The 288,358-nt window shown below is 35.7% G+C and overlaps 4 protein-coding genes and 2 long non-coding RNA genes across 12 annotated transcripts; 2 read left to right on the top strand and 4 right to left on the bottom strand.

Moving 5' to 3' along the window:
* Positions 1–5,197: 5,197 nt before the first annotated feature.
* LOC148661366 (uncharacterized) lies at positions 5,198–6,747 on the top strand. Its single transcript, XR_015939513.1, has 2 exons — positions 5,198–5,639; positions 6,082–6,747. It is a non-coding gene; the product is annotated as an uncharacterized LOC148661366 (long non-coding RNA).
* Positions 6,748–17,817: 11,070 nt separating this feature from the next.
* Positions 17,818–20,315, bottom strand: LOC148661367 (homeobox protein vent1-like). The gene is made up of 3 exons (XM_088635006.1): positions 19,205–20,315; positions 18,673–18,899; positions 17,818–18,505 (listed from the first exon to the last, which is right to left on the bottom strand). Exons 1-3 carry the CDS (start codon positions 19,608–19,610, stop codon positions 18,224–18,226), a joined length of 915 nt encoding a protein of 304 aa, XP_088491132.1. The 5' UTR covers positions 19,611–20,315; the 3' UTR covers positions 17,818–18,223.
* A 1,513-nt stretch (positions 20,316–21,828) lies between these two features.
* kndc1 (kinase non-catalytic C-lobe domain containing 1) lies at positions 21,829–56,604 on the bottom strand. Of its 5 annotated transcripts, none has more exons than XM_088635000.1 (31): positions 55,919–56,598; positions 52,964–53,162; positions 49,008–49,066; positions 42,586–42,732; positions 41,985–42,102; positions 39,884–40,749; positions 39,352–39,466; positions 38,795–38,866; positions 38,577–38,638; positions 38,334–38,492; positions 37,779–37,856; positions 37,172–37,262; positions 36,823–36,979; positions 35,088–35,977; positions 34,494–34,638; positions 32,804–33,069; positions 32,502–32,567; positions 31,625–32,064; positions 29,518–29,611; positions 29,225–29,322; positions 28,868–29,076; positions 28,550–28,660; positions 28,257–28,404; positions 27,884–28,066; positions 27,196–27,411; positions 26,226–26,308; positions 25,822–25,972; positions 25,256–25,378; positions 24,808–24,867; positions 24,312–24,469; positions 21,829–23,776 (listed from the first exon to the last, which is right to left on the bottom strand). In XM_088635000.1, exons 1-31 carry the CDS (start codon positions 56,021–56,023, stop codon positions 23,545–23,547), a joined length of 5,901 nt encoding a protein of 1,966 aa, XP_088491126.1. In that variant the 5' UTR covers positions 56,024–56,598; the 3' UTR covers positions 21,829–23,544. The 5 variants fall into 5 exon arrangements, with proteins under 5 accessions (XP_088491126.1, XP_088491128.1, XP_088491127.1 ...); XM_088635002.1 differs by lacking the exon at positions 55,919–56,598 and adding an exon at positions 49,774–49,890 and having other exon boundaries at positions 52,964–53,080; XM_088635001.1 differs by lacking the exon at positions 32,502–32,567 and having other exon boundaries at positions 55,919–56,597.
* On the top strand, positions 55,192–66,571 carry LOC148661369 (uncharacterized). Its single transcript, XR_015939514.1, has 4 exons — positions 55,192–55,342; positions 56,137–56,232; positions 62,207–62,313; positions 65,950–66,571. It is a non-coding gene; the product is annotated as an uncharacterized LOC148661369 (long non-coding RNA).
* A 6,226-nt stretch (positions 66,572–72,797) lies between these two features.
* adgra1b (adhesion G protein-coupled receptor A1b) lies at positions 72,798–203,477 on the bottom strand. 3 transcript variants are annotated; one of them, XM_088635007.1, is made up of 19 exons: positions 202,681–203,477; positions 182,883–182,954; positions 167,936–168,007; positions 166,139–166,210; positions 165,076–165,147; positions 161,670–161,833; positions 156,964–157,177; positions 147,790–147,954; positions 146,684–146,882; positions 145,550–145,699; positions 144,262–144,423; positions 142,152–142,373; positions 113,998–114,205; positions 112,959–113,167; positions 91,203–91,330; positions 86,953–87,076; positions 84,411–84,556; positions 76,423–76,518; positions 72,798–75,998 (listed from the first exon to the last, which is right to left on the bottom strand). In XM_088635007.1, the coding sequence occupies exons 1-19, from the start codon at positions 202,896–202,898 to the stop codon at positions 74,774–74,776; spliced, it is 3,918 nt and encodes a 1,305-aa protein (XP_088491133.1). In that variant the 5' UTR covers positions 202,899–203,477; the 3' UTR covers positions 72,798–74,773. The 3 variants fall into 3 exon arrangements, with proteins under 3 accessions (XP_088491133.1, XP_088491134.1, XP_088491135.1); XM_088635008.1 differs by lacking the exon at positions 202,681–203,477 and adding an exon at positions 188,427–188,635; XM_088635009.1 differs by lacking the exons at positions 112,959–113,167; positions 113,998–114,205.
* A 36,317-nt stretch (positions 203,478–239,794) lies between these two features.
* Positions 239,795–271,986, bottom strand: gabrzb (gamma-aminobutyric acid type A receptor subunit zeta, b). Its single transcript, XM_088635010.1, has 10 exons — positions 271,670–271,986; positions 266,198–266,287; positions 251,629–251,741; positions 250,098–250,165; positions 249,766–249,983; positions 248,415–248,497; positions 246,226–246,363; positions 244,223–244,375; positions 242,894–243,087; positions 239,795–242,707 (listed from the first exon to the last, which is right to left on the bottom strand). The coding sequence occupies exons 2-10, from the start codon at positions 266,248–266,250 to the stop codon at positions 242,384–242,386; spliced, it is 1,344 nt and encodes a 447-aa protein (XP_088491136.1). The 5' UTR covers positions 266,251–266,287; positions 271,670–271,986; the 3' UTR covers positions 239,795–242,383.
* Between the last annotated feature and the right edge of the window lie 16,372 nt (positions 271,987–288,358).

Consider the following 288,358-nt stretch of genomic DNA (forward strand, 5'->3'; position numbering starts at 1 on the left):
ATAACTGCCTGGCAAAATAATTACTTTTTTATTCTCAGTGGGTTTCTTCAAACATTACAACACACTGTATTTGAACTACAAGTATTACTCTATGTTATGTAGGAAGACATTCTTGAAAATGTGATAGGATTATAAGTAGCCTATATTTGTTACCTTTAATTTAACTATGCACATTCAGGTTACATTTTTTTCTGTATGATCACAAGTACATTAGTTGTAGTCCAGGAAAACAAGGCATACAAGAAGTGAATTACACACATAATCTCACAGTAATATTACACTGGCAATGAAGTCTCCTCTCTTTGCAATGAACACAATTTGCCACAGAGACAATCAGTACAGGATACAGTTCATGTTCATGTAGAAGCAGATATGAAGACAGTGTTATTTTCTGGAGTTGGTTGCTGTATTACTTTTTTATGAATGAAACTTAAAAGCTGGGAGTTTGTAGAACATTTGTAGAAAGTAAAGAAAATAATTAAACTTTAACAAGTTTGGTACTTTATTTAACAAAGTTGTGTGTACTGTATGTTCTCCAAAAATATTTTTGTTTGTAAATATTTGTACATTTGTTTCCAATGAGTTCATCAAAAACGCTGTGTGAAGAGATGTTATTGAAAATGTTTGATTATGTAATCATAGTATTTCAAGATCCCCACCATTGAGGAACAAAGTATGAACTTTAAAGTCTCTTTAAAATAATCCTGCTTTCACCTATATACTATATTTCAATATGACAGAGCTATAGTTCTCTTTTCCCTTCATTTCTTTTAAACAGTATCTGTTATGTGTTGGTCACAGCTATTTCGTGCTGTTTTCTTTCATACATTTGACTGTGAAACAGGAGATTAACATACAATTAGAAATCCAGATAAATACTGCATTAGTCTGTCAGATAATAGTAAAGATGGGAGTCTTTCATATTTAGCTGAAGAGCATTCTGGAGCACACATTTGTAACTGCTGGAAGCATTATTTTGTTTCATGGTGGTGTCCTTGTCTTCAGAAGATTATTAATCTTAAAATAGATTTTTACCAGTGACCTCTTGTCTTGAGAAACATAGCAATGTCAAAACTGAAATTTCCACCACACAGCGTATTGATTTTTTATGAGGCTGTGTAATACTAAGGGCACATAATAGTAATACCACTCGAATATTAAGATACAACTGTCTGCAATAAGATTATGATACAAGGCATTTTCTCTACTTTAAAAAATACTGTAACAAGAGCAATATCACATGTTAACTGATTTCTTATAATTTGCGTGAAAGTGGAATAATTGTCAACATTAATCGCAAAATGAAAAATGATAATTAAATAAAATTGGATTTTTGATAATTACATAAAAATTTGACAATCTCACAGCTTTTAAGTATTTCACTTTAAATGAAACATTGTTCTGCATCTAGGACATGTTACATTGGAATGCATAAATTATAGAAATTAAACTGCTTGGATTATTTCTACGGTAGAAGGGTGGCACAGTAGTCCAGTATTGCTGCATGAGCTGGGTCCCTGGAGTAAATTCAGGATCTGGAGTGCTATCTATGTGGAGTTTGCATGTTCTCCCTGAGTTTATGTGCTTTTTTATTAATTAGGTTAATTGGTTTCTTGGAAAATAAGTCCTAGTATGTACAGCCATCCAGGGTAAACCCTGCCTTGTACCCATTGCTTGCTGGGATAGGATCTGGCTCCCCCATGACCTGGAAGTGGATGAAGCAGTTAGAAAATGGATGAATTGTGCTTCAGTCTGTGAAACGTAGTACCTCAGAGTTCTGTTTAAAGTGTATGTATATATACAGTATATACATTTATAACATCTCAAAGAAATCAATGAAAAATGAGAATCCCTTATTTCTACCTTACCTTATGTACTAGGCAACTCTGCACACTAACATCTCAATACCACTATAAAAAACCAGTAGTCATAACATGAGTCCGGATGAAAGACTTAATATCCTGCTGACAAGTGTAGCTAGCCTACTTATCCAGTCTGAAGCCTGAGATGGATAGCATTCAGAAAACATCACTTTGCTTAATGTTTAGAAAGATTTTTATAGTAATGAAAACAAAGCATGGTCTTAAATACAGAAGTCATTCTGACACCAAACCTAAAATGGTCTTGGAACAAACGTAAATTAAAAAAAATACATAAAAGATGCAATGTAAATGGACATTTTACCTTTCATCAAGTTTCCATCAGCCATATCACTGGCCAGCAGCCATATCACTCTGCAACTCACAACTGGCAACCCACTGAAGCTCAGCAGGTGTGAGCCTGATCAGTACCTGGTTGGGAGACCTCCTGGGAAAAACTAAGGTTGCTGCTGGAAGAGGTGTTAGTGGGGCCAGCAGGGGACGCTCACCCTGCGGTCTGTGTGGGTCCTAATGCCCAAGTATAGTGACGGGGACACTATACTGTTAACAAGCGCCGTTCTTTGGATGAGACATAAAACCTAGGTCCTGACTCTCTGTGGTCATTAAAAATCCCAGAACGCTTCTCGAAAAGAGTAGCAGTGTAACCCCGGCGTCCTGGCCAAATTTCCCATTGGCCCTTACCAATCATGGCCTCCTAATAATCCCCCTCTATGAATTGGCTTCATTACTCTGCTCTCCCCCCCACTGATAGCTGATGTGTGGTGAGCGTTCTGGCGCACTATGGCTGCAGTCGCATCATCCAGGTGGATGCTGCACATTGGTGGTGGTGGAAGGGAATCCCCATTACCTGTAAAGCCCTTTGAGTGGACAGTCCAGAAAAGCGCTATATAAGTTTAAGCAATTATTATTTAACTGTTTTATGTATTAAAGATGTTCTTCAGTCATAATTGCCTGTGCAATGTCTTTTAATGTTGAGTGCTTCACAGAGAAAGGTGCTGTCAACTGAAGGTCCTGCTAGTTTTTTTCAAAAAGACATATTTTCCAAACACTTAGTCCAATTCCCTCATTTGCATCAGAACTGAAGTTGTAATCAGACTATATTGCTGGCCTTGGAGACTCGAGATGTTCATTCTTGACTTAGATTCTTCAGCTGGTTACATCATTCCAAACCCTTGCTTCACTGCTGTTAAGGAAAAAAAATATCCAACAACAATAGACAACTAAAGATGAACTTTACTGTACTGTCTGTAGAATATAAAACTGGAAGACAAACAACCTATCTTTAATACAACAACTGTAACAGTATTATTTGTCTCTCCTGGCATATATTCATAATGTAATACAGGGGCTCCCAGTCCTTGTCCAGGGGAACCACAGACTTGCTGGTTTTCACTGTAGCTCTATACTTAATTGAATCAATAAATGAACCAAAATGTTGCTTGGTCAGAACATTTGGAAGTTTTTTTTTTAATTATTAAGCTGCTTAAGAAATGGTTAATAGGCAACCTCCTACATATTTAGGAACAGCCAACAATTCAAATTGAAAAAATGAAGGGTTAGATTATGTTACTGAGTGTTCAGGTGGAACAAAACCAGCAGGCGTGCGGGTCCCCAGGACCAGCTCTAGTCTAGGGGTCTCAAGCTCAGTTCTAAAAGGGCTGCCACATTAAAAGTACATATAGCTACATGTTTTTAATACTTCTAATCAGGCTTTCAATTAAAACTTTTAATGAAATAGACGTCTGTGTAATCAACTGTAAAATCCTATTAGAACCTAGAAAATAATCGGGTTAATTGTTTAATTGGTCTTGCTTTGGAATAAAAACCAGAAGACAAGGCCCTCCAGGAACAGAATCCAAGACCCCTGCACACGTAAAGTATTCAACATCCATCCATCAATTTTCTAACTGCTTCACCCAATTCTTGTACACCCTGGGTGGGCACTCGCAGATACACTCTCACTCTCACCAGGCTCAATTTTCCCTTCCAGTGTGTTTTGGAACTGTGGGAGGAAACCCACATAAACATGAGGGGAATATACAAACTTCAAACATATAGCACCCCAAGTCTGAAATTGAACTCAGGGCCCAAGTGCTGCAAGACAGCAATTCTGACCCCTGTGCTTCCAGGGCAATCAGTGTAGAACTTAGTGAACTTTAAATAATTTGACATTTTGGCTTCAAAATCATGAGAAAACTCTCCTTGCTCATTTTTCTGCATGAAGAAATCAAAATCTGAGAATATAGCAGGTGTGAGTATTATAAAAAAAGCCTTGCTTTGACAAACTCAAAAAGAAAATCAGTTGTCAATTTCTAATAAAACATTCTGACATGATCAATGGGCCATGCGGTCTATCTTTTTACAAGTCGATTCAGTGTAAACTGGGCTGTTCACAGGATATTCTGACTGAACAGTGAAGTTTAAAATTCTGAAATTCAATTAGACTAACACATAGTGAGGTTAGTGAAGAAAAATAATGTCCATCTAAGATGTGCACTGTGAAGCTAAGTTGGCTTGTAGAATAAAGCAGAGGCTCACAGAACAGAAATATCTGAAATTGCTGCCATCTAGTGGTAACATTCATTCGCCTTTGTAATTGTACTGTTGGATATCAGTAGTGCCCAGAAAAAAAAAATATGGACAAATCAAAGGCGCTGTATTTTGATGCCCAAGTAGAGAACACACTATGTGATAGAAATATACGTCAGGATCTACCTATGTATAAAATCTGTAATAATGTGTAAGATTACAGAAAACATACAAAATATTTCCTCAATAGTAATCTTTTTTAAATATAATGTACATCCTCACAAATGCTTCTTGATTTTTAATTCAAGACAAGTTGGAAAAATAAACCAAGAATGGTAACAATTGTTTTTTTTTTAAAAAACATTTAATACTCTTTCTATAAACATGTCATTGCCAAATGTTCTCTGCCATATTTATCCCAATTATGTCCAACAGTTCTTTCAGATACATTCAGGTAGTGTACCTATAACTTGAAACTCTGTCAAGAAACTTCAAGGATAATTATTTATATTATATATGTTTATTCATAATTATTTAGGAAATTCAGTAAAGAGCTTTTCATGAAAGAAGCCCACAAGGTTTAACATGGAAAAATGATTTTCGTATGTACTGTCTGATCCTACTTTTGTAAAGCAATTAAAAGTCGCTATGAAATGGTTAAAAAAATAATTTCATTCTTTTTAAGCAAAACACAGTCTGCCTTGTCCTTGATGGAGAACAGCTTGCCTTGGTTTTGCTGAAATAGCTTTTAGAAGCCTTGTCCACAGACCTTGAGGCCCAAGTAACAACCTATCTTCTGTGAAGGACCCTGGGAGATAAGAAACTTTCAACTTTTGGGAACAAGGAGTTCTGCTCTTCTCTCTGCTTTTCCACAGCATTGACGTCTGAAGGCAAGATAGCTTATTATCTATTTGACAGCATAATTAGAATTACAACACACTCTAATACCCACCAATCTCTTAAAAGTGCTTGAACGGACCTTGTTGACAGACTTTGCAGAGCAAGGCACTTTCCAGTTCGAATTTTTTTTTTCCTTGTTGCCATTGTTGAAATGATGTGTTCATTTCTGCAGGTGCAGTTTCAGTCCTTGCCAAAAAAAAAAGGTAGGCGATTGCTTAGCTGTGAAAACAGCTACTCTGTTTTCCTTAAACATCTTCAAGGTCTTACACAACAAATAAATTCTGAAGTGGACATGCCGAAAGAGAGGAGATAGCCTGGCCTCTTAACACGGTAAGCTGGCTCTTTTTCCATTCTGAATAAAGTTCCAATATGTTGTTCTCTTTAAATCAGGAATTTAATTTTATTAGAGTGGCAATGTTAAAGTGTACCTCTGTTACTGCACAAAGGCCTTAATAGTTATTTCCTTATGCATAATACATTTTAGAACATGTTTATCTAAAATGATCACTTGTAAATAAATTAAAAAAATCAGTAACAGAGCCACACCGGTATTATATGTGTAAGGAACTGTTTAGTTCGCAAGAAAAGAGAAAATTGTCATGTTGTGGAAGTTGGTGGGTTTTCTTTTATTTGTATGAGAGAGAGGTTAAAGAGAAAAAAGTTTTGGTTTACCAAACATTTCTAAGAGAGAACTATGAAAAGTTAACAGTTAAACATGCGTGTGGTTATTTTAGAACAACTTCTGTTTCAAACTGTGGTTGACTCTCCTTAGGTCAAGAAAGTAACAAGTCAGAAGGCATTGTGCTCGTTGTTCCTTTTTCCTATGCATATACCTCTTTGAGACGTAGCTGTAAAGAGGTATACGGCATGGGAAAATGGGGCTGCAGAGGTAATCTACTTGATCACAGCCGACTTTCTTTCCGAAGAGAAGCACTGACAACTTGGGGAATTTCATGCGCTTGTTTGTTTCATACCACTGACGGCAAAAGGATTTTCAACTTCCCAGGATGACCAGCGTTATTTTTGTTTTTTTTACTGTGCCTCACTCTTTCCAATTTATGTAACAACTACTTTATGAGGCTATTGAATTATATAAGCTTTGTTTCAGCACAATGTTTGTTTCAACAACTCTTGTTAACTTGCAGTCCAATAAAAAAAAAACATTTGGCTAGAATTGTCATAAGTCATAGATGAGCTTCAAAATTAAACAGCTGAAAACATGTCTAGTCTTGTTTTTATTAATTATACCAGTATACATGCAATGTAATTTGACTATTACAGTGAAATGTAATTTGTCTTTTTTTTAAATATATGTACAGTCTCTTTATATATGTTGTTTAGCTTACATACTGTAAACTATACTGCAAATGGTCATGTAATAATGTTTAATATCTGTCTTGTTGTACATGCTTTAGCTATTAAATGTTAATGTAAAGTATCTTACCAGTGTGTCTAATTATTTGTCTAAAACAAACTAAATAAATGAATGTTTTTAAATTAGTCCCTTTTAATCTGGTGTATTTTCCCCATCTATAGGGCACTTAAAACACCATCAGGAAATCAAATGTCTTTACTGTGTAGTATTTGTACTTCTGCATTATAAAATAAGCACTTTTAGTGGGTCTCACTTTTGCAAGTTGCAAATAATGCAAATAATATTCTCGGTTTAAGTCCGTTTGAAGTATTACCTTTGATTACCTCATTAAATTTGGAATGAATGATAAGGGAACAACTTCTACTGAAGAATAAAAACATAAAAAGAGCAGCAATTAAATATTGGTCTGTATAAGCATTCAATCTTTTAAGTCATTTTAAGGTTTGGGGGGTTTTAATCATACTGTTGAGGTTATGTTGGATGTCATAGAGTGTATTTCAGATCATACTACACATTAAACAGTTTTGACAGCTCTGTCTGAGTATTATCCTGCAGAGCTCATTTCAGTCCATGCTAATTAACTCAACTCAAATAATTTCAACAATGCAGCAATCTATCCCTTTATTTAGAACCATACAGTATGTTGAATTTGATGCTGTGTACATACTCAGTATGGACCACATTTCCAATATTAACTGTTCTTTGAACACATTTTCTGACTAAATCCTATGGTGTTATAAAAAAAATGATTTGATCATTTTAATTGTATAATGAGCAAAAGGACAATGGCTAAACATGCACTTATTAACCTAACCAGGGCCCTTCTAATGTCATTATCTGAGGCAAGGGGTTCGCATTCCTGGTCCTGGGGGCACAAGCACACTTGCCTTCATTCCAGCTGAGCTTAATTACCTGATTGAGGCCTTAATTGAACCATCAAGATCATTTTTTTTTATTCAAAGCTTTGAATATTGATGGTATAATAAAATGCAGCAGTGAGAAAGATAACAGACATGTTTAAAATCAGAGTATACTCCAACAGTTCACACTATTCCTGTCAATTAAATTAAGTGTTCCATTGCGTAACACATCTTGTTTGGAACAAAAACCAGGTGTGTGAGCCTGCAGGTTGGGAACCCCTGATCTACAGCAATTATCTGAGCAACAATCAAAACGCTATTGAAACTACCTCCATCCAGCCATTATCAAACTGCTTATCATGCAGAGAGCAGCAGCAAGTACCAAGCCCGAGCCTGGCAGGGAGCAAAGTGGCACTGAAGGCACACAACTGCTCTCACCCTGGATGGGACAACAATATACACCCCAGGGCTCTGAAGAAACAAACCATTCAGACTAGCCAAAACTTGTCTCCCACCTCAGCCGACGAAGTGTCTTCTTTTTTTTTAATGTTCAAATATGGTAATCCTACAAAAATGATTATAATTTTACACTCAACATCCAGTGTGTTCTTTAATTTTTTATCTCCTTGTATTCTGCATTCTGTACAACAGATTCAACATGAGAATCAGACATGCAATACAAAAGAAAAAGCTAAAGGTTGTTGCTGCACCTTTTTGGGGGACCTTTTGCGGCCTGAATATTAGTCTCAAGGTCAGGTGCATAATTTAATATTTCTCTGTTGTGATCTGAAGGATTTCGGTTGATTATTGCTGGCAAGTGTTTTCCTTCACATTTAACGTAGAACTAGCTTCTGGAGAAAGGCTCTCGAAGCTGCCCTAAAGGCCACGAAAATGGAAAGCTTTTCAGTCTCACACAAACTGAAAACAATGGGAAAGCACATCAGTTTTTAACTAGTATGACCCCAACAGATTTGCCTGGCAATTCGGATTTAAACTGCCATTCTTTCTGTACTATGCTAATTTTTTCTCCTTCGTATGCCTTAAGGCACTCAGTTTTATTTATTTTTTCCAGAAGACAATCTCAATAACCATTTCATTCCAGTTAACTGTTGTAATTGAAGAAGAACTGTGAATTCAAAGTAAACAAGAACCTTTATAAATAGCACAGACAGCAACTACAAACAGAAATAATACTAAGGATATGCTAACAAAGTACATTTCTTTTGATGGGACCCCACAGAAAACACCATATTTAATTGAGCATTTTCACAGCTTGAGGGACCAAATTATTTTAAACTGATTTCCTTCAATATAGCAAATCCATATTTTACCCCAATGAAGCTTAATCAGAGCTTAATTGAAAAAAAAAAACTATTCTCTGCTTATGTGTCGATGTGATAAAAAATAACTGGTCTTCAATGGTATGCCTAGCAGAGACGTGCAGAGACCTTTTGGTGGGCAGTGGCTCAAAAAGGGGAGAAGGGGCACTTTCCAGGGCAGGACTTGTTACATTAGAGTATTCTGGACACAACTCAGTGTCTTCTTGTATTTCTGTGTTTTTTTAATTTTACAGGAAGTGTGGATGTGACTTCAGAGGCATTATAATATTCACAACTTTGGCAAAAAAAATGGTTGTCTATAATTGCTGATTATGTTTGATTAGCAGACAAGATATCTTTCTGTCTCCATCTCTTCCTTTCCTGTCTCTACATGTTCTCTGTCTCTACTTCTTCCTTTAGTGATTCCTTTTCTCCCTGTTCTGATTCCATCTCCTTAATTTTGCCCATTTCTGTTAATGCTCCCTGCTCTTCCAGACACTCATGCTCTTCAATAGGTTCATTAGCTCAAATAAAAAGATACAGATCATTTACTTGTCTTATAAAGCATTATATCTCTATTATTATTATGTACTGGATATCTCTTGAAATTCCTCAATGTACACTACTAAACGTTTAAACATTATTTTATACATCAACATCAATTTTTTTATAATTATATATTAAGCTATAAATTGAATTACGATATAATTATTTATTGGTCTTGACCTAAAAACACTTTGTCAGAGATATCTAAAAATGATCATGGAATTACTACTCATATAGCCTGTATCTTAGGCTTAAATAGGCTACAGTCAGTTTTGATATTAATTAAAACTTAAGTCGTACAACATTAACCGATGTAATCATTCTTGTGAGGCAAGACTCTTCTGTTATTGAGGCGTACGTTTTTGATGACCATTTACCTGTTCGTCTGCCATTTTCTTTTTTCGTACGGCATGCTCTCCTGTTTCTGTGATTGAACCATATATATACATACAACAAAGAATATGCATGTTAGCTGTTTATATCAAATACAAAAAGACTGGCTTGTGTACTCAGTTAATTAAATTTTCTGAAGGAAATCTCAAATCTAGCTACTGTAGCTAAATAGCCATGCAGACAACAACGTGGAGAGTTCGTCGGTTTGCAAACCTAGAACAGGTGAATGAAAATAGGCTTTCTTAAACACAAAGTGCTCAACACGACACCCTTGGTGTGTTACTTTTGTACAGTCCTTCTGAAAAATCTGTGTATCTTCTCACCGTTCAAAAATGTTTAACACGACCTCCACCTCTGTAGTACTAGTAACCTACGTTACTTATCGCTGCTTTTTTCTCCGCTTTTTACAACGAACTGGAGGCGGGCACTTGAACTCGGGTGAGATCATTTAAGTCCAACTTTTTTTTTTTCCTAACAGGAGATCCGTACTAAATACAGAAGCAGAATCGTCAAGTGGCGAAAAAAAATAAATTTGTTGGACTTTTTTCTGCAAGCAAAAAAGTGCACTTGGGCCAATGAGGGCAAAAGGGCTTGAGCCACTGAAACCACCCCGCCCTGCACGCCCCTGATGCCTACATAAATTTACCAAAAATAATCAATATATGCAGCAATGAAAACAGCAGTTGTTTGACAAAAACTGTCCATTATAATAAAACATCCAAAGCATTAGAAGAAATAACGAGCCACAACAAATGGAAACCGTTTGATATAAAATGACGATCAAGGCCTTGTGCAGCTCCTATAATAATTGAATGCAGGCCTGATCCATTATGAAACTATGGTACCTGCATACAGATAAGTTTTTTCTTGCGGGTATCTCAAGATCGTCGATTGTTGATTGTCAAATTAATCTGCATAGGATTCAACAGCCAGAAACAGGGGAAATCAAACAAAAGCACGGTCGTTCTTATTGAAAGCATTTTAATCGAAGGGTTTCAACGTTCGATAGTGGACTTTGCAGACAAAATGGTTTGCATCGTTTCGGCCGTTTCAATCAAAGCAAAGGCATAAGTGATCGTTCTAGCACACTAAAGCGTTAGTGCCATGTTATTGAAACGAGACGCCCCGTAGAAGGAAACGTGAAAATAACAATAGGAAGACTAGTTTATAACGTTATGTATAATTGAAATATAGAAACCCTTGAGAATAACATGAAAGACTCCCGAGAAAGGCTTCATTAACAGCTCGTTTTTCTCATTGCAGGCGACTTAACTAGTACGAGGAACCAGAAGCATCAAGGTGATATTTTGGAATATCGATGGTACATCCTTGCTCGCTGTGTCACATTAACTGCCTTTTGATGAACAAAGCAATGTTAATTGCTAGCAATTCTCTTATCTATATCATTCAGCGGCTAGCCGCAGGTGGTGCTGTAGTCGAGTTGCAGGCCGTCTGCCTGTTCCTCTTAGACGGCCTTTGAGTTTGCTAATGTGGTCTTTTATAAAATACAATGTATCCGATTCACGAACAAAGCACAGCTAAAGTTACTTTCCACGGACGTTGTTTTTCAGCTTGAATCCCTTTAGCCTACCGGATAAATAGAAGATTCGAAGTGAGGTGTAGAAATTATTTAACACAGGTTCTGCAAATTGTAATTTAGAAATGTTAACACAAGCAACGAAAATAGAGACGAAAGATAACCAGCTTTGTAAATCGAAGTTTAAGTACAAACCCAATAATTAAACAACACATATCACGCTCAATTTTAGAACTTTTCTGCCCGGTTTTCTCTGGCCTCTAAAGAGGTTCCTTCTCGCAGCTACATAAATGAGCATGTTCAAAATTGATAAATGAAATGTATACAAAATACAATTATTATATTCCTTAATGTCTTTGATGAAATGACGCCTGGATCCTTAAATGATGGGAGGAATAACTTCAAAAGAAGCTCAACAATCGGTTTTGTAAGTCACTCCTGGAAAAGGAATTTCCCGCTGTCGTCTAATTCAGGCAATAACGCGCATTCATGGAAACACTGAAGGCAGGTTGAAGATTTAGTTCCTGCTTTGGCTGTGCTCCTAAATTAAATTGTAGGCCTCTGTTGAATTTACTGAAAAGGTTTTAAAGTCTGATATGTATTAACAAAATCTAGAATGCAAAGGAGAATAATTGATTATCACTAATAATGACATTTGTCAGCCGTTCTAAATGCTTACTAAAAATACTAATATTAAGGGTAAAATAATTGGTAATCATAAAACGAGTAAAGATATATCATTCTAAAAGAAATGCAAATATATACTGTATTTGCCAATTCTGTCCCTTTCGTGGAACCAGTAGGCAAATACACTCATTAAAAGTAAAATGCATTAAAAAGGGGACGAGAGCCAATGATCATATTGCACGTCCCTTACACTCCTTTCTGATTTAGTATTAGTTTCTTATCCTTGATAGATACCCACCTCGGTTTTACACATTTTACACAGCAAAATTAATGAGATAGATTCTCAAAAATAACCAGCTCTAAAGCTGGTCCTCTTTGCGTATGAGAACACAAATGAGGAGCATCACATGAGCACATTCCGATAATTTACGATTCTTGTATGTGATACCACATACAAATATGCTCTTTGCAGAATGTGCAGATTCCAGTCTACCTATACGAGTATTCCAGGAATGTGCTGATTATACGCGGTATGACTTATGGTATTGGCACACCACCCACAAAACAGCTAAGAGCAGTTTAGCATTCCGCGTCATGGTCGCAACAGTCCTGAATGCGAGGTTTTGACTTCCTTCTAGATAGCAGTATACTTTATACTTCAGGGATTCAAAAAGCCCTTTTTCTTTCTTTCATATTGAGAGGAAAATGCAATGACAGCTTGGGCAACGTTTTTAGAATCTAATCAAAACTTACTTGAAGTTAACATGATTTCGAAAAGCAGGTATTTCCGTTTTACGCAGGTAATGAGCAGTGTAAGACTATCAGAGCTCCTGAAACGGCTAATCAATTAGATGGTTATTTAGCTAGTGTCCGCTAATGACCACTCTGAAAAGCAACAGCTTGACTCTGCTTCTCACAGACACAAGGGCGCCAGATCCTCACACCTTTTCAACGTGAGCGAAAACTTCAATGGGTCCACCATTAGGATCAATGGATTTAATGATCTGTCCATTATCCCGACTTTGATGTTTCTTTACACGTGCAGTTGTTTTACGAGAAGAGTGTCAGTAGGAAAAGACAGAGACGTGGGAGCACAGCTGGACTTGATACCTAATCTGATCAAGCATGGGTTTGTATAAAGACAAGGGTGCATCTGAAGACAATCCCCAAACCGCAAAAGGCCCCCCAATACAATTATCTGATTATGTTACTTTGCCATTTTAAGGGAAATGCGAAGCATTTTCAAAATATCTGCATAAGAAAGCTACAAAGCGAACCCATCCATTATTCACCAGTCTATAAAATCAAGCATCCATGAAGTATTAATGGAAATGTAGTCCTATTTGCAATATTCTAAGCGTTTCTCTAAGAGAGAATCTGAAAAGTCAGAGAATTTACAGAACAAATTATTAAAAGCTGTTTTTCAGTCAGTCACCTCCATCAAATCGTCAGGGTTGTCATTTACTTTTTTGTAATGTAAAAAAATGACGTAACCTGAGTCACGTGTGAAGCTAAAAAAGTACACTTCGGTATATGGCAATCAACGACACCACGGTTCCATCTTTAACCATACCAGCTTTCTTATACTTTCGTTTCAGTTCAACTTTAAACAACTCAGCTGCATATTTAACTGCAAAAACAATTCTTTCAACCAGTAAAACAAGAAGGCGTTTACTTAAATGAACTAGCTCATTGGTCTTACAGTAGTTCTAAAAGCATCGCCTCTCCCTTGTCACAGATTTTAAATCTGACACCAAAAGATTGACATACTCTTTTATTATGTATTATTATCATAATTATGAGAATGGAATGCGACTTTGATGAAACAAGTTGTTTTTCCTCGTTTCCCACACTTTCAACCATGTCGAGAGATGTGCAATTCTACCGGTTTTATTCATTACAATCTTTATAACTCTGAAGTTCAAAATTGAATACTCAAAAGGCAAATAGTTTATAAGAGGAACCAGCAACATTACATCTATAAGTAATACAGTAAATAACATATAAAAAACATGAACGATCATCACCCCAGGTATTACTACAACGAATACAACAGGCCTACTGCTACAAACTACTTCTAATAATTTAAAAAGTAGTAATTACAGCATCATGGTGAGAAATTTGCAAATTGCTGTCGCTGGAGTGAGAGGAGTCATTGCATTTCACACCATTGCACAAGACTGCGTGTTTGGCTGAAACCTCCATGTTCGTGTTAATAATTTTTGCAGTATTGTATAATTATCAGTCAGTATTAATGAGAAACCATCATCTGGTGGAGTGCTGGCTGTGGAATTCCCATTAGTGTCCCGGGCAAGTGTCTGCGGTAAGACAGACGAGTAGAAAGCAGGTGTTGCTGTGGCGAATGGGTTCAGAGAGAATTGCTGTCCAAGAAAGTTGTGGTGCTGAAGGGGCAGACCGGCAGGAAACACCATCTGGTTCATCAGGGCAGGGCTGAAGAACTCGGCACGAATGTCCTGCATCTCCCGCTTCAACTTCATTCTCCGGTCCTGAAACCAGGTTTTTACCTGAAAGAGGACAAAATAAAGTTAATTTTCTGAGTGATTAATGTATAATTAAACCTTAATGCTTAGTTCTATAAACCCGAGATGAAATAAGTCACATAAAAAGGAAGTCAAGGCAGGTCCGCTTACCTGAATTTCCGACAGGTGTTTTCAGGCTCCTGAAGAAATTTAAATGGAAAAATATTAGGAAATTTATTTTTCTAACTTTTTATCTTAATTATATTTTCTAATGTCGAATGAGTGCGAAACAGTTTATTTAATGAAAACTAACTTTTGAATTCCAGTAATTCTTCACAAGGGATGTCCAGTTTATATGTTCCCTTTGAAAAAAAAAAACACGGGTCAATACAGTAATATCAGACAGTAGTTACTTTGCATAAGATGTTACAGCAACTGACATTGTTAAAATGTCAAAATATCTACTGTATATTTTAAATAATAGATCATAGTCTTTCTGTTGTTATCATCACTAACAATTTAGCAAAAATATTGCTTAACTGATTACAGAAAGATGCCGTTTTTCAACCACAGGCTCGTGTTTTTGAAGTCCTTTTTACTCTAGACGTAATCGGACTTTTTTTCTCATTCGTCCATGAAAACCAAATTATCTTTACTCTTCTCTTTAGAGGGGGCGATTAATTACTTCAATTTCTATCCCAATGTATTCCCGGAACCCAACGAAATTAATGAAATGTTGAGGTTATGTTGTTAATTTGTTTAACCCTTATGCATTAGACTATTGAAATAGATCATCAATGCAATCTTGATCAACAGGATTAGAAGGAACACCTGCTAGCTGGGAACAAGTTTTTCTCTGGTCTTCCTTCGTATCCTGCAGTTAACAAGTCTCTTAAAGTTGTAGCTACCGAGGCTGTATCGTAGAGCTTTCAAATGCGCCGTCTTCTGCTTGTTCATCTCTTGAAGATAACATCGTGTTAATACTTTGAGAAAATCGTACTATGGAAAATCTAGAATCTCGCTGACTGGCACTTTGCTTATCTTTTTATCCACTAAAAGCTAGTATGAGAACAGCGCCGCCTTATTCAGACCTCCCACTGAATGTATTTGCATGTGCAATAGTAGGCTCAAAGCAAAACAAATACCGTTGTTGTCATTGCAGCTGTCATCGCTATTGAAGTTTTCACACGTGCAGTAAACCTATTAGGGCCAAGCGTCATTATGTCTGTGAGAACTGACAGTTATTTGAATACATTCCCGGAGTTTTATAAGTCGATATTTCAGCCGATGTTTGTCTTACATCTAAAAATAATAACGCCTCTCTTTAAAACATAATTGGAAGAGTTTTAGATATTCCAATCAATATCCGTGAACTTAAAACAAAGGTAAACATGATGTCTATATCATTCATTGGCACCTTGTAGGTAGTACTAAGAATTGGGAAAATTGAGATTGAGAATTGTTTCATCAGGCCTAGAAAAGGCCTAGAAAAGAGAATATACTTCTTGCAATCATATCCTCGACAAATTGCTCTTAAAATAAATTTTAACTCGTTTGTACTTCCAAAAACTTGAAGGTATTTAAAAATGTACAGGACTGAGATTTCATAAGTACACTTGGTTGACCACATATTTAGTGACATTGGCAGTAACATAGATCTTAGTGTTTAGAATGCAGTGATATGATATTAAATGAGACACCGAGAATTCCAAGTTGCTACGACACTTACAAACCAGTCCTGGGTGCATTAGAAAATCAAATAATTCCAATGGAAACAGGAGTCTTCAGACTCAGCAAAAATCAATAGCTTCACTTGCAATGTTTCTGACAGAATCCTCAAGGCACGTTACCTACTTAAGTTCCATCTTGCATAACATAAAGAAAGTTTTCACCAATATAGAGGAGCTTATTCTTTCCAGCAATGTGGAAATATGGAGAGTTATTCAGAGAGATGTCAGCAAAGGACATTCATATCATCATGCTGCCGAGTGACAGTGTACATAGAAGAACAGTGGTTATGAGTGGTGACATTCAAAGAGATTTTGGAGAATAAAAGCAGCCCATCTTTGGCCATATAGCTGAACAAATTAACTGATGCTTGCAATGCAGCTTTGTTGCTAGCTTTTGTGAAATACAGCTGGGACAGTAGTTTTGATGAGGATTTGCTGTTATACAATGAACATCACAGCAGAATAGCAGATGATGAGTGCTCCCACTGTTTTAATAATTATTTCATTGAAAAGGGACTTGATTAGAAAAACTGCATGGGCGTATGTATGTATGTATTACAGTGCTTCAAAGACTGGCAAGCATTGCAGGGTAACTAAAACAGGGGAAGACACCAGAGGCCAAGTGGATCCAACGTTTCCTATATCACGAAGGCTTGGCCCTTAAAGAAGATGACACCAGAGCTACATGACAGTGTCAATACAACTGTAAAAAACATGATGTCGATCTTGTAAAAAAGTACACCAAACATAAAATGTTTTAGTATCCTTTGTGAAAGAATGAAGGCAGTGTATGTGCAACATTTGTATTTCAGTGAAGTAAGATGGACTTCCAGATAGAAAAGTACCCCTCCTGGCACGGCATCACCTAGATGGTGAGTTTTGATTGCATATTTTTTGGTTCCTGACAAAATAGCAAGATTTAAGAAGAAACTCGCTCTGGAACAAGATAGTGCAAGTGAGACTGACAGAAATGCTTCCATTCTTGAGTGACATAACCAAAGTCATATTCCAGCATTTGAATCAGCTGTTAAATAATAATACACAGATTGATTCATAGAAGACCCATGATGTGAGATTCTTTTGAGTTTTGGTCCCTTTTCAGTGGAATGATCCTGTCCACTGTTCTGGAAACCCAGATGATGGAGCTGTCAGCTGACAGCAGCCTGAAACTTCAGCTCACAAAATCTGAATTTTTCATTAGTTTTCTGTTTGGGCTGCCAAGGAATGTTCCTCTCTGTCAATTCAACTTTATTGTCATTAAACTTACACAGGTGCATAGTATAATGAAAAGTGTTTCTCATTAGTCACTTAGTCATTAGTCAGAGCATGCAATCAAGTTTATGTTGCTTTCCACCACAGCACACTTGTGTGAGTCGAGTTTTCAGTTGTGATACAAAATCAAAGACCAAAAGCAACTTTGAATGCTACTCTGCCAGTCAGCTTCTTGCCCTGACACCCTGTCTTGATCAGCTTTTTTTCTCAGAATTAAACTCAAAAACCCTAATGGGGTAAGCAGCAGTCTATACTGAACAATAATAGGCATTGTGAAAAGGTCTTTATTTCAAAGACTTTTTAATAGATTAGATTTTATACAATCATTGCAACAAAGTTACATCTTCAAACTTTCAATTCAGAGCACATTGTTTTTGAAGGTTCTCCTTATTTTTAAATCAGACACTGACCTCATATGATGATTTTTTTGGGGTTAGTCAGAAAGCTTTCTGGCCTAGACATAGTGACAGATTCGTTACGTTTCACTTTTGCATATAGTGAAGAGGCTCACTGTATTGATGATAAAAGACCATTTAAAATAAAAAGCCACCAAGAGCAAAAAAGTACTGAACCAGGAATTTTCTTTATTAAAATCTCTATAAATATATATTTGTACAGTATTTACATACTTTAAATTTGAAAAACTAAATAATTTATTTATATACATTTTCTAAAAAATATAAAACAAATGTTGCTCGTCTCATCGTGGCGTAAAAACGTCACAAACATCTAGATTCATGTTACTATTCTGACAGTACAGTATATTTAGCAGTCCTCAATAATAGTGAGAAACCATCATCTGCATCTGGTGGAGTGCTGGCTGTGGAATTCCCATGGGTGTCCCGGGCACCTGCGGTAAGACAGACGAGTAGAAAGCAGGTGTTGCTGTGGCGAATGGGTTCAGAGAGAATTGCTGTCCAAGAAAGTTGTGGTGCTGAAGGGGCAGACCGGCAGGAAACACCATCTGGTTCATCAGGGCAGGGCTGAAGAACTCGGCACGAATGTCCTGCATCTCCCGCTTCAACTTCATTCTCCGGTTCTGAAACCAGGTTTTTACCTGAAAGAGGACAAAATAAAGTTAATTTTCTGAGTGCATTTAAATTGAATTCAACCGTAACGGCATATAGGTCTATAAACCCGAGATTAAGTATGTCAGAGAAAAGAAAGTTAAAAAAAAAGTTAAGGCAGACTTCTTTTAAAATATTTTTAATAAGGGCCGCTTACCTGAATTTCAGACAGGTTTAGTTTGGTTGCTAATTTCAGTCTCTCTGTTGCACCCAAGTATTTGTCTTTACTGAAGGTTTTCTCAAGTTTGTAGATCTGATCCGACGTGAACTTTGTTCTGATTCTTCGCCGAGCACTTTCCCCTTCGGTGTCTTCTTCGTGAGAAAGACATTCGGAGGACGCAGTCTCACTCTCGTAGCCGGAAGAATCGCCGTTGCTTTCTGAAACTGAATTAAAAAAGCATAAACGTTTGTTCAGATATAAACTGAATCCTTTTATTTGAGAGTATTTCTCTCGACATTTTCAAAGGTTTTTAACAGATTCATTCGAAACAAACTTTTGCTAACACAAATCATGTTGGGTAGTATATAAAGCTGCATAAAAGGAGACGTGATAATACACATAAAACGTCATATAGAATTCTTGCGACATTCCCGGGTTAAGACGAATAAGCTATTTCATTTACGATTCTAACATTCATTTTCGCACGAACACGACACATATCGTTGCCTTAAATTTAGAGATTACTTACTGCTCACAGAAACGGGGTTGCTCAAAAGGTTTGTAGACACTGGATCAGAGTCCCGTTGATCATCTGGATGTTCCGCAATCCCAGAAAGCAGAACATTTTTCACAGTCTTCCCTTTTGGCTGTAAACATTTTGTAGTGTACGATGTATGTGGTCGAGGCTGGGCCAAGCATGTAATATGAAGTTCCCTGTCCGCTACTGTATTTTGTTCGAAGGTTTTCTGTTCTTGCTCAGGGTTACAATTGTGGTCGCTTTGAGCGAGCCACTCTACAGAGAAACTTTTTACCATGATTAATTGGCGAGGATCGAGAAAAAGTCTTGCGGGTTCTGGTGCGTGAGTAGTTGTGCTTCTAAGGCCTGTTTCTCCGGGGTCTTCTCTTATAAGTAATGCCCTTGTAAATATTTGCATATGCAAAGAACTGTTGTAAAAGCTAGTTGGTTCTCGATGATTGCAGCTAATGGGATGTAGTTAACTGTAGTTTACACATATCCTGTAAATGTGTTAAGACCTGGCGCCGTCATGTCTGAGAAAAAAGCATTTCCCTGTCTCTTCTGTTTCGAATCACTCAGCGGTTTTATTTTAAAACGTGTTTTTTTAAATCAAATATATTGTCCTAATACAATACAAGTGAACTTATTTCTGATAAGATGAAAACATTAAACACTTGTAAAGCCTCTTAATTGATTTCTTAACACATAATACCATTACAAGTTAAATCTGATAAATGCTTTACTAACTTGGTCATCTCAATCGAAAAACCAAACTATACTTGATCAACACTGTTTGATTAGTAGGGTATCAACGAAGATAAAGGTTTATTGATCTTAAGTGCGCAAGTTGGTTAGAATGCTATTAGACAAATCCAAACGATATACAAATATACAAGCATGGTAATTCTTAATTCTTAAAGTTAAAACGGTTTTAACTACTAGTTCAAAACTATGTAAAGTATTTACATTTGTTATTTTAAAACAATGCTTTTCATGAGGCCTGGATATCTCCAACCATAGACGTTTCTCTGACTTTGTGTTTTTAACTTTATAAATGTGCAATCGCTTTAAAATGTATCCCTGTTTTTAATGTGATAGGTTATGTAGTAATAGGCCAAAGTCAATTTGCTGTTAAAATGCAATGCACTTTGTCACAATATATCCACTGACTTACTCATATTTGACTTTCTCTACTCCTCATCAATTAAACATGATCAGGCGTCTATCTTAAATTGTTATCATATATTTTTAAAAATCAGATGCGACGCTAAAAGAAAAAGCGCTCTGTTCAAATATTAAATCCCTTTGCATATTCTGTCCTTACATATGCACAGAAAAAACGGAACGGTTTTTCTATAAATGTAAGAATTTGATACAAGCAATTTGTTTTCTGAACATTTTGAGTATTTTTTAAATAACGAGTCCTATATCCTGCACTGATTATTGACAACTGCCAATTTGTGCTTGTCCTTCATTATAGCGTTTGAATCTTCCTCATCCTATGGAACACAAGAATTTCATTGACCTTGTTTTTTTAATGGTTTGCATTAACTAGCTTTGAATACCCCGCCGAGTACTGGCGCCAACACTCTGTTTGGTAGTGTCGGCATTTGGCGCACAGCCCTTTAGACAGTACAGATCAAAGGTATTAACATGCAGAACAACACGAAGTTCTATTGCTCTTAAGCCGCAGTGTAAATTCGGCTGCCGAAAAAGTCGCAAACCAATGTAACAAAGTAATGCTGTAGAGGAATCACAAATATTTGAAGTAGACCTACTGAAACGTATTAAAATAAAACTTTTCAGTGAACTCTTAGAAACTAAGAAGGCCAACTAGCATTGAATCCTATATACAATACATTATCTCATACAAAATTCGAAGTAACTTTGATTGGATATACTATTCGTTAATTCATTCTAAAAATTTGATGTGTTCGTTTAAATATTTTGAAATCCCTCGCTATACCTGACAGGTAATGAGGACACTTTGCGGACATACCGCGTGCTTTTTAATACGTCAGTTCAAACTGTTACTATGAAAACATTATTAACAACTTTTATTTTATATAGAGCCTTCATAGGTACATAATCTCACGGGGCTTCAATTGTACAAACACCCCTAAACTCATCAGGTGACTTACAGTGTTGTTTACGGTTCATTTAGCCAAAACAATGAAGATAATGATTCGTTGAATTACTTCTTTTTTCAGTGATCTGTAAATTTCCAGACCTGTGATCTTTGCTTTCCAATTACGTTCTTTATCAAAGCGGCTTTGAAGATCTTACTCATGATGCAACTGTAAAACAATAGGAAGGCCCAGACGTCTCTAGAGGTTGTCTACAGTGGCGACTACTTCCAGTAGTCGCTTCCAGGTGACGATTTTCTCAGTTGGTTGAGGCGAACTGGAAAGTCTTCCATTTTTTGGCCCATTTTCCGCATTAATTTCTTTGATAATGTAATTACCTCAAGGCAAAAAGAAAGTTGCAGTGAATGCTGAAATGTGAAGTTGAACTATAAAGGCTATTCATAGTCATACGCACGAACATAGAATTTCACAGGCATTAAAGTCCTGTTTGTGTATATTTATATATTTGTGTGAAAGTACATAAAAATACAAAATATCACAAAATGAATCTTTTTGTAACTAGTTGTACATTATTTTAATTGATCAGTTTATAATTTTATTAGCAATCACATACATTAAACATTTCATCCATACAATATAAAAATCAATGTTCTCTTGATATTAGCACTTTTAGCTCCATTAAAATTTCCCATGCAATATTCAGACACCTAATTTGGTCCCATTTTCATAGTACTAATCACTGAAAAATTGAAAAAATATTTCAAATACAAAGGGCACAATGCAGCATTTTAGAATTAACTTTGCCTTTTACATTAGCTGAAACATGTTCCTTCATAGTATTTATTGTAAAGGGGTAAGCTGTATTTTAACTTAAGGGTTTTCAGAGGTATAGGATAAGAATTTAATTATGGGTGCATGCATGTTGATTTAGGGATGATTTAGCAATAAACTCCCAATGATGTGAGAAATATTCACATGACTATAAATACTGCAGCAAAAATGGACAATAGCAATCTTTGTTTCTTTTAGATAGTATTTATTAATTTGTATTTACTCTTTATAATGTTAATGTGAAAACTTTAAATAATAATTTTCAGTCTACTGTATTTAAAAGTAACCTTTTGGTTGCATTCAAAGACAACACAATATTAAATGTTCTAGTAATCTTTTTACATGTATCCAAAAATTCAAGACAGGTACTAATAAGCTGCTAAGAACAAAAACAGCATCCACAGCTTTTGGCATGAGTGCAAGACGTGCTCACTTTTCTGTTTCAAGGTAAAATTTCAGCCCTGTCTTTAAGAAGAAACAAATCTCTCTGTCATGCACTGATCTTTAATAGACTCTAACCTGTAAGCGTGATTAACTGCAATGAAACTGAGAAAATTTATAAAATCTCACCTTCAATAAAAGTGTTTTTTTCCCAATATTTCTGTCCTAGTTTTAAGACTATTCTGTTAAGTATTTTTAATGCTTGGCATTATTTCTTTGCATTGTGTTTTATTGATTTATTGGCTAACTTTTATCTTCCAAAAATTAACAGCAATTTATCACTAAGAATACTCAATTACAGCTAGGGGCATGTCATCCTATAATTCCAAAATTATAAAAAAGTTCTTCATAAAGCAGTAACCCAAATAATTAGAAATATATAATTATACTATAGATGCTTGTATCCTTCAGCAATAAAACAATGATATGTGCTGCTATAATTCACTTTAATTCATTACAATGGCAATTGTGGGAGTTTCTGAAATTGTTCCTTATACAAAATGCAGGCTGATACATGTAGCATTAGTAGGTAGCCACTGTCAATTGAGTTACATATATATAGCTAGTTGGAAATATAATTTGACCTCGAGTGACAGCTGCCAGTTCAACTACTTTGAAGTGAAAACATTCTGCATGCATAATTATATTAGCAAGGATTAGATGTCACATCTGAGCAAGTAAGACAAACAGTGCCTATCATGATGGATTTTTCATGTGTGAATTTGTTTTTCTTTATTGTCCTAATACTCATAATTTTGTAAATATATTTGGTACATAGGAGCTGTTCGTATTATAAATGCAACCACTAGGATATTGCCTTGCAAAACAGGTAGACTTAAATTTTAAATCCACAATATACATACAAAAAAGATTCTTTGGATATGATGAGAAGTGAATTTTGAAAATAGCGTTTTTGGTCTGAATCTTATTGCAGTCATGCTTTAAATGCCAATGAAGAATGCTTTTACATCTGCGATGCATTATAAAATAAGGTCACTGAAATGTTGCCTTCATCCTGCGGAACGTATCTTGAATCTTTCGAGAGTGTTTGTCAGCTGGTATCTGGTGGAAGTTTGTATTGTTCTCTGCAGCAAGCAGAGGAATGTCAGTGCCACTGAAATGCGCTATGCGTTGTTTCAGGTATGCCTGCAGCTCCAAGTCTGGAATAAAGTCGTAAGCATTCTCCTGGAAGGCATGGACTTGGCTCACAATTTTGGCAATATTCCTTGAAAAAAACAAATTACTAAAATTAATGAGAATTTCTGAAATTAATGAATATGCTGAAATTTACCCAATAAGAAATAATGATCATGCTTATATGTTGTGTACAAAGAAAATTAGGGTGGTGTGGTGGCTCTGTGCTAAGGATCCGCGCCTGCGGCTGGAAGGTTGCCGGTTCATATCCCGCGGCTGGTAGAGTAATTCTACTCTGTTGGGGCCCCTGAGAAAGGCCCTTAACCTCAACTGCTCCAGGGGTACCATATAAATGGCTGAACCTGCACTCTGACCCCCAAGTTTCCCTCCCTATCTATGTGTCTCATGGAGAGCAAGCTGGGGTATGTGAAAAGACAAATTCCTCATACAAGAAATTGTATATGGCTAATAAAGTTATCCTAGAACCTGCTGGCAATCCTGTAGGTCATGGCATTTGGAGTCCTGAGTCACTGAGTCTTTCAAAAGTAACTGTACATTACAATAAAAGTATGGTAGGGACAGTATAGCTAAATCTCAATCCATTTAGAGAAAAAACAAATAATTACCTTAGTTTAGACCACTTAAATGCCCCATTAGCCATAGTTAAAGCTCCAATTTCTAGTTGCTGGACATGCATCGTCAATATGTGAGCTGCAGGGATTGTTGGAAGCTTCTTGAATTGTTCACCTTCCATTAAACACAGGTTGTCACTCTTTAAAAACACCTTCAGAATATTGAAAACAGGAAAGCAGCAGCAATGTTACAGATATGGATATATAATTTATTATTAAAATAAACAAGTAAACCAATCAATTTGTATCATGTGATATTTAAAGTTTGTCTTACTGTTAGTAAAAGTTGATGCTTGCAAAAAAATGAAAAACGTTAATGCTTGCTATAATGATATTGTTATGTATTAATTATCCATCAAAATAAATGATTGGAAATAGTATTTGAAATTCACTCTGTATAAGATAAATAATTAAATGAAAAGTTTGTGAAGTTTGAAAACAATATTTATAAGGCATTATTTTTGTGCACCAAACCCAAAGTAAAAGTCACCTGAACAGCCTTCAGCTCTTCCATGATTTCACATACTTTTGCTGAGAGATTCTTCCAGGCCTAAAACCATCCAGAAAGAATAATACACAGCATTATTAATACAACACATCCAAAATATGTTCAGCTGAATTTATTTAATAATTAATAATTAAATAATAGTGCATCACTAGGCAATTTAGAATAAAGTTTGGAAAACAGAAAATAGGCCATGTTCTATATAAAGTGTGAAAGATACAGCTTCCATTCCTCATACGGCTGAATGCTACATTGGTTAAGAGCACTGAGATAACTTAAATGGTCACATTTAGTCTAATGTTATCATGGTTTTGCAATTTTGTAATAAAATAAACAATTTAAAAGTTTTTTTTTTATAAAGACAGTACACCTAATGTAACATCTAAATTGCAACAACTTGTGTCAAAGTGTGGTAAAAATTAGCATGACTCACAGGTAACTGTCTGACTATAACATTCTCTAGTCCTCCAAGAATCTGCATAGCGGTGGCAAAATTTCTTGATTCATAGCATAACTTGGCAATGAGAAGAAATTTGGAAAGAAGTCCAGTTTGTGCCTAAAAAATCATAGAGTCATACCATGAACATCAAGATCAAGATCAAAAACAAGAACTGTGATGATTGTTACATCGCTTCTTTTGAATGGTCAAGGCCATATACAGTAGAAGAAAAGAATACATGAGGGCATTTCTTTCTTCCATTTTTCCATTTTCCATTTTAGTGTTACTCATCAATAACACTACAAACACAGCATTGTGTTTTCCTTAATAGGATTTCCAAACTTTGGGAAAGACAACAATGACCATTAACTATGTGTGAAGAATTAAACACCAACACTGACAGAAATGAGATAGACATGTATGCAATGAATACATGTTGAATCAAAAAAGATTTCCATCCATTCTAAAATATACACATCTATAACATAACGAAAAACCCACTACAGTCTAGTGACGAGACTATTGAAATAAACATATTATTTTAAAGGATTTATGGTTACCTTTACTGTGTCACAGATGACAGTTTCAGCAGACACCCAGTTGCTGACATGATCTGCGTATTTTAACAGCTGAAGAAGGTATGGGTCTTGTGTCATTTCTGAAGCAAAAAGGTTGCTGCCCTCTGCTGACACGTTGTCAGGTGAAACAGCTCTGGGAGAAAAGCAAATGTGTTTAGACAATAATATTCAACTATCAACAAGGAATAGGCACAAAATCCTTTGAAGCGAACAGGACCATATCCAACATAAGCTTCGATGAAACTCACAATATTAATAATACGGTGTAAATGAGTAAAACAGAACACTGTACATTTGTCTGATTGCTTGAGATGAAATATCAGTTATCGCCATTTATTGCACACATACAGTATAAGTATAATTTGAAATACAGAATATATACTCACTTTGCAATGTTCAAGGTTTTATCTTTGACTCCTAGTGCTCTAGAGTTAAGAAAATGAACCGGATGACATCCTTGAAAGATTTCCTGTTTAAAAACCGGGCAAGATTAGAAACAACCATAAACATTCCAACATATCAGTGAATCAAAAAACTTTGATTTTGTGAGCTTCAACACTCCTGATTTAACTTTGATTTTTGTCCAGACAAGTAATTCCATCCATCCATTTTCTAACTGCTTCATCCAATTCAGGGTTGTGAGGGAGCCGGAGTCTATCCCAGCAAGCAACAGGAGCAAGGTAGGATACACCTTGGACGAGATGCCAGTCCACTGCATGACACAGAGACACAAACACACACACTCATACCAGGGCTAAGTTTCTCAGAAGCCAGTCTATCTACCAGTATGTCTATGGACAGTGGGAAGAAACCAGAGCACCATGGGGGAAACACAAGCACACATGGGGGAACATACAGTACAAACTATATGCAGATAGCACTTAGTGCTGCAAGGCAGTAATGCTAACCATTCCACCACCATGCCTCCCACCAAGTCCTTCATTTGATTTAATAATTGTCTAACTCCCTCTTGTGGTTGTTTTTTTAAATGAACTTCGCCTTCTACACTTCCCAAGATAAATAGTGCAGAGGAACCTTTTTTCCATTTAATTTAGTTCACATTTAACAGTAAAAAAGTACATTTAATGTTAAAAGTGAATTTAACAGTAAAGAAAATGTAATGCCTGCTACAGAACTGAGCAAAAGGATGCTCATAGCTTAATGGGATTAGTGTAGTTATCAAAGGGTATTCCCTACAGAATTCAACTGACTGGAAAACATCGCATTAATACTTAAATAAAATGCAAAGTAAAAGACATTCTGTGTTATTTCACACTGGTATTTACTGAAATTACTGCACTAATGGTATCGTAAACTGAAAAAAAGAATGGTCACTTGTAAGTACAAGCTGATTACCTGCTGCAACAAAGTAAGCTGTTGTGCAGTTTGTTGCACACTGTATTCACTCTGAAAGAATGGATACTTTTCCTCTGTTTTCAAGTGTGAACTAGACATTTCATCAATTAAAGAGGTGTAACACGGTCTAGGTAAGGCAGCTGCCACTGAAAAGGGCTTTTCTTTACGTAAGGCAACTTGAGGCTCAGCTCCCTTGGATATTCTCCACTGAAAACTCTGAAACAGAAAATAGTACAGAGAACTTATTTCCTTCATTTCTGTATTATTCATTAAAGAAGATTTAATGGTAACAATGATCATTATTATTTGTTCATTTGTTATTGTTTTATTTGTTTTAAAAATTTTAAAGTAAGGGTATGACAAGAATGTTTTTTAAAATTTTGGTAGTCATAGAGGCTGTGTTAAGAATGCTGTGTTAAGAAATTGGTAGGGCTCTTGCCTCCTTGCTCTTGCTCTCCTGTGTGGCTCTTGCAGTACAGTAGATGGGTTGCAGAACAATGAGAATGAGAAGAACTGACCAGGAGGGTGTTTAACAGGACCACTTGTTTCACAGTTTATGGGAGGTGAGAGATATTGTTCACGTTACGCTAAGCTGTACTTTAATAATACTTCATTATTTAGCAATTTTTCATAACAGACTTATGCTGGTAATTTGACTTCAGTTCTGGTAATAATGACTATTACAGACCTTTCTAGCAGGATCTTCTGTTGATATTTTCTTGCACAGTGAATGAACTGACTTTGTCTCATCATCGTCGTGCATGCTCATTGAGCTCACACAGCAGCCTGGAACCGGATAACTCCTCCTCTTCTCAGGGTTACTTTTGGCTAAAACCAGCAGACTCTCTCCTCTGCTATCTAACGGAACAACCTTCAAAAAACAGTGATAACGTTTGAAATAAACGCAGCAGATTTTACAAAACAACATTTCTGAAAATGTAAAAAAGGGGAATGGGGAATTGTTTTGACCAAATAAAGGTATAAAACTGCATTGCAATTTAGAATTCGGTAGCTTATATAAATCTCATATAAGTTATGTAAGAAAAACGTAATTATATTACCTTGGAAACAATGAAATCTTCCAATATATTCAGGAGGTTAGACTTGGGTGAAAAATCCACTTGTTTGCAGTCTTCCACCCATGCTTGCAGGACGTCTAAACTTCGGCTGTACACCTTTCTGCAATCTGCAGAGGTGCTTTGATTTGCACTGTTGGTCACAGAAATTATATTAACTTTAACCGCAGTCTAGCAGGTTTTTAAAACGTTAAAAAGTTAACACAAAACATGTTAAATGTGTCAGCTCAGAAGAGTAGACTTCAGTAATTATTTTTACATTATTGAAAATAACTTACCCAGCTACACTGTTCAATTTATCAATCAAAAACTGTAGAAAATCCTCTGGTGTGCAGAAATATCTAAAGGTGTAAAGGAACTGTTGAATGTAACCTTCCACAGCTGCATTCCTACGAGAAGCAAACAATTAGCATTAACTGAAATATGATCCCCAGTGTCATGGTACATTTTTTAAAATCATATGATTTTCTAAGGATGATAAGGTTTTGATTGATAACAACAGCATATAAATGTATTGTCATATAGTTTCCATTTATTGTTCACAAATGTTTTCAGCAGTTAACCTTTTCAGGAAACGGTCATAAAAATTGATTTACCTGGCAAAGAGGTATGATATTAGTCCAAGAGGGGTGCCTGACTGCAAGGTTTTTCTTTTATCCTGATTGCTTTTCCCTCTTATTGTTACTGACTGAAAACTTAGCATTGAGTTGTCTTCTGAAGGCTTTAGATCCAGGAATTCTGGCCCTGAAGTGGCCAGAGAAGGGAGGAACGAAAGATCCAGACCCCACTGCTCCATATACAAAACCTAACAGAAAATATGACATATCAATTAAGATTAGGAAAAATTACAACATTTAAATATCTTTATCTCTAGGAGAATTAAATGTCGAACATAAGTCACAACACAGACAAATTGTTTTACAATAAGTTTTAAATATGTGTATTTTTCTTACCTCAAGATATTTTTTCACTGATTGCAGAAATTCAACTTTGGATGTCATTTCTTCCAGCTGTGCTTTTACTTTAGGAAGCATGATTTTGGCTTCAGAACCTTCATAATATCAAAAGTTTCTGTTAGTGTTTTTCAATGCATAGTATACAGGGCTACAGTGAAATAAAATTCATGTCTAGACAATATCATAAACCATTCACATTCATAATTGAAGGCAGAAAAGGTTTCTGTTATCCAGGAGTAATTGTGTACTACTTGACTCTGTTTGTTCTGTTCTTTGAACATAGTCCTTACCTTTGTTTTTTCTCTCTTGTTGTAAGAGCTTTTGGTAGAAAACTCTTGTCTTTTTGAGGTTTCTTGTCTCAATCATCAATTGTTGCTGGAGTTCCTGCAAATCATATATGAAACTATTAGCTTCTGTACACGGGGTAGACTTAAGAATACGATTTCTATATTATGTCCATGTATTTTATATATTGATCATTTTAATATTGGTACAATTATTTACAAAAATGGCCACTGGTACTGTGAATCATGCAACAAGAAATATAAGCAGGGTGTGTACAATACTCCCTAGGATTGAACAAAGTAGTTAATATAACCCTTTTGTTATTACTGCAGTGTTAAAAAAGCATTTATTATATCCCATGCTAGACTTTGCCATTTTGACCATTTCATCCCTCTCTATGGTAACAGAAATCAATGCCCCTTTTGAAGCTAGTATAGGTGTACATCAAACACAGATGTGGAAATCATCCTCTTAAGGTTTGGTTTGAAAGTTTGGCCCCTATTTGGCATTCAAGTGGAAGAGAAAAACATATATATCAAGGGGGCTGTAGACAAAGAGTGCTTATTAATATTTATTAATATTCTATTAAGACTTACTAATCACCTAATTGTCCACTGTAATAATCTTAATATACAGTGTATATATACAGGTATATATACATATTTTAGGTAGTACTATTCATATTAAGTTGTAATTATATTAAGTTAATAATCATTTGCTATTCTGCATGGCCTCTAAGCTTAAATGCTGGGCTAGATCTACTGTATGCCAGCACATAAGCTTTTGTTGGCAAAAAAATAATATAACCCTACAGACACTTTTTCTCTTTTTACCTTGCTTTTCTACAAACAATAATGTCTGGTTCTAACTGTCTTTTACTTTATTCATTTAGTGTGGGTGACTAATGTTTTGAATTTGTAAGTTATCTTCCTGTTGATTGTTCTTCTGGTTTTCTTTCAGGTTTGAGCTCTTAATCAGTTAAACTTATTGAACTAATTGATTTGTTCATAGGTGGTTTCAGTACTGAAAACATAGGACATATATTTACAAATATTATCCTTAATGTGTGCCATTTCCAAGAATAATAGTGACCAATAATCTTTTTCAGCCTTCTCAACTCTCATTATTTAACAATTTATGGTGTGCAGACACAGGTGGGAATGACACAATCAAACATAATAAGTGTTCCTTTTGCAACCAATTTGTTAAAGTAATAAACCTAAGTGAGAGAAAAGGTGTGAAATTGCATGCTTATTTATACATACTTTTACTAACTGGAGAGTTTTTAAAATGACAAACAATTAAAAATTAAAGTGTGACTAAAGAGCATAAACTCATACTGCACAGCACCCAGACTGAAAAAAACAGCTCTAAGCGGAAATGAATAAAATGCAAAACATGAAAAACAAACTCTTATTTAAACACCAAAACAGCAACATTATAATAAATGGTGGAATTCCAGTCCAATGATAGTTTAAGTCAGCATAATAATCTTATATGGGAAAAGTAATGTATAAGAAAATCTGTCTGTTCCAAAAATAATAAACTCTAATTATCACACAATCCTGTAAAATATACTGTAAATATATACTGTAGCTAAATAAAATGAACCTTCTTTGGTCTGTATACAAAAACAATCAAAGGTAAAAACTATAGTAAAAAATGGTATCTGCAAAACATACCTGGTTAAGCTCTTTTTCTATGAGAGCCTTCTCCATTTAATTTAGTTAGTAAAAAATAATATTTAAAATTAGAATTAGGAAAGTGAATGAAAATGCATAAAAACAAAATGCTTCTGAATAAATTTATATTTGATCACATTCAAATTAAATATTAAGAAAACAGCAAAAAACATACTGGATACTGACCTAGCTTGTCTTAAACATGCAGTTTAAGACACACAGTTACTCTTTAATGATATTCCTTTGCAAGCAAATTTACAAAAAAAAACACTTTCTGTATCTGATTTGAGAAAAATAATAGGAAGAAAATGTATAATCTTAAAATAATAAAAGCAACTGAAAGTAATTCAGAACAGTAAATTCTGGCCGAATATATTAACACTATACCATTTAATACTGCATTTAAAGTCTTCACCCCTTTTATACCTACCAGCATTTTAGTTTCAGTGCTCTGGGACTCATTTTGTCTTCCAAGTTTTTTCACATACTTCTGCACATCCTCACCAAAACAATCTTCCCCATAAAACGCAACGGACCACCCTGGCCTGCACTGCCGAATGTGTCCAGGACAAGGGGATGGGGAACAGGTGTTTTCAGGCATTCTTTCTGAGGTTAAGGAATCAGTATCTTCAATATCTTCCGAATAATCCAAGCTAATTTGACAATTTCCCTTTACAGAAAAGGCACTGCTGGTAAAATATCCCTCTCTTTCAGAAAGTGATGAAGACTCAATGTCAGAGGGATTTTCACCACTACTATCATTCAAGTCCATTTCATGAGCTGTTCTTTTCAAATAGTTTTGTTCCAAATCAGCAATGATTTTATCTTTTCCCATAAAAGAAGGAAGAGGAATGAAAAGGTTCTTCAATTCTGAAAAGTTACAAGTTACATGTGTTAGTCATCAGACTCACTGGCTGTGGTGTCAACTGAGCACATTGAGCAAAAGAGGAAGTTTCTTTGCTTCAGATGTCTGTATCCAAGGCAACTAACACCTGCTGGTAGGGACGTCATTACCTGCTAGTACATTTTTGCTGTACTCACTATCATACAGTGTTCATTAGAAAATCTTGAAGGTAAATAAGGAATGACAAATACATAATTGTTTTATTCAAAAATGTTACTGCATACTATATATATATACTATATTGTATGTATATTGTTTGCATTACAAATGCAAAAAATATACATATGCATCTGGAATGCATGACATGTAGATTGCATGAAATACCTAATTTAACATTTTTAAAGATACCCTCAATAAAATTAAGCAATTTGACAAATGAAATGGAAACAGCATATAATTTTACCTTCAGTGTTATTCCGTAATGGTTTTTGTGCTTTTGAATTTATAGCAGCACATTCTTCATTGCTTACTGTAAAGATCACAAAATAGTGCAAAACGTGTGAAACTGTCATAGAGAGTGTAGTTTCGATTATTGCACACTTTGTGAATTAATAAATGTCACTGCAGCATGCTACTGATTTTATATTTTATATTTACAGATATAGAAATTCTAAGTATAATTTCTTCAGGCTAAATAAATAAACCATGACCATGAAATAAACAAAAAAAAACTAGTAGAAAAAATGACATGTCAGTGTTTTCTACCTGGACTGACATTATCCCCAGAATCTTTTCCTTCTTCTGTATTATTTTTATGTAAACATGAATTTCCTGTTACGGGTAGAGGTTGTGAGTTTGTGGGCATCACTTTCAGCTTCTGACATCTGTTTCCGTGCAAATCAGGAGGACTGCACTGACAAGCATCTCTAGCCTTTCTTTGCTTTCTGCCCAGAGGTGAAACTGCCCTTTTCTTTACCTTTGATGCTAGCTGGGCAGTATTGTCTAGGCTTGACAATGCCTTTGAAGAGGACCTGAAACACAGCAAACATTTGAAAAAAGAAACACATTAAATCATTAATGGACAGAATTTTAATTTAATTCTACAGAACTGTACTGAGTTCTTGATAATGCAAAGACAGAAAACAGTTATCAGTTAACAAGTAATAGAAAATTAAATATGCAAATTAAAAAATAAAATTGAAAATCTTTTTCTAGAGAACATTTCTTGTTAAGAAACTGTAAATTTGAAATTAGATGGTAACCCTCAACAGAAAATGTGGACTAAAAATGAATCGATGTTGATATACTGTACTTTACATACTGACCGAGAGGCTACCAAGTACAATATTTATTTGATGTATTTTAATGCCTCTCAGTATATATCTAATGGTAGCAAAGTGTCAGAACTGTGGTTTATAAAACTAAGCAAATGCCTTAATTGTGTTCAGCATCTACATAGTTAAGCATTGTTAACATAAAACTCTTACCTTTACACTGACACTCCTACACAGGTAAGTTGTAGTTTTAAAAAAAAGCTGTGAATAAAATTTATTTTCATACTGAACTGTCTTTTCTCTGTGGTAGGTATTTGTCAACAAGAAAAAAAGATCACATAAATTAAAAGGGCTCATAAAAGTCCCTGTAAATCATGAACAAACTGACTCATCAAGACAAATACAAGCAGCTGTTACCATAGGGATCAATGGTACAAAAGATGCAGTGAAGCAAATGGCACTTGTTCTTAAAATTATGCTTCTGTGCCCACTGATTATAAGCCTCTTAAGTTTCTAAAGTGGCTATTGTTGAAGAATTTAATGAAAAGAAATTAAAATGCTAACCACATGTACTGCCTTTTCCAGATTCTCTTTTTTCAGAAGATGGAGCATACTTTGTCTTCATTAGTTTGTCATCAAATATGAATATATCAGTGTTTTCACCTTACAGAGATTCAGGTACCACAGTGACAAGATATCTAAGATATCTATATACCTCAAAGGCAAGTGAATCTTATTGCATAAGTCCTTCATTAGTTATTTTTCTGAAAAGCATGTTCAAGCTTTAGATTCTTGGTCAATTGCAAAATCTACATTGCTAAATTACCAAAAGGGCTAGACAGGCAGAATGGCTTCTTGTTTGTAACCTTTCTTATTTTTATATTGAAGTACAGGTTGAAAAAATAACCAGTTATTACCAAGCTGGCTCGGTATTAATTTCCATGCTCTCCATTGTAGAATGAATATAAAATTCAATGTTTACCAATGTAATTTGGTAACCTTGAAAAACCAAAGGTTATCGTGAATTATAATTTTATTTATTATTCATGAATAATTATAATGAATACATTTTAATAATTGAATGTTTAATTTAAAATACTTGTTTTTCAATTACAAAAGAACAGAACAATTTTTAGGCCATGTAAATACAGTAAATGCTTATAATAAGATGAGATACTTACGGAATGATTTGCCCATGTTTTCTGTTAACCACTTTATAAAGTTCTTCTAATAATTGTTTGTCCCAGTACAGGTCACAGAATTTTTCAGATATTGCACTACAAAAAGTCCCATGCTGGAGGTCCTTTAATGATAAGATATACTCCCCTTTTAAAATACAGAAAATACTAATTAACAAAATTAAATGTTAATGGCATAATGCCTTCATTAAAAAGGCTACTCCTAAGTAGAGAAAAACAGCATAATTCTGAAAAATAATTTTAACGAACATCAAAGATAATGCTGATAGTGCAAGCTTTTTTATTGCTTTTTCAACAGCGAGACTCTGCAAGAGAATCAAAACCAACACATTTAAAAATGTATAAACTTTAAAGCATAAACACTTCTTACAAAAATAAAAATAATGTATTTCATCCTTTTAAAATAAAAATAAATAAAAAAGCTTGCTCACTATCTATATGCTTGAGACAGGATTATGTGGGCCTGTTTTTCTTTCTTCTTGCATGTGTACATGTATGGCAATCTTATCAAGAGTCCTTCCTTTATAGTGATTTTTTATATTATATGTTTTTTTGTTCCAGATCATAAATCATTACCCATTGCAAGGTCTTCCACTCCATTTTCTAGATAGCCATCGAATGCAAACTCCTCTTTGATAAGATGAACCACTTTTTGTAGACCTGAATTAATTTGGTGTGAAGATGATGAGGGCGGCGGTTGTTTTGTAGCTTGACCTTCAGACGAACATCCTGTGGAACAAGCCATTTCTACTGTCTCAATGTCTTCAGTACCATCGGGTTTTATTTGCATATTCCCTCTGCTTTTTGCTGGAGAAACAAGAGGAGCTAAAGCCATGCGATCAACAACTTCAACCACATTATGTCTGTCTACTTGTTTCTCAATGTTATATGTAGAGCAGCTCATTTCAGCATCAGATGCATTATCAACAGTGCTCTTATCACTGACAGGCATCTCCAGTTTTTCATCTGGCTTGCTTCCTCTGGAGCCAGAGGGCAGTTTTTGGCATGAACTAGATAGTGGAGCTATGTTAAACTCCAGTCCTGGAATCGGTTCTGTAACAGCTATCTGTACAGGTAATAAAGTTAGAAGTCCAGTTTTCGGATCCTGTCTCAGAAGAAAATTATTAAAATTATTGCCAAGAGAATTTTCAGGTAATGCTGAAGCAGCTGCATAGTCTGAAAATGATTCTGAATTTGTGTTACTCCTTTTCTCCTGATTTGTGGAGTCTGAAGAAATAGAAGATGGGGAATTTATCAGTGTTTTTCCACTGGAAGGTGTAGAAGAACAGTCATTGTCTGGTATAGGGCCCTTTTGAACTCCCTCATGACATAAAGGTTCATTGACATCCTCCTCCTCCTCATTTTCAATATCTTTCAAAAGGACCTCTCCATTCTCCTGCTGAATTTCTTGATTTTTAGCTTTAACATGCTGTTTTGCACTGAAGGTTTTACATTCATTTTGAAACCTACAAATGCACACATGAGAAGAAAAAAAAGTTAAAGTAATTCAAGTATTTAAATAAATGATCTAAAGATATTTTCAATGCAAATAACATTGATTCTGGCATAAGATTTTGTGTTTACATTTTTGAGGTAAAACTCAAGAATATCAATTTTAGTAAATGGAATGAAAAAAGCCTTTAAGTGCATCTGTTGTATACTGTAATTATTAAGGACTGAAATGTTTCCAGAGCACCTCTTTAAACTGTCTGCTTTCATCCTGCTCTTAGTTTGTCCTCTTTAAAGGCAAAGTGATTCTTCCAAGCCCAGGCAAATGCTCTGAACCTATCACTATTTAAAAATGCCTAACCTAGTCCTGAAGATACACATGTCATTTTACTTATTTCCTCCAATGTTGAACACAGTTAACTGATCCATTGCTAACTGTGAGCATAACAGATATGAAAACAGAAACCAGTGCAGCTCAAATGCACCAGCTGAATAATCGCAGGCTTTAATGATATGAAAGCCAGAAACTGCCCTAGCTCGTGAGCATCAGCCAATAGGGAATCATGCTCATCAGCTGGGCTGGTAACAGCCAGAGCCAAAATTCAGGCTTCATCTGATCAAAGTGTTGATTTTCCTCAACTCTTTAACATCTGAAACATGCAAATTGGAAAATCTTATAGACTTTGGATCTCACTGTCCATCACTGCTTTAGAAATCAAAAGTACACAGGAGCATACTGGAACATTGTGTCACATCTAAAACTACGAAGATGTGCATATTCATTCAAGAATAGAATAAAACAGCTAATTAAAGCACATGTTCCACTCTGAAAATACTACAGAAATGAAAGGTGTGTCATTACCCTTTAATGTCAGTATTCTGTGACAGGACAATGGGTCTGAAATGTGTTTTCAAAGAAGTGAAGGCAGCAGGCAGATGAGAGTTGCTCACAGAGTACTGACAAGGAACTGGGCCTTGCACAGCTGACAGTTTATTCTCACCAGCAATCGGCACAAATCCTGTGCAATTAAAACAAGAATTTAAGCAATTTAAGACTTTTACAACACATCTCTGGCTCTTTTCTAATATTTTCATTCATAATAACATGGCAGTAAAACTTAAGTAGTTGCAAACGTATGATTTTAGTGAAAGCAATAAAATTAAAATGTTAATGGATCTGATTTACCATTCACATTTAAAAAAATAATTACCAGTCTTGAAACCTGAAGGATCTTGTTGATATGACAGGATCTTATTATCCACAACATTTTGAGATTCCATTACATCATGCCTGTTAAATAACTATGAGAAAAACAAAAACATCTTACATCTTTTAGAATTTACTTATGTTATTTTCAAGCAATTAAAATTCTGTTCTGAGCAATAAATGAAGACCATCATGTACTTCCCTATTTTTACTCAGGGTGGAAGCATAACACTGAAAATGCAAATTTAATGCTACAATGAATTGTGCTAGCTGACAGGGCCCCAGAGATAATACAGCAAGCTTCCCAAGCTGATATAGTACAAAATCCAGATAATGAATAAAGACTCAATAAATACAATTATATAGCTGATATAATTTGCCCATTGACTGTTTGAAATAATAACAAATGTGCTTTAACATTAAAAAAAAATATAGAAGCCCTCCTGTCTCACAATAGGATACCATACTACAAATGTTGAAATGGTAATTTTGTATTTAAGTGTTAGGAAGTATAATATGACTGATATTTAACCTGCCCACACTGGCAACAGAAATAACAACACATGTAAAAGATGCACATCTGTTTTATAAAAAAAAAATGAAAGATGCACCTGGTGAACACTGTTAATCAGGTCAGCCCAAACCTTCTCAGCATTAGTTCCATGCTGAAGGAGATAATCACTGCAACTCTGCAAAATCAGGAACAGAACATTGTATATTAGTAGAAGTATGCTTCACCTAACATGTTTCCCATATACTTTCATAGACTTATAAATGGACGCTTTAAGATAGAGGCACCAAACTACAAAAATCAAACTTGGATGTTTAACATGTTTAAGATCAATCATCTACTGAATTCAAGTATGTCAGTACATTCAACAGACTAAACTTGTGGCAATTTACACTAAATATCATCTTTTGCTATCTTTATTTTTGTAAAAATCAAATGTTTTATAAATGCATCGAAAACAATTCTATCATACATTTAAAAAAAAAACGTAGATTGCCAGACTTTATGTAGATTAGCACTTTAGGAATTCATAAAGACAGGCATTGCTTACAGCATTTATATCTTCTTTCTGGGGACAAGTGAACTATACAGTAAGTGATACTCAGAATGATTACATTAGCCCCTTCAGAAGCTACACAAATAACAAAGCAGGTACCTTTTGTGCCTTGGCAATCGATGGTCTCTCAATTGGAGTCCTTTTTGCCATCTCAAGAAGAAGCCTTTTTAATGTTTTCGGCAACGGCAATTTTTGATTGGGCGAAATGTTAAATTTTGCCGCAGCCCAAAGGACTGCCGCTATCCCATAGACACAAACCTTAAAATGGAACAGAAAGAATATGCCAGAAAAACAAATATTAAAAATTAAGTAACAGGGTACACATTTTTATAATATCCAAACCTTTTCAGTGACAATTCCATGTTGCTGAAATTCGGGTGCTATGTAAAACGTGTCACAGGAGCCTAGAAATAAAGATAGAAAGAAATATTCACATAAAAAAAAAAATTCATTAGGTGGCAAAGACCACGTGGGTTATAGTCTCTTAGTTTGAATCGGCCTCCAAACTATATTTCCAGTCATCTTATTTTGAGAAAATAATCAGCGATTGGTCAGAATACCTGTTTTTTTGGGGATTAAGAACAGCACTTCTCCCTCACAACCGACATACACAGAATCCATGCATATATAGGCTGTTAAAAAAAACAAATGTCATATTCTACACATTTCCAACAAGGCAACAATGTTTTTTTTAATGCCTCATTATCACATATTGGTCTGTTTTTTATTAACATCAAGAAATGTTAGGCATAAATTCAGAGTGTACAATATAAATTACTGTGCTTTTGAATCTAATTAAATTGTAACTTATGATTAAAATGTAGGACTCCTTAGCATAATAATAATATTACCCATATTAACATTTTGCATGAACCGATTCATATAAAACTACTTATAATGCTCTTCATGCATCACCTAAATATAAAATTATGTATTCATTTGAATTTTAGTGTTTTAGTAAACAGTTAAAATACATTTAAACTCAATTTAATTCACTCCATATAAATGCACAGATCATACAATGCATTAGGGTTTAATAAATTAAAAGAAAGATATGTTAAGGCTTTATATTGTAAAATACTAACGGAGATGGACATTTGGATTTTAAAAGGCATACCTGGATAATCTATGTAGGTCTGGAGAGTGGAGAGACAAGTGTGACACAGAGCAAACAGCTCATTAATCGTTAATGGCCTGCCACACCGAGAGAGCAACTCTTTCAGGGATATCCACTGACAATAAAAGAAACACAAGGCTGATTTTACATTGGTTTTCAAGTAACCTTCATACTTAAACACACTTTTGTGACTTTGCTAAAAATTAAATATAATAAAAACAAACAACAAACAATACTGACTGTAGTCCTGCATGAAGCCACACCCAGACACCAACACACAAACTGGGGGTTTACTAACCCCACTCTTAACTTGTTCTTAACTCAAAGAAACAAACCAAACGTCACACAGTGACATGCCGGTTCCTACAGAGACTTCTGTTCTTCATTCAATCAGAAAACTATAAACAGGTGGAGCTATTTACTGTACATATTATGTTGGCTGTTTTCAAGGCAGCCACTTGTGGTGGCCTCATGGTCATTGCACTCTGTCACACCACTTAATTGAAAAATTCACATTACATTCAGTACTTACTTCATCCCGAGTTTCTTCATTAAGACAGAACATACTTTTCTTCATGGGATTGTTATTGTTTGCTGCGGTTTCATTAAGAGAGGAAGACTTCAGTGTAGCTGGATTATTGTTCAGGTTGCTGCTGCTTACTTTAAACTCAGTATTTTGGAGAGAAGAAATATTTTCATTGGATTCTATAGGGGCCTGGAAATGATGACTTGGTGAAGAACATACATTTTTGTTCCTCGGTGGCAAATGCTCAAAGGATTGAACAGTTTTAATGTGCATGGCATCAATAGCGTTGACAATCTTTGGAATATCAGAATACTGAGATACTGACTTATAATTGTTACTTTTGACTTTAGATATCTTAAATGTTTGATCTTGTGGCAATACTTCAGAAAGGTCTGTCACAGATACAGTTCTGTCAACATGAAAAGGCAGAATAGGATGGCTGGTGGGATTTGAAATGTGATTTGAGTGTGAATGGTTCAGGACAACCATTGTCCTTCCAGGCTTTTCTAGTGTTTGTTTCCTTCCTGTAGAATTATTCCTTGAACTTGGTGCAGTTGCTGTTGACTCCAACTGCAGCTCAAAAGTACATTCATCTCGGTTTAAAAGAGTATAACCCTCCTTTTCAGCTCTGTCCTGGGCCAGATCTTTTGCTATAGTCTCTCCTTTGAGTAGAGCTTCATGGACTTCTTTTATATCTTGTGCACATTTATTTCCCTCAGTCATGTCTGCAATTCTGATGCTTAACACATTCATATCAGAGGTCAGATCTTCAGTACTGGAAGATCCGTCTGCTGGATTGCGTTCAAAAACTTGCTGCTTGTGTCCAACTATTGTCTTCCGCTCTATAATGTTCCATGAGTTTTCACTCCCATCTGCGAACAATATGTAAAAGGCATATTTTAGATATGTATATGTTGAACATAATCCATCATTTTAATTTTCTCCATGACTTCTGTCATATAATTTTCACAAAAAAGGAGAGATAAAGACCAGAGAGCAAGGTCTTTCTCTTTATATTGAGCAAGCACAATATCTTGGTTACTTCGAATTTTTCTGCAGTTATTTTAAAAAAAGCTTTGTTTTCTAAAACTGGCTTACCCACGCTTTCTGACATATACACACTGGGCTAGTGCAGCAGCACTCACAGGACAGGGAATCTGCTAAAGATGACTCATTGTGAACAACAAACAAGGTAGAATTTATTTAAAAAATATTTTAAAAAATTTAAGCAAGTTGGTATTCCCTGAAGGACTCAGTGAATCAAAGTGTTATTTCTGAGCATTTAGTTTGTCTTAAGATTTTAAAAAAATTTAATCTCCATGGTTTTTAGACACAGCTATGACATAAAATTGTTTAAGTTTTTTTAAAGCAATATCAATGCACACTCACAAACAACAAGAGGTAAAAACAGAGGTAATTATGCATCTAATATTTTTCTGAAGTTTTGATTCTTTAACAAGCTATTGAGGCAATATAATGCAAGCTGTCGATGAGAACAATTAAGAACACCCTGTAAACATGTGCTACTGACATTTGTTTTCTGAACTAGTGGATACTTCCTTTGCCTTGATCTATTATTCCATTATATTTTTTGAAACTTAAAATGATAGAATTTTAATGTTTTATATTAAATACTTATATACAACTCCACTGGATAATAAAGATAATGCTAATTTTCTAAAATGATTTTTGAAGTGCATATCATTCAAATAAATTGAATAAAATTTAAATTTGAATTTTTACACCTTCTTTATTTTTCTCTTCACCCTAATTATCTTATATATTAAACAAAGTATAAGGATAATGGAACCCTTACTATAGCAAACTCTATAACTATAATGAATATAATGATTGTTATTTTTAGTTGCTCTGGCTTTGTCCTCTAATTTGTAAACATTTGGCATCATGGTTATAAAATCCTACCTGGTGCTGCTGTCTTAGAAAACATACAGTAATAGTGAAAAATTCTTGACCACAGAAATATCTGAAAGTATCTGTATTGAGGCATACTTCCTTGGGAGAGAGAGTAGAACGAACGAATGCAGCAAAGATAAATGGTTGCTAGTTGTGAAACAAGCAAGTACTGTACATGTATGCACTTCATTACCTTGGAAATTTCCGACTGATTCAATTGATAACACTCTTCTTCCTATAGCGGAGAGCTTACGACAAATATTTGCAGAGGACACTTGCATTAGATGGAGCTCCCCAAGTCTAATAATAGCCTGAGAAGAAAAAACAGAATTAGCAGGCAACAGATAAAGTCTAAGAAAACAAATTAAAAAAAGGTGTCAATGTAAATTTCTGGTGTAAGAAAATGAGGCTTTTACGATTACATTTTTTGTTAAAATTAAGGAATATTTGTGAAAGATTAAAAAGCACTTTTAAGTAAATGTTCTATGATTAAAAAAAGATTGATGGTAGTGCAAATACACACTTCTTTATTTTTTCATTTTGTCATGGGTTATTATTTCCTTTGATTAAAAAAAAATAATCATAATGCATATTCTTCTATGACGCCTGCATTATTTTCTGCAATATTAAGTGAAATAAATAATATGCACAAAATATATATATATACTGTAGTATTTTAGTATCTAAAACAAACATCTAAATATGCAGTAATTAAAAACTGGGATCTTAAGGGGTGTTTAAGAAATTCAGGTCTTGATTCTAAACACTTCTGTCATATTTGACCAACTCCTTGCCTCAATATTTGGTCTGTCTTCTGGCCTTTCTTGTTGCATCTCATTCAAAAGGGTTTTCAGGTTTTGGCTCAGCTGAGGCTCCAGCTCGGGCTCGATCACGTACTCGATTGCAGCAGCCAGCGTGGAACCCAGGGAATACACGTGTGCCTGTAAATACCAACATTTATGGACTTTCAGGAATTCAACAGAATCAGAATCAGAATCAGAAGATGGTACCTCAAAAAGAACTGATATTAGAGAGTCTGCATACTTATTTTTCAGTAACAACTGCATTACAAATAAGTTAAATATCCTGCACATGAACTAACTAACAGCACTCAAATCATTCTTCCACATTTAAGTTTCTTCTTGGTTTAATACATTTTAAAGTTGCAACACTTTGAAAATATCACGCCCCACACTCTCCCCTGCAAACGCCATTACATTCCCAAACCCACTGTTTGACGATCTCAGTCCTAACTGAACTCATCACATTCTCACAGGCACCAGATTCCACAGATTCTCACTCCTGGACCAATTATCCAACCATGTTCCTCTCCCTTTAGTATTATATTTTCAGTATTCACACCAAACCATGCTCACTATTGAAAAGCCACCTTTAGAGCTCTCCAGTGTGCATTTTAGTCTCATTGGATTTCCCAGTTTTTGGACTTAACTTTTCCCTTTTTGATCTCGTCTCTTAGATTTCGCCTTTTGGACTGTCTTCTCAGTTTGTCTCGGCTCTTTCTGGTTATCTGATCTCTAGCTTCTCCTATTGACCTTCCTTCTGGATTACGATTTTGGATTGTTTGCCCCTGCATCCCGCAGAATTCACAGCTATACACAGGATCCTCGGAAAACTACTGTACCTGCCTGTTCCCTGACAGAAAATTAAGGCCCATACAACAGAACATGTGGACGCTTCTGATAAACATGTAAGAAGTACCAAGTGAGAAACTTCATTACTCAAAGACAGGTGGCGGTATGGAAAAAGCTACCTAGCCATAATGGCTGAAGCCTCTTTCAAGAATTGGCTTGATGACATCCTTAGAACAATAAGCTGCTAACTATGAAATGGGCTAAATGACCTCCTCTTCTTAGGTTGCCATCACTGAAAGTGGAAATTAGGATGAGGTTTTGATGTATTAAGGGCTAAAGGTAAGTTATTATTTTATTCTGTTTCCTTTTTTCCTCTTAATAAACTCATTCTGTATTGAAAACAACTAGAAGGATAACAGCTTATCAAAAACGCTTATTCAAAAACAATGTAACACACCTGATGTGACATTCATATCTTACATTTTTTAATACAAGGTCATTTGAGACTTTGACTAGTTTATCAAGTTGATACAACTTACGAAGAAAAGTGGTCCTAAAACAGTTCCCTGTGGTACACCACTAATTACATCAACCCAGTCTGAGCATTAATCTCTTATTTGTAATGTTTTCTATTCATTAACCAATTCATTTTCCAAATACATGAAAACTGTTTATAATTGAGAACTTTTTTAGGAGAAAATTTATCAAAAGGTTCTTGAGTATCAAAATATATCTATGAATCTATAACTGCTCTTACTTTTTAAAAATAATCAGCAGTTTGGTTAGACCAGACAGATTGGACAATCCATAATAACTATTCCATATAATTCTATTGCCACATACTTGAGAGTCTAAGTTAAGTCTAATAACCTTACATTTAATAGAAGTGTAACATTTTGATGAATAATTACTTGGATAGGCACTATATTACAAATTGTCCAGTCAATGGATATTATCCCTGTCTTGAGAATATTGGAAGACATGTGCTAGAGTCCTATAAATAACATCTTGTTTCTTTGAGCACAATAGATATCATACCTTCATGTCCTGGAGACATGTTTATCCAAAGTACCTCCAATACTTGCAACATTCCAGTCTTTTCTATGCAAACATTATTTAATATAGAAAATTTGTCTTATCTCAGCCTGAGGAATGTTGTTGAGTTCTTTCCTTGGTGAACATCTGAATGCAACATACTTTGAATGAATCAGTCATTTCCAGCCAGCAAGAAAAGAAGAAAGTGGAAAAGGTGGCTACACAAAAAGGGCAGCTGTCAACTCTAGTTGATAACGTAAAATGTGTTGATTAAGCAGCAAGCAGGAAATATGTGGTGTCTGACAGAGGTGCTGGTATGTATTCTTATACAGCCTTCTGCAAAAGGGTCAAGCTCGATCCCTAGCCTTTATCCTTCTGTGCTGTCACCCCAGCCTTGTAAATTCAATTGAACTGAGCCTAGCCCAGGGCTGTTGTTCAGATTAACTTTCATGTTCTGCCTCTTTATTGAGTCTTATGCATGATTAGCAGGGGTGAAAATACTTCAATATTGCATTGTACTTACATTCACACAACACTGTATAAAGAAGCTCAAGAAGTGGTTAAATACATATATTGCATAGACTTCTCTCTTACAACTTTTAAAATACAGAGGAGGAGTTTAGTGGTTCAGGGAAAAATAAATACAATGGCTACATTTCCATTTGAACATTTTTTTTTGTGTGGGAACAAGGAGAGGTTTATTCCGTGCTGAAAAGAAAGACACAGTGTTTCGGCTATGGAGAGATATTCAGGTGCGATGGAGAGAGGGGAACTACCAGATAAATAAAGAATGGAAGAACAAAAGGCAGATTTTTCTGTATATGCATTTCATTCCCAGCATTCCAATTAGGCTTCACCAATTGCTTCTTTATGTGGAAGGGCAGACATTCTGCCCTCTGACATAGCTTGACATGCTAAAAGCCTGACAGCACCTTATAGAAGAGTTAGAGCTGAATGTAGTAGCAGTACATCTCACACTGACATCATGCATTCCTTTAGGCACCCTGGTAGACTCAGGAGTTACTGTTTCGTAAATGGCTTAGAAAGCTTTTGCCAACAAATCTGAAGTCTACTTTCAATGTTGCTCAGTAAAATGTGCATCATATATTGGTAATTTCCTGTCACAACTGTCACTGTCACAACCACACTCAGCCTGAACTTGGACAGAGTACCTTACCTTACTGTAATGTTACAGGAGCCCACATGATTTTCATGTGATAGGCATTAATTAACTTCACAATTCTATTGAATGGAATTTAAGTGTCCCGTAATTTAACTGCTCAAAAGAAATAATCTGATCATTCCACTGTAACATAAGCCTATACACGTATATTACACAACTGTGAGGAAGAACCTTAACCACATTGAAATTAGTCAATGTGACAAAATCAATGTAGATCCACAATCAGAACAAACATTATTTAAAGGAATTTATGTAGCATTTAGATAACAGAAAATCAGTGCTATGTTAACTGTACTCTCACAGTTCAAATGGAGTGTTGCACTATTTTTTATAAAACCCATTTATCAACCCATTATACAGTCAATAAGGAATTAGCAGGTCATGTCTTTCCATTATCAATAATTCCCAGAAAGAACTGGACTTCAGATTTATCTTGCATGACAGGATACACATTTCAGGCTACATCTGACAAATATGTAATTATTTTTCCTGGGTGCCATTTATTTTACTTGATATACAGAGTAATAGAAAGAACCAAAAGAGATCAAAGAAACTTAAAACAAGATCGCAACTTCAGTTGAAACACTTTACACATTCTGTACAAATGGGCTGTTACAGTAAGTCTATGCATGTCAAGTTTCCAGAGCCAGAAGGGCATAGAATGCAGGCACACAAAATGAAATATAAGAAATGGAAGCTGAAAACAGAAAAACAGAAATAAAACCAATTATTGAAGTTTAATGTGAAAGTGATGAAATGTGAATTTCTCTTACATTATAGAACTATAAATATAAACCATGTAACTTCACATAAGAAATTCAGCTTTTCCCCAGCTCTCTTTTGTTTTTGTCTGACTTCAATAGGTTACTGAACATAATAAGCAGTCAAGGATAAAACAACAATATAAGCTCTCCGAGAGCTCAGGTGTTTATCTCTCTACCCTGAAGTGTGATATGAAAGCTAACAGTTCACTAAAAATCCCACTCACTAAATTACTGGCAAGACTTGGTATAATATGATTAGCAGGCCTGTGGGTGCCTTATTTTTTTCTGAAGCACTGCCTAAATTACAATATGTTTTGTCAGCTGCTTTAAGGAAGAATGAGGTAGTTACCAGCAGCAGGCTGATTTAAGTAAACAATGATAATTGCAGCAAATAACATGCCTCACTGACTATAGATATTTTTTCCATTATGTGAGAAATAAATCCTAATTGTCATGCTCTTATAGCACTGTAAAACACAGTATACCCAACTTTCCTCTACGGATCTTACTGATATACTGTACAGTACATGAAAGCATGAAGAAAGTAACCTGTAACTTTCTACAAAATACAATGTGACCCCATGCATTTCATCACTTCATAGAAATTAATTTAATGAATTTAATGATACATGAATGTTCCCCAAATAATTTAATTTTCATTTAACATACCTGAAAGGTTGTAAGAAATTTTGAGTCTAAATAAATACAATTTAAACCTAGACAAATCAAGGAAACTGAGATGATAACAGGGAAATAATACAACTTTTAACAAAAAGTTGATTGAAAGCATAGTTAATATATAATTAATAACATATTAACATAAATTACTTTTAAAATTTACAACTGTTTAGCTACAGTGACAGACATCATTTCTTCTACTAGATGCAGATTTCTTTTTCAACTGACTGCTCAGGTGGAAGATACAAATACAAGTGGAAAGAAGCCTATGTCAGCCTAATCTAAATCAAAACCTGGACTAAAAATGATTGTTAAGTATAAGAAAAAGTGTATATTATTTTTCATATCTTAACATTTATAATGAATATAAATATCATAACACTGCTTGAATTTTTAAAAAGAATTTGTTGCATTCAAATAATTTTTTTTCATTTCAGTATAATATACTACCACATACATTTAGAAATATTCATATTGCTATATGGGTCCAGTATTCAATCATCCATTCAAGTCTGTTCAACACTTAAAATGCAGAACTGGGTCAGCAGTGAACCAAATCATAAAAGACAGTTTGTCAGACACACTAAAAAAAATGAGAACAATTGGACAGCCAAGTCATGTGCTGAGACATGCTTATACAGACAGCAATATAAACAATCAAATAACATGTTTTGAATTTATTGTTTTAACACAGATCTACTATTATAAGCAGGCAGAAGAAAGAGTAAAAGGAATGCACAGTGTATGCAAGACTAAGGAAATCTGGGAACTTGTACAGGAGTGAAAAAGTAATCTTGGAATTTGAACATACCATTGAAGATAAAAAAATGGTATCCTTTATCTGAAGCAGTGTTATTTGCTATTCATTAACTGCAGTTGTAAGTATGAACACACCATTTCTGAACTACGTTTACTCACCTGGAATCTTTACATTCACTTAATGGGGTTAACAAGTTCTGAAAATGTATTCAACAGCTTGCTATATACAATAAAAGTAGGTAAGCTATACAATCATTCATCAAATTCAGTATCCAGAGAAATCCCTGTCCTGTGATTTAGAAAACAATAGAACTCTTAATGTTCTTTCTATCCCAAATTGGAGACTTTAGTCTGCATTGATGTTCAGAATATTTGCTTTGAAATGGAGATTGTGTGATATTGATTTACCTTAAATTAAACGTACACTAATATGGTGCTGGTTGCCAGAATTTTAATCAAAAAGTCAATAATTCCATTATGCTATCTTCCTTCCTACACTAAATGTCATGAAACAAATGTCATACATAGAGGCACAATATAAAGTAGTATTATCACTTTTTTTCTGGTTGATAGCACCTGCATTGAAAGAACTCATACGGCTAGTCTCATTTCCATGGGTATAATTTCAAATTACAAGCCTAAAGTTGTTCTAAAAGGTGAATATATACCCTATGTACTACCACTGTACCTATGTTATTTTGATGTTCAAAAAGTATATAGGAAGTATGTATATATATTTTGTAAATATATAGTATATATATTTATAATTTAGTGATATAGTAAAAAACAGTACTTTTTTTCTAAAACATTCTGGATATGCACTGTATACACTTTAATGATCAATTTTTTTACCTTAATTGGTCTAAATTCTTTAAACATCTGCTAAGACTAACAAAAAGTGGATCACTGTATCCTCAAGAGAATTTTTTAGAAAAAATTTTCAAAAGAACAATAATAGTGAAAACATATCAATAATGAGAATAATAGAAGAAACAGGATTTTTTAAAAAAGAAACACATTACATAACACAGCAATATCTGTGGGTTGCAGTTCTACGTATTAAGACTTCAATTGTCATTTCAAATATTATTCTGCATTTTTAAAGAAATTATTTAAAGACATATTTTTTTCAAAGCAATATCCAGTTACCTGTAATGTGATCTACACTTAAAATGCCAATGAACAACTGAAATGTGAATACTTACTTCAAAAGTGTTACCTGTTCTGTCAAACTCAGGAGGTACAAATGCACCCTCTGGATCATCTGAAAAAACAAAATTATGATAACTGACGATATCCTTGCATGCATGTGCCCTAACACATAGGGCATGCCAAAACAGCAACAACAGCACAGTGACATAATTACACCGCAGTGATGAGCTCGTCAGGGTAAAAGTGGTTTGTATTTACTAAACACTGTGACCGCTTGTTTATTTATGATACGACAGAAATTGATCACGGAGAAATCATGGAGACTTCCTTTTGTGATTTTAATTTCCTCATATTCATCAATTTACCTTAACAGTCATGCCATTCTTGATTGTTGTAGCTCATAATGATTTATATGAATATGTGGGAGTATTTAAAGTTGTGCAATGGAGAAAACGTGATGATGCCTAGTTATCAATGTCTTTGTCCTCAGCCAGTTTTACTGAAGCATAAACACAGCAGCAACATCACAGTAAGACCATGCCTGCACTGAATCACAATATTAAAAGCACTGGATTGAATTCTTTGTAAAATTATTAAGACGAGTGAACTTTAAAATTACTTGGAATCAAGGAAAAAAAAGAAATTGAGCATGTAGTTCAAAAAGCTTACTGAACACTTATCTACACAAGTCCTAAGAATAAACCCTTAGTACACATTAGTCCAGGAGTCTGCTCCTAATCCCCTCAGACACTATGTCAGGTTCTTCAGGAAGATGTATGTAAAGTCCAATGGCAATCTAACAGGAGAAGGTGTGACAACCTGAAAGGTCTAAACGTCCTCTTCAAAACTGATAAAAAAAATTGGAGAAGGGGGAGACTTCATCCCATCACACATGTGGTCAACTTTCATTAAAATGCATTTCCACAAAACAGTATTCTATAAAATTCAAATGGAAAAAGACAAATATGATATTTTATGTCTCTATAATATACATAATAAGAAGTAATCTGAAAGCAGCTGCTCCTCTATATTCTATATATATAATCTATATTCATTAGGCAAAATAAACACAAATTTAAGAAAATATATTTCAGTTACTGAACTACAGTCCTCAGTGTAATATTAAGGCCAGGTACACAACATTATTTGGAATACAAGTAACATAACTTGCAGATAACCAAAAACTGTTTTTAATACCAGTGTTAGTTTTAAAATTGGAAAACAGCCACAGATATAAGTTAATATAAACTCTATTGTTTATTAAAATACATCAACAGTGTATGTCTATATGACTGAGATTTGATTCTTCTAAGAGTTTGACAGAAGCTTTAACATGATTTTATTAGGTTGATCATATTATGATCAATTAGGACCTGACACGTAAAACATAGTGCAACACTTAAAATCTGCCTCATTCTCCTCCGTGTGTTTGGTCCTTCAAAGTTCACTGTTTATATCTGATGTCACTGGAATTACAGGAATTATTATATAAATATGGGATAAGGTCTAGTTTCTAGATCATTCAAAAACATTTTAATAGATCAATATTTGCATTCCTTTTGGAATACCCTGCATACAGTAAATAAAAATGACTGTAAAACTTCTGGAAAGCTAAGATGACATTTTACTGCATAACTTAATGTTACACTGCTGATATAAACTAGGACAACACATCCACAGGGTAAAACATAGGAAATACAATTTTATAGCCATAACAGCAAAGGAAATTTAGAAAATAGGTCAAGCTTGTGTGAGCCCTGTCTCTGCAGGATTTATTATGTCTTGTATTAAAAATGGTACAGGCCTGAAAAACTCCTCAAGGTTATTACCGCTAAGAAGAAATGAAGCATTAATAGTCTACGACACAACTGTTTTTGATAAGAAAGAAGAACATAGGACAGTAAAGATAAAGACTATCTGACACAATCAGTACTGTAGCAATGTCAAATTAAAGAGTTAAGTCTAAAATTTGAGTTATTCCTAAATGATCAAGTAAAATAATGTCCTTAACATGCATAATATCAATTAAAACAAAGTATTATAAAATTGTGTATTATTTTAAGTGTACATTTTTAAAATTAAATGGACAGTAAGAGCAGTATCCTAAATATTGTCAAAAGGGTTATGCTGTAGTGATTGTACTTTAACCACTAACTTACAAAGAGAATTCTATATGATTCAGGAATAAATTAAGGGCCCAGAAAACATCTGACATAATATCAGTCTGTCAATGTACTTTTAGAGTTTCATACTCATTCTTAATCCACATGACAAAATCCATAATGTTGTATCATTATTTATAAACTGGGTTTAAAGACATCATTCTGAAGGTCAAACACAAATACTCTAAACCTAAAAGAATCTTGAAGAAAAATATCAAACAGTTAAACTGATACCCCGAAACCCCAAAATTCTGGTATGTTAATATTGTAATAATGATGTGAGTGAAAAATGATTTTATGTGTTATATCTTAGCTTGGACTGTGGAGCTCAGAAACTAGTCTCTTATTAAATTTAAAAAATCTTAAGGTCAAATTACATCTATTATCATTCGATGATTAAATTACAATGCCTGTAAACTGTCTTAATCAATCTAATTTATTTAAACCATACAAAAATTCACAAAGTGTAATAACTAATTAGGTGCTTTAAAAAAGCACAAAGTTCTCAATTTAGGATGCGTGATTATCTCCCAGCATAATGGTGAGATAAAATATATTTTGTATTTCGCATGACCCACTTCTCATAAATTAAATACATCTCATCTCTCCAAAAGGTATGGGGTTGTACGTTCCACACTAATCTTAATGTTATCTCCAAGCATATTAGTTCCTGATCTTAAAAATGTTTCTCATGGTGGTATGAATTCACTGAATTCAGGGCTAAGTTGGAAACCTTACAAAATAAGGATTAGAGTTATCTTACTTGCAGCACGTCTTTGCCAATGGAGAGTAAAATGAAAAGTATGGGTGAAGATTGTTTACAACAGTACAGTATGTACCCCTTTTTAAGACTTATACCATATAATGTAGAGGTACTAAAACACAGATATTAAGAAAGACATTTCAAATATTAATATATATTATGAGAAGGACTTCTGTATGGTTGCTTTTACTTTTTTTGTCAAAAATAATTTAATATTTCCTTATAAAGTCAGAATGATTTCAAAAACAGCTCACAGCTGTCCTTATACCAGATTACAGATACAGTGTAGACTTTGATCTCTGATTAATATAAAACGTACACACTATTTAAACTTTGATTTTTTAAGAAAATGACTTGAAGAGATTGAAGAGATACTTTCAGCCAAATGAGGAAGATAGACTAAACTGGTTTAGTCTTAGGTTCACACTTTTTGTTTTTGTTGCTATTTATATTTTTCCACATGAAAAAAATGACCATAAATCAATCCATTCACAGAAGATGAAGCCATTCTTTTTAGCCATGTTAAAGACTTTAACGATTCTTTTTTAAAGCTTTTTGCTTCCTTTGATTACCTCCCAATTTTATTAATGTAACTTTTAGCTAAAGTATGAGCAAATGTAACAAGTGGAAACATTACAGCAAAAAAGTTTAAGAAAATTAATATCTTGTATTTTTCTACTTAGCAAATGCTGCACTACATTAAAAAGATCTCTAAGTGATCTGGTAGTAACCACTGTTTTGTTATGCAACAAAAATATAGATGCTTTGTCAGATATGAATGAATGAGCAAGAAAATCACAAAGGTAAAAGAATTAATAAAAAAACAACAAAGTGTAAGGCTTTTACTCATAGAACTGTAAATGACTGAAAGTAGTTTTTCCAGTCATAGCTTTTTGTGTAACTTTTGGCTCTGTAATCAAACAAAAAGTTTAACTACAGCAGTATTTCTTTTCATAAAATGTGTATCCTAAAATTACATTGAAATTTGATACTGGGTTTCACGAACTAGATTAAATCAAATCCATCAATCAAACATAATCACATGATCATGTAACAATGTAAATAATAAAGAATATTCACTCACCACTGAGCTGTTCCATGAAGCACACATTTCCATGTGCATTGAAGGCCAGAGTGTCAGGGGTGATGCACAGTGTATGGAAGAGAGCAGAGTGGGCAATGCATCTCAAAGAGAGGGTGCACTCCAGGCATACTGCCCAGATCTCCTGCTCAGTGAGACAGTTATCCCGCAGTGACAGGATATCTGCTAGGGACACATTTTCCTGCCAACAGAAGCATTAATTCATTATACTGCATTTTTTGCCATAATCTATAGCTGTTTAGGCCTGTGCAAGATTCCACTAGCTGTCAGCTCAATTGGTATTTGCTAATTCACTCAAAAAAGTTGTCTCATAAGTGTAGATTTTGAATGCCCAAAGTAAAGAATTAAGATTAATCATAAATATTATATTGAGAGTCATAAAAGCAAAGAGTTTGGTCTCTCAGCTGCAACTTCAACATTTAACAAATCGAACATAGAACAGTACTCAACCATTCCACACAATTTGGTAATCCATTTTAAGAATGGAAAAGCAGATCTGTTAATAAAATGTATTTATTGCTATTTTTTTCTTGCATAAGTAAAAAAGGTTAAATTAAGTCATTACAATATTAGATTTATGATTCTTTTTGTGTACCTTGGAGAAATTGTCTTGACAATGATAGCCACCCATGATATGTATTTGCTTGAAAATAACCAGCCACATTAATGGAAAATAGATATTTATCCTACGTAATCCTTTCCACACAGTTTTTTTCAAGTACTTTATTACTATGCCTCTTGATTCCAGAAACAATGAATGCTTTTGAAGACAACAGTTATCCCTTTGTGCAGTGCACAGTCTGCGGAGGTGGACATTAATTCTATATCTCTGCCAACAATTAATCTCATGGATTTTCACTAGCAAGCAGATGAAAAAAAAAGTTTACAAAAGTTTTTGCATTAACATATTTGCTCTTCCTGCTCAAAGTTCAAAATATTGAGGGTAGTTTCACTGAAAGTATGACCTTTTTATATTCCCCCAACCTCTATCATTCATTGGAGACTGATCACTAACATTAGTCTGATATACAGTATAACATACTAACTTTTACATTTTATATAGCAAATTAATTAGGATTTTTAGAATACTAAACTTACCTGATTAATATCCTGTACAATAGAACATCTATAAAATATCCTTAACTTCCTGAAAGTTTGAGTTATGCCATATAAAAATCTTTAAAATCATTATTCACCACAACTAACAAAAGTTCATTATTTCCCACAAGCAACATCTTTGTCAGAATACTATTAAAAAAGAACTACTATAAAACAGACATCCACTGTTGGTTGTCCAAGAAAGAACAAGCATGCTAGTCAGTATTGCTACTAATTTTCCTGTTATATTCTCCTTCTGATTTATGAAGCGATCACTGTGTATGAATGTTCATTAAAATAATCAGACAACGAATAGAAGAACTCAAGTCTGGTCTGTTCTGTCTTTTAGATAAAGTACAACTTTGAAACGTAAGACTAAGGTTTACTGCAGCTGCAACCACCCATAAATAGAATGACATATTCTCTTGAGAATGCAGAAGAAAAAAGTTTGCCTAAGCAAGTGAATTTGCCAGCCTACATGAATTATCTACTCATTCTGTAATTTTTTAATGAACCTATTTGCCCCCGAAAACCAGACAGTAACGGCAATGAGCCCTTTGGCACATCGTCCCAAAGCAATCTGTCACTAAATCAAGACTGATCTATTGCTCTTATTGTAGTTTGTTCCTGGAAGGTAGAGCCTAATGTCTTTTTCCAATAAAAATTGATATTGGAAGTTCTGTGCTTTTTCAATAAATACTAAATTGCAGATAGAAGACTATTTAGGAAGGCCATGGGTTCGAATATACATCAGTTACTGACAGGTCAGTTTGGCATTTAACCTGTTTCTTTCAGAATATTTCATATATAGTTTTTGTAAATAAATGATGGAATTCTAGCTATCACATGCACTTCCCCAGTAAGCGCATGATTTTGCAATATTCATCCAAAGTCTTCCAAGAGCCTAACCAAAGTTGTATATAACTGTCAAGATACAGATGATGTAGTCCATTTGGCTTCTTACATTAAAATAACATTTTCTATAAGTTTACATCTACATCACATAAGGTTAAACTACACACGCGAATTCCGTCACAACCCTGCCTTATTAGAACAGCACTTATTTGAACTATATTATAACTGATATAACGAACGTAGGAAACTACCAACATTCAAGCTATGCGCTTCATTGACCTGTAAGAGTGACGTGTTGATATTTCAGCCTTTAATAGGTTGTCAAACTCTAACTGCCTTTATCTGCCTAGAGGTAAAGTAATTCAACTTCCAGAAAGTGACCAGGGAAAGGGATAAACGAACTCACTAGTAAGCACATTCTAATTTGATCAGTATACAAACATATATACAGCAGATACTCTACTGTACTGAGCTATCATAAGTAATTAATTTTCGATGTTACAGGAGAAGTCGCAAAGGAAAATGTCTTCCTCCATCACAATCTGCAAAGCCAAAACCAATAGCGGGGTCGACAAAAATATCTGGTCCATTCAGTGGTCAGTGATATTTTCAGGCCCTTAGTTCAACTGTCATTTGCCATTTATCAAATGTCACTCAGAGACAACAGCTGTTTAAAATGCGTAACAAGTTGTTAATATTTATCGATGTATTTTCTATTAAAATCAGGAGACATGCTGTACATGTTCATAGCGGCATAGCGTACATGTTCGCATTAGGTGATCTGGTTAACAAAAACTGACGTGGCAAAATAAAATACGACATAGTAAAAGCGGCTTTGAAGACTATGCAACACTAAAATGTGTCTTACATTCTTTATTGTTGCAGGGACGTTGAATGCGAAAGCCAATGATAAAAAAATACTGTCCATTTACGGGCAATGTTATAGTTACTAGGCAACAGTTTATAAATTATTTTTGGTCTCACCTCATCTTCTAATACTGTAGGTAGGGGTTCAAATTCATAATATTCCTCCTCTTCGTCCTCTTCTTCTTCATAATATACGGCTACTGCAGTTTCAAACGTCCCCATTTCTTTTAAAGTCTACAACGTGAACTATATGCGAGCACATTCACTTGCAGCCATGCTGCAATGCCACAGTATCCTAATCCAGAATAGCTACTTTGTTCTTTCCTTTTTCCTAGCAACACTACCAGGTGGGGAGCGATCATATGCCTTAATGGAAGAAAAGATACCGACAGAGAATACTTCTTACAGCATTCGTGTCGGACTTCCACAAGGTGAAACTGAACATTAAAAAAACGCAGTAGTTTTAATTTGCATTCTTCCCCATTTTTCGATTTAGCTAATGATAACAAAAATGACGATAATAATTTATTTTTACATTACCAAAGGCTACCAGAGTTTTCTAAGTGCATTTGCTGCCATGACAACGACCGCCGCACCTCTTTAGAAACAAGCGACATAGTTGAATCGGACTCTGCGGTTTTTAACTCCTCCCTATAATTGTGAGGAAACACAAGCCCATATTGATAAAACAAATCATTCTCTTCTGCTACATCTCAGCAACGGAGCCGCCTTCCAGTTTTCAGTACAAATTATGCAGTTTTATAACAGGAGAAATCACAGTTGTAAGATACAGTACAAGTAAAATGATTATGTTTACACCGTGCGCATAGGTATGTAGAACTACGGGGACTGCAGTCCGCAGAAAGATTTGCCTTGGGCTGGAAAGGCTTCATTATAAAGCTGATAAAGCGTAGGCGAAAATAGCGCCTGCAACTGGTATCCTGATGAACAACGCAGTTCAAGCACGGCACGAAAACGTTGCTTGTTCAACCTTCCCGCAGCAGTATAATAATTATAACAATAATATCATTTTAGTTATTAGTAACAAATTAATTGATGATATCAGATATTTAAAAGAAGGACGTTTCAAACGGTTGGCAATTCTGATTTGACGAAAACAAAGATAGCATGCTTAAAAAACAAGTTTATTTTACAAGCACAATCTCTCTTCTATGTAGGTCCTCGTGTTTTTCAGTGTTGGAGAACTACAAACTCCGCATAGCTGTGGATAATGACATCAGGCAGAGCTGGTGGAACCTTCCCTCCTGCCTGAGCGGCCGTGATTCTTTCCCTCCAAACTTTTCTGTACCGGGAGAAAGGTACTGAGCTGAAGACTTGACATGAAAAAAAAAAACATATATAAATGAGCGATTTGCCATATAATGTATTTCAGTTGAACATTACAGGTGACGGAATTGCTTTATGCTTACGTAAACCGACAACAGATTACGTTCACGTGAAAGGTTATAAGAGTAAAATCAGTAATTATAGGTGATTCTTTTAATTAACTTAAGATAGTGTTGAGAAGAACATTTATGCGCACATCAAATCTGAGTCGAGTGAAATCAAATTGGATTACCAAGAAGTTGAAACCGGGAAGTTACGAGTGCCAGAGCAAAGTACGCCGAGTCCTGTGGTCCACTCACCTAAATACGCCAAACATAGTGAGTTACGATGTACTGAGTATCCGTATTCTGAAGAATCTACAGGGCCAAGCATTCTGCACATAGCAGAAATGTTTAAGTTATTATGTGACAAATATTCACATTTTACTTACTGCATTGAAACATATTGTAATGATGAAGCACATTTAAAGACAATACATTTCATAAGAGGGAAAAATGTAATCTGTTGCAAATATTTACAGTACAGTACAATACTTTTTTTCATTTGTGCTGGAATACATTTAATATGAAACACCCAGGCCCAGGTCAGTTTAAAGGTAACTTAACATTACAGTTTTCAAATGAGAGTGGTGATTCAGAATATCTTAATTTTTCTTGATGAAATTCACTACCTCTTTGTATTGTAGATTCATCCAGTGAAACTTTGAGTGGCTTTGTGACACAAGCTGGTCAAAACAGATAAAAAATACATGAAATAAAAAAAAATGTTTAGTACATCTGTATTTTTAAATAAACAGTTTATAACGGATAAGTAATAGGTTTATTCCATGCTGAAAAAAGAAGAAAGAAAACACAACGTTTAGGCCGTGGAGCCTTCTTTAGGTGACACCTGAAGAAGGCTCCACGGCCAAAACGTTGTGTTTTCTTTTTTTGTCAGCATGGAATAAACCTCTTACTTGTTCCTTTGCAGCCTATGCATGCTGACGCAGCTCCCCACCTGAACTATTCTATTCAATTCAATTCAATTCAATTCAATTCAACTTTATTGTCATTAAACTTACACAGGTGCATAGTATAATGAAAAGTGTTTCTCATTAGTCACTCAGGTGCAGTATATAAATAGGACAGAAGATGAGACAATAGACAGTTACACAATAAGACAGTTACACAATAGCAATAATAGTAACATGTAATAACATAACATAAATAACATGTAATCAAGTAATCGAAAACTGTGCAAAATTCCGCAAACAGAGAAAATGTAACAGGACAAAAACAGTGCAAGGTAATTCTTGGAACAGTGCAAAAAAATAGTGTGGTTAAAAGTAGTATGGTTAATTAATATTAAATATTATTATGCCTGTTACAATTTTACTGGGCTATCGAGGGGACAGTACAATTTTGGCTTACATGTGTGTGTGGTGGTGTAGGAGTACAGTGGTTGTGGGTACAGGAGGATGTTAGGAGAGATCATAATAAGGTGGAAGGGAGTGGGGGCGTCACCAACTTGACAGCTCTGGGGAAGAAGCTATTTTGGAGTCTAGTTGTGTGCGACTGGAGTGACCGGAACCTTCTGCCAGATGGTAGGGGAACAAACAAGTTATGACCGGGGTGAGTGGGGTCAGACATAATGTTGGTGGCTTTTTTCAGACTCCTGGTGTTGTATATTTCCTGGATGGATGGTAAGGCACTGCCGATGATGTGTTGGGCAGTTTTGACCACCCGCTGTAGTGCCTTACGGTCGGATGCGGTGCAGTTGCCGTACCAGACTGCGATGCAGCTGGTCAGTATGCTCTCCACCATACATCTGTAGAAGTTGGTGAGGATCAGTGGGTGTAGGTGCATTTTCTTCAGCCTTCTCAGGAAGTACAGCCACTGTTGTGCCTTCTTGATGAGACTGGAGGTGTTCAGTGTCCATGTAAGGTCCTTAGAGATGTGAACGCCTAGGAATTTGAAGTTATTCACCATCTCCACCGCAGACCCTTCTATGTAGATGGGGGAGTGAACTTTTCCTTGTCTTCTGAAGTCAACAATCAGCTTTTTGGTTTTGCTGATGTTGAGACATAGGTTGTTGGTTCGGCACCAGTCTGCGAGTTGTTTTATCTCCTCCCTGTAGGCAGTCTCATCGTTGTCAGTGATCAGGCCCACGACTGTGGTATCGTCAGCATACTTGGTGATGGTGTTTGTGCTGAACTTAGCTGTACAGTCGTGGGTGAACAGGGAGTAAAGCAGTGGGCTGAGCACACAGCCTTGAGGGGCACCGGTGTTAAGGGTGAGTGTGTTGGAGGTGAGGTTGCCAATCCTGACAGTCTGGGGTCTGCTGGTGAGGAAGTCTAGGATCCAGCTGCAGAGGGTTGTATCTAAACCTAGAGCCCTGAGTTTGGTAGAAAGTTTTATGGGTATGATGGTGTTAAATGCTGAGCTAAAGTCAATGAACAGCATTCTTGTATAGGTGTTCCTTTTATCCAGGTGGGTTAGTGTGGTGTGTAAAGCTATAGAGATTGCATCCTCTGTGGAGCGGTTTGTGCGATAGGCAAACTGGAGAGGATCCAGTGTTTTTGGAATGCTGGCTTTAATGTGCGGAATAAGTAGTTTTTCAAAGTACTTCATTATGATGGGGGTGAGTGCAATAGGGCGGTAGTCGTTTAGGCATGTGGGGGCTGATTTTTTCGGTACTGGCACAATAGTGGTCGTCTTGAAGCAGCTAGGTACAGTGGCCTGGTCCAAGGACATGTTGAAGATGTCGGTACAGACATCAGCTATCTGCCAGGCACATGTTCTGAGTACCAGGCCAGGGATACCATCAGGTCCAGCAGCTTTATGTGTGTGCACTCTACTTAGTGATTTCCACACATCTAGCTTGGATAGTGTGGGGGGTGGGGTGGCAGGGGAGTCAGTGGTCCAGGTGGTTGGTTCAGGGTTTTGAGCTTCGAAGCGTGCATAGAAGGTGTTAAGCTTGTTTGGGAGAGAGGGGTCAGTAGCGCTTACAGGGCTTGTTTTGCTCTTGTAGCTTGTGATTGTATTTATGTCTTGCCACATGCGTCGTGGGTTAGTGTTGGTGTTGTAGTGGTGTTCTATCTGGGATTTGTACTGTTTCTTGGCAGATTTTATGCCAGCTCTTAATTCTTTACTAGCCCCTCTCAGTTCTTCCTCACTACCAGATTTGAAGGCTGCATCACGGGCTTTGAGCAGGGAGCGGATCTCAGTGTTCATCCCAGGTTTTTGATTCGGGAGTTTGCGTATCTTTTTAACGCTCACCACATCATCAGCACATTTGCTGATGTAGCTAGTGACTGCTGATGCATACATATCAATATCAGTGTGGGATCCATGGGAGGCTGCATCTTTGAACACACTCCAGTCTGTGCACTCAAAACAGTCCTGAAGCATTGATTCTGCCTCCTTGGTCCATGTTTTTACAGTTATAACTGGAGCCTTGGTGCGTTTGAGAAGTCGTCTGTAGGCTGGGAGTAGGAACAGGGAGATGTGGTCAGATTGTCCAAGAGGGGGGTGAGGTACTGCTTTGTAAGCACCGGGTACATTAGTGTAAACAAGGTCAAGTGTGTTGTTTCCCCTGGTGGGGCAGTCAACGTGGTGGTTGTAGCTAGGCAGGACTGATTTCAGATTTCCCTGATTAAAATCACCTGCAATAATAAAAACACCATCAGGGTGTGCTGATTCTTGTTAACTAATAGCTTTGGACAGCGTTTTGACTGCTTCCTTAGCATTAGCATTAGGAGGTATGTATACAGCAGTAATAATGACCGACGTGAATTCCCTAGGTAGGTAGAAGGGTCGGCATTTTACCATTAAATATTCTAAGTCGTGTGAGCAGTGGATAGCGATTTCTGTAGTATCTCTGCACCATGCTTGGTTGACATAAATACACAGACCTCCTCCTTTATTTTTTTTAACTACTACAGTTAATAATGTATTTCTTGTATTTATGTAGCACTTTGCATACCAAAAAGATCTCAAAGTGAGGACCTTAGTTTCATGTCTCTTCTGAAAAACAGCACCTCTTACCATATATTGACACTTGTCACCATACTGGTCCATTGGTTAGGACATTCTGGTCCGGAGTGAAGAGTGCCACCAACTGCTCCACCAACAGCACTGTTTCCATAAGGTCTCCCATCCCAATACTGACTAGTTCCTCCCTCATTTCGTTTCTGAAGTCTGATAACATAAGGGTACAAAAGGTTATCCCGGCTGTATCTTCATAACGTACTGTAAATGCCACCTTTTAAGATGCATCGAATGCTTAATTAAAGAAATATTTATCAGCGCTCACTGTCACTGTCACTCATTGAAACCTGAAGTTTTAAATCTGAAGACCAGATGTGCTTCTGTTTTGAATTAGTGCGGCATAATGACACATTGTGTGAATCCACCTGTCTGTTATCGTCCAGCATTTTTATTTTATGGAAATGTCATGTCACCTTAAATAGTGCTGTATAGAGGTTATATGACAATGATGCCTTTCTGGTTACTCAAGCTGTCCATCAGGCTATGGTAGTGGCAATGCTAGGGGTATAGATGCTGAGGAATAGATAGTCCTTAAATGATGAGAATTTCTCTTATGATGTGGTGAAGTAAGTAAAAAAAATATTTTCGAATGTAGTTTATATATTATGGATGCTTTGTAGCAATACAACAACATTTAGGTATTATACCATTACCTCATTTAACAAGGGATATTGATGGCAATTGTTTTATCATACAATTCAGAGTGCATTTTAATACATTTATCATACAATTCAAAGTGCATTTTAATACATTTAGCTTTTGTACTACTGAAGGGATTGTTGCATGAGAGATATTATCTACAAAATCTCTTCCGAAGTATCATTTATTAGTGTTGCTTTGTGGTAGGTCCCCCTCAACTGGTAGTGTGCCATAGAGGAACCTACTCATATTAACTGCTAGAATTATGGGAAATATTTGAGCTGTGGCTGAGACTAGACCAACCCTGCTGTAATAAAATCACTGTCCCTCACTAATGTGGTCCATAACCTACTGACCAATCTGATTTCCAATTTTCTCTAAACCTTAACAGGGTTCCTTTAGCCTGAATTAGCAGCTGAAGTAGATCCTTCCATCCCGATATGCCTCTTTTGTTCCAGTGGAGAAAAGCACCTTGGAGAGTGAGCTCACCTGTGGCAGGTAAATCCAGTATTCTGTTCTTTAAGGGGTTGGAAATAGCATTATGGTACACCTGTATTGTAGTTATTAATCACTGAGGCCAGTCTTCATTGCCTTAATGAAGGAAAAGGCAAATGTTCAGCATCCTCTTTAGAGTGAATAAAAATAAATGCTGTTCTTGTGACCTCTTTCTGAGAAGATGAAATAAAGTTACTTTGATTTCTCAGTTGAGCTACCAGTTCTGATAGAATTAAAATGCCTAACATGTTCTAAAGGCACTGAAGGACAAGGTCTTTTCAGTCCTTGTTCATGATGACACAAACTAGTCTGGCCTGCCTTGTGAATGAAAGTTTGCCCCCAGTGGTATTTTGGTGGTTAAACATGTTAGAATAGTACTGGCACCACATTTTGAGTTACTTCAGGCATACTATTTTGAAACTCTCCTTCAAACATGACATGTATAACAATTTCAATCAACATATAATTATTGTGTATTGTTTTAGCAATTTTGGAGCAGATTTTGCTGGCAGATCTTCAAAATTAATTTAAAATGTGCTAACAAAAATTATAAAAATATAAAATGCAAAACAATTAGCTTCTCTAATCTGAAAAATGCACAGTTAATAGTGCAAACAAAAATCATTTCCTCATTGTGTTTCCCACATTATTCATTAGTGATGAGTAAAGACAATTTCAATATAGCCATGAACCTTTTAAAGGAATGGCTAATGCCATATTAATTGCATGTTGATTTTGTGAAGTAGAAAACTGCTCATTAGAGATTGCATTAGCACAGTTTGATGGTAATTTATAGTTTTGTGCATTGTGGTAGAATACTAAGCAATCTTGTTGAGCAGAGAAAACATAGTGGACCATAAATAAACAAATAAATTACTCCTGACAGATGCAAGCAACTGACTGCAACAATTGTGTTGTAACAATGTTGCCCGAGTAACATATTTCAAATACGTCATTTTTTACAGCTTTGACAGTTTACAGCTGGAGGCCCATAGAGAGTTCAGCTACTCATGTTGGTTGCCTGTATTCCTTAGTAAGAAATCTTACAGCTGCTAACACAGATTTTAAAAATGTGTGATCATCCACTAGGATATTATGAATCTGTTGTGAATTCCGTTTTTGACCTCTCGCCATTACATTCTTATAGAGATCAGCTCATAATACAGCATCTTACTCTTCTTAGCTTCTGTTTAAATACCTGCCAATTCTTTTTTTTACATTTACATTCACAAATGAACCATTGTACTCTAAAGATGCATCAAAAATGTCTTTAATCCCAGATTTCTGAGTACAGTAAATGATAAAATACTCAACACTGCACAACGTAATTCAGGTGGGGAGCTGCGTCAGCACGCATTGGCTGCAAAGGAACAAGTAATAGGTTTATTCCATGTTGAAAAGAGAAGAAAGAAAACACAACTTTTGAGTGCTCAGAAGGCTGAAGAAGGCTCCATGGCCGAAACGTTGTTTTCTTTCTTCTCTTTTCAGCATGGAATAAACCTATAACATAATTCATACAGCATTTTGCCTAGGGTGTTAAAAACATCTACTGTATAAGACATACAGGAGAGATATCTCCCCATTAAAGTTACTCTACACAAATTAATTTTACAGTAAGGTGAATGACACACATATTTTAAAAGTAAAAACCTAAAAAATTATTTTGAATATAAAAAGCCATATGTATGCTTTAATCAGCACGGTAATATATTTAGAATCAGAAGTGTAATAATAAAAGGAAAAAAATGAAAACAGATTAAAGGTGTTTTTATTTATGTTGTGTTTTGCTCTGTAACTCATGGGCTATTAGTTTTTTGTTCATAATGAATATTGGTGTATATATTTGATGTAGCGTTTATTGTTGTATACCTTTTCCTTTGAAATTGAATTTGATATTGGACAATTTGTTACACATTACACCTAGTTGGTGTTAAGTGCTTCTCACAAATTCTACTGAGCTTTCCTTTGCTGTGTGATCTTAACACTGTCACGAGAAATATAAAAGAACAGGTCATGATATAACCCTCACAGATTGGCAGCACTAACCTGAGGTGAGTCTATTAAGGTGTTTAGATCAGCAATGAACACTCAACATGGGAGACAAGACAGGTGAAAGAGATGCAGCCTCCAAAATATTGTGACTGCAGAAAATTTGGTAGTCGAGCCAAAAAAGGTGACATGAGCCAAAACAGTTGACTAATCGAGCAGGTGTATTCTTCATTTGGCCTATGAAATTAATGAATAATGCATCTTCTAAGATGGTTTGTACAATGACTATTTTTTCTTTTAGACAATAAAATTCAAACCTTTTATACCAACATATTTTAACATATATACAGTACCTTTTAAAAGTATTCAGACCATCCCTACATTGTCCCATATTGTAAGATTACAAAATTATGCTTACATTTTTTATAACAATCAAACTGAAGATTTCTAAGGATAAGGTAGGTTACAGTAAATGTCAGCAAAAACTAAAACATGTTGATTGCATAAGCCTATAGACCTGTGATTTTTTGAAAGTCGAATTTATGTTCCAGTTTTAGATCTGAAGCAGGTTTTCCTCTAAGATTTACCAGTACCTTGCCCTATCTATGTTCCTATCAGTCTTGACAAGCTTCCCAGTCCCTGCTGTTGAGAAGCAGAACTATAACATAATGCTGCCACCTCCATGTTTGACAGCAGGGAGGGTGTTGATTGAGTGATGCACTCTGCTGGGTTGCATTTAGACCAAAAAATGTGCTGCATGTTTGCAAATGTAATCTCTGTGCTTTGTTTCAAACTCCATGGGGTATAATATTTTTTTCACTCTGCTATGCGGGCCAGCTTTGTGGACTGACAGGGAAATTGTTGATTCATGCACATTTTCTCCCATCTCAGCCATTGAACTTTTTCTACTGTATATCACCATTGAAGACACAACTGCAGATCTGCATAGATTACGCCATAACTAGTTTTCTGTTTTCCTGTTCAGAGAGACAGCCCAATCTATGCAGACCTTTTTACTTCTCCTGATTTGGCCTTTATACAAATTTATCCCTGAATTGTTTTGATAGCGTTTTGGTCTCCATGGACCAGTCTTTGACTGGAATTCACTACCTGAATGAGGGAACATACAGAGATAGTGGTATTTATCATAAGAATCACTATTATTGTACATGGAGAGAGACTACTCAACTAATTGTGCGGCTTGTTAACTTTTGAATGCCTAAATCAATTTAGGTTTATCACAGCAGGGTGGCCTGACCTATGCTTTCATTTCTTTCATATTATATCTGTTTCTGCCTCCTCAGGCCACTGTGAAGCTGAATTGAATAATTGAAAGTGATGTTGCAATTATCTATATCTCTTTTAGTTTTTTACTTTAAACGTGTGGAGTGGGTTACATACAGTATATATATGTGTATATAACAAATATTGCTACATCAATGTGTCATGACTGCAAGCCTTAAAGCAACAAAATGTTAAAAATGTGCAGGAGAATTGTGAATACTATGCAAGGCACTGTATATACTGTACTTTGTTTAAAGGCATGAACACTTATGTGCAATTCTAAATAACAAATTTAAGAAGGAGTGCTAGATCTTTACAAATCTATGTATGCCATCTTCTGTTCTAATTCCATTTATGTTTTTGCAGATGCTGACTTTTACAGGTGCCTCTTATATGCTGACATTATCCAAGAACATTTTACTTTTGAAGAAGCAATGAAAAGCACCTGCTGTACAAGTTTTTAATTTTATGTACATATTCTGCAGTGGGGAATAAAATGCAGCTCTCTTTATCTGTAAGAAACAGTTTAAGGATTGTATATCTAGAACCTGAACCATTTTAATTGCATGCTAAACATTTAAATACACTGAATAACGTAGACATCTAACATTTATTTAATAATGATTCATTGGACCATGGCTAGAGTACAAAGTACCTATTAAACTGATGAATGTGAATAAATAAATGAACAAAGCATCAGGGAGCTCACCTAATCAAATATTAGTTTACAGTATATATCTTAGGTAACATTTCAACCAATATGTTATTTCCACTGTGTATCATGCTCAAGAGTGGAGTGGAAAGTCAAAGTCTTCTTGTACATGATGTTTTTCTCTTTATAATTAGCCTGTTTATTATATAGAACGAAATGTTAGTTGTTGTTCTGCGGTATCAGCAAAAGCTTTTTTACAAATAGTTCTAGGTTTTATGTATTGGAATTAGTTAATCTGTAATCACCATTTTCTAAATAAACCTGTCTATTGTATGAGACATTAATTGTTGTTGCATGGTCACAATGTAACCTCGGAAAATTTTCTGTGATTGTCTACAATATGAATATGTTTAGTTAAAAAAGTCATTTTTGGCAAATATTCTTCTACAGTGTTATCTTAGGTCTATAGGAATTTGGCATCTTGGAATGTGATTTAGTCTAATCTCCAGTACAACTGTAGTTTGGTACAGTGTAATACAGTAACCTTGGGAACATGCTAGAGCACCTGAAAAAAAGGCCAATGACTGTGTTTCTTTCTTAGGGAACCATGTGCAGACAGCCTAACATCCTCTGGTTGTTGCATGATGTGATCTGATCGCTGTCAGAATGAGCCAGAAAGGCTCCAGAGGTGGAATGCCAGTGGTCTCATATGCCAGGTGAACGGTACCCACAATCAAATAAGACAGCCCATGCCTGGAGAGGGCAGAGCCAGGAGTTGACAGGGCAGTGTGTCGGATGTATATACTCAATGCCAGGATGGGGAGACATACTTGTGGTGACAGGTCAGCATGAAAAGCTGCACACGGTCATCAGAATGTTGGCAGTGCAATCAGCTAATAGAGATGGAGGGGCAGAGGCAGTACTGGGCAAGAAAGTGGCTGCAGGGAGGCCCATTACAGGCCAGATTTAAAAATACTGGAGATGTCCCTCAAGGCAGCAGATGCAAAACTAATCACTGTGGTGGACAGAGTGGAGACCCAGGTTAAGAGTGAGCTTGAAGGTGACCACAGGAAAAAAAAAAAACAACAACAGTAGATCCAGAATTGATTGTAAACAACCAACCATTCTTGGGGTCAAAAAAGTGCATACCGTAGTAAACCCCTCGATCCAAGTGGATTATTTCTTAATGCGGGAGTGCATCTACTTCCTGATCGCAGCAATTGGAACTGCACAGGGTGGTGACAAGAGGCACTGTACAGTAGAAAGTGCCATTCTTGAGATAAGAAGTTTAATTGAGGTCCTGACTTCTTGGTCATTAAGCATCCCATGGCACTCCTTGTAGGAGAAAGGCTGTTAACCCACTGAATTGGCTGAATTTCTCTCTGGACCTGTGCAGTCTGGCCTCCTACAGTTCCTGTAGTTCCTGTTAATTAATCAGGTGAAGCACATTTTCACTTCTACTGCCTAGTGTCATCTCCTACATGTGAAGCCTTTGGGATGAAAAAGTGCTATATAAATACAACTAATTACTGATTAGTAAAGAAAGATACAAGTGTAACTACAACCTGAAAATAGAAAAGTATTAATTAGTGTGACATATAAAACAGCAAAAACCCAGAAGAGGTTATAACCATCCTCCCACCCCCATGTCCCTACCACCAAAAATGTATTCTTTGAAGGAAGAACATTGGGAGTGTAATTTACAACATTTCATAGATAACACAAACAATTCTGGCTGAATGATTATTGCTGCAAATATATAGAAAGCTGGAGAAGCATCTTCTTGAGAGAGCTTCTACATCTTTCATGTCAGCAGAGAATTAAAATCACGGATGCAGGCTTCAAGTCTAGTGAATAAACCTAAATATTCACTGAGCTTGCTGGAATGCTTTCAAGTCAATAAAGTCTGTATATCAAGCAGACACGTAAAGCAGAAAACATATATTATGCAGCTTTCTTGTCTAAAGAGCAATAAAAGCAAACTGTTTAGGGACCATTTAAAGAAAAGCATGTGTACACTTTTTATTATGAAAAGAATCATTTTTGTTTACTGTAAGTCTTTCTATAGCTCGTCTTGACGTAACTATTTCTGACTATTTGTAATGGACAATTTCATTAAAATGATTGTATTACCCCCATCCCTTTTTCTCAGAAACATAACTAAAAAAAATATTGCACTCAGGCCACTAGGTGGCAGTGCCTTCCCTCATAGCAAAAATGTGAAGCACAAAGTTAAATATCTTTGGAAATTTTCGATCGTTTCTTTTCACATTCTCCGTGGTTGTATTTAATGACCTACTTAATGTTTACAATGCTTTTTGGATTTTTATTTTATTATTTCAGAAGCGTTTGCCAACCTTCTCCCCTCCTGTCTTTCGACATTTCATAAGTCGAAATGTAGATGCTTTGCTTTTATCTTGCTATGCTCTGCTGGTTCTTCCTTAATTTGAATAAATGACGGATCATCGTGCATCCCTTACTCTGACAGATTTTTTTTTGCAATATTCTGCTGTGCAAGAATTACAAAGCATTGGACAATCTGAAACTCAGGACAAAAATCCTTACATTCTCCCTTTCCTCCACATTTGTATCTACATATATTACCTTCCTTATGCTTTTAATGTCATTTTATAATTTGACCATGAACATCACTCTGCTCTGGGTTTTAACATAGAAAATGAAGAACTGTCTTCTGGTACCTTATTGTAGAACAATTAAGAAGCACAGCTGACAAACAGGTCAAGTTGAATTCTTGGCACTCAACTAGGAGTTGATAAAAAAATATTAAAAACAAATCTTCTGTAAAAAAAATTGTTTTTCACATAGATTTTAGTAAATCCAGTGGGGTTAATCTTTATTTACTTTTTGAATTAACAGAAATATAATTAAAATGATTTTCAACAAATTTAGACAGCAACTTTTATGACTATGATGTATGATATATTATGCTGTACCTGAAGTATTTCAAAGGTTATACATCTTACTTTACATTTGTGTATTGTACATACTGTAGGCAGAACTTTGAAGAACTCTGAATCTGACACTGGAGCACAATTATAATGGACTGTTTTGAAAGGTGTACCTAGTAAGATAGACTGTAGTTCAGCCCTTTTTGTGCTTCTCAAGAATCCCCTGTAGGCACTTAGTTAATATTCAGTATAAACACAATTATATTTTAAATGACTGCATTAAAGAGAGGTGCGATGACACAGCAGTATGCATAAACAGGTATTCTTTCCTTAAAACCTGCAAAATACAACAATTCCTTCTATGTGTTGTGGAAGTGTCTTTTACAGTGGTAATCATGCATTTCATTAATTATTTTTTTACCCCTGATGCTTTCATATACACTGACATTTTGAGCAGCTTTTATATTTGTGATCATGTAACACTAGAATTCTATGTTTATTTTGTTTCAGTGCTTTTCAAGCACTGTGAATATAATTTGGCACTTCACGTTTATTGTTAAATCCACAAGTGAACTCCGGTGAGTTAAAATGTGTTCTAGAGCTTCGAGTTTGAAATCTAGTAACCCTACATGAATTAAATCTCATTGGTGTCAAGGATAATATTAGTGCGTGGAGCAGAGAACATAATTAGTTTTGCTTGAAACTCGGCCAGTCAGTAAATCCTTTACACTCAAGTTTTAAGTTTGTGTTTTAATTTTAAAAGACAAAACCTAAAGGATCTTAAAAGTGCTGACTATCTTGGTGCTGAAATTACACCTTTCAGGTATAAATGAAATATGAGAAATTAGATAACCAAAATAAAATATAGAAAAATGTTAATTAAGCTATACAGTATGACACTATGCTTATAAACCTGACACCGATGATGAATGAATAGGAAGTTATATATATAAAGAAAATGAGTATTAATTAACTCTTGCCATTTCTAAACACTTAGAGGTCAGAGCAATCTAACACGTTTTCTAAACCCACCTGAGTGCTGTGAAACGGCAAAATCGAATTAACAAGTCATTCCCATATTTCAAAGTGCCTTCATGCTCTTGAAAAATACCATAAACCAGAATGGCGTTTAAAAAACTGTGCTGTGTTATTATTCATGACAATATTAAATATATTTAAAGGTGGCTGTAATGTTTATTCAAACTACAGTATAGAAGGATAAAATAACATATGATTAGAGGAACCCACTAATCTGTTATATCTGTAGGTGATCATTTCTTCAATATAATTAAAAGAAGGATATCAAAAAGGTGATCTATATGAAAAGAATACTACAGGAAAACAGTAATTCCATCTTCCACCCTTCCAAATGAAGGTTAAACTTTTTTAAGTTATCAATTTCTGTTAACACTGGTTATTAAGAAACTCAGAACTTAAAAGGTCAAACGAAAGACTTGGTTTCTGTTTATCTCTTTAATTCAGAATAACATGGAGCACCTCACTGCTCCTTATATTGATCCTGACACTATCTTAGAGGCATTGAGTCTCCTTAATTACCTGTTAAGGACGAGAGATCTTGTCAACATTGGACATCAAATCTCACATGGGATGAAAATGAGAAGACTTTCTAGTTGTTGAGTTGCTAGTTACTGAACACTGACCTAGACATTTTATTTCCTAGCAAATGTTTTTAGTCCTTATTTTTCAATCCAGGTTAAAGCAAGCCTTGTATGGAGGAAGGTTCACACATTTTGCAACAAATGGGTGTGTGAAAATCAAGTCATCATACGTTTTCATAAATCATACGTTTTTCTTAGTTCAACATTTGTGAAATGGATGATATTCCACAAAACAATGTAAAAACTTTGGTAAAGGTATGTATGCATATTCAGATAAGAAGGCCATGAATACAGTCATTTATCAGCATTATTTTTATTTAAGAATAGAGAAATTTATCTTAGAGATATGTCTTTCAATATTAATCTTCAAAAAATAAAGTACACTGAATTTGGAAAGTGGCAGAATTGGTATAATTCATGGTAAAATTCACATACATGAAAAGCAAAAAGGAAGTATTTGAAGTTTTCTTAGGAGTGTCATGATGAACAGTGGTCCTTAAACTTGGAGGCCAGATTATTTTAGAAGGGAAATCATCAAAACCACAAATTAAACACAGACATGCATGTACAACTACCATACTCTGTAGTTCCATCAAACCTAGGTATTTTAAGGTAAACCTAAAGTGTGTATGTTTTCATGTATTCTTCATTTTACTGTGACATTAAAATATAGAATTCTACCTCTTTCATTCTATAGTTATGATATATTTTAGGTTTAAAGAACTGACCTACACTTTAACAGTTTTTTTGATCAGAGGCGTGAGAGCATATTTTAAGAAGCAAAGGTGTGCAGACTGCAGTAAAGGTTAAGAACAATTGTATTAAAAGAACTGGCACAAATGCTGCAAACTTTATTTAAGAAATATCACAGCTAGTAAATGATGAATCTTAAGATATTTTCCAGATGTAAAATAAAATGATCATAACCAGTTTCAACAGGTAATCCTCCTGTCATGGGAGCAATTTGCAACTCACATTACTTTTTGGTGTTTTTGTCATTACCAGCAAAAATTGATTTTCAAAGTGAGGTACTTGAAATGGGTTAAAGTATTTAGATAAAAAATCTAAAATAGTTTATTAGAGCAAAACTTGAAAGTTGTGTTCTTTGAAATGGGGAGTAATTGAAACCAAATTCACTTTTAAAACATCAATTGCCCAGTGATGACTGATATGGAGGCGGGCACGATTCATTTCCTGGGTCTACTACTGGCTTGTAAAAGACTCGCAACAGTGAGGTGGTGTCCTAGCAAAAACTAGTGCGGAAATAAATACACTGAAACAATAAATGAGACTGCTATATAGTGCAGCCTCTGCAGAAACAGTTAGTCACTCTTTCAATTTATCTGATCATTGGGAAGCAGATTGCACGAATGGAAAAAAGCCTTAATTCGCCTTAATTCGCAAATGTTTGGTCATCATTAAAAATGCCTTGTTTTGTATTGTGCACTTTTTATCTTATGGAACGAACGTTTAACAGGTTTTCTAATGGAGCGAACATTTTATTCAAAAATAATGTATGTGTTACAATAGCACAGTTAAGTTAATTAGTTAAGTTAAGTATCTTAACATAAAATTCTAGTGGTGTGTTTTTATTTCCTCCTTTTTATTTTTTCCATTTTTGCATCCTGTGTATTCCACCACTAGAAGGTTGATTGCAACAATAATTGTTTATTATTACATGTTATTCTCATTAAAGATATAATTTTTGAGTATTGTTATTTGAATTTTTAGTTGCTTATAATAGTCAAAAGAGAATAAATTCCAAAAACTGAAACACAGATCAGTGCTTTTGGGACATTTTGTAATTGGTGTTGGCTACTTCTATTGCACTTATTTTATGTCTTATAAAATAATCGATCATCATTCATAGTAATTGTGCAGACTCATTAAATAGGCAATTCAAATAACATTTGTAAACACACCTACAAAGCAAGTGGTGCTGTGTAAAAACAGACTATTTTTGAGTTACTGTTGCTAAAATTTATCTGAAGCGCCTCTTACTTAAAAGATCACATATCATATGTAACACATACATAGAGTAAAACAGTATTTATTCATGGTGAAAAATATACATTTATTGAAGCGGAGATGTAAAAAGGTGGAAACTGGCTGTGGGCCTTGCTACAGTACCACTGGCTTATTATAATGACAGATGTTAGACTAGCCATACAGCAGTTGAAGGTCAGTGGTACAACAGCTAAATGTTTCTCATCTAAACATCTGAGAAAATGTTTAACATAAATACTGAAATCCACACTGAAATCTTTTGCTTTTACAACCGTTTTAAAATTTACAGTAAATATAAGAAAGCAAAATACTCTTGGTAGTAATCTGGCTTTTACATCTTGTCTTCTCAATTCAAGGGAAATACAGAACTATACAGAAATAGTGTATAGTGCATACACTGTGTGATATGTTGAAACTTTTTTTTAATGTTCTTCGAGATAATTTAAGAAGAACAGCTTTACTCAGATACTGAGCATTAACCCAATGGGTCTGTGTATTTCTATCCCATCTCTTGAGTTTTTTTAAAATATCTTTAACATTTCAGTACAAAAAGTAAATTAGAACCAGTTTTATATTACTTTATATTATTTTATACATAGTGTGGGAATGTTTTAAGACCATTATTATGCTAAATCAATTTAATGGGACAGCAAAAGTTTTAACTCCCCTCCAGCATGAACTCTTTCCTCATTCAATCATTAATAATTAGTTCACACTACCCATGCTAATATTTGACAGCAGACTCGCTTCTAATCTATAGCTCTCATCCACAAATACAGGAGACAGAATTACCATCCACTCCAAAGAACGAGCATAAGAGTTTATACTGCCACAAAAGAAACAGCATTTTATTTCTGCTTCTGTTATAATGGCTTTAAAAATACCTTAATCTTTCATTAATACTGTGATGGCATAAACAAAAGAAGAAAAAGAGAATATGGTTTCATTGAAATCCTTACAATTTTCAAAGACATACTTAGCAAACATGGAACTTGCATTTACTGGAGGCAATTGCAAAAAACACACTGCACAGTTACGAACAACTAGCACTGCATGCACTGTATAAAAATGAACTGTTAGTGTGGACCTTTTTTAGGTCTCTTCTACTGATTTTACACACACTGTGGCGCCACATTAGTGCAGTTAGTGATTTCTTTTTTGTGTGGTTTCAAAATGATGTACATTAAATACTGACATGAAATATCACAGCCTTTCACAAGTACTGCTGTTGCCAACAAGAAACACTATGAAATGGTATACCCTGACATATGCCATGCAAGATACAACCATTAAAGCACCATAGGTTTTAACGGTGACAATGTTATTTAATACGTCTTTCCAACAGGATATTAAAACATTACACAGACTGAATATTTAATGCTACCTTTTACAGGCTAAGCAGTGTATTAGTTTTCAAAGAGGCAGCTTCTCTTTGTGCAAATTTTATTGGCTTTAATGGAGTACCTATAAAAGCCAATAAATAACTGTAATTACTAAGCTTTTCTGTTTCACAGTATATATTATGCATGGTCAAATAGAGAACATACAAGTGATTTTAAACTGCTGGTGTATTTAGTGTTTTAACAGCGGATATTGAATTTTCTCCTAGTAGATACAACAAGTCAGACAATGAGACCTGACACAAGGACAGAGTTCATCTGCTCTCCAGAGAACACTACCTCTTTAAATAGCTCTTTTCCAATCAGGAATTTTCTCCATACACACACGCACACACACATATATATTTATATAGATAGAAAAATATTTTATTTTAAATGAAAGGTATTTCTCGCTGTATGTGCCTTTTTGCCTTAAGAGTACTTAAAAAGTAAAATGGAAATATGGTTTAAAATACTGGACACTGTAAAACAAACAGGAGATGTGTGAAATATTTCTATACAATAGAAGTATGTAAACAGACATGAAAGTAATATAAAAAAGCGCACGTACTGAAATGCTGAGTTTTCCTAAAGGGAGTGGGAGGAAAAAAAGAAGCCCACTAACTACACAGTAGTTTCATTTTTCCATGGGCCAGTTCGTATATTTCCTGTACTATCTGAACTGTACATGACACCTTCATGCAAGCTTCCCTTTAGAATTCCATTTTGATTCGGAGGATTCTGAGGGTAGGATTGTCTACGCGGGTGCATCTCTAAATGGGCTGTATGGTGCACAATGTCATCTTCGGGCATTTTGCTGCAGCTACATATCACAGTGCTGGTATCACTGCTTTCCGGCTGACTTATTGTAGGGAACGGATCTCCTTTTGCACAGCAAACTCGCCTGTGGCACGTATGGCCATCATGAGTACTGTGTGGGCTATCTGTGTGAGAACTGTGAACACTCCCATCAATGCTGGAAGGGATGTGGTAAGCATACTCTCTGTCTCCTGCAGTCCTATGACGAGAAAAGTGCCTTGGTTTAGTTCTGCTCTTCAGACATCTGTGAATGTGCACGTTGGGCCTGAAGTTTTCTTCAGAGTGTACATGAATGTGGGGCTCATCATCAATAAGCTGCTCACTGTGCATGTTTGCACAGCATGGAGTGACTGGAGAAAGGCAGCTGACGTGGTTCTGAACAGCCTGAAGGTTAGTTAATTTACAGTGTCCGGATGCTGAATGGTTAAAGCTTGCCACAGCTTTGCCTGGGCAAGGAGAATCCAGGAGGCAATGCGAGTGCACCTGCGTATCTCCATTGACATTAACCTTGGGGCGAACGTTGAGCTGCACTGAGTAAGTGTTCCTTCTTGATGGGCAGCAGGACCACCAACAATGCCAAACGTCATCTCTCTTTGCACAGTGATGGATCAAAATGAAAAGTCCCAGGGTTACAGAGAAAGCCCCATATAAGCAACTGAAAATCATGTCCAAGAAATGGCCCTGAGAGACTGCAAGAGCCCCAAATGCCCATGTTGCAAGGAATAAAAACAAAGTAAATGCTGCTGTTCGAAGTTGGGCTTTGAAAGAGTGTTCATTTTCTAGCATAGATGCAGAAATCACTGAGCAGGTGGTCTGCGACACTGACCCAGTGTCTGCCATATGGCAATGCCCGACTTCTGTGGCTGCAAGTCGCTGTTGCTCCTCTGTCATTTCTTTTAATTCATATTTCCGCTCTGGGTGACGTTTCAGTTGTATAAAGGTACAGAGAAAGTAGATGCAAGTTACCATCACAATGAATGCTACTGGACCATAAAATGCACCAAGGCTAGGTTCCCAGGCCATCCAGCAACTGCAAGAACAGGAAAAAAGGTTACTTTTATTGAAACAACTGGAGGTTGCAGTCATACAATAACCAGATACTGAGATATTCCAACTCCTTTTAAACAATAACAAGCAGAAGCTAAGAAAAGATTACATTTAAAAAATCATACAATGGATTACACAAGCTTTGTATAAATACCCCTTTGGGTTGTCCAATATAAACACATATTTAAGGGGAACACTTGTCACTCAGGTTTTTGTTTGCAAATATGATAGCAAGCCTTGATTTTGGTGCAAATCATTGGTTCTCCAAAAGCTTGAAACCTAAAGAATTGGTACATTAAAGCCAGTGATTACTTTGTGTTTTATTCCACTGAGACAAAAGAACATTGAAACAAAAAGGCTACAATTAAAGCTATAACTGTGTTTAACAGCTTAGCATTCAGACTTACTAAGGAGCTTCCTCTCCACTTCCATAATTGTTGATATTTGTTGCTGCTGTAATCCCACAGATAATGAAAGGGACGCCTCCGCTAACTAAATAAAATCTGTAGAAAGACAAAAGAACAGTATATATGTCATGATATCGAAATACTCATTAGGGATTCAACACCTGGAAATTTTTATTCTACCTCTATATTCTTTTTCAACCATTTTCTAGCCGCTTTATCCCATTCAGGAGCCAGAGGGGGAGCCAGAGCCTATCCTGGCAGGCAGTGAGCACAAGGCCTCAGGGCACACCCTGATGGAACAGCAGCTCATCACAGCGCACCCACAGACACAGACAAGCACACACTCACATCAGTGCCAATTTTCACTGAAGCCAATTAACCTACTAACATGTCTTTGGACTATAGGTGGAAACCAGGGCACCCAGAGGAAACCAGGGAACTGAATTGAAGAATTGAAGCCAGGGTCCCAGTGCTGCATGACAGCAAAGCTAACCACTGTGCCACAGTGCCTCTCACCTACAGTATATTCTATCACTTTATTCTAATGGGACAGAATGTGATAGTTTGTTTTTGGACATAGTTCGGAGGCTTATTCATGAACCACAGCAGATTTTAAATGATGTAAGCATTAATGCTTTTAATTATTTTAATTCAAATTAAATTCACAAATATCAAAGTAGCTATACATTATTTAATTATTCACAAAACTATTTCATTATTAGGTTGTCAAAGATGATAAAAAACTACTAATTAATGCCACAATACAATGCTATAGCATAGCAAGGCCCATTAGCGGTTAACCGTATACCATTATGTCTTTAACTTGTTTTACCAATTAAATCAATACTGTAAAGTTAAATCCCTGTCTCAAACTGTTATGTTAACAATGCTACAATTCTAATAATTACTGATTGTCACTTTTAATTATTACAAAATGACACAATTACAAAAACCATTTCATACTCTAAAAGAAGGCTGTAAATATTTATAAAGTATTCATAAATACATACTTATATATACTGTAGATATTTATGATCCCATTACAGAAAAATCAGTTGAGCAGGAAGGAGATGAGCAGTGTTATTTTTCTACACATGCTTTATAAATAATTTGATTGCTTTTCATGCCTTCCTGAACTGCTTTCAGCAAAGAATGACTTGATAATAAGTAAGCATTTGCACTTTGCACAGCCTCTGAATTTCTTTGTTCCAATAAGCCACATCTGAGTGGCTTTCCAATTTACCGTCTTTTACATGCTAGTTTTGCAATATGAAGAACAAAACAGACAAAAGTCCTTAAGTGACTCATACTTCATTGGTATTTGATTAAATCAGTGCAAAATCATTGTCTGGAATTTCACAGACAGCCCGTCCCGCTTATTCCAAGCAAACTGTATCAGAAAGCACTGTACTACACCTATGCAAGCTTGAGTACAAACCACATTTTCTTTTGAGCAGAGGAAAACCTTTAAATTTTCTGTAAAGAAAAAAACAAATGCTCATAGCTTTTATATGATGATAGTATTTTAAAATAAATAAGAAGCAACCAAAAATGTAATGACAACTACATGAGTATCAATCGTAACGTTTTAGAGAAAGAGATGAGATCACTTTATTAGCCATATACAATTTCTTGCATTAGGAATTTGTCTTTTCGCATACCCCAACTTGTTCCCCATGAGACACAGGCAGGGAGAGAAGCTTGGGGTCAGAGTGCAGGGTCAGTCATTGTACGGCGCCCCTGGAGCAGTTGGGGTTAAGGGCCTTGCTCAGGGGCTCAACAGAGTAGGATTCCTCTGCCGGCCACGGGATTTGAACCAGCAACCTTCCAGCCATGGGCGCAGATCCTTAGCCACAGAGCCATGGGCTCTTCCGTTTTTTCACTGTCCAATGTTTCTTTTCACAGAAGTTAAAATAGGCTGAATAAATCAGTTTTCACCATCCTTTTTATAAAATGTCACATGAGAGGAAACCACTTTTAAACACTGAAGGAAGGTTATAGAAATAGACACAAAGCATCCTAAGGAAGAGGTCTTGCTACTTTATCCTCTGTATGCATAATAAACACCTAAAGAATTGTCTAAATCCATCCCAGAAGGTACCGTTGAATATTTTATACTTAGTAGAAAAGGAAAATGCATTGCAATCAAAAGATATTTCACGGTAACACCATGTTTTGTTTAATTAATGTTGCCAGCATATAAAGTCATAAAGATTAATTAAATACAGTGGAAGTGTAGATGTAATATGCAATTTGCCCTTTATTGCTGCTGGTGTTCTCATGACTCATTTGTTTAATGGTAGAATATACACTTTGGTTCAATGAGACAATTAAAATATAACTTTATACATGATGACATCTGTATGTCACACTGATCAGAAAAATAAAAACTTACTCCATTAATCAGTGGAACCTGGTGCTCTAACCTCTAATTACTGTCACATTTATTATTTATTCTAATTGTCATAATCATAACCTGGAAAAGCAACCCTTATCACAACAGATGCTGCTAGGGAAACAGATTTGCTAGGTTCTACATCTTAACTCCAAAATAAGATGGGATTGAGGCAGCCATGAAAACAGAACAGAAACAATCAAGACATTATCTGTCACATCATGACAACAGACTCTGAAATTAGTTGCTCAAATGAGGTTGCCATGCTGTAGCTGAATGCAGAAATACACTATATTTAAACTGCATCTACAATGTCAGATGGAGGCCAAAACAACCGTAATGTTTTAGACAATTTACACAACATCACAAACTGCATTTGAGTTCCACTCAAGTTCTTGAAGCCATACCGATCGTACAGTAGACGTGTGAAATTGATTTGTCATCACATATCCTCCATGTAAAAGGCCTTTATATATGACATGTATCAATGTCAATCATTCAACATCGCAACTCAACATTCTTGCATTGGAAAAGCTGTCGGATTCAGAAATATTTAAAGAAAAGAATTCGAGAATTTTAAAAAAAGCTCAAGAATATTTTACAGAAAGGCCCCAGTTCTGAACCCAATCAAGGATTTATGGGATGTTCTGAAACACTGCCTGAGGGCTTCCCACCTCCATCAACAGGGAGTGAGTGTACTGACTTCATTGTGTAAGGATCCCTCCTGTAGATTTCTTAACACTGGTAGACTCTACATTGCAACACATACAGTACAGGCCACATTGCCTGTATGTGGGGAACCAACACCCTATTAAGTGACTTTACAGTGAAGTGGAAATGGTGTGTCCATTTTCTTGTCAATTACCGGCATACTAAGTAATATTTGTTGATAACAGCACACTAAAATGATTAGAAGCAAATATTTTGGGCGACAGAATTCTCCAAGTGCAGCTAAAAATAAACTAATTAGGTATTATTGTATTAATAAAAAGTGAATAATAATAAAAAGTGACTGGTCAAAAAAAGATTAAATTACTAGTGCATATAGTTAATAATTTTTAAAATATATATCTCTCTAATGGAAAATTAAACATCTGAGTCTAATTCTCTATAACTTCTGCCTGTTATTAATGTCACATATTGCCATGGTTCTATCAGATACTCTCACAAGGTGGATAAAATCTAGTTATCTGGCAGGGCCATCATGAAAAAGTGCACAGCTCTTTAATTCATTCTCAAGAAAACCAACAAAATCATCTTCTCAGCACTTAAAACACAAACTTAAAACAGAAATTGAAATCAGAATCGGCAGTCAAATAATTATACTTAATTATAAGTATAATTTATACTATAAATTAAAACATATAGTGTGTATTTACTTTAATCCAGTGTAACAGCAAGTAAAGAGTAAACTGCAATAGTTAAATCAGTGGCACATTCTGTTCCTTTTTGAAAAGCTGTTACAAAGATTTTTCTTTCTTTCCACCATGCAGGCACTGCAGTGAGCATATGCTTTGATTACCACTTCTTTTGGAGCTTCTGCGGATGTATTTAAAAGACTGCATGCTGATTTATGAGAAAGAATAGAACTATCATTTGTTTGTATTAACAGGCAGCTGAGGGATGGTTAATGAGTCACCCCTCTCAATATCAATTAAATATTAGTGCAGTATATAGGATTCTTGTTGCTCAGGGTGCTACATCTCTTTTCAAATGGCTTCTAAGGACATAAATTTAACTTGGTGAAATGATAAATTCAACAATTATCTCACTCTAAGCGTACAACATTCCCTAAAATTTAAATTAAATTCCACTATGCAGATGAGGCAAAATATACTTTACAAACCCATTGTTGGTGAATGTTAAATGCTAATCAAAAATGCATGTTTTTACATCCATTCCAGATTATAGGCAGTTACAATAAACTCCCTGTGCTGTTTCATGTTGTCATTGTATAACTCGCATGTGTCAAAATGTTTTCTGCTGTATGACTTTGCATACAGTTTTTAACTCTAATCACTCACTCAAGTACTCAATCTTTGTTTATTTAATGCCACTAAAACCATAAGCATTTCATCATGATTATAGTATAGTATATTAATTTGAGTGTCTAAAAAGACTGCTCTATTTGAGATTCTACAAATGACAAACAACAGCATACATTATTACAACAACTAGCTATATACCCAAGCATTCTCTTTACGTTTTCTCTTCACTGTGCATACCACAATATTTACCTGAGGAAAAAATAATCTAAAACCTAGCAACCACAGATCCTAAGGCAACTTTTGGAGATTTAAAATACTTGCTTTGTAGTATACAAAGTGCAGAAAACTATCACTTGAAGTCATCTGAATGAATATGGCATTCATTGCTGGATTGCAAAGAAGGTGAAACACAGATAGAGATTATTCATAATGTGAGATTAAATGAATATCAACGCTCATCAGTGTTATGATGGTATTAAAATATCATAAAATGAAGCTTATGTTTAGAAAACTCTCATGAACACAGGTTTATTATGTTTAGTGGTTATTTTGCATCTAAGGGTCCTGATGCCCTTGTTAAAATAGGGGAAATTGTGATTTGCAACATGTACATAGGAAATTTAGGCCAGAAAACTGTTTTTTCTGCAAAAAAGCTTCTGTTTGGCTAAAAGTGGACTATCTAGCATGACAATGATCCAAACCATTCATGCAAATCAACAAAGGAATGATTAACTGCAATTGTAATAAATGTCTTTGACAAGCCGTCTCAATCTCTAAACTCCAATTCAATTGTACATTTGTGATTCTAACTCAAGATGGCAGTTTGCTAACATATAACAAATTGTGTGTAAAACTTTGAGCAATTCAACAAGGAGAAAAGTTTATACATTTCCTGTATGGAAGTACCAGAACATCAAAATAAGATAGAAGAAATGTTTAGCCACTGTAATCCCTGCCAGAGGAGGATTTACAAAAATCCTACTACAGGGGTGTGAAAAAATGTGATCCTTGTGTTTTCTGGACTTTATGACAAATATGAATTTGCTCTGTGCAATATTATATAACCTTTTTAGAATTAGTTTAAGCAATAAACATTATCCCATAATCCTAATGTTATTTGATTAAGTATTGTTCTCATTCCATTTGGGGCTTGAATAAATTTAGAGGTCACTGTATTTATATGTATAGTACATGGATGTAAATCCTTCAGAAATTAACAAGGGGTCTATTGAAGAGTGGCAGTGTATAGGTTAGGGCAGTGGTTCTCAAACTTTTTGGACCAAGTACCACCCCCTGATCAAACCAAAGCATCCAAGTACCACCTACAAGTCACCTTCTCATAGGAACTACAGAAAATCTCAAAGACCAACATGAGGATGTGCGCACACACACACTCACATACACATATAATAAAAATAGCACTGTGCACTTAGATAATTTGGATCGTACCGTCTTGTAGCGGTTTCCGACGCTTGCTAACAGAAGAGCTAGTGTCAGTGGCTGATAGGGTTCCCGGAAATGTCCTCTATTTTAATCCTTATATCTCCGTCCGAGGGGAATTTTCAAATATCCAAAAATTTCTGGGATTTCGACCACATTATTTTTACCATAAAGTATAATTAACAAAACTTTTAAGGATAGTAGATGAGGAGGTTAGAAACAGAGAGAGAGAAAATTTCTTAAATTCTCTAGTTCACTTTGTGACCTATGTCGTCGTTCATCTTTCTTACTGTACGTGTATGATTATGTCATAAGAGAGCGAAACTTTGATGAGAGAGTTTGTCAACCAAATTAACAGATTATTTTGTAAAATCTGGCAGCAAAACAGAGGATACTGTTATCACAGAAAAGGGTACTTATGCATTTCACACAGTTAAACATCATCATTGTTACTTTACCAATGAACATAAAACAGGGTGCACAATACTTCATCCAGATTACTACAGCAAACCCTAGCTATAAAAACAGGTACCAAAATATGTATGTAAAAATAGGCAATATTAACATATGCTGCTTTGAAAAAATATTAAAATATACAAAATAAAAACTGAAATTGTACTAGTTTTAACATAATATTGTAAGTACCCATTACTTTTTTAGTGGTGATCACTGCACAGTAGTGTTGACCACCTTAAGAGACCTCTTCCCCAGCCTGATCCACTGAATTTAACCTACTAGTCAGAGATGTATGAGCACATCCCAGACAAGTAGGTTAACACCACCCACAGTAAAATAACACAAATAATCTGGCAAAATATCAGTGGTCTGCATGCAATGTCTCTGCCAGTCTATGCCACAAAATGTGTACACTTGAATTAAACTTAATGGAAAATATAGCAGGAGCTGATAATGTAGGGGGATGTGTATTTAATATACCACGTAACTTTCAAATCTGTTTTTGTCATAAAATTGCTTATAAATGATGAAATCATCTATAACGCAGTATACAGAACACCCGGGTTTATCTCAATTCATGTTTATCTTGAAATTGGGATGCACAGATACAGTATGTGCTTGGTTCCTCTCTACTCTGATCCTGCTAGGATTTTATCAAGGTCGCTCATGCCATACAGTCTGCACACTAAAGGAAAGACAACATGATTCCATGGGAATGGTAATCAACAGCAGTCAGTCCAGGGACTAAGAATCACATGATTACTTATCCTCCCTGATCTACAATACTTTACAGGAAGAACTGTCATCTCATTTTCTGCGTTTTGCCAAAATATCTGAAATAATTGCCTATTAAAGAACTTTAATCATTGTGTATGATTACTGTTTAGCCTGAAATGCACTAAACAAACAAAAAGCAATGGATAAATCTGGTTCAGACTTTTCTGAACTAGGGAACAAGATATTGAGCATGTTTTCTGAGTCATCTTACAAGCACAGACTGCAGTACTGACTCTAGGCTTTTATCACACTCCACATTGTCTCATTATATAAAACATTTCTGTCAGTTACAAGTGACCTTGTGGGCATGTACCATTCAACTGGAATGACATGCTAAAAAATTAATCAACAAGGTAAAAATAAAAATGTTGTCATGGATTGCATTACATCAGTGTAATGCTTCCCTGGAGTAAATTAAATATAAATCATTTTTATTTTCCTGGCATACATACAAGACGTAATTTTTATTTCAAATGATAAATGAGCAGTAAGACTATAAATACTATTTTTTATGCTTAAGATCTTAAAATGCTTAAGCGAAAGTTAGAAGTCACATGATTTTTAAAACGTTTCTATTACTTGATAAACTCAATATGGTTCAAGGAGTGCAGTGCTGTAAACTAAAGACATGACGATATGATGAATTACTGAACAACATAACTTCATCACAGAGCCCTTTGAAGGTAAGATACAGGAAAGTGAACATTTACTAAGTAAATAAAATTGTATATTTTACAAACCTGCCAAAATTAAGGCAATGAAAGTTTAAGTCAAACCAGTATTGGAAGGCTTTAGCATCGATCTGTGATCCAATTATTTACACTGATGTTTTCAAGATCACACAGGTTATTATTTAACTATCACACAGTGGAAGTATTATTCTGTATCTGTATTTCTATTATAATATCTGCATGGAATGAAATTCCTCTTACCTTAACATTGGCTGTTTGGGGTGGTGTGATTGGTCTCCATCCTGAACATGATGAGGTTTCTTTGTCACTTGCTTATAAATGTTTCTGGCAGTAACCCCAAGCCACAGCATGGTTGAAAGTGTTGAATAATGCAACACAATGCCAACCTGTATCAAACCAGAACAAATAATTTCTTAGCATTTTAAAAATCAGAATGAATGTGTAAATGCACAAACTCAAATTTACAATACGTTAAGCTTTTATGATACCGAAAAAACCTTCTGGAAAAGAAACATAAACATTTTAAGAAGCAGTGCACAATAAAATCTCTTCTGCAGCTACCATACCACATGTCCCTGGGGGTGAAAAGCAGCAGCAGTTCTGTAGTACAACTGCTGAATTTGTTTGCTCTTGTTTATTAGTTGTTTTAGTTTAAACAAAACAGACTGGACTGAAACATCCCTCCAACAAGAGAATGTCAACTCACATCAAAATTCCAGGTTAAAAATAAACTGAAAATTCAAAGGGGAAAACATTTCTTCTGATCATCAGTTTGTATACAACACCCAGTTACTTTTACTGGAAAATGCAAAACATGTATTTTCACATGGTGGATATTTGAAACAAAGGATATTTGCAATGGATTAGGGATGTATGTGAAATGGTTTTACTTGTGATGCTCTGTATTGATAACTATCTTTTCTAGTTAAACTTACTGTAACAGATCTTGTTTTACTCACATTGATTCATAAGTGTTACGGAAATTAATGTGGTTGTTTCTCATTCTCACCTCTCATTCTACTGTACCATACTGAAAATATAAACTACTATATTAATACAACTGAATATGAACTATAATGCTACTACAAATACACTTAAATACCCTTTTACACCAGCAGGAGTTAAAATGGGACCAAGATTAGGTCTGACTGTGAATCATTAAACATGGGTTATGCTATGTGCTTTTTTAATTCTGTCTGCAGCCTGCAATAAGAAAGTTATGGGAACAGCAAACATCTCATACTCCCCAGATAATTTAAGATTTATGTGATGCATATTAATAAAATTTAAAATAATCAGCGTCTTACTGGAAAAGACTTGTGTACTTCAATTAACCAATCTAGATACAACACTAAGCTGCATTTTGCTACTCCATAATGACAACGTATCAAAATGTAATTATCAAGTTACAAACTTTCTGTTTAATAGTTTAATGTTTCTCAAATATGTCAAATATGTATTACCCACTTACTGTAAGAACATGAATAAAAAATTAAGGCTTTTGATACTACTTTTAAATTAAGTAGGCTATCATTATTTTAAAGACATAAACTGGAAGAAACATTGTTATAAAAACTCATTAGTTTTGGCAATGACCGTTACAAAGCCTGATTAAAGGTGTGACCATCATAATAAAAAAAATGCTTTAAAGTGCTTAAAAGATTTGCGCATAAAGATTTATCCAAATATTGATCATGTTCACATTTATAATATCAGTGCTGAAAAATACAAGTTTACAATTTGTGAAATGTTTTTTTATTGTTATTCTCTTTCTATTACTAATTCTTAGTATTTTTGTAGTTTTTTCCTATTTATTTTTTTCTCATTTATAACTGGGTGCTTTGCATCTGAAAGTTTAATAGAACATGCCAGGACCAACATGATGCTTAAATACTAAACTGCATTTAACCAGAAATAAAAGTTAGAAATCAAAGTTGATACCAGTAAGTAAAAGCTTTTCTCTTCTTTCTGTCCTGTTCCCCTCTGTTTAAATGTTTTAAAAATAAACTGTTTAATTGCAACCATGCCTCTAACATAAGACACTCACATATCTCGCTACATCTCGTTTAGAGATGGAAAAACATAATATTCATTATTTTAAACATATTTTTTCTCTTTTTTTATACAAATTTTCAAATTGCCAGTATAATTCAATACAGTTTACCACTTTTGAAACATCACCAAATGAGAAATATCAAACACGTACAAATCTTATTTTCTATTACACAGTAAAACTAAATTACATAGGATCAAATTTTATATTATATAAATCATCCTCTCTGTCCTAGAGCTTAACACAAAGGCACCCAGTGATGCTGGTTATACAGTGTTTGATAGTAGGGCTAGCATTCACAATGTTGCTATAAAGTACCACTTGAATAAAGTCTCCATGCTACCATCAGTAATAAACATTTTTTTAAAATACACAATCTTATTTAAATCAAAGACACTTAAGATATGTTAACAAATACTGATTAAAATAACTAATATTTTAACCACGGCCAATGAAGACGTGCAATTTAAAAAACAGGTGTAGTGCAATTAGCATCAGGTGTACAGAGAAATTCTACAGGCACATTTTCTTGGTGGAATATAATATAATATAAATATTATATATATAAATATTAGCTAAACTGGTTAACCAAAGTCCTTTATTTGAATAATCTCACTGCATATCACAGGAAGTTTCACACCAAACCCTTTAAACACCATAACAGTAAACAGAAACAATAATAATCAATTATGAATGTTTTAACACATGAAAAACATTCAGTATACTTACTGCTTGGCAGATGATGGGATATTTTATTCGATTGATGCCCCCAGCAAATACTGCGAAGGTCAGAGCAGTGTGGAAACAAAAGTTGAGGAGCATGTGCCACCCCTTCCTACTAATGCGGATTGTGCTACCAAAAGGGACAAAAAATAAAAATTAAATAAAAATGACATCCAGTAAGCCTCATATTATCTTCACATCTGTTGTTAAATTAACACGTCTGCTATATGACAAAATAGCTTTCTTTAAAGCCATTGCTCTCTAACTGTAAATTCTCTCTGTTAACACAGAAGGAAAAACTAATAAGTACAATGCATTTTGAATGCAAACGGTCTCTTAGGCGATCAAGATTGACCTTACTAGGTCAAGTCCACAAAGCCTGGCTTAATTACACAACAGTAATACCTACAAGCAAGCAACAATAAAAAACTGTCAATGTTTAGTGAACTGTAGTCAATACTGCAGACTGAACTATGACAAAGATAAATAAATTCATTTAATATGACTAGGGGCTCAGCAATCAGGGTACTGTGGAGAGTTAATCTCATACATATAGACTAAACACCAAGAAAACATATGCGATTTAAATACAAAGCGATTATTTTAAAATAAGCTTAGATAAAAAAATATTTATAAAAGCTTGCAAGAGAGATAAAAGACAAGAAGTATTTCTGTGAAGTTAACCTCGAAGTTATTTTCAGAGGATTGACATTAGAATTCTGGCAGAAATAGAGAGTGAATAAGGCTTTTTTATTTGTACTTATGGAGGTAAAGAATGTTTCTTCTGAAATCTTGCAGTCTCTAACAGTGCTATATACAGTAGCTATTCCCTTGTCAAAGTTTCTGCCAAAAAACATCAAAATCTCATTCAAGCATGTTCATTTTCATGAAACTGTCCTTATATGCTCCAATTACACAGACATCTGAGCAATTTATGTCTAGTTTCAAACATCAGAAAAACCCTACAACAAAAATTGATATATACTCCGAGTCTGAATTTGAGGCACTTGATGGAGCAAAAAGAATGACGTATAATACAGTATAACCTTATATTGATTAAATGTGAGTACCTCAGTACTCATCAGTACTCTCAGTAATATAACATAGTACTACTGTATCCATACTTGGTTGACTTCAGTAGTTGATTGCACTCAACCATCTCCTGTATCGATCAATAATGCAAACTACACAGTAGATTAACAACTTTTGGGTACAAAAGAAATTTCATGTAACACAGTACTACATGCTACAATGTCACAACTTGTCAGGCAACACATCAAAACAACATAGACATCGATACTGCTGTATAGCTGTAACTACTGTATGTGTGGAACACTGTGGTTCCTGAAAAGGAAATCTAATATTTCAAGCAATTTCATTGTTAGATTGCAGTAACATTTCACATTAGTGTATGAAAAACTCTCATGGGGCTTCACTAAACAGGTGCTGTGAACGAAAGAAAAGTTAAAAAATGGATATCCTAATTCTCCAAAGTGTAAGTCAAATATGTGACAAATAACAATCCAGTAGTGATCTGGCAAATGAGTGCGCGAATTACAGGAGTTAGCCAATCTTCAAGACCTGTACTCTTCGGATTTGAACAAAACAATGGGTGTGTACTTGTTTTTACATTACATTTTACTTGTTTTACATACATTAGTGCATGACTACATTAGGTAAAATCTCATTTATACACAAAGGCTATTCAGTTTTAATAAGTCCTTTGCATTATATAGCCTTCTACTTTCTTTCTATGATTATTTCCAACATTGGATAGATTAAAAAACATTTTGGCTTGTCTAAATAAAAATGATCAACTCGTTTTATAGTGACAGAAATTTAGAACTGAGCAATTTCAAAACTATGTTCTTAGATAAAGATTGATCACACCTTTATAAATCAAACAGAAAGCATGCTAAATCAGTAAAGGGTGGTTAAAAGCATTAGCACACTGATAATGCCAACAATAAGAAGTACAACCCCACTATCGTTAAGAATATAATGCTATTAAGAATATTAAGTACAGTAAATCTACAATGCAGCCTAATGAATCATAAGAAAATAAATTACATTTTCATGACATATATACAGTGCCTTGCGAAAGTATTCGGCCCCCTTGAACTTTTCAACCTTTTGCCACATTTCAGGCTTCAAACATAAAGATATAAATTTTTTATTTTATGTGAAGAATCACCAACAAGTGGGACACAATTGTGAAGTGGAACGAAATCTATTGGATTTTTGAAACTTTTTTAACTAATAAAAAAATGAAAAGTGGGGCGTGCAAAATTATTCGGCCCCCTTGCGTTAATACTTTGTAGAGCCACCTTTTGCTGCGATTACAGCTGCAAGTCGCTTGGGGTATGTCTCTATCAGTTTTGCACATCGAGAGACTGAAATTCTTGCCCATTCTTCCTTGCAAAACAGCTCGAGCTCAGTGAGGTTGGATGGAGAGCGTTTGTGAACAGCAGTTTTCAGCTCTTTCCACAGATTCTCGATTGGATTCAGGTCTGGACTTTGACTTGGCCATTCAAACACCTGGATATGTTTATTTGTGAACCATTCCTTTGTAGATTTTGCTGTATGTTTGGGATCATTGTCTTGTTGGAAGATAAATCTCCGTCCCAGTTTCAGGTCTTTTGCAGACTCCAACAGGTTTTCATCCAGAATGGTCCTGTATTTGGCTGCATCCATCTTCCCCTCAATTTTAACCATCTTCCCTGTCCCTGCTGAAGAAAAGCAGGCCCAAACCATGATGCTGCCACCACCATGTTTGACAGTGGGGATGGTGTGTTGAGGGTGATGAGCTGTGTTGCTTTTACGCCAAACATATCGTTTTGCATTGTGGCCAAAAAGTTCGATTTTGGTTTCATCTGACCAGAGCACCTTCTTCCCACATGTTTGGGGTGTCTCCCAGGTGGCTTGTGGCAAACTTTAGACGAGACTTTTTATGGATATCTTTGAGAAATGGCTTTCTTCTTGCCACTCTTCCATAAAGGCCAGATTTGTGCAGTGTAAGACTGATTGTTGTCCTATGGACAGACTCTCCCACCTCAGCTGTAGTTCTCTGCAGTTCATCCAGAGTGATCATGGGCCTCTTGGCTGCATCTCTGATCAGTCTTCTCCTTGTCTGAGCTGAAAGTTTAGAGGGACGGCCAGGTCTTGGTAGATTTGCAGTGGTCTGATACTCCTTCCATTTCAAGATGATCGCTTGCACAGTGCCCCTTGGGATGTTTGAAGCTTGGGAAATCTTTTTGTATCCAAATCCGGCTTTAAACTTCTCCACAACAGTATTACGGACCTGCTTGGTGTGTTCCTTGGTCTTCATGATGCTCTCTGCGCTTTCAACAGAACCTTGAGACTATCACAGAGCAGGTGCATTTATACAGAGACTTGATTACACACAGGTGGATTCTATTTATCACCATCAGTCATTTAGGACAACATTGGATCATTCAGAGATCCTCGCTGAACTTCTGGAGTGAGTTTGCTGCACTGAAAGTAAAGGGGCCGAATAATTTTGCACGCCCCACTTTTCATTTTTTTATTAGTTAAAAAAGTTTCAAAAATCCAATAGATTTCGTTCCACTTCACAATTGTGTCCCACTTGTTGGTGATTCTTCACATAAAATAAAAAATTTATATCTTTATGTTTGAAGCCTGAAATGTGGCAAAAGGTTGAAAAGTTCAAGGGGGCCGAATACTTTCGCAAGGCACTGTACAGTCCTTTTCAAGCATGCAAATACTAAATACAGTAAATTATTCCAATTCTTATCCTTACACATGAAGATCCATGCATACTACCACAGATAACCGTTTCCCTTTTCAAAATACATTACAGATGAGTAAAATGTCTCCTAAGTGTGAGAGAATTCCAGTGTTCCTCCTTTAGAACCCTGGAAGCAGTATACTGCTTACTGGTACTTTCTATGTTTTTGCTTTCCATTATTTTTCAATAAAGGACCATAATTAGTAAAATATGTTTATTTCTTTAAGAAAGATAAGTGAAAATGTCCCTTGCTGTAGTTAAAGGCTGTGTGCTACTTTCTGAGAGAGAGGCACCATATTGAAAAGATCTGACAAGAGAAATGGATACAGAGCTAACAATCAGAAAGCATATTATCTCTAAATAACTATGTGGTATGTATATACTAAGTGGGAAGAAAAGAAAAACATCCACGGATCACAAGATCATGCACATTCTTTACAAATAATCACACCATTAAGATTAATATATTTGATGTCTGAAAAATTACCTGTGGTGCACAATGTAGGTAATAATTGATGCAAACAGGCACAGTAACATGACAGCTGTGCAGGCGTACACAACAGGGTGGAGAAACTCCCCTGGATAAGGGGGGAAGGACAGCACTTTCTTCAAATCCTATGGAACAAAAACAGACATGCACGTAAACAGTAGCTTACTGAAATAATGCAGTCTTGATGGTGCTCACATGGCAACCTACATTTGCAGAAGATATTGTCTTATTGGTCTTAAAAAAACTAACAATTCAGAATATAAAATACAATTTCAGACATTATGCCATGCTTCATTATACTGGATGACTTTAGAAACTATAGCTCAGCACCCTTTTCCATCTCATTTTGTGCATAAAAGTGATGCTATTCCTTTCATAGGAATTAGACTATAGACTATAGGGATTACAGTAATAAAAAATAAATTTGTATAAAGCAGTAAAGGTGGAATCTTCATGATGTGAACTGATTAAACATTTCTTGTTAATATGCATCACATTCAAAACTATTTAATTTATATTTAAGCACATTTTTCTTTAAGTAATATAAAATTCAGAACATCAAAAACAATTTCCAGGTAAAGGCAATGGATAAGACCAGCACTTCTGTAGTTCAACCTTGGTGAGTCTAACCTCAATAGGACAATTAGCAGTGATGGGGGTCTAATGGAGTACCAGAAGGTAAGCCATAAATAAATGCAACCTACAATGTACTTCATTATTAAATGTTGGACTACAAATTTGAATTGACCTGTTATTGTATGCTTTTTACTCTAAACATACTATCATTTGATTTCTAAATAGAACAAATGCATAAACAAATAGGTGCATTTCCCCGCATTTTATTCTTTCACCTTCACAAGTGCATTTGTTTTAGTTGTTCTGTTTGTCTTGACAAAGACATGTTTATTTTGCAAATGCAGTTGCTATCTATACAGAAAGACAAAAACTCTGAATAAGCAGTGGCACTCTGTGTGGATATCATTACAATTCTGTTTATATAGCACAATTTCTATTTGCAGTATTCATAAAAGTTTGCCATTTTCCTGATACGATCTCTCTCTGCTCTTAAAATGTATTAAACATGCTTTTAGTTTGCTCTTATGTTAGGACCACATGCTTATATGTGGGGGTTTACTTAACCCATGGTAAAACAGTGGATGTCAAAAATCCTTTTGGATTTCAAAAACAGCATAGCACACAAGCTGCATGAATTCAAATTCTTTGTCCGTGTGTGGTAGTAGGTTATGTCTGTAATAAATGTCGCTCTTATTCCTATTCTGGAAACCACTGGTAAACACTACAGAATTTTAGGGCTCATTGCTGGAAAGATAACAAATCAAGAGGAGCCTTCCCTGTAATGCACAGGCTAGCAGGGTTTAAGGTGTGGCTGACACAGGCTGGCCTGCAGTGGCGCAGGTACAATGGGGACATTAGAGGCGGATATGGTCAGTGCTAATGACAGGTTTGAGAGCCAGAGTGAGAGCTCAGCATGTGGTAACAGGATAGAGTGGAGCACTGGATGCAATGGAAGACTGGGGCACTTGTTAGCAATCGGAGCAATAAAAGAGCACAGGACAAAGCGATAGTTCAAAGCTGTCTGTGGCACCACTGTATATTAGTAAAGCACATCTATTGCACGTGTACAATTTCTATGGCTCTGTGGCCAATTTTATTGCTCCTAATATTCTCCAGTCATGATTGTGCTCCTGAACAAATAAATTAGTTCTATAAAATTCTGAGCAGAGCTTTACACTACAAGTATGCTGACAGCCATACTGCTAAACATTATCATAAAATCTAAAAAATATATGTTCAAAATCTTGTTAATTACAAGATCAGACATCATTTTTCTTCATTTTCAGTCTGCACATAATTTTAAAACCAATTAAGAAGGCATAATACGTCTATACCAATCAGAAGTGTATACCTTCTCTGTCTTTTAAACAGGCTTGCTGTGTTGGCTATGGCTGAGGTTTATTAGAGTCAGCAGTAAGAGCTCAGTGGATCTACAGTAGCTTTGTGCTTATCATAAGATAAATTAAATTGCCTTTTTTCCCCATTTGTGTGTGTGTATTAACCAATAAAATTGGATCATCAAATACCTAATAAACTCAGCTCCAGACTAAATGAATGTGACACTGCCTTGTTATGCAACAGTTGAGTGGTGCAAACATGATCTCTCATCATGCAATTATTAAGATATGAACTGTTTACTTCCCAAAAGTTGGATGTTTGTCTTGAATTTTATGCAAATTGTTTGGGCTTCATCTGCTGCTTTTAATGCCAGAATCTACATCATTGATATAAATCAGGATGAACACTGGTATTTGTACACGTCCCTGTGGTACTCCACTAATTACTTCACCTCATTCTGAGAATTCAACCCTTATCTGTACTGTTTTCTATGAACTAAAATGTTTTCCCAATCTAAGCACATTGATTGTGAGACAGATAAAGCAAAGTAGATTCAACATTTTGCAGACATGAACGATATTTGTAACCACAACCGGGCTCGAGCTGTACTTTGTGACCCAATTCACCCAGGCCACGATCTGTTTTCACTGCTGGGTTCTGGTAGGAGGTACCGCAGTATCAGAACACTGACAAATATATTCAAAAACAGTTTCTTCCCCCAAGCAGTCCGCATCTTAAACAGCTCAAATTAGCACCTGCACATATTAGCGCCTGCACTTTAAGGTACTGCACTGTTTGCATTATGTCCTGTCTTGGCTGTATTATAATGTCTATTGTCTGGATGTATTGTCTGTTTGTTTGTCATTTATGCATTTTTTTCTTTTTTCTTTCTCTAATGTTACTGGGTACAGCTGAACGAGTAAGCATTCTGATACACTTGTTGTATATGGCAAATAAAGAAATCTTGAATCTTGAATCTTTATTGCCACAAGGACTGAGTACTCAAGGACCAGTTCCTCTCAGACAAAAGAAAGGGGGAAACCTGATCAAGGAAAGGGAGGCAGTGAATTCCATTAGAAAGAGGATTGTGAAGATGTATATAATCAAGAAACTACTACAAAAGTATATTCAATTCCATTCCACAGCACCTAATTAGAGATGATCTTGGAACTCTACCAACACTTAAGGAGGAGATGAATGTCATCACACAAAGGAAGCAGCAGGATGTGTTGGAATTCCCACTGAAATGTAAAACTAAACATACACCTTTGTGCTTGCATACAGATCTGTCGTGAAGCGGAAATCCTACAGCAAATTATTTCACTAATGCCAAGATTGTGACAATCTTTAAGAAAAAAAGACAAATCCATCTGTGGAATGTCTTTGCTGTCCATGGTGGGCAAGATCATTACAAGAACTTTCCTAAAGTGTCTTATTCCTCTTGCTGACGAACTCCTCCCTTGACAGCAAATAAGCTTCCTACTCGAATGCAGCTAATTTACTGAATGGTAATAGATTAGTCTCCAACAACTCTGGCCCAAAACTATTGCCACTCTGATTCCAGTCTCAAACACCAGTATGCTGATAATGCTTCAGTATGTGCCTTGACAGAAATGCATCCCCAGACTGTCAACTTATTTACTGAGGCATATGAGAGGATGGGACTAGAATTCTGTCAACAAGCTCCAAATATACACAACCCAGTGCTATCAATTTGGATTGACGATGAGTGTCAGACAAATTTGGAGCACTTCCCACGTCTTGGGAGTTATCTTTCACAGAAGGCGGATTTTGACAAAAAAATCCCGCATTAAGTCTGCAAATGCAACTTTTGGCTGCCTGAGGAAGTAAGTATATTTTTGAGGATAATGATATTAATTCTGAAACCCAATTGAGCAATCATTTCTACTATATAGGGATGAAATACAGGCAACATGCAGATGACACTTGAAAGGTTGTCATATCACCAATGTTGTTAGTGGAAGATGTTATGTATCAAGTGAGAAGACAGACACATCCTACATTAGTGTTCTTTCCCAAGCTGCAACCCAAGGGCTGAAGCTACGATCATCTGCTATTAGCTCTGTTGGATTGGATATGGATGTCAGACTGCAGGCTCCCCGAGAAAGGTTCTGTTCTCCCAGCCTAGCCAAAGCAATTGCACCACAGGTGGCCAGAAGAAGCATTTCAAAGATATAGTACTGTAAAAGCAAGCATGGAGAAATGCATCACCAATACCATCTGCTTGGAGGTTATGGCCCTTGAAGGAGACAGATGGAAGAAAAATATCTGAGAAGGAGTCCTGCAGTTTGAGACCGCAATGATGTCGGAACGAGAAGGCAAAGCAAGAGCTTCAAAGAGAGATCACCATGACTGAACTCAGCAGCACACAAGAAGCTTATTTCCCAAGACTACACCTGTTCAAGAGCCCAAAGAGTCTCCATCTATCTTTAGGTTCATGGAAGCTAATCAATTCTTGGTTGCAGAACAGCTAATGAAAATGAAACAACTTTTTTTTAAACACATAAATACAAAGGTTCTCATACATGGAACTAGTGTATCTATTTATACTGCAATCAGTCATTTTTGACAATATTGTACTGCCAGTTGGAACAGACTTGTTCCAGCTAACAAATAGATGTAGATATTATAAATCTGCACAGATAAATTTAGACATATCTAATTAAAACTAAGTAAATTTTGTAGATTTCACTTTTCTACAATTCGACAAAAGTTTGGGGAGGAGAGTATTTTAACTCTTTACTGAAAATTTTCAGGACGAGAAATTTCTTGAAAGAACTTGTCCATCACCCTTTCCTTCCTTACCTAACGGATGTGCTAATACTTGTGAGGTGAAAGAAAAAAAAGTCTTTGTCCATGCAGCATATGCCAGTAAATCCCAAAACTGAAACCCCTCAAGCACTCTTGCTGGCACCTTTTCCATGCAACTTGAATCAGCACCAAACAAGCAATACAAAAAATTACCCTTGTCATGGGGAGTTTAAAATCTCCAGAGTGTCTTGGGAAACATTCTCACTATAAATGTCCCATTGCATTCTATGTGACACATTTGTATTACTTGTAGTACCACTTAATTAGCATCATCTGGGTTCAGATAAGGAGAGTTAAAAAAAATACTGATATTATATACATTACATATATAAGTTAGTTTGAAGCCACTTTGTTGTTATACTTTTATTTCTCTCTCTAAATCCATTGCCAATGTAAGGTAAACTATGATCTTTGGCAGGGTTAAACAGCTATATATCTGAAATATTTACTTTCATAAGCATTGATGCTCTGGTACCTAATCTTTAATCTCTAATGTAAAGCAATCACTGCATGACATAAATACAAATCAAAGAGCTGCCTGTCCCAGGATTACAAAGATGAATTGGTCTTGTGGACTCGTTTACCTATTATAGCGTCAAGTAGCCCAAAGTTTATAGTTCTTTGTGATGTGCCTTTTTTCAGCAAATAAACTGTTCTAACACTGTTCTCATCTATTATCGGCACCTTACACCTTATTATTTCATGTTAATACAGTATACTGACAGTGTTTAATACAGATTAATATTTTGTTTTAAAAAAGATTAAAATGTAAACATAATTCTGCATATTTGAATGTTTTAGATTGCAACTCCTTTGATGCAAAATAAAAAAAAGGAAATGTGAAGCCAACGTTTTACCACTCACTGTTTTACCGCTAGCAAATTTCTTATGAAGTATTTTTTTTTCTCATGGTAAAAAAAAACAAACATTAGCTTTGTAATTTCTTTTTGAACAAAAATAAACAATCCAAATAGCTACCTGAATAAACAACACATTGTCATTTCCTTCTCATCCTTCCATGTTATACTTCTGCTGATTTCTTTGTACTCCATCAGTCACCCAAAAAAAAAAACCTCAACCAGCCTCACCATTTCAGCCGTAGAGAAATCTTTGTCAATCAGCCTATAACAACAGTTGTACAGAACACATGGATATGCTAATAACTAATTGGAACAATAAATAAATACTGTCAAACTGAGAATGCTTTTAATTATAGCCTGAAACACTAAGGAAAAATAATAAAAAACACTAATTAATTCAAGCTTCAAATATTATTGTAATCAACAGTATCCTTCATAGCCAATTTACTCCACAACTTCCACTTTAAACTAGACTGTGTATAACATAGTACAATAACTCCCATTGTCTGCACAGCATAAAACAAAATTACCCATTGGCTCCATAACACAGTGCAATGACTCTCATAGGCTACAGAGCACAGTATAAGAATTGCCATTGACTGCACAGCACAGTACAAATACCCCACTGTCATAATAATCAAAACCTGCAATAATCATGTTTAATTTTCTCTTCCACATTTTTATTTTCCCTCAGCAAGAAAACCCTGTCATGACACACATTTGCTGCTTTCAGGAGAATACAGGACATTTTTATAAAACAAGATAACATCTAAATTATATCATCACAATCAATATAAATGTATGTATGTTTTTAGAAAATTTGGAGATATACTGTATATAATCTGGTCAAAATGTTTTTGGCTTCATTTTGATTAATTGATCTTTTATGAATGACCATGATACACTCATGTGACCTTACTGTTGCATAAGTGTGAAATCACCTCATTAGGGAGATATGATTGAACATACATGATAAAGAGATTTATGCTGTTGAATGTTAAGCCTTGTGAAAGAGAGCAATACTCCATCATTATGTTGGACGTTGATTAGGGGTGGGGGAAAAAAATCAATTCTCACATGCATTGTGATTCTCTCTTGGACAATTCTGCATCGATGCACAAAACTCCATAATTGTTCTTTTATTTTTTGAAATATGTATATTACTAAACATTTCAGATAAATATAGATAATACTTTATTAATCCCGTAGGGAAATTGATTAGATAAAAACCAAAGATAAAAACAAGGCAATGTAAAGTAAAGGACAAACAGAGCAAAGAAAAGGACAAAACTAATTGCGTGGTGAAACAAAGACATACCTTCTCGGCATCACTTTAGTGAAACAGCAATACCAACACTACATTGACACCAAAACTCAAGTTTTAGAAAGAAAGAAAATAGGGTGGCAATAACCTGCGATGAGTGGAGGTCCATTGCAACAGAATCCTAAATCACTATTATGGCGCACTACATCATCGATGAATGGCAGCTCATGTCTTGCGTACTCCAGTCACACAGTATGAAAAAAAAATCATTATGTATAAAAAAAATGTGTCAAGAGATGTATCAAGAATCAATTTATTATCGCATTGTTGCACCCTGAATCGAAACTGAATAGAATCGAATCGTGAGGTGCCTAGAGATTCCCACCCCTAACGTTGAAGCATTATCACTTGCTGTCTGCAATGTTCAGCACTCACAGCAACATCTAACTTGGCAATATACGATATTACATCCAAATTCAGACTGTCAACAACTGACCACAATCTGGGAGAGCACTAGATATGACACCTCACAAAGTTCACAACACATAATCAACCTTATCTTAGTGAGCACTTTCAAACTACTGGTTCCAATGCAAGCCAGATATCCACACAAGCACACCCAGGTACTGTACAAGACTTTTTAGCTGTGGTGGACTCGCCAGCCATTCTTTTTTGTGATGAATCAACATTTTGTTTTGTGTGATTTGCGACAGACATCATTGTGGTTCAGATGTGCAGAATACTGTTAATAAATGTGTACAACAGACTAATCATAGCGAATTCCAGGTGTGATGGTCTGGGGAGGAGAGTATAGTCAAAGCTGAAGTCTTCCAATAGTGATTCAAGGGAACAGCCTAAGATCAGGGTTGACAAAGTTTTGCATTTGTTTTTATGGATGTGAGTGCCATCAATACTTTTTAATGTCTATAATAGCCCTACTTACATTTTTATTCCTGATAAAATATTTAAATTTACTATCTAAAACAATCATGCATTTTACCATTTAGTTTGATCCTGGCTTTAAATAGAAAATAAAACAGCAGGCCACTGGAAAACCTGGTATCTAACAGAAGATTCTGATGCCAGTTCTGACACGTACCTCTTAACTCAGCAGCATGGATTGTGCAATGTTTTGAAATTTCAATGTTTTGAAAGATGTTGCCAATACTGGAAAGATAAGATATCTATGTCCAAGGAAAAATAGCAAGTTTTACCTTCCATGTTGAATAGACCAAAAACAGTTTGATCTACAGACTGCAGATGGAAGTTGAGTTTATTCATAAGCTTGGTAATGTCAGTTAGAAATCATTAGCTTTGCAATCCATTTTTTATTTTACAGTTCAATGTTAGTTTTCACCTATTACTAACAATAATACTTTTTGTTAGAAAAAAACATAAAAAGATACATCTTGATCGCAACAAGACCAAGACCATCAAGTCCACAAAGTGTGCTAAAAATTCTCCCATGGTTTAGCCAATGAACATTGCTGTACACACCGTCCATCTCCTGAAGAAAAGTTTGAAACTGTCTGTGCATCAGGGCAGATCAGGCAACAAGAATATTCACTATTTTCACCACTGTTGTCATCACAATATTAAGATCATAATTTGAAATCTCAGCACAAAGATGAATCCAATGAGAATTTACAATGGTCAAGGTGATCCGCAATGATATTTACAAATTCCTTCTGTTTACTGGCTATAGTAGGAGCATTGTCAATCATCACAGAAAATATTTTTTCGATGTCAATTCCATTTTCCTCAAAATGATTGATAAACATCTTAGCTATATCTTCCAATGTAGTTGTGACATGGGCGGCACAGCTTTTAGGCAACACAGCTCTTTTTGAATCCCATCTGATTCACAGTATCTCATAAGAATTGCTAATTGCCTTACGTCGTTTATATCCATGCATTCATCGAACGCAATACTAAATACTTTTAATGCCAATGTGAGCAGTTCACATATTCACATTTCACATTTTAGGCCATTTCACATATGCATCTCTCCACCAATATTGCAGACATAGGTAAGTCAAATTATTGAGGTGATTGTGTGTTTGTTGAGCAAACCATTAAAAATACATCTGAACAACTACGAAAAGCCTCTTTTATATATTCCCCATCTGTAAATCGCTTTCCGTGTTTTACTTAATTTCTTTGTAGCTTGTATTGCATTAAAATCAGTAAAAATTCCTTTACTTGCCATTAATGGCATACATGCCATAGGTTGGCCTAGGACCTCACTTGCCACATCAGTACAACCTTTTCTGGAGGCTTATAATGATATATCAGTATATTTATTTTTTTGTGCAGGACCACACACATCCTCATGCTGCTCACATAACAATGGCTTCCTTGTAAGATGACAACATGATTGTTATGTTGCTGATGTCCTCTTACATACCAGATCTGAACACAGCTGAAGTGATGAGAAGGGAAAACATGTGGCTCCGAAACAGTAAACAGGCACATGCATGTCCAAGCTTTTTGAGAGGAATGGGCAAAATTCCACAAGACAGCACTTGCAACCAGGTACAAAGCATTTGTCGCCTGATTTTCATCATGTATTGCTTTCAGCAACAGCCACACATGCAACTAGCCCATGACTTTCATAGTAGATCCCCTGTTCATCAGCCCTTTCTGTGACAAAAGTTAGGATAAATTTAACTCTGGTCAAAATGTCAGTGTACTTGCTACAAAACAGATGGTCTTTTTCTCATTATAATTTGGTGAATTTGTTGGATTTGTTCTAAGAGATGCATTTCTTATAATGCACAGTTTATGTACTAGTTTTCATTAAAAAAAACAATTTATTAACATAAACATAAATGTTTGCCAAACATTTTTATTCAAGTCTCCAAAACAAACAGACTTGTAAACATTCCCATGGAACATTCCACATCTATTCTCCCTGTGGGGGAGAATATTTTTTTTCACATAATGAATTAATTGTGTATTTTACTATTCTTGTTGCAATACAAACTTCAATACTGTAAAATGTAAGTAGTGTGAAGGATGCCATTCCTGCAAGACAACAAGTTAATCTGTCAAAGAGCAATGTTGAGCAATGTTGTATGGTACTTGCATTGTATTACATTTCCAAGCAGATAGATCTCAAAACATTTTTAAAATTGCAAATGGCAAATGGTGAGACAGTCAATTTCTACATTGTACCTCTCATTCTGTGGAGAGCTGCTTTCTATCAGTTTATTACAATATAATATTGTCCTATCTTGTCCAGTTATTTGTTCCTGGCAAAATATAAATGACAGGTTCATTTCAGGGTATTAATTTTTCTTGTTTATTCCAGTGCATTGCAGGTGATCATGCCTTTATTTTTTAGACAATTATTGCTGTTTATATATCTGACATTAAATTTAATCTTTATACAAAGAAGCAATAAATATTGTTACAGCTTTAGGTGACTGAGAAGTGTCTCTTAGATTTTAGTTTGTGACACTTAGAGAAGTAAACACTTTAAAGGAGAGAGGATGTTTGCTGAGGTCTGGGGGTCCCTTCAGCAGAAACATTTGTAAAGGTTACCTTAGTATACCTAGGTAAGTTGTGAATTAAGGAGTGTCAAGGAGCAGTACAGAAACACACAATATAAGATCAAATGAAGAGCACAGAGAAGACGAGGAAGAAACATGGAGAAGCACGGAGAAGAGAGAGAAGTCCAGAGTAGTTGGGACTTGTGCTACTTCTTGATCATCCAAAGCAAACCTGACTAGAGCTAAGTATTTGAACCTTGTTAGAGAGAGTGTGCTATCCTGTGTTTTATGGAACTTGGGTTTCCTGGGAAAAAGATGCCTCAGTTAGATATGTTTTTCCTGCTTAGGGTGCAATTTTATGGATAGGGATATATACAGTAGTAGGCTCCCATTTATTATGTGGCATTCGAGGTGAAGAGAAAGATTTAACTGCATTGTATTTAGTTAGAAGGCAGTTCAACTCTGGCATGGCCTCTGTAGGCATATTAAAGAGTTTAATGCTTAGTAGCAGTCCAGGGTTTTCTGGAGGACCAGAATGTTGGGCCTCTGAAACACCTTGTTTGTAAATACTGTACATAAAGTAACTTGTGTGTTGTATGTTTTGTTGTGTATAGTGTAGTTTGTGTCTTGCCATTGTAATAAATATTTGTTCAACCAAGTGTGCCTGGATTATTACTCCTCTCAACAAAGCTGTGCCAGAGAACAAAGAATTCTCTAATTATAGCAGCTGCTCGGGTATATTGCTAGAAATCACTTACAAGTCAGAGGTTATTAATAATTATTTCACTGAATGACTAAACCACTAGGTCAAGTCCTTTTCTCCAGTTTCGTACCCCCCAGTTGTAACAATATGAAGAGTAACTTGTAGAAATAACGGAATTATTTCTATAGTGTGAGATAAATGTATCAAAGTCATGGTTACCAAATATGGTTATTTCTGGACAAAAGCAAAAAAGGAGGCACATCATTCAAAATATTCATTTCAATAATATCGTTTCAAGACTCACTCGTACACACAAAAAGTTTTACACGTTTCAGCCAAGCATTTTCATTTAGGATTATTTAAAATGTACTGGACATTATGGAATATATTAACATTTTTCAGCTTCTTTACAGAATTCTTAACAATTTGACAGAACACAGTAAGGAATGACAGACGTTTTAAAGATCTGCTTATCCTACTTTCAACCTCGGTGAGATGGGGATTTCAGCCTACTTAACTGCCAAATGGCTTTTAAACTTAAAAATGCTTTATGTTATTACTACATTAGCACAAGGGCCAATACAAAATAATATGAAATCTAATGTATCTTTTTTTATATATAGAGAATAGTCAAATTAACCATTTGTTTGAAAATTCTAAAGCTAAATTCTAAATTTCCTTTACATAATTCAGACTATTGTGTCTAGTAAAAATTCGGGGTTTACCCAGGAATAACAGGAATCTATTAGATCTTCTAAAACTATGCTTCTCAAAAATCTGACTAAGTTATGTACCTGCAATATTGTGCCCTATGGGAATGGACTCAAAGAGACAGAAGAGTTTTGTAGGGCAGGACCCATACGCTGTCTGTTACAATTGTGTTGCTTAATGTTTATCTCCTTATTTTGCCTTCATTAATCATGCCCATGCTGCTCAGTGTCATGGCTGAAAGCCTGGTTAGGGTCGAGAGTGTTAAATAGTCTGGGACTGTCATTCCTTTCATTTTTACTAGTTTACAAAGAATTATGCACATCAAAGCCTTAAGAAAAACTATTTTTTAATAATGCAGATTTATTTTTATATTGGGCCTGGTTTGATAGTCAATAAAAAAATAATAACTACAAAGGCATAAGAGTCATACTAAATGACACAAAGGCTAACCGTTTTTGTAGGAAATTATATTTCTTAAATAAGTCTGAACCCAAAACATATTGGAACACATTTCACTTTGTCACCTAATAAAGGTAAAATTACATGGATGACATGCTTTTTAGTATTTAAGTAATAGGTCATCAGCTAAAATGCTTTCATACATGAAGTCATTTAATTGCATCTGATTTATGAACATTTAATGAAGTGGTATCAATTTCAAAATCATGCAAAGAAAATACATTTGCATACTAATATGCAGTAATACATCCAAAGAGCTCTTAGTCACCTCATTAGACAGACTACCTTCATGTTCCCTTTGCCGTTTATCAACACCATCCCCGATCTCATAAATTTAAGTGTGAATTAGGAGATTTTAATCCTCTCTGGGTGCTTGCTGCTAAGAAACTGTGTGAGCAATGTCAGATCAATAAATGCATTTTAATTGCTAGCAACCACCAACTGGCACATTTTATTTTGAACATTAAAACCATTTGAACTTTCAATTCACAAAGTACATCCATAACAGCAAGCTCGAACAAAATATGGGGTCTAAAGATCAAAAGTGCTAATGAATTTCTCAAAGGACGCAATTTTATTTTAGTGTATGTTGTAACCTATGTACCATGCTCATCCTTTAAAATGAAACAGAAAAGACTTTTCATTCATTGCAGGGATCTTATCACTGAGTAGAAGCAAATACCAGAGCAAACCTTCACCAAAGACTAATATCTGATGATGACAGTGAAAATATTTTTAGCTCTGTTTTATTACATATTTTCAGTTAGCATTTTAAAAAAGCATTTAAAATCACATGAACCTTTCCCTTTTACAATCAAAAATAAAGCTATAAAAATACACTACACAAAAATATATACATGCATTCAAGCATGCATACATGTGAGAATATTTTCTTGCAACGGATTTTTTCCTCATCACTGGAGGTTTGTAATGTATTTTCCATGTTTCCATAGTGTAATGAATTGGCCCAGTGGAAGTGGAATCTGAGCCTGTGATGACAACAGATTGCCACCTGTGGCCGCCAAAGTGGCAGGGGAAAGAATTTTCTCATGAATATATAGTGCCCTCCACATTTATTTGTACGACCCATGAAATATGAAAAACGTATACAGCATGATGTAACACTAATATTTACAGAATGGATAATGTGTCTTTCATAAAACAAATTCTTCAAATGTTTAACCATAATCATAATACACTGAGCAAACACCAAATTACAATGAGCAAACTCTTTTTTGTCTAATAATCAAAAGTACAGAAAACATGATGCATTTATTCATGCTCCTGCAGATAGTATTTTGAAAATCCTCCGCTGGCATAGGTTACACTGACGAGATGCTTGCTGCAGTGTGTGACTTCTGTCACTTCATATGGGAGTTTTATTAGCATTATTCCAACCATAATTGTTCTAGGCTTCAGATACATTGGTTTCCATTTGTGTGCAGTGATCTTGAGATTTAACAACAAGTGCTCAATTGGACTGAGGTCTCGAGATTGTGATGGCCTGTGAACACTTATTTTGTGTGCCAGTAACTGTTTCTTCATTGATTTGGATGACTGTTTTGGAATATTGTCGTGCTGGAATACCCCTTTTCAGCCAAGCTGAAAGCCAATCTGAGCTTCTTGGCAGAGGAAACTAAGGGATCGCCTGATTGTTCTGGTTCATGTTGAAGTTAATGAATCCACCTTTACTTTTATAACCACTTCCCTGCAGTCTTTGGAGAGCTCTCTGACTTTAAACCATAATGAACAGGTGAAAGTTCATTCCATGCTGAAAGGAGTGAGACACACCTGAAGAAGACTCCATAGCCGAAACACTGTTTCTTTCCTTGCGTTTCAGCATGGGGATAAACCTTTACTTGTTCCTTTGCAGCCTATGCATGCTGACGCAGCTACCTACGTAAGCATTTGATACATGCTACAGCTGAACGTTTTCAGTGAATTACCTACATTTATTCCCCAGAGAAACTGGAAACCTTCCAAGGCCTCTATATAGTTATGGAGACTTCCATCGGGCTTCTAAAGAATACAATGTTGTTGGAGTTAAGCTTGTTAAAAGGAATACATAGAAGTCTGAATAAACATGACCATGGTATTTTCTGGAATTTATTTTTGACAAATGACTTGCTCTGCACAATAATATTAGGATTCATATTATTGATCCGTCTTTCGGATGAAACATTAAACCGAGGTCCTGACTCTCAGTGGTCATTAAAGATCCCCAGGCATTTCTCTATAAAAGTAGGGAGTTAAACTGGTGTCCGGGCCAAATTTCCCCCCTCTACCCTTACCATGGCCTCCAAATTGTCCCCATGTGTGATTGGCTTGCACTTGCCCTGCGATGGACTGGCGCCCCATCCAGCGTGTACCTTGCCTTGTGGTTGTTGCTTCCCAGGTAGGCTCCGGCTTCCCGCAACATCATATGGTATAAAGCAGTTTGGCAAATGACATGACATATTATTGATAAGATATTATAATGGTATTCATTTGATTAAATCTTTATTAAGTCTTTTTGTTTCTTTTATGCTTCCAACCTTAACATGAAGCCAGGGGCCTCTCCTGGATCTTTAATTACATCAGTGGTTGGAACAGTTAATATGATGGCCTCCTCAGCCACACTACCTGAAGTGGGGACCTTCTGCTTGTGGTGGAAGCAGTGGGATGAAACCCATGTTTGTTTATCCACAGGAGGAGCTATCCTAAAAGTAATTCTTAAGCTTGTAGATCATGGAAGAGCAAATTACTGTTGCACAAAGCAAGTCTAAGAAGATGATGCAAGCTGTAAGGAGGGTAGTTTTAATGTTAGAGGAGGTAGTACAAGTCACATTATAAGTCTCTATACTAGAGTTATTTTTAAAACACCTTTGTTGCATGTCTATTATGGATTGTTATATCTATACTGATGATACTCATACCTATGTCTATACTACACTTGACACTGAAGTAGCTATTTCTACACTAATTTAATCTTTTACCGGGGTGACTCACAATTTCCTTCAATTAAACTGCGACAAGACAGAAGTTATGCTATTCAGCAACCCTCATCACCTATGTAAAAACCAATGCAGTAACCCTATCTGTGGATGGCACTGTACATAAATCTAATTTAAAACTGAAGAATGTAGGGGTAGTATTTGATCCTAGCCTGACTTTGGACCATAATGCCTAGAGTACTGTAAAAAAAAGTCATTCTTCGGATCAACACATTTGTCTTTTCTAGATCGATTACCACAGTGAGTAGGGTGCTGCAGTATCTAAATTCACACTGGTCAAAACTCAATATGTTCAGAATTCAGCAGCCATAATCAGGACCAGGTTGCGCGCAAGCAATCACATTTCATCTGACCTGGAGTCCTTGTACTGGCTTTCTATCTGGTTTTGAGTCAACTCGTGCTCACCTATAAGGCTCCACATGGCTTGACACCTCAGTGTCTATCTGACTTATCTCCATACTTGCCATCTTGCAAACTCTGTGTCTGACTCTGGTCTTCTAAGTGTCCCCCAAGCTTGTTTGCATTCTGTGGTTGACAGGGCCTTCTCTTCCTATGCCCCAAAGCTCTAGAATTCAATGCCCAAGAATATAGGAGGGTCACCTACCCTGAGTGCTTTTAAATATCAAAACCCTTGTTATGTAATTAGTATCTGTGGTGCTCCATTTTCTAATGTCCTCTTCTGCTGCACCTTGAACTGCTTGTATGTCCTATAAGCTTATTTCCTAATTTGCAATTTGTATATTTTTTGTTTTACTACTTTTAAAGGCACTGTACTTCAACTTTTTCTAATTATTATTCAGCCCATCCAGCTTGTTTGGTAGTTAATAATTTTCTTGAAAGAAACATTCCAAGTCTCCAAAGCAAAACTACCTGAAGCAATGAGACACAAAAATTGTAACTAACAATATAAATGTAAGGTCAGACTGCATTAATAAGGTGACATTTTCAAAACCTTTGAGAGAGTACAGTACATTCCTATTGTGTAAAGGTAACACCTAGTAAAGAATAACACTCATGATTCTTAAACACAACATTTACAGGTACTACTGCTCTGGACTAATAACTAGAAGGTTGTGGGTTTGTAACCCAAAAAAGTAGACAAACTTAGATCACTCCAAAAAAATGCCAAGCTGTATAAACGGGAACAAACAGAAGCTTCTCCGTCTAAAATCAAACAAATTAATAATAGGAAAAGAAATGTAAGAAGTGTTTCCAGCACGCAGCACAAGCCAACTGTTACTTGTTGCACCTACTAGTGGCACAATACAAATGTGTAGGGTGGTTTAGACCTGCCTCTGAGATCTTCGGATATCACTAACAGACAGAATCCGAGATGGTTGGGATGTTTGTGAAACTAGGGGGTTATTACTGTGCATCTTCTGTTTCACACATCAAATTCATTATTTTTGTTCCGGTCACACCATCTTAAAAGTAATCAGTTCAGTAGCGCCATTGGTGGAACAGGATAAAAAGCAACTCTCAAATCCAAACTGGGTTTATGAAGTGTAACAAAAACTGCTATTTACAAATTTACACCTCAAAGAAACTAAAGCTTCTGATCAAAAGCCATGTCACACCTGCTAAGGCTTTGACTCATATTAGTTTAGTAATGTCAGAAAATAGTTTAGCAAAAAATATGAGAAAACACCATTTTATTTATTTCCATTAGAACAAAAACTACCATGATAATAGAATTCATGCAGCATTAACCAGATTAACACCACTGAAAGAACGTAAATGTTTTTTCAACATTTTACTCAAAAGACAAAAATGTATACATCTGTTAGAAGTCTTGAAAAATACCTTAAAATACACTGGCCTTGATATTAAACAGCAATGAAAAAAACAATTAAAAAAATAAAATAACTAGTGGAAATTCTCAAATGGACAACCATGTATCTCCATCTCCATGGCAACATATATCCATAGGACAGTTAGCTTTGACCAATCAACTCAGAGGTACAAAAAAAAAATCACAGTGCATTTAATGTACTGCTATATATCTGCATGACACTTGTAATGCATAATAATTTGTTCTGATCAAAACGTTATATATAAACTAGTATTCTAAGTACACTTGATCATCACCAGTCTTTTATCTTAAGATCTGCAAAGTGTTTACCTCGTTTACGACACAATACAAGTAATCTGCATTCAAACTAAGTTAATTTAAACAATGCAACCCCGTGGACAATGATTTATGTATAATAAATAAGTTTGAATATTTAGGTCAATACAAATGAGAAAAATAAGACACAATTGGCATTTTTAAATGTTTGTGTTCATTATTATACTTTAATGCATGTATTTCTGTCTTTGAAAATAGCATAATTAAGAATATTTTGTAGGCTGAAACAATCAAATGTATATGTACCTGATGTGGATTCCTATGTCTTATTTTATAATTGTGAAGACGATTTACTTCATACCTGACTTCAATTTCTTACTTTAAAACAAAACTGTCCTCTAACAACACAGTTACTGTTCTTTCTATGTACTCTTCTTTACAAGACTTGTTTTCAGTTATAACAACATATTCACCTTTTTATAGAAAGGAACATTACAATTGCATTTAGATATTTTCACAAATATAGAAGAGAGCTGTAAATCCTTTAAGCAGGTGAGTGTTGCTAGGTAAGCTGGTTTATAAATTCACTGAAAAGTGTCACCTTAAGATCATTCATTTAAAAAAATGCCATTATACTACCGTAGTAATCATGACTATTCGTTGAATCTGAAAGATTGGCGCTGCGAAATACACAAAAGCAAACATTTCTGCTGTTACATACTGTACCTTCCCGTCTAACATTTTGCCTTGTTTTCTTGTGTTCTGTAAACCTACAGAATTTGTAACAAAACTGAAATTATGATGAGAAAGATGACAACCTCTGCAAGAACTGTGACAAATAATAAGCTCATTTTAACTTTTACATGTAGTAAGACAATTCTGAATTAATAAAGTTAAAAAGCACAAAAAAAATTAACTACAGGAAATATTAAGGAAAGATGCACTAATCATAAGGCATAAAACAGAAGAGAGAAACAACCCTACAACACTTTCCTCATGAAATCTTGCAAAATGAGGATTAAAAGAGCTAAGGAAGAGAATTAATGCTTCACATTTCAAATGATGTAAAAATTGTCCAAATAAACATCATGTATTTTGTAACTAATTTTAACACCTTCAACACGGAATGGAATTTGGAATCTAAGGATTTTTCAAAACTGGTCAAAATACATAAACCTGTTAAAGACATGCACAAAGAGGAAAAGCTTCAAACAGTGTGCTTTATGTGCTTTTACCTATTTCGTCAAGTTTATATACGTCTTTATGTGCAAAACAACATTTTGGTATTAAGGATATACTGTAAAGGCAAATGAACAAGAGAATATTGGCTATATGAAAAAGTAACTACAAAATGAAACAAAAATAAGGTACCTCTTTTTATCTTTTCATATCTGTAATACATTCTTGAAATGTGTTTACGTGAGGGTCATAAAATGTATTATTCATTTGAGTTAACTTTAAAGATGCATCTTTCTGATCCCCACATTAGGACCCAGTGGTCACGAACATGTCACTTTCACCAAGTAAAGCTTTTACATTTGAAATAAACATGCCAATCCAAACATTTCAGACGAATAAAGAGTCATTTATAACTTGCAGGTTCTGCTCTTTTCTCTTCACAATTATCAACTCCTTAAATAATTACCAAACACGACTCCGGAAATAAATCTACTAATTGTTTTACAGCTTTGTCAGTAAGCTTCATTAACAAACACCATGTCCAAGCAGGAGCCCACGCAACACAAATAGACTTCTAATTGATCTGTCCATGGTCCTGAATTAACAGGTTCTTTGCCTTACTATAAAACTATAAAACAGGAGTTACATCAGAGCAACTCAAGGCAACAAATAAACAATAATAACATTAAGCTCTAATATTGTTATATTTTTATTTAATAAAAAGTTTTGATAGAAAAGGTTTGTTTGATGAATTTGTATTCATCACTGACACAATATTCTAAGTTATGTACAGTTTGGCAGTGATATTAAACTTTGGCAATTTGTTCATAAGCTTATTAATCTTACTACTTATCTTTAAAAGATTAAAGATACAGAAAAAAATGGACCTTAAACCCTAGATTAATTTTATCTGTTCAAAGATTGACAGGAAGCCTGGCCACTTGTGGAATAACTTGAATTAAAAACAGCACTATTAAATACATATTAAAAAAATAAATGAGAATCTAAATCACTTTCTATCCAAAATAATAATGGGACGTGAATCACTAAAGCACTACTAAACTAGGCTGCCAAATTAATTATCAAAAACTTCTTAAAATTCATTAATGAAAAGACCTAAATTGCCTCATCTGAGGTGCTGGTGTTTTAGACATGTATTCACAAGACAATAGTGAATTAACACATTTACCCTTCCACATCCTACATTGATTGTGCCCTTGGTTAACTGTCACTTTCTGAGATAGAATAGGCAATTCACATCAAAACCTTTGATCTACAAGATCTAGTAGATATTGCATCATTCCCACAGGAGAAAAAGGAAATCTATAAAGCACTTAGCAAGCTGGTCATGTGTGTTACAGTACCTGCACACTGCAAAGACCAAGGATATGCTTAATTCTTACAACTAGAAATTGGAAACATTAAAAATTCACTACAGAATCACAGAAAATGGAAAGCAGTAAAATAAATATGTATTTTGAAATATATGCCAGGAAAATTAATTTAATTTTATACTTAATTCTAAAAGGGTGATGATCAAGATGTTAATAAGACGAACTCTAATATTGCGTTCAGTTTATATGGTTTACTACGAAAATATGATTCAACCACAATCATAAAATAATTTCACACACCGCAGTTGCAGCGAATTATTTTTTACAAGTGTAGCGATTTAGCGAATCTGTTCCTTTGATATTCAATTCCAGGATAAAAGTTTTTTTTTCCTTCTGCGTCCTCGAGTCACTTTCGTATCTTAACTAGTTCTTTAATTTTAGCTTTAATTGCGATTTACAAGCTGATTTTTAATTTCAGCCACAGAAACGTTTAAAAGGTACACACACACAATAATCGGAACCTGGATCTTTGTCTACTCAACACGCAACAGGTAACCGCAAGGTGCAATAAATTGTTAGCGTGCACCAATAACACTGGAAGAAATCTGATGTCATTTTGGTAAACACGACTACTGACACAGGGCTCTGCAGTGAATGCTGCGGGTGTGGTAACTGCATAAATAAACGTGGTATTACGTATGAAAAGCATTATCTTTTGATACAGCAAACGTCATGCCCTTTCACCAGTACATCCCAATTCTAAATCATTACTGTACATGTATATTACATATTTTCATTTTCACGATCTCACTTACGTCTCGAATACAATTATATTTGCTAGAACATAACTTAAAATTAAGCGACAGAACGACCCTTTCTTTTGTTGGATATTATTTATATATTAGCAAATTATACTGTACATATAAAACAAATCTCGAATACGGTGAATTGTACGTTTCTATAGCCTTATGCAGTCACTAGCTGACATCTGCGCTCCATTTGACAACATCAGATTGGTATTCAAAGCACACGTACTCTCACTTTCGTCAGTACTGCTGTCCTTTACTTAATAAATAATCGGTGCTTTAATATTCAACTTACTCTTCTGTAAAAAAAGACAAAACATTCGTCAAAACATGCAGGCTGTAAAATAAGTTCAGAGAAAACAATGTAGCACTTAAAAAAAAACTCATTTCCATGGATTATATTCACAAAACAATGCACGATGTGCGTTCAGTGACTTGAACAGACCTCCCAACTGATCATGTCCAACGGTTGCTGTCGGTAAACACCCGGTGGGTTGCTGCTCTCTGAAACACTCACGAAAACCAGCACCTCCGTGGAGCAACTGAGGCGTGATGCCATCGCACAATTAGTATTATCCTCATGGATTCAGTCCTAATAAAGGGATGTTTACTTTTCACATAACAAAAAATCCCAGGATGCACGAAATGAATACGTGTCCTTGTTGAAATATAGTAATAATAATTAAAAAAAACAATAAAACGCCCGTTTGTCGCTGCTTATTATACGATTCCACTTTGCGGTAGGCTAGCAAACTAATTAGTATGATCCATGCACCCTTAGGTGGGATCAAGGGAAGACAATATTTCTGTTGTGTACTCTTGATTTAAGAAGCCTTCTAATAAATAACAAACACAGGTACCTCTCTTTGCTTAAACTTCAAAAACAGCAGAAAACATCCATTAAATCTCTGAATTAATCTTTCCTTAGACAAGTTGTATCACATCAAATGATATTTATGAAGAATACCGAGTACCCAAACATGTCAGTCTCCACGACTTCAAATACATCAGACTGAATCTCCTTGGTGAATTCAGGGTAATAAAACACTTAGAATGCAATTTATTAGAAACTGTGGAGACGTGAGAGGTGCTGTGTGGGAGGAATACATTTCCTCCCTCCCAGGTTGTATACTCACCATTAGCACTGCAAAGTTATTGTAGTGTGTGCAATGAATAGTGGTGATATTGCCTGCAGAGCCAGTTATGTGGCACCCTTCCGCCCTCCAGCCTCCGTGTCCATCTAGAAGGTCAAAATCCCAGTAGGCTGCTGTTGGGTCTACACCCAGCGCGAAGTGCCTAAGAGCAACCGTAATGGGCTGTGAGAGGTTCCCCAAGCTGCACCCATCTGCAAAAGCAACAAATTGAATCAAGGAAATGGAGTGTAAAATCCTTAAGTGCTGCATCCCGGGTACATAGATTCACAACGTATTGTTCAGTAGGAAGCAAACACTGTAGTAATTATTAGGAGAGTATATAAAAATATCACCCGTATTCCATCCACATTCCATTCATGACATGCGCTCTTTTCTCTCGCATTGTTAGACGGAGGGCGATCGAAACCTGTTTTCTAGATGCTACGAGCCTGGAGCACATGCATTTGTTTTTTTTTTTAAGACCTGCTTATATCTGATGTCCAAGATGAAATCTCCTTGTAACACATCTGTCCGATGCCCACGAAAACAGTGTATTTCAAAGCAGCTGTTCTTTATTTGGCGTTAGACAACACGTGAAGTTAATGACATGGAGGACGAGAATAATAATGTGCTAAGCCCAACAATAATAACTAAACAATAATAACGGCGCAAAAAGCCGTCTAGCTACTGACAGTCATGAGAGACCAGGAAATTATAAGATGTAAAAATGAAGACAGTATAATGACTGCGCTGTTTCGTTATGACGTATTGTTATAATAATAATAATAATAATAATAATAATAATAATAATAATAATAGTGATTCGGTCATTTAAACTAAGCAAAACCGTATGTTTTGCAAAATGTACATTGTACAGATTTGTTTTGTTACCTTTGTATTAAGTGTGCAGAAATATTAAACGGAAAATACATTTTATAACTATACTCAATTCTTTAATAAGTAAAGCTATTTTGTTTAATTCTGAAAATAGATAGTTCCACATTATCACTTAAGTAAACGAAACATTCGCTCACTCTCTTACCTAATTTGGTGAACGCAACTGGTGTGGAAACACTCCTACGTTTCCCATCATCTGCAAGATTTGACGAATTCCCTGTGCTAGGAAAGAGTTTCCCATTTCGAAAGACAATGAACTGCAGCTTGCATGTGGAGTTATCAACAGATTGCAATGCCGGAGAGCTAGCAGTAACCGTCAACGGTACTTGGATTGAAGCAACTGCCACCGTATTCTGCAGACGAAATAAAGGAAGAAATGTATATATAAATGATTTTTAAAAATCCCTGTCGCAAGAGCAGTGAACAATTTTTTAAAACTCCGCTACAAGACTGATAAGTCGCCTCCCTCTCCCCACAGACTGGAAGCTACCAAAGAGCAGTAGTAACCATGGGAATGGGTTTAATTCAGTGCATCTGAAGTGCTCGCGCGAGTCTACTTGGTCAAGCTCCCTGCCGCAGAGGTGAGAATGGTTCTTACCACTCTGCTAGAGGGCACATCAACACTGCAGCGATGATTTAAAGAGACAACCTACCAGGTTTTAGCTTTCACCTGCAGCAGAATCAGGCTACTCAAATTTAAACATTTTTTTTTCTCTCCAAAGATTCTTAAGGAGTGTCACTTAAATGGATTTCAGAATGTGAACAGGATACTACCACTAAAAAAAACAATAACATCAATGAATCTCATGAAATGTATACAGCTCATAAGATTGTGTTTTGTGCTTATGAGTTTGTGTGATTTGAGAAGCAGCACAAAAACATTCTTTCACCGGGTAAAGACAACCTTAATGCTTTAATCAACGCTGATTATTTAATAAGGTCCTAAAAAATTATTGTCGGTAGTAAAGACAGTAGGGACAATCGTCCCAAATTAATTAGTTGTAAACAAACTTTTGTTTATGGGTTATGTATTCTATGTCATGAAATAAAATGGTTAATTTGCCACAGCATCTGTATTTCAAACACGACACGTAAATTAAACATAAATGATTCTATGGAAATAAAACACATTAAGGGTTTAGGAATTATTATAGTGCTATAAAATATTTAAGGTGAGAAAAGATGCTAATGCAAAACAAAAAAAGGTTATTTTAGTATTATTTTATATAACTTATATTATCTTTAAATGACTTCATGCATCTGAATTTGATTATCTACTAAATAAGTATAATTAAATAGGATTATACAATCCTCCGACACAGTTATGCATGGGTTTATCTTTAAATTCAGAATAAACAGTGAAATATGAAGCAAAGGATACATGTGGAAGCTATAAATATAGTGCATTTTAAATGAAGAGCATTATGTACGTCTTTACACAAAGGGTTGTGGGAGTATGGAACAAGCTACTTAGACATTTGGTTGAAGCTCATACTTTGGCTTCCTTCAATAAATGGATGAGGTCCAGACTGAATGAATAAGCTGCTAACTACCAAAGGGACAGATGGGTCAAACAGCATCTCCTTTGTAACCATTCTTATGTTCTTATGTAAATGACATTAGCACTGGTTCTAGTGTATCATTCATAAGAATGACTACAACACTGAATATTGTCTCAAACAATTTAAAAACATGGTCTGTTTTACAATATAGTTAATTTACAGTATAGTTCTCACTGGTTTTCATTTGACAGCCTAAAACCATAACTGCTAAAGAACTATTTAAGGTCTGAAAATCCTACTTTATTAACATACTTATTTTCCTAGCTCTACTCAATCAACATACAATTGATTAGTGACTTGTTCCTGAGATAAATGAGCCCAGACATTGAATTCCTAACTTCCTTCAGCTTTTCTGTCACCCTCCTTGCAAATGCAAATGCCAGAAAGCTTGAAATGAATGATGATGCTTCCCATGCAGTTTAACCAAATCCAATGGGTTTTATTCTGAAGAATCCATGAGTCATATGTAATTTGGTTAACAAATAAAATCTGTATGACCACTTTTTTCCATCAAACCTTAAGGAAGAGGGGTGAGGAGAACAAAGCACCAAGAGGTACTTGTAAGAGAATGTCCTTCCACTTTGGACAGCCTTGAAGGTGCTAATCATTACATACAGATATGTCTATAAAGTCCTGCAAAATCAAATAAAAAGACAAAAGTCAAAGTTTAGTTCTTCATTTTCAGATGGCAATCCCTTTTGATGAGCAACATAATATTACATAAAACCACCACTGCTTAAAAGGAAATGTGCTGCGAGGTAAAATTGTAATTTTTTAGGGGAATTTTAATAAAAAGGTAGACATTGTGGGAACTTATATAGAACTTCCTACTTATGTTCTACTTATATAGAACATTCAGTTCATGACATAAACTAGTTACTTTTCCAGATCTTTCATGCATATAAAAAAGTTCAATTTCTTATTATAGATGCTTTCAACTGTCTCCTGAACTGTTACCGATTTCAATCGGTCTCATACTGTACACATGTCAGCCATGTATTTTGAAAAAGTCACCTAATTCTAGTTCAGATCAAGACAACCTGGAACCTAACGTGAGTGCACACACACTTGCACAAGCATAGGGGGACAATTTAAAGACCACAATTATCCTAACCAGCCTTTGGAAGATGGGAGGGAACTGAAACATCTGTAGAAATCCCAAGCAGACATGGGGCAAAAATGTAAAATCCACTCTAGGGGCTTCCAACTCTAAAACCAAACCCAGGAACAAAGACATTTGAGGTCCCAGTGCTAACCTCCACGCTACCCTGCAACACACCAAAATGTCTAACATGCCACAATAGGGTTTCCTCCCATTTCAAGGTCATTATATCTTTGCAAGACACTGCTAAAATACACTAAAGTCCAAATGAGTCTTTTTGCAATGTAATATTGTATCATTCTGTCGAAGAAAATTATTCACTCGGGTTCGGTGTGGTTTAGCAGAGTCCTTTATTTCCAGCACATGGAGAGGATACCATCGTACAGATATAAGAGCAGCCTCTGAATGATGATGTCAAAGGAACTGGGTTTTATACAGCAGGTTCAGGGTAACATACAGTAGCTCATTCTAAATGTCCATATTAGGTGTTGTTTTTCTCTACAAATACTTCTTTGCAACCTACCACTTTATTCTTAAATGAAAATCCACCTTTTATTTGGTGTAAAGGAAGTACACAATTAATTTAGCTCAACATTCTGTGGTTATAGCATTAGCATCAAAAAGATCAAATAATGTGCCTGCAATTTATTATTTCATACTGTTGGTAAGTAAAAAAGGCATGTTAGCGAAGAAAGCTTCTATCTTGTACATATAAAAATAGGTAAATGACAACATCATTCCTTAATTCATTCTACGTACTTAAAATATGTCAGCTGCACCTAGCATGTCACATATTTTTAAATAATATTGTGCTTGGAAAAGCTTAATATTAAAACTTAAGAGTGCTAAAAATGGATGTTGATACAAATTAGTTAAGTTAACACTGCACTGTAAACTAATGTACAGTATGTTTACTTATTGTCTTCCACTGTCTTTTGGGAATGACACAACATCAAAAGCTCAATGCTTTCATTTAGTTGGAAATAAACTGAAAAGTTTGCACTTAATTGTTTTAAATTATATTGTTAAGTATGTATTGGGTTGCTTGAACAAGCAAAAATAAAGGCTTTAAAAACTTTCGCTTACAAAGCCAAATTTACATTGTGGTACACTAAGTACAATTGATACAACGTGCATATTTGAGTGTGGGTTTTAGTTTATCATTTAAATTGCAAATAACAGAAAAAATGTTACGATGTGTTCCTAGAAAATTATTTTTGAGAAAACAAAGTCCTCAAACGTATCAGTGAACAAGTAAGGGGGGGTACATATTTTCTACAAGTATTTTAATATTTCCTAATTTATCCATGCTTCATTTTCCTTTGTCTTTTGTTTTAAAACGTGTTTTTGGTAGTTGTTTTTTAGATGTCCTTCAGACAACATCCCATTTCTAAAAGTGTTTATCCACTTTTATCCAGTGTTTCCTTTGATTGCTTTAATTAATTTTAACTGTTCTATTTGATTTCATTTCACTCCCGAAATCAAATTGAACAAATTTCATTCATCAAACCTCATGTCAATGTTGATTATGCTATTAAATTTATATTTTTTTACTGATTTTTCTAATATTAGATTTAGATTTTTTATAATAAGACAGACATACTTTATTCTGTTTTTGTTTAGTCTTCCCTCCTCTAGTTTCCAAAAATTAAAACCCCAGCCTTATGAAACAACAACTCCTGGACTGATAGTTTGCTTTTCTCTCGTAATGCTGATATGCTCTATTTGAGATTGGCAAAGCTTCTCAAACTGGAGCTGTGAATAGTTCATATATCCTCCAATCCTGCATTGCTTTCTTTTCAGTATAACCTATAAAAACAAAGTTCAAAACAAATTGTTTTTTCTAAACATTTACCCTTAATAGGATCAACAAGTTACTTTTGAAATCTTGCCAGTGGAAGCACCTCTGCACAGAAAATATACCACAACCTCTGGTGATACATACAGTATTGCTGTTTATGCAGAAGAGACAAAACCTCTTGATCACTAGAACAAGACGTCACTGCAGATTATTTCCTCAATGGGATTATCCAGATCATGTTTCACACTGTCATGTTTACTGTTTAATTAATCTAACTGTACTTTGTTTCATTATTCATTCCAAAAATACATTGTCACAATCATACCATTTCCTGTTTGACTGAACAGGCACTCAAGTTTGCACCAAAAATAGAAGGCTTGTATGTGAGTACATCATTTATGATTTGTGTTGGATCCAGAATAACTTATTGCCAATGAGGTTAAAATGCAATTTTACAATGTTATTATTATTCTAAAGTGCAACTGCTATCGAGAGTACAAAAAGGTCTGTTCTTGTTTGGCTATGATCTATTAAGCATCACTGTTGTGTTAGCATTACTCACCAAGTGGAATTAAAAGCTGCACTATGGTTGCCATGCCAACCAGCTGCCTCCCACATACTGTATCAGTCTGAATTTGTACAGACCATTTTAGAACAGATTTGAGCCAGAAAATAAAAAAAAATGCAACGCACAAAAATCAGTGTAACTGTGGAAATTGGAAAGCTTATATTTTAAAAAATAGCTCTGTAATAACACTTTAAATGGATTACTAAACATATTCTTCTCACTTTGTACATATATCTGTAAAACAAACTGACATTTTCTTCTATTCAGAAAGAGACTGTCTGGTGCAATGTCTGTGAGTTTATTCAATAAATCCCCCTCATTAGAGTTAAAGGAATGTTCACTGTTACAAAGCAGAGCTAAATTTCACTAATTTCATCAAGCAAAAACATAATTTGGCTTAAGTACTGCCTCAAAAAATAAAATAAAACATACAATTCAAATAGAATGATTTATTGAAGATAAAGGAGTAATGCTTAAGATGCAGCCAAGACACGTAGACAGAATTTCTTTAATATTTTAGCCCAGGGGAAAGACTTGGATATATCCACCTGGATTTATGCATACCTGTATTTGCAGTGATCCACCCAGACGTAAGACATTGCATCTCATTTGATGGGCTTGTCTTTTACATTATTTCACTATCCCATATGCAGAGGCAGAAAAAATCTTTACATTTTGTAGCTGGCTTTAAAGAGCAGCGTGGGAAAATAATTTATACATCTCCACAGATGAGACTCCAAAATGGAAGTCAATCAACTCAAAAAAGGGAAAGGAACAGTACAGTGAAGGACAGTGCCAATATTGCCTGAATCCTGCTCTTCTGAACTCCTCTGCTGCACCTTTTAGCTGAAATGGTATCATTTCACTTTATCCCTGGAGCAACAGCTTGTCTGTGCTGAGCAGTTCAGAACAAGTTGGGAAGAGGATGTAATGAAAAGTGCTGATGTCTTGTCCCTTTAAGCCCCCAGCACCCATATATACATTTGTAGTGATTTACAAAAAATGGATATATAACGTAAGCTTAGCAATATTTTACTGTTCTATTCCAGGGATCATTGAGCATTAGGGCTATGAAAAGCATTCGCATGACCAAGACATCTACAGTACACTGCCAAAGTCAGTGGTGCTCACCTGCTTTAAAACATCCCGCTATATACTGTATCTATGATTACTATATATACTATATATAATGATTACTGTACTGAGAACATTCTTTTATAGACTTTAAAAAAAGAACCCGCATATACACCCTCATTCATTCATACATTATCTGTAGAACTCTTTGATACTATTTTATTAATAGGAGACCTTCACATTTTAAAACAAACTTACATTATAAAAGAAGCATCTTTGAAAATTCAAAAAATGTGTATCTGAAACATATTTTTGTTAGAGTGGATTTCAGCCTATTGTGCTTCAGACATGATGTACATTCTTGCTGCAAGACATAATTAGTAGTCATTATATATTTACTAATTCAGAATTGCACTTCTTTAGAGCTTGTCGTTTTAATAAAAAACTACTTACAAAAGTAGTTTAAACAGTAGAAAAGCTTGTGATTTATGTCTGAAAGATGTAGAAACTCTAGATCACCCAGATATTTGTTCAACAAGAAGAACAAGTAGAACAATGCTATGGAAAATTCCAGTTCTGGAAAATAAATCACTGTTCTAAAATGATCATGGAAGGCTTCAATGCAAAAATGGATCACAGCAAGTCAATTAGATCTCTGTTGTTAAATTTGAGTAACTGTAAGGATATAAGAGACAGACTATTCCAAGCCAAGAAAAAAAACAAATGTGTTAAGATAAAGATCAGATATATTGATGTGGCAAATCAAAATCACAAGGACCTTCTTTTCAGCTGAAAACCAAGAACTGGTTTGGGATTCTGCAAGATCTGGGTATGAAAGTACAACACATAGCTTATAACATTAGAGATGTAGCAAACTACATAACTTGTATGTTGTTAAATTTAACATACTGTAAGACAAAACACTAATAAAGGAAAAAGACTTATCTGAACTCAGCAATACAGTACTCATATCAGATCAGGTACAGACATTGGATGAATCAATTCCTAACAAAAGCAACAAAGACCGGTGTCTGGAGGTTGTTATTCCAGCTCAACTTGCACTACTTGTTTAAATGAAGAAATTTACCAACTTCTCTAAGTTCTTTAGATTCTGCCAATTTAAAGAGACCTAGAAAACCTGCAGATACAGGACAGTGGCCCTCCAGGACCAGAGTGCAGTATGTTACAGAAGCACCTGCAGGACACGTTGGACAAACATATACACTGACATCAGGCTGAAACAAAAAACATCAAGGATCTGACAGCTTCTGTACAGAACTGAATAGAACAGCATTGTTGTGGTCTATGTAAATGCTTGTATTCAAGTTAATGGTGATGACTTACATTGGGACACCTACTGTAATTGTCCTGAGCTAAGGGATACTACTTGTGTCTTTCAAACTTAGTTGTTAGAGTCTTGTTCACAATTGGAGAAACAATGTCACAACCAAACATTAGCTCATCTGATGCTTGACATGAATCTGGAAGTACATTTCTAATACGTTGCCCCAGAAAACTGTTTTTCTCAATTGTTCAAGTGTCACAAATTTTAGACATGTACTGTATATTTCAACATTCTGGAGAGAAAAAATAATAAATGCGCAAATAGGTTTGCCTCCAAAATGTCCTTTTTACAATGCACCCTAAAAAATGCAAGGTACAGGTGTTAATGTCATATTTGCTCTCCTTCAGAAATAATATTAACAATAAGCAATGGGAGTATGGATGTAACATGTTCCCGCAACTCCTGTAAATGTCACAAGTAAGAACTGGAGTCGTATTTATAAATAATTTAGAGCTGTTTCAAAATCTTGAAAATGTGCAACAAAAACAAAACATTTTAAGCCAACAAGCATTCTGTAGAAGCTGAGATATACAGTACTTCATGGTGTTGGATATTCTATCTGGGGTTTTTATTTGAGAACCTTTCACTTTTGTCTCATGTCATGTTCTGCAATTATTTGTTGCATCAAAACTGTATGGCATCTTTTTTTTTGTCTTTTGGAAGAGCTTTATATGAATATAGCTAAACAATGTTAATGTTGCTGAAACCATTATGTCTAACTAATTAATGCAGTATTTCAAAGAATGGGTAATCCTTGTTGATTATAACGCCTTTCAGTGTTTAATCATTGAAGAAATTGAGTTCTCTATGAATAGAAAACACAGAGTAAAGATAAGAGATACATTCTCATATTATGGCGATATAATTAGCAGAGTTCCACAGGGATCTCTATTAGTACAAATGCTCTTCCTAATTTCTATCGATCATCTAGGTTCTGGTACAGGCAGTTAGCTAATCAAGTTCACAGATTAAAGCAAACTAGGAGAACTAGCAGACAATACAGAAACTGCAAATGAAATTCAAAATGCCTTAGATAAAATTCAAGACCAGACAATTGTAATCTGGGCAGATTACACTTAATGTAGCCATTTTCCACATGCATCTCACATGCATCACAAGAAGAATAAACATAAAGACAGGCATTTCTTTTGACATGATTTACACCTTAAATCCCTAACATGAATGCCTATTGCCTATGATATCAGAATGAATCATTTATGAGGAAATATATTTCAAAACTTCTTAAACTCTGAATAATCCATATAATATCCTATGTGTGTATTCATTAATGTTGTTACTTCTTCAATGAACATCTTCTCTGAAGTTGTTACTGCTCTAAACACCTAAAGACTAGTGCAAAGGTCTAAACTTGTGCTTCACTGATTTCTTCAAAACTTAAGATAGAAGTCTAAGGAACAACTGACTCATGCCCTCTGTTTTGCTTGTAATTCTTTAAAATATGTCAAAAGGATATCCATCATTTTTTTTTTAATCGTAAGGGCCTAGACTGTAATAAAACCAAGTTAGATGTAAAGTGATGATAAGTGGTAAGGAATTTCTGACTTAGCCTTTTCTGCTTGTGCAGTCTACCTTTTTCCCCTCTTACACATAATCATATTTATATCCAAATGCAATACTACAACAGCCACCCTTTTTATGTGTTCCGAGGTCTGACATCGAGTTCATTTATCCACATATTTGTGACTTTTTCTTTGAGGATTTTATAAAAAGAGATACTATTAAAACCTATTTGCCTGATTTCACTCTACAGCTCCTGTTATGATGCATAGATTTCATTGTTGTAATAACAATGAACAATGATAAATAATATTTCTTTAGATAGTTATATTACAAATGTAGTATGTAGGCCTACATCAACAATCTCCATGGTAACCTAGTTCAGAATTTCTATTATTTAACAATTTAATTGCAGCCCACGTGTCTGTGGAGGAATAAAAAAGACAGCCACTGTCTTCTTTAGGACTAGGGGTCTTTTTAACGTGGGTTGAAACACAGCGTTACATTTTGTGTTGTTATCTCTGCTTTCTTCTATATTAGTTAAGGTATCAAAAGTGTATACTACATTCTGGATATCAAATACACCAAAATGAATCCAATAACATTTAATACCATCATTATTAAAGACTAAACTAAACTAAATTAAATGAAACCAAAATTTCCTGCTGTTAAGAACTTCCTTTTTAAACAAAAAGCCATATTGCTAATTTAAGTAAGCACGTTTTAAAGTAATCTGCATTGATTGTTATATCCAATTTAGATAAACATCATGCTTTCCCCTCCTCATGACTCATTTATTCCATTCTGAGGAACTTGACCTTTGCTGATATGCTAGTAGAATATATCTGAAAACATCAGACCTTTCAACATTATTTGTTCACAGAGAATTGTTGTAGCAGTTAAAATATTTTTTGATATTGTTTGATAAATAATGTTTAAATATCTCATATATTACTCATATACTGTACATTATTCTGCTAGTACTATGCTTATGGTTAAGACCATTAAATATTACAAACGCATGCATAAGACCATGGAGATACAGTATATATTGATTAAGTGAAATATGTACGGCTGTAAACTTTTGGTGAAATGGTGTGTGATACACAATGCACTGTGATGTAGCCCAAAAATATCTTGCATTTAAGCTTTTTGCACCACTCAAAAGTAAATTGATTGTTCTATCATTCTGCAAATGTGAAATACTTCTACTTAACATCATTTGCATCAAATGTGTCTTGTCTGTTTACTATAGTTTCTTAGAGGATCATGATACAATCCATAAATTAATTCATTAAAATTTGAATTAATTAATTAAAAAGCACAACCTCTAGAATAATGTCCAGATTTTTATAATTTTTAAACAAAAAATGTTTCTGTTCTATGTAACCACGACAGAACTTAAGATAAAATATGCTGTTTTTGTATTTTGATAGATAAAGTAACACTAACAGATTAAATGCAGCTTAACAGGGGTAACACACTACATAGTACAGTACTACTAAAGCTCCTAGGCCCAGCTTCCTTGATGCAGATTTGACACAAAAGGCCAGGAATACCATGGGCTCCCATTTACTTACAGACATGTTTTATTTATTTCCATGATGTACAGTATTGCAATGAACATAGACACTTGTTTTCTTTAATTAAATTAAATTAAATTATTTAATTTAATGAAAGACAAACCTAAAGCCACTACTGTTTCCAAATTCCTACATGTGGGCTTCACAGAGTCCAGGGTAGGCTCTATGAAAGTTGGGAGTGTGGCATTGACATCATGGACAGACAAGAGCACAGGAATGCACTCCAAAAAGTTTTGTATGGCAACTGTCTGTTAGACCTTGGTTCAGAGGGCTGCCCTGTCCTGCTGGCTTCATACAGTACATCTCAAAGGGTCTGCTTACCATGAAATTTATTTTTCTCTTGCTGTTAAACTGTTACCAAGTCTAAATTGCCACTTGGCCCAGGTCTGTAGTTTAAGGACTCATTTTAAGAGCAAACTCTGTAACAAAGTGCTCTAATGCTATATGCATTAACAAACAAAATGTGTGTCCTGGGTAAATTGGTTACACATGCACTGATTTGCAATGCTTATCATTGGTGTTTTTTCCACCTATTTTGTCTCAGTCACACTGCATTCAGGTGTACATTTGGTCTTATTTGTACGACGAAATGTCAGCATTTTGAATTATTTTTAAAATAATTGCATTTGAAATGTTGTTTTATCACAATTTCATCCTTAATCTCGACCCAAGATGAGATGAGGTGAACATAGAACCAGAAAAGCTTTTTTAAAAGCAACCTACCAAGTTGCTAAATGTAGGTAAGATATTTCAGGTGGTAATGCTACCTTGAAATCTGATTTCAACACATTAAAGATTATAGCTTTCCCAAAGACAATAATTAACAAAGATTCATACTAATAATATTTAATCATATGTCCAAAAGACAGATTTCAGATTGGTTTACTGTCATCAAATTACAGTAATTGACTGACTTTGAAATTTTGGGGCAAATTATACTGTTTTAAAAGGTGAGGAAGATTAAAGACAGATTTACGGTAATTTTTGCTATAGCCTCTAAACCTGGAATATACAGTGCCTTGCGAAAGTATTCGGCCCCCTTGAACTTTTCAACCTTTTGCCACATTTCAGGCTTCAAACATAAAGATATAATTTTTTTATTTTATGTGAAGAATCACCAACAAGTGGGACACAATTGTGAAGTGGAACGAAATCTATTGGATTTTTGAAACTTTTTTAACTAATAAAAAAATGAAAAGTGGGGCGTGCAAAATTATTTACTTTCAGTGCAGCAAACTCACTCCAGAAGTTCAGCGAGGATCTCTGAATGATCCAATGTTGTCCTAAATCACTGATGGTGATAAATAGAATCCACCTGTGTGTAATCAAGTCTCTGTATAAATGCACCTGCTCTGTGATAGTCTCAAGGTTCTGTTGAAAGCGCAGAGAGCATCATGAAGACCAAGGAACACACCAGGCAGGTCCGTAATACTGTTGTGGAGAAGTTTAAAGCCGGATTTGGATACAAAAAGATTTCCCAAGCTTCAAACATCCCAAGGAGCACTGTGCAAGCGATCATCTTGAAATGGAAGGAGTATCAGACCACTGCAAATCTACCAAGACCTGGCCGTCCCTCTAAACTTTCAGCTCAGACAAGGAGAAGACTGATCAGAGATGCAGCCAAGAGGCCCATGATCACTCTGGATGAACTGCAGAGAACTACAGCTGAGGTGGGAGAGTCTGTCCATAGGACAACAATCAGTCTTACACAAATCTGGCCTTTATGGAAGAGTGGCAAGAAGAAAGCCATTTCTCAAAGATATCCATAAAAAGTCTCGTCTAAAGTTTGCCACAAGCCACCTGGGAGACACCCCAAACATGTGGAAGAAGGTGCTCTGGTCAGATGAAACCAAAATCGAACTTTTTGGCCACAATGCAAAACGATATGTTTGGCGTAAAAGCAACACAGCTCATCACCCTCAACACACCATCCCCACTGTCAAACATGGTGGTGACAGCATCATGGTTTGGGCCTGCTTTTCTTCAGCAGGGACAGGGAAGATGGTTAAAATTGAGGGGAAGATGGATGCAGCCAAATACAGGACCATTCTGGATGAAAACCTGTTGGAGTCTGCAAAAGACCTGAAACTGGGACGGAGATTTATCTTCCAACAAGACAATGATCCCAAACATACAGCAAAATCTACAAAGGAATCGTTCACAAAGAAACGTATCCAGGTGTTTGAATGGCCAAGTCAAAGTCCAGACCTGAATCCAATCGAGAATCTGTGGAAAGAGCTGAAAACTGCTGTTCACAAACGCTCTCCATCCAACCTCACTGAGCTCGAGCTGTTTTGCAAGGAAGAATGGGCAAGAATTTCAGTCTCTCGATGTGCAAAACTGATAGAGACATACCCCAAGCGACTTGCAGCTGTAATCGCAGCAAAAGGTCGCTCTACAAAGTATTAACGCAAGGGGGCCGAATAATTTTGCACGCCCCACTTTTCATTTTTTTATTAGTTAAAAAAGTTTCAAAAATCCAATAGATTTCGTTCCACTTCACAATTGTGTCCCACTTGTTGGTGATTCTTCACATAAAATAAAAAATTTATATCTTTATGTTTGAAGCCTGAAATGTGGCAAAAGGTTGAAAAGTTCAAGGGGGCCGAATACTTTCGCAAGGCACTGTACTTCTCTGGTAATGTCAGAGCAGCAACATTTGCCCACATTCCTAATCCAGGGTTAATTATGTGGTCCAAAATACATTTATATGTCCTGGATGTCCAATGCAGGAGGCTCACGAAGTAAAGAAAACTTGTTTCCCTATGTCAACATTACTCAATCTGACACATCCTGGGGTATGTTGGAATGGTGAGTGGCAGGCAGACAGGCTGAAAATTGCCCCTGTATGTTTGAATGAATTTGTTAATGCCCCATCTTTCACCCACACATCCTCTTTTATTCTGACTAAAGCATTGTACAGAGTGTATGGCTTCACCACTATGGCTTTCAGCTTCCACAGTGAAACGGCATCCTTCAGCAGCTGAATGGAAGCTATGTCAAGGCCACAATGCACAGATGCCTAGCTGTCACAGACGCTCAGAGGAGATTTGCAGAGTACAGCATACAGCTAATGCATACAAATACTTCCACTACACCATGGTTATGGCATTACTCATATACTTGTCTCGCCTTACAATACCTGCCTTTTAAAAACCTATGGATGAGCACTCAAATATTGTAAAGGGTAGATTTGGTTTCAAAGTGATATATAACAAATTACGGTGTTTAATACAAAAATTCTTACAAGAAGTGAAGATTTCTTTAAACATGAGGTTCAAAGACAAAAATTACTATCAGAGCAAGACTCCCCAGGGTAACCTAACAGCATGTCTAGGAGGAACCAATTAACAGCTATAAAACTTCCTATTAATAATCCTATTATGTTTTTTTAGTAGTGCTGTGGAAATAGATTCAGTACTTTAAATCAAAATATTGACACTAAAGGGACAGACAGGGTTTAATTAATATAAAAAACTCAATATCCTTATACTCATTATTATCATACTTATTAACATACGATGCTAGTCTTTGCCACCCTCTCCAATACCCCACCCTGCCTGCTCAAAGCAAGACATTTCTCCTGAGAATATTTCAGCAAGACAAGTGAAATATTAAAAACGAGCTGATACTGAACTCCTTTTGAAAAGCATTTGAAGGTTGCCATAAAAAATGAGGATGCTTTATGAATGGATCTCAGAAGTGTGTTTAAACAAAGTCCATTTTTTTAGCAATAATCCAAAGATAAAAATGTCCTTCAACTTTTGCACACAAACCTGTCCAAATAACATAGGAAAATATATTTATATGTATGCTTCTGTGACACCACATACTGTATACAGTAGGTATCCTGCTAGTATTTAATGATGACACATTATGTGAATTAAACACATAACAGTCTTCTTCAGTGCCTGGAAACCAAAATACGCATTAAGGAATGACAGGGATGAAAGGTTCTACACATATACACAGAACACACTGATTTTAGTATGTTATGACAGTAACAGCAGAGGGTATGACAGGCAATACATTCATCTCTGACAAGGTAAGGAACATGAGGAAATGCATTACTGACCTGAGGTAACCCAATACAGATACCAATACATTACATATCTATGTCGTGATATAACACAATATCAACAGCAATAATTATTGCACCATATTTTGCTCTTGGTGACAGTGGGATGCCATGTCAATTGTACCAAACATGCTTTTGCCTTGCCAAGTGATCCTCTTACAGCTGTCATCCTGCATATGATGCTTGAACATAATTATGGTCCTAAATGTTATTCTGAATAAGTCTGATCTTATTTAGATACCCCAGTATTTTATATGGTGATCAAACCTCACGCTATCTTTAATGACACAAAGTCAAGCATTTATACAACGCCTCAAAACCTAAATGAGCTCAGGAAAGCAATTTAGAAGCAGATTCCTGTGACTAATGGAAAGACAATGCTACGCACTGATATTAATGAAGTGATATATACAAGGAAAAAGCTGGTAATATTAAGGTTTCTGTAATGCACATTTTCAACAAAATTCTACCACTTTTCTAAGTCACTAGCAGTGCATATGGCATTTCTGATGAAAGCCACTGGTGACAGCTGTGTATCACAAAGCTCTCCCATCACAGACATTTCTCTTTGGCATTTGTTGTACTGTCTTGTGTCATGCACAGTTTTACAGAAAATAGTGCGGTGGTGTCAGTCAGTCTGATGAGTGGGTTGTCCAAACTTCATCAAGGGCCTCCTAAGTTAAAGCTGATATTCAGAGATTCCTTTGGGAGTATTACTGCCTGCATCTTCCACAACAACTGTGGCCAATATTAGTTTACACTTTAAGATGAATATCAAAGTAAAGCGCTATAGACATTGTCAACTAATAAACACAAATGTAGTCAGTGTAATATACCCTGAGACATCAATTAAGGAAGGTCTGGATTAGGTTTAAAATTCTGTGTGGAGGAAAAACAACTAACAATTTCAGTCAAAATGAAGAGCTCAGGAGGGACTACAATCATTCATTCTCTTCTTAGGAGCTCAAAGACTGGAAGAGGAGGGGGAGGAGCAGGCATTCTGCACTGGAAAACTGAAGACGGACCTCTAGGGAGTCAGTGTTTTGCTGTCCAGTTCTGAAGATTTTTACACAATGGGTACATCTATTTTAGAACTCTGTGACAGAACTGAACGTGAGAACAAATGATCCCTTTGTTTATCTCGCAGCTCCAGGTTGGTGTTCCTGCGAGACTGAGTGCTAAGAGTTCAGTGCTGGCACTGCTGAGCTGAGTGGCATGCATGTGAGAGCCAGCCACACAAAGAAGAGAGAGCCTCAGAAAATGACAAGGTATAGGCAAAGAAGCTGAAGCCACTGCTTTGTCAACTTGTCATTTTCTGTTATTGCATGAGCTTTGAATAAACAAACAAATAGACTGGGACTGGGACAAGGATGGGGTGTGTGTGTGGGGGGAGGGGGGCACTTAGTCCCTAACTTTATTTTTTACTCCAATATATGTTGAAAAGATGATGCAGGGAGACATTTGTTACCTTAATGGTTTAATGTCATGTTTTAGATGTTCATGAATTCTTCATGTTGACACAGCTTTAAATTTTCTTCTTGACCTGAGTCAAGTTGAAAGGTAGTGTTATCTGAACTAGTACTGAAGGAATGTTCTGAACATTTGGTTCAGAATAAATTGGCTGATCAATAAATCAAAATATACAAGTTCTGATATTATTATACTAAAATATGCAATATCAGTTTTTGTCTGACAAGATTTAACATTTAAATTATTTCCTAAATAGAGTATAAGTGCAATTCAACCTCTAGAAATATAAAAGATCCATCACACTTGGATAGCTAGAATCTTTGCTCACTAGCCGTTTAAGATTAGCACTAAATGCATTAGAGGTTATGTTTTTATATGTACAGTAAATGGGACAGATTTTACCAAAGTCCTGCAAAAAGGAAGAAGCAAAGTTCCAATATAAAGAAAAAACAAACTGCTCACGTGTTGAAATCACATGGCGATGCAGCAGAAGATGTTAATACAGTAATCACAAAGTCACTCAGAATGGCGTTGTACTTAGTGATCCTCTAACGGTCTGCTCAAAAGGGCACGGAAATTGCAACTACAGTAAGCATCTCATGCATGCTAATAGAGGGATATACTGAGAAGACTTAAATAAATACTCTTGTAAATAAAACATGCAGCTGGTGTTGTCACAGTCCTCCTTGCTAAATTGTACAGTAAGTACAATACAAAAGTAAGTAGAAGAGGAAGAATAATTAATAGTAATTGCTTACACTTATATAGTGCTTTTCTGGACACTCCACTCAAAGCGCTTCAAAGGTAATGGGGACTCCCCTTCACCACCACCAATGTGCAGCATCGACCTGGATGATGCAACGGCAGCCATAGTGCGCTAGTATACTCACCACACATTAGCTATCAGTGGGGAGGAGAGCAGAGTGATGAAGCCAATTCATAATGGCGATTATAAGGAGGCCATGACTGGTAAAGGCCAATGGGAAATTTGAACAGTGTAACACCCCTACTCTTTTTGAGAAATGCCCTGGACATTTTACATCAGTTTTACATCTTAAGGACAGCACCTTTTTATAGTATAGTGTCCCTTCAGTATACTGGGGCCTTAATCACATAGACAGCAGGGTGAGCACCCCCTGCTGGCCCCACTAACACCTCTTCTAGCAGCAACCTTTTTCCCAGGAGGTCTCACATCCAGATACTGACCAGGGTTACACCTGCTGAGCTTCAGTGGTCTGCCAGTTGTGAGCGGCAGGGTGATAAGGCTGCTGGCAAAGGTAGCATATAAGTAACACATGAAATTAACAGTGATCATGGATCACAAATGACCCTTAGGGCACAACGCCAAGATCCTTCTCCACTGCAGAATATGGCATCTAGTACATTTAAAAAGCTAAATTATTAGAAGATCCATTAATAGATATATCAATCTGTTATAAAAAATTGGACCTACTGTAGATCCTGGAAGGACAACAGCTCACAGAAGTGCACACACACTCAAGAGCACGGAGGGATCATTTATTTAAAGACACCATTTGACCTAAACAGTATGTCTTTGGAAGATGGGAGAAACTTGCAGCATCCTGAGAACAACATGAACATGGGGGAACACGCAAAATCTGCACAGAAGATGTTCCATTTCATAATAAAACTCACGACCCAAGAGTTGTGAACCAACTAACTACTGCCACACTGCCACAATGCCCACACGAACAAATCATTTGCTGTGATTTTGGATACTACTTTTTATCACAGCTTATTACTGTCACTATCTAGAATATTTGTGAACCAATAAGCTGTTTTCTTTTGTTTTTATTCACTTATTTGAGATTTAAAATTATACTGACTCAGCACTGCTATATACAGTATTGAAAACCACTCTTGCAATGACAAACACACTACTTGCAAAAACGTATTCACTAAAATACAAGAAAAGTGTTACATGATTTAAATGGACAGAATGTACATTCAATATTTCTGCTACAGGAATAATAGAGGGGATCCATAATCAAAACGACATAATTGAATGTGACAGGCATGGACCTATCCTTTCCTTTCACATCATATCAAATTTTGCCTCTAAAGAATTTCTGTCATCATAGTAAAGTTCATTCACCTGCTTTTATCATAAAGCAAAGTCTGTGAGTTCTAATAATACCTTATAGATTTTGGGTGTCAACCTGTCTTACTTTAGAGTTACAGTTACCTTTAAATTGCACTGAAGCATACTATTACAAATTAGCAATTCAATCAAATAAAGTCAGAAACATTACACAGAAATGACATAGTCAAATAGAAGACACCAAAAACTTTTCTATCCAAGAATAAAGTACAACATAGTACAAACGTCATACTGAAAATGAAATAAGTGAAAATACAAAGGAATGGAGTAAATAATACAAATGTCTGTAATGCTTACAGAGAATGAAACAAAGCCAAAAATTGAGTTAATTAAGTGGGTAAACCTAGGTTTCTAGAGAAATTGAATTTTTACTTGAGGGACAACTAAATTTGAATTCCACTTAAATTGTCAGACTAGATGCTTGAATGAATTGCAAAATCCTTAATCACATTTGACATAACATGCTGAAAAGAATAAAATAGGAGGTTACACACATTGGGAAAACGATCAGTTAAATTAATCTTATAGTGACTATTCCACACATTGTTCAATTGTTTTTTATTCTATAGAATGCAAATTGATCCTATATTATGATCCATTTCTCACAGAAATTAATAAGAAAATAAAAATATTATTTCAAGAGAAGATGATGGACACAGAACTATGTTTGTGCTTTTCAAAGCACTGAATATGCAATGAGAAGAAGAAGAGACTTGGCTTCATTCTAGTCGTCTACATCTACATCTATGCATTTCACAGGCAAGAACAGCAGGGTGCTGCTGCTCATAGGAAGGAACTACAGTATGGGCTGCATGTCCTGTCCTTGAACAGTCTTCTTATACACTACAATCAGTTCTATGGATACAATCCTTTTTCATTCTTAAACAAAAATGCAAAATCACAAATAGTTCTTTCTTTAATTGTATACATGTGCAAATATAGTGGCGTAAACATACAGTATACTGCACTGTATATCTAAAATCATTTTTATATAAAGAAGAAATTGTCACTGTGTGTGCTGGATAGTTACTTTGTGCTAAAGTACCAGTAATTTTCCCCAGATTATAGTCTCCTTGTGAGATATCAATTTAAATTTAATTAATGCAATCCAACATAACTCCATTAATGGACACAAATCATTAAATTACCTAGAGCAGCACTCTCTTGACTCCCTGTGTAGGTTTCATGGGTGATCAGCTTTTGTGCTGGTTTAAAATGCAATGGCATAAAGTTGTCATCCAATAATATCACATCAATCCAAATTAATGAATAACTCGCACTTTAAGAGTGCTTGGAGTCAAACCATCTTACAAGTCTCATGTACTGAATGATAGCTCCCAACTATATTTGCAAAGTAATGTCAATGTGACAATTAATCTTCAGTAGCTCTGCAAGTAGAAGAGTGAAGTACAAGGTGCATAATATGAGTTTTGCTGTGGTCACAAATCACCCAGAAATCTTACTTAAGCACATGAATGTATAATCTACATTGTTTTATTTACATATAGTAACAACTGTTGAAATGTACCCCCTTTATCTAATATTATATACCCACTGTAATAGTAATGTACCCTGTTGTACTCAGAAACAAATTTGAATTGTAACTTTATTAACTTTTGTTCTGTTTTTGATAAAAATAAATTAAATTAAACAGAAATTGGTTCACAAAAGAAGTACTTAAACTCACATGATGTTTGTAAAAGTCTCAGCATAGTAAATGTATGGAAGAAAGGGTTTTGTTAAAACAATCTTCTGAAAAGTATAAATTACCTACATATTTTTAAATGATAAAAAATAGGAAAATCTTTCTCTTGTCTCTCTTGACAAGTCTAAATTGGAATATATCTTTAGTGTATTAATTGTACAGAAGGCTTTGGATTCATTGATGATACCATGGAATTTACTAGGAATTGACTTGGGATAAATTCTAGCCTACAAACCTTAATATTCTCTGAATTTATATAGGTATCTAATGTCTCGCAAAACACTAATGCATAAGCCAAATGTTATATATTTTCTAAATGACTGGAAGCCTCATTTTGTGCACACAGGAACACCTACTGCAAAGAACACATTAAAACAATTAATTTTCCTCTGTCATTTCTGAAAATTAAGATTTAAAAAATCATGTTGTACATTCCAAAACAGTTTACAATTCTTCACTTTTCTTGAGCAGCACAGCATTTCCATTTTGTTTAAATATTGTTGAACAAACATCAGATGACCTCCATGGTTGTGACTAACAACTCAACCTGGCTGTTCTGTTTGTCCTATAATGACATTCCCTGTAAACTAACTTTCAGCAGTATTCTGGAATTCCAGTGCCACCAAGAATCTATGTATAGGACAGCTCAAGAAGAGCACACTAAATGCACAGCCTAAGAAAATGTCAAATTAATTATTTCTTCTGAACACATCTATGAAATGCTTGGCCATACTCCAAGATAAGTACTTTCTATGTTAAAATGCACTTGCACACAAACAAAAGGTGTAAGACTCCTATTCCTTTTGCATCATGTAAAATACAATTAAGCAATTAAGTTGCTGCAACCTAAGGTTTAACCATGTACAGTAAGCATCAGTAATTCACTTTTTAAGGCTACAATGACTGGCTGAGCACTACTTGAATATTCTTGCCTGTTGCTAACAAAACCCACTGCAAGAGCCCCATTCAGGATGCAGCCAAAGCTGGCTGCTATTTTAATGGCTTTTAATGCCAACAAAGGATCCACCTGCCTAACTAAACGTCAGAACTGTCTGCTTTGAGAGGGAGATTGCCTTTAGTTAAGCTTCCACCATTGCTGGTAAGCAGCCCTGAAATATTTAACCTACCAGCAATTGTTTTTATTGGAAATATGTTAATAAGTTCCTGACACTGGGTCGGATAATCTTGACTTAAGAACTTCATCCTCCCTCCCCCCATCCCAACAAGTGATGTTTTCTCTGATATATTTTTCCAGTTTAATTAAGACTATACACTCTATATGCACTACACTGCAATGCCATTGTCTTGGGATAAAGAAAAATACAACACTATATGCTAGTACTTTTATACATAATGTTGCATTTCAAAGAGTAGAGTATTTCTGAAACAATGATGAATAATTCCAGTTATCAGTGATGGAAGATAAAGGAATACATGAAAAGCTCTGCCACCTACACATTTGTACATAGTCAGGCCCTGAAAGCAGGGCACCACAGCTCTCCAGGAGTAATTAATTAAATTACTGAACTCTCAAAAATGGAAACAATAAACATTGGTTTGGATCCAAGCACCACTTACTTATTCACCTCTATATTGCAATTTAAATTCAGATCGTTAAGGTCAAAGTAAAAATCGTTTTACAAAAAACATTTAAAGCCCATTTAAATCATCTGTCTCCCTTTCTTCTCTAATCCAACACTTCTAAGATGTCGGCTCAGAGCTCTGTGGCAATGTCATGGTGGCATGATCTGTACAGCAGAAGATAACAAATTAACATTCAACTGATGTTTCTTGCAAGCTATTCTGCAATTATCATTACTGTGCTGCCGCCGCAGATAGGACAGGTGACTGCCATAAAACCCTTAGGAAAAACTAATAAACAAGGGGTAAAAATGTTTGTGGAAACATTTTCTTACACTACAATGACAATTGTTTTTTTATATATATATATTTTTGTTTTGCCTAGAATAGTTTTTAGACAACAACTAAATGGGCCAAATGGCTTTCTTCCATTTGGAACCTTTCTTATGTTCTTATACTAATAAATATTTTATTAATATTAACAACAAACCAGCAACAGTGAAACACTCAGGTTAAATTTGCAGGAAAACCTTTTACCATGAAAGAAAACAGGCCCTTGAAGTTGGATTACATACAGTGACATAGCACTGTTATTGAAGCTGATTTCAGCAGCAAAAACTGCTGTGCATATCAAAGTATCAATTAAAGTACCTTTCAGTGTAATTTGTCCCCCAAATTTATAAATAATTATTTATCTTCATTTTTGTCTCCATGGAGACCTATAAGAAATATTTAGGTCTAATTAGAATAAGTTGACTGTTTTTGGTTTAATCACTAATTGCACAGAATTTTATACTACAAGGATAAAAGGGCATTTATTATTTTAATGAATGTAGTACAATACACAAATCATACTTAATAAGAATCACTGTTATCTCAGCAATGTGACATTTGCTTCAAAAGAATACCGTCAAGCATTTTTAACAAATATATTTATTATCAGTGCTTACACAGCACAGAGTTTACAGGAAAGAATGTGGACATCAAGGTGCATGTGAAGTCTTGTGGGGATACTATTGTTACTAACAATAGTAACAGTGGGCCATAAATACTGTATATTCCAGTAGACTACTGCATGGGTCAGTCTCTGAAAGGCATTACACAGTGATTCCACATGGCTCACATTCATTCTAGTGTAAGACAAGCTAATATTAAACAACTGCCAAATAAATTTTTGAGAACACCAGTGAATCAAACACCCTGGAAGCACCCCACCCCTAATGGGACACAGAAAACAACTCCCTCAGAGGACAACATACAAGACAAAGTAGGCACCTTAAATCCCATTAGCACACTGGCACCAGCAGTGATATTCTGGCATGCAAAAACAAGACACGTATTCAGGGCAGCTGGTTATTGGCTTAAAGAAGAGCCAAACAGAGTTTCTATGAAAATATAAACTGCTGATGATGGGTTCTCAGTCTTATATACCATCCACCACAGAACACAACTTTGTGAGCAAAGTAGGTGTCCATATGGTGGTCTTGGCAGCCTAAAGACATGCTGTAGACACTGGTATTCTGACAGTTTCCAGAACAGCAGATTCATCGCTTCTGTCAGGACACATTATGTGAACTCCAGTATCCTGTTATCCCAAACACACCCTTCCCTATCAACAACCAGCTTGCAGTCAATCCATATTATGCCACAAGCCATTACATAAGTGAACTAGAAAAGTGAAATCCATGTTGTCATTCTATAAAACCCTGCGGAGAGGTGTTTTTAGGTGTTAGTATTCAGATACCAAAACAACAAATTATCTAATATTCTGTGCTGATAAGCAGAGTCCTTACAGTATACTGCATATCTTTAAACACATCGGTTGGATCTCATGAACTAAATGGTCTTTAGAACAGGGACACAAAAGAGCTTTTGATAAATTTCCAATTGCTTCTGTTTTCAAGCAGAGAGCAAGGGTTTTTAAAGCAGAAAGCTAATTTTAGATGTTCACAGTTTCCAAAGTTTTATATTAGTCAATAACAATCAGAAAACACTTCACTGTAAAAAACAAATATGTTAATGAGTTAATGTAAATTAAAGCTATTTTCAACAAGAGCTGCTGCACAAAGACTTCACTCTACTCATCTCTTTTGATTACTAAGTAGGTTCTGTAACTTTCCCAAGTCAGTAGTTAAGGAAGTTTAACAACTGAAGTTACTACAAACGTCACAAATGATACCCATATAAACAAAGTGGATAGCAATTAAGAAATTATTATATATATTTTTAAGCATTACTGAATGGTAAAATGAAATTCAGTGTTTTGTAGGACAACAGGGAGGATGTATCCAATGGTCAGTATGAGAAGGTACAGTAACTCTACCTTGCTCTGGCTGCATGTTAAAGGATAATGTGGGTGGAAATGGTGATTGGAGAGGCACCAGCAGTACATTGAAACAAAAAGCTTGATTGATTTCACATTGTTCGGTGTCATTCAGGAATCATTTTTTATAACCCTGTCTTTTATTGGTTGTGGCTCAAATGAACTCTAGCTGATTAAAAAAAAAATACACAGATAAAGTAAAGATAAATCAGATAAATCAGACTGCAAATCCTCTTGTCTGTCTTTTCTGTATATTGTAATGATCTAATGAAGTAAAGCTGAAAATAAAGTGTCAAAAGTTTAGAGTGAAGAGGAAAGCAGAATGCCACATTTACAAAATGTACAGTATTTCTCCCGTTTGGTAACAGCCGGCAGAGACATGATATGTATACAAAATGCAATGGCGCAGGATAAAATAAACAGCACAGATAAACTAGCACAAGAAATGGGAGAAGTGCCAGTTGGCTATAAATGATGCTTTCAGCATTTTAAGACAACGACAGAGGTAGTTTATACAGCTGGTCAGGAATTTGCAGAGTGCAAATGTAAAGCTGTGTTTTCTGTTCCACTTCCGGTCAGTGCAAGAGGTGAGGAGTTCACAAACAAAATAACAAGGAAATGGCCAGATGGTTCCCGAAAGAGGATGCTTGATATGTAGATGACGGGATGTGTTTGAGAGGATAACGGAGACCCCAGTATTGCTGTCATTGTCTCCCACCTCTAAGGATCTCCTATTGTACAGTTCTTTTACATCAATTGCACTGATTGTATATTAAGACCATCAATAGAATAAGACAACAGTTAATTTACCTATATTGACAATTTTCCAGGACTTTTGTTTTGTAGGATTGCATATGCACCACACATTAACCCTATATAGTTTTGTATGTTTTCACACTACGGTGTACATACAGTATGTTGTATTGATGTCTATTCTGACATACTGTCATAAAAAGCAATAGTGTACTACCATGGAAGAAAACAACTTAATGATATCTGAAAGAACTGATATTAAGACTTCCTTCAGGCTGTTCTTCTTTTTGTGCTTGACCCCCTTAAATACTAACTCTTATCAACATCACAATAGTGTAAGTTATATTTAAGAGCTTCATCATATTTTTTTTCTGATGGCATTTGTTATTATATTGGATATATTCCATGTAAAATACTTAACAAAAACATTTAATCTTAATACACATTTTAATGTACACATTTTGGATTTGTTTGGTTATAATTCTATATTGATAGAAGCAGTGTAAATGTACTTGAATCTGTGAAAATCTGACCATACAGTATTAAACAACTATTTTAGGTGGCATAGATGCAATTAATCTTTACTTATTCCTACATTAATTATATTGAATAGCCAGTCTCAATCATTTGTGAATGGATTTTAAGTAAATTTAAATCATTTTTCTATTAAACATTCATATTATTCACATAATTACTTTTTAATATTTAGGTATGTGATGAAAAGATAGTCAAAAGTGTCAGTGAACTGAAATTAGACTGCTTAAACAGGTTTGTAAAAATGTTGGGAATACTATTCCTTGATTCAGGAAGCCACCTGGTTCCTTTGTACTTTATGATGAATACCACTAACATTCACCTACTTTTTCAATGTTTATTTCTAGTTTATCTCTTCTTTTGCAATTACATGTGCAAAACATAGCCGAATATAAAAACAATGAATTCTATGCTTCCTAGGTAATGCTATTGTTGAAATGTAAGTATGCTATAATTATGTACCCATAGAAAACTGAAAATTGGGGAAAACAAATATTACACTATAACCAAATGACAGTAATTTCAAATAGAGGTGATTTAATTTGCAATGATTTTCTCCTACGGACATGATCAAAGTGAATCAGGTATGTGACATAATATCTATTTAGGAACAAAACAGTCTGAATATGTGGCTAGCATTAAATGAAAGAAAAATGAGAGCAATTTGTTTAACTGTCACTTTGGGACAGAGCATTAGCAGATGTTCAGAGTCTGAATATTGTATACGCTTGAACTTAAGGAACTTAAAAAACTTCCCCTTTTTACTAGTTTTACTGAATCAAAGTCTTTACTAGGTTTTCTTATCAAGGCAAACATATTATCACTTGCTAATTATCATTACTGAGTATTAGCTTTTTATGCTAAATGGCAGGTGACTGTATATTAGTCTTCCAAGCTACCACAACAATGAAAAGTTAATGAAAGAAGCTGTAATGATTTGTATTAACATTTAATAATTATGTTCAGATTCAGACTGCAAATAATGGAGAGGAACTGTACACAGTGGTCAAACCTAAATGCAAGATCTGAAAGAGATCGTACAAAAAATAAGACTGAATACAAAAGAAGACACTATTATGAAGGTTATTTAAAGATGTACAGTTTAGTGTTCAGGTAAATCATAGATTATTTTTGTTCTTAAATAACATTTCTTGAGATTGTGTTTTTGCTCAGTTATATGACAGAAGACCACCTGTCAATTTTTTGTAAAGGTCAAGATGTTTTGAATAAAACCTTTCCTGTGTTTAATGGATGTAACAGTTTCTTTTGGTGGCAACTGCCTTACAGCTCTGCGGGTAACTGTCTTTGAATTACAAGGCCAATTCTATCCACAGCAAGCCTGCACACGATGCATAATTCCAGTTTAACCTGGCAAAGCCATAGACAAAAAAAAATGGTGACAGAAGCAGTAAAAAAGGAAACGCAAATTATAAGAACGCGCGCAGAGGGTGATCCAAGCCATAGACATAGCCTTTCTAGCTCCCCGCTCCATTACAGCGTGGGCCATGCTGTAGGGAGGTCCAGAATCCTGCTGAGATAGAGGGGCTCAGACGTCTGCATTTGGCATTATTTCCAAGAAATAAACATAAGGCATACTTAAATTTCTGGCATCAAGTCCTTCAGCACAAACTACTGTCTGTCCTGATAAGATAAAATCAGCATGTAATAACTAGTTCTGCTCTAGCAGTTTGTGTTCAAGTAGCACAATATGGCTCTTCCCTTGAGCTCCAGTATCAAGCCCATTTCCCATGCACCTTCCCACTGTTGTAACCTTTTCTACTGTCAGACTTCTAATAGTTGCCTGGTGAAAGTACTCTAATTGGCACCTCTTTTGTTTACAGCAATATACGTCTTTGGAATCGTTCTATGCATTTCATTTGTAATTTTGTGCGCTACAAAAAAGGTTGTGTTTAAAGAAAATCACTGACATTCTTTAAAAGTGAAATTAAGTCATTAACACTTTCTTTGCCTCATATTTAAACAATAAAACCCCTAGAAAAACAATATCCATTTAAAGCTTCTGTATACTAATTCAGCACTTTGAGAGGGCCCATAGCTGAATGAATGAAATGCTGAAGGTATTGACTGTGAGCCTAAGTCACCAGATTTTTAGTGTCAAGAAATGCTAAAACATTCTCTTTTTCACCAAATCATATCTTGACTTGAAGGTTATGTAGCGAAATGGAATAACACATTTCTGACCTTTGTCAGGTTATCAACAGATATAAAAAAGCCAATACCATTTCAACAATAAGCATGATCTTTACTATACATATGTAAAGTAGGGCACAAAAAACAGTTATTTGTCGGGACATACTTTATGCAAGACTGCTGAGTCTGACAAATATGTAAGAGAAATCTAAATCGCTCATGGGTGCTTTGTTTACACTCCTTGTGTGGCGATTTACACAAACTACCCCAATAATCTTCCGCTACTTAGTCTGGACCATTTTGAATCCTCTGAAGTATTTCACAAAATAATAGAGAATGCAAGGCAAGAAAAGCCTGCTTCAGATTGATAACACTCTTGCGTTATCTGTAAATGTGTATTTCCGACGAAAAAATCCTTCTGGGTACCCAACAAAGAAAAGAAAGGAAAGAAAATTAACAGAAGCATTTGCAGAATAGAGGGAGGTTTCAGACCTGCATATTAATCACCCAAACACTTACTATACTACTGACAAGAGTGTTCATGGTGCTGTTGATTTAATACATATTGCAGAAGGCACATGATAGATACAACAAACCCATGCACACAGTAGAAAAGCATTTAAACACAATATTAAATGCATTTTCAGACCCTGAAAAGGACTGATTCTGAGATTATATTTGCTTTTGTATAAACTTGTAAATTGTACCACACATCCCTTTGAAAAGTCTACTTATACCATCTGAAAAACTAAGAAAGTTTGAAGTAAAAGCAGATTAAAATACAAACTAATAAAATTACCACTCCTTTCAGTGACTTTCTTTACTTAACAACTATGTAAGTAAACTATGCAGCCCAAGCAAACCCTGGGATTTTGTTACTCCACGGTAAATATTTGAGAAAAAATCAGGGTACAGTTATTTTGCATATATTCAGTAGCTGACTGCAATTAGTCTGCTGTTTTAAACTGTCAGGTGTAGTTAAATATAAAGAGCCTTGACATTTTTCATTTAGCATAGATTTACCCCTACCTTCACTGGGAAATTCACCAGAGAACTGCTGAGGTTGGCTGTGTTGCATTTGAAATTCAGCAGTGATTCTGCCCCATAGCCTGCCTCCCAGTCCTGCCTGCCCACATCATGGGCCACTGCTCTGTCTGAAGATGGAGGCGCTTTCTGGAATGCGATGCACGTCATGCCTGTGAAGCTCGCAGGCTTGATCATGAAGGCCTCCAGAGCTATATTAGAAGAAACCTTGGGAAAACATGAGAGGAAAACAAGGCCTTTATCAATGACAAAAAAGAAAACTTATTTCATGCTCTCCCTCACCTTCTTTATTTGGCCAATGAAAGAGCACTTGTCATTGCTTTTGAATGTAGTTTATCCTTAATGACCAGTTCAGTTCATGCTAATTACATGAATAAAACTGCTCAGTTTTGTATTCTGTTGAAACAGGTAATATTTGCACTTAATGGAAAAAGAAAAATTGTTATATGCTTTAAGGTTACCATTGGGAATTGTCTAATGAAGCAAGTACTAATACATTCAACTGCAAATTAGCATTTAAAATGAATACATTAATACATAACCCGATTCTCCATAGTGTAGTTTGCCTTATTTTACTGCACGGTAGCTCAAACTCACTTGATTACAAGTAAAGAAGAAGGCATACATTATACAATAAAAAAACCTTTGTCAGAGCTCACATGTGATAATGCAGCAGAAGCCTAAGATGTTAAACGTTAATTAATAGACACAGACGTTTGTCTGATGAGTATGTTTTGATAAAGCAGCCTAGTTCAATGGCATTGAAAGCAACCTACTATTGTGCTGAGGAATAGGCAGTATACTGAGCAATAAAAGAAACTCATCACTTACAACTGCAACAAATTCACTTAGTTATCATAAAGAAAATGAAAATCTTGTTTGTAGTGTACTGACACTGATAAAGGTAAACTTATCCTGATTAACATTAATCAACTAAGCTGATGAACAGAGTGTCTGCTGTGAGAATCACAGATAAGTAGTGTGGGGCCACCTTGTCAACACAATCTTTAAATGTGCGATGCATGCTTTGCGCAAGGGCACTGATGTTGCCTTGCACGACTGTCCCATTCCTCTTGCTGAGCCTGGACAAGCATGTGTCTTTTCAGTCCTTTCTGTGTCCTAGATGTCACATATCATCCCATCTTGATTAACTCCCTTGATTAAACAAAGGAGGTGTTCTCTTGATGACCTTGGCATACTGACACTTTTTAGTGTTTTTCTTTCTTGATCTTCACCAACGCTTACTATCAACTTGCTAAATCACCTCATCAGCTGCTCCTGGTTCACTCACTGCTAAGGTGATTTAGTGCTTATGTACAAATACTAACCCACACAACACCAAAATCAACCAAAAATCTATATCCAGAAACACGTGCATAGAGTGATGTTTTTTTTGGTGCATTGATGTATCTTATTAAAATGTTTCTAATTTTTTTTAAATTAATTGTTTACTATAAGCCGATGCTAAAACAATAAATATTACAAGGATTGTAAACTGTGTAGAATTCCCACTAAAAATAATTTAGTAACTAAAAAATGAGAGGTTTAACTATTTAGAAATCACCTTTAAATTGCTTGAAGTTTAGTATTTTAATATTATTTGCTTGCAATTACAAAAAAATATTTCTTTATTTTTCTTGCAAAAGCTATGAAGACAAAGAGGGGTATTTTTTAAAAGATATCAACTCCTGTTCTTTGTTTTAAATAGAGAATCTCCAAATGAATAATCATTAATTAATAATACAACCCCCCTTACATTAGAAGAGTTATATTCTAATTGACACTATAAAATGTCCCCCCTCATTATGTAGCCTTTTGAGAAAACAAACACTCTAGGTAACATCTGGTAAAAAATAAATGCAAAACTGCATTTTTATAGCCCTTTACCCATATGTCTACATTTTATCAATCTTGCCTTCTGGTCCCAAAAGTAATATTTTATTTTACTTTTTCCTAGAGGATTTCTGACTCCATTCAAAATCAGTGGTGTATGCATAAAACATTGCTTTCTAGGCAGATTTCAAAACTTGGTGCTTTGCGACAGAGAGAAAAAGAAAAGAATGGCATGATAAAAGATCAGTGGTAATTAATATACCTTTGAAATAACCTGTGTATTGCTAGTAAGGACCAGATCTGCAATTTTTTCCACACTTTGTACAATACGAGTGCAAGCCTTTGCTTCATTCTGTGCCATCCATAATATGTGCTCATCCACGAACATCATATTACTAGCAATATCCGATATATAGTCTTCTAGCTGCAAAACAAAGGGGTTGACATTAAAATACATTACATTTTATGCTGTTTTTGTCTTGCATGATTATGCAAGGACAATCATTTTTATTAAGATTTAATTTAGATACAGTGTTTGATACCACATAATTACTTTTTAAGAAAATGGTTTAAATATGGTACGTCAGTGCCTTCCACAGAATTCAGGCATATTTCAGCCCCATTAAATGCAAATAGAGCATATACAGTACTAGCATACTGTATGTCTTGTTACAAAACACATCCAAAATAATTCACACATTTGTTTTATGACTGAAGAAAATTGCCAGCAGGCATTTCCAGAAGAAATATTTATTTAAAGATACTTAATAATGCTTATATTTATACATCTCTTTATTTTGAAAGAAAACATTTCCAAAGCCTTCAGCCCTTCTTAACACAAAATAAGATTTTGTTTGCTTTCTCTTTTGCAAAAAAAACTGTGCAGAATTTAGCATAAAATTTGCTTCCTTTATCTGTCCTCCAGGTTTCTGTGGCTCCTGACCATTTGCGAAGAAATGCAGCTTTGCAGTCTTTTCAAATATATCCAAAACAAACATGAATGTACCAGGTTAAGAAAGCTTACTTCCTATGTCATGAATGTAATATAAACAGCCTTCTTCAGCAAGAGCTCATGGCTGCTTTTTTGAGCGAACACTACATTATTCCCTTTGGTTAATTAAAACCATTTAGAATCTGAAACTACAGGAGGGAAGCCTATTTTTGGCATTCAGGACTTTGCAGAAGCAGCATTTAAAAACATCTAATGTATACAGGAACAAATAATGCCAAACCAAAAATAACTGTTAACAATATATACTGTTTCCCTAAATTGTAAGTTACTAGATCTCTGCACTGATGGACGATCCTAAAATTAGCACATGAAACCTAAAATTTTAAAATAAAGTCTGGAGTCTTTCCAGGGTAAAATATACAAAATCTAAGCATATGTGCTTTTCATCTGAACCACAGATGAACTGCAGAAAAAATACCCCAAACAACTTTATTTCACGAGCCATATGTGGTAAAATACTTTGTAAAATAAAAATACAAATAGAAGAAGCAATGAGTGAAAACACTAAATTATCTCAAAAGGGATTAAAATACCATACATCTTTGATCTGGCCCACATAACCAATCAGCTTCTCAAGAATACGAGCCACAAAGATAACATCCATCATATCCACAAAGTGTGCTGCTCCACTTGTATAAGCTGAGAGCTGCTGTGCAGAGGCACGGGCGTTGGTGGCATTGATTGGCATCTGAAATTAAAGTGCAATCACTTTAAAACGGTAGTATTACTGTAAATCAATGGAGCTCAACTTGATATGACAATCTGACTGCTGACGGCATAGTCTGACATATGAAAATACTGTGTTTTGCAAACAATGTACACTATCTCTTCTAAAGCACACCCAAAATACCCACAGAAACATCTGATAACCTATAAGGGTTTTTTGCACTTGGTACATGTTTGATTCTTATCTTGAAGATGTACTGTATCTTTCCTATTGTGTAAGTGTCAGTCTGCTTCAAATATGACATGTGGAACACTGTCCACTTGAGCCAAATCTCCAATTTGGATGAAATTTGTATATTTTCTGTTACAAATTTCACTAAGGCATTCTTGCAATGATCGTGAAGTCAATACTTCAAGTTACCCTCAGTTTCTATTGTTAGCTGCCATCAGTTTGGAGATAAAGACGGACTCATGATGGCAGCTCATCACACTTCCTGGAATATCAGTTTGGATGTATTACTAAATACAATATAGAACATATCACATGACAGAAATTGTTAAACATCTACATTTTACCACTTGAATTTGAAGCATTCTTCTCAGAGATCTTGTACTTTCAGTAGATGAAGTACTTAACTTTACAGTCTCCAGTGTGTCATCCCTAAAAAACTATGCTCCAATATTGTGTGAAATGCAGCATGTCACTGCGAATATCAAAACGTAAAAGATAATGGGATGGAAAAGACCGTGTCACAGGTCAATCTGTGAGATGGTTGCCAATTACAAAGTCATCAGACATAATGAAAGTTGATTCAAGAGAAGCTAAAGGCCTGCAGTTATGTTGGTGAACATTATTAGATGCAGGCCTAAAGCTAAGTGAATAATATGAAGTGAGAAACTGATTACCCAAGTGGTGTGGTTTTTGGTTTCAAGGAAGCGATTTTCACGAAAAACAAAGATGTTTGAAAATTTACAAATTAATGTCTGAAAAGTTTATGTACAGTACCTGGCTAAATTCATGGAGCACTCGGGTTACTTCACTGGCATAGGGGCATTGTGAGTAATCCCCTTCAGCCCAACGTCCTGTTCTGTCACACCTCCGCAACGATTTCTTCTCTTTCAAACTTCTAGAGTATGAGCTGGAGCCAAATGGATACTGTATGCAGGGCAGGAATGCGATTATTCCAGCCAGAGTCTTTGGCCACCTACCAGAATAGAAAGATATGCACTTAATAGCAATAACATTCATTAAAAAATAATCCAGAATAAAATAAGACTATTAGGTTCCTTGCAACACTCAAAAAAACTTTTAATCACATATGGTTTTAATCTTAATATTTAATTCACGTTCACAAATCTGTGAGTACAACAGGCCCTGTGGAAGTGGAAATCTCTGATCTGCTTTATGCTTCCTTTGCTTATTATGTAATCTGTGCCATTGACCTGTTCAACCAGGGCGGAACAATAATAACAGAAACAAGAAATACTTTGAGAATGGCTCTCCTGACAAAATAAACACAAAATACACAAATTCCAAAGAACTCTAAAGCATGTACAGTATACATTGTGTATATGCAAGCAAATACATATAATGTAAGCATATTTAACAACTAAATTTGACCTGAATATAAAATAGCAACAAGATTTAACAAAAGTAAACATTTTCATAATTTTAAAAATTTACCTTTGTGAGATTTAAAATACCTTTTACATTGCTTTACCATGTTCTGTGCATGTCTATAGCTTTTACTTCCAGAATTGTAAGAATGTTGCTTATTTATGACACCAACTTTCCTAGACAAAGGACTAATTTTCCACATCATTACTGCTCTCTATTTTGAAAACAAAACAGTCCTGTTCAGTGCCATGTTACTGTGCAGTAAACAGTGAAAACATTATAAATGCTTCGGAGAGTATGGTCATTAAGGAGATTTGGTAGGATTTTTTAGGAGACAAACATTTTCCTAACATTTTTAAAATAATTGCATACTGTAGATGTTAATGACTGTTTAAATGAAGGACCTTGGAAGCCGTATCCAAGGATGGTTAATATGGGACAGTTTAAATCTATTCAGCTTCTTTTCAATGAGATGGTTGTCTGCACATGCTTACCGAAAGTCTCCTTTGTTGTTAGTAACCCGCTCAGCAGGGCAGTATGGTGCCGACATCTCCAGGACTACAATCTCCATCATCTTTGTGCTGTTTCCTCGAGAGCTGGAGACCTGACACTCCCAGTCCCCAGAAGCAGCGACGTCAATGTTGGAAAGTATCACCTCACTAAAGGATGTTTGAACAAACAATATTCTTAAAAGGTGGACTGTTTTTCTTTCTAAATTAAAAAAAAAAACTTTTCATAACCTTTCTGGATGCCATGGCCATTGTATAATATATTAATAAATATTTCGCTGAAGGTACTGTCTTGTGAAACCTATGAATAAAAAAAACCTTATCTAGCATTAAATGGTGACTCTAATTGTCTTCAAGGACAAATCTATACAGTATATATATGAATTCAGAACAGACACTAAAGAAAACTCAGCTGCTAGATCAGGTGCAGGGTCATGCAAATACCTACTATTTCTAGGCATTATTCCCACTTTCCCACTTTGATTTGTCTTTCTATGTGCTACGTCTATCATACTGACATTTTTGGGTTAGCAACATGGAAGGGTTTTTTTATTTTCTCATTCTGTACCCTGAACATCACCAGGGGAAAATTCCAGTACAAGCCCTGCTGGCTAAACATCAATAGATCTGCTATAGTGTATAACTGCAGTTACATTTTATAGGATGGAATCCTGCGTCATCTTAATGTGTCCTTGGTTAGCAATAGAAAATAAATTTTGCTTTTCCATTTACCAGCATTTATGTGAAAATACATCATTGCGGCAGTACATATAGTTGGAACATTTTTAATTCTGTTTTTAATCGTGGCCTTCAGGAATGTTCAGTTTTGTACAGCTTCCTTGACATTTAAATTATAAGTGACAGTAAATTTATAGCACTTTCATCTTTTACCGTAAAATGATTAGTTGCTTTATACTATTTGATATAACAAAGTGCCTGTTATTGTGCCTGAGGTGAAGTGCAGGAATTGCAAGATTAAAGAATCTAAGTTAAGAACATTTTCTTATGAAATGTATTTAGCTACATACAAAGCACTAGTTCACATTATATCATTACATATCATTCAATGTGTATTATAATATCACTAATAATGTCATCTAAACATCTCCTTATAAAAAGCTACTATGTATTCTTTATTTCAAAAGCTTGTGCCAAATGCTAAGGCACTTGTTTAGAAGTTGAAAGTGAAATATTTGCAGTAGAAACAGGACCAGACACTTTTCTGCAATATGTCTTGAAGGTTATAGGTTTTTCGAATCCATAGTCATTAAAACTCTGTAGATGTAGGCAACATTTGCAATTATATATAACCTACAATTTAAATAATTTTATTGAAAGCTATCAGGCTATGAATTCCACAAAACACACAAATAATATTCGTATACAGAAAGTAACATTTGTCACTTACTGTTACCATGAATATTTTTTTCAATAGACATTAGTTTACTTAGCAAGTCCATAACTTAAACTCTGACAAACATAGCCTTTTCACATTAAACAAGTCATTCACAGTACTGCACCTTCTTAAAATACCATGAAACATGCACATTTCCAGTTGGTATTCATAACAAAGAATTCTTATATAATGCCAGTTATCCACAAAATTGTTACATACTTTATAGTCAGAATATATGCCAATAATCTCTAACATCATAAGCGCATACTGTACTGTATAAAGGAAGGTACAAGTGTCACACATTAATAGTCAATACACATACGTTCTCAACCTTGTATGCAAGGTGTTACAACCCCAAGGGTTTAGGGGTAGGGGGTAACATTTAGGATAATTTTTGGATGCAGGTGGGTTTTGGTGAGGCACTAGGAAGCGTGATAACAAGGGTTGGTGATTATTTTAAGGTGAATAAGTGACTGGTACAAAATAGGACACAATTACACACAGGGTAAGGGAACTAGAGTGGTGCCAAAGAAAAGAAAATTACAAACAAAATGGAGCTGGTTTAGAAAGTGAGGGAAAGCTGACCTAACTACAAAAGAAAACCTAAAACACACGGTCTTCGGCGTCTCCATACACCCTAGCTAACCTCCACTAACTACCCAAAACCATACAAGACAAACGGCACTCACCCATACTAAACTAGTGTGACTAATACAAGAATCAACTACGTGTGTAAAGTGTACCCAACAACCTAAACTACTCAATACACAAAAGTTCACACAAATAAACAAGTGAATTACGAATACAAATAAGGGAAAACGAGAGTAGACACAAGTAACCGGGTACAAAAGAACACAGAGGTTGAACATATAACAAGTTTGGGCAAGGTAATGGCAAAATAAACGATAAACACAAACAAACGAAAGTACAAGGAGAACAGAAACCAACAAAAGCCGAAGCTATACGAAAATACATACACACAAAGCAAAACAACAAACCAACAAAGCCGAAGCAAAAACCAAAAGCGAAACAAAACCCAAGCTAAGCCAAGCAGGACCTAAGTCAAACAAAAAAGGCCCCTTCCTTCTGAAAACCTCCATGTTATATACTGAATAAGATTAGTTCTGATTGGTTGAGAAGCTGATTGAAGATGATGTCACACAGAAACAATGATATAATGATGGACCAATGGGGGAGAGAGAACAATCATGGTCAGGAAGTGGGGAACAGCAACAAAACACACATGGACCACAAACTGGGACGTAACACAAGGTATCACCAGAGATATGTGATTCTGCAGTTACGCAAAATCCAGATTGTCTATACTCAGTCAAGCTACAATATTCAAAATGTATTTGTTCCTTATTTATAGTATACCATATTGAATGTGGAGAAACCAAGCAACAAGCGTCATGCTGTCACTACATTTTTCATAAAATTCCCTTTTCAGTGTTCTCAAGAGACAAAATATTTGACAACTGGAAAATGACTTTTTTTTATCTTAACTTCTATCATATAATGAAGTTTATCTGCATAGACAAAAACCTTGGAACAAAGGAACAAAGAAAATAGTGGTGGTCTCTAGTGCTTTCTGAAGCTTTTAAAGCCAATTGCCAAGCTACTTTTAAACTGTTTTGTAAAATAAATACTAAATGAAGTAATACCGTAGAGTAGTAAGCACTTAGGCTACATAACAGAGACATGAGAAATACCATGGACAGTATTTAGCAGTATCAAGCATAAATCAACAATTTATTACAAATGCATTACATATGCAGTATATACTAAGGCTACAGTAAAAAACATTAAATTCCATTAAATGTTTTTCTGCCCTTAAAGAGTATCCAAATAACCATGCAATAACATATTAAAACATCTTGTTACTGTTAGGGGTCAATAACCTGAAAGCCACACACTGATTTTATAGTGCAGCAACCACATGTATGTACAACTTTAAGCCAGGCCACAAAAGAGAAATAACAGAGTATCCCTATTCAACAACTTTCCTTTAGACAAATGAAACCACAAACTGCTGTATCAACTCGCAAGCAGTTTGAAAATAGTATCGTTCAAAACTTAAACCAATATTGGGTTCTGTGATGTTTATAAACTATATGGCTAAAAGATGTTCAAGTATGATTTCTTTAATTTCAAATGTGATCAAAAACAGATAACACATTTATTTATTAATATCTTATAATTTACACATCACAAAACCACAGCATATTTACAACTAAGTAATACACTACTATTTCTAATACAATTTAAAGTTCCATATTCATTTTCAAAATAATAATGGAAATCACTTACTTTACAAGTAAGGCACAATCTCTAAGTGTATCAGAGGCTGTAAATGTTAAAGAGTGAATTCCTTCTGTAAAGTTATTTCTCTAGAATTCAATCCAAATGTACATAGTAGTGTGTAAATATTAGTATATTATTGTCGTTACCTTGTCTTTTAAAATAGCGCCTCTATTTCTCAGCCACAGAATTGCTGAAATTAAAAACGAACCATTTTCACAGACCATTAAAGAAGCCACTGGCCTTGCTTGGGTTTCTTGACCTACAGTGTAGGGGTGTTTTATTAACTTCCATAGTTAACTTGTACACTAGATGTCAGAAATCACCTCTATTATAATAATAATAATAATTGCTTACAATTTTCTGGACACTCCACTCAAAGCGCTTTACAGGTAATGGGGACTCCCCTCCACCTCCACCAATGTGCAGCATCCACCTGGATGATGCGACGGCAGCCATAGTGCGCCAGAACACTCACCACACATCAGCTATCAGTGGGGAGGAGAGCGGAGTAATGTAGCCAATTCATAGAGGGGGATTATTAGGAGGCCATGATTGGTAAGGGCCAATTTGGAAATTTGGCCAGGACACCGGGGTTACACCCCTACTCTTTTCGAGAAGCGCCCTGGGATTTTTAATGACCACAGAGAGTCAGGACCTCGGTTTTACGTCTCATCTGAAGGACGGCGCCTGTTTACAGTATAGTGTCCCAATCACTATACTGGGGCATTAGGACCCACATGGACTGCAGGGTGAGCGCCCCCTGCTGGCCCCACTAACACCTCTTCCAGCAGCAACCTTAGTTTTTCCCAGGTCTCCCATCCAGGTACTGACCAGGCTCAGACCTGCTTAGCTTCAGTGGGTTGCCAGTTGTGAGTTGCAGGGTGATATGGCTGCCTATTATTAGGCCCTGAGCCTCTATTGACACACGCAGATGCATATCAACCCCAAAGAGACATTGTGTGTGTTTACATTTACTAAATATCATTTATATACTGACTGCAGCATTTGGAGACTTCAACAAAGAAACAATATGCCCTCCATGTTTATGATAACTCGTATGCTGCAGCCGGATATAGAAAAGCTTGTGGCCAACTGAGGGAAGAAGGGATCCATCTGAACGGTACAAAGAATGGAAAGGCTGGCTGTGCACGGAGATAAAGAAGAGCCAAAAGAGAAAACCAAGGCTGTGTAGGTTAAGAGTGACGAGGAAAGCTGAGGCTGCGCAGGCGAAAGCTGACCGAGAACTGACCGCTCCCACTGACTGCCACTGTCCCACTGCAGGTTCAGAAAACAGGGCTGGTGGGAACAGGAGAACACAGGCACTGTTTCACGCAGACAACTGAACAAACTCTGTATCATACGCAAAACAAACAGACTGCACTACCCGGACAAGAGTAGCTCCATAACAGAGCACCAGGGCAGTGGCGGGAGGGGTTAAATACCTGGTTTGATTGCTCATCAATTGGAGGCAGGTGGCTAAAATAATCTGACATACTACTAGAGGTCCAGGTGGTGCTGGGTGGAGTCGAGCTCCTTGTGCAAATGTGATTGGTTCCCGTGGAGCTCTAACCTGGCCAGGTGTAACAATAATAATTGCACATGATCATCTTTTTTGTGTTTATTTCTGAGACAAAGCCCACATCTCTAAATGATAATTCTGTAGACAGCAACTATATTGTAGAGAATAAGATGCGAAACACTACTTTATGCAAAACTCATCAATGTTTTCACAAATTTAAGAATAGGTATTTCTGGTAAATTATCAGTGCATTTAATACTGAATTTAGCATGCTATGTCACATTATCCACACAGCTGAATTCCTGTGAAGGATACTTACTACAAAATGATAAACCTTGAGAGGAGATAACAGATAAAGACAGGGAAATATAACTAAATTACAATTAACCCTGCTTTATTGACTGTCTCTGTGAAACATTTCCCAGATGACTCATTAAGAGTGTTTACATTCTTGTAATGATGTTTAATGATTTGATTACACATAATAGTTTATGAGACTGTAAACTTAAACCCTGCACTCATGGACTGCATTCCAAGCCTTGACGCTTGTTCCAACTTCCTTGACTTGCTCCCTTCCCATTTTCTTTTTTTAGCTTTCCCCCCCTCTTTTATTACAGGGTAACACAAACAGCAGTTTGCGGCTCTTGGGCAGTGATGATTACGCTTGATTAAACCGAGCTAAGTTTGGGTCTTGGCTATATTCGCCTGCAACTTTTACAGAGTGATGTCAATATAAATAGAATCACTTTCACCCCTCCTTTTTTTTCCCCAAAGAAGTCTCATGAAAAAACATTTGTTCTTCTGACATCTGATGCTGTTTTATCTGAGCAGAATCATGTGCCTCTGGTGATGCAGCTATGCTGTATGAAGTAACCAACAACAGCATCCCTTAATCCAATATTTGCCATAATGCATCTATCCCTTTGTTTCTCCCAGTGCAGCACAGCCCTCCAGCACAGAGACAGTCTCCATGTACAATACCCTTCAGTGTAAAGCCCCATTGATCACTTCTCTGCTGTACAGTCATTGCATGATGAGTGCTTCTGAATAAAGAGGTCTGATCCCCCGCCATACACTGGGGAAACAATGTCTTTTAAACTGACAAATCAGATAACTACTTCAACTTCAACCAATCGATTTCTGAACCACCATTTCCACATTCAAGAAGCAATGCAGGGTGGTGGCGGTTATAATCAGATGAACAAGGAGGAAAGGCAATTAAATCTAGTTTCCATGGCTACCACACTCTGCTAGAACACCGAACAAAAAGATGAAGAAAATCTGCTGGCGAGGCAAGCAGATCAATGGAGACATTTTTTTTCATTTATTTTCTTGTTTTATTCAGGCTAAGATTAGCATGATTTAAAATCAAGAGGTTTAGAGATGGCTATAAAAGACTGAATAGCCTAAAGAAAGGAACATGATATGCCTGGCTCTGGAGAGCCCAATTTAAGCAGGTTTTATGGGTCACCATAAAATCAAATAACCAATTTGTAAATATTTGTCACAATTAACATTTTTAATAAAGGTTCAGGAGAGGTGATGGAAACCAAGTTCCCTTTCACCTTTGATACTCTTAACTCATTATCAACCATGACTTAATTTACATGGTAATCCCCTTTCTTCCTTATATTTGTATTTCTGCAGCCTTCCTGCACTACTTCTCCATTTTTGCAGCTATCTCTTGGATAAATGTTAGGATTACCTGCCAGATTGTGGCTCCTCTATACCGGTGTTGGCCACCACTGGGCTAAGGGTTTCAAAGGCCTGATTACTAAAGCATGATGAACCACATTTTACCTTTGCTGGTAAAATCATTTAGTGGGTCTTTAATAAGAAATTATTGCTCAAATGTTCTTTTAAGCACTTCAAGATTGAATCCTTTTGATTACTTCTGGCTTACGTTCTAGAAGAATTAAAAGAAAGTGTTATCACACTGACAGGTGAAATCCAGATTCATAAAGAACACCTGAACTCACACACGCAGATATACTGTACCTGTACATCTCCATTGAAAACAGTCAGCTACAGGCATGAGCAGATATTAATTCATGACACTTTCCATCAATAAAATTTAAATTAAGAATTAAACAGTTTAATAAGTGTTAATTTTATACTATTTTATACTGCCAGTGGTCCTGGGGCCCTTGTTAAGATCAATTCTCAAAAGTACCAGGATATATTGGCCAAAAATCTGGTTGCCTTTGTCAGGAGGCTGCACCTTGACCGAAGGTGGATTTATCATGACAATGATCCAAAACACTATTCAAAATCAACAAAGAAATGGTTGACAGAAAAGAACATCAGTGTTTTGCCATGGCCATCTCAGTCCCCTGACTTGAAACCTATTGAAAACCTGTGGTCTGAGCTGAAAAGGGCTGTCCATAAACACACACCTAAAAACCTCAAGGATCTGGAAAGGTTCTGCATGGTGGAATGGTCTAGGATCCCTCCCAATGTGTTCATCGACTTGATAACGCATTACGTACTACAAGGCTCCACCAAGTACTAAACACAGGAGTGCATATAATTGTGTTTCTTTTTTGTGGAAAATAATTCATAAATGTAATGTTTTTTTACTTGGTTGATTCCATTGAATCATTAATTCATGATAATTAATTCCTTATGTTAGTAATATATTTCAGTGCTTAATGAACTCTATTTGTTTTATACTTTTTTCCTTAATATTTATCAAGGGTTGTCAATAATTCCAGAGTCCCCTGTATGTTATAATAATGTATAATTTTAACATAATAATGTTTATTATGTTATATGTTATTGGATAGCACCAACATTGGCACAAGGGTAAAAAAATGAACACTGGCGGAAAATGTTTTTTTTTTACAAAGGAGAGGAAAATGCTTATCTAAGATACAAAATTTAGTATAGCACTGAAGAAAATTAGGATTTAAACAATTTATGGCATGTTAGGTTACACTGGTATCGATACTAATCTGGAGAGTTAATTTCTTAATTCAGTGACTTGCTTTTATTAAGAACATTATGAGTCCTCTTGCCTAGACTGTACTTCGTTTGAAAAATGTTGCTGTCAGTGCACTTTTCCAACACAGAACTTTGATATTGTTTATGATATAGAAAAAATAGGCCATGTGTAGCATGATTGAAAAGAGCAGTGTTATTGTTGGCTAAGAATTATAAATATGAGCTTGCAGAAGAAATGAGACTATTTCCTTGCATTTCTCAAGGGAAAAATGCAAACAGCCAAGTAAAGTTACATACAGTATGAATGTATAATTCATTTAATTGAAAAAAACGTTACATTTACAGTAATTTGCATGTAAAGCACTAATAAATACATGTAGTTAAAAGAATTTTTAAGATGGAATGAAAAGCTCACAAACTCTAAAGTTGTAAAATAGGAAATTAGTGACACAGATTACCAAAGAATGTTTCATACAAAGTATAGGACAAAAGTTCATGATTTGAAAATTCTTTGCAAAAAAACCCCATGTCGGTCTGAACTGGGGGGAGGGGTTCCCTGTTGAAAGCACTGGAAATGAAAGTCCCAATTCCCAGAAAAACTCCTCCAAACAGCAATGATTTTTACAGTTTGAAAGGATTATGATCCAGCATACTATTCGCAGACAATAAGAGGAACAGGAAACCTTCTTAAAATATGATTTGCTGCAACAGGCTTTTATATACACTGAAAAATATTTATTTTTATTACTATATGCAACCTTTCACTCAGATTCGATTTCTGAAGCACTTATATTGTCCCAGAAGGGGGCAGTAACTACTTAAAAGCCATGGCTCTTTGCCAATTTAATTGCATTTTACCATTTTTGATTCAAGTCACAAATTTTTAATTATATAGTTTTCTCGATCAACATTTTAAATCAGACATCAGTTATCGCAGCCTGGACAGATGAAATTCAGGAAAAACCCCCAAAAAGAGTAGGCTTGTATATTTATTTACCTTGTAATTAAGCAGCAGTCATGGATAATGTTGCCTTCAACAAAGACTCCATTTTCTTCTTCACTTTGGACTGGGTATCCATTGTGTTTCCACTGCACTGTGACAGTACTGTCAACATAAGTGGCTGTACATTGCAATGGCAATCTGTCCCCTTGGAAAACAACCTGTCTCTGAGAAGGGATCAGCTGAAATAATGGCAGCTCCAGGGGTCCAACTGGAAAAGAAGATGAAAAGATGGATTTTAGAGATCCACAGGTAGAAACCATTTCCTAGAAAGCAGGAAAGAATTAATTGCAATTATAAGCTAAAGCTTAATGTAATTTAAACTCCATGGTAAGTGAAACAATGTAAGTTTCAATTTGCAAGAAAAATCCATCTCTTCCAATACTGTTTGGATAGATATTATAATTTAGCAATACCACCACCACCAAGCAATCGTTCAATATTGGAAGTTTGTTATACTGTAGGTTGACCATCATCCAAGAAAAACTTAATCGGATGCCCAGTTCAGCAGGATTCCCATGTCTCTCAAGCATGGTGAGATAATGTAAATACATGTAAATCAATATATGTTTCCAGACAACTGTTTTATAGCAACTTTAGGTAAATTTAATACAATTTTAATCAGGCCAAATTAACTGTGGCACGTTTAACAGAACTGAAATGTTCAAGTTAGAAACATATGCCTGTATCAACTGCAGAAAGCACATATGCATATCAACAATTTGTCAAAGTAATGTTGTGTGCTGCAAAATTATGTTCTCAAATGATAAAGTTTCTCACTATGGTTTAGAAATAAAAGCATTAAATTCTGTGTTATTTCAAAGTGCTGTTTAACTTTTCCTGTCACTGGAAATTAAGCTAACAATAACTTTTTTGTGGAAAAAAAGCAAATTCTATGGTTGGGCTAACAGGAATACACTGTGTTCCACATTTTACAGTCAATGAACTCGCTGTGGGCAAGCCAGATACGTCTTTCTTTACACTACCACATTTCCTTAATATTTAAAGAGCCCAAGATGTTTATGTTTCCACTCACGACTCTGTACAGTGAAGCAATTGTGTGACAGCTGGAAATTACTGGCATATTCTTACAGTACCCCTAACACTCACATTTATTTGATCAGTGTTTGATTTCTGCACCTTCTTTTATGCCAGACAAGATGACCATTCCAGAATCAGTATTAGGAAAAACAAAAGAGGTTATTGACCTCATTTTAGCATAAAACATCTGGTATTTTATTTTTATTCTACCCCTATTTAACCATGGAGCTTTACTGAGAAATTGCTCAAGTGAGTCCTTGTCAAGAAGGCAGTAGTAACTCAATCACGCCACATATGTCAATACTAAAACAACATGAATAATGTGACAAGCAAATTTAAATACCCAACAGCATTACTTAAAAACAAAGTTATTTAAAGCACATACATTCATCAATACGATCATGAGAATAAAAACATCCAATGATGTCAGACAACCTAATCCATTTTAATCCAAAATAATACATCCTTTTATCTGAATTTGAAATAGGATTGGATGACAATTTGTGAACATTTGCTTCCTTTTATCCAGCCAGAACATTTTTATCATTTAAAGTTATTTCTTCTGTTGATCATTAGCTGTTTAAACAAAAAACATTTAAACACTCATTTAACGAACTGAAATGCCTATTAACACTGCAATATATAATACTTTAATAAACTGTACAGAAGACATGGATTTTAATGTACTGTAAGTTCAAGCTATGTTAAAAAAATTCTAAGATGTCATTAACAAATAGCCTTATTAAACTTATTACCTTAATTTGTGAAGACTACTGAATTAGTCTTATTTGAGCAGCAAATATCTTAAAGAAAATGAGACAGCCTGGTCATTAACAGATCTAACACTTGGCAAAGAATCTGCAGAAATTACTCACATTTCTCTGCTTTACCTATTCATTCAGTTCTAATGTCTCTAGAGCTGAAATGAGCAGAGTCCCTGTCCACTTTTCAACACAATTATTTGAAAATGTAGAATGTAGAAGGGGAATCGAATCACAAAACATGTCAGATGTATCCTTATATGTATGCTTAATTAACATCAGTCAAGACATATTTATTCCACTTCAAGATAGAAGATTCATCTTGATGAATCAGTACTGAGTTTTATGACTCAATATTAATTAACTACACATTTACAACAGTGCCAATAGAACCTCAAGCAATCAGGCATTTGTGAATGGATCATCACCCTGAGTGCATCCAGGATAAGACATCATTAGATTCATTACATAAGCACTTTTATCGCACTAAGTAACGGGTACAGTAACTGGTAACTGCACTCATAACAGGTTCTTGACAAAACGTAGAACATTTCTGTGAATATATACATACAGTACACTGCAATGTATGAAAGTTAATATTTTTTACATACAGAGATGTATTGCAACACTAAGTTTATTTTCTCTTAACCTCAGGAATTCACTAAATATTTTTTTGCTTTGTCAGACATTTTCAGGGACAGGTCTCAAGTGTCTTTTTTCTGGTCTTGTAACAAGATACATACAAGTTGCAATTTTATTGTTTATTTGAGTGGCACTGTGAATGTACAATAAATATACACTGCTGTGCAAAAGTTTTAGACACCTTCAATGCAAATAGGAGTTATAATATTTTTATCTTATGAGGTTAAACAATTTATTTAAAGCTTTCACCAGTGTCTGCATATCTTACAACAACAATCGACTAAACAGTTCATAACTAAGAGCTGTTGTATGATGGTCCATGATGGGTTTCATACAACAGTTTCTGACCTGCTGCAGGAGTAAAAATGTGCTTTTCTGGCAGTGTTTGTTGTTAATCAAACCCTTCGAGTCTCAATTCAACTGGGGCAGTGGTGCATAAGATGATTTTTAAAAAGGGTTTTTGAATACAAGGGTCAGACAATCACCATGGCTGAAGCAGGATCCTGCTTTTTGTCACATCATATTATTGTTCATCTGTCTCAGCATACCTAGCATGATGTTTGTAAGTTTGTCAGGTCTTTGAACACAAAGCTACAAAAGTGTGAAAACATTCTTTATAACCACCACAGCTAAAGCCGTTACAATCACTACAGACTTCTACTCCCTGGAAGTCTAATAAAATATATCTAAAATCTACTGTGAATGATGGAAACAGGTGGCTGATAAGTAGACATAATCATGCAATTCATGTTTTAAGAAATATCAAGTATTGTAATCCAATAGGGGATATGCTTTTGCAAATGCTTTACTTGGTATTTTTTCAACTATTTCCAGGTCAATCCCATAGGCATGGTGCAAGGCTAGAATTACTGAATCCTCTCAAGTGCACTGCGTCCAAATCCTTGCTGAGGTCTGGGCAGTTCGATATAATTAAAAACACACAAGAATGCTTCACTTGTGCTGACTAACGTATGTTTTTCATCCAAGATTTGGGTATGAAATATTGTCAGTAAATGCAGGAAGCCGAGAGTAAAGAATGACACTCTCAAACATCAGACCAAAATTCCCTACAGTTTCAAATAAAACAAAATGGAAATGGAAAATGCAGAACCATTTTTCTTTTGCTCAGGCAGTTATGCAGTCCGAGACATTTCACATAGTGAAAACATTTAAAAAAAAACAAAGTCTTAAGTTATAAAATAGCTTTCTTGGCCTTGATATTTTCTTTTTCACTTTATCTGGGAGGAGGTTATAGCTTTGAAATAAAACTCCAGGCTGTTTTCTGCTGAAATCTTCCATGGCTATTTTTCTATTAAGATGCTAAAAAACTGTTATACAGCAATTAAGAATACAGAAGTACAATTGTGTGGCTGAATCTTGAGGGGGTGGTAGCTCTTTCTATAGTAGGATAACCACACTATAATATTGCAAAATCAGAATTCAAAGAGCACAGAAATTTTGTGCATGATTTTTTAAAAGACTGCAGGGGTGTGCCTAACTACCCGCAATCATAGTCTGCAATGCTAGTGTATCAGGTCCCCAAGGCAGACTGTCTAACAGAGTCCTAGGCTGCGTCTTTACTCCACCATCACGGCATTAATATTCATGACCCTAACAAATGAGCTAGAACTGACCTTCACCATTCAGAGATCACCACTGGCTTTGATAACAAGCAGGCACAAAGGTTTAAGAAATACTTCAAAAAACAACAACAAACAGTATTTATAATTTTTGAATTATATTTTTTGCACTCGTGGATTTTTCTCTGAATTCCCAGCTTCACAGAGACATCAAAAACAGCAACCCTAACACATAATTTGCAAAAGCTAAATATTGCTATCAGATATGCTTTACTCTTTTACAGATACTGTACATGTAAAGAGATTTCTTGCTTTCCTTTATACCTTAATAGAGAGAACAAGTATCTCTGCCAAGACAACTGATAAGAGCAAATCTTATCCTCCTGAACCATATTATTAATACTAAATTGAAAGACTGGAGTCCTCCAAAGTTTATTTTAGCAACCTACTGTATATAAGGTGTAGCAAAGTTCTTCCTTGTTCTTAATTAAACATTGAATAATTATGTTATTAATTCTTAAGTATGTTAACATTTAGTTGTGTATTGGAGATATCTGTCAGAATAAGTAGCTGCATATACAGGCCACAATTTACAATAACTTGTGCATTTCCAAATGCTGGGGTCAAACATGCAGTAAAAAATAAAATAATGAAACCAGCCAAAACTGTCTTTACTTACCACATTTTAACTGGTGCTCTTTCAGATTCCGGAATTCTAGGCCATGTAAGGAACTTGGGTAAGAGCACCGGGTTTCATTTCCTATTCTGATAGAATTTGCTCTGGCCAAGAGTAAAAGCCATTTAAGGTTACAGTCACAGAAGAGTGATTCCGAACTGAAGTGCCTGTATAAAACAAAACATAATTGCTAGTTTTTTATATAGTGCCTTTCATAGTACATAATCTCAATCATGAATAATAGACATGGAAAGCAGCTTTGAAAGGACATATGTTTAAAACATTTACATATACAGTAAAGGTTTCCAAAAGATACAGTAATACCTTTTTTTCTGATTGTTTTTCAAAATGTTCAGAGTGCCGCAGAGTAGAACATGTATTAAATGTTAAACTTCTCTTAAATAAGAGAAAAAAATAGCACAATAAATTGATCCAATTAAAGGCATTAAACGCTGTAGTTTCACAGAGGTGGAGTTGTACACATGTGGAGCCTCGTCTTCAGATGAGTAACAAGGCCTGGATTATGAGCAGATCTCATATTAAGTGTTGCACTATATATTTGCAATAAACCCTTACAATAATCTGGTCTATTCAATCTCCAATGTGAAGGAGTGCCTGATGGTATGATTTTTAAAAGCTCTTTAAACTCCTTTATCCCATACAGGGAGCTGTAACCTACTGTATCTCGGTAAGGCACAAGGCAGGATACAACCTGAATGGGACACCAGTCCACTGGAGGGAAGACACACAGACATGCACACAATCACACCAGGGCCAAGTTTTCCAAGAAGCTAATTAACCTACCAGTATGACTTTGGACTGTAGGATGAAATCAGAGCTACAGGTCACCACAGGTAATCATATAAATGAGTTTAGAACTCTTGTAAGATGCTGAGAATACTTAGTCTGAGAAGTCTTGCAATTTCTTGACAAGGGTGTTATAAATGCATGTATTAAGTGAAGATCAGGAAGATAATTCAGAATCTAATCTGATACAAAATCTATGAATTGTGTAGATGGTTTCTCAAGAAGCCAATTAACCTACCAGTATGTCTTTGGACTGTGGCAGGTAACTGGAGCACCCAGAGGAAAGCACCCCAAACACAGGAGTATACTGTACAAACTCCACACAGATAGCACCCCATCTGGATTTGAACCCAGGGCCCCAGTGCTGCAAGGCAGCAATGCACCACTGTGCCACTCTTTCTTATGATTATGAAACAACTGTCTTATGAAAATATATAGTTTTTTTAGCCTGCCAGAGTCAGGTATTGTATAAACTTTATAAAAATATTTTTTTTAACTTGGTAACCAATATTATTGGTCCAACATCATACATAAAACAAGATTTACTTGTGCTTTGCAACATTTTTAACATAACATTTCTTTGATTTAAATACTATACTTTTAAATATAAAACCCAACATTCTGTTAGCCTGTTTATTGCTTCCCCAGATTATGAAGAAATTTAAAAATCAGTGCTCAGTGTTTTCAAATCTTTTTATTTTATTTTATGTGCACCTTTTACAATATATGTTAAAACTCCTAATTTGACATGATGCACAACTTTAATTATACCAGAATATAAATCATAGGTATAAATTAGGAAGAGCAGTACTTCCAATATACTGTACAGTATATCTTTGTGGTACATCACTAATCCCATATTATCTGTATAACTTTCTATTAAGAAGTTCTTAATACAAATACTGTACATGTATTTCTATAAATGCCTACTGCCTGCAATGTGAGAATTAATCTTTCACTAAGAACTCCTGTTCAAAAACCTCTAACTTTCCTGAATACATATTGACTATCCCCAAGAATCCTGTTGCCATAAAAATAATCCTCTAGCTAAATTCTAATCATCATTTCCACAACCTTACATCTATTAGAAATAAAACTTGTCTATAAAAACCTGATTTTGTCGCCCTCATTATGTAAGGGTGCAATGTTAGCATCTTCCTGTAAATCGGTCTTCCCCTGTCTCGAGTGTTGGAAGAATTTTGCTAGTGGCCTATGAATAACTTGGCCTTAGTCTCTTGTGTATGGCTTGTGCAGTGGGTGCTAAGGGAAGCTTTTTCATGCATTTGCGCAACATACACCAGTGGTTAAGGTTTGGAAAGTGATTTCCTATTATTTGACCATTGTTCTGAACAAGAATATCCCCTTATTTCTCCTAGTACTCCTGCTAAAAAGCAGCAGAAACCTATCAGGGTGGTTGGTCTCACTGTACCTAAAAAGAAGTTGGCAATCCTCCACTTCACTTCCCTGGCTTCACTGGTCTCCATATTACTCACACAACGGAAGGTGGGACATGGACTGCTGCTGCTTATGCACAATGTTACTACATGGACTTAGTACTTTTACTGTAGTGGTCTGACTTCATACTTCATTTTTGGGGTCTTAAAAACTCGAAGTGGGACAATGCTGATGGCGGGAGGAAATTTTGTACTGTTTCACTTGGTTTAAAAAAAAAATTCTTAAAAGTCTGTTCACTCATTTTCGGGAGTCCTTATTGCTATATTAGTGGTATAGAAGTTCAATATGAAGCAATGAGGACAGTGTTATGAGGTACTGCACCTGTAGTTTATGTTGTCCTTATCTGAATTCTCAAAATTAAATCTAGTTCTGGGGGGTTTTGCTGGCATTTGTGTCACAGTGGGCAGGCATCATAATGGGAGGGCTTAAGCACTTGTTTATGCTTTAGTCTATACTGTATGTATTTAAATAATAGAAATGCAATAGAGATGGATAAACAGTGATGGACATATCAGATAAACAAGATGTAGTCAAAACATGTCAATAAACGAGAGAGGATTAATGCTCTCCTTAATTACAATTATCTTCACAGTGATTCAACTAAGGAATCATGATTATTATTTGGAATTTCTAACTCCAAGAGACTAAGGTCTATGAGACCTCCCTACCACAATGCAGAGCACAACACTTTCTAAAACAACAAAAAAAAATACACATTCTACAATGGAGAGTTACTATAATTTGAAATTAGGGAACGGCAGCAGAGACAGCCTTAATGTGGAAATGCAGTAAACCACGTAAATGTACCGTTTGCATTACACTTGTTTGCAGAGAGGGATGAACGACACAGCCAGAATGAAGACAGAATAAAGAGGAGCTGCACCAATCTTGCTGACATCACTGCAAACAGACAGCAAGTCACCAGAGTCATGGTGCTTCTTGCCACTTAACCCAGCATGACTCTGGCACTTGCATGTCACCCCCAGGGGAACTGCATTCACAACTAGCTAACAACGAGTTACTATTTTAAAGTAATTTGTTATGATCCAACCAATCTGAATATAAGAAATACAAAAAAAACAGGCTTATATACAGTATCGTTCAAATATACGGATGAAAACTTAACCTCTCATATTTATATACTTACAAGACTTTGAGAGACACAAGATGAGAAAAAAGCCCCTCTGGGAGAGATGAGAAAATATTTCCTGATAGATTTCTGTAATTATATGGAGGAGATGCATTCATTGAATAAGCAGTTAAGTAATTTAAGCAGAAACATTAAAGGATATGAGTGAAATATATAAATAGAGTACAGAATACTTAAAAGACAGGTTTGGAATTCTAAAGACAGTAGAAAAAGCAGAATAGTAAGGCCCTAATTAAATCAGCATTTCAACTAACTTGCCAAATGTAAATTGCAATCCCTTCTATTGGGTACAAAGAAGACGCCGGCAGCAACCAACCCAATGTCATCAAGTACTGGGGTAGTAGTTTGCCACTAGAGTGTCAAAATTTTGATTGAATCTGAGCCGAAGTCTAATTTAAATTTTAAAAAAATCAAAGGAGTAACAAATTCTGAGATATGAATGTAGAAAACACTGGTACCTTTAAAGGTGTTATTTTATGTTTTGGAAGACAATTTCAAAGAGTTCACCTACAGATGCAGAAGTATTTCAAGCATTAACTTGAACTCTCTATCAGTCTGTCTTTTCTCTCTTAGAATGTCATCTACAGTAACCAGCTACCACAGGTGCACATATTTGTACTCACAATTCACACACATACAAATCTTTCTGCATATATGTAAGTCACCCTAGATAAGGCATCTGATAAATAACAATAATATTCAAATACAAATACAACAAACTTCTGAAATGCCTTCTCAGATTCTTCTTTGACTGATTTCAGATAGGAGTGACATTTAGGTCATTATGTTGAATGTCTAACATCCCCATTGTCATAATTTTTGAAAATGTACAGCAATGAATTTTACAGTCAGGTTTGTTTTAACAACTGAATACTGCTATAGTAATTCAGCATGTTGCTAAAAATGGAAAATGAACAGTATGGGTAAGAACACTCCAATATTTATTGGCAGAGGAAAACAAAAATATCTGGCAGACACTAAGCAACCAAAGTTGGTTTAAATTATATATATTACCACATTTTTTTATATGGTTACACTGAAAAAATAAATATATACTTACAATTTTGATAGATTACTGAGGTCTACAAACATTTCAGCAGATAGGCAGCCAATCCTGTTGTTGGAGAGATCCCTAAAGTAACAAAAATACCTTTACTATTATTTATTTAGAATTATAACGACCTATATAATATTCTTCTTATGCAAGTTAGTCATCTGATGTTTAGTGAAAACTAGGGTGTATATTTTTAAAATACACTTGAAAATTAATATATTTTAAATCTACAAGTATTTTTTTATATTAAGTTTTCAAATTTTAAAGGCAATTAAAAAAAATGTTGTGTTCTGCTTTAAAACAAGGGCATAATAAAAAGCACAGTGCATTATAAGCATGACAATTTTATGAGCTGCAATAAAACACTGTTACACAAAGTAAGCCTCCAAATTCTGTATCACAACACCTCAAAGATATATTTTTGATGGTTCAGCTGCAACTTATTGTTATAATTTATAATTTGTGAAAACAGTTTGCAACATTATTCTTTGCATGATTGAAAATGTTTCAACAAAGCTAAAGATGTAGTTCAGATTAATCCAATAAGCATCTTAATCTACAGAGAATGCAAGAAAATTAATAGTTCAGTAACAAAGTTTTTAATTATTCTTTAATATTCTTTTTGTGCAGGCTTGAAATGGCAGGTTAAGGATGACATCCCACAGCAGACGATGGTTGCATGGTTTATTTAGAAGGATTTACCAGATATAAGATTAATGATAACCTCTTGCACCTCTGGGCAATGGCTCTTTTGAAATCACAATAGGTGTGCCTTGTTCATTTGCTCAATGTTTTTGTTACTTTCTTAAATTGCCTTTTGGAATCACAGTCAAGCTTTGTTCACCCCGGCTGTTTTAATTAAAGCTCTGTTTTCCCAAAGCCTTGGTAAGAGTGCAAACAAACTGTTCGACGTAATCACCAGTCTGGGACCTTTCAATTGACCTCAAGGCAGATTCAATTCCCACCGCCATTCCAAATCAAAACCATTATAATTAAATCACTTCCAGGAACATTTTAAAGTGTGAAACTGCATTTAAGGCTGGTTTAATGTGTCAGAGCAATTTCACTTTCATACAACAGTAGCATTTGCACTTTGATGTCACATCTGCAGACAACACCCACATTCCAAAATGTTCAAGAAATTCCTTTTAGATACCCTTTCTTAATCCTGTATATTAAAATAAACATCATGTAATATGAAACCAAGAGAACTGATGCTTGGTGATCAAGATTTAAATTACAAGGGAACTAAAGTTAATTTCAAAAGAGAGGGATTTTTAACAAGAGCTCTCTTTGTAGACCTGCTGGTACAAGAGGAAACTGGCTGTAAAACTGCAGATTAAGAATGAACACTAAAAAGCAGAGGGTAAATTTCAGTTTATTTTAGCAGACAGCGGGATTTAAAATGCTGAAATGTTCAAGCTGATCAAGTAACAAGACAGATTTTCGTGATGTAATAAACCTGGGTGTTTTCCAGCAGTTAATTCTGACTGTTAGATCTTTTATTTTTGTACACTGTAGTTCAAACTGCTCTGAAACCTGTTACACGAATATAATATGTTCTGAACATTATTTGAGTAAGATCACACAAAACTATTTCATACTTGACCTTCCAGCCTTATGATGCTATGAAAAAACAAGGATTTGCCAAGGTAAAAAAGGACAGATTCATGTCAGGATTGAGAGGAAATGCATTTATAGTAAGGATTTAATGAGGGTAAATTTCCTATGGCATTCTGTATGTGTCAGACTCTGATGAAGAACTCTACTGTCCTATGCAGTTACAATTACAGTAGCACTTACAGCCTCTTCAGTTCTGAAAGTCCACGGAAAGCCCCAGGCTCAATGATACTAATTAAATTATTCTTCAAATCTCTGAAAAAGAAAAAGAGAAATATTACTTGCAGTGTCATGATGTATTATATATTGTAATATTAACAAAAGCAGAGTAATGCATTTCAGACATCACTGCTAGCAAATCATTGATACTGCTCATAATTTACATCTCCTGTAGAGAATCTAATGACCTTATGTCCAATTACAGAGATCACCTCTTCAAAGAATATTAATTTACCCTTAAATGTCAATAATTTAAAAGATGTAGAAATGTTAAACATTGTTTGCAGTTGTAGAACAGATCTAAAGAAGTGAGCTGGACACATATCATATGACTTTTTTTAAATCTAACCCTGCAGCAGATTGGGATACAGGTCATAAACATCATGATAAAAAATGGTGTGCGCAAATACACTGAATTAACTCCAGTGGAAGCAAGTAAGGCTTTTTAAAATTTATTCAGAACAGCAATAGTTCTTTATTGAGAACCATTGTCTTTAATTCTCCACCTTCAATATTATTTACTGCTACTACCTGCAATTCAGTTATGATTTTAAATTGAAATAAAAGTTCATTTGAACAAATATTTTTCAGTAATTAATATGTTCTTCATTTCCCTTCAGGACATCGCACTTCTTATTGTAATGACCTCATGTACACTCAGCTGAATGTTTTAACAAACTGTATTGCAGCTTAAGTATCGGACAGACCAAGAGCTCTAACAGTGAAGTACATCTGTAATACTACATAGTTATACAGTACATTGATTAAGGGTACAGTGGAGTGGATATGCGAAGCTCCCATAAAACCTTCCTCTTAATGATCTGACATCATAAAACTACCCTAAATCCTGACACATTTGCAAAAAGACAACATAAATAAAAATAATGCAATTATTTCACTCTCTGAGGCAATGTTCATTTTTAATATCCGCTCTTCCACTAATTACATGTTTCTAAAAATGGTTTGCCTTTCTATGAGAGACATTTTCTTGTCCAATACAAACTTCCTGAAATTGTATCCCAGTTTCCCCTCATTCCTGTACACTACAGAGTCCACTTAAGAGTGGACACTTACAAGGAACAAGAACAGGTTTTGTTAATCCTCACGCCTCAACATCAGAGACACTAGGTGGATAATATAGGTGGATTAAATACATATAATGACTTTGCAAGGCAAACAAGCCTCTTTTTTAAAGAAACCATCATAAAAAATAGGTTATTCAGCCAGTACAACCAATGAATATAATAGTCTATTTAAGAGTCATCCTGCATCAACAAATACTGTAGCAATACTATTATCTTACATTAGATGGTAAATAGAGCAGACAGATTGACATAACTCAGAAAACTCCACAAAAAAGACAAATTTCTAGGTTTAGTAGTGTGGCATTACAGAGATGATTTAGAGCATATAGAGATTATATAATGGCCTAATACATTCTGAGCTGCAGTTTGGTCTGTTTTATGCTTTTTTCTCCTCATTAGAGTGTCTTCCAAAATTTACTTCCAAAAAAACAACTGATTTGAAAAGTTCTTTTTACATTACTGTTTAAATATGTTGGCACATAAAAACAAACTTATTAACTGTTGATGTAATACTGATGGTTTGGGGTGCATCCCTTTCACGAACAAAATTGATGAAATTGCAAAATGACTGAACCATAGTAATCATACTGCTTATTGCTTGCTTAACCTTACAAAAATCTTCAAAAATGTATTCTCCAGTTGGAAAAAAAAAACTTTTCAACTTATTCAGAAATTTTAATGCCTTAATTAAAAATCCTCAAAAAATATTTGCTCCAGCAAAATGTGTTCATTTTTTTCAATGAAATTGTTGGATGACTTTTAAATAGCATTTAATAAATTGATTTATTCTCCATTACCATTTAATGACATGTAATATATTTAGTCATCAGAATCAAATGTTAAGATACACTTCCCTTTTGCAATTACTTGGCCATTAAGATTAAGTCATTGAAAATGATATTGGTCAACACTCTTAGCTTTGTTATTTGAATTTCATCTTTACAAAATATTACAGCATGTGGAATTCTCCACCAGACAAATGCTGGAAGGCAGGATACAAGCTGCAAATCAGACTGACTGGTGTGTTTTGATACTGAATTTCCTTTGGGCACAAAAAAAGTTTAAATTTATAGTTAAACAAATCATTCTGAGACATTCAATCATAAACATTTGTGTGGGCTGTAACAGGTCAAAATGTAAAAAAAATATGAGCAATTACCTAAGCCTGAAAAAAGTATATTTTTAACATAAGATCAAACACTAATACAAGAAATTGTATATGGCCAATAAAGTGATCTTAAAATACTTTAACTTTCACTAATGTTAGCAGTAGCAGAAGTACAAACAGGAGCAGATGTACTGTAACTGCAGTAACATTACCACTATTTGTACTAGTCATCACAGCATAGTGCTAGTTTTTGTAATAGACAACAAGAGTAGGCATACTGTACCTGTTGTCATTATCATGGCAGTAGTAATGACAGTAGATAAACATTTACAGTAACACTATATAGACATAGTGACATTTAACAGTAACATCTAAACAGGGAATGTAAAAATGCTTCTTACATTGGAAGTGAAGTAAAATTTTAAGTCTTTCTTTTTCAGTGCTTGCATGCTATTGATGCAAGTACGCAGACAAAATTAGTACTGCAAGACATTGTAAATATCTTTTACACAAGGTCATTCTCTCTAGACTTGATAATATCCTTTGGATCATTTGCCCAAAATCGAAAATACATAATCTCATGATCGTGCCATTCCCCTTTACCTACTTAGCACTTATAAGCACCACTGGAGCACAGATAATTATTTTGCCACACAAGCTGAAGTTTTCAGATATTGCAGAGGTGTCATTCTGAGGAATGTTAACCAAACATTTGACCTGCTATTTTACCAAAGACTACAAATTGCTATGTTTTAACATACAAAATAACTGTAAAATGTTATTCATCTTTATATAGCATGCTAATCAGATAAAGAAAACAAGACTGCATTACGCCTGGATGAAAATGAAGTAAAAACAAATAATTATTTCTATTTCCTGAATATAAGGCCTGCATTTCTTCAGTCACGCAGACAGCCAGTAAGGAATATCAATCACCCGTTTCTGTTGTATAAAAGAAACTTAATTGCCAAGGGCAAAAACCTACAGCTGGATAAACTCAAGGAGACGAATGTTTAAAAAAGAAGCATTTTTCGACTCCCCAGTGTTTGATGTGCAGAACTACATCTGTAGTTCCTGCTTTCCTGCTTCCTCTGAAATTCAGCAATAAAGCTTATATCTTAAAAGTTAACATTTGCAAGCCTACTGAAGTAGGTCTTCATTTTTCACTGCTCCATGGTTTTTAAATTCATAACTTTATGGGAACCTCCACTGACATGGACATTCAGAAATTTCATGTAGAATTAAGAGAAAGATGCATTTCTCAATATTGATGTAGAGGTGAACAAACCCACTTGGCTACATACAGGAACTCTGAGGTCACACAATTAAATTGTGGGGTTGATAAAATCTATTAAATGCATACAGAATTCTAAAGAAGCTGCAAGAAGAATGTTTGAGTCTCAGTTTTAATGTTTAATGTTGTTTAATGTAAAACAAAACTTTAATCCTTAAAAAATATTACCAAGGGAAATTTGCACATTTGGTATTTTTACCTCATTTTTCCTATGGTGTTAACATGTCCTCATTGTGCTTTACTACACTAGATTTTCAGTATGTTTCTAATTAGCATATCAGATATCACTGTTTATACTGGGGGATCTCATAGGTTACTTGGGGTCTGCTATAGTAAAGCACAGTTGTTAAAACCACAGGGACCCCTATCAGCCTTAACTGTAATGAAAGCTCGAAAAATACTAGGATTAATTCACCATGATAAAGTTTCATACATGAGATCCACCATCTCTGGTGTGTTTACTAACTCAATTTTAAAAGAAAAGTTAAAGTAGTTCAAAGCAGAGCTGTCGAGAATATAGAACATTCAGCATGCTCTATACTACTTCTGTTAAAAAGGTTGGTAAGGAAAAGGTCCTGTAATACAAATGTGTCCATTTCATTCAACCTAGTTATTATAAATGTGGGAGCTCTAGGGGGTAGGAAGAATTATGTTTCTGTGCAGTAAAATATTGTGCACCCTTCTCTTCATTGAAGTGGTATTCAGCTCAAATGAATGAGCGAATGAACAAATGAATGATACTGTACTAATAGGTGCTGTCAAAAATTCAGAAAATTACAATGGAGATCATTAGGTTCAGAATCTTGGGTAGCCCACAGATAAGCAGAACTGTTGGGTTTCTGTGATTTTCTGTGGGCAAAATGGTTTAGAACTGAGATGCGAGCTACTGTGCTAGGGCCGTTTTATTGCATGCCCTGAGGCATCACTTCCACATTTAATATTTGTTTCATCCAACTTTCAGTCCTTTACAAGAGTGAGCATACTTGCAGTTCACTCTTTTCTTTTGTTACATTGCTAAAGGCAGCACTCCTTCCACAGAATGAGCAGCTGAGTATCATATTTTCCATACAGCTCAAGATGTTTGTTTGATGGCCTCACAATATTTGTATGTTCAATAGACTCACAAAATTTTTCCTTCTATAGTTGTTCTTGGTTCTGCCATTAAGTGTTTACCTAAAGGTGAGGAGCTCCCCACTAAAGGCTAATTCGGTAAAACCAAATTTAATCAGAAACAAAATACCACATTGATCAGGAACATTAAAATATTGCCACAGGTTATGCTATATAATTGTGGGAGGGGTAATAGGCAAACAAATGCTGCTGTGAATACGCTGAATGTCTGTGGCAGTTCATTCACCAGAAGACAGTTAAATTATTCACCCATTGAGGACATGATGAGTGGGGAAAAAGCACAACCCCTATTGTACTCGGAATAAAAAGGAAAGAATTCACATTCATGCAACAAGTACATGTAACAAACTAATGAGGGGAAAGGCCATTCTACGACAGAAGAGTTAAAGCTTCACTGAGGAGCTTTCAATACAATGTTACAATTGCCTGTTTTCTGCATCAGTACCATGCCATGTCATCATACAGTATATGCTGAAGCTGTTTTGACTTCAAAACCTCAGCTCTGCAGCACGTTAAAATGAACACAATCAAATCTGTTAAAATATTTGGACATTAATGTCGGTAGATTTTTGCAAAAAAATATATCTGCCATCGTAAGTGGAGAGCATGCAATATGTTTTATTTTTTTCTAAGAGGCTTATTTACAATGAGTTTTTGCAATGCTGCCTTTGAGGCTATCACTGAAAACAGGATTACTCATCTGAGCTGACAGTGTTTCTATTTATTTAAAAACGACTTTTAAATCAGGTTATTTTTGTGCACAGGCAACTGCAATTCATTCCAGTATTCTAAGAAAAAAAGTCTAAAAATGATCTAACAAAGAATGTATTCTCACAGTTGTGTTTCACAGTTTTCTCTGTATTTTACTTCAATGCACAAGTGTTATAGAGATATATTAATTTGCCTTCAGTCCACTTTCCAAGTGGAAAGTGTAGATTGACAATAATAACTGGCCAAGAAATATACTGTCCTCATTCTCAGTTATTACAAAGGTTCAGCTAGCAGAGTGTATAGTAACTGACTACATAGAAGGAAGCTGCATTTCTATGTGCAGAGACATTAAATAGACAAGACACGGTGTTGATTCATTACTGCAGAGTGGTTTCATCATTGTTCTGAAACAATCCTATTTGTATCTTATTTTATCCAGACAATATAATGTTTCCACCACCTGCTGTATAATAAAGCTGAGTTGGTAAAGGTTATGCTGTGGAAATACAAATGTTTTATCTTACACAGAGTAAGAATGTACAGTAGGCTTCTACACTAACATGCCTATAAATTTAATCATTTGCATGTTTGCAGATAAATTAATAAATACTACATTGATAATGTAGGGTGAAATCTCTCCTTCTAAGTAACTGATGTATTCTTATGGTTTGTTCTATGAAAGTTACATAAGTGCATTCTTTACCAAGCTGACAATTATTCACTGCAGAGATACTCTTTTGTATTCTTCATTGTAAGTGGGTCAGTCTTATCCAAACACAAAAACAGCACATTCGAATAAAAGATGCAAGTCATACAAAGTATCAGGCAAATGGATTCACCCAACCCCCAATTATGTCCAGTTTCGATGAATTACAAGTGATGTACTATATTAATAGCAAATATGCTTCCACCAACTATCGACTCAAGGCAGTTTTAGACAATTAACTTGTCTTGCCCCAAAAAAGTGTTTAGTTAGAACACTTCAGCTTTTATTAAAAATTATTTTTTTGCAAGGCATATATTTAAGCAAGATCTTTTTTAAAATAAGTAAGCAGATCCATTTCACATTTAAGATGCAAACCTCTAACACTAACACCTAATGTTTATTCATTTAAAATTCCCAACAATCATATAAGGAGTGTTGTAATTCCATGTAGTCATCTAGAATCAAATAATAAATACAAATCACAAAGAGATTATTTATTTAAACATCCCTCTGTTTTGTGATATTTTGCTTTCTGGAGCAAAATGTTTAAGTGCTCAATTAAACTATACTGACATTGAGAGCCTTGGGACTGTGCTCTCCAGCAGTGGCACTGAATATTTTATTCTTGGGCAACCATAAAGCCTATAACATGATATTCTCTAATGAAAAGTGGACAAGCTTCTGGTTGCAAGTGGTCACATTTTGGTTGAATATCCCTTTCAGGCATTAACAACAAAGTCTGTAACCAGATGAAACTCACAAAACATTTTGTATAAATGCTCTGCTGCAGCTGCTTTTAGTTCTTGCCTATTCAGTACAAAGTTTTCTCCAGTTGACTTGGGAAATCTAAGATTTTCTACCTTTTTCCCCTGGTGAACTTGGTTGATCTGGCTATATGTTTTCAGACATTGTCATGCTCAACGGTGAAGCACTGCCTGTTAAGGTCAATTTAATAGGTTTAAAGAAACATTCTGCATGCTTATGTTGATGAAAACGTTTTCCGCACCAAAAAATATTAGAGATGTTTAGTTGACATAAGGTTGTCCATACTTTAAAAAGAAAATTTCCCAATAGTTATGATTACTTGACATCACTGGGTTGAATACAAAGTGTATGTTCTATTATGGCCAAACGTAAGCATGGAATTGCCTTGTGGTTGGCTGAAGCAAATATTTCAGATTATTTCAAGATGGATGACAGCCTTGGATCAATTGGCTTCTATCAAATGGGCTAAATGGCCTCCTCTTATCTGTAACCTTCTCATTGTCAAATGTAAAATGTACTGTATATTACACTGCAGTTTTCATTCATCTTACCCTCATGCTTACAAATTCCTATTGCTTGACTATATAGCAAAAATAACACTTTTGACTTTTCTGTCCCAATACATTTGGGCACTATATTTCAGATGGGATGTCTGATGATAAAGATGTAGTTAATTCTGATAATGCAGCTGACTGGACTATACTGCTGGCACAAAGAGAGCCGGAATTGCTTGGTCTTATTATAGTATACTGTAACGAGTGCCTCGCAATCAGCGCATAGCAGTTTTCTTCACTGTCCAGCTGACGCCTCTAGCAGGTGTGCTTTGACTGGAAATCAAAGACTACTAAGAAGTCCTGCCTCACTGATTCCTAATGGAAGTAAGAATACATTTAAAGCTGTGCCTGGTGAGGGAGTACTCAGCAAGCTGAGGTTTTGTAGTAGGTAATTCAGGGCTCCCCCCCCCTTGCAAGCTTCATTTGGGACTGGCTCATCAAACCTTTGACTGTGTGCTTTTGAAATAAGCTATTATTTATGCGATCCTTAGCCGTGCGTTTTCTGTAAAGCATCTGATGCTAACAGTAAATGAAAAGGAAAGCTTCAATTCAACCTAAATCATGAAAAATTTGGCCTTTGAATCATCCACCCCAGGGTAGACCCCACATCATCTGTCTATGAACTGTAAAAATCACTAAACAAAGATATAAAATTCACTGCCAGACTATGGCAGTTTACAGGTAATGTAGTGTAGGCATCTATTGCAATAATGTATAAACATTTTAATATTTAGTAACATTAAATGTTGTTAATTGCATTTTACAGTATTTATATAGTCAACCTGAATGATAAATCTTTTTTTTGAGTAGTTATAACATCTATATGTAGGACACACAAGAAAACAATAACTTTAATACCTGCATCTATTATTTCTCAGTCACTGAACTCAATTAATAAAATGCTGGCATTAAGTATCTGGCACAAAGCTATAGAAAATAAAGCTTATGCAGTCATCATTTGTTTTCTCTCTTCCTTAGAATTAAACTTCAGATTGACATTTATAAACAATACTGTGTTTAATAAACAATTACAAAAATAAACATTTGAGGAAAAATATTTTTTGAGCTAAACCTTAGTGTACAGAAACATCACTTACAAACTATTGAACCAACCAGGAAATAAGACATTGATTCAGAATCCATTTTCCTACTTAATAGTGGTGATGTACTGTATATGTGCACATATTGATTGGATAGGAGGGGGGTAAGGGAGACTGCTATTTGAACATTATATATGATACTCCACTATAAAATTATTATTTTTTTAATTTACTGTTGCTGTTCTTTCCAATGTCTTTAATTTTAACACTGCCTCAAAAATTCTGTTCTTATCTTAACATCTAAGAACTTATGATACACTACTGAAAGATATTTCATCCTGTTCTTTATGTCAAGAAAGCATGACAAAAAATCTTCTCCCAAGATGTTTGCCTAAAGTTGATTCAGCAAGAAAAACTGAAAAATAAAGGTATAAAGACACACCACACTCCCTAACCTATAGTTTTAGATTATAGTATCCAAAAAAACATGCTTGAGAATGACTGAGAACAAAAACAGTCTAAAAAAAACTATTTATGATCATTTTCACCTAGAGTTTCTGCTATGAAGCTTTTTATTTTTTTACCATTCATTGGTACTGGTATTTTTATCATGGCTTTCATCATACAGATCTTTAAATTCATATGTTGAAAGCCTTCCTGGCTTAATATTTTATGATTATAATTCCACTTACAATCCTGCAATTTAAGATGTAATACCTTTATCAAACTGAAGACTAAAAGAAATTACACACTTTTGTATTGAGGGTTCAAGATTCAAGCTTTTCTGCCCCAAATTTGCACCTGTTTGCACTGCAGCATCCTCTTATGCTATTTATTTTGTCTCCCTTCTTTCTCTTTCTTTGTTTAGTCTTTAAAGGTAATGTTGGTGTGACCTCTTTCTACATTGTAGTTGTAAATAAGAATCTGCTCTCAGCCGACATATGTGGCCAAATAAAGCATTACAATTATTGTTTACGGCTTCCATCAGCTCTGCAACCTACTTCAGGCTCAGTGACATGGATGTAAGCTCACAACTGGATCCAACTGTTTAGGATTGAGATCAGGAAGCTTTTCTTCACTCAAAGAGTGTCTGGAACAGGCTTCTCAGCCAGATCGTTTGGGCCTACTGTATACTCTGGGCTGTTTAAAGAACTAGCTAGAAAGACATTTTTAGATTCAGTTCACAGCAAAACTACCAAATAAGCAAGATGAGAAGAGGAGCCTTTCTCGCCATGATTTTTCTAAAGAATTGACTCCGCTAAATTTAAATTTAGTGTTGTCTTAAGGTTAGTGTAACAGAATCACTTAAACCTAGAACTCCAATAATGTGGTAATTAGGCTATAACTAAAATCAATTGTAAATGAAAAGGTAATTTAGTTGTATTGGCTCTAACTACTGCCACAATGCCAAACCCATAGCATAGTCAACTAAAGGCAAACCTAAACTGCAATGCACTTTAATTTGGTTATTTAGATCAAATGTGTGACTCTCAATGTTTAATGGTAACTTGAATGCTATGTGAACACTAGTTTTAATAATTGTATTAAGAATGATTAATGCAATGCCAGTGGCCCTCAATGTTACAATTCTTACTTTTAAATACTACTCATACCGAAATAGAAATGTATTTGATTTAAAGTATTAACTTTACATTGTAAAAAAAACTTTTTAAAGCTAATTTTACTACAGTTTCAGAACCACTGTGTGTAAAAAAGGTTGTTCATTTGCATGTTAATCCCACAACTTCAGGTTTCCCTAAGCAGCATACAATTGGCTCAGTACCACTTCATGGAGAGTAATAACTAAAAAGCCAGGTATCTCTCAGCTGTCACGGACGTCCAAAGGGACTAACCGTGGGGAGCAGGAGAGCGGAAAAAGACCCATATGCGTAGCGGCGAGACGGGAAAAAGGCCCGGGCTCATAGTGCAAAGAGTTCAGGAATGCCGTATAGAAACCTATGCCCTCAGGGAGCGGACGTGGGGCGCCCTGGTGCTAGGCGGGTCTCAGGACATCCGAATGTCAATGCTGAGCGAGGACAGAGTGCACGACCCGGAAATATATAGCCCAAGAGAAAGAGAGGGACAGGAAGGACAGCAGACCGGAAACTAGGGACAGGACAGAGAAGGAGCGCCCTCTGGCTGCAGAGGGCGTGACATCAGCTCTTAGCAAATGAGTAACCCCTGCGACTTCTCAAGCTCACCAGCAGGCTAGGGGTACCATGAGGAGAAACATATCTATGCTCCAGTTCTTTGTGAACCAACTGAGGGGCAGTGCAGAGCTTGTAGCATATCAAAGGAAGAGTGGCCTGATGGGAGTGTGTCTGCACTTCCACATTCTTCCTCTGTGCAGGGGTCACTGCTGTGTTTCTAAGCGTAAAGACAAGTACCAATTTCAGATTAATATTGTTACGATTACTGGAGAAACTAATTAACACCTGGCTTCTGTCAACAGTTACAGTTCTCAGGGAGTTTTAAAGCAAGAAAGGAACCGGGGTGGTTACAAATTTGTATTACTGTAGGTCTGAGACCGCTTTTCCCTTCTGTTGGCCTTCGTAGGCATTATATGAGATTTAAATACTTTGTAGTAGTATGGGGGTCTTCAGGTTAGTCAAGACAGACTTTTGGGACGACTCTTTTGTAAATAGCACAACTAGTATGTTGTATGTTAATGCTGTCATTATTAGTTGTTTAACACAGTGTGCATGATTTATTATTCTTTTTACCAAAGCTGTGCCAGGGAATTGAACTCAGGTGCCTCTAATTATACCGTTCGGGTATATTGTTGGCAAAATCTTTAAAATGTATTTTATTTTAATCATTGACTAGTCCGCTGAGTCATCTTCTGATAATCACAATTTTTGTAAGATCCAATATTGGTAACAATATTGTTTTGTAAATTTGCAGGAAGGTTTGATTGTTTTGAGGAACATTACCAAATAAGACCTAATCTGACTTTTGTAAAAGTTGTGTATAACCTCTGCACCTACGCTTTATTTGGAGCTTCACTCCGGCACAACTCCATTTTAGGCTGTTACTGCTCAGGTACCCATTGGCACAGCTCCTGTAACCTTTCTATAACATGAAAAATGTAACATGTTTGTTCGCAACTTTAAAAATACATTGAAAGTAGACCTGAAACATGCAAAAAGGGAACAGGGTGCAGAGCCTCATGATTTGCTGTGCTCACTGTCTTTGTAGGCTCCAAAAAAGTCCTAATATTGAAGACTAGCCTTTTTTAAATTGGGATTTCGTAACAATTTTCATGTAAAAATTGCCAAATGGCAGTCAAATATACAGTATGTATTAAGACTACCAGAATATTTCCCAGTGAATCTTGACAAATGTTGAAATGATGAAAGTCCCCGAGCAACAGGCGATTGGGAACTGTGCTGCTGGTGGGGTTCTGACTAAGGGCGAGGCTCTGTCTGAAGCATGGCTGTGGAAAATAAGACACAGGATGTGCCAATGACTTCTCAAGGGAAGAGGTTGAGAATCTCGGTTACAAAACTCAGATGATTAATGAAGACAACTTAGTAATGAATGATTATCACTAACAAATTCATAATGGATTCTGGAAACTTGAATTATTATTAATTATATTATATATTTATTGAAGTGACTGAGTTTACACTGAAGTAATTCTTATTCATACCAATTTAAAATGCCCTTTGTAACTTAAATGCATAAGAGTATAGAAAAGTATGCATATTTAATATACTGTATTCTGTACATTAGCTGTTCTACCAAGGCCAAGGCAAAAAAAAGAGATCCACCTCCTTCAGATTCCCAATTTGACACTGGGCCTCAGTGAGATGAAGTGAAAACATTTCTTAAAGAATATGTGAGCAGTCTATTCTTGATTCTGGAGAAGATTCAGCTCACATAAACAATACAAAATCAAAACGATTTTTTTCCATGAAGTAAAATGACAAAGCTTGAGAATGATCAAATTCAGAATAAACATTCCTTATGTATACATTTTTTAATGAACCCCTATGAAAATGATGAAGGAGACAGAAGACCTCGAAAACATGTCTGGAAACAATTACTTAATGGAAGCCTGCAAAACTGTTTAAGAAAAGATAACTAACTTGAGTATTCAGTTAGCTGGCAAAGATACATAATTCAGATGTTTAATCATTTGCCAATTGGAAATTGAAGGAAAGATATAATTCTTTGCGAAAAACAAAGTTAAGTGATAGACTTTCTAAGAGCAAAGTTCAATATAGTCTTTTTTTGCTAATGCCACAGAGACTTCAAACTTCTTTTCTAAAAACTGGAAAGCAAACTTTCTACACTACATTTAAAATCACCCTTTATTAAATGCAAAAGGTAAATCTTATTTTTGTGAGTGATCACCATACTGTAACCATAGCTCTAGATTAGATTCACCCAGCAAATGTCCACAAGGAAGGGACAAGAAGTCACCGCCAGACAAAAATCTGCAATTAAGTAGCAGGTGTCTGAATTTGCAAACAGTGGATGGGCTAAAACCATGATTTTGATATGGGGACTAATTTTAAATCCTTCAATGCTAACTCTACAAAGTTGTTTAGCTCACCCCTACATGGATGCAGAATATAGCATCTTAACTTTTGATTCTTTTCATTTCCTTTCATATCAGGGCTCTGCATCAACAACTATCGTCCAAGAAATACTGTAGGTATTAATGTTGCAATGACAGAAAGTGTCATGTTTTAATGAAATAAAATAAAACAGATGGGCCTATTGCTGACAAATACTCAAATACTGTACTTACAAAACTCATTAATATAACACTTCAGACTTCCTTCCACCATGAAACTTTAAGCAACTGTGCCTTTATTTTGTCTCTTGTGCCACAGTAAAAACCGTCAGATCAAGGAGGGTGAGGAATTGGCCATGCATATGAATGAACCTACTAAATATCAATACCCAGCACCGCACTCAGAGATCCAAGCAGCTGGGGCTATTTATCTAACACCCTAATCTGAATTGGAACTTTATTATTTGACAACTTCTGCCAATTGAAATAGCAATGGAAAAATTAATATAAAACACTACAATTAAATCAAAAACAATAAAATAAAAGGGAGATTAAAAATACTTTTTTTTACATTTTTTTACTACTTGAAATACATGTAGTAATTCAATAAGGTAAATTAGATTTGCAATAGCACTGTGAATGTAACCCCATTGCAAGGATTTAATACAGTATTTGTTAAAATACAAATACAGTCTCTAATTCACATTTGCAGCATATATTGTTCTGATAAGCAATCACTGTCAAGCAAACAATTATAAATAATAAATTGCATAAAATGCATTGCAAACAGTGATTGTTACCAACAAGTACACATTAAAAAGATTGAATTTTGTTTCATGTTTGAAGGGATCTTCCCATGTTAAATGATATCTGAAGGGTTGAAAGGTTGAATGGGAGGAAAATTTTGAAATCACTTTACAGTAGCATTGCACTCCCTTCATAAGTTAACAGTAATAAATATGTATAAGAAATGATTAAGTGTCTTATACAAAGAAAACAAAATAGTTCAGGCTAACACACCATCTGTAAAAATCAATTTTTTCTTCTAATTGTAACTTATCTTTTGAGGAATAGGAAAGGATAATAAAATACCATTGAAATACAATATGCAGTATAAGGGAAAAACTATTTGTAACCCACACGACCACAAAGCTACGCTGAAAACAGTGGCTATAATCTCCAAAGAATTAACCTTTTTATATTACGTATTAGGGGGGTCTAGTTTTATCCACACCTACGTTTACCTTTTTTAGGTGGTTTTCTCTTTTATTGTTTTAAACCACTGACTACAACCAAATGTTTACCTTAAGATGGTTATAAATGTTTGGGAGAAAGGCTTACAAAGACCATTCTCATAGAAAACAGTTCAATATCAGACATCATACATTACGCAAAGAGATCAAGTGTGAGAAAATTCAAGGTCTTGTTTTGAGTTTTGCAGCAGACACACCGTTCACGTCTGGCCACTCATGAGAAAGCAGAGAGCGAAAAAAGAAATATTTTCTTTTTGGGGGTATGCAAACTAAATGACTGCATTCTGAAGAAAGAATGTATGGATCATTAGGAATAAATCTCTACTGACCAATTGAGGAAAAACTGGATATGAATGTTGAAAGGTGTGCACAATTACAAGAAATAACAGCTGAAGATCCATAGAAAATGAAAGGGGAAAAGAAGGTCGAAAATGTCTTATGAAGAATGTAAATAAATCTGTTTCAATGACTCTTGGCAGGAAACTGTAGCAATGCCCCAATTTAATCTTACAAGAGAGGATTTTAGTTACATTTGTCATGATCTGCGTGCAATTCCTTTTTCTCCTACTAAGCTCCTTACCTTCGCTTTTCTCTTATTAAATGGCTGAGAGGCTGCTAAAGTGGCTGATTGACCTCTCCTTACAAATGATACACTGTACTATTGCTGTAATTGTCATTATTACCACTGTTTTCATTAACACTAAGTCACACAAGAGAAAGAACCAGATCAATTACTCACAGTCTCTCCAGGGACAGCAGGCCAAAGAATGAGCCATTTTTCAGCAGAGAGATTTTGTTATTACTAAGAACTCTGCAAGAGGAAAAAAAACAAAGAAAAATAAGACCATGTTACAAAGCATACATTATGAGCCAAATCTCTTATCCAATTTTTGTCGTTTGCATTAGTTTTATAAGAATCTCATAATTTAGGGCTGTGTAGCTAACATTTATTCACCATTCACTAAGAACAATCAGATATAAATTAATGTTTACCATATAATTTATGACATATTCAAATGATTTCCAAGTTGGAATCTATAGGCATGGTGGCATGAAACACCAATAAAGCACATGTAGGTCCTTTGAATCACTGCTGCAGGAAAAAATGAATCTGTGTGCCTTGTCATGACTCACAACTGCACTTTGCCTCTCTGTGAAAATGCTGCTCACTCTTTACTGAAGGAGTATTCATAGTTATCTGAAGAATAAAGCTTCTCCTGCAGCCAGGCGCTCATTGTAATGTACAGGGGCCAAGTATTCACAACTAGAAATGGGTTTGTTTCAAGCATAAAGCCACAAAAAAAATCAGCCAAGTGGAAAAACCCTGTTTTGGGAACTCAGAACAGGTTCACACTAGTAAGAATACAAACTGCTCATGTTTGAAAAGGACTATTAAAAGCATGAAAGTTAATCCTTTTAAGTTAAAATTAAACGTTTTACCAATTTTGTATGTTATGCAAATGTTAAAGCGGAGTAATATACATGTAGTTACTCCTTATAAAAATGCATTTATGTTGTATTTTCAGATTTATCAGTAAAGCAATATATTTTTTTTACAAAAAGCCCTGTCTCATATTGCTGAGCTACAATAAACATGATTGGACTGCAACAGTACAGAAACTGTTTTACATGCAGAAGATTATACAGGCTGCTTGGCCTTCCTGTCCTGGAGACGCCTAAGTACACCAAGGTCAATGCTTTCCGTTCTCTTTTTTTTTTTTGAAAGGATAACATTCTTGAGGTCAAACGTCAGAATAACAAATGTTGTTCAGCACAAATTATAGATATTCATCCATTAGAAAGTCCATTCGTCATCTACGACCACATGAGAATGCAAATATAAAACAAAGGACCTAAGGTTATACTTGTGAGCAAAGTTTAGGCGATGTGTATTTATTCAATCAAAATAGACATATTTTTTTTCTGCTCTCCAGTATTTGTATTAATCATGTTCTTTTTTTTCTGGAAATACTTTCCATACAGGATATTATAGTATTCAGTATATTATACCAATATTATAGCTGTATATACCATGTCTATAAGTTTACACAGAAAAGGACCATGTTATGAACTTGAAATAAATACCACGTCCTCTTATTACTGAAACCACCAATGATATACTAGTTCAGCTATTGGGTATATTTAATATAAACTTCAAAATACTTTTTCTTTTTAAGATAATGGCGTTAAAAGCAAAATTGAAGAATACAGGATTGGTAATGTCAAGTGCCTGAATATTCCGATCAATAACATCCAGAAAGTAAGATACAGTTATAGATCTTCTAATTATTGGAGAACTGCAGCATCCAAATTGCTGGTGCAGAGGAAACATTTTTCAATGGTAAAAGCATAATGAATAGCACTAAAAATCCTTCTTTAGACACAATAACGTTTGAGTTTACTACTGTTGGACAAAGGTGAAGCATGATGGTTTCCTTGGCAGTCCACTGAAGTGAAACAGAATGAATTTAGTCCCTTGGCACTGAGAATTTCACCAGCCAGCTTTTGTATTCACTTCCATAACCACATGAGCACATTCATTAGCTACACAGGACAAAAGGAGCAGAAATCAAAGTAGGGATAATTGAATTTTAAGTATGTACAAGAATGAGTAATATTGCCATTTTCTGGCATTCTATGGTGCATGCAAAAGCTGGTGTTCAGTGTTTAAAAGCCATTGACAGTAAAGGGCACTATATTAGTTTCTAATTGCTGTTTTACTTTTTGTATTTCTTGCAACTACTTGCAATAAAAATACTATTTTATTACTTGAATCACTGTTAATTTCACAAAAATATTTTATTAATTAGTTTCAAAGGTTTTGAGTAAATGAAGAATGGGTATATATTTTTTGCTGGAGGAGAACTTGGGGGGGGCAGCTTTTTCAATTAAACAAAGCCAAAATTAAAACTAGGATTTGCAAAAGTAAGTATATATTTGTAGACGCTTCACTTATTTTATGCAGATGAATACATTCATTATAATGAACATTAAGCATATAATTTAGTTCTTGTATGCTACTGTACATAATTTGGTAAAGTCACTGTATCTTTCACAAATCATTGCAGAACTCCAAACTTAAGTGTTAACTTGGGTGATGAAACTCATCAACTCATTACAGTGTAATTTTAAATCGCATCAAATCAACTTTTTTAACTTTAATCCATGTCTTTAGGATATCTTGACTTTGACCTTTGTTCTGGGTTCAAACGATGCATTATACTGTATATTGTCCTTTTAAAAAGCCTTCAGGCTCACCAGAAGCAGAATGATCTGATCATGTATGTACAGGAAATAAGGCTCTAACTAGACACATTTAAACACACATTTTATGTTTTCTGCCACTGTATACTTGATATACAGTACATATTTCTTTAGACTCTGTCTGCTCAGTATGTAGCCACTAGTTCTAATGCTAGACTCATAGTAAAGTACTATTTCCTGTTCTTAGTTTAAAAAATAAAAATGAGGTCAGCTGCAGTTCTTAAAGATTTTGAACCTATTAAAAGATCTGATTTGTTCCTTTAAAATCAGAGGTCAGAAAAGCTTCCAAGAGAAAGATTCTTTATACTTAAGAACTTCCTTTAAATTAGTCATGTAATTTATTGTAAAAGTGAGCCTGAATTTTAACTAACCTGCAACAGTTTATTCTTTAAATAATGCAGTAGTAATTACTACTTTGTAAACACAACACAATGAAGTGTGCTGGCTACCATGCTGTGTCAAAGCAACAAGAGTTAAACATTTTTGTCACAAATAACAGTGCATCCATATTCTGTAGACTCTGACATGTGGTAACATTTATAATGCACTGGCTACGTTCTCAAAGGTGACTCAAGCATTGGAGATGTTTTTGCCAACATAAATGAAAGTTACTTATAAAACTTAATGGTCATGTAGATGCAAGCACTTACATAGCCATTTCAAACGACACTGTCCTATTTAAAAGAAGTCACTGTGGTGGACAAAGACAGGTACTTGTGAAGAGGCACAGTCGAAAAAATGCTGACATTGATTGTTACTAGACATAGTTTGACTGTACTATGCTCACCCTGCCTTGTCTAGATTTTCAGCATAATCATAAGGACATTACTGGAAACCAACTAGTTCTTTAAAAATACAAAAACTAGAGCAGCTGCATTACTTAAAGAGTAACTGATTCACAGAAATCTCAGCCCATCAGTCCTCCAGAATAAGAGGTACTTAGGATAATGGGTGCCAAACAGAGTGCCAAAAGATTTGCATAAGAAGCACGCAGTGTCATATCTTGCAACTTTTAATATCCTTAAGGGCTCTTTTGCTTGCTTGTGAATATCTATGAGGAGCTTTTAAAATTATTTGGCCTCTGCTTATAAAAATCAAAAACCATGTAGTGTTTACACAATAAAAAGGGTTCCTCAATAAGCATGCAGGCTTTTTCATACCACTTTACTTATCTGTGTAATATACTGAAAGTTTAAGTAAGCAAAACAGTATTGTACATGCCTGTTACGACCCTAAGTGTCTAGGGGTAAAGGGGTGTAAAATTTAGGATAGTTTTTGGATGCAGGTGGGTTCTGGTGAGGGACTTATGAAGCGCGATAACAAGGCTTAGTGCAAAAGTGATTTATTCTAAGGTGAATAAGTGACTGGTCCTGTATTTCGTACACAATAACACACAGGGTAAGGGAACTAGAGTGGTGCCAAAGAAAAGAAAATAAACAAAATGGAGCTGGCTAAGAAAGTGAGGGAAAGCTGACCTAACTACTAAAGAAAACCCAAAACACAGGGTCTTCAAACACCCTACAGTAGCTAACCTTCACTGACTACCCAAAACCATACAAAACAAACGGCACTCACCCGTACTAAACTAGTGTGACTAATACAAAAATCAACTAAGTGTATAGAATGTACCCAACAACCTAAACGAACCCTTAACACAAAAGTTTACACAAATACACAAGTGAACTATGAATACCAACGAGAGTAGACACAAGTAACTGGGTACAAAAGAACACAGAGGTTGAACATATAACAAGTTTGGGCAACGTAATGGCGAAACAAGGACAAACAAACGAAAGTACAAAGACTAACAGAAACCAACAAACTAACAAAGCCAAAGCTATGTTTCTTTCTTTAGACATTTATTTAGACATTAAGCACCTTTCTTGTGCTTAATGTCTAAATAATCTGACATAGTCAGTATCTGGTTTGTCCAATACTCCCAGCATAGGCATTATTCTACCCCCTGCCAGGTCATTTCCTAGAATAAAAGTTACCCCTTTAACGGGTAGCGAAGGTCGGATACCAAATTTCACAAATCCCTTAATTAACTCACAGTTCAAATAAACTCTGGGCAAGGGTACCTTCACAATTCCCATTTCGATTCCTTGAATTAATATGCTAGAGTTACAGGAGCTTTCTTCAGAAAACGGCAATGCGTCAACCACGATGTAGGACTGGGCTGCCCCAGTGTCCCTCAATATTTGAATTTCTGTTTGATTCTCCTGCTCTCCTGTTAACTAAACTAACCTTTTCAAAATGAAAGGCTCATAACCAGGATCAGGAGTATTTTCAATTGTCGAAGGAATGACAACATGTGAAACAGCATGGCTAAGCCCTACACTCTTAGCTTGCTGAGCACTTTGTTTACGCTTAAGCATCATATAATCAGCAATTTTATGACCTTTTCGGTGACAGTAAAAATGTTCAAGCTCCTCTTTAGGACGTGGGGGACTAGTTTTTACTGGGGTAGACTGAGACTGGGAACAGGGAATAGATAAAGTCTTCTCCGCATGTGCAGACATGAAAACATTTTTGTGCGTGAGCACAAACGCCTCTGCCAAAACAGCACCTTGTGACAAGGAAGACACTTTTGTTCATTTAGATAGACAACAATGCGTTCAGGCAAACAGTGTAATAGCATTAACTCGTACAATGAGTTAAACTTGCTCACTTTACTGTCTACACACCCTTTATCAAAGAGAATTCCCTTTTCTCTGGTGAATTCAACAAATGTTAGGTTTGTTACTTTACGATGATTTCGGAAGCATTGTCTATAAGCTTCAGGAGCCAGTTCATATGCACATAGGATTGCAGCCTTCACGTTAACATAGTGCAAACTTTCTTCTAAAGAAAGTGTAGAGCAAACTTTCTGAGCTTTGCCCACTAGTCTACACTGCAAAAGCAGTGACCAGACCTCTTTAGGCCAGTGAAGCGATGTAGCAATTCGCTCGAATGCACCAAAGTAAGAATTAACTTCCAACTCCCTGAATAGAGGAACTAAAGCAATGCGCTCACTTACGTCAAAGGTGGTCAAGAGTGGATCTTGCACAGGAGACATGCTAGAGGCCTCGGAGTGGGTCGGCTGCGCAGCAGGAGCATTTCTTCTTGCTTCTAGTTCAAGCTGTCGGAGCTTAACTGCTTAAATCTCCTTTTTATGAATTGCAAGGCGCAACTCAAATTGTACCTGGCGTGCCTGGGCTTTTTCCTGCCCTTTTTCCTGGGCCAGACGAACTTTCAGGCAAGTCTCATCTTTCGACCCAATGGAGACAGGAGAGAACGGTTCAAAGGGAGGTAATGTGGCCTTGACCTCAGCCTCCGTTTTCAGCCACCACCTGCACCAGCCCCAGGAGAACTGGCATCCTTGCTTGCTAGTGCAAAGACCTGTAACTCCACCAACCTATCCATCACAGCTCTCTTGATGTCCCTTTTAAGAGCTTGTTTCGATACCTGAATCCGGAAGTGATCTGCAGTTTGGAGCAATTCGTCCTTCCTACACTTGTCCAGCAGGTCAAAGGAAGGTTCCTCAACAAACGTTCGTAAATCAAATGTAGCCATAATTACCTCGCCAAAAAAACACAATCCAAAACTCAGAATCCTAAACAAGTCCTTATTCCACAAAAAAGACTAAATAACACTAACCAGTCCCAATATGCACAAATGTACATATTGTGCAACCCAAAAAAAATCCTTAGCACAGGAATTTGCTATCATGGACGAGCCCCCAAAAACGTTACAACCCCAAGTGTCTAGGGATAAAGGGATGTAACATTTAGGATAATTTTTGGATGCAGGTGGGTTCTAGTGAGGGACTTAGGAAGTGTGATAACAAGGGTTAGTGCAAAAGTGATTTATTCTAAGGTGAATAAGTGAGTGGTATGAAATACAGGACACAATAACACACAGGGTAAGGGAACTAGAGTGGTGCCAAAGAAAAGAAAATTACAAACAAAATGGAGCTGGCTAAGAAAGTGAGGGAATGCTGACCTAACTACAAAAGAAAACCCAAAACACACGGTCTTCGGTGTCTTCAACACCCTAGCTAACCTTCACTGACAACCCAAAAACATACAAGACAAACAGCACTCACCCTTACTAAACTAGTGTGACTAATACAAAAATCATCTAAGTGTGTAGAATGTACCCAACAACCTAAACTAACCCTTAACACAAATGTTCACACAAATAAACAAGCGAACTAAGAATACCAACGAAAGTAACTGGGTACAAAAGAACACAGAGGTTGAACATATATCAGCTTTGGGCAAGGTAATGACGAAACAAGGATAAACAAACAAACAACAAAAGTACAAAGACTAACAGAAACCAACAAACTAACACAGCCAAAGCTATAAGAACACACACACACAAAATCTTATTTATATATTTTTGTCTCTAGAGTTTTTTGTTTTGGGGTCCAAGAGAAAATGTAATAACACTTAATTGAAAACAGCTCCATGGAGCCCACATAAAACCTTAACGACACGTTTTAAGATGCTACACATAGTACTACTGTACACTACTGTTATAGCAACACTCATAACACTATTATCATTCTTCCAAAGATACAAATGCCCTATTGATCTGCTACAGTATGCTGTTTTTTTCAAAAATTGTAACTATGAACAAATAATTGCTCAGACTACTCTATTTCACATGTCACAGTCTGAGATTTATTGTTGTAAAACATAAAGAGTTTACATTTTAATAACCTTACTAAACATTTTGCATATAAATGATATTTTATGCCTCCTGGAAGGTTCTTGGGTTCCTAATCACTAACATTGCAGTGGTTCTCGACCAAGGTTTGTGGAGATCAGTGCTGATATTCAGACACTGAGCAAGAGGCTCCCAGAAACCAAGATCGATATTCAATGCCTCAAAAAGTATGTAATTCAGGCATATTTATAACTGAGCTCACAGCTTCAAAGAAGTTTTAAGACTTGGAGAGTTGTCTCAACCAAAAGATGCAAAACAAAGTCAGAAGCATGAAAATTTTAAATTATTCAATCAGATGCAAAAAATGACCCAGAATTTACTCTTTTACAGTACATGATGTATCATAAGAGTAATACAATAAAAAAACAGGTTATTTCTTTAAAGTTCTCACCACTATGAAAGGTAACAATGAAATGACAGTCAGTATTAGAAGATGTCAAAAATGTATTAAAAGAAAGGATAATGTTATTTTTGTTAGATACTATAAGTAATTTTGTAAAATTCTAAAATTAATTTAGATGTTTTATAATCTTATTTCATTATTAAACCATAATTGTACTGTTTTTAGAAGGATTATATGCCGAGGACTGTTTATTTAGTACTTATTTTAAAACTCTAAAAATTGTAGGGTATTGAATGAAAGGAAAAGCAAAGCATGTGCAACTGTCTTGGCACATATGTTATACTGGGTACAAAAATATCTATTACAAATGGATCAGCTGGCCACTGAGTGATATTTTGGTCTTCATCAAAATATTCAAATAATCAAAGCAATCTTTGATCTATATATCAAAGACTGCTGTTTTCACTGTAGTTCTTAATGTATCATTTAGTTTCATTTGTGGTTTTCTTAGGTTCATTTACTGTCTTCTTTTTCCTTGCCTTTACTTCTGTTGTGCATTATGTGTGTGCTGTCATATGGTGCTTTGAGTTTTTTTTAAAAACACTTATGAATACATTTGTTAATATGATTCCTTCAGAGCATGGTGGGATGTTATCATACTGTATTACATCTCAGTGTGGTATACTCATCAAATAGGTACCTAAACTGTTTAAATAGATAGATATTGTACAGATATTTGACCTTAATAAATGTTATCTGCTACTTCAGTGAGCTTGCCTGCAGCTGGAGTCTATCAGAAAATGTTTGATAACGATTCTCTCAAATGGTTAGTTCCATGATCATATCACAGAAGCCTCCGAGAACCTCCTATAATCTACTTCTCTATACCAAATATTTGTGGAAACATTTGAAATCCAAAACCCTTTTCCTTTAAAATTAATGACAACTAAACTAAATTTACAGTCAACATATTATTAAGAATGAACTTAAGCTAAAAGTTCAAAGGGAACCCACTGAGCAAAAAAACATTATGTTACCTTTCCTTTTATTGTATATTGCTTTGTAACAAAACATGCTGGGTCACTTCTGTGGGACTGAAATGGAAAAAAAGAAAGATGACTGAAAATGCAATTTAAAACTTCAGTAACCAAAATAACTCAAATAGTTGTATTCTAGAGAAACCAATAACAGAAACCAAGTAGAGTAAAGATCACAACATGAAATATTACAAACATCGACCACTGCCAACTGAACAGTTTCTAGCCACTTTTCTTCAAACACTGAAACTCTGTTATTCTATAATATCAGGTTGCTATGGTCAGCTAACCAAAATAACATATTTCATATCAACTAACATTGACCTTGGACATGAAACAGAGAATGCTATAGAGTTTAAGTTGGTATTAGCAGAGCTTCAATTAAGCTTCAGCTGAGAGCTTGTGGCATCTGTACACTCTTGCCCTCAGGGCCAAAAGAGTGTGCATGATTGGGTTAGAGAAAACAGTTAACCTTCCTGATACAGTAAAGCAGTCTGTACAACTTCATGATCATAAAGGACCAAATCAAGCAGACAAATGAAGCAAAGGAATAATATTTCTAGAGTTCATGCTTAGCACTAAAGAATGTAATTTATTTTTTGGCTATTTATATTTTAATTCTGAAATTTCCCATATATTTTCTGTGTTCTTTCACTAGAAGGGACATGGCCGGTGATAAGTTTTCAAATATCCATCAAGAGCTGATTGACACACTTAAGTCTAAGAACCCTGAGAAAATAATTTAAGTTTAAATTAGGAATTGCAGATATTGCTAAAGAACTACTAAAACCCTTCATGACTTAATAAAACAACACTCACTGATCTTTAATACTGTACATCTGTATTCTCCAACCTCTTTCAGCTAGATACCGTACTTGCAGTAATATTGCACTGGCAACTGTTAGCGATGTACTGTATATAAATCTTCTTCATTTGTGTTCATGCTATTTAGTGACAGCTTATTTCTTTAAATCAGCTGACTCCCTGAGATAATGCAGAAGAGTGTCGTTCTTCAAATACCATGCTTAATCTTTTGTGTGCACTTCCACTGAGGATATGATTTCCAATTCTGGAAGTGCTTTAAGCTGATGGCCGTGCATGATTTCATCCTGTGTTATTGTAACAAACGCAGAACACTATTCCCGTAAGTACGTCATTTTCAGCTGTCAGACGTTTAATGCTACATTTATCTAAATGTAATCATTTCTGTTTGCAATGTAACAATTCAGTGCGTGAAGCTTTGAATATCAATCTTCCTTACTTTCTCTGAGTGTCACAGGATCTCAAAGGAGTGCTGCGGTGAGCTAGGCTGCCAATGACTGACAGATATTATTTCTGTTCACACTCAGGCTGGGAGGCACAGGAATCAACTAGATCTGAAGGTGTTAAAGGAATCCACAACAATATTTACATGAAGGTTGTTATTCTGTTCCAGATAGGTACCATTTAAAAGGCTATTTTGCATAATCATTCACACAGCATATTAACAGATAACATTATAATGGTCTCTTGACCTTAGTTTGTGTCTTTTAAGATGTCCCTCTAAGATGTGATTTTGTAAGGTGATTTATTTGTTTTTTTTCTTACTGACGGTGCACGAATGCAAATGTCAATTTTATGTTTCATTAATAGAGAAAACCTACCACGATTTAGAAAAATATAAACTATGTAATACTGTAATATAGTATCAAATACCGCTATTTAAAAAAAAACAATGTTTCAGCTGTTAAGTCTCTCTCTTACAGAGTATGTGAGAAGACCTGAAGAAGACCTAACCAAAGCAATGTAGTTTTTCCTTCTACTTTTCAGCATGGAATTAATCTTTACTTGTTCCTTTGTAGCCAACGCACGCTGACACAGATTCCTGAATCAATGCAGAAGTACTGTATGTCAACCCTACAACACATCCCATATACAGTGCAGTCCAAAAGTATTTGGACAGTGACACAATTTTGTGGCTCTGTTCGTCAGCACATTGGATTGAAATAAAACAATAATAATAATTGCTTAAACTTATATAGCGCTTTTCTGGACACTCCACTCAAAGCGCATTACAGGTAATGGGGACTCCCCTCCACCACCACCAATGTGCAGCACCCACCTGGATGATGCGACGGCAGCCATAGTGCGCCAGAATGCTCACCACACATCAGATATCAGTGGGGAGGAGAGCAGAGTAATGAAGCCAATTCATAGATGGGGATTATTAGGAGGCCATGATTGGTAAGGTTCATTGAGAAATGTGGCCAGGACACCGGAGTTACACCCCTACTCTTTTTGAGAAATGCCCTGATTTTTAATGACCACAGAGATTCAGGACCTCGGTTTTACGTCTCATCTGAAGGACGGCGCCTGTTTACAGTATAGTGTCCCCGTCACTATACTGGGGCATTAGGACCCACATGGACCACGAGGTGAGTGCCTACTGCTGGCCCCACTAACATCTCTTCCAGCAGCAACCTTAGTTTTTTCCCAGGAGGTCTCCCATCCAGGTACTGACCAGGCTCACACCTGCTTAGCTTCAGTGGGCTGCCAGTTGTGAGTTGCAGGGCGATATGGCTGCTGGCCACAATGACTATGGCGTTAGTGCAGAATGTCATCTTTAATTCGAGGGTATTTACGTCTATATTGGGTGAACCATATAGGAATCACAGCCCTTTTTATACATAGTCCCCCCATTTCATGGGACCAAAAGCAATTGGACACATTAACATAATCCTAAATAAAATTGTCATGTTTAGTACTTGGTTGCAAATTCTTTGAAACTGATGACTGCCTGCGACCCATAGACATCACCAGGCGCTGGGTATCTTCACTGGTGATGCTGTGCCAGGCCTGTAATTCAGCTATTTTCAGTTTCTACTTGTTTTGGGGACTTTTTGCTTTCAGTCTTGTCTTCAGTAGGTGAAATGGATGCTCAATGGGATTCAGGTAGAGTGATTGACTTAGCCAGTCAAAAACATTCCACTTTATGTCCCTGAAAAACTCCATAGTTGCTTTAGCAGTATGTTTGGGATCATTGTCCTGCTGCAAGGTGAAGCGCCGTCCAATGAGTTTTGAAGCATTTGGTTGGATCTGAACAGATAAGATGCTTCCGTGCACTTCAGAATTCATCCTGCTGCTGGTGTCTGCAGTCACATTGTCAATAAAGACAAGTGAGCCAGTTCCACAGGCAGCCATATAGTACATACCCAAGCCGTGACACTACCTTCACCATGTTTAACAGATGAGGTGGTATGCTTTGGATCATGAGTAGTTACATTTCTTCTCCATACTTTTCTCTTTTCATCACTCTGGTATAGATTAATCTTAATCTCTTCTGTCCACAAGGCTTTGTCCCAGAACTCTAGAGGGCTTTTTAAGTAGTTTTTAGCCAACTGTAACCTGGCCTTTCTGTGGCCTTTCTTACCAGTGGTTTGCATCTTGTGGTGAACCTCTGAGATTATGCTGGTGTATTCTTCTCTTTATGGTAGTCTTTGACACATCTATGCCTACATCCTGGAGAGTGTTCTTGATCTGTTCAACAGTCGAAAAGGGGTTTTTCTTCACGATTGAAAGCGTTCTTTGGTCATCCACTACTGCAGTCTTCCGTGGTCTACCAGGTCGTTTGCTACAGCTTAGATCACCAGTGCATTCTTGCTTCTTAACAATGTACCAAACACACCTACACCTACACCTATTTGGCTATGTCTCTGATTTATTTATTCTGATTTTTCAGCCTCCTGATGGCCCGCTTTAATGGCATTAACACTTCTTTGGTCCTCATGTTGAGAGACAACAGCAACAGACTCCAGATGCAAATGCCACATCTAGAATCAACTCTAGACCTTTTGTTAGTTCTCTTGTGCATGAACTTACGATGCAATGACACACAGCTGGCCAAGAAACAACTGAGCAGCCAATTGTCCATTTACTTTTGGGCCCCTAAAATGAAAGGACTATGTATTAAAAGGGCTGCGATTTCTATATGATTCATACAATATAGACATATATACCCTCAGATTAAAGCTGACATTCTGCACTTTAACCTCATAGACATTGTTTCATTTCAAATCTAATATGCTAGAGTACAGAGCCAAAACAACAAAAATTGTGTAATTGTCCAAATACTTATGGACTGCACTGTATATTATGGGATCCAGAGAAATATTATGATCATTATATTACACTTTCTAGAAACCGATACTTTCCCTACCAATTAAATATTCCTTGTTTGTAACGGAATTACCTGCTCTTTGGTTACGTTCTTGTATGCCTGTCAGCATGACAATACATCTTGCCATACTGCTGTGTTTTGTGTTTGTGTTTCTTGATGATACTTTCAAAATAGCACAGTGATTAGCTCATAGCTCCCATTTAACACCAATTACCACTCTGCAAGGCAGCCAGAGGCCAAGATCAATCAAAACAACCTTCTCTACTGAACTTACAAATGATATCATGAGGTATGAAGCCATGATTACATTGGATATCTATCAAACTCTAGTGGCCTTTGTGACTAACAAAATCTGAGCTATGAATGCTGACAAAAAGGTTGACACACATCCTATTAGACAAAGGATATGCTGGTTGAGACATGAAAATAAAAGGCACTTGCTAATATACACAAATTTATGCACATGGATTGGCTATATTCTGAAAATTATTACATATTTCATTACTGATTATGTTTAAGAATGAGGATAAACTTTTCCATGTACCGTATTACTTCCATTCCACCTATTAAGTGAAAAACGTGAAGGGTAGGTTCTCTGCCATTACCACTTTTCATTTAAACAGTATATTATAAATATAACTTAAAGGTTACAAATTGGCCCCCTATGTTGTTCGCTCTTATAACAATAGAATTGTTCATCTTATTTTGATTAAAAAGTGGTTGAAAAAGCTTGGCAGTGATCATTTTCTGATTGCTGCAGTTCAGACACCACAGCATTCAGCTGTTGTGGGAATTTCAACAAATACAGACTCCCTGGTGACAAGCAAATTCCAGAACACCGGTTTCTCTTTGGATACAGTACAAACCACATTGAAATCGGCTTAATTAATTTAACAGTAAATTAGACTGCATGCCAGTCTGAGCTCTCTTGAAAGGTCACTGAAAAACATTGTCTTATAACTGTATTGTAATCTTTCCTCTGAGATTGCAGGAATTTATCACCATATATCTGATTTAATGTTTTCAGGTATAATACTTGATAATACTCTGTTACTAACAAACTGCTTTTTCTCCTTAGGTTTAGTTTACAAAAATGATTTTTTGCAATAACCTTCTCAACAACATATTCCTTAAGATGTTCACTTCTTTTTTTGTTAATTTTTCTGCAATGTTTGATACAATGGATTGGATGATGCTGTTAAATTGCTTGAAGGCTTATGCTGACTTTCCTGTTAAGGTATGGATGGATTTGTTGCCAGTCAGGGCCAGTTTGTTCCAGTGTGTGACTGTTCTTCTGAATTTGGTACTGTGCAGTGTGGTGTTCTTCAGGGTGCCATTTCTAGTTTTCTATGGCTTTGTAATTTCTTGGTATTTTGAGGGAGGAAGCAATAGAACATATAAACTTGACTGGGATTTCCATTATTATACTCAGATTTACGTGTCATACTTCAAGCATTTACACTCTTAATAACTTGAGAATCAGAAACATATGGCTACAAATCCACTGAAATTACATTCAAAAGAAACCCAGAATTTGTTAACTGGCTATAAATCAAAATTTGAACACTGTGACCTCATTAATGTAATGTGTGATGAAAATGTTTTACCACCTACAAAAATATGATTTTATACTGGATTCTGAATTTTCTTCTCAACTTCACATCATATTTGGATTTCTCACACCCCTCTCAAGCTGTTGCACCACTAATGTCTTATGCTAGGTATTGTCAACATATTACAACAGTTCAAAAATATTTTTATTGGTTACCTGTAGCTCTCCCACAGTCCAAAAACATATTAGTAGGTTAACTGGCTTCTGGGAAAAACTGGCCCTGACATGAGTGTGTGCGTGTTTGTGGCTGTGATGGACTTGGGCCTTGTCCAGGATATGTCCTGGTCAGTGCCTGTGGCTTGCTGGGATGGTCCCGAGTCCCACGAGACCCTGAATTGGATAAAGCAGTTTGAAAATGGATGGAAAATGACAATATTAACACATGAAGGACAAGGAATCATGAAGATATTTACATGTACATGTTCAGGAATTATTATTCCTTATATTCCAGTACACCATAGTAGATCTACAAACTCTCTGACTCTGGTTGTAAAAAATGTCTGAAATCAGCTGAAGCAAGAGTGTTTTTTCTCAAGCCGTTTTGAGTTGATGCTGCCCATTATTGGGATTCCATTTCAGTCATTAGGCAGCTGAAAGTTTTTACAAGTCTTACGTGAATATGGTTGGAAACAATGTTTATTTTTGGTATTTACATAGTGTGGCACTGCAGTGGCACAGGGGTAAGATAGCAGATCTCGGGATGCATGTCTGACAAAGGTGGTTAGTCAAATGACAGAATACACTATAATCATAAAGAAAAGGCTACCTGTGGACCCCCCCAGAGTCCTGAGAGAGGAAATAATCTTAATTCAAAAGCATTCTTAAATAGAGAATTTAGTTTCCATCCTATAAAATCTGCTGCCTGCTTTAGACACAGATCATTGCCAGTGCAATACACAGAAAAGAGAGAAAGCAACAAAGCGGGATTGAGGGACCCAGCAACCAGGGGAAGGATTTGGATTGCGATTCAGATTTGTACTGTTTATTTTGTATTGTGAAAGCTGATAAGCAGCTTAGCTCCCAGCTGTGGTTAGAAAGTGAACCAGGAAGAGTCCATCATTGCTCAAAAAAAGAACTAAACTTTTATTTTTTCAGTTCTCATGCTGAACTGTAAATAAAGCCACCATTTTGCACTGTATTGCTTCGGTTGTGTGTTTTCTGGGCCCCCACCTGCAGTACCTGCTGTCCCATGTGATGTTATATTAGAGTGAGTGACAGGCAGTAAGCTATGTTAGTTTTGGGAGCAGCAAATCCTGGCTGCCAATGGTTCCAGTGTTTTCTTTTTCAGGACAGATGAAGAGAAAAAAGCAAACAAAAATAAGAGAAAACATTGGTTCTGTTCTTGAGGAAATATCTTAATACATCACAGCGGCTCAATACAGAAGGCACAGAGTACCTTTCCCATGGCTACTGAAAATGATTCAGAAGTTCTGGGGAAAGATGGGGGCTTCCAGAAGAACATCACTTGAAAAACTTGCTTCATCCGCTTGCTTTGCGAGGGCCTGAGAGGGACAACGCCCGAGGTTTCCACAGTCTCCCAGATAGGGAGGCAGGACCCTCCCATCCTGCCCATAGCCAGAGAGAAAATAAGTTTTACCCTCCAGGGTCAAAGCTTTGGGAAAGGGGTGAGGAGCAGCCTTTATTGTTACTAAGTCTGCATCTGAGGGAGGAGCTGCCATCCCCAGCATTGCTGGCGAGAGAGGAGCCTCTGTCAATCTGAAGCAGTGCTGTGGGACAGGGAGGAACTAGAGCTGTAGAACAGAAAGGAGGATGAGAGTTGACCAGAGAGACATGATATAAGCCCATAGCTGGATTATGAGGAAAAGACTCTGGCCAGACTCTGAAGATCGGCTACAGTATCTGTGAAAGGGAGAAAGAGCTGCCAAAAGTCCCCGTGCTGGGGAACGTCATGGCCTCCTCATCCTGCAACCTACTCAAAAGAGCACCCGCACCAAGCTGCCTCACGTGGCACAGTATATATGTTGTATTTTTGTAAACCCTCCACAGCACACTCAACAAAATTAGACTGAAGACTGGATTAAAATACAGTTTACAAATTGTGTAATATTTGAGCACAGACTACTCATAACAGTGGATTTTCATTACAAAAAAACACAAAACAGTTAGTAATAATAACTTTTGGCTTTTGGTAAGCCTGTCACCACTCAATGCTCCTTGTTACACATGAAATGTGAAATGTCTAGGAGAAGCGACCTCCTTTTCTTGTACTATGCTTTCAATTGCAGCATTGCTTACATCCCTCTTTTAGTGCTGCTCCAGGCTAAACAGCTTTCATCTAACCCCTCAGTTTGCATAAACAGTAGCATGTTTCCATTAACACATGCTGACTGCAACAGGTGTTAAAGACTCTCCTTCCTACCGTTATCAAGCAAGATACCATCAATACTAGAACTAGGTGAGACCATGACAATAGTAAATTTGAGCTAAAGACAGCCATTGAATTTTCAGTCTTGTAGAATAACTTCTTACGTCTCTTAAACTGAAGAGTACTGTATATAGAGAATTTAAACTTTCCATTTCATTATTGAGTCACTGGGATAAAGGATGCTTTGCATTGTTACTCTAGAATTATAATAAAGGAATATAACTCCCCCAATGTAAAGAGGATGATTAGTAGATTGTTAAAAAATGATTGCACAGGTTAGTGCTGATATAGTTAAGCAGTATTATATTTTAAAAATGCAGCCTTCACTCACTCTGAAATAAAGTACATTAAGAAATGTACAGTAAAACAACTGCAGTGTCAAAATAAAATCCAATCTGAAAGTTTTGTTAAACAGAAAATAAAAATGTCTTAAGGGAAATGTTAAATAAATCCACCTGAAATTTACTTTATATAAATATATATTAATGTACTTTCTTCTGAGAGTTGTTTATTTTCATTACATATAAAAACAAAAGTGAGAGGAGGAAAACCACTTCAAGCTGCTAAAGGTCACATTTCCTAATGCAGGAAGAGCACTTTGCCAAATGGGGGCTGCTAATAACAACGCAAAGTTCATAACATTTCAATGGCCAGGGAGAAAGCAGAGAGTATTTAGGGCTGGGTTTTAAGAGGAATGTTTTCTGAAGTGAACACCACTGTTTAAATTTTAATTACCAAAGTTCTTGCTTGAATCATCTCTGTGGATTTGCCTGTACAGACACAAAAGTTCATTTCATAGTCTTTTTACAGCAAAACTGTAAAAAGAGTCCATGCTGAGTCAGGAAAAAGTGAAATGTGGAAATCTAGGATCATATACAGTAAATCAGTCTATAGAACTGAACTTATAGTCCACAGTGGTATGAAATTTTACACTAGTTACTGTAGCTTGTGGAATTTACCAGTGAAAGAAAGCAGAACGTCTTGTTAAACCTGTTACACTGTGAAAACACTACATTGCACCAGCAATAACATACACCAAATATTGGGGTACACCATATGGGATTATATTATTTATTAAATGTGAACGTATTCATGGCACCGTAAAGGAATGCAATCAATGTGCACAAAGAAATTCCATAAACTGCAATGTTAACTGTAGTAGTTTGGAATTATGCATTTTTTCTCCAGCCTCAGCGCTCACAGGGAAAAAAATCTTGCCAGTTTGCATCCAGATCAATTTATGGATGCTTTGTTTTGCACTTGTTGTACCTCACATACAGTACCTACTGTATATCTACATTGATGCCAATATGATCAAGCACTATAAATCCACATTTTTAAAAGTTGCTGTATCTTTGCCTCCATGACAAGGAAGCAAGTATTTATCTATTTGCTTTTTCTGAAGAATTAGCTCTGTACAAATTGTATTTTTGGATTTCTAAGTTGCTAAAAGTTGCTGTGGAAAACTGTGTGTGGAGAAGTGTGTAGGCCATATACTTGAGATATTTCTATGAGTCAGCCACAAAACCCACTGATTTCATACAATATTTATAGCTTGAAGAAGTAATGAAAGACCATCAACACATACATTTACACCCATGATTGTACTCCATGTGTGTGCCAGCACAGTCTTAAGTGACAAATCATAACTAAAACCAACATAAAACTGGAAAATATCAGTTTTCAAACTTCCAAAAGTGAACCTATTGTTTTGCAATGTAGTGAACAACACATTTTGAAAAAGCAACAACAGCAAAGACTTGAAATGGATTGGCAGGATAAAAAATATCATTATACTATCTGAAATCTGAATTATCAATTTATCAGAATTCTTGGGACTCTTTTCACCTTGCAATATGACTCACAAGTAATGTTACATTCTATTTAGTATTGGTATAAAATAATTATAAGGCAGATATTACATACAGTATTACACCCTTGATTGCCACGATTTCCTTTCTGTCTCTAAATTATTCCAGTGTGCTTGTGTGTACTCTGTGATGTCCTGCTGTCCCATCCAGGGTGTAGTCCTATCATCTTGCATGCTATTCTTCTGGGACAAGTTCTTGGGTGCTAAGACCCTTACCAGGATAAGCAGCTTTCATACTGTATATTGGATGGATGTTCCAAAATTCTGTGCTTTAAGTTATGCATTTAACATATGCAGTATGCCACTTTGAGAAACTTTCAAAATGCGACAAGATGAGGTTTTTATATAAATAGATTCTGGGAAAATTGGTAGATACGCAGAGATAAAAAGGAAAGTAGACGGATGATGAAATATCTTTATCTTTTTGACTAACGAATTCCAACTATGAATTTACATAGAACGTGTTTATTGCAGCAAGTTGTATTGTATTGATACTGAATAATACATTGTACCCCAATGTACAAACAATTATTTTCTATAAGGGCAAGCGTCTCTAGGTCATTTGTAACATATTGAGGCCAGTTTGTCAGTAAAGATGAGTGTTGAGGTTCATTAACTGCTAGCTATGCAAACGTGTTCTGCACAAAATCAAACCTAAATAACTATATAAATTACCTTACACAAATCATGAATTATTTGTTGCTATAAATCTAGTTGTGTGCATACATATATATATATAACAATGTTTTATAAAACGAGAAAATGTGTGTAAATACAATGTATGTAAATTTTATTTTATTATTTTTATTGACATGCATTTAACAATATCTAACTTAATAAAAGTATACAAAATCATTGCTCAGCTCAGTCCGGTTCCATTGGTACAGTACGTCATTTTTCACAGAACCATCAGTCTTTGTATTAATCTTTATTCGGTATCTAGTACAGGGTTGTGGTAAATTGCTATATATGTAAGTCTAGCTAGCTGTCACTTTGAATATAGGATTCACCACGGAGTAGATTTACACACTTTCTAAGCTTGTCACGCTATTCTACGCTCTGATAAAATATAATTAAACAAATTACCAAGAGACAGAACTTAAGAAAAAACTAACTTGTTCTGTTCGAAATTAATAGGAGGCACTGTACTTACAGAGTAACTGTCTTGTTGGGTAAAAAGCTGGGCTGTAAAGTTTCCACTAACTCTCCGCTGTTGCACACAACTTTGATTCGAATAGTTTGCCTCCCCAGCTCTTTGAATCGCTCGGATGTGCAGCTGCAACTGTCAATGATCAGGTCGGGACAGTTTCTGTTTGCTGAAAACATCCTCCAAAATCCAGCAACTAGACAGAAAAAGTTCAAGAGTTTCATCGTGAATAGAACCTCCTTTGGAAATGCCTTTTCCCTTTCCAACACGGAAAATAGGAACCGATCATCTCACATTTAACTAGTTTACATAAGTGAAGGAGTTATCCAGTGTTGAGGAAGTGACAGAACCCTGCCAAATTCCGGTTAAGCTACACCTGACGAATTTTGTTGTAGTGGTTCTTCTCCAATAGCAAACTGTACACGTTTCTATACCTGGAATACAAAACCTACAAATGACATCTCGTTGCTTTCTTTAAAGGCATCGCCGGATGCTTTTCCATTACTACATGGATTTTAAAGGTTGTCTTTAAGAATTCTCTAATATCCTCTGGTATCAAACTGTTGACATAATTTATCATTTAAAACTCCATATAATATTCCATCCTCAAAAACTCCAGGCATTGTACATAGGCGTCAATCAAACGTCGTCGCAACACTTCCTGCTATGGATCTTTATAGTTTCTCTGTGAAGAAAAAGTTGCAGAGCGCTGCATTCTTAAACTGGGTTATCAACAGGTCCGCGTTATCCGTGCTTTAGGTGCACCGCTAGTGCCTAATGCGCAATCAAGCACGAGGAGCTACCAGATGGGAGAATTGTATCAGCCCTCCTCTTCCAAACCCAGGGGAAGTGGTTACACATTTTTTGATTGGCTAAAAAGTACCCACATGATGGCAGCGCTGCAAGAGTAGACTCACCAAGTCTCATCTATCAGGTTACTTTTAAAATTTATGCACTAAGGGACCACTGTCGATTTTAAAGCATCTAGTTTTACCAATCAAATAAAAGATAACGCATTTTCGCAAATATGTATCCTAAAGTCTTAAGGAAAATTGTAAGTTTAAATCAACTGTTGTGTCGAATGTTCTTTTCCTTTCTTTCCTTTGCCATGCTCATACAAAGAAGTTGACTTAAACAAAGGTAATATATTACAATTAAGATTAGTTTTATCTGTCACTTATGCCTTATGACATTTTCTAAATAAAATTAAGTCGTCGCAGCATTAAATATAATGCATTTTATCGTTCTGTACTTTTTAAAAACTTTTGTTCAACAATTTGTTTTTATAAAATGCTTATTTGGCTCTTCTTTGCCTTTGTTAAAATATATTTTATTTTAACAAATATATTTGTTAAAATGTATTTTGACATTGAATAAATGGTGATGATATGGTGATGGCAAATTATTGTGCACTATGAAGATGGGAGCATGTAAAATGAATATCTTCCAGTATGTATCTCACAGAAGAGGTACTGTATATAATGAAGGACTGGTTAACATGAATAATTATTCATTTGCTTAGAATAAGGGATTGAATACAATCCAAAAATCTTTGAAACTATTTATTTGGGCCAGATTTTTTGCAACTAACAATTTTCAATTAGACTTATTACAATCTCATGTCCTACAAGAAATGTTTACAATGATTATATAATATCGTACAGTGACACTGAAATGTGTTTTGGAACAAATTGCAGGTATCACACTATTGAAAGCCATTTCTTCTACTAATCCTGACTATTGATTTTCTCAGCTACCTGTTTATGGAAATGTTGTGAAAAGACTAAATGTGATTTGATTTTGATATAAATTAAATAGACATAATTATATCTGCTTCAGTGTGGCTTCTTAGCAGCCATATATGCTGTACAATGTGTCCTTAGGTCAGTTGTGAGGTCACATTTAGTGGCATTTGAAACTTGTCTGACTCACTGCTTACAGTTCATGCCTAAAGCAAATGTCAACAGTTTAAGCCCTTCCATGTCTCATGTTAACCAGAGTAGCCATAGTGCAATATATTACATATTTTACAGACATCCAGAATAGAGAATGTTTTTGTAATAATTAAAGTTAACATAAAACATGGCAGAAGTATAGTTTCATATTACATTGTGCTTTGACCACATATACAGTATAGAAATGTCACTGTAAAATTTTATATACAGAAAATAATTTCTAAGAAGTACTCAGCATGAATTTTGAAAAGACAGTTCTTTCTTGACTCGCTACAATTCTATTGTATAAGGATTATCAGTAATAGAAACAAAGAGGGAATATTACATGATATAAGTAATAGTTTTATTCCATGCTGAAAAAAGGAAGAAGAAATAAAACACAACGTTTAGGCCATGGAGCCTTCTTCAGGCGTGAGGATACATATTCACACCTGAAGAAGGCTCCACGGCCGAAACATTGTGTTTTCTTTCTTCTTCTTTTTTTCAGCATGGAATAAACCAATTACTTGTTCCTTTGCAGCCTACGCATGCAAACGCAGCTACCCACCTGAACTACTACATATTACATGATATATTTATTTTTTAGAAGGTTTTTGAAAACGCACATCCATCCAACCATTTTCTAACCACTTTATCCAATATAGGGTCAAGGATCGAGCCGGATCCTGTCCCAGCAAGCAATGGGTGCAAGGCAGAATACACCATGGAAGGGACAACAGTCATAAAAATTCTAAAATTAAAGGCATCCAATTCAATGTCTGGAGTGTATTAAGAAATGGAACATACAAAAAAACGCATGAATGCTCAAATTGTGGTGATGTTAATTCAATTAATTGAATACCACGGGGGTCTGTATTACCTCTGTACTGTACTATCTCTCTTGCTCATTTCCATCATTGATGTAAATGCTGTTGGAGTTCATAAATTAGTCAGGTTTGCAAATGATGCCAAAACAATAGAATTAGCAAACTCTGAAGAAGCATAAAAGACACACTTCAAGACTGGGTAAATTCCTGATGTCACTTAATGGCATTTAATTAAGAGCAGGGGGCTACATGCAGGTAATATACACTATAATTATACAATGGGAAATACTGATCTAGAAAAAGCTCCCTATGAAAAAGAGTTAGGCATTGATGTTGATAATCATCTTTATCCTAGACAGTAATAAAAAAGCAATATAGTAGGTTGAAAGTTAGGTTATCTTGTTAAAAATGGGGAGTACAAATTAAGGGATGTTATATTAAAATTGTATGATGCACTAGTAAGACCTCATTTAAAGTAGTATGTACAATTTTGGTTACCACAAAAGGATATTGCTACTCTGGAATTAGTCCAAAGAAGAATGACCAAACACATTACCAGGCTTAACATCTGAAGGCTAAAACATTGACAGGCTAATTTTTGTTATTTTATAACTATTCATAATCCTGATTCAACTCTTCAGAATTCTTTAAGGCAACCTACTGGTTTTCTTGAGTATCAAAAATGAATGTGAGGAAGTAAATGCTTGATGGAGCACAGATTCTACAAGGACAATGCAAAAAGTCAGTGGATTGTTAAAACAGACCTGTTCAATGCGCATCATTGTTACAGTATATAACATACTACTGTTAATCTAGTTTTTCCAGTCTCTTTAAAAGTTGTTAATTCTGTCCTTTCATATTTCAGTATTCATCCTGAAGAAATTCATAGGGTTGATTTTGTTAACCTTTGAGAATTTTTAATACTTGTATCAGATCCCCTTGTCATTTTCGCTGTCCAAGGCTACACAATTTGTGTTTCTTCAGACTGTCAATGTATTGTAGGACATTCCTTTATTTCCTGAAATATATCTGGTATTCAATAAACAGATTCCAGAGCAGCAATTGATTTTCTATAAAATGGTGACCATACACAGATGCAATTTATACAACTAGAGGCAACAATAATTGGTTGGGATGTGTATTAAATAAGATAATAACTTAAGCTATTCCACTTAAGAATTAAGAACTTAAGAATTACTGTAAAATCCTGTTTCAGACAGGTATCTAAAATCTTCAGTAGAAATATTTTTGTTCAAACAAATACAGTGTTGTATTTAAAATGACCCTAGTCATCAAAATTTAGAACATCATATTTTTACTATAGTGTCAAACGTTTACATACTGTAGTTTTAGAAAATTCCCATTAAAGGACATTTTAAACTGACTTATTAAAGGCAGTTTTCTTTTCAAAAGCCTTCAGATATTTCAATGTTTTTATTCAAAATACAGAAATAAAAATAGAACTTAGCTATGTGAAATAAAAAATCCATAGGTAATAGCTGATATTGTTGGGAGAAAAATGCACTTTATACTGTTATTAAAATCCCTATGGAAGCTGTTTCCAGGATACAGAAAGAACGGCATACAAAAGACAGATGTGTCACAGTTGTCTGTTATGGATAAGAACACTTTGTACCATTCCATCCTAAACAATGATTTGAGAAAAAAGAAGAAGAACAGAAGAAAGAGTTATCAACATCTGGGTTCTTATAAAATATTAAAATGAATACAAAATTAACAGAATAAAAAAAACATTGTAGTCTATTTAATTCTCAATGATCAAGTCTGCTGCATGCATTGCTATTTCATAATTAAATCAAACGTTTCAATCTTAAGTTGTTGCTCCCTGAGTTTTCCAATGTGTAAAGTCCAATTCTAGTACTACAACTAATAACAGTGCTTGATCATCAGTCACATAATAATCTATGAATATTCAGTTATTAGAAAAAAGAATTTCAGAATGTATTGGAAGAAAAAGCTTAATATCACCAGGACTAACTACAAAAGATAAACTGTAATTTAGAAAGTGAAAAATAATGGTGGTTTGACATGGCTTTCACTTCAGTAAAACTCTTAAATAAAAAAATATAAATAAAATAAACTAGATCTGGCTTTTAACCAGTTCTAATTTGTCATTCCTTTAAACTTTATGGTAACACTAACACACACAATCATAACATTTCACTCGCCATCAAAATGCATACTTATTTGCCACTTTGTACACACTGAATCATATTTGTTTTATTTCCAGAATGTGACTGCTCCAAGTTTGGGGTTATTTAGACAGTTAGCGAGAAATATCAATTATGTCTTCATATTGTGTGTGACCACAATAGCCTTAGGGCAGAAGTGGCAGCTGGATAAACTCATGAAAGAAAGAAGTGTTTCCCCAGTACATTTGCTGCACAGAATTTCATAACCATGAACTGCCCCTGAAGGAAGTTCAAGCATAAAGATGAATTTTAACACAGGTTTTTGACCTGCCAAATGTGTACTGCTTATCATCTGTCACATCCCAAGGCAAATTTGAACTTTTTCGTAAGGAAAAAGAGAGCCTTTCCTTTTTGTACAAAAAGCTTTGTTTACACAGATGTACTACACCTTTATTTATAATAACTGAATCTTCTTGGGAACTGACCTCAAAACACTTAGGAATTAACTCTGGTTTGTTGACTTCATCGGTTGAAATGATAAATCTTTAATGGAACATGGAGACAAGAGAACGTTTTTGGACATATGCCACAAACATTAACTTGGCTACTTGCATTTTTTTAATGGAAAACAGAACTCACTGCCTTGATATTTTGTAAATATTCTTCTAAAGTGGTACAGAACCAGACTATCTGCCAAACAAAAAGAAAAACAGATCAATAAAACAATATTGATAGTAGATAACAACAATAACATATTTTAGCTATAAAATAAATAGTTATTTTGAGTAGTGAGTGATAAAAATCCATTTAATCCAGAAACAAGTGAGATGTGTTATCAATTACAGATTTTCCAGAATTATTAAGACGAATGAAAAGGGAAAAGATTCAAGGGAAGATCAAATTTATTGCTTATATTTATTACAATAAAGTATTTTATACCGTCGTTATTCATTATGTTTTTTATGCTGTAGTATTTGAACTCTTGTGGATGGGAAAAAGTCCAGCCTCTGCTACTTTTCAATCATTTAAAAATGTGTTACTTAATGTGTATATTTTGTACACATGCATATACATGTGATATGAATACATTAACAGGTGTTTTCTTACTTTTATCCCAAGTGATTTGAATATTGGGCTGGACAATTAATTATTTAAAGATGTTTTGGTTTCAGATAATAAAACCATTACTTCTACACCCAAATATTTCATCAGTCATACAGTATATTTCACCAGAAATATTTCACCAGAGAAAACTCTGATTAAAACTTTATAATGTGAAGATGTGCCTCTTGATTATCTAAAACACTTGAAGAATTCAGTTGTACAGTGTGTTTGAAATTGTTGAAGCAAATTAGATTTACTTTTCAACAAAAGAGCAAAATGTTTTTTCAGGCACTTCTCAGTCATCTTTGTGCTTTAGAAACTTGTATTAGTGTTCAAAGGAATTCATTTTTCTCCCATGACATTAATGAATAGCTCTATAACTGTAGCCACAGGGCAACTGTGATATTCAGCAGTTATTTTCCAAAAAAGCTTGAAGTCCATGTTGATTTATTAAATGTTAATGTGTCAATAAAAAAGTGACTTTTGATAAAACACATCTTTAACAGACACTGCTATGTATAACCACTACATTGACATTGTTGTAATCTTGTGTGCAGACTATATTTCCACCACTTCTGTTTACATTACTAACACAATATACTGTATGAGTAGGACAGGATTTGTGTAAAACCTGGAAGAAACTCAAATAATGAAATTGCACTTTGATCCTTTCTTTTTTCCATTCTTTTTATGCCTACAAAATCAGGAATCAAAATAGATAAATCTGAGATACCACCCATCCATATATTCCCAATTCCATTCAACTACACCTGTAATTGATTAACTTATAGGTGGTTCAAAATGCTCACATAAGTGGATTTTATAGATTATAGCTGGTAATTATAGTTATGATGACTGTCTGTGCACATATAATAATAATAGTGAAAATATTCAATCGGTTGTGCATCTTGCAGGCTTATACCAGCATCCAAAATAAGTGTAATGTTGTTAAGTTAAGTCACTGGGTTTCAAATGTAGGTGCTATACAGCAGAAGTGTGATGATGTTTGTAGAAGACATGCATGCACAGTATTCAATCATATGCACTTACATAATAATATGAAATTACTGTATATTCCATGTTTTATATATAGTGAAAAAAGGAAAGTCCATTCCACAGCTCATCCTGGCTACAGTAGCTTAAAGTCAAACACATGACTCCCTTGGTTGGGATGTTGGTCCATCATAGGATTTACTTCCAGCAAAGCTTGACCCCATTTCTACAGCTGGAACAACTGAGGTAAATTATCTTGCTCAAATGTACAACAGCAGTGTCTGCAGCAGGGACTTGTACCAACAATCAAATAGGTTATGAGTCAAAAGGCTTACCCACTATAATTGTTTACCCCATAAGGTGAAATGTGCTTTAATATTTTCCATTGACTTTGAAATATAGATAAAGGATGTAAAGAATTTTCTGTGAAGCATATCCAATATTACCTTGCCACCACAGAAAACATACAAGATAGCATGAGTGATACCAAAAGTGTTACAAATACCACATCTTTACAGGTATACTTGGTTTAAGTGCTTGGTCTTGCACACCATTACCAAGCTATACCTCTGCATGTTTTAATAGGATTTGTAAATATCTTGCCTCACTGAGTTATGGATACCTTCCCAGATAAAAACTTGTTTGAACATATTTTCACATACTCTTTCTAGAGCGCACCTGTAGTTTTGTCACATCACAGTTCTTACTCGGCCAGCTCTGTCGCCTGACATGCCACTTACTATTTATTATACTATGTTGTGAGCCCTGTGTAACTGGGATACCATATTCAATCTGGTAATGAGAACCGGGGGCCAAACTATGGTTGCACAATTTAAAGTAGTCAATAACGCCTGATTTGCAGATCTCTGGGAGATGGGATGAAAAATGAAGACCCCAAAAATATCCTTGAAAACATGGGGAGAAGACACTGCCTCACATAGCCACCATGCCATCCATTACAACAACTCAATGCCTTTGAGACACACTCTGCCATTGGAAAAGTCATCTGCAGTCATGCAAGTTTTAGAAATCAGACTGATTTATCCAGAAGTTCCAGTAAACACCTTCATACTTTTAAGGACTATACCTAGTCAGTATAAAATGATCCCGGGTAAATGTACATCTCTGTTGATCTACATTTATTGTCTACATTTCACAATTGTTTTAACTGCAAGTAATTAAATTTACAGTACATACTCATTGACACAAATGTCCAGTGTGTTATATGCCAGAACATTAAACATAGCAACAATATACATTACAAGTAAACACAGAGTGATACTCTGTAACAAAGGATTTTTGTGAAGTGTTACGAATGCGTAACAGATTTAACAAATAGAATGAAAAAAATGTTCTGCTTTATAGAGGAGAAACTAATCATCACAACATGGTTGAGAAAAGAGTGTTCCAGGAAATAATGTCTAACCCGTATTTGCTGAAGAACAGTTAAGATATACTGTATGTTACATGTTTTATGTTATAATAGTAGGATGATGTTCTTTATAAACACAAAAAATTCTGAACAGTTGATCTGCAATTACCTGTGCTGAAAAGGAATTTCTATAAAAAGATCTCTTTTCCCTTTTCATGTGGATTACTTTTCTCTGTGTCATATGGAATTTCATTACACTTAGTTGTGTACTGTTTTGACCCCTGTCAAAAAGCTATGATTCAGGATACAGTCTGATCAATATTCTGAAAACTTCAATCAAATCCCCCCTGAGCCTTCACATGCTGAAGTTCAAAAGACTTAACATAATCAATCTGTAATCATAGCTCTTGCCCTTCATCTCAGGAATAATGCTGGTGCGATGCTAGTGAGGCACAGAGCTGGGTTAGTTTTATCTACAGTATCTGTCCACTCACACATCTCAAATTGATACTGTGGCCTCACACACAGTGTCCATCGGCCTCTATGTCACCACTCATATTTCACTTTCATTATATTAATGTGCCAAACTAGTTGGATAGTGAAATATACAGATTCTACTTTTAATTGCCTGATGTTACCAAAGGGCAGTATGATGTGAAAATTATGTGCTAACGCTCAACTAACCTTCAGGCCCTTCATATTTCCAATTAAAATTCCAAACTCCTTGCACATTTACCTTTAGTACAACAGGAATAAACAAACTGTTACAGTACACAGCAAGATCTTTTACCTACCTATTTCTTCTTAAGTATTCATTATATTTTTTTCTCTTACATCTTTTTAAATTCCAAATCTGATGGTTAAAATGTAACTAGTTTATGTGCTGTAAAGGATGGCAGCAGTATTAGCAGTGGCAGCAATTCTCTACCTTACATAAACTTTGAGACTGTAAGTTACCTTTAAAATAATAATAGTTTGAAATGTTCTAGCCACAGATCCTACTGTATACATGCATTCTTATTGAATATGTTAAACCCACTCATATCACAGTAAAAAAATAAAAACAAACCCATGGGAACATCTTGTTAGAGTAAAAGAGTTTTCCAGCTGCCCAATATGTGCTCTATGCATAGCCCCTTTTCAACTCCCCCCCGCCCTTTGCTGCAGATAAGTGGTGGGAAAGGGCAGCCCACAGACAAAGGCCTTCCATAGCTTGTTCCAGCTAGACACACACAAGCCCCATTCTCCCACAACTCATGAGAGCATTTTAGCTCATTAAATGTGACTTAGGAATGAGAACAAAGCTATACTACTGTATTTTTACCATCTAACTGTTCGGAGCTTTTGCCAGAAATAAGGCTCCGTAAAAAATTGGAATCCAATTGGCAACTCTGACAATTTATCTATTCATAACAAATGATAATGCCAACTGTCTTTAACTGGTGTTCCTTGTTTAAACCACAAAAAAAAGCATAGAACTCCCATAGAGCTACCAAAGAGTTTAGTTTATTTAATAAAGTCTTAGAACCTACATACAAAAAGAACACTGTTTGAAGATTCAACATAAAATGATCCCTAAGACTATTATTTTGTAACTTTGTTCTTGAAGATCACATTACTAGAACTATTTTACTCCATGTCCAAAAGGTTACATTATATTTTATATTCATGTCTGCAGTATAATTGGTAGTCCTGCATTGGTATGAAACAGATCAGTAAAATGTCCACAACTGTCAATGAAATGTTTCACAAGTATAGTTTCATGTAATGTGGTCCAGCTCTCAGTGAGCATTGAATGTCTAATTGTACGATGGGGTTTCTTTTCTCACTTTTTCTTTAACATCTTTTTTTCAACCCACCACAGTGACTTGTTAGCCTTTGTGCTTGAGATTATTTTCAACTCAGGAAATATCCAAATGATTGTTTTTCCCACAAACAAGAGTTTCTTGAAACGTATTTGCTTTATTCAAACATTTTCAAGCCGGTTTGTATTTTTCCATTTAATGCTTCATTTTGCAATCAAAGCCTTGTGTGGAACTTCCACAAGTGGAATGACTTTTCTAATGTCTAAGTTATGTACAGTATGACATTAAGAGATCAACAATTGCCTACTTTGGCTGGGATATCTGCCAAAAAAATTTTAACCTTTTACATTGATATGATGCCTCTTAATTATTTAACATCTAATTATGTCAGACAGTCTTTTTTGTATTTTTCAGATCTGGATATTAATTTGTGTTGCACAGTATACAGCCTTCATCCATCTTGGAAATTGTTTGATTGTCGATTTGTTCCTGATGACTCCATTTAGTTTATATATACACACTTTAGCAACTGGATTTTAAAAAACTCTTTACAGCAGAGAAGTCTAATTCATGTTAATATCTTTACCAACTCATAAACAATTTCTGTGCAGAGTGTCATAAGTGTTTTCAGGTTGCTTTGTTTTACCACTGCAGCACTGTCATTTAAAAGCATTTGAAAGAAATGACCTCCAGATGTTTTTATGACAAACGTTTTTTCCACAGCTGGAAGACACACTGCTGCTGTCGTTAACCTCAGATATACTCCTGATGGGTGGATGAAGCTGTCTGTGAACAACTCCAGCTGGCATAACACATTACAGTGTGGTCTCACGCTGACTAACTGTAGTCAAGGGTGCTAACACGCTGGGCATCATATTTACCCTGGCGTATGGCATTGGGAATATGTTGGAAGAGTCACAATGTTTTATAAAGGGTTATTCTGTCATCTTAACAGATCTTCTGTTTGTCTAAACCACATTGGCAGGATTAACAACACTTTGTAATTCCAAATATCAAAAAAGCTTTAGTGTCAGGGAAAAATTTCATTTCTCCTCTATCTTTTTTCACTGTTATACAGCAGACAATGTCCACTGTAAACTGAACAGTAATGTACAGTACAACACTGTTGGAGTTTGGGTAAGACTATTCATCTTCTCATGTCTCACTATTACTCCTGCTGATCCACTAGATGACAACGACGCCCAGTCACTGATGGCTCTTTGTAATTCTGCAGCCTGGCAATAGGTTTATGTATGCTGTAGCCATACTCCAAAAAGATGATAGATTTTGTTTCCTTGAGATTAAGTTTCTTCATAGCTCTTACTGAAACACCTGCTAAACAATTCTAGGGCTTGTAGGCTGAGTTGCATCTAAAAAAGCTTCTCATCATTTCAAAAATAAATAACCTAAACAAATAAGTGACCTCTAACAATATAACAAAGAACTTATCTTCAACGTAAATTTAATCATTTCAAACTGCCATTATATATACAGTACGGTATATTCAAAATCAGGATGTACAGTACATGTGTGCATTGCATTGTGTATTTTCTGGTGTTTTGAATGGTCCTTATTGGCATCATACGTTATCATTATTTAATGAATTGTCTATATTATAATTTGTACATGTTGAGAGGCACCTTAGAATTATGTCTTCAGAAGCCCTGTTTCTTAATAGTCTTTTTGAGTGAGAAACATCCTGAGTGACTAGCAAACATTGGACATAGAGAACATAATAGAACACAGACCCAGGTTAATGAAAAAGGTCTCCTACTAGTATTTTCTTCTCTAATAAGGTCCTTGTGTTCCCCAAGTACCTGTAAGTAATTAAGCACGTACAGATTAACAAAAGGTTGGACTCAACACGAGGTTCTGAGAAAAGAATGAACAGAATCTTCACACATTTTTTTCCAGGAACATAAACTCCATACGAAATAAAATATTAGTCAAATTCCCCTTTCACTATTTTATTATTCCTGTTTGTTATTATCTGACATTTGAATTTAAAATGAACACATATTAAAATGTGTTCACACATTTTGGAAAACATGCTGAAAGTATTTCTCTAGATACCTCTGTCATGCATTATAAAGTACTTTCAGAAGACATTTTTCTTTTTACATTGAACCCCACAGATACAGACATGCGTACAGATGTCAGCTGAAAAAACTCATTCATCATACATTTTCAATCTTACCATTTCACCCTAACAACTCAAAGGGCCTTAAAATTTAAATTAATTCCGTATCAAACAGACAACATTTATTTCAGTTTAAGGTAGGCCTGATAATAACATTTGCAGTTTTTTTCCAAGATATACAGTATTTCTTTATGTAACACTGAAATTCATCAATTAAAAATCTTTGAAGTATAAAACAATATACAGATACTTCTTATTATATTTGCATAACAAGCTATATTTCTGCATTGTAAATCAATGTAGCTGAAAATAAATGAAATAAATTGAAACCAAGAATGAATTATATTTGCATGCAATTTCTTTATATTCCAAAAATCAGATTAGACCATTTACTTTTCTTATGTATTGAAAATGCCAGGATAAAATGCCAGTGTCTTCCTGTTATTTTATACCTGCCCTTCCTTTCAATTATGACATTGTAAAACTGCCAAAGAAAACCATGAGCTCTATTTCCAACAACTGAGAGAGAAAAAATAATTTTCTGAAAACTATATCTACCATCTAGTCTATGCAAGAACTAGGATTCCCACTTTGTTCCCAGATCCCTCTATTCTGAGATGGTGTGCGTACTTTTACTTCTCAATTGGCAGAAATTATAAATTGGGAGTTAAACTTCCTAGGAAGCAACCAAGGGACGGTCAAACCCCTAATGAAACAAGTAACAAGTGGATTCCAAACCCACCAGTGCAGAAACAGATAGAAGGAACATGGAAATACAAACAAAATGTTAAAGGAGAAAGTGCAGTAGTTGAAAAGCTGTGGGATGCCTGTTGACTGAGTAACAGGTAAGACACCAGACAGACGCGAGGCCCTGGAGATGGCATCAGGAGCTGGGGGAGGGGAGAACCCAGTGTTGAAGTGGACATCAGGGATAGCATAAAAACTTCAGGATGTCTGAGCTGGAGCTGATCATTAAGAACAGCAGGGGCCAAGAGGTGGAAATACCCAGGCCGCACTGGATACTGGGGAACAGAAGCAGAAGGGAGCACAGAAGAACACACAGTCCACATATTGAGTGTGAAAAAAGCAAGAAGCATATTTTTGGGGGTCTGTTCTGTTTTCTCTTTACTGTATGTTTGAAGCATGTATAGAAATAGAATGAGAAAAATAGAATAAAAAAAGCGATGCAAATACAAAACAAGTTACATTTTTGTTTTGCTTTAGCATTCCTGCTTGTTTTTATGGAGCACAGTGCACGTATAGAATAAATAAAATAAAAGTGAGGCAAATACAAAACAAGAATTGTATGGTTCTGTTTCATTCTATCTTATTTTCACTTTTCTGTCTGCCGTTTGGAGCATGGTCCACTTACAGAATGAATGTGAATAAATGTGTGATGAATGCAAAACAAGGAGCTAACTGTATATACAGTACATATATATACAGTATATATATTTGTTCTGTTTTCCCTTTACTGCCTATCTGAAATATGGTCAACATATAGAATTAATGTGACAAGAAGCAAGTTGAACAGGTAGCATATTTTGTCTTCTGTTCTGTCTTGTAATCCCTTTCATGCTTGCTTGTTAATTGAAGTACAGTCAGCATATTGAATGTGAAGAAATCTGAAAAGGGGTGTGCGCAAGAGTTCTACATATAGAAAAAGATGATAATGATTGTGATTTAAAACAGCTGGGTGAGACTGGCTTGTCGGTCATTATCCCTCCTGAACCTCAGTTCAGAACTTCCATTTAATACAGATGATAATGATCAACTGCCTGCCAAGTGCCTGCTTTATTTTGTTTTATTGGCATGACTTTTCAGTTGCATTTAATTTATATTAATGGTAATACCAAAATCAGACACACCGTGGTCTTATTGTATCTCTAATGGAAGCGAATTACGAAAACTAATCTGTTTCTAACAAATTTTAAAAATCATTGTTTGATTGTTTTGGACATGACTGTAGGATTTTTCTTTTCATTTTGCATGAATGAGCCAGACAATGCACTCATAATATTTAGGTAATTTTCATCCATCCATTTTCCAACCTCTTCTTCCCATTCAGGGTCAGAGCATAACCAGACAAGCAATGTGAGCAAGGCAGGGTACACTTTGGACAGGACACCAGGTTGCACAGACAAATGCACACTCACACCCGGGCAAATTTTCCCAGAAGCCAATTGACCAGTATGTTTTTGAACTGTGGGAGGAAACCAGAGCACCCAGGGTACCCCCCGTGGACCTGGGGTGAACATGGAGAATCCATGCTGGTCTCGTACCCTCCGCCGCTCCACCCCGCTGGTTCGTTCCACAACACCTGGGCGCGAACCCGGGTCTCCAGCGTAACGTAACAGGGAACCAGCAGCATGAGCTAAAGGAGACCTCCCTCAGCCCAGGCGGCTGAGGTCCCTGCTACGCGCAGGGAGGGCGATGACGTCACCGTATCCGAACTAACTCCGTTACAGTAGCACTACAGGAGTTCAACACAAGACCCCAGTACTTCAAGGAGCAATAATAACGACTGCTCAACCGTGGAGGTCATTTTACTGGTAATGCGATTAAACGATATTTGCTTCATGTGGCAGCAAATTAGTCATTCAAACAGTTTGGATCTCCCACAAAGTGCACAAGGTCATTGTACCTCAATCCAATGAAAGATTCTCAAACAGCAACACTTTCCATAGGCCCAAAAAATCTTATATTGCTTACAAGTCAAACATATTTTTTCTAAATTGATAACAGTGTTTTAAGTATAATTTTTCAACAGGGGAATAACAAATATATAACATTAATGAATCAATTCTAGGCTTCCTATGCCTGAGACTGAGAAGTACATAAAATGATGTGCATGGTTTGGGATTATATGCAATATATTCTTGGAGTCTCCAAGGACTTGTGTTAAAGTGCAGCAAAAGCTCTGAATTTTTTTTTCACTGAATGAGAAATTGATCTAGTGGGAAATACAAGTCTCTGCTGAGACATCTAGATTCTTTTGCATTAGATTGAATAAATATGAAAATGAATGTTAAGGGCTAGGAAGTAAGTGACAAATCTGATTAGTCTGTGATCTACAAGGTGGATGACATGAGTTCTATAACAGTTTGGAATGACTTTCATTGGAGAGAGAGAGCTTTGCTTTGTTTCTGAAACAGTATTGCTCCTGTTTTAGTTTTTGCTTGAGCAATATGCAAACCTGCATAGACATGTGATTACATTTTTCATATAATATTGTTTGCTCTCTATATAGCCTGCTTATACATTGTCTTTTAATCTGAAACATGTCTCATTTTTTAATGCTGGAAATGTTTTTGACTATCCAGCCGGAGGAAGACTATCTTAGTCAATACAACATCCTTCCATCCAGTTTCTAACCACTTTTTCCAATAAGGGGTCACAGGGGAACTGGAGCCTATCCTAGCAAGTAATGGATGCAAGACACTATACACCCTGGAAGGGATGCCAATCCATTGCAGGGTAGGCACAGGGACACAAACAAGCCCACATACACATCCTGGCCAATTTTTAAAGATCTGTAGTTACAAAGTTCAGGATTTCAATGCTTTAAAATATTTCCAGGATTCAGTTCAGAAAAGATACTAAATGTACCCACTTTGATGATATAAAATTATTTTAAATCTTTATACTACATATATTTATACATCTTTTTTTCAGCCTGTTAAACAAATACAGACATTTTAAAGGAATATTTCACTATAAATATTTTTTTCTATAACATTGTCTGGTTCAATTCACACCATTGCTCAGCTTGTGATGTTCAAGTTATTTTTATCTTCTGTGCACTTACTTAACCCACTCCCATTTCAAATAACCGTCAAGCAATAACATAAAAAGCACGCTCTTGATGTGCATAATAGCAGATGCAGTCCCTGTCTGAGTGCTTGCACTTACCTTGCAGTGAAGGTTTCCTACTTTTTTCTCTTTTCATCCTGTTGTCTCATGAGTATAGTTACAGTATAACTGCAACTGTACTAAATAACATGGAGCATAAACCTTGCATTTGAAAACAACTTTCGTAAACTTAACATATGAATATATGTGCTAATAGTAAACAGTATTTTTTAATAGTAAAAAGGATTTGATTAAAATTAAAAGTATAGATATCACCTATTTAAAAAAAATTAATTAGATTTTTAAGGTTTTTTATTTTTTAATTCTTTACAGTAGATTAACATACTGTAACAATGGATTTTATTGTGTTACAGTGTATTGCTGCATCAGTAGTGTTTATGAATGTATTTCAGTGACAAATCTTTAACAAGCGGTGAAATCAAACAATAATTGCATAATGTCTTCAATTTGCTTAATTATAAGTACACAACAAAGATAAGGCTAGGATTGTAATTTTATGATGAATGAAAGGCGACACCAAAACAAAAAGAAAGGATTTCTTTATTGTGTTAGCATTCTGAGAGCACATACAGTATATAATGTGTCATTGCAATATGTACTGTAGGTAGTCCTTCTAATATTTTATTGAAAATTTATTAATTCTACAATTATTTCCCGGAACAAATTATAGAATATCATATTTTCCAGGTTATACTTTGTGAGAGTAATGGGCTTATCCCACTAAATAAACAACAAAGAATACAATTACATTTAGTATACATATCTTTAGTCTTCAGTTTAATATTTATATATCTAATATGTAAAGCATTTTACAGTATATAATGTTTTTTGTTTATATACTGATGGAAAGAAGAAGTTCAACACCTCCTCCTCCACACTCCTCCCCTCCTCCCGTCTGCGTGAAACAGGCTGAAGAGAGACTCATCAATGAAGAGGACCTGATGCCACTGCTGACGAGTTCATCACAGCCTCTGTCTGGCCCAAGCCAGTCTGGTTTGAAGTCTAGGAGGTGTGAGCAGAGGGTCTCTGACAGGTCGCCTTGCTCTAAGGCCAGCAGCATGGAGCCTCACTGTCCTGTCACTGATGTGGGCATTGTGTCTGTGTCAGTCCTGCTCTGGTGTGGTCACTCGAGGGCGACTGGATCTTGGACGGTCATTTGTCCTGCTGGTCTGCTGAAACCTTCTCTGCAGTCGTGACACAGTGGAGCGGCTTACTCCATAGTGTCTGGCAACATTGGCACATGACATTCCTGCCTCCAGCATGCCAATGGCCCTCTCCCTTGCTTCTGGTGACATTCCAGGCATTATGGAATGCACAGAAAACTGACCAAGTGTGGCCTAAGCTTTGAATTAAGGCTTTTTTAAAGGTGACCTGATCAGGCATTGTTCCACCAGGACCCCTTTGGGAGTGCACCTAACGAGCTTTTGTATGATTGGTAAGTTGCAATGCCTCACTGCACACAAATTGACAACTTTTTGTGAAAGAAATGTACATAAGCCATAACTATAGTATTCTCATTCCAGAAAATGTTGCATTTCTTTTTACATCAATGTATAATCCATATACCCTTCTGGCATTAGTGTTAACTATAGTGTATTAATCAGAATCCATGCAGTAGTGTTTCAGCCCGCCTGTGTTCGGAACAGTTCAATACAAGCAACACTGCCTATGTACATAACTTTGAAGTTAATTAGACTTGTGGCATGCAGATCACGAAATGATTTCCTTGTGCAGGTTAACACAATATGCCATATGTCAAGATTTGGGTGTATGGAACAAGCTGCCGATCCAGGTTGTTATAATCTATACTCTGGTTTCTTTCAGAAACAGCTGTATAAGATCCTTGGATCATTTACTGTAGCTACTAACTATCAAAATGGGCTCTAATTTTGTAACCTTTCTTAAACTCTTTCACTTTGCTTTTTCTGGTTGCTTTTCAAGTCTATGCTTTTAATGTACTGTACCACAAATACCTCATTAACTCTGCATTCTTCCCATTCTTCCTACAAAGCAATAACACTCTAAAATGTGCATATAGTTGATTATTATTTCTACTATATGCAGCACATGACAATGCATTTTTAATGTGGTGCAGACACTTGGTAACAAAGATATTCTTCTTAATGCAGATCATTCTGGTTTTGACTGGCTTCATAATCCTGCTGACTTGTCTGAGGTTAAAGCATTTATTATTCAACCAGTCTCTAATATACTGGGGGGAAGTATTTTGCAGCAACATGCAGATTGAAAGAATTGGAAAATGAAAAAATACAAAAAGCTACATGATGACTAAATGTATACAGAATACATTTGTATAAAATGAAGAATTTGTGTAACTATTGTTAAAATATTGTTGAGCACTGTAGAATTGTCCTGTGGTGTTCAGTACCAGAGTAGAATTGAAGAGAAAAGCAAAGGTCAGTTTCAATTTTTGATACACAAACATACAACATTAAGCTTTTGAAAAAGCATCTGGTGTCTTCTGTGCCATTCAGTATCTACGTTCGGGTAGACAAAAATATTTCCAGTCATTTTTAGATGATTGGGAACTGGCTTTATTAAATATTATATAAAAACATTTAGAAATATCTGTTATGTACAGTATACTTTATGTGCATCTTCAGATTCCAGACTGAGCCTAGACATGATATATCAAGGCTAGCTCCTTTTTAATGTTTATTTTTGAACAAGCTTTCCAAGTACTGTAACAGAATTATTCACCTTTGAAAATTAATTGCTTTGTTTAAGCTGCCTTGACGCCTGTTAATTGCATTCTTGGTCTGGCCGGGAGGTAGGGAGCTTATCCATTTAAGGTGTTAACTTGTGATTACAAAACTAGTTTTTCCTACATGAAATGATTTTGATCCTAAAGCTACAATTCCATGAATCCCTTCATTTATTCAAATGAGGAGAATGGCAATTATTTTTAGTATTTGATGTTCTATGGTAAATCATTATAAAAGGGGGGTGATAATTAAATGAAATGTTCACACTGTGTTAATTTATTAAACGTATAGGAGTCTACAGCACAAACAGGACAGGAATCTATTATTATCGTCATTGATTTTTAAGAAAATTCTTAAGAGTTTCAATGTGTTGAACAATTAACACACTTTTAAAAAGTGTAATTTATCATGACATTTTTATATTAAAAGGACAATGTTTAATTATAGTATATATTACACATACTGTATACAATATGACTAAGCTAAGACCTTATCTAAATACAAGTTTAGTGCGAATCTATTAGTTAACCAGTTAACTTATACCACATTTGGTCTTATGCCTCTCTCTCTATATGTGTTGAATAGTAAAATAATCCTAAAACATTCTTTGACATGGAAAACTACTCCATATCAACAGAGCTTAATATATGACATTAATTACTTAAATACATTTTGTACATATAGCACATGGTCTTATATATTTAACTCAATCAATGACCAATGAGTTACTTAGATACTTCCACAATGTTATGACTTTGTTGTTATATTTTAAAACAACCACAAGTGGGTAACAAAAAATTGTTGCTGCAGTACTTCAAAGGTGTAATTAACTTTGAATTGACCAGACCACTAGTGCCATCATTACAGGTGCCCTTAATCTCAAACTTGTTTTGTCTATGAAGAACATAATGCTGTATGAAAATGAAAAAGAAAGTGCTCTTTAAAAGCAGCCTTCTTCCGTGCGTTTCCTTGCATTCAGAACTCAATTAGGATAATTTCAAATCTTTACTGAGGCGAAACCAAGTTCACTGCAGCCTCCCCTTGGAATGCATTAGTAGAATACTACATTTCCAGCTAAGGCAGAAACAGACGTTTTGTTTACCTTAAAGATTTTCTTTTCCTCTTATGGCCACAGCTGTTTATTCTGTTTCATTAATCATGACAAAATACTGCAGCATGGTAGTGTTCTGGCATGAAGACTGCCATTTTGAACATTGTCAGCGTCACTCTCCCTTTTCCCACATTTACCAACACTGTTCCAGAATAATAAAATCCTGTCCTTGTTTAGGAAAACTGAAACTGTTGGCATATCTAGCCAAACATTATATCATGTTGTGGAATTTCCTTTTGGTGTATAGCCACTGAAATGCTTGTGCAGGAAAGGACATAAAATATTGCAGGCCTTACTGGAAAAGCATGCAACTGTAGGCTTCAGTATACCAGTAAAGTATACCATATTCAGTATACTGTATCTGTTCAAAACAATAAAAGAAGGAGTATTTCTTTAGTCTTCATGTTAGTGCTTTTTTGCAGTCTGTTTGTTTTATTTATTTTATTGTTTTATTTCTGAATTTTCTTATAAAGATCAATTTCACCAAAATTATAATATTTATCCTGTTTTTTGTTGTTTTCTACAATTATTATAAACATGCAATGAAATATGAATAATAATAGAGTGGTCTTTGAAAGTACTTTTGGGTATCTATGAAAATCTAAATGGCATTTACTGTACATTTTTGGAAAGTGTGTTGTTTGTTTGTATAAAAGGTCAATTTCTAATGATATGTTAATATACAAGTATGTCAGTCTGAAGCAGTGTATTCTCATTGTCAGGAGTATCAGGTATATAATGCACAGACAGTGACATCATTTATGTAACTAAACTGCAAACACTAGTACTTATTGTTCAGCTGAGGCAAAACAAACACACAAGCCTGGCCTATAACAACAGCTTTAACTGCAAATGACATGAAAAAAAGCATTTAGGAAAAGAGATAAATGTGTATATTCAGGTGTGTTAATTATAAACCTGTTTTTCTCAATAAACATATGCAGTTAAATGTGTAATAATTATTACTGGTGCAGCAAAATTTCTTTGTTCTATTTTTGTATTTTCTTCTCACACTTGAGAGAGTTTTATTTTAATGCCACTAAATCTCTTTAATAGCATTAAGTGTGAGGTATCACATTTCTCTGTTGCCAGGGTACTTTTTGTTCATATACAGTACTTTTTAAATCTTTTTTAACTTGACAAAGTTTTTGGTTCATTTCAGGAATTTTACTTTCTTTGCTTGAGTTAAGCACTTGCAACTGAAAGATGATGACTAAGCAAGAAAAATTAACAAAGAGGAAGCAGGTAATTTTGTGCTACAGTATATCTAATGGCTTGCAGGAAGAACTGAGAGCAATTTGGTTAATTTCATGAAACCTTGTTTGTTTGTTTGACAAAAAAGTGAAAACACCTTGGTTCAGCCATTAATGTCAATATTTGTAATATAAATCTACCATAAATATCAGTATTTCTATATTTTATACTTTGACCATAAACATTTTCTTATTGTTTGTTTAAAAGTAAAAAGTATTCACACAACCACTTTTCATACATACTGCAATCAGAATGTTTTAAAAATCTTGAAACGTTGAATCTAAATTTCAAGCAAAATAAATTGTTTTATGAAAAATAGACTTTTTTTTAAAGTCAAATCTTATAAATGCATTTTAGTTAAATACCTCGATATCAAAAAAGCTTTGGTAAACCATTATATCAGCTGAAGGAATCCATGAGCTTGCAAAGTCATGGCAGAGGAAACCATATGAAAGCCATAAAAGTACCTTGCATATGGTATGGTAAACGTCAGGTAAATAATAATAATGTTGCTTAATAGTACAATTTTACAGCAAATTGAGTGAACTTTAAGACTTGCATCCTACATTGGTCACATTAAAGAACACATTGCATGAGTTTAGATTCTGTATTTATTTCAATATATTTTATTTTTATATTAAACTTTTTGATGTAGAAACAGATGTCTTATTCCTATGGCAATTCTTTTTAGATTTTTTTGTATATTAATTACACCTCTAGTACTTTGTGATTTTTGTATCACACATTTTTTATTAGTGACACATCATTCTTTCAATAACTGGAAATATAACTACCTCGATATAAATAACTTAAATACCATACTTTTTTATTTTTTAAGGATTAGTGATAAAGTAGTACCATGTGCAACTGAATTTCAAGTCATTGCTCTTTTGCAATCATTTATTATTTCTAAAACGTATGTTATTGATCATAAAGTATAAAACTTCGAAAAATTAAACACTGAATTTCAAATGCTGCACTAGAGTTTCAGATTTATTCTTTAAACTCAATACCAGAACTGTAGAGTTCTGAGATCTAAAAATCCAGTTACCCTGTGGAATATCTAAAAAAACACATCACAGGAAGCTTTGGTTCCTGGCTCAAGGGAAGTTAATGGAAGGAAGAAAGAAAAATCTCACACAAAAAATGCAGCAGACATGATTTTACTGGAAGGCTAGGCCAAATCCATTTTTCAGCATAATACCTTGCAATCAAATCAAAGTTTGAATTCCCAAACATATAGTATAGGCAAATGTGAGATCTATTGTTTAAGGGAGTAAAACAATTAAGGCTATATTATAGCGAGAAGCATTGAATATGCAACAAATGCCATTAAGTCCAAAAACTCATGATGCCTTTTTAAACACCTCTCAGTCTACAGTATTTACAATTGGAGCAAAATATAAAAATAAATATTATTTATGACACTTACTGGCATGAACAGCACTTACTGTAACTGCCTTAAATTAGGTTGCTTACGAGGGATACAGAACACTTTTTTAAATTCACTGTCTTCTATGTTTTATTTACAGTATGTCTATATTTTGTTTACATTTATTAAACTATTATCAACTGACTTTCTTGCTCCTAGCTTTACCACTAAGGAACACATGTGAACACATGCTAAGACGATCTAAAAATAAACATGCTAGCAATATACTGTAGGTAAGCTAGCGCAAACAGCCTTTTTACCCTTTGGCAAAAGTAAAAAGCTGTTCTCCCTGACACAGCGCTGAACTCCGATAACCTCGCTGATGCATCTTGCAGGTGCTGTGATTACATCACTCCCATAGTGGAAATGATTAATTAGTCAGCTAATCAGTGAACGTGATGAACATTGATGTCTTTGGAATTGTAGCATTTAATCAAATAATTGAGTAATGAAAATGGTAATGGGTTAATTGTTTGGACAATCTGTGACCAGACAGTTGTGTTTAATACTTTTATTTTTTCATTTAATGGACAGACATGACTCATTGTGAGGCTTGTAGCAGTTTTAGGCACTTTTTTTTCCAGTTCTTTCATGAGCGTCTAGCCAAGTGGTATCATGTTTAAAATGGATTTTTTCCCTTGTACTAAAAGGCAGCAGCAACTAAGGTAGACTTGTGGATGAGTCATAAAGACCTTGATAAGCCCAATTAGCTCAGGAAATGGAGGGATGACAAAAATAACAGGAAAGGGGGCTTTTAAGTTAAATTTAAACTGATTTATTCAACTTATTCAAGTAGTTTTCTTCTCCCTGTGAAATTTAATTGTTTTTTTAATTTTCCTTTTCCCTGCCACTGTGGTTCTTATGGGAGACAGTGAACCAGGTATTTTGGGGAAAGGGGCTACATTGGTCCAAATAGTCCCTAATTTTACTAATTCAACTTTTTTCCACAAATCGTGAGTTTTTCATACTTAATAAAAGACTGATTGTGATATCTTAAAAATATGCGCTTGGTTAAGGTTCATTGAACATGAGACTGAAAACAGTTGACTCGTGTTTTATGCTAAATATTTTTGCACTTATATATATGATAGGCGAAAAAATAAATGAATAATTAAAAATGCGGAAAGTTCCACAAATTCAAATATGGCACGGCAGGTACCTAAGCTTAGGTACACTTTTTATACCCTGTAGTATACCGGTGTTTTATTTATCAATGCTTTCTTTATAATTTAGCATAACCCTCAAAATGGCTCCTAAACCGAAAACAAGTACTATGGGGAAAGAAACAAGTACAAAGGAGAAAGGCAAGACAAGAACAAGTTAAGTATTTTATGGCGATGACCAGTTTTGCGTACTGTATACTGTATGTACGGCATGGATGAATCTTCAATTCGTGCAATTAGAGACAAAAAAAAGTCTGTGCGTGAGAGCTATGCATCTGCTGTGTTACCCACATTTTATTATTTAATTTTATTTGATCTATTTTGTATACTGTATTATTTTCATAATAGTTAACACTATCTCTACAGTATACACATACTATTACACTTTATGATGGATTTTACTTGTTTAATGGACAGGAAAAGGAAGGTCTAAGGCAGGTGTTCTGATCATCAGGAACATAAATATAGTGTAAAATGTGAGTCTACTGTATTCCTTTTTATTAGCAAGACAAAGATGTAAACATATTATACACACTGGATAACTGCTGTTAAATCCGATTGGCATCACACAAGGTTAAGGTTTATTCCATGCTGAAAAAGAATAATAGAAACACAATGTTTCGTCTTTCTTCAGGTGTGGAAACACAGCTGAAACATTGCACTTCTTTTCTTCTCTTTACTTGTTCCTTTGCAGCCTACGCATGCTGATGCAGCTACCCACTTAAACATCTGATTTGATTATATGTACAATAGCAAATAAACAAACCAGAAAGTTTTCATAAGCTAATTCTCAGGGATATAAAATTATTGTATGTGTCGTAGAACAAAGCATGTGCTGCTTTGCTTAGTGTGTGTCAAATGGACTCTTAGTGTCAGGATCTTATGGCTGAATTTGTATATAGACCACATTTCTCTCTGGTCTTTAGATTTCTGGTCCTGGAGAGTCACAAGCTTTTATACAGTATTTTATAGCTTAACTACAGAAATTTAAATATTCACTTTGATTAGTTAAAACAATAATTTATACATTTAAGTCATTAACCTTAAATCCCCTTAAAAATCTCTGGAAAGACTTGAACACTGCTGTCCATAAGCAATCCACAAGCAACCCAATTGAGCTTGAGCACATCATGAAGAATGGTCAAAAATTGCATCAAGCCAGTATTGTTATGGTTGTGTCTCCTGACTCTATACAGAATCCTTAGTTTCCAGAGATGTAAACGTTTAGCCAATCCGTGGTCAGAAACCGAGTAGATAAAGAGTATCCGAAGGGGTAGAGAGAGAGACGTGGTTGAAGGAGAAGCAGGAGTCCAAACCAGGAGTATTACTGAAGTGCCAAATCAGTAACCGGGAGTCTTAGTCGTAGAGGAGTCGGAGTCAAAAGCCAGGCATCAAAGAAAGTGCGCAGGAACAAGACAGAGTAGCTCGTACAGGAGAAACCCAATACTGAACAACTAGTGGTATGCGAAATAGGCTTAAGTAAGGGAGTGAACGTGGGTGTGTTTGATTGATTAATTGGAGACTGCATGAGAATGTGAGGTGCATGACTGAAGGCGATTAGACCTTCTGGAGCGAGATGCAAGTGACATAACATTACCCCCCTCCTCAGGGGCTGCTCACGACACCATAGACGGGTGATTGGGGAAGTCACACTGGAAATCTTCAATAAGTTGAGAATCTAAAATGTCCTTTTCAGGAACCAGGAATGCTCCTCAGAACCATAGCCCTCTCAGTCAACCAGATACTGTAGCTTACCCCAAGACCAACGAGCATCCAGGATCTTGTGATCAGAGACCATCAATAATCCAGGGAGATAGGGGTCTAGGTTTGGAAAGGTGGGACCTAAGGAAAGGTTTAAGGAGAAAGATGTGGAAAGTGGGATGAATCTTCATAGAGAGGGGAATAGCTAGACGATAAGTTACCAGGGTAACCTGAGCAAGTATGCAGAATGGACCAATGAAGTGAGGAGTTAGTTTGTGGGAGGAGGACCGGAGAGGAAGATTGCAGGTGGAGAGCCAAACAAATTGCCCTCGTCTGAGGCGAGGCACCATTTATCCAATGCCTTTTTCTGAAGGTCATCGGTGTGCTAGAGGGCTGACTTTGGTGTCTTCCAGATCTTCAGCAAGTATTCTTGTATGGAAAGCACCTGAATATCCAGGAGGGAATCTGGAAATAGGGAGGGTGTCACGATTATAGTCCCCCCTCCTTAAGGGTGCTCCAGCCCTTTCACTTAAGACTTTATTCTGTGCACCTGTTTCCTATTCCCAGCCCACCTTAAAAGCCAGGCGCTGACGCTCATCCTGGCTCTGCATCTGGTTTCCGTACCGTGCGAGTCCGGGACCTGGAAGCGCCTGGTCCCGTTAAGGTTTTAATCTCGGTTCCCGTTCCTGTTCCGTGTCCGCCGGTTCCGACCCGGCCTTCGTGTTTTAATTCCTTGTTCTGATGGATCTCCTGGTTTTGGACTTACCCTTGTGTTTTGGATATTCTCTAAGGACTACTCTTTTGGATTGTTCGCCTCGGCCACGCCTCCCCCGTGCCCCAGCGCACCTTGGACACGCCCCCCTGTCTTCAGCCCCGTATTCCTGCATGACGTTTCCCTAGTGTTTCCCCACTTCGTCGGATTGTGTCGTCCGCATAGGGTCCGGAAAGAACTGTTCGTTACAGAGGGTTGATAAAGGAAACACAGAAATGGAGACAAGCCAGTTGCAGAGGTGGAAAGGGAGTTGTGAGCATATTCCACCCAAGGGATTAAGAAAATCCAGTTATTGTGTGTATACGAGATGTAGACTCTTAGGAAAGTCTGTAATCTTTGGTTGACTCGTTCAGTTTGCCCATTAGGTTGGGAGTGATAGGCAGAAGTCAGAGAAACAGTGGCCCAGAGAGCTTTGCAAAAGGCATGCCAAAATTTAGAAACAAACTGAGGGCTCCGATCATAAACCCTGGGAATGACATGCTGAATGAAGAGATCAGCGAGATCCCGGGCGGAGGTCAGGGAGACGAAGTGTGCAGATTTAGAAAATCTATCAACTATGAATAAAATGGTATTGCAACCCTGGCTTACGGGGAGGTCAGTAACGAAGTCCACAGAGAGATGAGACCAAGGGTGGTCCGTAATGGTTAGAGGTTTTGGTACGAGGGACCTTGATCCTGGCACAAACTGTGCATGTTCTGACATAATCTCTTACATATTCCTTCATGGTAGGCTACCAGAAGTCCCTTGAAATTATCTCGAATGTGTGTTTAATCCCGGGATGTCCCATGAAATGAGAATCATGCCCCCACTGCAGTACCGAGGATCTAACTGGATTGGTAACGAATAACTTGTCTGGGGGGCACTGTGGGGGAACGGGATGACCTTGTTGGGCACATCTCAACGTGTGCTCGACATCCCACGTGACAGCGGCAAGAATCTTGCTGGGAGGGATGATGGGTTCCGGAGACTGTTCCAAGTTAGGCAGTTCATGGAGGCGTGAGAGGGCATTGGCTTTGATGTTCTTGGTGCCTGGGGTATAGGTAATTAAGAAGTTGAATCTGGAGGAAAATAACACCCATCTGGCTTTCTGGGACAAAAACATTTTGCTGACTGTAAATAGGATAGGTTCTTGTGGTCAGTAAGAATAACAAAAGAGTTTTGCACCCCCACCAGTCAGTGTCTCCACTGCTTTAAAGCCAACATTATTGCAAGCAGTTCATGATCATCCACACCATAATTAATTTTGGCAGGGGTTAGTTTTTTTTGGAAAAAAAAGCGCATGGGTGTAAGACGCGTTTCTCGTTGTGGTGTTGGGAAAGGACAGCTCTGACACCATGCCCTGAGGGATCGACTTCTACTACAAAAGGGAGAGAGGGGTCTGGAAGGGGAGCCAAGGTAAAAAGATGCTTTAGGTGCCAGAAGGCTTGGTCAGCTTGAGGGGTCCACTTACTCTGGTGGGGTTCCTTGCGGGTGAGCTCAGTGATTGGTGCCACTACCTTACTAAAGTCCAGGATGAACTATAGAAATTAGCGAAGCCAAGAAAGCATTGCATTTGCCTCAGATTCTTTGGGGTGGGTCAAACAGTCACAGCAGAGCTCTTGTAAGGAACAGTTCTTTTCGTACCCTATGCGGACGACACAATCTGAAGAAGTGGGGAAACACTAGGAAAACGTCATGCAGGAATACGGGGCTGAAAACAGGGGGGCGTGTCCAAAGTGCGCTGGTGCACGGGGGAGGTGTGGCCGAGGCAAACAATCCAAAAATAATCCAAAGAGGGAATCCAAAACACAAGAATAAGTCCATTGCCAGGTGATCCATCCAAACAAGGAATTAAAACCATGAACCGGGTCGGAACCGGCGGACAGGGAACGGGAACAGAGATTAAAACCTTAACGGGACCAGGCGCTTCCAGGTCCCGGACTCGCACGGTGCGGAAACCAGATGCAGAGCCAGGATGAGCGTCAGCGCCTGGCTTTAAAGGTGGGCTGGGAAAAGGGATCAGGTGCACAGAATTAAGTCTAAAGTGAAAGGGCTGGAGCACCCTTAAGGAGGGGGGACTATAATCGTGACAGATCTTGCTTAAAAAGGAAGATCAGAGCGTCATTAATCCATAAAAATTCTGCAGCAATTATCCAGAACTTCAGAGCATATTCCACCGCAGACCTCCTACCCTGCCTCAGGGAAGTCAGCCTAGAGGAAGTATCCTGGTCCATAAAAGCATGATGAAATACAGATTCCAGAGAGTTTCCTGGAAGAGACCGAAATCTGACGGTCGAAGAGTGCTGTTGCCCAGACCAAGGCTTTACCAGTTGACAGGGACATTACAAACACCACCTTAGCAGAGGAGTCAGAGAAATGTTCGGGATGGCGCTGAAAAATTACGGCGGACTAGGTTAAAATCCCTTGCATTTATCAAATTCCCCAGCAAAACAATCTGGAGAAATAAACAGGGGTACCTGGGGAGTGGGGAGGGTAACAGGAGGGGTTGGTGACCTGTTGGTGAATCAGGCGCCATTGTGGCTGCTGGAGTTGCCTCAGTGGAAACAACAGCTGCACTTGGCTGAGCTGCCAGGGTAGTCAAATGTGCAGTGATCTGCTGGATAGAGGGTTGCAGTTGATTCAGAGCATGGGAATGTTGAGCAAGGAATGAACGAATTTCCTCACCTTCTGCGGGGTCCATGTTTTGGCTCATTTTTCTGTTACGGTTGCGTCTGCGGACCCCATGCAGAATCCTTAGTTTCCAGAGACGTAAACGTTTAGCAGAGCCATGTTCAGAAACCGAGTAGACAAAGAGTACCGAATAGTAGCACCGAAGTGGTAGGGAGAGACGTGGTTGAAGGAAAAATAGTCCAAACCAGGAGTATTACTAAAGTGTCAAATCAGTAACCGGGAGTCGGAGTCGGAGTCGGAGTCGGAGTCGGAGTCAAAAGCCAGGGATCAAATCGAGTGCGCAGGAACAAGACAAAGTAGCTCGTACAGGAGAAACCCAATACTGAACAAGTAGTGGTATGCGAAGTGGGCTTAAGTAAGGGAGTGAACGTGGGTGTGTTTGATTGATTAATTGGAGATTGCATGAGAATGTGAGGTCCATGATTGAAGGCGATTAGACCTTCTGGAGCGAGATTCAGGTGACGTAACAAGTGTACAAAGTTGATAGTTGTGGCTGTACTTGTTGCCAAAAGTAATTCCACCAAATATAATTTTTTTGCTTTATTTTTTGCTGACATTTACTATAACGTATTCTACCCTTAAAAGAATTCAGTTTGAGCATTAAAGTTTTGAATTAAATATTAAGTTAATAAAAACTTGTAAGCATCATTTTGTATCTTTACAATAGGATATCATAGGAAGAGCATGAATATTTTTGCAAGGCTGTGTGTATTAATGTATCAAAGACAAGCAAGAGGAATAACATAAATAACAATAATAACATAAAGGAATAAAAAAATTAGGGAAAAGGCATAAATTCAGAGCTTGTGTTTAGATACTCTAGATTAGAACTTGTTATTTTTTGAGAAACTCTTATCTTGAATAAAGCTGGGACTATTCCTGGACTCTGAAGTACATCTGTGTTTGAAGTGTTTCATGCCTGTCAGTCTCCAGAGTAACACTACCGGAGGCAGGGATCGTCACTCCAGTATACTACAGACCAAGTAGACCATTGCTTTAACAATTGAATTAAGGGGACTTTTTAGGAAGGTCATATTGTAAAATTCCAGACTAGGATTTAGGGTTAAACACCCCTATTTTGTTGAAAGTGCCACAGCATCTTTAATGACCTGTAGTCAAGATCATGGCTTAATGTCCGTCCTCCAAGTTCACATACTTTTTTGAATGATACCTAGGACCATAAAAACAACAACAAGAACATTTTAAAATGTGAAAAGCAGATGTTTAACAAAAAATCTTATACTACAACCCTGGATAGCGAAGATGATATTAATTATTAGGAAAGATTTTAAAAAATGCTAATACAGATGTATTATGCACTGTGTTGAATAGTAAATATAGGCTAGAACTCAGCTGAGAAGTCCGTTGTAGGATTTAGAGCCTATGTACAAATAAAACTGGAGGTGGGCCTAAGAAAGGAAATATCTCATTAGACAGAGAGCACTCTAAATTAATGTCAGAACTAACAAAAGAACTAAATTTAGATCCATTTAAATGTAGCACTTCTTTGCATAAGCCAAGATATCCCATGAGAACTGGGAATAGATATGAATTCCATACAAGCTTTCTGGATGTTGGATGTTAAATACTCCAAGAGCCTTTCAACTGCACCAGTGTTAAGTGCTGCAGCTGCACCATACAGTGATAATGTATAAATATAACTATGCTTATTTAACTCAGAAAAGCTTCTTCTGTATAGATATTCCATTATATAGGCTCACAGTGTCCTCAGAGAGCTGGCTCATGTTGAGGGACACATTTCCCTATGCTGTATTATTGTTGCCTGAGATTCTGCACTATAATACTTCAAACTGTACTTGAAGTGACATGTCGTGGGTCAGAATATGTCTAAAAATCTGTTTTAGGACCGGTGTGAATAATTGGTGGTTGTGGATCTACAGTATGGGATAATTTCAGTCACAATATTAAACCTTTGTGAGCATATACAGTAAATAAAGTTAGAGTGCCAGCACTTTTCTTAATAAAGGTATAATGGAAAAAAACTGTTTTCTGTACAGTTAACACTGAACATATTAATAAAAGGGGTGGTTTTTGTATGATTGTCATTATCTTTAATGCAGTCTTTTAGATTTTAGAATTGTAGCTTTATACAGTATGTTTAATGCTTTTCTGATTTTAGCTTGTTACAATAATTTCCTACTAGTGATATCATAGCAACAGATTTTCAATACTTATGTATTTCTTTACAGAATTAGTAGCTGGCAGAATCCATTCTTCATCCATGGAGTCATTATGTAAATACATTTATTTTACTTTATCGTAACACAAAGTTGTTACTAGTGGCCTTTGTCAAGGTTGAGTAGCAACTTCAATGACCATCAAACATAGAGATGTTAGATTACTCTGGAGCAATTTAGTAGTCAAGATCCATTCTGGATTCAGGATCCCACATAAAAAATCCATAGTCCTGACAAAGGTAGTGGCAACCCAGAGTCTATTCTGGATCCATGGGATGCTGGGGGGACTATACCCAAGGAGAGATGCAAATCCATTGTAGGGCACACACAGAAGGATAGTTTGTCACACCAATTAGCCATCCCAAAGTATCTTTGAGAGCTGGAAGGAAAGAGGAGCACCAGGACCACATGTGAATACGGATAGAACATAAAACCTCCACACAGAAGGCATTCAGTATGGAATCAAAGAGCTGTGAGGCTGTAGCGCTAACCACCACATCACTGGGAGAAACATTTTTATTTGCCTTCCGTTCTTATTGATGACGCAAACTAAACATGAAAAATGCTGACTTATCATAAAATTCATTAATACTGCAAACAAAATTGAAGAAACCCTGACTGTGAATATGTCCTTGAGTTTTTTTGGAGGAAGGATTAACAAGATCTCTCCTTGTGTCATTGTTATCAGCATGACAGTTAAAATTGTAACTGAACTTCTTGTTTGATATCTAAATCAGGAAACGGTATATTTCATTAGTGTCTCTCATAGCTTTCTAGAAGGCAATATTTAAAACATTGTGAATCCTGATAATGTTCCATGTCTTTAAATACTAGTGTGATTAAATGCCATTTGTTCTTTTCAGAATCAACCTTCAGTTTTATTTTCTTGTTATGCATGCAGCTAGCAGTTGCACACAAAGACCTTACTTTGCAATTCATTTTGGTCCAATTATATGGTTTTTTAAAGGCCAATAAACAGCGCAGATTTCAGGGGAGATTACAAATTACTCTGGCAACATTTAGTTAGAATCCTTTCCATTGAATTTTAATAGAATCAACTAAGTCCCAGAAAGATAACTGCAACCAGGGACACAGTAAAAACTGGGTCTGAATTGATAAAATAATATCTTGAATAATCAGTTATTGTTAAAGAAGAGATTATAACTACTTAGAATTAGGGTATTATTTTTAATGTTTTGTTTTGGTGAAAGAAGATCCATGCACTTTGTATTTTATGCACAAAAAAAGAATATACATCACAGACAATCATATGAAAGGCATGTATGAGGTACAAAAATATAGCTTGCCCCTAAGCTGGAGCAGATAACCATCTGTTCAAAAAAACAACGAAAGACCTTGCACAGAATACACCATTGATGTTGCATGTGTCAGTTTGGAGTTAATGAATATGCACAGGCAGAGGCTTCTATATTGAAAAATGATCAGTTTATTCTGTTTATTTTCCTCTGGGGTAGGGATTGTATCATGCACAACCCACCTAATTTTACAAAAGGAACAGTAACAGAGTCTGAGAGCACTTTAACTTTAACTCTGGCCTTCAATAACAAGATAATGCATTGCAAACAGTAATGAATATTTAACAATGCACTGTTAATAAGACTGTTGTTTTGTTCTAGTCCTGGAATGCACATATTGATGCTATCCTCTGATGAAAGCATACTGTATGTGGTATGACCAGACAGCACCAGATTCTTCAGTATTCCCTCTAGGACCTTGCTATTTGTGTCCTGCTTTTGTCTGTCCTGTTTTTTTCCTGAAGGCATTCTCCATTTGGGATGGTAACCATAGCTAAGGCATGAAACTAAATATCCCTGTAAGCTCTAAGGGTCACTGCAGCATTGTAATAGGTAAGATTGTACTTTTTATTTACCAACATTTCTGCCTAAGAGTTAAACATTTTTCCAAATTAACTGAATGGTCTGAAATTTGGGTTTCCAACAGCTTTTAAATAATTTCCACTGGGAAAAACTGAGACTGGGGAGAGCCTCAGGGAAAACTTAATTGAGAGCATTTGATGGAAGAATGAAGAGAGAGCTCTAAAACCTCCTTTGGAGATACTCTTTCACATACTGTACTTTATTTTCACTCATAGTTTCAAGTCACTGCTTTGCGCTTGTGTGTGTGTGATTCCTTCATGCTTTTAGTGCTTCATAAAGGTGCATTCTTTTTTGTGGTGCACAGCAATGCCTATTTGTTTCTTTTTCACTCAATTAAAATGTCAAAAGCTATGATAGGAATTCAGATAAAATCAGAACCACAGTAAGTATCTGTCCACAAAGACATGCTGAACCCCCCAGATCTCGTGTTAAACATGCCTAGAAAAACAGACACCAGCTCGGAATCATTTTTCATCACGTTCCAGCATGAGTTGGGTTTGAACCGTGACCCAGGGGTGAAAGGCTTCATACTTCATTGCCAATCCTCTAAGCCTCCTGGCCTTCCAACCCTGTTTTATACAATGCAATTCATGCTCTGTATAATTTTTCCAGGAAACCCCATTGTTTTTCATGGCACATGGCTGATGTATGAAAGTCATATTTGAGATTATAGTGACATTCAGGGATTACATTTATAAATGGAGGGGAAAAGATTTAATCAGTCCCATTAAAATGCTGGCAAGCGGTGGGTCTACAGGAATGTGAGGAAGGCATAATGTGTTTCTTTAAGTGTGAGCTTGTAACAAAAACTAAGCAGTATCAAACTAAAAACACATCCTGAGCTGCAATGGTGAAGTAGATAACAGCAGCACTGGGAAAATAAAATTGATATATTGATACAGGAAACAAGAGCACCAAATAGCAGCATTTTCCTTCCGGAATAAGGAAGGCCATTAGTGATTGAACTAAGTGCACAGTTATGGCATTGATATCAAAGTGAACGGATATAAATGACATTTGATTACAAACATTTTTTTTTAAATTGGAAGTAATACTTGTGAAACAAGATCATATTCTGGCATAATGTAAAAGAGGTTTTTAACCTTTTTTATTAGTGGGAATTTCCAGTATCACTGAAGCCCATTCACCACAATTAATGCAAATGAATTCTTGCAATTTGGTGAATGAGTGATATTTTTAATGGTTACTTTGAAGATACAGCATAAAGTAATTATGGAATGCAATTATATGGAATCAGTTATAACAGTGGGATAGTCTGAAACTTTAACACAATAAGCCAGAATATAACTAAATTAAATGACGAGAGATTCCGTGCAGTATTTTACCTGGAGTGTTTTGTCACATCTGTGAAGCATATGAAACGCAATTAAATGTAAAAAAAAATACAAAAACAATCCACCAAGTACATTACAAAAGTTTAATTAATAGATATTTCCGATACGGTTATATCTATCAGTGCCCTTTGCTGTTTCTGAGTGGACAGGGTTTTTGTTTACATTTTATTTCACATTTGTAACACATACAGTACTTTTACAACAAAGAGCTCTCAGAGAGCTAGACCACTAATGAAGGAATGAAGGTAATTATTGATTAAATCTGATTATGCAGCGCCACCTCATGGCAGAATAGAATCTCCATAACCAGAACCACAATACATACCCAGCTACAGCAAAATGGTGATCCAATATTTTCTAATGTGCTAAAAGGTTGTGGTTTGATTATGTTAGACAGTACGTGTAAGCACGTTTTTTACAGTGTTAATCGGAGGGAGCTGTTTGATTATGCCAGACATTCAAACATACAGCTGCAGCTACTGTATGTTCCAGATACTTAGGATATTTACATAATGTAAATGCTTTTTGAAGTTGTTACTAGGAGCTGTTTAACACCCATTATTATGCTGTCAGAAAATCCCAAGCTTACAAATGAACATTACAACAGTTAAGTGTAAATGTTATACAGTATTTGAATTCCACAAACACTGTAATGGATGTTTTCATACTGTAAATAGAAATGTGCATAGCTACAATGCTACTTTAGTACTTCTTTAGTACTTCCATCTGTTTTATAATGGTGCCATAGTGTGGGTTTGTTAGTTTTGTATAATATAATGTTTACTTACACGGATGATCTCCTCAAAAGCATTTGTTTCTCCTCTTTTTTTCAAGAAAGTTTTAGATTCTGGTTCTGTGAATATTGTAATTTATTGTAGACTTTTTTAAGCTTTCCTTTCAGTTTCAGTTTGTATAATGCTTCAAATCGTAAGATTCTGGATAGTTTTAACTAAACATATTTTATGTCTTCATACAAAGTAATGTTAAGAAAGAGTGTGGGGCCTGTTTCCATCCCCTAGAACTTAATTATTAATTCTGTCCCACAGAGAGAATCTTTCATTGATTAATTTACTTGTGATACTCTATGGACCATGAATTATAATTAGTCATGTACTGCTCTTAGTGAACAGCATGCTGGAACTGTTATTTTGACCATATGAGATCCAAATCACTCCAACACTTACCTGCTGTAATCAATTAGAAGGTGCAAAAATGTGCTTGCAGAATATCTCACACCAATTTATAAAATAATTAATATACTGAAAACATGAATAACTGAACTGTTGGGTCTTCAAGGTGTTTACATAATCTTCAATTTTTAGTGTGATTAATTATATGAAATCATACATCTTCCTTTGTTACAATAATAATTAATCATAAATAATAATAATTGCTTACATAGCGCTTTTCTGGACACTCCACTCAAAGTGTTTACAAGTAATGGGGACTCCCCTCCACCACCACCAATGTGCAGCGTCCACCTGGATGATGCGACAGCAGCCATAGCGCACCAGAACGCTCACCACACATCAGCTATTAGTGGGGAGGAGAGCAGAGTAATGAAGCCAATTCATAGATGAGGATTATTAGGAGGCCATGATTGGTAAGGGCAAATGGGAAATTTGGCCAGGATGCAAGGGTTACACCCATACTCTCTTTGAGAAACGCCCTGGGATTTTTAATGACCACAGAGAGTCAGGACCTCGGTTTAACGTCTCATCCGAGGGATGGTGCCTGTTTACAGTATAGCGTCCCCATCACTATACTGGGGCATAAGGACCCACATGGGCCGCAGGGTGAGCGCCCCCTGCTGGCCCCACTAACACCTCTTCCAGCAGCAACCTTAGGTTTTCTCAGGAGGTCTCTCATCCAGGTACTGACCAGGCTCACACCTGCTTAGCTTCAAAGCCAGTTGTGGGTTGCAGGGTGATATGGCTGCTGGCTGTAATGATTCATAAATTACTGTTGTTCCAACAAGGTATAATTTAAATGATTTTGGATTTATTCAGTATATTATGTTGATGTAATAAATTAATAATAAAAATAATAAAAACTATTTACATGCAACCTGTTTCTTGTTCTATGTTGTATGTTCTATGTGATTTGGTATGTGTAATAGTGAAGCCTGCGGCCAGCCCGACAGAATCCAAAAGTACTATAGGTTTTTCAGAGCAGACACATTCTATCAACCTCAACTTGGCCGAGCTCAAATAAAAGGTCATATTTCATTTTGCATGGATGAACAGATAACACAAATGGAAAAATCTCTATATATATTCCATGTGATAGAAGTACAGATTACTACACAAAGGCAGACTCAATTCCAATAACATTTAAGCCCACTCAGTGAAAGCAGTTGTTCCACCTAGCCATCTAATTTGTACTGTAGTTCTGACGTGCTTTATTTTGTACAGTAGTTCAGTATTGCTAGCATCTTTTATGCCTTTTGTATTTTTAGGCAAAGTTGTCCTGTGTATTTCAACTTTAAGCATGCAATTACTGTATCTCACCAACTACATCTACTAAAGGTTAAAAGCATTTTAAAACTCATAAGAAATTAGTTTAACCGAAAACATGAAATTTGAGAATAGCAATAACATTAATAATAAAAATAACTAAGAAATTGACAAACATTCAGCTTATTTTCTATTAAACATTTTATTTAAATAAACTGTTTGAGATTCTTGCCATTATTGCTTAAATGTGATTGCTAATTGTTGTTGGTGTTAAGACTGTATTTAAATCCCAAACAAAAGTTATATGGATTTTTATTAAAAAGCAAGTTGATATTTTCATTACAGAAATAAAACATATAAAATCAGAATTTTATTCGATTAATATTGAAAATATCAAATAAACATGCAATGTACATCTTTATTTACAACAGTTAAAACAAAAATACTCAGCTTCACTTTTAATAATATGATTAAACATAAAATGCAATTGATCAAACACGACACTATTTTCTTGAGTACCACAGAAGCAATCCTGTTGACAGTGTATATATATATATTTAATTTTCTTAACTTAACTAGTAAAAACAATATGTTCTCTGCCATCCAGAATTTTGAAGAAACAAAGCCAAAATGTTTCTGCAAACATACAGTACACTGAATACAGAAAACAGGCCAATTTAAATCACTTCTTGTATTGTGATAGCCACTATGACAGCACAATACTCCATTTAGGATAGGCCATTAGCGATTTTAGCAGTTTTAATTTGCGATTGTGCTTTTCTAAGTTATAAGGTGCACGTCTATGAAGAAACAATGTATTGCTTAAGTACAGTATGCAGAAAAAAGTGTGTAAGTCCACTTTAAACTCACCTCAGATAGAGGCATTATCAAATCAAGGTCCTATTTTGAAGAAGGTGAAACTTTATTGTATACAAAGACAATCATTTGTGTAATTAATAGGCTTGTTTGACAGAAGCTCAGGAGAAGGTCAAATTCTAATCTCAAACTCTATTACTTACACTGTAAATGTTTGCTGGCTGCCCACAGCTTTGCACAAATATTTCTATACCCTCTCCTTCCATCCCAACTTCACCCTTGCAATCGCTTGTCTGGTTCATTCCTTGTAAGTGAGGGGGGGTTGTAACAGCACCATCAGCAAGCACTGTCATTTCCTCAGCCCTAATACTTAACACCAAAATATTAAGTACACTATCCCTTATACGCTAATCCTTTATACCGTATGTGTTACGTCATTTGGCATTATTAGAGTCTCAGAACCAAATATCATCATCATTTATGATTAGTCTGAATGTTTATTCCCTAAATTGTGTACCAGTCAATGAATCAGTTCAAACTGATGAATGCATCTTACAGCATGGAAGTAGGTGGACCAAATCCATTTTGCAAAACTCAGCATGTACTAAACGAATTGGGCAGTGAGAGGCTAGGAGTACCTTCACACTATCTGTGGGACTGGCTATATTGTGTAAGAGAAATATTCATCTCACTACCATTTGACTTTGGAATACCAGAATCAACATGTGTAATCATCTACTGTAGTTGACCTTTCAACACATACTGTATAGGGAAGACGAAGTTTCTTTTTAATGCACTGGTGAGCCAATGCAATGTACAGTATTTTCTTTGAGCTTTATTTTCAGATATTTATTCAGTGTGAATAAGAGATGTCAAGCACTGTAGCTGCTCAGTGAGGTTTGTGAGCATGAAGTGTTCCTAACAGTATTCATGTATTTTAGCTCACACTTAGAATTCCCCTTACGTTTTCAAAATAAAACATGTTAATTTTCTATCATACAGTACAGTAGGTGAATATAGATGTGAAATTGCAGAATATTGGTAAAATATAAAGGATACAACAGAGTAACCGGACAAGACAAAAGGAAACCTAAGACAGAGCTGAATCATGCATAATTAGTAGGAAGTCAAAAGCACCAGCTGTCTATTTTAATCCTCATTAAGGAAATCTGAATCTAAATTAATATAAAAATAGTGCATACCACATATAAATTGGAAAGATGACCAAGGAATAAGAATTATTATATAAATGTGAGTACAAAAGCCTCATCAAGACACAGCCATGGTCAGTCACAGTACCCCTGGCCTTTCAAGAAAGTACAGTAGGTGTACCAAGAAAAATGGAAAATAAGCTTACGAAGATAATTAAATGGTAAACAAACATGTTTTAAAACTAATGGAGCGAAGTAGTTAGTTTTAAAATTAAGTTCAAAACATTTAAAGATAGTTATGTGCAAGTTGATTCTGCGAATTGATGTCTACATTCAAAATATTTCATTAAAGTTATCGGTTATATAATACAGTATGGCAGTTGTTGACAGTATAGTACATTCAGTTGTGATGTAGGTCTCTGAACATAGATCCAGCTCCACATTGTGAGCTCAGACTTTAATGTAGCTAAGAATTATATAAAACCAGCCCACACTGTACAGAACAAGAAAACAAGACAAAAGGTAGAAGTTACTTTGTTAGCTCATACTATTACAATGCAGCCGGCTGAAGCAAAGCAGCTCTTGATGAAAATGGTGGTCCTAATGTAGAAGCTATTTTACATGACATGCATGAGTTCATATCATTACATAATCCATTACCTCAGCATCATGCTGGAAATCTTTGAGTTGCATCCAATGTCCGGGTGAAAAACAAAAAATCAGGTTGTTTATTTTTTGTTCACGTACTTCCTTTCTATGCATAACTGCAATACAATCTGTCTTAATTCAAACATAAAGGTAGTTCTTAAAAATAAAGGTAGTATGTCCAATACAGCAGATTAACAATGATAAATGAAAGGGGGAAAGACATTCGTGAATAGTTGTCTATATAGTGGGGGTTTTCAATTTTGCAGCACTTAAGGAAGCAAACCATCCTTCTTATGATGTGTAGTGATTTCGTGCAGTTGCTCTGCTGCTCCTGTGACTCAGTCTTTATGTCATTGCTGGAAGGACCGCAGGGGCTGATAGCAGACACATCCTCTTGCTTTTTAGTTCGGCTTGAGTCGCTTGCGATTGTTGTGACTATCCCATTCATTTCATCCTCCCTCCGCTGCATTTCCTGTCCGTACTGGAGTCAAAGAGTTAAACAAGCAGACAGTAAGTCTACTTACTGTTTAGAGCCAGTGTAAAGACGGTGTAAATTTTTAGAACACCATGCTGCATAAATCAGGCATTTCACAAATAAGGAAATAATGAATTTTAAGAAAGTTGTTCTTCATCCCTAATAAGCATTGTGCACAAATATACATCTCACCATTAACATGTTGGAAGCATTAGGGTGGTGAAGTGTGCAGAAGTGAGCCACAGCATACTCTATTAAAGCTCCAAAGATGAAGCTGAAACAGATTCCCAAGTAAACATCAATAGCTTTGATGAAGCAGTTGGCATTTGGCAGAGAAGTCCTGGCTCCCATCATCAGAGTGGTCATAGTAAGGACTGTAGTTACTCCTAAAATCAACAGAATTAAAAAAGAAGACACAGCATGTTATACTGTACATGTGTCTTATTGATTTGTGATAATTCTGATTGTATTAAGGAGTTTCAACAAATAAGACAATAACATTACACTTTAAAAAAAAATAATTTTGTCAGTAGAATGGAATAGGTAAGGATGAATAGGTAACAGTGGTGTCAGCTTAGTTACGATCACATAGGAGCCTGGCCATAGTGATTCCAAGCATCAGCTTAAATATAGCTGGCCTTGTGCAAATGTGTGAAGATGCTGAGAGACTGGAGCAGTTGCCAAATGTCAAAAACAGCCTAGGCTGTTGTTACTGCACCACATCTTACTGTATGAAAAGGCCAGACAGCAGAGTGTTTGCAGGATTATAGGTCAGAGATGACCTATCAGTCATCTCAAAGCCTTGACCCAGAACCCAGTGATTTCCATCATCCTGATCCCTTAGAGATGCGCTTCTCCAGCAGGCCTGCTACTGGTCTATTGTTAACAGTAGCTCTTATTTAAAGTTACAACTTTTCAAACAAGATTTACAGTTCTGGGTGGTGACACTCTGTCATGGGAGAGATAATTCATCATGCAGAGGACAGATGAAGCTTTCATAGATACAGCTACAGACAACCTAAGTATTTATTGATAACCTACAAACTTGTCAACCTCGGCAAGGCTCAACCTACTGTAATGTGCCATCCTGATTACAATCATCTAATGACATGGTCCAGACAAGAATCACTGATTTCTGGACTTACGGGCACCACTAGTAAACTGAATGGCTCCAGGTTACACTGCTAGTGCAAGACAAATCAGCGCCTTAGTCCTGACAGCAGGGACAGTCGATAGGTCTTGAATTATCCCTGCATAAATGTTTCAGCTAGTTCAGATCCCAAGACTACTCCACTACTCCAAGCAAATGAGATTCAGTTTAGATGAACTCTTATCTCAAACCCAAAATGTCCAAGGTCAATTAAAATATGTAACACTCTGACTTGTATTTTGTCAGTGTTAACTGAAGTTCCAGAACATATAAAGAAAAACAGAAACTGTAGATTGTGCTTTGTCATGTGTTGTTTACCCATCTTGATAATTCAATACCAACAATGTAAGTAATTTCTTCCCAGTACCTACCTATACAGATTCGAGCTGGGACTGAGGACTGACTGATCCAGAATGAGACCCAGGAAAGAACTACAAGGAGGCTGGAGGGAACATACGTCTCCAAAATGAAATATAAAATACTCCTTTTCAATTCAAAGTGAAATATTAATTTGGGGTAATGTCCTGCAAGTAAAAGAAATTAACACTGTCAGAAGAACTATTGTATGTTACATACACAACCAAAACAAAACACAGGAAAAATAAATGTATTATTCCTGGGTGGCATACATATCAACCAAAAACCAAACAGGAGAAGTGTACACTAAGTTGTCATAAATTATATAACTGAGCATAGATACCACATTCATTAATAATATTAAATCAATTTAATAATCAATTTAAACTTATGATGGTTTGGTACGGTTTATTAATTACATTGTACAGATGTATGATTAAAGAACTGTAACCTTACGTCTTTATATAAAGCACAGGAGCACAAATCTAATTCTCAAGGTGCACAATTCATATTATAATATACTGTATCATATTAAACAAATGTGATATTTTAGAAGTTTTAAATTTGTCCAATTTTACATTTGGCTGAATGTTGTAATGTAATATTAACTTAATACAAAACAGTATAGACTTTCTGTGGACTTTATTCATGTTCAAATGCACTATTGGTATTCGTAAAGAAAAAGCATTCATAGGCCACTCCTAAAATGGATATTTAAAACTAACCATTATACTGTCTCCCCCTCCCCCCCAACATTCTCAACATGGAAGTTACACAGCTAGTTGGGCTTGTTGGTATAACCAGTGATGACTGAGCTAACAACAATTACCCGTTAATGGGGTTTCAGGAGTGAACTGATTTAAAAACAGCTGTCTGTAAGTTTTAGTATTGCTACTGTATGTGTAATGCATTGCACTCTGGAGAGATGCCGACATCACATCCCTTTGTGAGCTGCCCAAGATAACAGAAACTGCTGCAGTGTGTGATGATGTGTGGCATCACCTGCTGTATTTGCAGCCTCTCTCAGCACCTTCAAATTGAAAACTGCAGTACAGTCAAAACTGGCAGTATAATTCAACATGGCATTTGGTCAGGATTTGCTTTCTAGTCCTCATGAAGGGTTACATGACCACAGCTGCTTCATAGTATACCAGATATTTTACAAATATATTTTTAAATTTAATAAATGAGGCTTAAATTAATTAAAATGAGGCTGGGAAGAGCAAAAATGACCATTCTTTGTTTGTAAAGGGTTTACCATTGTATTTTCTAATATTTACTACAGCAAGTAATAATTGCTTATTTAATGCTATAATTGTACACAATACTGTAATTGTTGCAATGTACAAATTAATAAAAAATATAAGTAGCTAAGACTGTAAGTGCTAGCAAAAGGTTTCAGGGTCACACAAGGAAATTAAGAGGTTATGCATTTCAGATTGAAAACTGGATGTACTTCTTTTAAGGAGTCTGGATTGTTGAATATCTCACTCTGGGATTCTTCAAAAAAGCAGTAGAACAAGATTTCAATCAATTGGCTTCTATCTGTCAAACACACAAGATAACCAGACTGCCCAGCTCTTGATTTAAATCCTTTTTGTTTCTGATTTATCAGGATTAGCAAAAATGTACATCCTGTTGCAGAACTGTATTGCCAGTAGAGGTGTGTTTATACTATAAGTGTTAGAAAGGCTGCCATTGTAACATGAAGAACACCTAAAATATTCATCAAAGGAGGAGGTTCTTAAGCAAGACTGACATGGTAAGGCTGGAGATAGTGCTGTATAAAGCACAAAGTATTTAAAGTTTGTAATTGTCAGCATTTTTCTTTAATGCAATGCTGTTTTACGGCTTGAAGGACAAAAAAAACCTGAATTTTCATCTATGAACTCCTTAGATCATAGTTTTTTTTAACTCAAATTTCTTGTTTTCTGAATCTCTTCATATATACCCGAGAGTTCAAACTTCATCTTTTTTTATATGTGGTCTTAAACAATTTGCACTCATGGACACATACCTGTCTCATAAATGGCTTCTGACACAGAAGTATAGTAATCTTCCACTGTGTACTGGGCTAAGCGCAGTGTGTCTAAACCACTTACAGAATCATTTCCTCTTGTCCAGTAAAACATCACATCATTAATGTTATAACCCCCTGGAAAAAAAGATATTTTATCAAAAATCTGCAGTGAATTCAGATACATCCATTAGGGGGAGCTGCAGATCCATGATAAATGTAAGTAGGAGATTCGTGCTGACATGCTGTGTACAGACTAATACATGCATGTGTTTATATAGAAACAGCTCAATGTTTTAAAAAAATCCTAAGTGCAGTGCCTTTCTATAGCATAAAAGGCAAAGCAGATTTGATATGTAGTGGCAGTAAAAAAGCAATAGAATTAAATTTAAATGGCTTGTGCCTTATTGTTTCAAGGCTGGTGTATACAATTTGATTTAGAGATAAAAGGAGCTATTTTATAGACCTGAGGTAACTAACACTATTATTTATAAAATGGTGGACAACAAAGTTTGCTTGTGGCATCCTGAGCTATATAAAAAACAAAATGAAACCTTATTTCTTACAGACTTTAAACAGCCTAAAATAGAAGTTTGACATCAGAGACATTGTGATGAATGTTGCATGATAAAGCATTGTAAATGTTTGCAGAGACTTATTTGGGTTCAGTGTCCTGTAGAAGAGTAGAAAAAATAATGACACAATGATATTTTGGGTATAAATTTAAATGTTTGTTTAGTATCATGGCCATCAATAAACTATTAAACAGGAACAAGTAATAGGTTTATTCCATGCTGAAAAGAGAAGAAGGAAAACACAACGTTTTGGCTTAGAAGCTTCTTCAGCTAGAAGGCTCCACAGCCGAAATGTTGTGTTTTCTTTCTTCTCTTTTCAGCATGGAATAAACCTATTACTTGTTCCTTTGCAGCCTACACATGCTGACGCAGCTCCTCACCTGAACTATTAAACTGGATTGTTGAAAGCTTTAAATATAAGCCATATTAAAAGGCCACATTATTTTCATCTGTACTTATACTTTCTAATCTGCAGCTTAAATTTACATAACACACACAACATGGCAGTGACATCTAATCCCATATTTACAAAAATGATAAGGCTGCATATCGTGTTTCCAACAATATGAACTGTAGGAAAAATATTTCATACAAATTCAGCCATTATAGCATACTGTAGATTTCTTTAAATAAATTAGTTATATATAGTATATATACCTACAGTATATAGTATATGTACTCACTATATGTACAAAATCACAAGAGTTGATGTAAACTCTAATATCTTCAGTATCGTTAATAAAATTAGTTTGATCTTTACAACACCCAAAGAGATACTATGATTGTCTCCAGTAAGCTGCTATACAGATTTTCTTAAGATCAAACAAACAAGACATTCTATGACAGTAACACACACCAGTCTCCAACCTTGATCCTGGAGGGCCTCAGTCCAGTTATTCTTATTTAGTAGGTCAGTACACCAAACCCTGTCATTTAAAGATTAGGAACACTTGTTTAAGCAATTGATCAATAAGGCAAGTAAATGAAGGGAACACTTGCCTTTGAGAAGTAAAGTATTTCCGGATTTGTTTTCTAAATGATCTCTAAATTACTTAATTGAACAAACCCTTTTTCATTGACCATAACTATATTGTTCCAGGTCTTCAGAAACTGATGATTTCAAGGCTAGCTATAACACTTTCTGGATGGGGGCTCTCCGGGACGAGGGTTGGAGACTCCTACTATAGAAAGACGACATAAAGGGCTGAGAGATGGCACTGCAAAATTTGACTGATACCTGTCATGATTTCTGTGGTATCTGATGTGATTAAAGTGACGTAGCTAGAATTCTATTACATCCCACACAGGCTTTATGAGGGAGAGATCTAATGAATCCTTATGACAGTCCTCATTGTCATGATGGTATATGTCTGTTACTCTGCCTTTGCAAAATATTTATTTCTATAATAGAGAAACTGTGAAGCATTTGATGTGACACTTACTGTACACAACACTGTTTTTAATTAAATGGAAATCTGGTTTCAGCAGACAACAGTATGAGTATGGTCTTTAAATGATTAACCCAGCTTTATAGTTGATGGCGACTCTGCTTAAATTGAACAGCATCATATTTCTTGGTACAGTAGGTGTGAGATTAAAATAAAATTATCTTACAGCTTTCTAGTTGTAGGGTACATGTCTGCTTGTCCATAGGATATTTTGTTAAATCCATGTTGCAAGCCACAGTAGTTGTTATCCTGAAAAGAATATCAGATTTATTTTCAGATAGGTATTTATTTCTAAGATACTGTAGATATGTCTAATTAAAACTCATTCTCTCCAAACTTACAAATATTATTAGGAAATCTTATATAGTTTTTTATAATTTATATTGTGATTTTCTGTATTGGTAGAAAAAACAACGTTTTTCATTTGCATTGTGTTACAGCACAGGTTATATTAAAAGTGCTGTGCCTTCATCTTTACGTTTCCCAAAGGCAGAACTCTTGAACAATCCCTCCCCTTTCCCTGCTGTCCTTCCTCAGGGCCTGTTCTCTCAGGAGCAGCTTGTTGCTTTGACAGAAGGGAAGCCCCAGGCAAAACATCAGCCCAGTACCTAAATACACCCACCTTAGACCAAACTGCATCCACTCAGTCACATTATTGTTCTAGGCTTGTGGTCAGAGGCACACCTTGCAGCCTTGTCTTCCCTTCTTTTCTTTAACTGTAGCTTTTGAGTACCAGAAGAAAGTGAGAAGCTGTGTTGCTTCTCATAACTCCTGAAGCACTCACACTTGCATATTCCATCTCAGACTTTGTGGTCTAGCAAGGCAGTACCAAGCCATTTCATTCTACAAGATTCACAGTATTGCAGATTTTAGAGTGCTCTGTGTTCCTCAACTATTAAAAAATCATGCAGGTAAAAAAAAATAGCCAGTTATTTAAATATTTGTATAATTGTTTAACAAACAGAATAATTTAACCAACTGTGGTTTCGGGGGTCCAAAGCTGGCTCTCATTGTAACAGTAATACTATCCTCATATCCAGACCATTTAAATGAATCTCATTTCTGATCTTAAGTGAAAAAGTACCTTCCAAACTAAAGTTAAGGCACATTAACTCAACAGTTTGTCTAGTAATAGTTACTGGTAAACATCAAACCACTGTGATGTTTGGTTTTTTTTCTTAACCAAACTATTAATTGGACTAATCTGTGGTTTAGTAACTGACTAGATCAAAAACCAAAAACAAATGCCTGATCCCGAGAAAAGTTCCCAGATTAAATCAAAACTTCCACCCACCTGCTAATCTCAAATTCCAATCTCAAGATTTACAGTAATTGCACTTTTCCACTGGTTAGAAGCAGGAAGCCCTTGGAAACAGATGACTACCATTTACATATGTTTGTGCAGGAAACTAGCCATCTCTGAGCTTCTGCATTTTTAGGATAAAACTGAAATTTGATTTATGATATCTGTTACCTCAAAGATTCGGGAATGTATCTATGTATCAACACATTCTTACCTCAGTGCATACAGAACTGTTCCATTTGGGAAAATCCTTATAAGCCTGTTTTCCACAGTAATATCATGGAGAAAGGATTTCTTTGAATCCACAATAAATGTATCAGGAACCCAAAGCAATTCGACAAGTCGTCCATCTAAACTTAAGCTCTTATTTCCATCAAAGCAAAGACGTTCATCTGTCCAGCGCTGTCTCAAGAATATAGTGGCTGTGTAGTCCTATAACAGAATTATATGATTAATTCAACAGGCAAAATATCATAATTACAGAGCATGGCCATCTAACTTTAAGTGTGAATGCTATTAATTAATGAGACTATTCTGACACCTTACCATATTAATTTCTGATATTGTATCAATACTTGCAATGTCCAAGCTCATTCCGACAGTAACAGGCCCATCTAAGAGAAAAGAAATTAATGTCAAACCAGCATTGTTCTTATTAACTCTCATAAAAAACAGAAACTTTATGGGAAGCAGAAACTCATTTTGTGCAGGTGTATTTAACATGCTCCATCTTAGCACAGTGGAAAATAGATTCAACAAAGTACTGCATTGAAAATTACTGACAATGCTTATGATATGATATATCTTGTATTAGTAGAATTTTGTGTCTCACAAACTGAGACTGTGATAGCAGTTGCAAATAAAGAGAATGTAAAGATTTTTTAGCATTCAGTCAGTAATTGAAGATCTAATTTTTGTTTTTGTTTTTTTGCAAAGATCAATGAAATAAGTCAATAAAACAGTGTAGTTTATTTAAAATAGTTTACTCCAGGTGCGACTAACTAGCCAATTAACAGACACTGTTAGCTAGACAGATAAAGGATGAAAGATCTGTAGTAAGAGTTAATTCTGGTGATGTTATGCTCAGGAAATGTGTAAAAGCCTTTCTATACCCACACATTATTTCAGGAAAGGCCAATCAAGGGATCATCTTAAATTCTTAGACCAATTAACCAGAACATAAACAACAAAAGAATGAGCAAAGGCTGCCTGGTAGTCATCCTTATTTTTTTTGTAATAGTATAATGTGCAATGTTTTTCTTATTTTTTGTAATAGTAAAATGTGCAATGTTTTTCTTTCTCTTTTTTTGCATTCTATTCTATTTAAATGTACAGGAGTGCTGGGTGTCCATAAAAACTTTCCCTCAGGGGACAATAAAATCTTATCTTAGCTTATCCAGGAAACCCACTGAATTATGTGAATGTCAGATTTCCAGATGGGTTCTAATAAATTTGTACGACAGCAAATACAATTGCACTTTTTCAGTGATGAGTGATAAAACAGCAAAAAAATGCCATTAAACATAAAAGAATCACTTTTAAATTCTAAAAACGAAAACATCCATTAATAGGACTCCAAGATGAATGTAACGATGCCCCATGCTTTAAAGGTGATACCTCTTAAATAGCTTGTCTTGATATATTGAACTGTCATATGGATAAAGAGTCTGCTAGATTTAATCACATTTTGATTTATTCAGGTTAATTTATTGTAGATTCTTCCTATCATTAATGTTTTTGTATGATTATAAATGTAGCCATACTCTTTTTTACAAATAACAAATGAAAGAACTACTGTATATGGCTGTTGTTAGCAATCTCAGATTTTATAATACACTATTTGATTAAAATACTTTCAGACATGTAGTAAATTGCTGAAAATGTGTGATTTTATAACTTAAATATTAACGACAGAAACATAATGATGGTCAAAATTTTAATTTTGCAAAAGTATATTAACATTTTCAGCAATAACAAGTAAACGTTTCCACACAATATAATGTAGTACACTCATTGAAAATATATTGAAATATGTTCAGTGGATTAGTTTCATAAATAAATTAAATAATTTCCTTACTGTCAAAAAAGGGCCGAAGATATTTGTTGTATCCTTTCATTAGTTTTTGTATTGTTGGTGGCAGAATTTCTTCTCCTTTCACTTCGGAACACAGAAACATATTTTCCACTATTCTGTGGACGTGAAATAAACATAAATACTCAGCATGTGTCCTGTAGACCTGCTGTTTATTCTAATCTAAATAATTAATACATGTGATAACAGTAAACATATACTATTACCATGTGATAAGGAAAAAAAAGATCAAAGCTCAGCAAAAGGTTTCTAATTTAAAAATGTATTTTTCTTTGTGTTAGAATTAACATGTTCAAGAAAGGGTTTAGAGCAGGCCATTTCAAATCCTGGTTTTCTTTGGTACTATATCAAGCCTTTTGTTGGCACTACGTTTTATATTTTGGTGTTCACATCTAAATCAATAGAATTCAGCTTTTTCTGGTAGGCTGTAGTACTAGAATATTTTTTAAATCATCACCTGCTTTGCACCTGGAGAGTCAGCAGGGGAACTGAAAGACCTCAGCTGCCTTTGATATTAAATTGTCTACCTTCAGTTTAAATCACTGAACCGTGTTCAAAATAAGGTGTCTTCCATAGCAACTCAAATTGTAAACAACTCACTTTTATGCAGCACTACTCATAACATCCCAGTATCCCACAGTTACACAACAGTTTTTTTAGTTGTATTAAAACCTAATGATGGGATCCTTCCTGTGCTAGAGAGGAAAAAGCTCAGGGCAAAAAAGCTCAAAGCAGATGCGAGTGTTGATGTATACGTTATCTGAAACTTAACCATAAGCTTTTGTCCTGAAATGCTTTTTCTTAGGTAGGACATCAAATTACAGATGGGTGCCGATGTGGAGAGAATTGAAGGAACAGCAGGAAGATATTTTGAATGGAGTAAAATGGGATCCCAGAAACATACAGTAGCATTGCTAGTTCAGGGGACATTATATTATTGTGGAGGTGATATTTCTATCTAATGTTTCCTCTTACTCACCCTAATACATCCATGTTTGGTGATCTTTATTCGCCTCTCAGTTTATACAGATACTGTTAAAAGCCCTTGCAATTCCCTTTGTGGGCATGTTCTTTTGCATGAAAAACTTGAAGATGGACACATATTTCATAAACCAATTTATCCATATTTATTTTTTCATGGACTTTATCATCACTTTCCCCTTTACTTGTTTTTGACAAGATACTGTTTGTTCCAGAGCTTTGATTCACATAAATAGTATGTGGGAGTTGTGGAAATTCTACTTTGGTTACAATCTACCCAGTAATTAATTAATGTCTTGTGCACAGGCTACATTTCTCCCTGTATCTCTTTAAAGCTCTTTAGTCAAATCTGCAGATTGGAAAAGCACCCCAGCAAACACACAGTAGACCATACATTTCATTTACCTAGGATGGCAAAAGTAAAGAGGATACAATATAGACACAAACATTTTTTCTGCATGTGTTATTAGTGCATACTGTATGTATCCCTGCTTTATCCCATCCATCCTTTATCAGAAAGCTGCTTATTTCTGGTAAGCATCATGACAACCTGGAGCCCTGCCCAGAATCACAAGGCACAAGGCAGGACTACACCCAAGACTGGATGCCTATCCAACACAAGGCATCCAAACATATACATGTACAGTGATAATTGTATAACAGGAAAACCTGAGGACCCCGAGAAACTCCACATGATAATAGGACAAACATGGAAACTTCACACAGAAGGCACCACATTCTGCAACTGAATCCAAGAATGAAGAACTCTAAGACAGAAGCACTTACTCCAATGCCATAGTGCACCCCATCTCTTACTGCAGTAAATTAGAAAGCAAATATTTCTCAAATATATGAAGCCAGCAGCCATATCACCCTGCAACTCACAACTGGCAACCCACTGAAGCTAATGAAGCTATGTGGGTCCTAATGCCCCAGTATAGTGACGGGGACACTATACTGTAAACAGGCACCGTCCTTCAGATGAGACATAAAACCGAGGTCCTGACTCTCTGTGGTCATTAAAAATCCCAGGGCGTTTCTCAAAGAGAGTATGGGTGTAACCCTTGCATCCTGGCCAAATTTCCCATTTGCCCTTACCAATCATGGCCTCCTAATAATCCTCATCTATGAATTGGCTTCATTACTCTGCTCTCCTCCCCACTAATAGCTGATGTGTGGTGAGTGTTCTGGCGCACTATGGCTGCCGTCGCATCATCCAGGTGGATGCTGCACATTGGTGGTGGTGGAGGGGAGTCCCCATTACCTGTAAAGCACTTTGAGTGGAGTGTCCAGAAAAGCGCTATATAAGTGTAAACTATTATTATTATTATGAAATGACATTAATATACATAATATGTCTATATGTTTTACATTTTTGATATTCTGCATTTCAAAATATTGTATTTATCTACAGTATGTCATGTTTTTTTCAGTTACATAAAGATCTACTCCCTTTTCTAATCTATGTCCTTAGTGGAACCAGCCCAGTCCTTCTGCGTTACAGGTGAATTATTATACTTTTTAATCAAGTCTGTATAAGATTTATTTAAAAACAGAAATTCAAAACCCAAGTGCAGGTTAATACTAGGCAGGTCTGTTTCTGTATGGTTGTTCTATATTTTATACAGCACCTAGAGCAGAGACACATACAGTACAGTACCTTATATGCACTGGTTACACTCTACATATCAAATTACACCTTCCATAAATATTTAACCATTCAACATCCTCAGCTCTGTTCATGTGATACAGTGCCTCCCCTTCAGATGTGAGGATGGGCAAGGAGGTATTGTGGACTCAAGAGCAAGGTCACGGTCCAGGGAAAGTGGCCGGCGCTCTCCAGAATGGACTCTGCTTCGCTGTCAGGGTGTCAGGGTTCGCTATCTGCAGCAGGCATGCCAGGAAATGGGCTGAGCTTGGTATGCTTCCTGGGCGGTCTTCTCTGGAGACCAGGCTGAACTGTACATGTGCTGTCGGGGCGATATGTAGTGGGCGTGCTAGAGACCGGGCTGAGCTATGTATCCACTGTCAGGGCTGTCTACTCCTTAGGCCAGTCTGGGCCAAATACACACTGTCAAGTAGGAACCGCAGAGGACATGTCAGGAACTGGACCGAATTGCGCGCCCACTGAGAACCGGAACTAGTGCAGAGTACCAGGGGCAGATCAGGACATGGGGCAGACAGAGAGGCTAGCAGGTTGAGAGAGAGTCCAATGAATGGTTAACATGACTGGATTGGTGGAGGCAAGCACAGTACAAAACAGGGTCCCCAAGCAGAGTATGGGCAAATCAGAATGTAGGCAAACTATGGGGAAAATCCAGGCAGGTATTGAAACAGGAACAGATGGGTTACAGGATTAATTCAGGGAGGAGTCAGCTCAGAAATGATGTCTGGTTGTCCGTAATGCCGGATTACCAAGGAGAAACTAAACAGACTTAAATAACCTGGTTCTGATTGCAGCCAGGTGCTCCACATATCCTCCTGTCTCCTTGGCAACTGGTGCTCAGCAGGCACAAAGGAGAAGGTGTGGCCCATGGCGACACGCCCCACAGCTTTATAGCAGGATGATGTAACAGTTTATCACACTATAGAATTTCATATTGAATACAAAGAGAAAACAACCTAAGTGATTATAACAGATCATTGCTGTTAAGGATTCGGCCAGTGAAACCAAAACCAAGTAATGAACCCACTTGCAGGAGCCGATAGAGACAAGTCGTGATCCAAATACCGTAGTCGAAGGAGAGAGCCGAGAGTCCAGGGGAAACCAGTGATCCAAACAGGGAGAAAGTAGCCAAAGCCAGACCGTAATCCAAAACCGTAGACGAAGGAGAGAGCCGATAGTCCAGGGGAAGCCAGAGATCCAAACTGAGAGAGAGCAACCGAAGCCGAGCCGTAATCCAAAAAACGTAGTAAAAGGGGTGAAACCAAAGTCGGAACCAGAACAGTACGAAGAGGTAGAAGGCGTAGCGCAACTAAGTAGCTCGAAAGGAAAACCAATACTGAGCGAGGATGTAGGGAAAGACTAGTGCTTGAATACCAGATGAGACGGAGGTGTGGTGGTGAAAGTTTACACTGATAGGTAGACTAATGAACTAAGACTACGCCTTCTTCTGCCTCTTTCGTTGCCGGGAGGCAGGGATCGTAACAATTGCTATATACATAGCAATGATCTGAATAATTTGTATCACTTTTCAGTAGAAGAAAATTTGTGAGAAACAGAAACAAAATGGTCCTGTTTATTGTGACAGTAAATGAGGAGTCACTACATGACCATGGACATCTGACACTATTGATAAACACAAACACCTTTTCATGTGTTGATAACCTTTTCAAATTTCCTTACATGCTCATTTTTATTTCTTGTCTTCTAGTGCTATATTTGCGCAGCCAACACTTACACAGAAGCAGCAGTTGCCTGGTGTAGGTTTTTGGGGCACGACTGTAATTATCCTTTTTTGCCACAGGCTAAACTCGATTGCATTAACAAATGCCTTTCCAACTTCCTTTACTCTTGTTCAAAATGCAAGCGTCTCCTTCTTCTTGGTCATTTAAATGGTGCTATCTACATCATTCCTCAGGTATGCTGTATTATCTCAGTCAAGCTCCTTCTCTTGCATCTGTGCATCACTACAGTACATCTCTTTGGATACTGGCTGCTGGGAGGAAACTTAGGTTGTTGTTCCTGTGTCTGAAGCAATAGAATGGCATCAGCTTCTTTAATAGTGATAGCATTCTGACTCCAAGGAATTCAACTTTGTACTGATGCTGGATCATATTCAGGCGTATAATTATAGGGGGAAATGTTTTGTGGCTACTTCGCTGCTTGGCTGCATTAAGTTTCTCAATGTTTTCCTTGCAGTTCCACTGTTATGTTTTATGCACTGCCCCCCTTTGCTCTAATCACTCTTCTTTGTGGTTTCATCCACCTTGAGCCTAAAATCCATCCTTCATTATTCAAACCACATAGCCATGGTCTACATTATAAACAAAGGGTGCAGAAAATCTCACCAGATCACAAACCCGCTGAGATGTCTCGCCTGAGTATCTTTATGTATCCAATTTAAATTCAGAAATTTGCTAGAATATTCCGTGTTACCTGAACCAAAATGCTGATTTGCTTTCTAATTTCCAAAATTTAGAAATTCAGAACCTTAACCCAGAAGTGGATGAGGCACCAATGCTGATTGCTCCATATTCAGACGCTATACTGCCAAAAATCATCCTATTTCTCTGTTCATCACTCCCTCTCAAAAGTATTATTCTGTTGAGAATCTCATACCACATTCTTTATTTGAATTGGTCTGCCTGTCAAGGCTTTTAGATGCTTAATATTCTCTATAATGACACAAACACTGTCCACCTTAAAAGAAGCAAGGCGGACAGGGCAGGCTGAGGGTTCCATTCATTACTTCTATCTCAGTCAGCCATCCTGTCCCACCCTTTGTTCATCGATGAGAATCAACGGGTTGTTAACCATCACTGATTCCTACACCACCTCATAACATGCTACCCAAAACCAGCCTCAGTGCCAATCACTCTTTTCTCGATTATCAAAATCCTGGGTGGGTGGTCTTTCAGAGCCTTTTTACTGTATACCCACACTGACCCGATCAACCTAATGCTCACACACCACAAACTCTGTCATGGAAGAACTCTACATCAGTGTTATGGAGTCTCTTTTAGGGATCTCCTTCAGCCTTGCCTTTACTGTCAGGTTGCCATTCTCTTAATAAAGGGAGTTATGCCAAATAAACTTTTAATAGGCTGTTGCAAATAAGCTTTTAATACTTTTCATGTCTACATTCTATTAATTAGGGTTTAAACCAAAATTGTGTTATCTTATTGACATAAGTTAGGCCACAGAAAAATGAAAGGCTAAAACCTTACAGTCTTGAGTTATTCTTTCAGTATTAACTGAGTGTTTAGATTTTGATACAAGTACCAATTATCAGGAGAAAAAAATATACATGCATTCAGAAATATACATGCATACATAGAGCCAGTTATTGAACATCCAATTTCTCAGTTTGTTCATGTTCAACTGAAATAATGATCAACAGAGCAGCCTTTTTTTATTGAGGCAATCAATCGTTCTTAATTGATATGATTTATACGGTCTATGACTGGCTTATCTAAGGACAGCTACAGTATATTTTCTAACCTCAGATCCTTGAAAAGATAATGACTTTCAATGACAGTTATTATTAAACACTTAGGTCAACCCACTGCAACCTATTCAAGTTAACCTGATCAGTTTTAAATGTTAAAGAGCAATTTAAAGAGGAATTGCTATGTGGGAATTTTGACACTTCTTTTACAGGTGTATTTTAATAGCAGACTATGCATTTAATCCCATTTCTCAATTACATTTCATGTCTGGAATTGCACAGACAATACAGCCTGAACTATAAGTAAGATCACTTTATTGGCCACATACAATTTATTGCATTAGGAATTTTGTCTTTTCACATACTGTAGCCCAACTTGCTCTCCATGAGACACACAGAAAGGGAGAGAAACTCGGGGTCAGAGCGCAGGGTCTGCCATTTATACAGCACCCCTGGAGCAGTTAGGGTTAAGGACCTTGTTTTGGGGGCCCAACGGAGCAGGATTCCTCTGCTGGATGCAGGATATGAACCAGCAACCTTCCAGCAAGAGGCACAGAGCCACTGCACCACCCTCATAATAATAATAATAATAATTGGGCTTGTGCCCAAAAAGGTTCTGAAATAAAGTTTTAGCACTATTTTTCTAATATGTATTTCACTTTCCTAACACAGTCATACTGTAAAAGACATTTAAACTATCCTGGAACAAATTCCCACGATTATTTTTAACTGCAAATTTAGCACCACCAGACAGTTGTTTTGATTGTTGAAACTACAGGTATGTCTATTTTAACAGAAAAATAAATGAAATGAAAACTGTTTATTGAGTATTTTTCTACTGTGGTTGTCAACTACAGTTTGTACTTCTGTGATTGTATTTTATAAGTTATTAAACAGTGTATTTAATGGAATCTAAATGTGACAACCAAGCAAAAAGTATATTACTTTTTGAACATTCACAAACACAAAAAGTTTTTCTAAAAAAATTGAACATTTGCATTTCCATGAATCTTCCTTATGTCAATCTGGCATAGTAGCTTGAGGGTAGGTGAGTGCAGATGGTGAGAACAAGTAAAGAACCCTAGATATTAAAATAATGTACAAGGGAATAAGATTTTGCAATATTATAGAAACTAAACTGGACTGTACAACTGTGTTAAATGAACACATTAACCAGCCTACCAATTGCTAACATACTGTACAAGATGATACATTCTGCTGGACAACAGTAAGCAGTCTCAGGCTGACAGTGAAGCCACTGATAAGTGCTGCGTTTGGTACTTGCAATCCGTATGAAATATGAGGCTTTTATTTCACCCATAAAAATAAAAGGAACTGAACACTACGGTAAAGATATGATCTAATGGTTGCATGACTTGCTTCAAACAGTGTAAAAATCCTAAGATTTCAGAAACACGCTGATTTGCAAATTCTGACACAAAAATGATAAAGCCAGAGCCAGTGACTCTAACCCTGAATGACAGTGTTTTTCTTCTTAAAGCATTCATAATCTGTGTCTCTCTAGGGTAGCTAGAATGATCAACTTCTGTACAGTAATAATGAACTGCATTCCTGCAATTCTCAGATCTATCAATCAATCAGGTACTGTAGGTCAGTACACAGACACCAAAAGGCATTAAGTGACGTTTACTATTGTATGGGTCTGAAGACCTTAAAAAACAACAAACCTAACCAATGTTCCGAATATTTTGAAACTGAAACAAATTTAAATGTATTCTACTTAACAGTAGCGTTTAAGGCATTATACATTATATTAATATTATTTGTCGGAGATATATATTATGAATTCATTAAGTATTGATTATATCCATAAATTATTGATTATTTTATGGTCCCTTAGTCATTGACACCATCTAAAGAGAAATGCTAGCTAGAGGGGGATAATTGCTGCTGGTGTTTGTTTGCATAGCTGAGTTAATCTAATCAGACAGTAGCCCCAGCTGAGTGGACACCAGATGGCTCAACAACTGAACAGGCTGGAATTTCTTGGATCTGATCAGTGAAGCTCATGTGCCATCACTGTCCAATCTTAAACACGTGGATATTTCCTTAATGAGAAGAAGGCTTTCAGTTATTTGAGCATAGGACAGACTGACTAAGATTAGGTAAATGAGCTCTAGGTTTTTTATTTGTGGAGCACTTTAGGTTTCCTTCTTAACTCTGCCAGGCAAATTTAGTCATTCTTATAAATTGTATTGCATTTTTATGCAGCGGTCAATGTTTGTCTCCTTTAAGTATCAGTTTAGATTAAGTCTATTAATGGAGGACCACTATTTTATGAATAAGCCTTACTTTTTCTCAGATTCAAATGTACAGTATGTCTACTTCTGAGCGTAAAAGAATGGCAATGGTTGTAATCTATGGTGGGTACTTAGATAAAATGGGTTGGGTTTCAGAACAAATTTCAATTGTATGTACAGTACTAGAATGTAAGTTTTGTCTACAGTTTTACTAATCAGTCTGTTATCTTTAAATATATTTTAATGTCTCTGGTCTCAAGACCTCCTAATTCAATATTTCAATATATTCTTAAAGGGTATTTTTTACAGAATGAGTAAATCCTAAATGTAACTATCTTACTAAATAATTAATCTTGATAACTGAAGAAAATGCACTCTTCTAGTTAGTAATACATGTATCTGGTCTGCACCACCTTTAAATTTGATGAAACAACAATACAGCAGATTCTAAAACAGTACATTACATTAAAGACAGCAGACAAAGTGTAATCACATAAAATTCTTATTTATTATATACGCCTACTACAGTGTAGCCATTCATTGTCTGACTAATGTGGCGGGGGAGGTTTAAGTCCTCCCCAGAGTGAACCGACACAATGAAACCATGCATCATATACAGTACTGTACAATGTACAGAAAATACATTTTGACATAGTGCTGACATTTCTGCTTTCTTTGATCAGAGATTAGGATTCTAACTATTGTACTTATTGGTCACTTACCAGACACAATCTAATATACAGTATTAAAAAGTAACATTTGGTCTCCCGGTGTAAATGTTAGAGAATCCTTTACACGACCACTGTGAAATAAAAATTTTAAAAGCATTTTATGTGGCAGTACTACTACTACAACTGTGTTGAAGCTACTTACAAATGTTATTTGAAATGAATGAAACTCTTTACTCTTCCAAAAAAACTGATTATAATCTATTTTCCATTAAAGAGCACATGTAGGATTCTAAAATAAAAAGCAGACTCTCCAAATGGAATATACACTCTTTAAGAAACAGTGTTCTTACAGTACATAAAGAATTATTAACACAGGGCACTCACACACAGAATGGACTGACTAACAGACAGCACATTTCAAGGACAAATAGTAATACAACCATAGTGACAAATGGATAGCCGTGAAGACAGATTGACACAGCTGAAAGAGAAAGCACTGAACACACAAAGGTAGACAGAAAAGCAGTTTTTTTAATTAAGTACTTAATAGATAACTGCACTTCATATCTATACTCTAATTATAGTGTGGTCATGTTGCTAATTATGTACCAACAACTATTTGATAAATCATATCAACTAATTAAATAGAGTTCATTTTTCAGAAATTTACATTTTTGTTTGTTTTGCAATTAGTACAGCATATTGTATTTACAGTATGAGTATGTCATACACTTAGTCTTATTGCAAGATTTAATACAGTATAGCACACTAATGGAGGTTGGAAGGGCGCATAATAAGGTTGTGCTCACATGCAATTAGAGCTCACAGTAGTGGTTTGAGGTGATGATCAAAAGGTTTTGCAGCTGTTGCACAAATGAGCCAGGTTGTCCTGTGCTGTGAATAGGGCACATGATTATTAAGCAGAGGCTGACAGCTTTAAACCCATCATCTGCCATGACCTCAGTAGCTCTTAGTTGTAATTTCAGAACTACAGTATAATGGTGCAATTATTAACACAAATATAATGAACGTTTAAGATTTCAGTTTGGTATTCCAAATATTATTTGATTTATTCATCTGGTACTGTAGCTTAAAGGATATCTTAGGTGGTAGATCAAGGCTGAAATGCATTTCTGCCTGTGTACATGCCACCTTGCCACATCTCAACACCATTAAATATTTTCATTATGATTTACTTAGCAGATATCATTACCCAGAGGGACACACAATAAACAGAACGTTGACATTAAGTTTACTGTAAGTATAAGGAACAATTCTGGGGGCACAATAAAGTAAAAAACTATTAACTAAAGCGGTATATAGATAATGTGGTTAGAGTGGGGTAATTTAAGGGCCCTGTTTTTCCATGTTTACAGTGAATAAATACAATTGACAAATAACATTACATGTTTGAGAATTAAAAGGATTCGTGCAATTCAGTAGAAGAGTTACTGAAGGATGGAGCTGAGAGATGACAGGTGCTACTTAAAAACAGATGTGTCTTGAGTAGGTGCCAGAAAACTGGTCGGGTATTGAGCAGTTCTGATTTCCGTGGGTAGCTGCTTCCAACAATGAGAAGCTCTGGAAGTGGAAGAACTGAGGGTGGAAAGAAAAATCCTCTGGAACAGGAAGAGCGGGGAGGATGTGAGGCAGTGAAGATAAGCAGCAGTAGAGTGGGTGAGACAGCAGTAAGCAAGATCTAGGGTTTGAATTAGATACAAGCAGTAACAGGAGGGACAGGAGTAATCACACAAGCATTGGCAGAGGGATCAGCCCAGCCAAGAGGGACTTAACAACAGCTCAGGCAAGAGATTACCAGGACCTGGATGAGCGGTTATGTACTGTAGAATAGTTGGTAAGGAAGGGGTGAACCTTGCTGAAGAAGAAGTGGCAGGAACGTGCCAGTGAAGAAACGGGTTGGGAGAAGAAGACGTGATGTGATACTGAGTTTGTAGTAGAGCAGGAGCAGGATTGGGTGGTGGTGGAGAGAAGATAAATTGAGAAGTTAAAAGTGGGAGAAAATGAGGAAATAACTTAAGCCATCGGTTTAGAATATCTCAACACCAAATAAAATCATTTTAATTTTCTAAAAGATATTCTGAAAAAAGATATTCTAAAAAGGCTCAGCTTTCACTGTCTTAATTGTGTTTATAAACAGAGGACTAAGTAAACACAAATGAATTCCAAATGGAATTTACACACTATTTACATTAATGTAATGTGGACCCAAAATAGTCACAATCTGGAACTGAAAAATACATCTCTGGCCTCAAGGCATATAGCTGTGCAACAACATTTCCATTACTTTCAGTAAAACAGTTGCACTTAAAATGATTTATTCTGTTATATTTAAGTTATAAGTTTAGCAACTGCTGAATACATTTTATTATTATTAAAAACCACATAAGGTGATTGTTTAAGAATATCTGAGAAAGTTACTTTTCTTCTTCAATGTGGCCTATACTGTATGTGAATCCTTGAGATTTCTGTAACCCTTTATTTTAAATAAATATACAGGCAAACTAATTTTAATTGCTTAAAAATAAAAGATATTCATACTGTATATGTTTGTAAGCTGTACTGTAAGTACTGTATCTAATACACAGCTTTAGTAACACTTATTATAACACATATTAGCAATTTATGACTGACAAGAACTAATAATTACAGTACAAGCCTTAATGTATTTACTATCCATGATGTGTTTTAAGGGCTAAATGTTTTATAAAACTAGTACTAATAATAATTATTATATGTTACACATTAAATAATTACAGAGATTTATTTTCTGGTGCAAATACATGTACATAAAAATAAGTCAGATTTTATACAAAGCTCATTAAAGTGATGACAAGCTACAAAGTTCATTGGAATAGCACTACCAATGTGTATACTATATGTGGAAAACTCACAGGTCATTTTTCTAAAAAAATAATTTATTTCTCCATTGACTTTTTTAGTCTTATCATTTGGTTTTCAACCTGCATTTGGAACTGAAAAAAACACAATACAAAACCTGACAATAAACAGAAATTTAAGAAGTCTGTTTGATGCTTCACACACATACTTCAAGGTATGCATCTGACAAGTAACTATACAGTAGATCATCATGCCACATAAAAACCTCAGCCTGCTAGCAACAAAACAGATATTCTGTGTTGATATGATTCCCTTCTTCTTTTGTTTTTTCTTTTTTTAGCAAGGCACAAAAAACATGATTTCAGAGACAGGAACTTCTGAAAGTGTAATGATGGAGAAAGAACTTACAGGAGTCATTATTATTTTTAAAGACAAAATAGGGCCTGCAACTGAACCTGAACTAATTCCTAATTTATGAAACATTACTTTCCAATGAAAATAGAAATCTGTAATGAGAATTTAAAATTTGCCTGCATCCAATTCAGTAACTACTTAGCCTAATACAAGGTTGTAGTGAGCCAGAATCTAACCCTGCAGACCATGAGCACAAGGCAGGATACACCCAGGGGATAAAATGCCAATCTATCACAGGGCACTCACACACAGGACAGTTTTAGAAATTCTAAATGATATGTACACCTTGCAGTTGTACACCAGCAGTGAACTAAAGCACCTAGTGAAAACCTGCCACACAGAAGGTAACTTAGACTGGAATTAAACCCTGGATCCATGGGTTGTGTGACAGCAATGCTTACTGCCATGTCATCATACTGCCACTCATTCTACATCTTGTAACAAAAAAACTTATTCTACCATCCAACTAATATAGTATAACAACACAAATTCAACAATCATTTTACAACAATAAATCTTCCTCAACCTAGTTGTAAAATCCACAGAGAAAACAGAAATGTCCAGTAAGGCATATAACAAGAACAATCTAAATGAAATGCCTTGCTAAAAGAGTGTAACAACCAGGACTTGAACCCATGACACTTTGGTCTGGAACCCCTAAACCCCATTACACACTGTTGCCATACCATTAAGTTTCAAGATATACGGTCTCTCACTCTCACACTAAATCTAAAGATAGGCTCACTAGCTGACTGACCATACTATACATGGAGATACTATACCTCCATTATACACTGTATATTACACACAATACTATACTGTACATGGAGAACACAAGAGTGTTCCAGAAATCTCAAGCTGGTGAATCAGTCAGTCACCATCACACATCTAGGCAGCTGGTTCTAATCAAGATGGCAGTACCAATTGGTTCACCACACATGGGGACATTAAAATGGAAAAATGCATAAAAGTAGGCAACATAAAAACAGCACATAAACCTGCAAGATAAATCTTGGAAAGAAGACTGCATAATACACTCTGGACACCAGTCTACTGCTCACATGTTTTTGGGAGGAAACCAGAGAACTTGCAAAAACCCATGAAAACACATTGATAACATTCAAGCGCCACACCGATGCTTCAGTCAAGAACTGAACCCAGAACCAAAGGGACTGCCAATGCCATTGTGCTACCCATTGTACATCCATTTATCATAAAACATTTGTCAAGGATGCATGATGTCTTGGCACACATGCTTTTTAATAAGTCTTTATATTATTAACTATTTTTCTGTGGAGTACAGGTGTGTATACCATGAAGCAACATTAATCTTGCATGTTGGGGCTCAGTTCAGCCTCCCCTGGTGCCCAGGCGGCTTCCTACCACAGATGGGTTAGCAAACAGATGAATGCGTAACCTCCTGCTAGTCTCTGCTTATGAAAGATAATTGCAAGCATGGAATTCAAGCTTTAAGGATAGATGAGATGGCAACATCTGTTAGTGTTACAGTAAGGAAAATAAACTATTGATTGAAAAAACAGTTATCGAATATGAGGGATTCATAATAATAATAACAACCTTATAATATATACTTATTTATCTGATTGACTGTAAACCATATTGTGATGCAATGTATATTCCTCACCTACATTGTCTGGATAAAAAGAACAGGGTTTCATTTCTAGCGCAGTAATTAAGTAACAACATGGTACCATCTTGGAGGTATAAGCGATAAATATTGTATGAGATAAAAACCCTTTCCTATATCCTATAAGTAATACAAAGCAACAATATATTGTTGAACTCATTTGCGTCCTTCCTGTCTTCAATGCAAATATTCCAAAATGGCAGCAAAGATCACATCCAATCAAATAACAATGATGAATTTTCCATTTTCTGTGTAATTGTCTCACCTTCATCCCATCCATTATCAGAAAGCTGGTATGGGACATAGCAACTGTATCCTGTCCCTAAAGCATTGGGCACAAGCGTCAGTCCATCTCAAGGCACACACAAACACACAGGGACAATTTATAGACTTGTTGCAGTATAATCTGTAAACTTGCAAAAGAAAACAATACAATTTGAATTCTTGCTTTGGAAAATGCAATTTACTACCTACAGCACAATTTTATTGGTTATTGTGGGCTTCTGAGATATTTAATCTGTTTTTTATGGCATGATACTGTTTGCAAATGGATTTGTGTTTTTTTCCACAAACATTCTTTTATGCAATATGTAGGTATTGTCAGCTTACCTGCTGATTATAAAAATAGCAAGTGCTCTTCCACCAGAATTAAACAAATGCATTGTTGATTTAGCAGGTATTGTTATTGTGCGTGTTTATCTGAAAGCAAAAATAGAAAAAAAAACATTAGCTGTATTCTTTGAAGTTTTTTTTAATAAAACAAGAGTCAAATATTATTTCAGCAGTCATAGTTAAATTAAAAATGTCACTCAGTTGCATGAAGACCTGCTATTGAACAGTACCTATGAAATCTGTGACAATTACTGTTGCTAAAATCCATAGTCTTTTACAGCTAATAATACAAGAAATCAAATCATTGAAGTAAACTCCATGGTGCCCAGTGTAAATCAGACCCACGCTATCAATCCATCCATCCTCTAATCGCTTTATCTACTACAGGGTCACAGGGGAGCTGGAGCCTAATCCCAGTAAGCAACATGTACAGTACAAGGCAGGATACACCCTGGATGAAACGCCAGTCCACTGCAGTGGGAACTGGAGATGGGATCTGAATCTGTGCTTCTGAAACCAGTTGTGCTTATAAGCCAGTGATCTGGCCCATGGGGTTACTTGGCTCTCCTCATGATAAAATAAAAATATATTTTTTTCTTGTTATTTCTTTGGACAGCCTTATCCGTTAGAATTGATGAATTTAACACTCTCATTGGACATTGCTGCTGGCTTTATTCATACAATGCTTTAGAAGGTATCTAGCAGAGCCAATTTTCTGCCACCCAGCATCAATCTTGCCTGTAGATTCCTCTAGCCATTCAACTCAAGGCCTCTCCAATTGAAAATTTGAGTTGTGTAAAAACGTAATGTGGTTTTGTCACATGTAATATCCTCTACAGAAAAATGATAACATCACTAAATGAATTTTCTTGCAGCATAATCAGAATTTCAACTCATGAAGCAAAAGCATAGCCTGACGAATTGAAGGTTACAGCTTCAGACAAAAACTTTTGCTGTTTGGCAGCCACAAAGACTCTTGGCCCCTATTCTCAGAACACCTTTTGATCAATCCTTTCACTTTTTTCCTCTCTCCTTTTTGTAACAATTTAGCATGACACTCCTGCTCTGTGGAGCATTATTCCAGGCTCCTGAGGATGAAACTTCATTGCTTTTACACTTATTCTTGGAAGTAAGTACTCAAGTGATAATAAAGTATGCACTGCAATGATTGGATTTTTCACTCAACTAGGGCATTTTTACATCCAGTTAATAGACTGAAATTCACTCTCTGCTCCTTCTAAGTTTCCTCTGGAATTCTTTGTCTAAGGCTATTGGGGGTTTCGATTTTTTTTACCAAAATATTAAAGGTATTTTTTTTTTGATAAATCCTCTCTATGTTAAGGGCTTTGGGAACACACTTAAAGACTCTTTACAACTATGAAGTATAATGTGTCCAGCATTACTATCTATTAAATCTATTAAAAATGCAGAACTTAAGTACTATGAGGCCTCTTTTAAACTACATATCTAATACTGAATCTTGGGTGCTATATTAAACGTTCTTTTCACATTTAATTAAAACATTTAATTTAAATAAAGAGAAAAGAACCAAATAATTTTAATCTTTACCAGAGAAGACAACGAAGACACTCGATTAAGCAGTCAATGCTTAAAGGCATTGACAAAGTCAACTCAATAGTCTTCTCCAGAATCAACAATGAAACACAAGCCAGAGGATATAAGTGGAATCGACAGGATACAGCATTTAAAATTTCGGTATTATGCAATTTTATGCCCAAAGTGTTGTAGGATTCAAGTTACCAAGTTATATCAATGAAAACAAACCTTGGCTTTAAACATGGTCTTAGTTAATAGTTCTTAATAGTACTGTACTGTTTAACACATTATTTAAAATGCTTATTGGACAGAGAATAATAAATTATGGCAAAAAAAAGAATTAAGTTAATGATGTAATGTTCTGTATTATTTTAAATGTGAGCTTATTTAGACAAGGATGTTTAAAATTTAAAACTGTCAGTGTACTGCACCTCTCCTCTGCATTCAGCAAAGAAATTTAAGTTTATTAACGGGTTAATTAATCTGTTTTTTGGGGCATCTTCATTCTTTTCGTTGTTCTTATAATAACGTTAGCTTACAGGTTCATGGCTCTTTTACTAGGTTATTTTGCGTACGAAGACTGATGCATCTTAAAGTAAAGTGTGTCTAATGCACTTTATTTTAAATAAAACGTCTGGTTTCCATTTTTATTATACATTTCTAAATGATCAGTGCTCACATCTGCAAAGTTGACAACTGGATTCTCTCACAATTTGTTTCATTTGTTAAAAATGAAAGAACTCTAAACCCGACATTCAACTGACAGCCTTTGAAATGAAACACATTCGAGTGGATTTAAAATAATAATATACTGCAGTTCCTTGGTTTGATGGATTTAAGTAAGTCTAAATTAAAAGCTGTACTTAAGGAAAAAAATCAAGATTTGATTTGAGAGCAATTCTTGCCATTTGTATGCAAACATAAATATTTAGTGTGTTAAATGTCCCCGAACTAAAACACTAAAACTAATACAATCATTACACACTCCATGCCTTAAAACAAGGATGGGAAATGCTAGTCTGCAGGGGCCACAAGGATTTCCATTTTCCATTCTTCTCCAAACCTTAATAATTAAAATGAAGTATTCAAATGAAAAGTCACATTACTTCTTTCTTTCCAGGGTGCAGTCAGTTACTAATTGAAAGATGCCTATTAGACCTGCAGGAATCCAGCCCTTGAGGGCTTGTGTTATCCAGTCTTTGAAAATATCTACATTTTCAACAACGGTATAACTCTAAGCTTACTAATAAAATACTGTAGCTCAGTAGTTCCTCAGAAAAGGAAGAAAAAAAGTTAAAGGTAAAACAAATATAGAGTATATGCTTTTGTGAGCCAGGTGATTTTAAAAATTACTGTGGTTTCTATTTAAATGTTAGATAACATATACTGTATTGAACATAAATTACAACTTCAGGAACTACGGTGGCTGACAGTTTCTCTTAAAAGGATTGTCACCCTATAAATAAAACTTTGGTGCATATGAAGCTTTTATTTTAATGTACTCTTGATAGTTGGGAACTATGCTGATTTTGATCATTTGGGGACAAAATTACTTGTGGTTAAAAATGTGCTTCTCTTAACACAGATCTCAATTGTAATGAATTTTTGAAAACAGGTGTTACTTTATCACAGTGACAATTAATCGCTTGTGTAGATTCTTGGTGCTTCACAATTTCATTTAGTAATCTACATGAAAGTCCAGAAGGGCTGTTCCAATGCCAAAATAGCCTGGCATATTGCAGAAGATAAAAAAGGACTATACTGTCCAGTTATTTGCCTTTCTTTTGTGTGGCAGAACATGATCAAATTATAATTGCAGTTGTCTAGTTGATTTTGTACTACAAAATGATTTCACACATTCTGGATATTAAAAAGCATCAGATCTTGTCCCATTTTCTACAACTCTATCTTTGAATAATATCACCCATGTATGTGCTTCATAGAAATAGCAGTTTCCTTTGGAAATATCATGGTGTATACAGAATAGATTGTAATTTTTCTAACAACATTATTTCAATATGAAAAAAAGTAGCATTTTTTTTATTTTGATAATACTGCTGTCTATCTTTGGGTGGAAAAATTGATAATCTGGGTAATGCTCCAAGCATTTTCTGTAAGACATTCTGCTACATGACTATAAAGGGACCACAAAGAAAGGAGAGATGAGACTTTCATCACGTGAAGCTGTAAGAAGATTACAATGTCACCACCCAACTGTCACAAATCAGAGTATTACCAAGAAGCATCACACAGACCTTGTCAGCCTGCTTAGCCCTGATTTCCAACAGACATTAAAGTTGAGCGCTCATCTGAGATTGCTTTCTTCCTGTGGCAAAAATTATCTATTGATTTTAGACAAAGTCAAATGACAGCCCTGCGTCACTTATGTTTTTAGCGGAATAATGGAGTTCTTTATCATACATCAAGTTCTGTTCACCTTTGGACAAGAAAATGCAATTCATATAGCTAAAAGGTAGTTGAAGAATCACAGGATTGGAAAATCAATTTTCTGCTCTTTCAAACCTTGTTAATCAACATGGACACTATCCAGCTCTTTCCAAGAGGTAGGAGGGAACATACTGTAGTATCTACAGTATGTTGATAATTGCTGGTTAAATCTGACCTTACACTATACTGTACAGGTCAGAAACTGTCTCCTGCCACTGTTCTTCTGTTGTAGTCTATAGTACGCTGCAGAGATGATTGCCCGAACCTAAATCATATTCTGCCACATTTACAACCTGATCCAGGACAGGATTCCACAATTCTCTTTATGATACAATGTGTCTGTTCTGTTATCTTTAGGCATCCCTCTGGGGCTAACCAGACGACCTTTCTGTTTCAATTAAGCTACAATTAAACTTCACAGTAGAATTTCCAAAGTTTAGTAAATTTCCTGCTGGGATTCTATGAGTTTCTGCCTTGCCCACATACAGTACGTACTCCTTTCAAAGCTCCTTATTCTCTGTTTGTGACAGATTTTTCTGCATACTGACACATTCTCTGCATGGTACTTGTTTTTTTTGGGGGTGTAGTACTAATTTAATGGACAAACCTAATTTAAAACTCTGTGTTTTTTAATTATACAGTATCTCTGGAAGGATAAAAGGGGTGCTCAATTTATTCTTCAGAATTTTGGTATACTTGTTATGCACAGTGGGGTCAGATCATTCACACACAGTATTAAGAACTATAACTGAAGACTGAAAATTAACCACATCTTTAATGTCCCCTTTTCGATATAGTACACAATTAATGTCACTTTAGCTTTTCATTCTAATATGATTTTTTTACTTGGAGAAGTTTTTATCTGATTTCTGTTGGGGTTTTTTTACTTTCGTGAAAATTACATTAACTGAGCATTTGAAAATTGGTCAGAGATATTTTTTCTTTCTTCTAATTCCTCTTTAAATGGTAGGTTTGCAATTCACTCTAAGCAGAATTAAGTTGGCACCTGCGACTGAATTCTTACTACTGTATTTACTGTACTTTTCAGGCATCACATCCCATATACTGTACTCTTAAAAGCATACCCAACCATTTTATGTCTGCGTTGACATCATCTGCTGTGTTTCTATTTAGCTTACTATGATAATACTTCATACAGCCAGACACACACCTGCAAGCAAACTAAAGATGAGAGTTTTTTTAGCTGTTTTTTTTTGTTGAGTGTTCAAATATGCAAAGACCCTAGCTGTTCGGTTAGGGTTAATACTCACAGATAATTCAAATAAGTACAAAGAATTACATTACATTACAACTCAAGGTGCCACTAAAATGAACATTTTACGATATTTTGCTTAGTTGCTAATATATTTCACGTGTAACATTTCAAAGCTAATGCCTTGAGTGACACCTGCTGAACATCGAAGTTAAAATCATTGATATAATGATATAATATACCCAACTTACCTGTAGTGACCCTTACTGACGGAAAGCATTTCAGAATTGAGAAAAAAAAAAGAAAATTCCTATTTACAGAAATTCTGTACGTATAACATCGAGTTTCCCTTAGCGAAAAGAATGTAGCTCTTTAGGAGTTTAGTCCTGATGGCTCCTGCTTTGCACAAAAGCAATCGCTACAGCACACGCATCACTATTCGCTTGTGAACAACTGGTTGAGGGTAAGGTAACTCCACACATTTTCTCCAACGGGGAGGAGAGATTTCCACAGTACTGCGGATGCATGACGACGTTCTATGCTCATTCAGACGTCTAACAGTTGGTGACTGACAGGAAAAAAAAAACTAACCTGAGATGATTCGACTAGATTTAACTGGCTTGGACAGCTGGATTTATGCCAAGGCAGTGTATCGCCACTTATTTAAGTGTCTCTATTTTTAGTATTTTAGAATGCTGAGTTGTGATTGTACCCTGCAAAAAAAATAATATCGCCTCTTGAGATGTTTTGATTTTGAAACAAGGCATCTATGTTTTTATATTAAATAAGATGAAAAAATAAAAATAGTGGTGAGGGGATATTATTTATGCAAAACTTTACTAAACGAGACGGTCTGTTGTATAATTTATACTCTGAGATTAAAAAATAGCACTCACTTCTGGTATCTTGGTTCATAAACATACACAGTTTTTAATGAGAAGCCATATGCAAGTCTTGTTAGCCAGCTCACAAATGTTGCTTTTATTGAGTAAATTCTGCTATGCTAAAATTGTGTTTAATGTGTCTAATGAATACCCTTATTAAATGAGTGAATCAATTCATTAATTAATCTCTTGTCTGAAGCAGATTGATGTGGTTTATAATCCACATTAAAATAATCAATTGGCTTTATGATATTATTTGAAAATATGCAGACATTATTGTGTATATTAAGATGATGAAATTGTACAAATTAAGCAAACACAGAGAAACAGGTTGGAGAAATTGCAAACAACATAAAGCCCAGCAAATGAGAAAATATTTTATATGCTTATGTCTTTGGATTTTACATACTGTATGTACAGTAATAACAATGCAATAATGTACTCTAATGCTCTAATCTGTTTAGTAGCTAATCTAACAATACTGTATGTGCCTAGTTAGTGATTAAGATAGTTTTGTACCTATAATATATCTTGTTTTTAAATATTTAGATTAAGGACAAGTTAAAACATTCACTTGTGCATTTTCACACAGTAAAATGCATTATTTTTAGGTTTTACTGCTTTAAATGGAACTATAACTAATATATTTTAATTGTCTTGGTCCGTGGGCTATTGTTGTACCTCCTCTGTGCTGTCATATGCCTGCAATCAAAACTCTTTTATATCATGAAAGTAACACATTTTCATTAAAAAGCAAGATAATAAGAATATGATGATGATGGTGCTTAAATGTTTATAATGCAGATTTTGAAAATTACGGGCAAAGGAAGATTAAAAAACATTTCTTAGTGTAGCAGATAGTGATGAATAATAAGCAAATAAAAGTTCTTGATTTCCAAGGACACTGCCTAAAGGACAGTGTTATCAGGTCGTTCCTCAAGGCTGACCTATCTGCTTTTCATTTACAAGGTATCTGGGCCTGTCCTGCTTCTTTCATATATCACAAATTCAAATCAGAACTTCACATACCAGCCCTTAGGACAGCAGCCAGCAACTTTGCAACCAAAAAGATTGTGGCAAACAGATGAGTGTCAAAGATATTTTATCAGTCTCACCTGGATCAGATTGGAGGTACTGTATATTACTAGTCTCTAGTTTTCAGATGAGCCTTGTTCCCAGTTTCAGCAATAAAATAGAAAAATTGGCTCTAATAAACATGCCCACAGACCTTAAGTTACATGCATTTTGTGTAGCATATCTGACATACTAAAATGGTAGTAAATAATGTTTATTGGTGAATATTGAGATGAGATTTAATTCTTTGGTAAATTAGGAATTTGATTAGGAGATTTCAAAGAAGGTAAAGAAAAAAGAAAAGAAGGAAGTATGCAATACATAATATGTCTTATGAATAATTCAGAATATTCATGTTATATTTGAATGTTGTGTTCGTGCAGTTACTGCACATATATAAGGAGACCAGATATTACATGCTGGCCTGCAAAAATATTCTGTAGAGAATAAACCAGTTCAGTTTGTAACACATTTTTAAAACTAAAATAAATTTAACAAAACAACGTAAACATGTTGTGCCTTTTATGTCTACACAATAGTTTATACAGTATGAAGAAAATGTGTATGTCTAAGACATTTAGCAATCTAATGTTCATCATTGGAAGGCAGAACTTAAAAATCATTGTAATTCAGATTTTTTTATCTTCAAAGTTTTAAGCACTAGATAATAATACATATACCAAATTTGATCACAATAATAATAAGCTCATAATAAAGGCAGTTTAGAATAAAGATTTTATTTTATGAAGGTAGAACATTATGTATTCACTGCATATTTTTAGTTGAGTTTCAATTTTCCCTTTGTCATACTGTACAGTATGTGGCACACTTGTGAAGTTAGAATATGCATACTCCATACAGACAGCTACAGTATGCAAAGCTGGTATCGATCCTTGGACACCAGAGCTATGACGCAGTGCCCATCACTGACTCTAACACCAAATAAGAAAAGAGACATAGTTTTTTTTATTTGCCATAATACTTTCAAATCCAGAAATCTTGTAATAAAAGTTGTTCTTCTTTCTAGAGATGATCATTTAAAAAAATGTATTTTGAAACACCTTCAGGTTGACTGATTTGGTGCATTCAACTGAAGTAAAATGTTTTCATTTCATCTTTTGTTTCTACCTCAGTTCATTCCTCAATGTGTTTATTGTCACTTGTGGCTTTGTTTATCCATCTGTCTGCTCTTTCTCTGATTACAATTTCCATTCATGTTTCTTGCAGAGATGGTCGGAGCAATGAACTACTTTTGCTGTTTTGTAGTTACCTTTATTATCCATCCAGTCATGTACTGTATATTTCTATTCCCCTAATTATAATTCTGGAGATCACGTCCTTACAGTGTTGCTATGGTACTGCTTAGTAAGAATTACAAAAAAAAATCCTTTTGGGGGGTATAATATATTGAATTCAGTTTGTTTTTTAACAGAACGTAGCTGAATGTTTAAAATGAAGGTGTGAAAGACTGGTTTTCTTGCCTTGGTGCGATTGCAGCCAAGCTACCCCTAGGGGCTGCTGTATCACCACTAGCACCATGAACACTGTGTGACAATGTGATTTTCAAAACTTTCATCATTTATACAATAATTAAGCCAATTACCCCTTGTGTGGCTATTTACAAGTAGAGGCAGTATAGCGGCCTCTAGTGGTAGTACTGCAGTCTGTAATTACAGTCCCTTAAACCCGTCTACCACAGATTTTTTTCAAAATCTGGGATATTTGCACATTTACATAAATTGGAAGGAAATCCTGCAATTTCTATTATGTGATGAAGAGCCTATATGATATGTCCTGTTTTTCTTTTTGAAGCTGGCAAACTATCAGAAATCATTCTTACTGTCATGTAGAACTGTAGGCTAACATATGTTTATTATGTGATAACATTTTACCCTTCTTTTGCAGCACATAATGTTAAAAGACAGAAATATTTATAGAGACTCAAATACTTCTACATACATTACACATTTCTTGCCCTAGGCCATATAGCTACAAAAAGAACTGTTTCTTCTTCTTTTACAGTATCTTCTGTGAACTAATATGTTAACCATGTAGAAATTCTGCCTAGCCTTTCAAAATGCTTTTTATTGTTTTTTAAACAATTACTAACTGAAGTTTTATCTGATTTACTGTTGTGGATTCATTGTCTATGAAGTCAGTTTTTAAAGTCAATGTAAAAATAACTTCTTTAACATTTTGCAGTTCTTTTATGTACAATACAATTCTTACAATCAATGATACAAAAAACATTGTTCTCTTGATAAACAAAATATAATTACCGTTTTCTGGAATTGTGTTTTTTTTTATTTTGACCAGAAATGACATTCAGCATTTTAAATAATCTCATCACCTGTGTTATTTAGTTATTTAGTGCTTATGTACAGTACCAGTCACATATATGTGAACAGTAAAATGCACACAGTTTCATTTTTATTGTGATTAGGTGTAGTTGTTCAATGTTCTTTGAAAGGACCAATACTTTACCTGATCACAGTGAAAAAATAGACTATACTGCACAGGATATCTTACCATAATGATTCAATAACCCAATGCATAACTGTCATTGATATTCTTTAAACACAGCCTAACAGAGTACAGAAGACACATTAAGCCTTTGCAAAAAATGGAGACACCTCAATAAGAACTGGTGATGAAAGATCAAGAAGAAAAATTATTTTATGTGTGATCAAAAGCAGTAGTTCACTTCTATACATAGATATTGTATCTGATGGAGAACTTGCGTAAATGAACAAGAGTAAATTGATTTTACGTTTGATGGATTTTTGTGCTTTCTGAATGCTAAACATAGTATATTCCATCTTCACAGTCGGTTTTCTTATTAAGACTTTTCTCTTGAAAACATTGACTGGAGCTTGTTTTCTGTTTTATATATACTGCCAGCTTCCGCCTACTCCTGCCCACATCCATTTTGGCACTGTGTTCTACATACAAGCAGCTGTGAAATTGGAAGCCAGGCAGCCCTGGCCTGGTTTTGGTATGGGACCTGGAGGGATTAGAGAGGCATTCAGATGAAAGACCAAGCTCCTCAATGCATGAGTAGAGAACAGAATATTTAGGCATATTTGATTGTGATATTTGCAGCTTTTTGGAAAACATTTTTTTTCGTGTTACATTGAGTAAATAATGACATTAAAGGTTGAACTACCTTATTTTTTAACTCGCTTTTGTTTATATCACCTTATATCACCTTACATTTACATGTATGAGTATTTTATGTATTTGCAATTATAACTGTAAATTAAGACATTCCAAAATAATAAAAAAAGGGGTTTAGGGTATATCCATCTATCCATTTTCCTCTGCCTGTCAGTGCCTAGATTTGTCTCCACTAAGACCTTTAGACTGCATTTGGACTCAGCAACATCTGTAGAAGGAGCACCTGTGAAGTGTTAATGCTCTTTAATTTGCCGATGCGCTGTGATTGCACAGCCATTGTGTCCTTTGTGGTCTGTAGTCCCATTCCTCAGCTCCTGGCACACTCACAATCTCTCTAAAGGGCATGCTAACTTGTTTGTCCAATTATGCTTAATTTGTGCTGCAGCAGAGATATCCAAGCTGGGTCTTGAGTCCACAGACCTTGGACTCACCATGCTCAAGCAGCTGATATTGTCACAATCCCAGCATGTAGCCACCAGAGAGCACCTCAAACTAGTGCCTACTTCATCTGTGCAGCAGAGGTGTACTGTAGATCAAGCAGATGGTATTAGCCAATCCCTGCTTGCCCAGAGACCCTACATCACCATGCCTCCCCTCCCCAAACCTATTTAAACCCTGCTCTTTGTTCAAGCTGTGCTCAGTATTGTTTTCAAATCTTGAACTCTTGATCTAGCCTTAGCTGAATTCTCCCTGGACTCCTTGCGTGACTCCTGGATTTTGGCCTTTTTCCTGACCGTGGTTTTGGATTGTGTCTTTGGCGCTTGATACTGATTTGTGTTCTAGCTTTGGACTTTCGCTCGCCTCTTGACCCTGGCTTTGGACTTCCCTAATTTACTGGTTTAGGATTTTTGTGATCTTGAAACCTTCATAAGGTCCTTTCCTTGTTTTCTGAGTTGCGGACAAGCTTAACAGAATACTGACGTGGCCCCCGCGGAAACCAGCGAAATCCGTGCAGTGCTGACTCATTACCATCTCTAAATATCCCAAAGAGGTTTGATGGTACCCTGGTTTTTAAACTACACCTCAAGAAAAGATAGTGTTCATTAACACTTTGTTATCTGGACAAGCCCTTGAGTGGGCTACTTGAGTGGGAGAAATGCCCCAGAAGTCTCAGACCTTACCTTTTTTTTAGGAATGTCTCTGGACAGTTTTTAATCATCCTGTGCCTGGTCAAGATGCAGCTATTCATCTCCCATCTCTTCAATAGGGCAAACACAGGGCTGCAGAATATGCTACTGAGTCCTGCCCTAATTGCTATTTTTCATCATGGGCTCTCAGAGGAAATAAAGGACCATCCTGTACATCACCCAGTGAAGGGCAAATGACCCATACATTTCCTGGGCAAAAGGAGAGCTACTTCCTTGGGGATCCAAATGTCAATCCACTTGCTGTCACCTTCCATTGAAAGTTACTCAAACCTCTTTACCACAAGCTGCTCACCCTAAGATTCCACCATAATATTCTGATTTATCAGAAACATTCAATGAACAGAAGGCCTTATCTCTGCCTCCCCATTGGTCGTATGATTGTGCTGTCGACCTCCTACCTGGAACTCTGCCACCCAAGGGTCGGGTGTATACACTGTCTCATCCAGAGTCTGAGGCCTGGAACAATACATTCAAGATTCTCTCAAAGCTGGAACTATTCGATCTTCTACTTCTCCTGCATTTGCCGGCTTCTTTTCCATCGAAAGAAAGATGGAAGCCTACGGCCTTGCATTGATTATCGAGGGGTTAAATTAATACCAGCTGATTTGGTATCTAAGATCACTTTATTAGCCATATACAATTTCTTGCATTAGGAATTTGTCTTTTCACATACCCCAGCTTATTCTCCATGAGACACACAGGCAAAGAGAGAGAAGCTTGGGTCAGAGTGCAGGATCATCCATTTATACAGCACCCTTGGAGCAGTTGGAGTTAAGGGCCTTGCTCAGGGGCCCAAAGGAGTAGGAATTCTCTGCCAGTCATGGGATTTGAACCGGCAACCTTCTAGCCATAGGCGCAGACCCATAGCCACAGTGCCACCACTCCACCTAAAAAAAAAAAGAAAAACTTGTGCCATAAGTGGGTATTGAACTCAGATCGTCTAGACAGAACCTCTATTGACGTACCCGCTGCATCAACGGGAATCTGTACATGGAGCAACCATATTCGCTAAATTGGACCTCCAGGGAGCTTATAATTTGATCCAAATATGAGAAGGTGACAAATGGAAAAACAGCTTTCATGACCTTGTATTGCCCTTTGGTCTAATCAACGTTCAAGCTGTTTTTCAGGCTTTTGTAAATGACATTTTTAGAGACACGATTCAAAAGTTCGTGTTAGTATACCTAGATGATATCTTGATCTATTCTTATTCACTGCAGGAACATATGTCCCATGTTCGAGAAGTTCTTAAACGTCTCATTGAACACCAGCTGTATCTTAAATTAGAGAAATGTGTTTTTAATGTCTCCTGAATACACTACCTTGGGTATATTCTCTCTTCCCAGGGTGTGGAAACGTATCCCAAAAAGTTTCAAACATACTCAAGTGGCCCACACAAAAAAATCTTAAGCAAACTCAGCACTTTGTAGGCTTTGCTAATTTTTACAGACGTTTCATACGCAATTTAAGTTCGGTTGAAGCGCCCATCACAGCTCTCACCCGCAAGGGCCTGGGGCAGGGTAAGTAAACACCTTTTTACTTCTGCTCCCTTACTGCGTCATCCTGATCCCACTTTACCTTTTGTGGTGGAGGTTGATGCTTCGGGTCATGGCGTTGGTGCGGTCTTCTCCCAATGTCATGGTGAAAAGTGAATTCCGATCGCAGACCCCAGTTCATGTCAAAATTCTGGAAGGCTTTCTGCAATTCATTGGGAGCTCCAGTCTCTTTGACTTCGGGTTATCATCCTCAGTCCAATGGGCAAGCTGAACGGGTTAACCAAAAACCAAAACCTATTTATGAGCCTATGTTTCTTCTACTCAAGATGATTGGGTACACCTCCTATCCTGGGCGGAGTACACTCATAACTCCCTGGCAACCTCATCCACAGGGATGTCACCCTTCCAGTGTTCCTTGGACTATCAACCCCTACTTTTCCCTAATTCCTCCCCTGTTTCTTTGGTACCTTCCGTTCATGACTACATCTCCAATCTACAAGAATTGTGGAAGACAGCAAAAGCAGCCCTCCAGCGTATGGCTGACAGTCAAAAGAAAGCTGTGAAACGATATTGTCGTGTTGTTCCCCGAATCAGACGTGGACAATTTGTATGGCTCTCCACTCGCTATATACCTCTACGCCAGTTTTCCCGCAAATTACTGTAGGTCCCCGGTTCATTGGACCTTTCCATGTCCTTCCCAGATCGCACCAGTTACCTACCATCTGGCCCTTTCACCTTCACTTCGGATTCATCCCACTTTCCACATCTCCCTCCTGAAACCTTATCACAGATCTCCATTATCATGACCACAGCCTCAAGCACCTCCACCTCCTGTGATTGATGGCCTGCCAGCTTACACTGTCAATGACATCCTTGACTCATGCTGGAACCATGGAAATCTACAATATCTTGTTGACTGGGAGGGTTATGGACCAGAGGAACTGAATTTTAATTGTCAATTCCCAGGTCATCCCTTGAGGGTGTCAGGAGCCGCCCCTAGGAGGGTGGGAAATTTAACAATCCCAGCATGTCGCCACCAGAGGGCACCTCAACCTCTAGTGCCTATTTCATCTGTGCAGCAGAGATGTACAGTAGATCAAGCAGACAGCATTAGTAAATCCTTGCTTGCCCAGAGTCCCTACATAATCATGCCTGCCCCCCAAACATATTTAGTCCCTGCTCTTAGTTCGAGCTGTGCTCAGTATTGTTTTCAAACCTTGAGCTCTTGATCAAGCCTTAGCTGAATTCTCCCTGGACTCCTTGCCTGACTCCTGGATTTTAGCCTGTTTCTTGACCATGGTTTTTGGATTGTGTCTCTGGCGGTTGATACTGAATTTGGATTCTGGCCTTTGACTTCCCTAATTTACTGATTCAGGATTTCTGTGATCTTGAAACCCGCATAGGATCCTTTTCTGAGCTGTGAACCAGCTTAACAGATATCATTCACAGATCTTCCTTGGATGTCTTCATCCAGAAAGCCAATCATTGAGCAAGCTATATGCTGCAGTGCAATCCAACTGCAGTTTCTTTTTCCTATTTGAGAAATGCACTGTTAAATCAAACCTAGGCGTCCAAAAAATGTTAAATATATAGCTATATTGCAGTGCCTAAATCAATGGTTATATGTTTCTTTCTTCACATTTGTGAATACAGCATTTAAAAAATACTAAAACAGTGCATGAATGTAGGAAGAAAGCCTTGCTAAAAGGATAACTAAACTTAAAAAGGGTAAAGGTAAATGAACAAGATTGAAGTTTGTGTACTTTAAAAACTATGTGAAGGATTAATGAAATAGCCTGTGCTACTGTGAGAAACTTCATGTGAAAATGAAGGGAAAACCATACATTGAGAAAATGCTATTTAAGTCATTTTAATAGAAATACAGCTCCTTCTGACTGTGTATCTACTTTGGGCTAAACTTTACTTTGTTGATTTGGATTGCACCTGAGGAGGTGAAAAACATGGAAAAATGATGGATGAAGAAAACCTAGATTCAATTCGTTCTCAGCCCCTCCAGGTAACAAGAAACAAGTGTAGGGTGCAAAACAGATTTATTTTTAATTGAAATCGAGTAATGCACAAAACTATAAAGGTTTCAGCAACGATCACAAGCAAACAGTTAAAAGACACTTTTCCTTCTCCTAGAATACACTGTATATTTTATCTCTGTGCAACTCCAATCTGAATTCACTTTGTTAATACTATATTTAGCATTTTGACACATGCATTTTAAATTTCATACTAAAATGTGATGATGGTATGAAGTAATGTTGTTGTTTTGTTTACAGTAGAAGCACCCTGCTCTGTAATAATTAAAATAATATCACTTCTTGGACTGATTCTTCATAAAAACCTACAGTACATTTCCTTTAAATAGCTGATACAGTATAGTGCATTGTGTCAGTTTAAGGAAGATTTCTTTTGCTGCACTTGTAAAAAGTACTTACTGTACAGTATATGCAGCTGAATATTTCTTCTTGGAAAATCTGAATTTTCATAAATTATTTTTAAATCCCCTTAATAATAAATGCACTTATTGTTAGATGGGCATTAATAGCATAGTGAATGAAGTGGCATTCAACTTTTCCAGTATCAAAGTGAATAGCTCACATTTTTAGATATTCTTTATAATACGATAACTGTCATTTTAATCCTGTTATACTGTACATGAGACAATATATAGTAATTGAAATGCTGTATTGTATGAGTAAAGACATTACAGGAATACTTGTGTGCTTAATAAGTATACAAAGTATTCCCTTTTTCAAACAGGTGACATGTTTCACACATTTCACCTACAGTATCTGAGAATCAAGATGATGTTAATGTTTATACTTGGATATTATCAAGGCTTCTGTGTGAGGTACAAATTGCCTGCAGTAATGATAAGGTCAATATTTTGGAATTTATAACAAAAAAGTAAGACTTAAGAAAGAAAAACTGCAGCAAATATTTTACTTTCAGTGTTCGCTTTTTTCACACACAGTTTTCATATACAGAACACTAAGGTAAGACAGTTATGATCACCTATTCTCTGGCACAGGCAATCTAACTACAATTCAGCTCTTTCGCACAGTCCCCACTAGATGTTTGTGAAACATTTTAAAATTATTTTAATGTTTGACACATTGCAGCAATTTATGCATTTTTTAATCTTTACAATAAAGCTTTTCCAGATAATGAGTATTGAGAGCTTTTCCTCATGAAATAAGACTTAAAATATGATGCAATGTCATTCAGACAGCATATACTGTATATATATTCAAAATATAACAGGAGTGTAGAGCAGAAATTTCCAGTAGAAAAATATGAAAGCTGGAACAAGAAACTAATTAATCACTGCTGTCTTAAATCTAGGTGATGCAGTACAAGCACATTTGCATTGTGATCTTGAACTTTAACCCAAGATTTTATAAGAGGTCACGCCACATACAGTCAATTGGTTCCATAATGTGCCAAAGCTGAGAACGTGGTTTGCCTAGAGTAACTAAAGTGGAGAGATCAGAGAGATACACATCTCCCCTGTTAAATTTGAAAAAAAGAATTCCATTTAAAAACATGATTATTGACTTCTGTGAGACTGTGGAGAACCACATTTTGCCTGTCGAGGACATTAAAAAAGATCTCCTCTTAAATTTGCCTGTATTTGTGCAACTGCGTGTTAGCTTTTACAATGCAATTAAAATTATCGGTATTGTTCCAATTTGGTCATGACTGAGACTGGAAACCATAGAATGGAAACCATGATTTTGGTTATCTGCTTATTAAGGAAGTATGGAAGCAAGCAGGTGCAGGTGCTTGAAATTCTACAATGTGATTGTTTAAGAAACATTAATTTTATTATTTGAATTTAACTTCTGAGAGTAGGGGTGTGAAGAGAGAGACAGAAAGTGCAATTAAGAATGACAAGTTGCAGGTCAGGCAGTTATGAAGAAGATAATGGCAACCTGATGAGTTATTGCCATTGGCACAAGAAACTTTCTGCATGAGAAACTTAAGCTTCCTTTGCATAATTAACTAAAGCAGTATGACAAGCTACTGAACACATTTCATTAACATGCACTCGCTCTTATTATGGGTATCATTTTTTTCTAGGACAATTTTTTCATGAAAATTTTAGAACAAAACAAGAAAATTTTTCATAAACCTGGAAATACCACAATCATATATAGCGCTTTTTAAGCATCATGATTTTAATTCAATAATGCAACAAGTCTGGTGCATCCTCTGTTTTCAAGTGGGAACACCAAACGACTGCACTGTTTCACAATATGTGGAAAGGAATATGAACTAGCTAAAATTGTAAATTATTTATGAACTGTGTTTTATTAGCTGATGTCAAGCACATGAAAACACGTACAGTATAGTATTTCCAAAAATGTAACTGCACTTGTGCTTCTTGAAAGATACACACATTATTTCATTTTCCTTTATCTGTTAAATGATGTTAGAATTTAAATAATTCTTTCATAATGCAGGGTAACTCTTTGAGTGAAAATAAAAAGCCTGTAATCGGCAAAGTCAGGAATTCTTCCTTTCAGGCAACTGGTACCTGAAAACATTCACATTTAAGGGCAACCAGTGGCATTTCGACAAATAAAACAGTACTAGACAAAACAGTACAGTATTCTCTGTTTATTACCGTACTAACATACTGTACTGTATTCAATGCTATCACTTTAAGATTCTCTTTCTATAGCTAAGGAAATGCAGTTCAAGATCTTTTGAAGTGGTTTGTGTGTTCATTTAGAATGCAAATGCAACATATACTGTATATAGTCCCTCAGTTTATGTTTACTAGATGGTTTTATTTAAAATACACCGAATCCCTGTTTTGTTATGCAACAGTGTTGCCCAGTATTATAAATGATTGTCCTTTTTTTCTGATTATGGAGTAAAATATGCATCCATTTGTTACAGAATAAAGTAACTGTAAACTGTCAGCTGTTGTTTAATTCACTTTCTAATTGCAAAGCATATAATACCTCCAAGTAGAGTCAACTTAAAAATATTTTAGTTCTACATTCTAACTTACAAATGAGCATTGAGCCATTTCATTTCAAACAGAATTGTATCCCCAAGTTAAGTTAGCACAAAGAATACTGATCCGATTTCAAGGTTCTTAAAATATTCTAGAAATGTGAAATGAAAGGAATGAATTCAAATATTTTTTTCTGATCACTTTCTTTCATTTTTTCACTTTCAGATATTTTATCCTCCAATGTTGAGGGTAAAATTAACTGCATCAAGACTTTCTGTAAGTTATTTTAAAAGAGTTATAGCCCATTTCCAGGTAGTGCCCAGGTTCACCTTGACAGTTCATTGTAGTAGCTGAAATGTCTGGCTTTCCTTCTGTGTGTCATGTTACTAGGCAATAGCATGTTCAGTGTGGGGAAATACATGCACCTCAAAAGGCAAATTATCTCCAACTGTTTGTGTTTTGCAGTGACACATTAAACAGCAAGCGAATGTGACTATGAATACACTTCAAAACCCAAATTTCAGGGTGGAGTTACACTGATTCAAGCAGGACTGGACTACTGAAAAATACCCATTAATGAAGTACTATGACAGCTTCCAAGAAACTCTCCACGGCCTGTCAGATTGTAATACTCATGCAAGTTTGGGCTTTTGATAAATCTCTTCCAGAATAGCTGGGATTGTTCAAGACAATGAGTCATACAATGTTGCCTCAATGTGCTTCAACATAGAGACAATTCCCAATCTTTAATTAACAGCTAACATTGAAACAAAAAAATCAACAGCTAATACACAGCATTTTAACTGGTTTGTAAAAAGCAGAAATCATATCACAGTCTTCAAAACCTTTCAGACCTTATAATTCACCCTGTGTAATCTCACAGAACAAAATTAGCCATAGGCTGTAACAGCTGTTGTTCACATTACTGCATAAAATAAAGAGAGTGCCCTTTTCCATACAGTATGTAAACTAGAACCAAAAGACAGTATTCTTAATTGGATGCAATTAGAAATGAAACAAAAAAAAACTGTGAATTTCACTTTGAACGCTGTAATTAAATTGGTTTGATGTGCTTACAATTTATCATAAAATTTATGGGTAATGTCTATTATTACAGTCTCCAAGAAACATTATGTCTGGTGAACAGTATAATGAATAAGATGAAGATTTTATTTTATTGTTTGCTTTGATATGAAACAATTAAAATTTATTTCCTTTATCAATTAACAGACTTTCTCTGGGAACCACTCTATAACTTTTATACTTAAATGTAAAGAATCGGTAAATGTACAGTTATAGATTTCCTGAAATATATTTTTAAGTATAAAACATTGCTTTTGTCTTAATATTAATTAACTACATATTCTACAAATGTGACAACTACATATTCTCACCAATATTTGTTTTTGTAATTTACTGTATTAAAATTATTGATAAAGTACGTACATTAACTGCTACAGTATGTACTACAGACATTAAGCTGTGTGTGCTTAATGAAATAGTAATTGCTCTGAAGCTGAGATGAAATAATAGCTATAGTTATATTGAATATTAGAAAAACCTATGCATGCCATTTAAAATACATGATTTATTAGAAAGACCATTATAACAGAGCCTGGTATTTACATTTCTAATGACTTCTTTCATCTGAGAATAATATAATGAGAACAGATTAATACTGTCAGTTATTCTATAAAAATTGACAAAAGCTACAGGCCTTTTGCTTAGATAATTACAGGATAAGGCATACTCTATATATGTGGCATCACTTTCCTCCTTTCTGGTAATTGCTATAAAGGGCCCAACACAGTGTATTACATCAGTGGGTTTTTTTAGTTCCAAAAGTAGACTTTGGTGGTACAATAATCTTCTCAGGAATTGCACTATAGGTCTACAAAAACATTATACAGTAGTATGTAGAAACAGATGAAAATTGATGTACATTTACAGTAAGTGCATACCTCACACACATTTGGTGTGATGTCACACTTACAGATTCTACCAACCTCTGTACCTATCTGTACAAAAGGCCCATAGCATTCGTTTATTTTTAAATCATAATGTAATAAGAGTTGAAGGAATCAATTAAAAGCAATATATCAGAGTGTATCCGGATGTTTCTCTATACTCAGGTCTTTAAATTTAGAACCTACTGTATAGAAACATTTTTTGGTATACTTAACACAACCATAACACATAATTTCATAATATCTGAGAAATGGGAATGTTGGTATATTTGACACAGGCAGCATTTTATAGCCAAAGAAAAACCATGAATTGATGTGTGGTGACCTACTTTACACAATATTATTGCACTCATCCCTTGAATTTCATAACAAGGACAGAACTGTTTTTTTCCTGAGAATGTTTCCTGGGGTATAATAAAATGTGACCTTTTGTATTTGCATTAATGATGTGTATATTAGAATAATTTCACTGATGAATCAACAAAGCACAAATAAATGCAAGAGACTTAGATGAGAAGAAAATACAGCTGAACCTGAACAAATCTCAGAATGCTTATTTACTTTTTTAGATTCATGATAAATCTGTCACATTTAATTACTCATTTCTAAGCATAATCCTACAGTAGTTTCTTTACAAATCAACACATGGAGATGGACAAATCAGTTCACTATTTTAGAGATGTGTTTTTGTATGTTCTTGTATATATAATTATCAGAAAGTTTACTAACTCTTCTTCCCCCCTATTATATTGTAGGACATGAAAACTCCAGAACACTGATACTTTCCGTTTTTTGGGATTCCTTTTCAAGCTACATTTTTAGTGGTTGGAATTCATTTCACTGTATGGAAAGAGGAATGTTATGGCACAATTGTACAATGCAGTAGAAGACCTCATTTAGAATATTATGTACAGATTTTGATTGCTACATTCTAAAAAGATATTCTTGCTCCGAAATCAGTCCAGAATACCAACCACATCATTCATCCTGAGTAGAGTGACCCAGTACAAGTACATTTTGAGACTCAAATAAATGTCCTACTCTGAAAGGATGAAAGAAATGAATTTTTACAGCCTTCAACAGAGAAGACTACACAAGGATTTCATACAGGTATTTAAAACTCGGAAGTTTCTATTTATGTCCCCTGGTTTCCCTGTTGATTCTGAAGATATTCACTGGATTGACTTTGTCCATGTCTTTAAAAGCAAGGCTGTGGGACAAGCTAGGTTGTTATAGCTTTTTGGATCAATTAAGTTCTTTTGCAAAACAGTCTAGATGGGTCAAATGGTCTTTTATTTGCAACCTTTCTTATGTTCTTAAAACAAAATGTATGTAAAACACAAAATTTAGCTACCAGCCTGTGAAACCATCATCAATACAGGAAAGTCTAAGAGGCTGTGCAGATGGAGGGAAGAAAGCTATGGTGATGCGTGTGAAGGTCTTTGTAAACAAACTTACAAACCTGGAGCAAGTGGGAACACCAAACGACTGCACTGAGTCATAACAGGCAGAAGAGCCCATGGCCCTTGAAGAACATGTGGGTTCCCTAATGTCCAACTCACAGGAGAAGGCAGATTATGAAACTCACTGCAGCTGCTCTGAAGAGAGAGCAGTTAGCACCTCTGAAGCAGCCTCTTTGTCTTTATGCATAGCCTCAGAAAGTGACAATAACCACTGACAGAGTACAACCAGAGCAGCCTGGGTATACAGAGCTGAAGATTTTATCTTCAGGGGAGGAGATTCAGATTATTGGTTGTCCCTGTGTTCAAGTTGGATGAGGTAATCAATCTCAGGCCTGTGAGCTGCCCAGGTCTCTAGCCAGTGAGAGTGAACCGGTGTGGGAGCCACAGAATGGAAATTGACAGGCACTCCCCAGACGAAGCACGAGGTAACCATGGAAAGGCTGGGCAAGTCCCAGGACTATGGCAGCTTCCCAAGCTGCATTCCCAGTGGCAGCACAGGAGCAACGCCAGGATGTAGCCAAGTCCCTAGTGTAAACAGAGGACCCCAATGGGGCTGGCACAGACAGCTGGGCCATGGGCTGACTCAGAAGTCCTAAGGTCTCTTGCGGCTGCTGAACTCTTGTGAGGGGCTGAGCAGGACCATCACAGCCTGCAAAGAGGTTTTTGGACCTGACCTAGGACTTGTGTGTGTGTGTGTGTGTGTGTGTGTGTGTGTGTGCCTGGTGGGGATAACCCTGCTTCACCACGGGA

Source organism: Lepisosteus platostomus, chromosome 6, assembly GCF_059453375.1.
Source record: "Lepisosteus platostomus isolate fLepPlt1 chromosome 6, fLepPlt1.hap1, whole genome shotgun sequence".
Classification (NCBI taxonomy): Eukaryota; Metazoa; Chordata; class Actinopteri; order Semionotiformes; family Lepisosteidae; genus Lepisosteus; species Lepisosteus platostomus.

What these genes read in the sequence shown, in the direction of transcription:
- adgra1b (XM_088635007.1), bottom strand. Translation starts at nt 202,898, where the DNA reads ATGAAACTCTTGAACTTTTTCTGTCTAGTTGCTGGATTTTGGAGGATG. An exon ending in AGAGCACCAGTTAAAATGTG is followed by an intron (nt 157,178 to 161,669) that starts GTAAGTAAAGAC and finishes CTTCTTTTCCAG; the next exon opens with TTGGACCCCTGGAGCTGCCA. An exon ending in ATACACAGGTTATTTCAAAG is followed by an intron (nt 142,374 to 144,261) that starts GTATATTAATTA and finishes TGTTTTCCCAAG; the next exon opens with GTTTCTTCTAATATAGCTCT.
- LOC148661367 (XM_088635006.1), bottom strand. Translation starts at nt 19,610, where the DNA reads ATGCAAATATTTACAAGGGCATTACTTATAAGAGAAGACCCCGGAGAA. An exon ending in CAACCCCGTTTCTGTGAGCA is followed by an intron (nt 18,900 to 19,204) that starts GTAAGTAATCTC and finishes TTTTTAATTCAG; the next exon opens with TTTCAGAAAGCAACGGCGAT. An exon ending in TAAACCTGTCTGAAATTCAG is followed by an intron (nt 18,506 to 18,672) that starts GTAAGCGGCCCT and finishes GTCCTCTTTCAG; the next exon opens with GTAAAAACCTGGTTTCAGAA.
- kndc1 (XM_088635000.1), bottom strand. Translation starts at nt 56,023, where the DNA reads ATGGGGACGTTTGAAACTGCAGTAGCCGTATATTATGAAGAAGAAGAG. An exon ending in CAGTGAAAAAATATCTTGAG is followed by an intron (nt 29,077 to 29,224) that starts GTAAGAAAAATA and finishes ATTTTCTGTTAG; the next exon opens with GTTTTGTATATGGAGCAGTG. An exon ending in ATATCATACCTCTTTGCCAG is followed by an intron (nt 28,661 to 28,867) that starts GTAAATCAATTT and finishes TGCTTCTCGTAG; the next exon opens with GAATGCAGCTGTGGAAGGTT.
- gabrzb (XM_088635010.1), bottom strand. Translation starts at nt 266,250, where the DNA reads ATGCATTTGTTTAATTCTGGTGGAAGAGCACTTGCTATTTTTATAATC. An exon ending in TACCCTACAACTAGAAAGCT is followed by an intron (nt 246,364 to 248,414) that starts GTAAGATAATTT and finishes CTTTTTTTCCAG; the next exon opens with GGGGTTATAACATTAATGAT. An exon ending in CCCAGCTCGAATCTGTATAG is followed by an intron (nt 243,088 to 244,222) that starts GTAGGTACTGGG and finishes TGTTGATTTTAG; the next exon opens with GAGTAACTACAGTCCTTACT.